The sequence below is a fragment of the Dermochelys coriacea genome, chromosome 11, assembly GCF_009764565.3.
Source record: "Dermochelys coriacea isolate rDerCor1 chromosome 11, rDerCor1.pri.v4, whole genome shotgun sequence".
Classification (NCBI taxonomy): domain Eukaryota; kingdom Metazoa; phylum Chordata; order Testudines; family Dermochelyidae; genus Dermochelys; species Dermochelys coriacea.
Window position 1 is genome coordinate 63,862,612 of NC_050078.2, and position 227,861 is coordinate 64,090,472.

Consider the following 227,861-nt stretch of genomic DNA (forward strand, 5'->3'; position numbering starts at 1 on the left):
CCCCACTGGAGTCAATGGGAATCTTTCTGACTTCATCTCATCTTCATCTTTAGCGTTAAGCCTTTTGTCTCTATTCAAACACCAGTCAAGGCAAAGGGATGTCTGAAGAAGAGACCCCACCAGAGGGGAGAGACTGAACCAGGTGGTTGGTCTGTTGCCACCACGCCTGGATGGGCTACCAGAGACTGAGAGGCCATCAGGGAGGCTGGGAGGAATCCTGCTCCAGCAGCATGTGGACAGTAAGACCAGGTATGTGGGGGAAATCCTAAAGGAAAAGAGGAATATCCCAGCCCATCGCTAAACAGAAGTGCGGGACCCACCAAGGCAGAGAGGAAGCTCTGTCGCACATGGATAAGCAACTGTGCTGCTATGTTAACACCTCTAGTTTGTTCTGAGTGAAAAATATCCTTCTTCATATTCAGATCTCGGCATATCTAGTTTTGAGGGATTCAAGCCAAAGGAATGTCAATTGATACATTTATTTAAAGAAGTTTTTTCTCTCTCTGCCTTTTTACATTTTAACTTTCATAGATGCAAGACATAAACTATGAAATAGCAGGCTTGATTCCCCAGGTACAGTTAGAAGGATTTGCTTACTAGAAGGATGGTACATTTTCTGCAGCCAGCCCGTGTTTACTTGCTAAGTATAGCCATGACAGACAAAGTGACAAAAGTGTTCCAGATAGCCCAGCTGAGCAGCCTGTTCCTGCTCCTGCTTCCTGCTTGTACATCTTGTTAGCAAATGACAATCTGGTGAAGAGTCAGTAATATGGTATTTCTGCTCTTGAAGGCATAAATACTTCACTGCCTGGCTGTATTTTTTTGTTTTACACAATGGGCAACATGCAATAATTTAAAATATTGCTAAAGAATTTTAAAAGCCAATTTATAAAACCCTCTGGATGTGAATGCTCCATTACTTGCCCATGCCTAATAGAATGCTTTATTCATCACACAAGAGTAGGCAGTGAGTTTATTCTGAAATTACAGCCTTCTGTGATTTATTTAAATTGCCTCTTTCTTAGTACCAGAGATGACTTAGTGATGCTATTTCACCTGGATAGTAATTTCAGTACAATTAAAAAAACTCTCTGACCTGTTTTCTGTTGGTAGCAGAGTTGATTTTTCTCCCTGCTGAATATTGGTGAGCTCTGCTATTTTTCTCAACCTACTTAATTCACCCACTCTTCCCCACCAAGATTTCACTGAGTCAAGAAAATTTAGATGACTCCTGTCAAGGTTCCTTCCCCACTCTGAACTCTAGGGTACAGATGTGGGGACCTGCATGAAAACCTCCTAAGCTTACTTTTACCAGCTTAGGTTAAAACTTCCCCAAGGTACAAACTATTTTACCTTTTGCCCTTGGACTTTTGCTGCCACCACCAAACGTCTAACCGGTTTTATTTTATTAGGAAAGAGCCCGTTGGGAAACATCTTTCCCCCCAAAATCCTCCCCAAACCCTATACCCCCTTTCCTGGGAAAGGCTTGATAAAAATCCTCACCAATTTGCATAGGTGAAAACAGACCCAAACCCTTGGATCTTAAGAACAATGAAAAAAGCAATCAGGTTCTTAAAAGAAGAATTTTAATAGAAGAAAAAGTAAAAGAATCACCTCTATAAAATCAGGATGGTAAATACCTTACAGGGTAATCAGATTCAAAATATAGAGAATCCCTCTAGGCAAAACCTTAAGTTACAAAAAGACACAAAAACAGGAATATCCATTCCATTCAGCACATCTTATTTACAAGCCATTTAAACAAAACAGAATCTAACACATATCTACCTAGTTTACTTACTAAATTCTAAGATCCCATTCCTTTTCTGTTCCCGGCAAAAGCATCACAAAGACAGAGAGAACTTTTATTACTCCCCCACCTCCAGCTTTGAAAGTATCTTGTCTCCTCATTGGTCATTTTGGTCAGGTGCCAGCGATGTTATCCTAGCTTCTTAACCCTTTACAGATCAAAGGGTTTTTCCTCTGGCCAGGAGGGATTTTAAAGGTGTTTACCATTCCCTTTATATTTATGACAACTCCTAATTAGCTTTCAGAGTAGCATCCGTGTTAGTCTGTATTCGAAAAAAGGAAAAGGAGTACTTGTGGCACCTTAGAGATTAACAAATTTATTTGAGCATAAGCTTTCATGAGTTACAGCTCACTTCATCGGATGGATTCAGTGGAAAATACAGTGGGGAGATGATTTATATACACAGAGAACATGAAACAATGGGTGTTATCATACATACTGTAAGGAGAGCGATCACTTAAGATGAGCTATTACCAGCGGGGGGGGGGCGGGGAGGAAGAAAACCTTTTGTAGTGATAATCAAGGTGGGCCATTTCCAGCAGTTGACAAGAACATCTGAGAAATAGTGAGGGGTAGTGGTGGGGAAATAACATGGGGAAATAGTTTTACTTTGTGTAATGACTTATCCACTCCCAGTCTCTATTCAAGCCTAAATTAATTGTATCCAGTTTGCAAATTAATTCCAATTCAGCAGTCTCTCATTGGAGTCTGTTTCTGAAGTTTTTTTGTTGAAGAATAGCCACTCTTAGGTCTGTAATCAAGTTACCAGAGAGATTGAAGTGTTCTCCAACGGGTTTTTGAATGTTATAATTCTTGACATCTGATTTGTGCCCATTTATTCTTTTACGTAGAGACTGTCCAGTTTGACCAATGTACATGGCAGAGGGGCATTGCTGGCACATGATGGCATATATCACATTGGTAGATGCACAGATGAACGAGCCTCTGATAGTGTGGCTGATGTGATTAGGCCCTATGATGGTGTCCCCTGAATAGATATGTGGACAAAGTTGGCAACAGGCTTTGTTGCAAGGATAGGTTCCTGGGTTAGTGGTTCTGTTGTGTGGTGTGTGGTTGCTGGTGAGTATTTGCTTCAGGTTGGGGGGCTGTCTGTAAACAAGGACTGGCCTGTCTCCCAAGATCTGTGAGAGTGATGGGTCGTCCTTCAGGATAGGTTGTAGATCCTTGATGATGCGTTGGAGAGGTTTTAGTTGGGGGCTGAAGGTGATGGCTAGTGGCGTTCTGTTATTTTCTTTGTTGGGCCTGTCCTGTAGTAGGTGACTTCTGGGTACTCTTCTGGCTCTGTCAATCTATTTCTTCACTTCAGCAGGTGGGTATTGTAGTTGTAAGAATGCTTGATAGAGATCTTGTAGGTGTTTGTCTCTGTCTGAGGGGTTGGAGCAAATGCGGTTGTATCGTAGAGCTTGGCTGTAGACAATGGATCGTGTGGTGTGATCTGGGTGAAAGCTGGAGGCATGTAGGTAGGAATAGCAGTCAATAGGTTTCTGGTATAGGGTGGTGGTTATGTGACCATTGCTTATTAGCACCGTAGTGTCCAGGAAGTGGATCTCTTGTGTGGAGTGGTCCAGGCTGAGGTTGATGGTGGGATGGAAATTGTTGAAATCATGGTGGAATTCCTCAAGGGCTTCTTTTCCATGGGTCCAGATAATGAAGATGTCATCAATGTAGCGCAAGTAGAGTAGGGGCATTAGGGGACAAGAGCTGAGGAAGCATTGTTCTAAGTCAGCCATAAAAAGGTTGGCATACTGTGGGGCCATGCGGGTACCCATTGCAGTGCCGCTGATTTGAAGGTATACATTGTCCCCAAATGTGAAATAGTTACGGGTGAGGACAAAGTCACAAAGTTCAGCCACCATGTTAGCCATGACATTATCGGGGATACTGTTCCTGACGGCTTGTAGTCCATCTTTGTGTGGAATGTCGGTGTAGAGGGCTTCTACATCCATAGTGGCCAGGATGGTGTTTTTAGGAAGATCACCGATGGATTGTAGTTTCCTCAGGAAGTCAGTGGTGTCTCGAAGATAGCTGGGAGTGTTGGTAATTAGTCCACATAGTCTGAGCCATAACTAGGGAGTATATGACACTCATGAATGGGTTAATTTGTATAAGGCTATCATTTCCACAAGCAGTTAGCAATAATGTCATGCTCTTTATGTGTGGTTAGAGCTTCTGTTTTTCTGGGTTTATTTAATTCAATTTTCTGGAGCTTATTTTTAGCAATTTTTGAGGTTTATGTAGATGTCCAAAATCTGGAGTTGGGGGGGAGTGGGGGAATTTCTCTTTGTATATACAGTAATGAGTAAAGTATACCATATACAATAAATAAGCTAGGAGTAGGCATCATGGTGCTGGTGTATTTTGCAAAGATTTGTTAAAGTTTAAATTATTCATGCTAATACTTCATAGAATGTTCCACAATATATTTTATGAAAGTAATTAAACTTCAGTAATGTGAAAGCTCAGTACTGGCCTGTATGTGCTGTTAAATCTTTGCAGAGAACAGGGAAAGGCTACTGTTTTGGGATACAAATTATGGTTTGTGTGGGTTAGGTAAATGTCAACTAGGGGGGTTCTACTGTAGTTTGACATCCTTTCTGGAATTACTACTTTACAAGCCACTAGCATGGCTAATCTTCTTCCCTAAAAGTATTACTTGTTTTCTCTTAGGACAGCATTAAATTAATTACTTTTAATGGTTATTTTAGATTGGTTGGTGTACTCAGTAGTCAACACTTCAATCCTTCATGACCACAGTCCAGCCCTTCCTGCACTATGACACCATCTGCTGATAACATCTTGAATCTTGCTCCCACTTGATTACTATAGGGCTGTGTTTAGCAATTGTTACTAGATTTTAGATAGAGGTGTCATTAGAGGAGGTTTTGGAACAAATTGATAAACTAAACACTAATAAGTCACCATGACCAGATGGTATTCACCCAAAAGTTCTGAAGGAACTCAAATGTGAAATGCAGAACTACTAACTATAGTCTGTAACCTATCATTTAAATCAGCTTCTGTACCAAATGTCTGGAGGATAGCTAATGTGATGCCAATTTTTAAAAAGGGCTCCAGAGGTGATCCTGGCAATTACAGGCCAGTAAGCCTGACTTCAGTACCAGGCAAACTGGTTGAAACAATAGTAAAGAACAAAATTATCAGACACATAGATGAACATAATTTGTCTGGAATGAGTCAACATGCCTCACCAATCTGCTAGAATTCTTTGAGGGGGTCATCAAGTATGTGGACAAGGGGATCCAGTGGTTGTAGTGTACTTAGATTTTCAGAAAGCCTTTGACAAAGTCCTTCATCAAAGGCTCTTAAGCAAAGTAAGCTGTCATGGAATAAGAGGGAAGGTCCTCTCATGGATCAGTAACTGGTTAAAAGATAGGAAACAAAGGGTAGGAATAAATGGTCAGTTTTCAGAATGGAGAGAGGTAAATAGTGGTGTCCCCCAGGGGTCTGTACTGGGATCGCTCCTATTCAACATATTCATAAATGATCTGGAAAAAGGAGTAAACAATGAGGTGGCAACATTTGCAGATGATACAAAACTTCTCAAGATAGTTAAGTCCCAGGTAGATTGCGAAGAGCTACAAAAGGGTCTCACAAAACTGGGTGACTGGGAGACAAAATGGCAGATGAAATTCAAAGCTGATAATTGCAAAGTAACACACATTGGAAAACATAATCCCAACTATACATATAAAACGATGGGGTCTAAATTAGCTGTTACCATTCAAAGAGATCTTGGAGTCAATGGGGATAGTTCTCTGAAAATATCCACTCAATGTGCAGCGGCAGTCAAAAAAGCAAGCAGAATGTTGGAAATCATTAAGAAAGGAATAGATAATAAGACAGAAAATATCATATTGCCTCTATATAAATTCATGGTATGCCCACATCTTGACTACTGCATGCAGATGTGGTCACTCCATCTCAAAAAAGATATACTGGAATTGGAAAAGATTCAGAAAAGGGCAACAAAAATTATTAGGGGTATGGAATGGCTTCCTTGTGAAGAGAGATTAATAAGACTGGGACTTTTCAGCTTGGAAAAGAGAAGACTAAGAGGGGATATGATTGAGATCTATAAAATCATAACTGGTGTGGAGAAAGTTGATAAGGAAGTGTTATTTACTCCTTCTCCTAACACAAGAACTAGGGGTCACCCAATTAAATTAATAGGCAGAAGGTTTAAAACAAACAAAAGGAAGTATTTTTTTGCACAACACACAGTCAGCCTATGGAACTCTTTGCCAGAGGATGTTGTGAAGGCCAAGACTATAACAGGGTTCAAAAAAGAACTAGATAAATTCATGGGGGATAGGTCCATCAATGGCTATTAGCCAGGATGGGCGGGGATGGTGTCTCTAACCTCTGTTTGCCAGAAGCTGGGAATGGGCAACAGGGGATGGATCATTTGATAATTATCTGTTCTGTTAATTCCCTCTGGGGCACCTGGCATTGGTCACTGTCGGAAGACAGGATACTGGGTTAGATGGCCCTTTGGTCTGACCCAGTATGGCCATTCTTATGCAGTCTAGAATCTTCCAGGTCAAGTCAGGTAATACATTCACAACATTTTCTTCATCAGATGTTGAAAAAGAATTTGATTGTGTTGAATGATTGGATCTTTTCTCTACCATTGAATTTATAGAATAGGACTACAATTTCCTGACTGGGTAAGACTGATGTACCAGGCACCCATAACCAAGATTCTTATCAATAGTTTTGAGTCTGTATTCTTTGATTTCAACCATAGAATGAAGTCATGTCTAGAGCTATCTCTCACTATGGAGACTTTGGCTGATCCTCAATCCAAATAAGACAGGCAATGGTGATAGGTTGGGGGAAACAACTGGAAGAAAAGGTGAGGATTATATCTATCACCCTCACTGAAGATGGCTATCTGCCTTTTGTAACTTGAGTTTGCTTTCTGAGGTCCAGGAATGTCCCTAGCTAGTGCTGGAGAATCAGATATCTGCAGCATCCCGGGCTGCTTCTATTCATTTGCAACTGCATGGGAGGCTGCAAATGCTTCTGTTGTTGCTACCATGATCCATGCCTTTGTTAGCCCAAGATTAGACTATTTCAGTGGGTCAAGATGAGGCTACTGTTTACTGTTTTTAAAACTATTTAGAGACTGAAGTTGGTACAGAATGCAGCTGCCATCTTGTTAACTGGGGTATCTCACCACAAGCTCATTATAGAGGGTTGCCAACTATCTACTCACATGAAACTGAATGCCCCTGCCCCTCCTCTGTAGCTGTGCCTCTTCTCTGAGGCCCTACCCCCTCTCACTCAATTCCCCCTTCCTCTGTCACTCACTCTCCCCACCCTCACTTGCTCATTTTCACCAGGCTGGCTCAGGGGGTTGAGATGCCGGAGGGGATGCGTGCTCAAAATGGGGGTGTGGGCTCTGGGGTGGGGCCAGGGATGAGGGGTTGGGGGAACAGAAGGGTGCTCTGGGCTGGGAACGAGAGGTTCAGAGGGCGGGAGGGGGATCAGAACTGGGGCAGGAGGTTGGGGCATGGGAGGGGGTCAGGGGTGCAGGCTCTGGGCAGCGCTTATCTCAGGCAGCTCCCGGAAGCAGCAGCATGTCTCCCTCCAGCTCCTATGTGGAGGCATGGCCAAGCGGCTCTGCGTGCTGTCCCGCTCACAGACACTGCCCCCGCAGCTCCTATTGGCTGTGGTTCCCAGCCAATGGGAGCTGCTAAGCTGGCACTTGGAGCGGGGACAGTGCGTGGAGCCCCTTGGCTGCCCCTATGCCTAGGAGCTGGAGAGAGGACATGTTGCTGCTTCTGGGAGCTGCGCGGAGCCACAGAAGGCAAAGAGCCTGCCTTAGTCCTGCTGGACCATCGACGGGACTTTTAGTGGCTCAGTCAGCGGTGCTGACCAGAGCCACCAGGGTCGCTTTTTGACTGGATGTTCCCATCAAAAACCGCTTTTTGAAGTGTAGGTTTTGAGCTATACAGTCATAAGTGGCTTAGGACCTGTCTGCTTGAGAAACTGCTTCTCTCTGCATGATACAACTACGGTAGAGATCAGTGGGAGCACTTTTGTGGCACACATCGGGAGCTCAAAAGATCCTTGAGATGCTTGCTTTTCCCCTTGCTCCAAAATAGCTCGAGTCTATTGACCTGTAGGGCATGCTGCAAAACCTATTTTTTCCTATTTACTCTTTAATAAATATGTTTATATATATATATATGTATATATATATATATAAAAACCCCATAACACACTATATATAAACTTCTCATTACATTTGCTACCTAACCTACTTGCAACATTTGATTATATATAATATAAATGGTTAAAATATAAATCAATTATTTGTATTACACAGTTTACAAACAAACAACATTTGTTTATAAAAATCCAATTAGTTTTAATCTTATTCAGCTTTATCCTTATTTTATGTATAGAGAAATTGGTGGTGGTGGGGCAGGGGGGATTAGAATGTGATAAAGAACAGAAGCAAACTTCAGAGGAGGGGAAAACAGAAGAGGAGGGAAGGAAGTGGGCAGAGAAGAGGCAGAGGCAAGGGCAGGCCCATACATTTAATAGAATCATTCAGATACTTCCTGGAAAGCATCCCATATCTTGGGTATTTCTGTTATGGTATATAATTCTTTCCATGGTGGCCAAGCTTATGATGTCTATTCTCCAATCTCTAATTGTTGGTCGCTTTTTGGATTTCCATGTTTATAGCACTAGTTTTTCAGCAATTATTACTGCTCTGCTGAGCCAATTTTTCATATTTATCCAGGTTCCAATTAACATCCATTAGGTTTAAAATTACATGTTTATTTTATAACAATTTTTTCCTATAAAATAAAATTGTAACTCTGTAATCGGGTTCTTCCCAAAACATATGCGTGTAGGAGCATTCTCATGGCAGATGGGTTAAATTAGTGTCTTATCAAATCACAGCAATAACATTTGTCTGACTTAGTGGCACCTGTTTTGAACAATCAGCGGGGGTTCCAATGCAGATTCCATATGATTTTCTGATGGATTAACCTTAACTGGTGGTCCAAGAAGCAGTTCAGAACACTGGCCAAAATTTGTTTCCATTGGTTTGCAGAGAATAATTGGCTCAGTTCCTCCTCCATTTCTTTATTAAGAAATCCATGTTTAATTCAAATTTGCTGGCCTTGGGTGCATATAATGTTGCTGTAGGTCTTGGTAATCTGGGTAATATTTGAAGAAATGAAATATGGATCGGGTCGGGATAACGCATGTATCAGAGCTAAACTCATGAGAGATGGCATGTGTAAAGTGGATATATTGCCATTCCTTCTTAGTTTCTAGACTGAACCTTTCTTTTAATACTTTAAAAAGGAGGAAGATATCATTTTCAGTAAATTGGCTGATGGTCAAAATCACTTTCTTAATCCAATCAGCCAAATGATGGAGTTGCTTGCTGTACAGAGTTTGAGTTACTGCAGATAGAGGCCTTGGTATATAGAAGGGGGTGATTTTTAAATTGAGTAGACATAGTACGCCAAGTATATCTGGCTGCCACACTAATTGGTAATTGCTCTTCAGGCAATTGGTAGTAGTCCGGGTGCAGCACATTGGGAAGGGGTAAAGGAGCAACCCACTTTGCTTCCATCTGGAGCCAATCCAGGGCTCTACAGCACAAGGGAATGAGCCAGTGTGCAGTTTGGCTAAGAATTATTGCCTGATGGTAAAGTTTACAGTTGGTAAATCTGAAACCACCTGCTTTGATAGGAAGCTGTAATCTGTGTGAGGAGACTCTGGGCTTGTTATTGAAAATGCCTATCTTTATCCTCCTGGCTTTTTTGGAGGATGGGATGTATAAGAATTGACAGTTGAATAGGGTGAGGTATTTCCAGTGTTCACATTGCTTGGCAGGTATATTTTCATTATATATGATGGAAATTAGCTTCTAGACTTTTTTTTTTTTAATGTATCTACATTGACATCTACATCTACATTAGAGGACCAGATAATGGGACTAATGTGAGATGAGAATCTGGCGTAACGATTCTGGGAGTGCTTGATGGCAAGAAACTGCTTGGCCAAGTGGACTTTAGGAGAAATATTTTGAGAAAATGAATGTCAAGGAAGACCCAATTTATACAGAAAACTATTATAGATTTCACTGTAGACCTAGATAAGGGAGAAATCCCAAGAGTGGGACATTACCTCTGATGCTTTCAGATCTCCTGTCATCCCACCTAGTGTTTTTTTCTTTTCCCCCCATTGTGTATCATCATATGCTTAGAATGTGATCTCTTTAGAGCAGGGACCTTCTGCCTTGCATGATGGGGCACTTTTGGGGGATTCCATGTGCTAAAGCAAGTAAATAATAACACTACTGCTACTACTCAACAATCTGTGTGGTAATGATTTGTAAAATTGCTTATCTTTTCAAAAGAAAGAGTTATAAGAAAATAACTCCTGGGACAGGGAAAGAGTATTAAGGAAGGTGAGAACAAAGGTGAGAAAATCCATATATTCCTGGAACTGCATACACAGACTCATGCTAGGAGGACGGAACTACCAGAAATAAAGAAGGAAGATCAAAAAGAAAAGCAGAAACATCTTTATTATCACCAAAGGAGCAAATCATGCACCAAAATAAAACATGCCTATTTTGGGATGCTAAAGACTGTTGGGTGAAATATGTGCTGAGAGCTTGAAAGCAAAACTTCTCTCTGATATAAACTTAGCTTGAAGGTTTTCTGACTCCTGGAGTCATAGAACAAGTACAAAGAAACAGGTTAATTTTGTGCTACCCCTTTGAAGTTATATTTATCTTAGCAAATGTTCAGCATATTGGTAGTTTATTCTGGGAATGCTGGGCAGCAGTAGGAGAGGTTAGAGCCACTTAAAAGGTACTGTATGAAACCTACAGTTTATGGTCCAGATCCTCAGCTGCTGTCTTCAGTGAAGCTATGCTAATTTACAACAGTTGAGATCTGGCTCTGTGTCTTCTTAATATATTAAATGTATCCTATAGATTTATTGTACAATATATTATGCTTTTCTTCCTTTTATATATACTGTTTTTTATATCCTTTGTTGCCCCCTCTCCCGCCCCAAACAACCAATCTGTAAAGGGAATGAAATTATGATTTATAGAAGGGTGGAGACAGACATACCTCTTACTTTCAGTGTAGTCAAACACTGCGGGATTTGGATAAATGGCGCCATCTGCTATTGTGTATGACACAGTTTACTGCATCATGAGTGTTATTTAAATGACAATCCATTCGAGGAATTGGTTTACGTGACTTTTTTTTTTAAATGAACTGTTTGCTCTCAATTTGACTCTTCTGAAAAATGTAACACAATCCAGCTATCTGGTTGGAAAGAGGGAAATGGCACTTGTGACATTTTGGGGATCACCCAGACCAGTAAGATTCTGTCACCCTGTGCCTTGTAACGCTGGGTGTCTTAATTCTATAATGCTATGGTTCAGAGCTCTGACACCAGTAGTCAGCCTACAAATATAAAGGTCTCAATCCCAGTTTCCACCAGCCTAGGTACTCCTTTCAGGGTGACCTCAACAACCTCCTCTGATCCCAAGTTTTCCTAAATCCATCTCCCCAAGTTCTTAACTACCAGACGCTTGGACTCTCTCTCTCTCTCTGGTTTGTCACCCTTTAAAAAAGGAAAAGGATTGGTGAAATCTTAGCGGATCTTAAACATAAAAAAGAAGCTTACAAGAAGTGGAAGGTTGGACATATGACCAGGGAAGAGTATAAAAATATTGCTCGGGCATGTAGGAAAGATATCAGGAGGGCCAAATCGCACCTGGAGCTGCAGCTAGCAAGAGATGTCAAGAGTAACAAGAAGGGTTTCTTCAGGTATGTTGGCAACAAGAAGAAAGCCAAGGAAAGTGTGGGCCCCTTACTGAATGAGGGAGGCAAGCTAGTGACAGAGGATGTGGAAAAAGCTAATGTACTCAATGCTTTTTTTGCCTCTGTTTTCACTAACAAGGTCAGCTCCCAGACTGCTGTGCTGGGCATCACAAAATGGGGAAGAGATGGCCAGTCCTCTGTAGAGATAGAGGTGGTTAGGGACTATTTAGAAAAGCTGGACGTGCACAAGTCCATGGGGCCGGACGAATTGCATCCGAGAGTGCTGAGGGAATTGGCGGCTGTGATTGCAGAGCCCTTGGCCATTATCTTTGAAAACTCGTGGCGAACGGGGGAAGTCCCGGATGACTGGAAAAAGGCTAATGTAGTGCCCATCTTTAAAAAAGGGAAGAAGGAGGATCCTGGGAACTACAGGCCAGTCAGCCTCACCTCAGTCCCTGGAAAAATCATGGAGCAGGTCCTCAAAGAATCAATCCTGAAGCACTTAGAGGAGAGGAAAGTGATCAGGAACAGTCAGCATGGATTCACCAAGGGAAGGTCATGCCTGACTAATCTAATCGCCTTTTATGATGAGATTACTGGTTCTGTGGATGAAGGGAAAGCAGTGGATGTATTGTTTCTTGACTTTAGCAAAGCTTTTGACACGGTCTCCCACAGCATTCTTGTCAGCAAGTTAAGGAAGTATGGGCTGGATGAATGCACTATAAGGTGGGTAGAAAGCTGGCTAGATTGTCGGGCTCAACGGGTAGTGATCAATGGCTCCATGTCTAGTTGGCAGCCGGTGTCAAGTGGAGTGCCCCAGGGGTCGGTCCTGGGGCCCGTTTTGTTCAATATCTTCATAAATGATCTGGAGGATGGTGTGGATTGCACTCTCAGCAAATTTGCGGATGATACTAAACTGGGAGGAGTGGTAGATACGCTGGAGGGGAGGGATAGGATACAGAAGGACCTAGACAAATTGGAAGATTGGGCCAAAAGAAATCTAATGAGGTTCAATAAGGATAAGTGCAGGGTCCTGCACTTAGGATGGAAGAATCCAATGCACCGCTACAGACTAGGGACCGAATGGCTCGGCAGCAGTTCTGCGGAAAAGGACCTAGGGGTGACAGTGGACGAGAAGCTGGATATGAGTCAGCAGTGTGCCCTTGTTGCCAAGAAGGCCAATGGCATTTTGGGATGTATAAGTAGGGGCATAGCGAGCAGATCGAGGGACGTGATCGTTCCCCTCTATTCGACACTGGTGAGGCCTCATCTGGAGTACTGTGTCCAGTTTTGGGCCCCACACTACAAGAAGGATGTGGATAAATTGGAAAGAGTACAGCGAAGGGCAACAAAAATGATTAGGGGTCTAGAGCACATGACTTATGAGGAGAGGCTGAGGGAGCTGGGATTGTTTAGTCTGCAGAAGAGAAGAATGAGGGGGGATTTGATAGCTGCTTTCAACTACCTGAAAGGGGGTTTCAAAGAGGATGGCTCTAGACTGTTCTCAATGGTAGCAGATGACAGAACGAGGAGTAATGGTCTCAAGTTGCAATGGGGGAGGTTTAGATTGGATATTAGGAAAAACTTTTTCACTAAGAGGGTGGTGAAACACTGGAATGCGTTACCTAGGGAGGTGGTAGAATCTCCTTCCTTAGAGGTTTTTAAGGTCAGGCTTGACAAAGCCCTGGCTAGGATGATTTAACTGGGACTTGGTCCTGCTTTGAGCAGGGGGTTGGACTAGATGACCTTCTGGGGTCCCTTCCAACCCTGATATTCTATGATTCTATGATTCTATGATTCTATGGAAGTGAAAGCTATCCAGAAAATGAGGACCAGCATCATAGAGTATGTCTACACAACAATTAAACAGCCCTGCAGCCCAAGTCCCTTGAGCCTGAGTCAGCTAGCATGGGCCAGCTGCATGTTTTTAATTGCAGTGTAGACCTACCCTGTGATGCTGGCCCTCAGTTTCTGGATAGTCTTCACTTCAAATCCTCTTCCTTTTTAAACAATGTTTACAAATGCTCCCCCCCCCCAAGCCACTTAAACGATGGTAGTTCATGGTTACACTGAGTGAGCAAACTCCCTCTTTTCTTAGTTTTCCAAGACTGGGCTTTTCTTTTTAGTTGTAGTGTCTTTCTATTAATTTAATGGTCCACCATTGTCTTTCCCTAGGTTGTACAATGTTAGGTGCTTGCAGTTAATTTCGTGTAAAATGGGAGATGACACTCTCTGCCTGATTACTTCACTCCATGTTGTGAGGTGATGCTGCTGTTGCATGCTAGTTACAATTACAATTGTATACATATATAGATACACATGCATACATCTGTAACCATAACCTGTATACATGTCTCCTAATGAGCAAGTTCAAAACATTACAAGCTTTCATAAAAGACCTTACTTGACATATATTTCTACACAATAACATTGCATACAACCCTTTGATTCAATTGCTTATTCTCTGGGGTTCAGATCCTGTTTTCTCCTTGGGGTGGTTGGCCCCTGATTCAGCTTCCAAGATTCAGCTTCCAAGCACTGCGGAGTCTGGCTGGGTCAACTACAAGGAGGAAACAGGTCAGTTTAAAACTACCTACCCAATGTAAGTGTTTGCCCTTTCAACAGCAGTGCGTGGTCCTCTTCTAACTCTCCATTTAATGTTTAGAACAGAAAGTGAGAGTTGAATTGAATGTGACCAGTGGGCCACAACTGCTGCTGGAGGCAGCTAGGGAATAGAACAGGGGAACAGGACTGTGAAGAGTCCAGGAAATCTAAGAAAAAGTTGAATTCATCAAATATATTGGCAGGTCCAATAGGAGTATGCTATATGAAACATACTATATAGTATGATATACCGTAGTTAGGAAGTTAAGTACTAGAACAAATTACCTAGGGAGGTTATTGAATCTCCATCATTGGAGGTTTTAAAGAACAGTCCGAGATGATCTAGACAATACCTAGTCCTGCCTCAGAGCAGAGGATTGGACTAGATGACCTATCAAGGTTCCTTCTGGTCTTCTAGGATTTCTATGACATCAGACCTTCCAAGAACACTGTTATGCCCTGTAGACTACAGACACTAAGACAGCATCTGAATATTTCCTTTATACACTTGGCCTCTTTGGTGTAGAAAGGATTCTGGGGCAGGCTGGGGAGGTGTCAGAGCAGGAGGTGCAAAGAACAGAGCACAAGTTACTCCAGAAATCCAGGTCAGCAGAATACTTGTTGGGGAGCTATTAGCCAGCAGTGCAAGTTAGAGCAGCCTCAGAGCTGTTCTATCTTGCATTAAAGCCAGCTCAGAATCTGGCAGTCTCCAAGGTTGGAAGTTAGAAAAGTGGTGGGAAAACCTCCCATCATTCTCAGTTGCACCAGGTGTTGCTCTGGTGCATCTTGGGGCCTTACCCAATAATTATAAATTATCTTCACTCTACATGGTCAAATACCTTCTACATATTGAATGAACACCCAGCATCAAGGATCTAGCATATGCCCAAAACTGAATAAGCTACAAATACGATATTGTCAATAGTATGTCTTCTCTACAGAAACTTGATCTGATCTAAATACATTAATTCAGTTCCCAAAAACTTACTTAAGGTTGACCAGCAGTGCCATGTCTGCTTCCATAAAGTTAAATGCAGCTATATTTAAACCTCTGAAAAACTGGAAGTACAGTTATCAAGGTTCCTTCCCCACTCTGAACTCTAGGGTACAGATGTGGGGACCTGCATGAAAACCTCCTAAGATTACTTTTACCAGCTTAAGTTAAAACTTCTCCAGGGTACAAACTATTTTACCTTTTGCACTTGGACTTTCGCTGCCACCACCAAACATCTAACCGGTTTTATTTTATTAGGAAAGAGCCCGTTTGGAAACATCTTTCCCCCCAAAATCCTCACCAAAACCTTGCACCCCCCCTTCCTGGGAAAGGTTTGATAAAAATTCTCACCAATTTGCATAGATGACCACAGACCCAAACTCTTGGATCTTAAGAACAATGAAAAAGCATTCAGTTTCTTAAAAGAAGAATTTTAATAGAAGAAAAAGTAAAAAGAATCATCTCTGTAAAATCAGGATGGTAAATACCTTACACGGTAATTAGATTCAAAACATAGAGAATCCCTCTAGGCAAAACCTTAAGTTACAAAAAGACACAAAGACAGGAATATCCATTCCATTCAGCACAGCTTATTTTCTCAGCCATTTAAACAAACAAAATCTAACGCATATCTAGCTAGATTACTTACTAAATTCTAAGACTCCATTCCTGTTCTGTCCCTGGCAAAAGCATCACACAGACAGACTCAGACCCTTTGTTTCTCCCCCCCACAGCTTTAAAAGTATCTTGTCTCCTCATTGGTCATTTTGGTCAGGTGCCAGCGAGGTTATCCTAGCTTCTTAACCCTTTACAGGTGAAAGAGTTTTTTCTCTGGCCAAGAGGGATTTTAAAGGTGTTTATCCTTCCCTTTATATTTATGACAACAGTGAAGGTACACACTAGTCCTTCTCTGCAACATTAACGCTGCTCCCTGGAGCTGGCAAGAGAGTTGAGCACCTGACAGGAAGCACAAGAAATCTTCTTTAGGACACCTCATAGTCACCAGCTTTGCCCTCTTCCTGGCCCCTCCATATTCCCTGTAGGCCTAGAGGGACATAAGGAGGGGACAGGGCTGTCCCTAGCTATTCTGGGGCCCTATGCAGCCCCCCCCGTGGGAGGTGTGTTTGGGGCCCCACGCCTCCACCCAGGGCAGGGGCTGGTCCCAGGCCTCTGTGGAGGGGTGGGGCTGGTTTGGGTGGCAGGGGGGAACCACCCCCCAGCACTCACTGGTGGCGTGGCTGGGGCCAGGTTTCTGTACTTCCTGCCGCTGGTGAGTGCAGGCGTGGCCCTGTTGCAGTTCTCAGGGGCAGGAAGAGGCAGGGTTGGTGCAGAGCAGGGGCGGAGCAGAGCAGGGCCGGGGCTTTGAGGAAGGGTGGGGGCGGGGCTGGGGCAGAACAGGGGCCCTGGGGAAGTGGTAGGGCAGGGGCTGGAGCAGCATGCAGCTGCACAGGGCAACAGGAAATGTGGTGTCCCAAATTTCCTGGTGCCCTACGGAGCTGCATACTTTGCATACGGTTAAGGACGGCCCTAGGAGGGGAAGGAAGGTGATAATTCATGTGCTGTAAGGAACACATGGAGGCAGCAAGGGGGAATGGAGGGAAGCCCTAAACTCCACGCTCCACTTGGGCACTAATGAAAGAGGGAACAGGCTTTGCTCAACCCTCTGCAGCACAGAGGATTTCAGAGGTGTGAAATGATGTGTTCATTTTAATGAGAGGTTCTCAGACGACTCAGAACATCCCTGGAGATGAATACATTCTGACACAATAGCTCTGAGAGGTGTGAACTGACTCATTCATCTCAGTGGGCGTTCTCTTCCTCCCTTTCCCTAAATCCATCCCAGCTCCTGTTGTGGAATACCAATTTTAAGACAATCTTGCTATGCATGTGGGTTTTAGAGCAACTTGAATGCTAAAATCAGCTTCTTATTCAGGAGGCCATATCTGAGGAACTCATTGTCCAAGTTACTCCAAACTGGCAGAAAGAAGTGTACCCCACTACTGTTGTGGCATATACTACTGAAGATATTCTCACTATGTATGCAGATGTTAGAGCGATTTGAAAGTTTTAAAAAAATCATAAGATGGGGGTGGCTGTACATCAGGAACCCCTTCACCAAATGACCCAAAATTTGTATTTCAAACACTATCTCATCCCCTGTCATGACATGCCAGTTTTCAAGACAATCTCTTGTGGATGTGGATTTTAGATCATTTTTTAAGTTAAAAGAAGCTTATAACATAGGGGCGGAGGAGTTGTATATCAGTAAGCCCTTGACCAAATAACTCCAGATATTCACTGCAGACTCTACCCAGCCCCTTTTGTGGCATACCAGTTTTCAAGATATGCATGTTATTGTCTGTGCACTTTGATTAGTCACATCTGCTCCTTATTGGAGGACTGTATCTGTGGAAGGCCTTGAGCAAATTATCCCAATTTTCACCACTACCTCTACCCAGGACCCTAATGTGACAAAGCAATATTATGGTGAGATGGTAGTGCCACCACAGTTAAGCTTGCATCAGGATTTCCATTTTAATAGGGGTGAAAAAGAACTTCTGTCTTTTCAGCTGTTGTATCATTTTTAATTGTTTTTTTGTAGTTCACCTTTTCATTTTTTTTATAGCAGCTTGTGTGGGAGAGGAGGAGAGTCTCATTTGAGGTTTGCTATGACTGTTCTAAAAAGGGTTGTATGACTAAAAGTTTCTAATAATAATAACAATAATACTTAGCTTGTATATAGATCTCATTGCGCTTTACAGAGGATGGGGAAGTAAAATTGATTTGGATTGGTTATGTGAAAAGTCATGACAGAAAGATACTATGTAAAAATAGCTCAACTTGTATAAATTTTAATTTCTTAAATGATTTCTTTTCTTTCTGTCTGGGAAATAAATCCTTCAGGGTTTCATCATTTTAAGCTCCATTCAATGATGGGCAGATCTGAAGGGGTGTCGTGGGGGTGTTGTTATGCTGCAAGATATTAATGACTGCCATCAAGTGGGTCTTTGCTTTATAGACCATATCAGATCTGGTTAAAACTGATGGTTGTGCTAAACACTCTTTTTCAGACTAAATGGAAACAGCAATGAAGTCCCCTTTGCATAGTTGTGGCTGGAAACAATAGAAGTCACAGATGAGAAGCTAAACTGTGTGGTTTGAGAGATTCCATCACTGTACATGCAGGGGCTAGCGGATTGTTTTTGGCAACCTGTATGTGTGTGTGAGATCATGCATTTAGCTGTGACACTCTGAGTAAGTTTCCCAGACCTGAAGAAGAGCTTGTAAACTCAAAAGCTGGTCTCTCTCTCACCAACAGAAGTTGGTCTAATAAAAGGTATTACCTCACCCACCTTGTCTCTGAGTGTGGAGGAGGCAGAAAGCCAAAAGAGCAAGCAGGGAGTGAGAGAGGCAGTTACTGTGTGTGGCCTTGAGAGAGAGCAGTGCGACAGAGCTCTTTCGGGGCATGGAACTTGCATGAGGCTTGGGAACAGTGAACAAAACTTCCTGCTGTTGGTTGTTCCTGTTGTGTTCAGGGAAACAGGACTTTGTGTACATTCTTTGTAAGTAAACAGGATTGCACCAAAAAGTATACCTGACTTGTATTATTAATGTCTCCTCTTAAGAGAAACAAGGCCACAAGTTTTGGCCAACTGGTTGGGCCAAAGGGGCAACAGCAGTCATTTGATTTTTGAGTATCTGATGAATCCTTCAGACCCCTTTTCCAAGGAACTACAATACTTTGTGGGGTGAACTTGGATTGGTGTGAACTCTTGGTTTATGTAGATTGGATGAATTATTGTAAAAAGTTCAAAATTTGTTTTCAATGTTTATTTTTCATGATAAACATAAGCTACTGTTTTGACTGATAACAATATCCTGGAACTACTTTAGTCCATCTTATGACATTTCTTAAAATAGGGCTATTATGGATGCATTTCCTGATGCTCAGAGGATAGAGAGTCATTCATAAATTCCAGACAGGCAATCCAGAAATTTCAGCCCACGCACAAGAAACCATTTCTCAAGAAACTATTCTGTCCCAATAATTATCTTAAAATATAAAGCATAGAGCAAACTTTCTGCTATTTTCCACAGCTTCTAAGGACTACCACAAAACAAAACAAAAAAGAAAACATTTCTTAAAAAATCAAAAACTTATTTGCATGTTTAGAAAAGAACTTGTAAGAATTATAACCATACCAATAATAGTAGTTACATATTTTTTTCACAAAATAGCTCTCAAAGTGCTTTACAAAGGAAGGCAAGTGTCATTAGCCCCTTCATATAGATGGGGAAACTGAGGCAGAGAGGTAAAGTTACTTGTTCAAGGTCACATAGCAGGTCAGTGGCAGAACCAGGAACAGAGCCTAGATCTCCTGATCTCAGACCAGTGCATTATCCACTGAACAACAGTTCAATTTTTGAAGCTATTATATTTTGGAGAAAAACCACTGTCCCAAACTGATTTCACCACTAGAATAACCTATTTTAGTTAGCTGAATTAAAAAAAAAAATTCCCAATTCATCTGTCCTGCCAACCTTTGTTTTTTTCTCCTAATGCAACTAAAATTTTCATTAGTCAGTATCAGGATTAATCTATATCTTCTCTGTCGATCTCAGCTTTGGGAATATGATCTGTCTTTTTAAAAACAAACCAAACAAACAACCTCTAACTATTTCTGCCTGATCAGGTGAAAGTTGTGAAATATAAAGGGATTTATAAAAAAATTCTTAAAGCACGCTTTATTTTTTTTTTTTTTAAAGTAAATATATCATGTTAGGCTCCCCTCCAAAGATATTTCCCCTCCCCGGTGAGTGTCATGTTATGTCCATTAATTTCAGTGTATTGTACAATGATGAACATTTGACTATTGATCAAATTGTATTCCATCTTCAATTATTTAATTTAACTAATCATTGGCCACATATACATACAGGCTGTTTGCTATACTTTGGGTCTGGTCCTGCAGTCCTTTCTCAAACATAACGCCCATTGACATTCTTGAGTATTTTGCCTGGGTAAGGACTGCAGTACTGGGGCCTTTATCTGTATTCCAGGACACTGAACGCTTTTCATTCCAAACAGTTGCTGCATGTGTGGCTTTCTTGTCTTCAGTAAGTATGTAATTTTCAAAAAAAGATTAATATATTTCTGCCATGTTCATCCACTGCCAGCTGAAGATATTTTATGCTCTTCTTGTTCACCCATCCTTCCAGTGTCTGAATATTTTTAAGGGAAATATTAAACATTCTAGTTCTCCCACTGACTTGCTATGTAGTCTTATGCAAATCACTTAACTGTCCTGTGCCTCATTTTCCCCTTCTATAAAATAGAGATGATGATGCTTACTCACCTTTGGAAAGTGCTTTCAGATCCTTGGAGAAAAAAATGCTATTATATTATTATTCTTCATTAAATTATCCAACCTTTTAAAAGTACATTGCACGAAGCACTGCATCCTTGCTCAGACAGTACTTCCATAGAAGTATCTTTCTTTGGCCCTGAACTTTAAAGTTGTTCCGCATGTACCTTTGTAATGGCCCAGAGATCCACTGAAGTCAATTAGCTGGGTACATGGGTGCAGGAAACAACTTGATTTGAGGCCTTTCCTGGTATATTTTTTGTGACTGAGGACTAGAACTGGTCTGAAATGCAATTTACAGAAGTGATATGTTTTGCTACTTCTAGTCAACATCCACAGCTCTGCATCAGGATTTAGGGAGCCCAGGGACAGGGAGCCTGGAAGCCCTAGTCCCAGGGTAAGCCCCATGGTGGTCAGACCCTGAAACTGCAGATCCTGGGAATCCCAGCAGTGGCTCAGTGAAGCTGATAGTCTTGTCTTGTCACCATTGCAGATCACAGACAAGAATGTCAGTTTCACATTTTGTTTTTGGAAACGCCATGATCCAGTGTTTCTGCAAATGAAATGTTCACTTTGCCAAGAATTTTTAGCAAAAGTTGGTTTCATTGCAAGGAGGAAAGAACCGAGGTTACACAAATCTGAAATTCTGAAACTTGAGTGGGCTTGGCTCATAGATTCCCAGGGCAGAAGGGACCATTGTGATCCTCCATCCTGACCACCTACATGGCTTAAGCCATGCAACGTCCTAAAAATTCCTAAGCGAGTAGAAGGAACATTGCTGTTTACACCGCAGGATAAGAAGATGGCCCATTGCATTTCATGCAATAAGCAGAAGTTGGAGTCCACTTTGATTCTTAGTCCAGCGTTCAGCCTTTCGCCAAGCAACCAGTACACGCCTGCCGTGAGCCACTGGCAAGAGGCAGGCGGGCAGCGCTCTGGGGAGCCCAGGCAGAGGTGCCTAGGTTGGGGGAGGGGGGCTGCCCCTCTGCCCCCCCCGTGCAGCAGGGCTCGAGGAGGTTTGAGGGGCAGGGGCTCGGCGCGCTCTGCCGCATCCCTCCGCCGTCGCCGCCGCCGCTGCATTTGCACGGAAGAAGCACGCGCCCCACCCGCCTCGTCAGCCAGCCCGCCCCAGGGCCAACTCTCGCGCGCTCCCTCTTCCCCACCTCTGCGCCTGACACCCTCCCGGTGTCACTCTTCCCGGTGCGTGCGTGCGCGCGCGCGGCCGGCGACCGTTGCAGGCCTGTGTGGAGGGGGGGCGGGGCTCGCGCCGCCACCCGGCCAGGCGAAGGCGTGAGTGGAGGCTGCGGGCGCGCGCGCCAGCGATGGAGGGAGGGGGCGGGAGTCGCGCGCGCGCGCGCGCCCAGACAGCAGCGACAGCCCTTAGCAGCCAAGCGGCCAGGAGGGAGCCAGACGGGCTGGTGCCGCGGTGGAAACTGCAGCTGGGACCTGTGGGGCGGGGGTGCCGCGCCCTCCCTCCCTCGCCAGAGACCCCGCCGCCCCTTCCCGGGGGCAGTATGAGGCCGGCGGCGCGGCTGTGATCCCCGCCGCAGAGGGGCAGCCCCGTCCCCGGCTCCTTCGCAGCGGCCGCCCCAGTCCCCGTGAGAGCGGTGCCCCGGGAGCTATGAGCCATGAAGCCTCCTGGCAGCAGCGCCCGGCGGCAGCCCCTCTCCGGCCGCAGCCTCCCCGAAGCCGCCTCCTGCCTGAGGCTCCGGCCGCCGAGCCGCCTGCACCTGCTGCTGGGGCTGCTGCTCCTCTCCGGCCCCGCCTGGCCCCGGCCCTGGGGGGCTGCTGCAGCCACCGGTGGGTAGAGGGCTGCCCTTGGCGCTGGCGGCGCGCCGCCCCCGGCGCCGGGGACACGGGTGGGGTGTGTGTGTAAGAGAGCTGGCCATCGGTGTGCGTGAGAGACAGGTGTGTGGGTGTGCAAGAGAGATCTGGCCCATCCATCCATTTCACCCACCCCAATAATCGTCCGTGCCAGTCTGTTTCCTGCCTTTAATAGTCATTGTCCTAACTCCACATATGACATTGTCATAGCTCCAAATGTGGGGTGTGTATCCATTTTTGTGCATTTTAAAAAGACCACGCAGTAATGGGTTAAATCCCTCTTTAAATCCTCTTTTCATTGCGGAGGGAAGGATATGTATAAAATGCATTGATGAAGCAGAGACCAAAAAAAAAAAAACGTTTGGGAGGGTATTTTGTGATGTTTGTAGGAAGAACATATCTGCACGTACAATGTGTTTTCGAAGGGTTGGTTTCCTTTGAGCTGCGTTTAAATGAAATGCCGAATGCTGGATACAATTGTTTTCAAGATGCCATTATTATTATTATAACTGCTATTATATTGCTTGCCACATTGATTGATACCAGATACCTTGAAAATGAACAGAAAGGAAATGGGGGGGTGGGGGGGGGGTTGAGCAGGAAAGCCCTGGAATGCTGCCTGCTGGAAGTGCTCTTGGCATTCTCAAAGTTACAGGAATAGGGAAAATTAGCCATTATGTAAAGTGAATCGATTAACATTCAGTGCACATGAACTCGGGACTCAAGTTGTCTTAGGAATGTGGGGTGTGTGCCCCGCAGTTTCACAGATGTATGCATGGTTCACTACAGCATAGTGTGTCTGCGTGCGGCCAGGAGAGAGAAGTGTAAGGGATGGCTGCATGTCCATTAAGAGACTTCCCCTCCGCCCCCAAGATGAAAGGCTTTAAAATACTCATCATCGAGATTGCATGTGAAAATATACATGAATTTTAAATAATACATGAAAAACGTTTAAAGTGTAAAAAGAAATCAAACATACTGCATTAATGAGCAGCCTATTATTTCTGTTTAAGCAAATAATACACTGGAATACAGCAAAACATATCTCTAGCTTCATTTTATGGAAAGAGACACATTCTGCACTTTAGTTTATGGCAGGCTATCTTTTTTCCTTAGCTCTGCATTGGAATGAAACTGCAGGAGGAATAGCAGGAGCACTGGCAGATAAAGAGAATACATTTCTACAGATAAACAGCAGTAGGAGTAAGAATAACAATGAGAGCAATGAAATTCAGAAAGAAATCACGCTGCCTTCAAGACTGGTCTATTATATCAACAGAGACTCTGAAAGCCCTTACCATATCCTGGACACTAGGGCAAGACACCAGCAGAAACACAACAAGGTAGGAACAAGAGACTTGATGTACAGTAGCTTAAAAGTAATAGTATCTGTTGTGGAACTGTATTACCGGTACTTTAGAGTATTTATTTAGCAGGACACCGAGATTTCAGAAGTTATTGCACCACTTTTAGAAGTGAAAGAAAAAAAAACATACTTCCACTTTTTTAAAAAAAGAATAATTGTGGAAATTTAAAGACAGGCCGGAATTGAAATTCTAGATCCAAACCACTTATCCTGGTATAAGGGAAGTTGTGGAATTGGATCATAATTCAGCAATTTTTTGGCCTATAATCCCAATATAGATCACATTGGTTTGACTTAATCTGAATTGTGATACTGTAAGCAGCAAAATACTCTTTAAAATTGTGCTAGATTACTCAAGTGTTCGTGGCCCTTGCCTTGTTTTTAAACATGAGACCATTTAACTCAAAGTGTTGCTAAATGAACTAAATTCTGGTTTCCTGCTAATGCGTGCACAGTAACAATAATTATAAAAGTTGCCAGTTTTCAAAATCTTTAGTCAGGAACTGAACACTTTGCTTGATGTTGTTTCAGTAAATGACTATGAATTTGTTAATATTTTGACATGTATTGTGTAACATTTTATAGCTGGAGGTAATTTTGAGCTAATTATAAATATCATTTGGGCCTCCTCATTTAAAATTATTCTGAGTCTCTAATTATGGTTTAATGAGGAGGGAGGTGCTTACTAGGTAATTCAGCACTGAAAGTCAAGATCCTGGCAGGTGTTGATGGATACTCGTAGGATTTCTAGCAATATTCTAGGGTACTGTAGAAAAGTGAGTCCATTGCTGGAATTCTGTTTAGTTAGCCTCATTTTCCTGCTATGCTACTTGCAGAGATGACATCACAGTATCTCACAGGACTGAAATGTCATTCTCCAAAGTGTGGACTTATGGGGTTGTGGTGTATGGGTGTGTGTGGGGGGAAGTGAGGGAGGGAGGGAGAGGAAGTTTGAAGTATTTCACAGAATGATAAATGATAGGGAATAATATGGCATGTTTCCCAAAAGGAGTGGGAGCACTAGCACATACAAAAATATTTCATCTACACCTTTCTTTGATGCTAGATTCTGAATAATTTCCAGAGGTATCTACATTTATCCATTTGTCCAGCTCCTCTTTAAGAAAATTATTATATAAACAAAATTTAGTCAAGCTCTTTGTATTGTAATTGTTGCCTATCTTTGACTTGATTTTCTGCTTTTCTAGATTTCTATAGAAATCTATTTCCTTTGTGTAGTTGGTCATTAGAAATTCTTTATTCTCTCTCCTTAGTATCTTCTAAATTTACTAAGGATGGTCTTGCTCTTTTCTCTTGTGACTTCTTGCAGAAAGGGAAAAGTTAAGGAGGAAAATCAGGGTGGTGCAATATGGGGAGTAAAGTGTTTGCAGGCCTGCACAAAGGTTTGGGGATGTAGGTCTGGGAATAATGTAGATGATCTGAGATTTGAGGGGAAATTGGGATACCTACACATCCAGCCGCTCTACCAGTCTCTCCTTGTGTTACTTCTCCATTTTTTTTTTATTTTATTTTTTAAAGGAGTTTTGATGCCATTCCCTACCTCCCTGTGCCTTAGTCTCCACCTCAGGTTTATGTGGAACAGTGCTTCTCAAACTGTGGGTCAGGACCCCAAAGTGGGTTGTGACCCGATTTTAATGAGGTGTCCAGGGCTGGCATTAGACTTACTGGGGCTTGGGTCAGAAGCTGAAGTCCAAGCCCCACCGCCCCAGGTCGAAGCCAAAGCCTAAGGGCTTCACCCCTGGGCAGCTGGGCTTAGGCTTTGGCTTCAGCTCTGAGTGGTGGGGCTCAGGTTACAGGCCCCTCACCTGGCGCTAAAGCCCTTGAGCTTTGCCCCTCCGCCTTGGGTGGTGGGGCTTGGGAGGGCTCAAGCTTCAGTCCCCCCCTTCCTGGGGTCATGTAGTAAGTTTTGTTGTCAGAAGGGGGTCGCGATGCAGTGAAGTTTGAGAATCCCTGGTGTAGAAACTGTTGTTGGAGCAGAACTCTGCAGGAGTTAATGCTGATCTTGTTAGCATTAATTTCAATGGGTATGCTCAGGGCTGAGTACTGTGTAGAGTGGCTCTCATTTCCACTCAGCTGTGCCCCCTTAACCTGACTAGCTCCACTATGCAATATCCTTACCAAGGAGTTTCTGTAAGCTTGAAGGTCAAGCAGAACATGTCTTGTTGGCTCTCTTCCTCGAAGGGTTTTTGCCCTTTTGGAGCTGAACTTCCACTGCTTTGATCTTTTTAACATAGCAAAGGGATTGACTGTGCTTTCACTGGATTCTCCCTTGTGAATTGTGTTATGTTTAAATTGCTCATCTGCACTTCCAAAGTACTGACAGTTCCAGCCTAGCTTATATTTTGGACCTTGTCCCATACCTGTCCTCTTCTTTTCATTTACTCCACCAAGAATTCCTCCCTCAACATTTTGTTTGTTTCCTCCTCCTGTGTATATGTATCATGGAGGACAGCACAAAAATGCACTAAAAATGCATAATCTCCCAATCACAGTTTGCCAAGATACTACCCTTACCACATGAAATGAGTGGGTTTTTTTTTATCCTTTCCCAAATATTATAATGACAAATAAGCAAGTTATATGCACCTTTGGATTTCCCACTGCATTCTGTTTTTTATATGTCTGTTTTGTTTTGGAAGGTCTTCTGGTCAGGAGTTGCCTTTTATGAATTATTGTAAAGAGCTGATCACATTGTAAGTGCTAAAAAAAAATTAATAATTTTCAAAATCAGTCAACAAGAGATCTATTTTTAGGATTGATAATTTAGGTGTAAATAACGAGGGGGCAAACATAACAGCCTTTTAAAAATGTGCTAGTTAGTTAAGAAAATAAATATTTGATATTTTATGCATTTTAATCAGATGTCTGACCCCAAATCTTGTTTTGTGAGCATTGTTTTATTGCAACTTTTATATGTAATTGGTACTGAAGTGCCTAGAAATGAAGGGCCTAATCCTGTAAGACCTCTGTGCAGCTGCCATTGAGGTTAATGGGAATGGGAGCTTCCCATATGGTTGGTTGTGGGATTGGGACTGAATGCCTACTAAATGCTGAATCACTATGTAAAGCTTATGGATGTATGAGTGTGTATAATGGGAGAGGTGTATGTAGGAGGAGAAATAGAGCAATGCAGAAAAGTTTTTAAAATAGCATTTTTTTTCTTTTAAAATCTATTCCTGATTTTTACAAGATGATGATTTTGGAAGATTTATATGAATTAAAGAGATACTGTCAAGATAAAAAATAATGACAGGTTTCAGAGTAGCAGCCATGTTAGTCTGTATTCGCAAAAAGAAAAGGAGTACTTGTGGCACCTTAGAGACTAACAAATTTATTAGAGCATAAGCTTTCGTGAGCTACAGCTCACTTCATCGGGTGCATCCGATGAAAGCTTATGCTCTAATAAATTTGTTAGTCTCTAAGGTGCCACAAGTACTCCTTTTCTTTTTATAAAAAATAAAGGGTCATATTCTCTTCCCAATTATATTGGTGTAACCCAGTTGCAATAATTGGGATCACTCTGGTGTAACTAAGAGTAGAATATGGTCCAGTATATTTTTAAAGTCCTTACTGGTAACACTTGTGACAGTACTGATTATTTAAAAACTCTTTCTGCTGTTTTGATGTATTTGTCTAGTCAGTTTTCATTTTCTGGTTCTTTTCTGTAGTGCTTGGGTTGCGAATGCTGCTGGGGAATGTCTAACAAAAAAGAAATCTATAAAACTGAAATTCAAAGTATTTTCATTAAAACATTTCCTATAGAGATTAAATTGTGGGGACTTAAATGTATCTTTGGTGTCTCGATCATTTGTCAACATCCATTTGTATGAAAAGCTGTGTTTCATAAACACATGTCTTATGAACAACAAAATAACTACAGTATACTAAATATTTATGAATAGATGATTACATAAAACACAGTGAGGGATTGAGTGGATCATGAAGATTAGTAATGGGATATAGTACAGAGCTTTTAATCTTTGTCTTCAGTACAAATAAGACCTAGGACATTGGTGACTGTCATTACCTTCTGACACTTGTGCAGTTGTTTTATGTATAATGAGCTGGTGGTTTCTTTTAATTCTTGTATTTTTGTGTGGTGGATGCATGACCACTGTTATCATGTCATCTATGTTATCACTGTAATTTAGTCCCTGACCCAAAGAGTTTACAATCCATCTTAAATTTTTTTATAGTAAATGAACAATCAAGACCTGATTCTGCCTGGGGCTTTCGCTTTCTACTGTAATACAAGTAATTAAACAGACAAAAAAAAAAGAATCAACCTGATACATCAAGTCATGACTGAGGCACAGCCACAGTGCAGTGCGTGGACTCGCACTGTGCATGCTGTACATGTTCTGTGGCTAGAAGACTTTAGTCTCCACTGCTGCAACCCTGGTCATGTACAGAAGTGTTATAGCCATTTAAAAATATTTTTAAAAATTGAAAACTTACCATACTGAATTTTTTTTTTAAAGGTAGCCTTTTGCAGATCTGATTGTCTTCTCAGGTACACAAACAGTTTGTGTACCTTTTAAATCTGTTTGCCATCTATTCTATGTGCATACACAAGCATCTTACACTACTTAGGCTTTGTAACCCCCCAGTGATTTTCCTGTTTATCATCTGTTCATTGAAAGGCCACCATAATTAGGTCAAAATAGTCCAAATTATCAGTAAGGCCTCCCAATCTTTTTTATCTTCTGATCTTCCACATTTTTCTCTGATCCTAGACAGAAACCCATTGTCACTATCTTTTTGGCTAGATGAAAGCTTGAATTTCTAAGTTAAAGACAGTGCAGCGCTGAATGTCAAATGTATTTCTCCTTCAGCAACAAGTAGAATATTTTAAAACATTTTGGTACCTGAATGCTTCTTTGGCTCCATGGCTGAGAAGCTTACCAGGCTAGCAAACTATTTTATTTCTGAAAAATCACCAAATATATAATAGAAGATGTTCTTGGTTGGGATAATAGCACACCTGTACTGCATTATAAAGTATTTAGATTCACCTTCACCTTTTGGTATTATCCCAGAAAGATGCATGCAAGTGTAATGTTTTAGAGACATTAAAATATTCCTATTTTATTTGAAAGAAAATCAAATTTTCCTGGGGAGGGAGTATTTAAAATAGGGATTAAGCGTCAGTACTTTGGCTTCTATTCCCCCCCCCCCATGCCACTAACTGACCTTGGGACGCTATGTACGTCAGTTTCTTTATCTATACATTGAGCATAATTCCTCCTTACCGGGGTATTATGAAGTTTATTAATGTGGAGTGCTTTGAGATCATAGGGTGAAAGGCAGCATATAAATTCTTCTTTTCCCCCACTGTTGTTTATTAATATATTTGTTGCATCATCTTAAGTTAAGGCAACATAGAGAAACCTTCACTCATAATAGTGAGAAGTTACTCATCTGAGTAGTTCAGTTGAAGTCAGTAGGATTACTTCTGTATAAGGAGGCGTTTACCATCTGGGTCTTAAATTTATAAATCATTGGGCAGGGATTGTATGTTTCTATAGCACCTGGGCCCTGACACTAATTAAGTCTTTGGGCACCTTGTCAATACCGATGAACAGTAATTTCCCATGCATCACTATTTAAAACATTACCATTCGTAAGAAGATGCTGGGTACAGAAGATAAACTTTTATGTGAAAAGTAAGCAGGAGCAGATGAAACGCTAAGGAAGCAAGTCTTCATGCAAATAAAATGAGTTCCAGTTGAAATAACTCCTCAGAAATCCTTTAGAAAACTGTGCTCCTCAGAAAAGACTGTGTAGTATCATCTCACCATAAGATACTATGTCTCTGTTTTCTACTTATATAGTCAGGCCTGCTTCTTTTCACGCCTGATATGTCAATTAAATCTTTCCCTAATTTACCTGCCATTGGATTGAAAATGATCTTGTACAATATAAACACTATTCAAAAAACAAAGAAACAAATTAGGTTGCAGTGACTTTCAAGAATATAAGGTATGTGTTTTTTAAAAAAATATTTCCCAAACAAACCAAAATCCTCAAATATTAGAGTTAAGGTTGCCCTTCTCAAACACAGCATCTATCCTGAGTTTTAAAACAGAGTTTTATAACTTGTTTCATACATACTTTACTGCACTAACGAAGGAGCTTTGGATTTTTATTTTTTAATGTAAGCGTCCTAATTAATTTCATGATCTGTCATGTGAAGTTTGTTTGTACATATGTAAGTTTGTAAGCTTTACATGTATGGCACTTGGCCTAGTTTACATTACAAACTTGTGTCATTATAACTATGTAGTTCAGGGGTTGTAGAAAATCCACACCCCTGAGCGACGCAGTTATAGTGATCAAACTCCTGGTGTAGACAGAGCTATGTTGATGGGAGGGCTTTTCCTGTCGACATACCTACCACGTCTTGGGAAGGTGGAGTACTTAATGCTGATGGGAAGAGCTCTCTTGTTGGGATAGGTAGCACCTTCACTAAGCGCTACAGCAGTGCAGCTGTACTATTGCAGCACTGTAAGTGTAGACAAGCCCTTGAAGAATTGGCTGGCACGTGGTAGGGCCTGATTATGAGAAGTACTGAGAACCATCTGCAGAGTACTGAGTGCACTCAGCGCTTTGCATGAGTGGGACCTTAATGATCCTGTGACGTTACCCATATTTCTAGGAAGAAATATGGGGTGTATGATATGCATATGGCATAACTAAGATACCTTATATGAGCCATCTTGCATAAAATGTATCATTGGAAAGGTTATGATTTACTGACTGTGATTATCCAATTTGTATGCATGTATCATTTCTGTGTCTAAAGTTAGGAATATTGACTATGTAACAATTACAATTGTGTGTGTATTTGCGAGACGCCCACCAGACAACCGGCGATCACAGCCTTGGTGGGCCATTAGGAAGAAACAATAAGACTGAAGATATTAATTTCTCTCCTTCCTGAGAGGCTTCCTGGCACGTAGATGTGACACTACCAAGTCAGGTGATAAGATCACATGATACAAAATACCACCTTGAACATTGCTGGTACTTTTCCTCTGTAAGTGGATGGGGATCAAACAAAGGTTTCCCACTTCAGGAAAATCCTTTTTAAGCCTGAGGAGGGGGTTAATCTGTGCCGGGGTCGGCAACCTTTGGCACGCAGCCCATCAGGGTAGTCCGCTGGCTGGCCGCGAAACATTTTGTTTACGTTGACCGTCTGCAGGCACGGCCCCCCGCACCTCCCAGTGGCCATGGTTTGCCATTCTTGGCCAATGGGAGCTGCGGGAAGCAGCGGCCAGCACATCCCTGCAGCCTGTGCTGCTTTCTGCAGCTCCCATTGGCCAGGAATGGCGAACCATAGCCACTGGGAGGTGCGGGGGGCGGTGCCTGGAGATGGTCAACGTAAACAAATTGTCTCCTGGCCCGCCAGCGAATTACCCTGATGGGTTGTGTGCCGAAGATTGCCGACCCCTGATCTAGGCTCTCCTCCATTGCCTACCCAAGAAGGAGGACAGCTGAAAGTACCTGAAGGGCAAAAGGAACTAACCTGAAGGGAAAGGTAGGGGTGAGTCCAGACTGAAACAGGGGTCCAGTCTGTAAGAAGAAATAACTGGAACTCTGAGCTACAGAAATTCTGTATCCTACCTAATTCAGCATTTAGGGTGAGAAATTATATTTTATAACCTGTTTCTTTAGTGAATCAAGTTCAGTTTGCGTGTTTTGTTTTATTTGCTTAGTAATCTGCTTTGTTCTGTTTTCTATCCCTTGTATTCATTTAAAATCTACCTTTTATAGTTAATAAATTTGTTTTGTTTATTATTAAACGCAGTTTGTGCAATTTCTAACTGGGGGGGGCAAGAAGTTGTGCATATCTCTCTTCACATTGAAGGAGAGGGTGAATTTTTATGAGTTTGTGTTGTGCAGATCTTTCTATACAGCGCAAGAGACTATTATTGGGTTTATTCCCCAAAAGGGGTGTGCACGTGAGTGCTGGATGAATCGTCTCACACAGAGCTGACTTCAGTCTGTGTCTGCAGTTGGGTGTGGGCCCCCTACCTCTGAGTGTGTGTGCTGCAAGAGGCTGGAGACCTAATTCAGCGAAACGGAGAGGGAATCCAGGCTGGTAGAGCAGGCGGAGGGGCTCAGTGAAACCCCAGGGCATCAGGTGGCATCCCAAAGGGGGTCTAACCTGTCACAGATCTCCTAGATACTATGTATCTAAACACAATTTGTAACATTATTTTATGTGTATGTTGATGTCATTGGGACGTGAAGCAAGTGTGTAAATACACTGCTGAATTGGTACCTACGTGCAGCTAGTGAATTCTTGTAAGTTCTACTTTATGCTGAAAGTGCCAAGCTTGCAACCATGATGATATCGTTCAGAAAATAAGGCTTTTGTGGCTTCTCTTTGGTGTCGCAAGTGCTGGAGAAATCTTCCAAAGGAAAATGAGAGAAAGTCTGCAAGGGCTGAAGGGAGTGGAAGTGTATGTGGGTGACAGTTTAGTTTATTCTAAGTTAGAGGAAAATCATATTGTAACATTGGAATAAATTCTGAAGGCAGTTGAGGTTACTTACTAGATTAAAATTAAATAGAGGAAAATGTACTAAACAGAAAATTGAGCTACATTCTTGGAGCATGTGCTTGATGAAGGGGGATCGGAAGGCAGATCCAGACAAAGTCAAAGTATAGTTGAAATGCTACCACATAAAATAATTCAGAACCTATGCAGTTTCTTGGTGTGAATAGCTATCGACCAAATTCATATCTAACTTATTCTCAAAAGGCCAAGCTTGTTATGAACTGCTCTATGAATCTGGGTTAAAGCACAGGAACATGCTTTTAGGGATCTAAAGAATATATTTACCATATTCCTATACGTTGTATGCTGTTTCTAAATCTAGAACCATTGTGACAGATGCTGGCAGCTATGGTCAGGATGTGCTGATAGTTCATTTACGTGCAAATAATTAGAAACCTGTAGCATATTGTTCTAGTTGGCTTTTAGACTCTGGGACCAATATACAAAAATAGAATCATAGAATCATAGAATATCAGGGTTGGAAGGGACCCCAGAAGGTCATCTAGTCCAACCCCCTGCTCAAAGCAGGACCAAGTCCCAGTTAAATCATCCCAGCTAGGGCTTTGTCAAGCCTGACCTTAAAAACCTCTAAGGAAGGAGATTCTACCACCTCCCTAGGTAACGCATTCCAGTGTTTCACCACCCTCTTAGTGAAAAAGTTTTTCCTAATATCCAATCTAAACCTCCCCCATTGCAACTTGAGACCATTACTCCTCGTTCTGTCATCTGCTACCATTGAGAACAGTCTATAAGGAGAGAACATTTGATTATAGGCTCACAAAATATTTTCAGGGTCTTGGTGTTTTCAAGCTTTAGACAACTGCAATCCACTGTCTCCCGTAACAAACAATAAAGACGCAGATAGGGAGCCTCTTACATGCTAGAGATTGCTACTGCCTTTACACCTATTATAAAATATGCTCCAGGGAAGTTTGTGGTGGTGTCTAAACCTTATCAAGGAGTCCTGTTGGTTACCCAGATTCTGCAGAAGCTTGCGATTATATAGAATCACATGTTGGTACCATTTTGAGTGGCCTGATAGCTTCCCAAAGAAAATTAGAACTGAATAAAATAGACAGTCGTGCTGATTCATAACTACTCACTGTATCCAGGATTATAAGATGTAGGTCAGAGTTGTTGGTTTGTTTTTTTTTAATGGGGTCCCACATCTAGCCTATGATTTCCATGCAATGATAGAATAATTTGCCAAAGTTGACAACTTATGGCAATTTTGTTATCCTATAGTCCTTGAAAGATGATTCATGGTGAAGAATACAAGAGACATCAGTCTCACAAAATTCCAGGAGCAAGACAAAATATCAGTTGTGGTGTCCCAGCATAGGACAGATCTTAACTATCCTAGACTTAAAGTGGCCAGAAAAACACAATCCAAAGAGCCTCTAATACTCAGTGTTAATTGGTAGTCCTTGGAAAAGAATTAGGACTAAACCTATGTGAAAAAAAGGGACATACTTATCGGATAGCCATTGACTTTTTTTTCTGGGTTTGTAGACCTTCTTCTCATTAGACCCACAAGTCAGTAGCTCACAGAGAAATTAAAAGGCTTTTGTTCTTGAATTCTAGAAGAAATAGTTGCTGATGGGAAAAGTTTGCCATGAATTCCAAGATGGTGGGATAAAGTATGACTTTGGAATATAGTATTCCTTTTAGCACTTAGCAACTACAAGAGAATGGATTAGTAGAAAGGGTAGTTCAGATTGTTTGTTGTAGAATTCTCTTAACAATCTGGTATATTAGATCTTTCCAGCTGACCATGCCTGCTCCATGCACCAGACGATTCCCTGCTTGTAGCAATGCCAAGCTGCAGGATCTTATCAGCATTTGGGGAGAGGAGGCTGTCCAGTCTCAGCTGCGCTCCAGCCATAGGAATTGTGATACCTACGGACAGATTTCACAATGCATGACGGAAAGGGGACATGACCAGGACACACTGCAGTGCAAAGTCAAAGTGAAGGAGCTGTGGAACACCTACCACAAGGCGCGGGAGGCAAACCACTGCTCCGGTGCTGCACCCATGAGCTGCCATCTCTACAAAGAGCTGGACATGATACTCAGCCGTGACCCCACCTCCACTGCGAAGGTCACTATGGATACTTTGGTGGCTCACGTGCCAGTTGAGAGTGGACCGAGCCAGGAAGAGGAAATCTTGCACGAGGATGTGGAGGGGCACCCAGAGGCAGAGGACGACTCGGAAGTCAGAAATGAATGCAGCCAGGAGCTGTTCTCTACCCCGGAGGAGGCTTGCCAGTCACAGCTTTCGGAGCTTGACGAAGCGCAAACAGGAGAGGAGGCCCCTGGTAAGTGGCTTTGATTTTGGGAATCGCTGAAGCGAGTTGTTGGGGGCAGGAGGGTTGCAGAAAGCAGGCTTGTATCTGTATGATTCGCGTACCACCACATGCCTAATTTGAGCAGCAGAACAGGTTGTTGATTGACTCCCTCACTTCATGGGAATCTGCCTCAGAGATCTCCGTGAAACTCTCCTGGAGATACTGGGCAATCCGCTGCCGCAAGTTCTTTGTCAGAGCTGCTTTGTTTCTTGCCCCATTAAGGGTAACTTTCTTGCGCCACTCTGCCGTCACTGGGGGGTGGGGTGGACATTTCTGCACACAGGTTAGCCACATAAGGGCCCGGGCAGAAGCTGCAGGCTTGGAGAAGACCCTCTGTTCTGGGCCAAGGTGCTCGAAGCACCACAGGCCTGGCAGGAGTACTCTGAGAAAAACGAGGCTTACGCACAGCTGTGAGTTATTGGCTTTATTGATGGTTAGTGACCCCCCGCAACGGGACTCCAAGCGTTGCAGTCACGGAGGCGGGGAACCCAGCACACCGGAGCTTTGCCTGGGCCGGAGTCCGACGGAGGGGCAGACAGCATTAATAAGCATTACACAAAAACAGCTCATGAATATAAAGTTAGGTGCTTCTTAAAGGGGGGCTTTCTACTACCTGGCAAAGGGCCATACAAAGCAGCTGTGTCCTTCAAGAACTATATCCTACAATAACAAAGCAGCTGTGTCCTTCAAAAACTATCTATGTTCCATAGTAGCCTCTCGGCTCGAGAAAGCGGAAGTTCCCTGGCTAGGCTGTAACAAAGTCTTCCACGGTCCCTTACACCCTCCCTTGATTCCCTGCTCCCCTCAGCAGCGAGATATCTTCCATAAAGAACACAGCCTGTGGAAAATGTGGGGACAGTAATGATTATAAGGCCCCCCCACTACAGTGCTGGCTGTCCCCCAAGGGCCAGGTGCCCAGTGTACAGTATGGTCCTGGACCACTGATTTTCCCTGCCCCTGCGGTTACTCACCATTTTGGGGGTCTGTTGGCTCATGTGTGCTGCCTGGGGTCAGTCAGTTAGTGACAGGTATGTGAGTAGTGGCTGTGTTCTAAATCACTGAATCAGTAGTCTGTGTTGCAAACATATAAAATCTTGCATTTTGGCTTCACAGGTATGACCTTGGGAGCCCAGCCTCCCTCTTTGTTATCACCGGCTGAATGGCTGTTCAGAATTAGAAAGCAGCCACAAAGAACTAAAGAGAACTTTCTGCGTGATGTCATGATGCATTCCATGGCCGAAAAACAAGAATTGAAGGAGTAGCGGGACAGCGAGAAGAGGGACCAAAAGGAAAACGCGTTGCGCCAGAACAAATCCACAGAACGCCTCTTAAAGGTTATGGAGTGCCAGGTGGACATGCTCCAGGTGCTACTAGCACTGCAAACCAAGCTGCTCTGCGCCCACCCTCCCCTGTGGCCATTGTCGCAAAGCTCTTTCCCTTGCGCCTCCCCAGACACCGCCAACAGACTCTTACCAACCTCCTGGCTTCAGTCTGTACCTGCTGCATTTCACTCCTGACCTGTCACAGTCAAGCCCTGCGGACTCCCAGTACCCACTGCACTCAACACCCGTCCCTCTGCAGTTTAGCCTTGCGGAAGTACAGTACCCACTGCACTGTACTCCAAAGTTGCATATGATACCTGGACATACACAAATCTTTAACTGTCTTGGGACCCCGTCTCCTCCTGGGACCCTCCCTTCCCACATCTCCCATAGTGCTGATATGTTTTTTTTTTTTGTTTGTCTCTCTCATTCGGTTGTTGTTTTTCAATAAAATTGTTTTGGTTTGAAAGCAACCTTTATTCCATTAATTGAAAGCAAACAGAGCTCTGCAAAGCAACAGGCAAATTTCTTAAACCTTCACAATGCATCATCTGCACTAATCACAATCACCTCCTAGCATTACAGACTCTGCACTCCCAAGCATAGCAACAAATATTAGTGGCTTTCAGCTTCAAATTGCTGCCCCACTGCATCCCTGATTCTTATAGCCTCACGCTGCACCCCTCTAATAGCCCTGGTCTCTGGCTGTTCAAATTCAGCCTCCAGGCACTGAGCCTCAGTGGTCCAGCCCTGAGTGAAGCTTTCACCCTTCCCTTCTCAAATATTATGGAGTGTACAGCACGCGGCTATAAGCACAGGAATATTGTCATTGGCCAGGTCCAGCCTTCCATATAGGCAGTGCCAGCAGGCCTTTAAACGGCCAAAAACGTACTCAACAGTCATTCTGCACTTGCTCAGCCTGGTGTTGAACCACTTCTTGCTGCTGTCAAGGTTCCCCGTGTATGATTTCATACACCATGGCATTAAGGGATAGGCGGTGTCTCCCGGGATTGCAATGGGCATTTCGACTTCCCCTACAGTGATCTTCTGGTCCAGGAAGAAAGTCCCTGCTTGCAGCTTCCTTGCTAGGCCAGTGTTCTGAAAGATGCATGCGTCGTGTACCGTTTTGGACCAGCCTGTCTTAATGTCTGTGAAATGCCCCTGGTGATCCACAAGTGCCTGGAGAACCATAGAGAAATACCCCCTTCCAATTAATGTACTTGGTGGCTAGGTGGCCTGGTGCCAGAATTGGAATATGCCATCTGTCGCTCCCCCGCAGTTAGGGAAGCCCATTTGAGCAAAGTCATCTACAATATCGCACACATTGCCCAGAGTTACGGTTTTTCGGAGCAGGATATGATTAATGGCCCTGCACACTTCCATCAACACGAGTCCAATGGTAGACTTTTCCACTTCGAACTGGTTAGCGACCTATTGGTAGCAGTCTAGAGCAGCTAGCTTCGACCGTGCAATTGCCACACGCTTCTCCAATGACAGGGCAGCTCTCATTTTCGCGTCCTTGCGCCAAAGGGCTGGGGCGAGCTCATGACAGAGTCTCATGAATGTGACTTTCCTCACCCAAGAGTTTTACAGCCACTGCTCGTCCTCAGATGTGGATAGACGATGTGATCCCACCACTCAGTATTTGTTCCCTGAGCCCAAAAGCGGCTTTCCACTGTGGTCAGCACCTCCATGAATGCCACAAGAAATCTCGTGTCATAACTACTATGCGTGGTGAGATCAGTGTCAGACTCCTCTTGCCTTTGTAGTTTAAGGAATAACTCTACTGCCACTTGTGAAGTGTTAGTGAGAACGAGCAGCATATTGGTCAAGAATGTGGGATCCATTCCTGCTGACTGAAGAGGCAGAGTGCGCAGTACACAAACCATTGAAAGATGATGCCAAATGCTGACAGAAAAACAGGGATTATTGGGATATGAAGCAGTGCATCATGGGTCATTGGGACAGGACCCAGGATGCCCCGCAACCCCCTCTGAATTCCCTCGACTCTTAGCGGCAGAAGAGGAAGAGGTGCTCGGTGGGATAGCTGCCCGGAGTGCAGTGCTCCGAATACCGCTGCAAGTGCCGCAAGTGTGAACATGCTATTGTGCAGGCAGCTGACAGTATGAACACCCAACAGTGGTTTCCCTTCAGTGCTCTCTGAGTGGCGCTGTAACTCTGCCAGTATAGACATATCCTGAGTGCAGCCTAAAGTTTACCCAAGCTTAAACCAGGAGAGACCGTCTTGATAAAACAGTGCTGAGGAAAACTATGGGACTTTAGTTGTCATGGGATGCATCTTTACCTTCAGTTCCTACATGGTTGAGACTGATCAAGGTATTCAGTACAGAAGAAAACAGTGTTATCTTCGGTTGGGTGCAACCTTTGTAGCAATGGTATTCACTCCTCAGTCTATTTGTTCATTGACGTAGGTGGGGGATTGCACTTAAAAACCCCAGACAGGCACCTTATATATTTATAATATGACTAAAATAAGACACAGTTCAGGAAAAATGACCAGTTGAAAAGGCTCATTTTTTTTTTTGTAGCCTCCGGCTAATAGATATTTGATCTTTTTTTTTCCCCCTAACCCTCTCTCTCCTTTCTGGAAGGGAGAAGAAACATTTTTCCTGAACGTACATCTCAGGGTCCTGCTGAAACAGAGGTGATGTTGTTTTTCTGTTAATCAGTTCCTCTTCCCAGTTTTTATTCTTGGGTCCTCCTCTCCAGTGACTAGCTTAGTGCCTGCTTCTGCTGCTTGCAGCCTTCCTGTGCTACAGCAGAGTAAAACGGGCCTGATTCTTGTCACTGTCACTACTGCCCACACACGGGGTTTTGCATGTTTACAGTGAAAACTGACAAGACTCAACAGCGGAAGAGGCATTGGAGGTGTGTAGAACAAGGAAGAAAGCAACTGTCCTTAATTCACACTTCTATGTTTTTTTCAAACATAAGAGCTAGAAATTTAATATTTTTTAAATGAAGAGCTTAGATTCTGCAAAAGCTGATGACATTTGTATGAGAACTTCCTACATGCCTCACAAGTGGATTATTTTTTAAGCTTTATATGTTTCTCCATTATCACTGCAGCCTTTACTTTCTTACTGAGACTCTGAACGACTTCTGTGATCTACCTTAAAGAACTAAGGGGTCTTTTGCCATAGTATATTGGGTAACCTTTCCTCCTCTGTGAATTGGGGTTCTGAAAATGCTCCAGAATCAAGTTATACTACATGGAAATAGTGACTCTTGCCTAGTTATCTGCATTTTTTTTAAAGTACTGTGGAGCAGTATAAAGAGTAAGCAGGACATGTGCCTGGGTAAGATAAGTGTCTGCTTTTTTTACTCTGTGGAGCTAACATTCATCAAAATGACAATGGGGTCTGCTAATAAGTGATTTTCCAACTTGTAAGTGAAGCAGATAATTTAGGGTTGTTCCTTCATTGACAGCCTGTATGTTGTATGCATGCATGCTTGATCTGGCTGTGACAGCAATATTGTGTACACTGTTTAGTTATGAAATGCATTAATTGTTAAGAATGGGGAAAGATTATATGTCAACTTAATGCTTAAAGGACCCTTGCGAATATTAGCTCCATCTGGAGATACCAATTAGTATATAGTAAATTTAGAATACTAGTCGATGAACATACATACAAAGTCAGAGACAAGGGTGGAGGTGCTGCAACAAATGGCATAGGTTGTCCACAGCACATGGAGTTGATAAAAACTTACACCAGCACGATAAAGGAAACTAAGAAAACTTTACTCCTTCTATAGTGGCCAACAAGTCCTGGTTGACAGAAGTTGGTCCAGTAAAAGATATTATCTTACCCACCTTGTCTCTCATATCCTGGGATCAACATGGCTACAACAACAAGAAAACAGCTATACGTATAAGTTTATACTTAGCTGTTTATGCTTATGTTAGCATATGGTTTTAGTGCTAATTTATAAAATAAACCTGCTCTGTGTTTTTTGTTTTTTCTCCATTTTCTGTGGACATGTGTATCTAGGAAGGATCTCTTCATATGTTACAGTATAAATCTCTTGAGTGTTGTGTGAATCAGCAGAGAAATAAATTGGTGCATTGACCTGATTTCTTGGTAGAGAGATGCTGATTCATTTGCACTCAGTTGAGAAGTGTATTATCCTTGTGCTAGTGTCTTAATCCCACTCATTTGAGATGATTCCCCTGCTAGGGCCTACAAATTCCAGTTCAACGATAGATAATTTAATTAGAAGATTTCAGTAGATTTCACTAGCGCACTAACATTTTTTCGAGGTCTTTTACCACTTACACTGTTTCTCAATTATAAATTATTTTAACTGCCATTTAACAGATATTTTCAGATTATAATCAAGATACTTTTAAAGTAATGGAGGATTTGATTCTGAAATGCCATTTGACTTGTGTAGTGTCAGATTAGAAAACATACTTATTGTAGTTGTTTTGGATAAATAACACTTCTAAGGACAGGGTTTAATTCCCATGTCTTTCATAAATGCACATTTTGGCAAGATGTTCAAATTAGCTTATTTGGTTGAAGTTTAATTTAATGAAGTTTTAAGTTTTATTTTGTAGTATACTAATGCATTGGAATTATAAAGCACAGTGTAGAACTAATTAGCCAAAATTGATTTGAACATTTGCAGAGCACTGCTAAATTGTGTAAAATCTGCAACTTTTGTACTCTTGTTGAGGTGATTTTTTTTGAACCAAAAGCTTCAGTTTTTCCTGTCAAACTGGACACAATGTTTGATATCACTTAGTTTAGTGACTCTTGTAAAGGGCTTTTTAGTACCGATATACCTTTTATATTTTAGTTTCACATCCTGTTGATGAGTAGAAGAAAAAATCCTCTGCAGAGTTGTGAATTAGGAATATGTAACATATTCTACATCTGAAGGCCAAATACTCCCACCTTCATCTCCATGCAAAGCCTGAGTAAATAAACTATGAGCAGAGATCTACTGCGCATCTGGAAGCGGCTTCTCATTTTCTGTAGACAGGTACTTGCTAACTCTGCTTGCTTAAGAGGCACTCTGCTTAATAAGGCCTTGTCAACCCTACATAGTTTTGTTGGCAAAAGGCAGCTTTTGGTGACAAAACAGTGGAAGGTTACACCCACAAAGCTACTTTTGCTGGCACAACTCTCCTGTTTTGCTGACAAAATGAAACCATCGTGACGAGAGGCATAAAGCTTTTTGCGGCGAAGTTAAAGCAACAAAGCTCCAGTGTAGACATTGCTGTTCATTATGTCGCTATAACTGGACTCCCCCAGTATCCCACAATGCCCCCTGTGACTGCTCTGCTCACTGTTTTGAACTCGGCAGTCCTGCATCCCTGTTACACAGGCATGTGCCCCTCCCCTTTCAAACCTCTGGGAAGTTCTGACAGCTGAGCACGTCAATCTGGCAGCAAAGATCACAACATTAACGCGGAATCCTGCTCTCTCAGACACTAGGAACACAGGGGCAGGTGTGTGTAATAGTGTATGTGTGACTGGTGTGCTGTGCAGAGCCACAGGGAGGCAGGGGCTGATGCTGAGGGTGTCCCCCTCCCCTGTCTCAGAACTTATTGCATCCGGTTGCTGTCTGAACTTAGAGACAGCATGCCAACATACTCAGTGTCCCCAACACACACTCCCCCAATGCACACTCTGTCGCTGTCTCTCCCCTGCACACACGCGTGCTCCCTGTCCCCTCTCCTCCCCCTCCACTTCAGTTGAAAATAGGGTTGCCAACTACCTAATCGCACAAACCCAAACACCCTTGCCCCACCCCTTCCCTGTACCAAGGCTACGCTCTTGCCCTGCCCCTTCTCTGAGGCCACACCCCCACTGTCACTTTCACCAGGCTGGGGCAGGGGGTTGGGGTGCAGGAGGGGGTGCTGGCTCTGGGCTGGAGGGTGGGGTCAAGAGGGTTTGGAGTATGAAAGGGGGCTCCAGGCTGAGCCTGGGGTAGGGGGATGGGGTGCAGAAGGGGGTCAGGGTACGGGCTCTGGGAGGGTATTTGGCTGTGGGAGGGGGTTCAGGGCTGCAGGAGGAGGTTGGGGTGCAGGCTCTGGGAGGGAGTTTGGGTGTGGGAGGGGGTGAGGGGTTGGCGCCCAGGAGCCAGAGGGACGTGCCAGTCGTTTCCGGGAACCATGTGGAGCCAGGGCAGGGAGGGAGCCTGTCTTCACCTTGCTGTGCCGCCAACTGGACTTTAAGCGGACTAGTAAAACCTCCCGGATTGGTTTCAGCAGCCACTGGGAGATTGATTCTGATTCTGGGAGGGTTGGAAACCCTAGCCGAAAAGTGGCTGGCGATCGAATAGGATGCCCAAGGAACAATGGGATTGAGAAACCTGCTCCACCTCCCTTCGATCGCCATTTGCAGAGACAATAAAGTCATTGTTGCTTCACATTCGTGCATTCTTTATTAATTCATCACACAAATAGGGGGATAGTTACCAAGGTAGCCCAGGAGGGGTGGTGGAGGAGGGAAGGACAAGGCCACACAGCACTTTAAAAGTTTAAAACTTATTAAATGCCAGCCTTCTGTCACTTGGGCAATCCTCTGGGGTGGAGTGGCTGGGTGGCCGGAGGCCCCCCACCACATTCTTGCGCGTCTGGATGAGGAGGCTATGGAACTTGGGGAGGAGGGCGGTTGGTTACACAGGGGCTGTAGCGGCGGTCTGTGCTCCTGCTGCCTTTCCTACAGCTCAACCATATGCTGGAGCATATTAGTTTGATCCTCCAGCAGCCTCAGCATTGAATCCTGTCCTCTCATCACGCTGCCGCCACCTTTCAGCTTCAGCCCTCTCTTCAGCCCACCACTTACTCTCTTCAGCCCGCCACCTCTCCTCCCGGTCATTTTGTGCTTTCCTGCACTCTGACATTGTCTGCCTCCATGCATTCGTCTGTGCTCTGTCAGTGTGGGAGGACAGCATGAGCTCGGAGAACATTTCATCGCAAGTGTGTTTTTTTCGTCTTCTAATCTTCGCTAGCTTCTGGGAAGGAGAAGATCCTGTGATCCTTGAAACACATGCAGCTGGTGGAGAAAAAAAAAAAGGAAAGTGGTATTTGAAAAGACACATTTTATAGAACAATGGGTACACTCTTTCACTGTAAATCTTGCTGTTAACATTACATACATAGCACATGTGCTTTCGTTACAAGGTCACATTTTGTCTCCCCCCACCGAGTGGCTAACAGCGGGGAACATTTCTGTTCAGCCATAGGTAAACAGCCCAGCTGGAACGGGCACCTCTGAATGTCCCCTTAAGAAAAGCACCCTATGTCAACCAGGTGACCGTGAATGATATCACTCTCCTGAGGATAATACAGAGAGATAAAGAACAGATGTTGTTTGAACGCCAGCAAACATACACTGCAATGCTTTGTTCTACAATGATTCCCGAGTACGTGCTACTGGCCTGGAGTGGTAAAGTGTCCTACCATGGTGGATGGAATAAGGCTGCCCTTCCCAGAAACCTTTTGCAAAGGCTTAGGGAGTATATCCAGGAGAGTCATGAATGCCAGGGCAAATTAATCATTAAACATGCTGTCTTTTAAACCTTGTATAGTATTTTAAAAGGTACACTCACCAGAGTCCCTGCTCCGCCTGGTGGGCCTGGGAGGCAGCCTTGGGTGGGTTCGGGGGTACTGACTCCAGGTCCAGGGTGAGAAACAGTTCCTGGCTGTCGGGAAAACTGGTTTCTCTGCTTGTTTGCTGTGAGCTATCTACAACCTCATCATCATCGTCTTCCTCGTCCCCAAAACCTGCTTCCGTGTTGCCTCCATCTCCATTGAAGGAGTCAAACAACATGGCTAGGGTAGTGGTGGTTGAACCCCCTAAAATGGCATGCAGCTCATCATAGAAGCGGCATGTTTGGGGCTCTGACCTGGAGCAGCCATTGGCCTCTCTGGTTTTCTGATAAGCTTGCCTCAGCTCCTTAAGTTTCACGCGGCACTGCTTCAGTTCCCTGTTATGGCCTCTGTCCTTCATGCCCTGGGAGATTTTTACAAATGTTTTGGCATTTTGAAAACTGGAATGTAGTTCTGATAGCACGGATTCCTCTCCCCATACAGCGATCAGATCCCATACCTCCCGTTCGGTCCATGCTGGAGCTCTTTTGCAATTCTGGAACTCCATCATGGTCACCTCTGCTGATGAGCTCTGCATGGTCACCTGCAGCTTGCCACACTGGCCAAACAGGAAATTGAAATTCAAAAGTTTGCGGCCCTTTTCCTGTCTACCTGGTCAGTGCATCTGAGTTGAGAGTGCTGTCCAGAGTGGTCACAATGGAGCACTCTGGGATAGCTCCCATCGGCCAATACCATCTAATTGCGTCTACAGTACCCCAAATTCGACCCAGCAAAACCGATTTCAGCGCTAATCCCCTTGTCGGGGGTTGAGTAAGGAAATCGATTGTAAGAGCCCTTTAAGTCGAAAAAAAGGGTTTCATCATGTGCACGGGTGCAGGGTTACATCGCTTTAATGCTGCTAAATTCAACCTCAATGCCTAGTGTAGACCAAGGCTTAGTATGGCTGAAATAGCTGTTTAAGAGGAGTTTAAATGGGGAGAGCTCCAGGCCTGAAATGGTTGTGCATTTCCCCAAGGATTTTCTCTGTAGTTTGTCCCTCCAATGCAGAACTCTGTCAGAGCAGTATTCGCGACATTCTGGGTCTGTGGAATTGGGAGAAAGGAGAATTGGCATTGTTCCTGTTGCAGGAGAGATGATCTTTTTACCTAAAAGTCATCTTGTTTAGGTTATTACAGGAATACCTATTGGCCTCAACTGAGATCAGGGCTACATTTTGCTGTATGACACACGCACAAGCAGCCACCCACCCACCCCTCCTCAAAGAGTAAACAATCTAGCAGATAAGACAAAGGGCAGGAAAAAGAAAGTATTATTATCCCCATTTTACAGATAAGGAACTGAGGCACAGGGAGATTAATGGTAATAGTTGAATCTCATAACTATGATTTTTTTATATTAAAGAATATGTATTGCTGTTGATTTAAGGTGTGTGTGGCATCCACCAGTTATTTTTACAGTGAATTTCACTGTTTAGTGATGAGTCTGAAATTATGACTGGTTCAAAAATTTTGAATCACCCAATTTCCAATTATTTGAGTTATGGTATATGATAATGTCTTTATTGTGAAATGACTCTTTTATTTGAATAATTCTTTAATTTTCTTAGCCCTTTACAATATTATACCTGTTTGTAGTTAGGGTACATAAGGATGGAAGACAGGTGGCAATAGAGAAAAGGAGTGGGGTGGAGTGTTTTGTAGGTGAACATCTTCACCAATATTCAGCGAGTCAGGATTACCTACCATAATGAGAACTCTGGTGAAATAAGAGTTTTTTAGAATGTTGGAGCATTCTAAAAACTAATTAACACATAAAAATTAATGATCTATGAAGTGAAAAATATGATTGGAAGATGGCTGTTAAATATTTTTGGGTTAGTGAGAAATAAATTTATTTTACAACAGCTTTCTAGATACTAAAGATATACAGGACATCCTATGACTATTACTGGTAGAGAAGGTACTTTCCGATGAAGCACTCTTTTTGAGGTATCTTTTTAGTACTTGTAAAAATGCACTGTCTTGTTTTATTATTGTGGTAACCCAGGTGAATCACCTAATTGCGGTGACGCTGTGTTACATCACAGTTTTAAATAAGTACCACTTCCTTTCTGAAGATAATAATTACCTTTTAAGGTTGCTGAAATTTTCCTAATTGTTAAGATTTGTGGCCAGTACCGTTGGAATATTATTTAATATTGTAAATACACTGAAGTTAAATAGCTTTTCAAACAAAGAGATTATGAGTTCCATAATCATTACTAAGTATAGTGAATTATGGTTAAGAACAAAATAAAACCTATAGCTACAGTACTTTAGAAAAATCAGGCTTCACAAAAAATAAGAGACAAAAAGACAACTTTTCATAAGGCATCCCAAAAAAGGAAGATATGTTGGGGATTTGTCCAATTCAATGAAGGATCAAGCAGAGAGCTTTTCAGAATGGCTGAAAACCTGTTAATATCATAATTCTACAAATGGCAGGAAGGAGAAAGGACAGAAAACATTTTTTCTTTTAATCCATTGATTTAAAATAATAATAAAGAGGGTTTTTAAATGAGTTATGCTAATAAATGTATAACTGAACTACTAAACAGGTATTGAACATGCTGTTTATAGTATGCCATATATGTATTTACATAAATTCTTTTTTAAAAATAAGTGTGGTTCTCTGAAAAGTGTGCTTCTCTGCAAAAATTCTACTCCATATATGTTCTTATACCACCAACTTTGCCATGTTATCTGAGTGACTTCCAGCACTGATTTAAGCAATGTGACTAACATCTGTCACATGGTGTTTACTCTCTCATCATCTCCCGAAGGAGAGAAGCACGTGTCTTGGAGTGTCTACTTTTGGTAGTGGGTTTTTTTGTTTGTTTGTTTGTTTTTTAAATTTACATGTTTCTATTATATTCTATTACATTTATGTTAGAGATGACAAGATCAAAGAAGTGTACCTTGCATGTGGAACAGAAGGTGGTCAGTTTGTGATAGTCTTTAGTTCCTAGGGGAATTCATTCCATAGTCTGGGATGAGGCCCGAAGAAAGTTCTATTCTGTATCAAAGGAGCTTTATCTTTATTGTAGAAAGTTCCATTGTGCCAGAGGAGGGTTGTTGTTGATTAGCCTTCAACCCATAATTTTAGGTAGTCTTTTAGATATCTTGGAACCAGACCATGGAGTGTTTTAAAGATAAAGACCAAGACCTTGACCTTGATTCAAAATCCTATGGGAAGGCAGTGCAGAGAGCAGAGGACAGGTTTAATGAGCTCACAGTAGCCTGTGTTCCGGAGGAGATGTGCTGCAATTTTCTGTGCTGGTTAGAGTTTCGTAAGCACTGAAAGCTTCAAGCCCAGCTATTTCCATCATATTGTTGCAGTCTGACCAAGAAGTGACAGAGGTGTGAATAACTGAGGCCAGGTCATCGTCCACCAAGGTGGGATTGAGTCTCTTAACTAACTGGAGATGATAGAATGTGATACTTGTGGATGCTGCTATGTGAGAGCTTAGTGTCATCAAGGAATCCAAGAGTCCTCCTAAACTGTGCACTTCATTGACCAATTGTGTGGGCTTACCTTCAAGCAAGGAGGTTTACCATGGTTGCAAGTGATCAAAAATACTTTCCACTGCCCCCCAGCATCAGTTCTTGCTTGGCTTCAGTTTCAAGCAGCTGTTCTTCATGGCATCATGGGGTTCCATTTATTGTATCTCACTAAGATGCCAGGTGGAGTCTGCAAGCCTGACATCTGTCAAAAAGGCTGAGTTCTTTCTGATACATACTTCACCACTGTCATGAAGATTCTGCAAGCCAAATTTTGACTACTGTTTGACCCTTTGCTGTAATCACAGATTTTTATGCAGTCTGCCATCGGAGTGTGTTCAGAGTCCTATCTACTGACTCTAGTGTCAAAAGTAAGTTTTCATTCCTGTTAGCCTGGCGAAGCGAACACAACTGTGGGCGAGAGAGTTGGATTCTTTTGCCTTGTTCAACATCAGAGCTGTTTCCTAAATTCCAATCAGTTTAGAGCTATGCAAATCCACTAAAGGCAACATAAACAAACCAGGAAATACAATTTTGATAGAGCTACTAGAGGGTGGGTACGTAACTGGTTGGAAAGCCGTTCCCAGAAAGTAGTTAAGTGGTTCACAGTCAAGCTGGATGGGCATGTTGAGAGGGGTACTAAAGGGATCAGTTCTGGATCCAGTTCTGTTCAATATATTCATCAGTGGTTTAGATAATGACATAGAGCGTACACTTATAAAGTTTGCAGATGATACCAAGCTGGGAGGGGTTGCAAGTGCTTTGGAGGATAGGGTTAAAATTCAAAATGATCTGGACAAACTGGAGGAGTCATTTGAAGCAAATGGGATGAAATTCAATAAGGACAAATGTGAAGTACTCCACTTAGGAAGGAACAATCAGTTGCACACATACAAAACGGGAAATGACTGCCTCGGGGGTCATAGTGGATCACAAGCTAAATATGAGTCAACAGTGTAACACTATTACCAAAAAAGAAAACATCATTCTGGGGCATATTAGCAGGAGTATTGTAAGAAAGACACGAGAACTAATTCTTCCACTCTATTCCATGCTGATTAGGCCTCAACTGGAGTATTGTTCAATTCTGGGCGCCACATTTCAGGAATGATGTGGACAAATTGGAGAAATTCCAGAGAAGAGCAACAAAAATGATTAAATGTCTAGAAAACATGACCTTTGAGGGAAGATTGAAAAAACTGGGTTTGTTTAGTCTTGACAAGAGAAGACTGAGTGGGGACATAAGTTTTCAACGACATAAAAGGTTGTTACAAGGAGGAGGGGAAAAATTGTTCTCCTTAACCTCAGAGGATAGGACAAGAAGCAATGAGCTTAAATTACAGCAAGTGAACACTAGAAGCATATTTTAGAGCTGAATTATTTGCTTGGTTACACTAACTTCCAATGGTTTTAATGAGAGTTAAAATCAATGGGAGTTAAACTGAAGTCAATAGAGCTACTCACAGTGCATAAAGTTAAACATATTCATAAGTCTTTGAAGCATCGAGGGCCTTAATTACTAAAGTTGGCAGAAATGAAACTGGATACAGAAACTCCATAGAAATGAAATCTGTTGAGCAAATTTTAGTCACTTTTCTTTTTAGAATCACACTATAAGGTATTTCTCCAATATAGTCAGGAAAATATTCTCCAATTGAAAGTTTCCAGTCAAATTCTCAGCATGGAAGAACTATTTCCCGTATCAACTAAAAAATCCAGTTTGTCCATTTTAAAAAATAAATGTATTTTAAGATTATATAGCTCAAAAACAGTTTCAGTTTATAAACTAAAGCTAATTTTTAAAAAAGCCTAATTATCTCTCTTAGATACATGCATATACACCTTTTTTTCCATCTAAGCGTAATGATTTTAGCACATACATAGCAGTAGTACAAATGTACAAAAAGCCAGGTATACTTTACAGATGAATGGGTATACTTCTGAATCATTAGATCTCTTAATTTTAAAAAATCCACTTTGATCAAGAGATGGACTTTTTACAATAGCAAACTCAGGAGATTTGCCAAAATAAGAAATGCAACATCTGCCTCTTATGTGTTTGGCAAGGCCTGTTACTAAAAATCTGAATTTCTAAAAGCAGCAAACTTATAGTGTTGAAATCCATATCTAACTGATACACAGTAGGAGATCTAAAGAAACTGTTAATATTGACCAGTTAAATAATGTGTATACTTATGCAAAAAATCTATTCTTTTAAAAATGCCTAGTAGTATCAGATGAATAAACTTGGTTACTTAATATATTGGCCTGTAAAGGAAATAATACAAATTTTAAACTTTTATTAGCTTTTTAAAAATTAAAATGACAAAAATTCCATGAAATTCATGCAACTGAATTACAGTTAAATAATCCTAAAATACTATGATGGAGAGCACAGTAAAATAAGTAAAAGAATGGATAGTACTGAGGTGTGGCATGAACCAGCAAAAGGCAGGTTATCAGAGTTTACACTCACAAAATGTCCTTAACTCATACTGTTTTTTTTTTTTCAAGACACTGAAAAAACTCATACTGCTTTTTTTCAGTGAGTGAACTGAATTTCAGTGAAACCTTAATATTGTTTTTATATAATAATTATGGCTAAAAAATCTGTGATTTTTATGAAACCTCTGTGACTTCTTGAAAATTCCAGTAATTCAGCCCGGGGTGGTGGGGGCTCAGGCTTTGGATTCAGCCCAAGGTGGCAGGGGCTTGGGTGTTGAATTCAGCCCCGGGCGCTAGGGGCTCAGGCTTAGACTTCAATAAATCCGAGATTTATAATAATTTATTTACTTATTTTAGTCTGTGAATTTAGGTTACGTAGAGGGAGGAGAGAGAAGCTTGGAGATTCTGCTGCATACAAGAGACTACAACACTATTCCCCGAACCATTCCTGGTGCAGTAAATCTCTATCACGATGATTAACGGTATTCTTCCTACCAGAGCAATGGGGGAGGACTCTTCTCTTCATATAATTTTATTTTGGCGGCAGCAAAAATGGAAAAGAGAATCTGACCCTTCCTTCTTGAGCTAGCTCCACTGCATTTGATTGGTAGCACTTTGCTGCAGGAACGCTTAGTGTAATATTGCAGCTTTGCAGCTAGACAGTAGCCTTTGCCGTCATAACAAGCACTTGTGCTGAGGAAGCAAACAGTTTCCTTTTATATCTGTTAAACTATATATAACTAGATGGAAACAACAAGAATATAAGTTTCACATACGAACACATGAAGTCACATATGTCCCATTGGTGTATCAAGTGTGTGCATGTACACAGACTGCACAAGTAATACATGTAATTTTTCTTATGCATAGAAAAGGAAAAGGAATGCATAGAAAAGGAGACATCTAAAGGGTGTGCATATAAACAAAGTGTTATACACATTCCAGGAATATCATTTCTTATTTTGATGTGTGCTGTCTATGACTTGTTTGTATAAGAGGAAATGAATTTCAGATCACACTTTAGCACTATAAAACACTGGAATGTCCCACAATATAGGGATTAATGCAGTTCTTTAAAAGAGAACAATATCAATAGTGTGTAACATTCTTCAGAAATATTCCCTCTCCCATGAATGAGACACATTACATAAAATCATAATGGCTGAAACACAAAGTAATAAAACACTTTATGCTAACTTGTTATAAATAATATAAATCAATTGCCAGGGTGAAATACTATTTTAGTCTTCACTAATTAGGGTGACCTACTCACTGACTCATTGCTGCTACACGTGAGGGATGAGATTAGACTAATACATAAAAGTAATATGTTTATTTCATCCCAGGGTTGTTCATTATAGTGGCTCCATAGTTAAGATCGATCTAGGATTTTCCTTTTGACAGGACGGTAAAATCTCTCTTGATCTGAAGCTGTGAATTGCTGTATATAAATCTTGGTCAGGCTTTAACTATTTACCGTAACACGAGCAATAAAGAATAATTGTGTGTTTGTGTACGCATCTGCATGTATATAATTATAGAGGCACCAATCACAAATCCATGGTTATGGTTGAGTTTTATTTTGGTTCTCTGGATTGTATGAAAAATACAGTACATCTTTCTCAACTCACAGCATTTATTCTTTGAGTGCAGAATGGCTTTTTTAAAAATGTACAAGTAAATTTATTAATTTGTTTGAGTTAAAATTCGTTATAAACTAGGACTTAAGAAATGTATTGTTAGTCTATTCTTTATCCTGAATGATCTTTAAGGTGGAATAACACAAGCTCATCAAACTTTCCACATAGTCAAAATTAATTTAAATCTTGTGCATAGCATAATTAGAATACATATATCCTTCAAATGCAGCCTAAGTTATTAGTAATTGTATCTAAATGTTATGATTATATTGTTTAGGGACAAGCTCAGGTAACTCTTAGTGGCACCATTGTGACTTCATAGATAGCTCAACCGGTTGCTGTCCTTTTCCTACAGTTAGTTTGTATGCAGCGTTTCATTTGATTATAATGATAAGGGAGATAGGACATGTGTCAAAAGTTCTGTCACTGGTCTTTAAAGTTCCCATGGCCGCATGCTATCTTAGGCTTGGTCTACACTATGGAGATAGGTCAATGTAAGGCAGCTTATGTCGACCTGTGTCATTGTCTACACTACAGCTTTGCTCCCACTGATATAAGTGCCTCACTACACTGACGACATAACTCCATGAGAGGCGTAGGGCTTATGTCGGTGTAGTCAGGGTGACTTAGCGTCCATGTAGACACTGTGTTACAGTAACTCCTCACTTAACATCCACCCACTTAACGTTGTTTCGAAGTTACGTCGCTGCTCCATTAGGAAACATGCTCATTTAAAGTTGTGCAATGCTCCCTTATAACGTGTTTGGCTGCCTGCTCTGTCCACTGCTTGTAAGATTCTGTGGAAGAGCAGCAACTTGTGCAATGCTCCATTGTAAAGTTCCTCTTCTCCTCCTCCTTCCCAGTGCTTCCCCCGCTGCCAAACAGCTGTTTGGCAGTGTTTAGGACTTTCTGGGAGGGAGTGGGAGGAGTGGGGAAGCGCCACATCTCCGCTCTTCCCCCTCCCTCCCAGAAAGTCCTAAGTGCCGCCAAACAGCTGTTTGGCGGGAGAGAAGCGCTGGGAGGGACGGGGAGGTACGGGGATGCGGCATGCCTCGGAAAGGAGGTGGAGTGGGGGTGAGAAGAGACGGGCCTGGAGTGGAGCAGGGACGGGAAGAGGCGGGCCTGGAGCGTCCTCTGGCAAAGTCGCATCTGTTCTTCTGGGGGGGAAGCTGCTGCGCAAAGTGCTTCCTAGTGTCCTTGCCTGCAGTGGACTGTACCTGTGTGGGGTAAGGCAGGGGCACCTCCCAACCACAGTACAGTACTGTACTTTATATAATGCCTTTTGTCTGCCCCCCAAAAATTTCCTTGGAACTTAACCCGCCGCATTTACATTAAATCTTATGGGAAAATTGGATTCGTTTAACACCGTTTCACTTAAAGTTACATTTTTTCAGGAAATACAACTACAACGTGAAGTGAGGCGTTACTGTACTTACATTGGCTGTTGGCTAACATTCTTGTCAATTTCACGGCTCCAGCAGTTTCCTGCTGTGAACTTTGCACCTTGGCTGTGAACCTTGGCTCACAGCTCAGGCTGTCACCCTGGGGTTGGTGGGGGGCTCCAGCTAGAGCCCAGCTGCCCCCTGGGCTCCCAGCCAACCGCTCCTAGTGGGCTGCTGCCTGGGCTTCCTTCTGTCCACTGGGAGCCCTGCTTTCTCCCAGCTCCCCACTCCCAGCTGGGCTGCTACCGGGGCTCAGTGCTCCAAGGCTGGTTGCCAGGCACTGAGAGCCAGGGCTCTAGATGGAGATCCCAGAGCTGTCAGAGTGGCTGAGTCAATGTCACTGCTGGTTGTCTCTGTACTGTGGGTCTCTGCTTGGGACTGTCACCCCACGGCAGATCGGGGGCTTCAGCTGTGAGCTCTGCATGGCTGTCAGTGCCCCACAATGCCCTATTTCAGTTGGTGCAAGCGCTTCTGGTGGGGAAATGCTCCACTGGTAGAAGAAGGGTAGCGTGGACACCAACTGCCAATTGAATTACTGCAGTGGTTGTAGGTTGACTCAATTAAGTTGACCTAATTTTGTAGTGTAGACAGAGCCTAAAATATCAGTGCTTGAAAAGCTCCTCAAAGCATTGCTGTCTCAGCTCAACTGCACACAAAGGCAGAACTGTTGGGGGAAGTGGGACAGAAACAGGGCAGGGTCCTTAAAGTGCAAAGACATTCGGATTAAGGGTATCGGTTCTTTTATTGTTTTTAATGTTTTCTCTGTAATACTTTTACTTTAAAAAAAATGTGCTGGCTTAGAAGAGGTTGTGTGGTGACTTAAAACTTCGGACAATATGCTGGTCATAGCCTTCAGAGAGAAAGGAAAGTGCAGGCACTAGCCTGTCTGGCTTGCTGGGCATATCACACTGTAAATCCAGGCAGTTATGCAGCCTTAAAGCTCTGGTCAGGAATGAGTGAGATGTGGGTCTCTGCCTGAGAAAAGTGACAAGTGGGAGATGGAAACCTTTAAGTGGGTGCTCTCGAGAAACCATGGAAGGTGAATACAGGTGCAGTTACCTGAAATTGTGACAAGCTAAGCTCCACGCAGGGGCTCAGGGCTACGTCAGGGAGAGGCGCCCCTCCCCGTCGGCCCCAGAGCAGACCTGTAGTGGTGGAGAGAGGTGCCCCGCCCTGTTGGCCCCAGAGCGGACCTGCCTCAGCCGAGGGAGAGGAGCCGCTCTCTCGACTCAGCCCCAGAGCAGACCTGCCTCAGCTGCGGGAGAGGAGCCGCTCCCTCGGCCTGGCCCCAGAGTGTATCTGCTTTGGCTGGGGGGGAGGAGCCGCTCCCTCGGCCCAGCCCCAGCGTGGACCTGCCTCAGCCAGGGGAGGAGCCCCCCCCTTGGTCCAGCCCCAGTGTGGACCTGCCTCGGCCAGGTGAGGAGTCCCTCCCTGGGCCCAGCTCAGCCCCGCCAGAGCTGTCGCTGCCGGAAAGAGGCGCCTCTTCCCCCAGCCCCAAGCTGCTGCGGTGAGAAAGGGCTGGATGAAGTCCTCTCTCCCCACTGCAGCCCCTGGGCAAATCCCTTGCACCCCAAATCCCTCATCCCTGGCCCCACCCTAGAACTCACCTCCCCTGCACCCAACCCTCTGCCCCAGCTCTGAGCTCCCTCCCACAGCTCCAAAGCCCTCATCCCTGGCCCCACCCCAAAGCCCTCACTCCCTGTACCCCAACCCTTTGCCCCAGCCCTGAGCCCCTCTCACACACCGAACCCCTCATCCCCAGACCCACCTCAGAGCCCGCACCCCCAGCCAGAGCTCTCATCCCCTCCCATCTCAACCTTCTGCCCCAGCCCTGAGCTCCCTCCCACGCTCCGAACCCCTTGGCCCTGGCCCCGCCTGCACCACATGAATTTTGGTATGTGCACCAATATGAAGGTGACGTGTCACACATCACCTCCATGTTGGTGCACATAACAAAATTAATTCCGCACATGGATGTAAAAAATTAGAGGAAACACTGGTGACAAGTATCTGTGATAATCTTTTATTAAACAAAATTTTGAATAGTCTGTTGTGACCCCGGTTTTCCAGCTAATGTATGAATATGCTGCAGATATTGTTAGTCCCACTTAGAACAATATTGAGAATTGACTTGATAATTCAGATTAGAGAATTGAGGCCATTCTGTTTTTGGCAGCTGGGTCTAATTTAAAGTTAAAGCTGAAATTTAAAGCTCCAGATGTGGGACAAGCTATTGAATGAATATGTCGAGAATTGTTGATCTAGTAACCACTAGCATGGGTACATCCACAAATGCAAAGCCTTGGCTCTTAAAGGGAATTATTTTGAAGGAGTCCTGCATACTGTACAATATGAGCTTTGCCATGATTTTGTATTTACATGCTTGCATCACAATGGCCTTAATTATAATTATTCATACTTTTTTAGAATTAGAGAGTTCTATGAGGTGATTACAATTAGAATACAGTGTATATACTGTAGTAGGTACTTGTTATGCCTTCACTATACAGATCCAAACAGTGGCATACAAAAATGTGCAGACATTTCTAATGGAATCCTAAATAAGTTATTTCGTACTGTACAATTTATTATAATAAAAAATACAAACCTTGATGACTGATTTGACTTGTTTTAAACATATAGGAAAAGTAAAGATTCTTCTTTTTTTCATGTCTGCAGGCTGTGCATCTGGCCCAGGCAAGTTTCCAGATTGAGGCCTTTGGCTCCAAATTCATCCTTGACCTCACATTGAATAAGTAAGTGTATGATTGTGGGTTTCTTTGTTTCCTGCTCTTTGTGGCTGTTCTTTTGGAAATAAATAGAGCGATTTCTGAAGGAGAGAGCAGTAGGGTAGGGCAGGTGGAATTCTGTGAGCTTTGGGAAACTCCCACACCACCGAAGTGAGCTTTGGGAAACTCCCACACCACCGAAATGCATTAATATACTAAAACATTTATGAAAATTGGAAAGCTTGCCTAAGCTAGGTATTATAAATATAGCTTTCTTTAAGAAAGGATATGTTCCTATTTATCAGCACTAGAGTATATTTGCATGTAAAGAGGAAAAATAGAAATATAAATTTAGTTTGGGTTCTCAGGAACATAGGCACTGACTTCCTGTGTTCCTGGGGGGTGCTCGACTTCCGCTCTGCCCCAGAACCCACCCCCACTCCACCCCTTCCATGAAGTCCCCACCCCACCTCTTCCTGCCACAGCTCTGCCCCAGGCCCTTTGCCACTCCATCCCTTCCCCCAATCCCCCACCCTTGCCATGCCCCTTCCAGCCCTCATTCTGCTCCAGGCCTTGCCCCCACTCCACCCGTTCCCCTAAGCCCCCACTGTTGCCCTTCCTTTTCTTACCCCCTCTGCCCCTCCCCCGCCTCTTCTTGTCCCCGCCTTGCCTCTTCCTGCTCCCTTCCCCCGCCTCTTCCTGCTCTCGCTCCTCGCCCTCCCCCACAGCACCTACTGCATGCTGCTGAACAGCTGATCTGCGGCAGATGGGAGGCGCTGGGAGGGAGGAGGAGGAGGAGGAGCTGAGCAGTGTATCTGCTGGTGGGCAGGAGGTGCTGGGGGTGGGGAAGACGGAGGTGCTGATCCACGGGGCTGCCGGTGGATGCTGAGCACCCACTATTTTTTTTCCGTGGGTGCTCCAGGGCTGTAACACCCATAGAATTGGCACCTATGCTCAGGAACCAAAACATATTTGCTGAAGTCCCCAAAACCTCTTGGATATGAATTATGAAAAGTATCTCAGTATATATACATTACAGTTATTATCCTTTTCATTCTTAAGTGCTTTATATACAGTACAAGATTCAGTCCACCACGCAAAAGCAGTCATCTGTTGGACAGAAGGTGGCAATCAGGAAGAAAACCGGCAAGCCATGTGCTGCATAACAGTAGTGGAAGAAATTTCCTGTATCTTTGGTTGCCACTTTGATCTTCCTGTTCTAGATGTTGTCAGGCTATATTTTCTTTAAGAATTACCCTTAAAATTGCAGTTCCTGATTATTACACAGGTGCCTGATTCATATCTCTGTACTTTACTCTATTCATCTACAACACTAGCTAAAGCTTAGGTTTGGCTTAGATTGTGAACAGGGTCATTTCCTTCTGATCTGTCTGGAATCCTGGATAGACCAGATATAAATAGCAGTAACTGATAAACAGTTGTAGTTTTCAATTAAGGAATGTATATTTTGAGCCTTAACCAGGTTAGTAGTGATCCATATATCTTCATAAAGGGCCAATTTGAGACAAATGTACTTAAAGTAAGGGATGATACAGGACTTAAAATATAAGTAGCGCTAACTAATATTAAATTATGTGGTTTACCAGGATTTTTGTAAGTTACTGAATTCAGTTATTTAAAGACTATTCTTCATTAAGATGAAGGTGCTTTTCATCTTGGTACATAAATGGCCGAAAAATTATGACACATATGGAAAGAACCTGATTTATTTCCTGCACCGATACACTGTGTGCAGGAGAGAAATGATCAGGAGGAAGTTGTAATTGGCTCTGAGATTCTCAAGCTACTTTGTCCCTATCTGTGCAATAGGGCTGCTCTAAGGTCCCTAAGGGTATGTCTATACTGCACCTGGAAGTGTGCCGACCAGCCTAGTTAGACAGATGCATGCTAGCTCTGCTGGAGCTTGTGCGATTAACAAATAACAGTGTGGATATTGTGGCCTGGGCTAGCTGCCTGAGTACAAGGCTGCTGACCCCCAGGGTCCCCAGTTGGTGGCTAGACCATGCTGTTACCTATGCTGCAATGTTCTACACTGATATTTTTAGTGTGCTAGAAGGAGCAGAGCTAGTGTATGTCTTTTTAGCCTGGCTGGGAGGCATATTCCCATCTACAGTGTAGATGTACTGTAAGGGATCAGACACTAGCGGAGTATTGCTATGGGGAAGAAAGTGAAGCAAAGCTCCCCACTACTTTCTCTACTCAGTCCTGTTCCTTTCCTTAATATTTATACTGAGGATGGGGGGAAAGTTGGCTTTACTCCAACAGTGAATTCCCCTTTTCTGAGGGAATTCTCAGTTGGCCAGCTGTGGCTGGATTTTATCTGTTTTGCAAGATTCAGGTGTTCCAAAGGGGATGGAATTGGAATGAAATTCTAGCCCAAATGCTGGTATTTCTCTGCATTCCCCTATAAGTCAGGGCAATTCTCACAATAATGTTCATACTTTCTCAAGGTGTTTTGATGCATACATTAGCTAATATTTACTAATTTTTGTATCATTAATAACAAAAATGTCAAATTGTTTCCATATAAACATTTGAAAAATATGTAGACTTTCCAAAGGACCTAAATATTTCTGGTACACATTAATTGAATAGTTACTAAATAGAATTATGAATGTATAATAAATATAGTAAATGATCTGTCTAATTAAAGTTTAATGAAGTATCAATTATTGACAGTAGTTTTAAAGCACTACCAATTTTAGTGAAATTTTCATTTGTCTCACTATAGAGAATATGCAATCAAATGGTATGAATGACTATTACTGTTTCTGTCTCTTCATTGTACTTTGCTATGTCATTGGGCTCCAAATTTGTATCAGAAAAGTTTTGTATTGTATCAAAAGGTTGTAGAGATATCTTTTGAGCTTGGATTCTGAATAGGAATTTTAAATCTGCTTACTGCACTTTAAATATGATTTAAAAATTCCACCCAGGTGCCATGTATAGCAGGACAATGACCTGTTGCCAACAGTGGTTTTCTTCAGCTTGCCTTCCACATGCTGAACGCATTAGCTACTATTTTAGTTAAGGGAAGATTGTTTTAAATACTGTTATAGAAAGAGAGATACACAGTGTTCTACCTCATCTCTATTTAAGGGAGGACATGTGGTTCAATGTATAGGGTGCTAGAGTAATTGTTGAAAGATCTGGTTGTATCCTAGCTTTGCCATTGACTGATTGTGTATTTGCATTATTTCTTCATCCAGAAGTAGGTCCCAAGATGTTCTTGTATCCAGAAGGGACAGCAAATTAGACCCATTTTAGCTCCAACCTCCATATGTCCAGGTCTCTCTGTGCCTTAGTTTTCCTATCTGTAAAACATGCTCACCACCACTGTGAAGGTGTTCTTTTTTTTTAATATCTAGGTAAAATGTACTGTATAAATGCATATTATTTTTATTTATTTATTTAGGCTTTCTGTGATCGTGTTGTAAACAGTCTTGTCTCATCTGTATTAGCAACCAAGCCTTTTAACTCCTGCTGAATTGGGGGCCATGGCAGTAGCAGGTCACTTTCCTAGCATACAAGGGATCATATTATTTGAGTTATATGTGAAAATGACAATATAGGAGCCCATTTATAGTTGAGGTTTTGTTTCATTGGTAGGTAAGACTAGAGGTGTAAAGCAGCTTTCATTAGAGATGCAGTTTTTGTCTCATTCTATTCACTGCTTGCACTACCTCTAACATACCTCCCCAAATGTGTCAATATGTTGACATAAACATGCCACTGTATATACTTCTAAAACAGTAAGACTCCCATAGTGCCAGTGTTTGCCATTGTGTGTACTGATACAGAAGGTGATATCTGAAGAAAAAGAATAGTGATATAAAAAAACCCTATTAAATCTGTGATGTACAAAATTCTGTAAGCACTGCATAAAAAATGCATACGCAGCTTGTGCTGTCCTTGAGCATTTCAGCACATTTTAAAACAAAAATGAATCAGCAGAAATTAGTATTTTTCAGTATTAAAGAAGTATTGCTCTCTTCCTGATGTCCAGTTGAGGTCTTACTTTGGTCACTTTGTCAGCAATATTGCAAGTTTCTTGAGGGGCAAAGATGCAAGTATATCAAATATTGTGTTTACAGAGCAACAAGCTGTGGCTTTTTAAAATTAGCTAGGTCACTATATTACCATATCTATTTCTTATTGCTACTCACCTCTTCTGCATGAGCTGTTTTGTTTTTAAAGGTGAACTGGAAGGCTTTTTATCTGCCCACAGCTGAATTTAGAGTTAAGTATTTTTCCTGCAACTAAAGCATTACATGGAATTACATTTGTTAACATACTTTTCAACCTTTACACCCTCACCTTTAAAATGTGAAACAATGGCTGAAAAGCATATGAGGACGTCAGGAGGTGCGGTCAGGGGCAGGCAGGAATAAGGACAAGAAGAGAGGAAAGAGAGCCTAGAGACATCTAGAGCCTTATGGGAGTTGATTAAGTACTGCAGTGTTTCAGCCACAGGAAGAGATCCCAGTGCATTATGGAAGACTGAGAGTCTGGGCAGGGGAGTAAGGAAGATAGTTGGAGAAAGGACAATGAACTACAACTCACATGAAGCACTGCAGTTGCTCAGGTAGCTTGATAGTTTGACTTTTTGTCCTGATTTGGGATAAAAGCTAATGTCAAAATATGAGTATTTCTTGCAGCCAGAAATGCCTATTAGCTCCATATACCAACTTGCCTTTGTATCCAGAATACAAGTAAATGCTCTGGGACTAGATCATCAGCTGGTGTAAATCAATGATATCAGTAGCAAGCTCCCTTTCTTTTGACTGTGCACTAGAAACTAGTAATATATTGGCTTCCTGACTGCACTGGAGCAATATTGATTTATATCAGCTAAGGCTTTGTACCCTAATTTGGTATAATAAAAAGTAACTAGCAACCGAGATAAAATAAACTAGTTAACCACAAAATTTAGACTAACTAGCAACCAAAACCTAATAAACTAGTAACTGGAGTATCATGGGTATATAAATAACGCTATCTGTATTGCCACATTAGCAATTATATCTCAGCATCTAACTCTCTATATACACGCTGCTGCATGCTACACAAGTTTGTTTTAAGTTGACGGGGGCAGGCAGAGGAGGAGGTAAAATGCTTTTTTGTTATGATTTACAGTGAATTCATTTTTGTATTAAGTGAGAACGGAGAAAGCAAATTCTCAGTTGGGAGGAAAGAATCTTTGTTAAAATAAGTGCCTATCAGCACTGGGTAATATAGTAGAATTTAATCTCAATTTAGTCATAATTTAATAAACAATTTAGAGCACTTGTAAAAATAACACCGAATATTGTTTGAATAAATCTTAATGAGGGTGAAGCATAATATGAGGAAAACATTGGCCAAGAAGTTGCTGCTTCTCTAAAGTGCGTAGAACTCTGTCACCAACCAAATGAGAATAGCGGTAAGAAGTGTTAATATTAATGCAAGGCCAAGTAAACCATATGGACAATTCTCTCTTCAAGCTGACAGCCTGGATATTGATGGATGAGAGTGTGGCAGACCTAAGAGCTAAGAGTTGTTGACACAATCACAGCAAGTAATAGATACTATTTTATTATCAAGAAAAAAATTGATTCCAGGATATGGGAAAATTCTTACAGTAAGGCAGAGAGAAATATCTTAATCCCATCAAGGAAAGGAATTCCAGAAATATTAGATTTCCTTCAGATGAGTATATTCTTGGGGCTAAACCGTAAAGGTCCAATTAATAGCAATAAGCCTTGCGATAGAATCTGTCAGATCTTGTCTTTCTTCACTGGGGATATCCTTAGAACTGAGCCGGAGCACCAGAAGTATCATTAGCAGTGTACTAGGGTCTGTCAGATGACTTTGTCTCATATTCCTATCAGAAGGTTCCTGAAGGCTGTAAAGATATTCCGTGTACAGAAACTCATTCTAGTTTATAAGCCTTCACTGTACCACTGTTTGAACCTATGGACTTGCCTACTTTTCTTTATATTAAAAATATCCTTTTTAATAGTAGTAAGGTCGTCCAAAAGCTTATCAAAATAGGGAGCTCAGTCATTGGATCTATAGATTGAAATGTGCTTTATAAGTGATGTAAATTCCACAAGAACATGCCGTAGTCTGAACATCCTTGGAATTCATTCTTAAAGTAAATTCAGCTTTCCGTGAGTCCAAGAAGAGAGAGATCTTGTCATTTTTTCATCCTACTCTAGTGCACGAGGAGACTGATGATGGATGACGGAAGGACTGTTAAATCAGTTTGAAGGAAACAAAGCACGTCAGACAATTAGTAATCTTTTCCATTCAAGATGTAGAGGCAATTAAAGTTTCAGACTTGACCAAAGCATAATTGTTTCTGTGAATTGCACAAGAACAGTGGCAAGCCCCTTTCTAAAAGAATTAAAAATCAGTTCACTGTGATAGGGCAACTCCTGTTAATGAGATCTGTAAATCCATCTATATGCTTTCCACAGTCTTTACACCTTTACAAGGCACATAAGTTGGACCTGACTTCATTTTCATATGCAGCATTTAAGAGAAGAGTACATAATTGTTGAAGGTTGACAAGAAAATAAAGAAAAAGAGATAGTGTTCCTTATTATTATATTGCTTGTTTATTTATACATGTCCATGTTACAAGGATTGATAAAAGATTTAGGCTAAAATTGTGAAAAAATGGTGATAACTTTTTTTCACAAAATTTCACCTGAAAATGGTGATTTTTATTTTGCTTAATCTATGTCCCTCAAAATTTGCTTGTTTGTGAAATTCGACAAAATGACTAATTTAAAATGTAAAACATGAAAATTTCACTTTTTCTTTAAAATGGATCCATAATTTGCCCTTTGGCAATGGCTGTTTCTTGGAATAGGGCCATTTTTGAATCATACGTTTGCAAAATGTGAGCTTTTTGCAGAATGGGTTCAATTTATGCTCATAATGAAATATAAAAACTTATTTCAAGAAGTCTTCCTTTTCTTGGAGAATATTTTGCCCATGTATACTTTAGATGTGATGGGAACGTTTGCTGCTTCTTCAAGGAGTGTCCCTTTGGGTGTTCCACTTTTGGTGTGTTGGCGCCCAGCGCTTATAATCGGAGATTTGTAGTAGCAGTGCCTGGGTTGGCCACGCACGTGCGGCAGCTGCCTCACGCCACGCTGGGCGGCTACTTAGCATGCGCAGCCAACCATCCCTCAGTTCCTTCTCTACCGCCTTTGGCTTGAGTCAGAGCGACAGCAGCACCCCCATCTATTTCGTAAATTGCTTATATTCCTACTTTTATTTATCCCCTTTGTTTCTGTCCCTATTTACCCACTAAACCCCTCCCCACTTTATTTTGTTAGCTTCCCCCGCTACCGGTGGGTATCTGCAATGGTGACTGAACTACGACCATTTTCTATAGACCTGAACCTCCACAGGCATTCCTGGTTCCCCCAGCTTTAAACGTTGCCTGACCTGCAGGCTATCAGTTCCTGTATCGGATGGTCACAGTCAGTGCATCCGCTGTCTCAGGGAAACCCGTGTATCACAGAAGTGTCCACACTGCAAGAAATTATCCGCCAGGACACTGAAAGCCAGGGACCTCCAACTAAAATGATTAATGATGGAGAAATCCCTCAGGCCAGCCTCCGACCCAGAGTCCAGGACTCCCCCTGGCCAACAGTCTCCAGCAACAGAGTCAGACAAGGGGTCCACCCAAACTGTGTCTAATGACCCTGCACCTAAGAAGGTGACCAAACATTGGTCACAGTTATTGCCACAGAGAGATCCCCATAAAAAGAAGTGGTCTCCTGGCAAAAAAAGTGCCCTGGTACCGATGGCACCGAGAACCTCGGACCGAGAGGCACTGGGAACGTCCGTACCAAGGTGTTCTGAGGAGCCAAGACACGGACGCAGCCAGGCTCTCACTCAGGTGCATGAGCTAAAGCTAAGCTCCCTACCTCGGCACTGAGAGTGCCGAAGAATGCCTCAGCACTGGCTAGTGTAGTGGCGCCACCTGCTGCATATACACAGTCTAACAAGACCTCAGAACCGTCAGAGCATATTATGCTGTCATCCATGGCGCCGAGCTTCCCGGTACTGCAACCCTTCACCAAACAGGAGGACCAATCTCCTCCACACTGGGAACCCCTCTGTTCGGCACCGACGGCACCCCAGTCAGGGAAGGACTGAGCCGAATAGGCACTCCTATTGGATCTGCACCCCCGCTATCCAGTGATGACGACGAAGAGGATGACTCGAGCCTTTACACCCCTTGTTGTCCCTCTCCGAAACCGGGACCCTTTCACCAACAACTACCTATGCATGGAAAAGCTGGGAAGCAAAACCATGGATGCCACTGCCTGATGTTGTGCCACCCAATCGGCCATACTGGGACCCATGGGCAATCTGCAGAGCCCAGAATATTAAACCCCCCCAACCTACCAGCGTCATGGGTTACCCGGTCCTCTTCACCCCTGAACCCACAACCATCAGAGGAGTAGGGGGAAGAGGGAGAGAAGCAGGAAGAGGCTCCTGAAGGCGATACACTGCCACCCACCCATTTTCATCCTCGTCCCCGGACAAAATAATTATGCCACTGCCTCCCACCACAGGAGATGACTTCAAGTCCTTCCAGAACTTATTCAAAAGAGTTGCAGAATCCCTGGACATCTCTTTAGCAGAGTTGTCAGAGACTCAACACGAACTTACTGACATCTTGCAGGCATCCCTATCAGCAAAGATAGCTCTGCCCATCAATGCTGCTATAATGGATCCTGCAAAGATAATATGGCAGAAACCTGTTACTGTCCCACTCTCCTGTAAATGCTCAGACAGAAAATATTATGAGTTCTTATTTACTCACCCGGCTTCAAATTCACTGGTCATAGAGGCAGTAAACCAAAGGGGAAAACAGCATCAGTCAAAAACCACCCTTTATGACAACTGGAAAAGTCTTGACCACTTTGGACGCAAAGCCTATTCCAATTCCTATTCCTATTCGTGTTCCCCGCGATTCCTCTGTTGAGCAGGGTGCTACACAAAATCAGATAGGACAAGCCAAGCTCATACTTATTGCACCCACATGGTCCAGGCAAACGTGGTTCCCATACCTGAGACAGATGGCAGTGAAACTTCCTCAAATCCTTTCGCTACTTCCTTACCTCCTGACACAGGATGCTGGCCACGTCAATCACCCCAACCTAGCGGGAGGACATGTTCATCGAACGTCTCAGGGACAGCTGACACAGAACTTGGAGCCTGGAGGATTTCACTGTCTGAGAAGTTAGACATGGATATGGAGAGCAGGAAAGCATCCCAGGAGCAGGAGCATGTGATGCAGAATGAGATGCTTCACATTATGAGGGACCAATCAGACATGTTGAGGCATCTGGTTGAGCTGCAGGAACAGAAGAAGGAGGCTAGAGTCCTTCTGCAGCCCCTGCTGAACTGCCAGTAAGCATCACCCAACTCACAACCTCTTTCCCCAAAATGTTCCATGAGGGCATGGGGGAAAAGTCAATTATCCCTTGCACTCAACTTAGGGAGAGGGTACAAAGTGCAGAAGGCACGCATTCACAGACCTTTGGTGGAAATATGGCCTTTGGCGTGTCATTAAAGAGTGATACTTTAACAGAGTAGAAAATGATTTAAGTAATATTTTTAGCTAATATCTTCTACTTTTGTACTAAGAGTAATTGGCATGAGTGGGATAAAAAAATAATCCCATTTGTGATGAAGAACCATCATAATTCACCTGTACCTGCCTCAACTGGATAAATTTCATATCCCACAATAATCTGTTATGTAGCATCTCTCTCTCTCTCTCTCTCTTTCTCTTTAGTTCTTCTCCTTGTTAAAGCATTCAAAGTTACATGTTCTCATATTAGTGTCATTTTTTAAAATTATATAAATAAAAAGTAGTTTGACTTTTCTTCTTACTTGAATAAAGTAGTAAATGCTATTCTGTATTTGTGTGCAATCTGATCTGTAGTGTAAGCTTATTTAGTTTTCCTATGTATGTTGTCAGGAACAGATTACAGCAGAGTTTTCTCATAGTATTTTTTTCATCCAGCATTGAAGGACTTCTCCGTTGTTACTCTGCAGTTCAAGAATAGTGCTCTTCATTAATTTATGCTATATTGTGCTAGCAGAACCATATGAGCAGATTTAATTTTCTATTTTAAGCTAGTGGGAGGGATGTAAGAAGCTAAACCAGAAGTTATAAAAACATTTAAGTAAAAATGTCTGTCCATTTTGAACATTTTATTGATGAGGTGAGTTAGTGTTGTCATTTTTCTGCTGCACCACTAGCCTCTGCCTGACCTAGACGTGGCATTGGCTGGCAGTCTGGCACCAGGATCTAAAAATGAACTGTTCCATGTGATATGAGCTCAGATCAAACTGGAACCAGTGCCAAAAAGATCTTTCCAAGCCGGAATTGTTCTGGGAAAACACATGTACAACAGTACAGAATCTTTTGTGTATTCTAACTACCTAAAAGTGTTTTAAAAACCACAACACTTGTACTCTCTTTAAAAGAACTGGTTAGGTTAGAATGTGGTTTTAAACAAACCTTGGTCATGAGGAGATTCCTACCCCCTCACCTATGTGTGGTAAACAAGGCACTGAGATGATGAGGACCAGATTGTCCTCTTAGGTCTGAACATTTGGTGCTGTGAGGAGGTTATTGTCTTGGTCCTAAAGGGCATTACTTCCCAGATTGTTCCAAAGCTGTGCTGGGGGTGTTTTCAACCAGCACGAATATGCAAAGGTAGCACTCTAGTATAATTTCAGTTAGTGATTAAATAGCCTTTCTTTCTGTAGCATTTGCAATATTCCTACAAAACTTGTGACTTCAAAAGAACATATTCCAGTAGAACAGTTTTTGACTTGCTTCCACCTGTTGTTCAACATATTTGCTAAGCAGCGATATGAGAAGTATAAAATAGATTGATGACAGTGATTTGGGGCATTGGTCGTATCATAACAGACAACTGACAGAAATTGCTTTAGTAAATGTCTTTCTTATCCTGGCAACACATTATTAGAATGCTTAAGAAGAGATTCTCTTCACAAACTTAGAGGTGTTGGTATGATCTCAGTAGATTTTAAGTTTGCTTTCAGATAAGAATGAACAATGGGTTATCCAGAGCACTGAGGTATACATCAGCAATACTTCTATCATATTGGAAACATTTTCAACCACTTTTTTGATGCGTTGTTTATTTGCCAAATTCTTGACCAGAGGATACCCGGGTTATCCCCTCAGAAAAGACTACTGTTTTCTTTGGGAGAGTCAAGCCTTCATTTTTTCCGAAGCGCCTGTCTTTTTCTTTTTCTTTTTCCCCCTCTTCTCTTCTTCCCTTCCCTCACCTGGCCCCCACCCACCTTCCACTGCTCTTAATAGCCCTTTCTGTAAGCTTAGACAGAGTCTAGCCCTGGTCTACACTAGACATTGAGGTCGAATTTAGCCGCGTTAAATCAATGTAAACCTGCACCCATCCACATGATGAAGCCCTTTTTTTCGACTTAAAGGGCTCTTAAAATCGATTTCCTTACTCCACCCCCGACAAGGGGATTAGCGCTGAAATCGGTTTTGCTGGGTCGAATTTGGGGTACTGTGGACACAATTAGATGGTATTGGCCTCCGGGAGCTATCCCAGAGTGCTCCATTGTGACTGCTCTGGACACCACTCTCAACTCAGATGCACTGACCAGGTAGACAGGAAAGGGCCCGCAAACTTTTGAATTTCAAATTCCTGTTTGGCCAGTGTGGCAAGCTGCAGGTGACCATGCAAAGCTCATCAGCAGAGGTGACCATGCAGAGCTCATCAGCAGAAGTGACCATGATGGAGTCCCAGAATCGCAAAAGAGCTCCAGCATGGATCGAACGAGAGGTACGGGATCTGATCGCTGTATGGGGAGAGGAATCCGTGCTATCAGAACTACGTTCCAGTTTTCGAAATGCCAGAACATTTGTGAAAATCTCCCAGGGCATGAAGGACAGAGGCCATAACAGGGAACTGAAGCAGTGCCGCGTGAAACTTAAGGAGCTGAGGCAAGCCTACCAGAAAACCAGAGAGGCCAATGGCCGCTCCGGGTCAGAGCCCCAAACGTGCCGCTTCTATGATGAGCTGCATGCCATTTTAGGGGGTTCAGCCACGACTACCCCAGCCGTGTTGTTTGACTCCTTCAATGGAGGTGGAGGCAACACGGAAGCAGGTTTTGGGGACAAGGAAAACGATGATGATGAGGTTGTAGATAGCTCACAGCAAACAAGCAGAGAAACCGGTTTTCCCAACAGCCAGGAACTGTTTCTCACCCTGGACCTGGAATCAGTACCCCCCGAACCCACCCAGGGCTGCTTCCCAGACCCACCAGGCGGGGTAGGGACATCTGATGAGTGTACCTTTTTAAAATACTATACAAGGTTTAAAAGACAGCATGTTTAATGATTAATTTGCCCTGGCATTCATGGCTCTCCTGGATATACTCCCAAAGCCTTTGCAAAAGGTTTCTGGGGAGGGCAGCCTTATTCCATCCACCAGGGTAGGACACTTTACCACTCCAGGCCAGTAGCACATACGTGGGAATCATTGTAGAACAAAGCATTGCACTGTATGTTTGCTGGCGTTCAAACAACATCCATTCTTTATCCTCAGGAGAGTGATATTATTCATGGTCACCTGGTTGACATAGGGTGCTTTTCTTAAGGGGACATTCAGAGGTGCCCGTTCCAGCTGGGCTGTTTACCTATGGCTGAACAGAAATGTTCCTCGCTGTTAGCCACTCGGTGGGGGGAGGCAAAATGCGACCTTGTAACGAAAGCACATGTGCTATGTATGTAATGTTAACAGCAAGGTTTACAGTGAAAGAGTGTACCCATTGTTCTATAAAATGTGTCTTTTCAAATACCACTGTCCCTTTTTTTTCTCCACCAGTTGCATGTGTTTCAAGGATCACAAGATCTTCTCCTTCCCAGAGGCTAGCGAAGATTAGAAGACGAAAAAAACGCACTCGCGATGAAATGTTCTCTGAGCTCATGCTGTCCTCCCACACTAACAGAGCACAGACGAATGCATGGAGGCAGACAATGTCAGAGTGCAGGAAAGCACAAAATGACCGGGAGGAGAGGTGGCTGGCTGAAGAGAGGGCTGAAGCTGAAAGGTGGCAGCAGCATGATGAGAGGAGGCAGGATTCAATGCTGAGGCTGCTGGAGGATCAAACTAATATGCTCCAGCATATGGCTGAGCTGCAGGAAAGGCAGCAGGAGCACAGACCGCCGCTACAGCCCCTGTGTAACCAACCGCCCTCCTCCCCAAGTTCCATAGCCTCCTCACCCAGACGCCCAAGAACGTGCTGCGGGGGCCTCCGGCCACCCAGCCACTCCACCCCAGAGGATTGCCCAAGTGACAGAAGGCTGGCATTTAATAAGTTTTAAACTTTTAAAGTGCTGTGTGGCCTTGTCCTTCCCTCCTCCACCACCCCTCCTGGGCTACCTTGGTAATTATCCCCCTATTTGTGTGACGAATTAATAAAGAATGCATGAATGTGAAGCAACAATGACTTTATTGCCTCTGCAAGTGGTGGTCGAAGGGAGGTGGGAAGGTGGTTAGTTTACAGGGAAGTAGAGTGAACCAAGGGGCGGGGGGTTTCGTCAAGGAGAAACAAACAGAACTTTCACACCGTAGCCTGGCCAGTCATAAAACTGGTTTTCAAAGCTTCTCTGATGCGCACCACATCCTCCTGTGCTCCTCTAACCACCTTGGTGTCTGGCTGTGTGTAACCAGCAGCCAGGCGATATGCCTCAACCTTCCACCCTGCCATAAATGTCTCGCCCTTACTCTCACAGATATTGTGGAGTGCACAGCAAGCAGTAATAAGAGTGGGAATATTGGTTTCGCTGAGGTCTAACCGAGTCAATAAACTGCACCAGCGCGCTTTTAAACGTCCAAATGCACATTCTACCACCATTCTGCATTTGCTCAGCCTGTAGTTGAACAGCTCCTGACTACTCTCCAGGCTGCCTATGTATGGCGGCATAAGTCATGGCATTAAGGGGTAGACTGGGTCCCCAAGGATAACTATGGACATTTCAACATCCCCAACGGTTATTTTCTGGTCTGGGAAGAAAGTTCCTTCCTGAAGCTTTTGAAACGGACCAGAGTTCCTGAAGATGCGAACGTCATGTACCTTTCCCGGCCATCCCACGTTGATGTTGGTGAAACGTCCCTTGTGATCCACCAGTGCTTGCAGCACTATTGAAAAGTACCCCTTGCGGTTTATGTACTCACCGGCTTGGTGCTCCGGTGCCAAGATAGGGATATGGGTTCCGTCTATGTCCCGTCTATGTTAGGGAATCCCATTGCAGCAAAGCCATCCACTATGACCTGTACATTTCCCAGAGTCACTACCCTTGATATCAGCAGATTTTTGATTGCATTGGCTACTTGCATCACAGCAGCCCTCACAGTAGATTTGCCCACTCCAAATTGATTCCCGACTGACCGGTAGCTATCTGGTGTTGCAAGCTTCCACAGGGCTATTGCCACTCGCTTCTCAACTGTGAGGGCTGCTCTCATCTTGGTATTCTTGCACCTTAGGGCAGGGGAAAGCAAGTCACAAAGTTCCATGAAAGTTTCGCAGCCACTGGGAATCATCCCAGACCTGCAACACTATGTGGTCCCACCAGTCTGTGCTTGTTTCCCGAGCCCAGAATCGGCATTCCACCGCATGAGCCTGCCCCATTAGCACCGTGATGCCCACATTGCCAGGGCATGTGCTTTGAGAGAAGTCTGTGTCCATGTCCTCATCACTCTCGTAACCGCGCTGACGTCGCCTACTCGCCCGGTTTTGCTTTGCCAGGTTCTGGTGCTGCATATACTGCTGGATAATGTGTGTGGTGTTTAATGTGCTCCTAATTGCCAAGCTGATCTGAGCAGGCTCCATGCTTGCCGTGGTATGGTGTCTGCACAGAAAAAAGGTGCGGAACGATTGACTGCTGTTGCCCTGATGGAGGGAGGGGTGACTGACGACATGGCTTATAGGGTTGGCTTACAGGGAATTAAAATCAACAAAGGGGGTGGCTTTGCGAGAAACTGAATTGGCTGCCTCAAGGATAGAACTCAAAACCTCAAAACTGGGTTTAGCAGGCCATTGATTTCACAGAGGGAGGGAGGGAGGAGAAAATGAATACAAAACAAATCTGGTCTATTTCTTGTTTTGAACCACTTCATCTATCTTTATACATCTTGCTGGCAGCAGACTGTGCACTACGACCGCTAGCCATCGTCACCTCCTGGGTGCTCGGCAGAAGACAGTGCAGTATGACTACTGGCCATCGTCTTCTGCTAGCTGCAGATTAAAAGACAGTGCTCTGCCAGTATGACTCAATCGCCATGAGACGAAACAAGGGAAATGACCTGGCTGAGTCACTCCCATGTTTGCCCAGGCGCCCAGTTAAAAGAGCACCCAGGACTACGTCGACGACGGCTACCAGTTATACTGCACTGTCTGCTGCCAAAAGGCAATAAACTGCTGCTGTGTAGCAATGCAGTACCACGTCCGCCAGCACCCAGGAGACATACGGTGATGGTTAGCTGAGCGGGCTCCATGCTTGCCGTGGTATGGCATCTGCACAGGTAACTCAAGAAAAAAGGCGCAAAATGATTGTCTGCCCTTGCTTTTACGGAGGGAGGGAGGGAGGGAGGGAGGGAGGGAACGGGGGCCTGACGATATGAACCCAGAACCACCCGCGACAATGTTTTAGCCCCATCAGGCACTGAGATTTCTACCCAGAATTCAAATGGGTGGTGGAGACTGCGGGAACTGTGGGATAGCTACCCACAGTGCAAAACTCCGGAAGTCGATGGTTGCCTCGGTACTGTGGACACAGTTCGCTGACTACATGCACTTAGAGCATTTGTGTGGGGACACACATACTCGACTGTATAAAAATGCTTTCTACAAAACCGACTTCTATAAATTCGACCTAATTTCGTAGTGTAGGCATACCCTAAGAGCAGTCTTTCAGGGCCCTACCAGCTGCCTGCACTATCATTCCTGCCGTGCTGAGATTGATTGCTTGATCATCACATTCATATATCTTTTCTCTGCACAGTGAATGGAAAAAATGGTGCAGAGTGTGCCTTTCATGTTTTTCACTGAAATTTTGCTTTTTGTAGCAAATTCTGAAACTGGTGATGAATATGAAAACAATATACCATATAATATACCATTAGCTCTGGGGTCTGAACCAATGTTTAATGCATCAGCTTAATTGGCACCTTCCTTGAGTAATGCTGTGGAAAAAGGGTAACTGTTGACCTGGCACATGCTTAAAACATGAACGATTCAGTTTTCCCTCTAATGTTAATGAGTTCCTTTATTGAGCATATAAGTAAGTTATTTCAGATGCTGTGTCTGTATATGCGACTGCTAAGCAGCAAGAACTTTTCATATTTTGAAAGACTAGAAGACCTTTCTGCAAGGTGAGAGCTTTCTCAGATTTCACTTTGGCAGAGTTTCTTTGCCTTAGTCAGTTTTATGGGGAGTTTGAACTGAACAAAATGTACTGTAAAGAGGATAACTAGTAAACAAGTGCCCTCATATTATATGGTACAAAGTAAAGAAGTCTGAGTTAGATACATCATTATTATTAACATTACTGCTAATATTTGAAATAAAATATTAGAAATGTGGTGTGGCTTTAAGGTGTGACTGAAATTCAGATCCATTCAGAAATACGGTGCTCTGAAGTTGATTATCTTTTTTTTTTTAAATTGATTTGCAAGTTTTTGCCCATAATTCATTTTTGTGGCTGGCATTGTACTTGGTCTCTGCTGGAAGGTTGAGTTTCAGAGGTTTGAGTTTGGTGAAGATGGAAAAAATACCCTAATGTTTTAGAAACTATAATCATGCTTCTTGGAGCAAGGCTACAGCAAAAACAGCCTGAAATTTGGATGGACGAAATTCTCATTGGTTTGAAGCAAATTTATTTTGATTTAACAAAGTTATAATTATTAGAAAATTGGATACTGAACATCTGCAGTACAAACCTTCTATATGTCTATAAGTGCACAACACATTTTTACAGATACAGGACTTGATCCTGCAAAGACTTTATGCTTTGTGAGTTGTTCCAATGACGTAGTTGTGCTCAAGTCTTTGCAGGATTGAGGCTATAGTCAGGTATACATCTGTAGGTACAAAGACTTATAAGCTTTGCTGGTTTTGCACAAGGGTGAAATGGAGTGGAAGTTTTTCTAAAAAAATATGCTCTAGTTCAATCACAGCTATTGGACATGAAGCAGGAATTAATTCGGGAGGTCCTGTGTTATACAGGAGATAAGACAAGTGATCACAATGGTTTCTTCTGGCCTTAAAATCTATCAAACTATGAAATACATTCCTGTGCTGAAGGCTGGCACAAGTCCTCTGCTATATACCATTAAGTTCTGCATAAATTTGCATCGTCTTTGTGCTAGACCTCCTCACAGGATGAATTTAACTCAAGGTGAATAGTAGTAGAGAAAAGAACTTTCAAATTCTGCTGACAAAGCCAGCAAACAGTAATCTGATTACCTCCAGATTTTATATTTTATTCCTTTTTCTACCTTCCACCCCCCCAAAAAAACATAGGAAATTTGAATGGAAAAATAAATAGAAACCTGCTGGCAATTCTGCAAGATTAAGCATTCAAAAGTCAGGAAGTGTTAAAATTTGTCTTTTTTTCAAATGTATATGTAATGTATTAACCCTTTGTTGTTAATGTATGCTGTAAAATATATAGGCTGCGCAAACTGGGATTCGTTAATATTATTGTAGCAAGATTTATTTTATAACTTTTTGACTTTTGAGTTTTTAATATAACTAATGCTGGGGCTTGTTGTTTTTTACACATTCAATAAGTACATGTTTAGAGTGTGGTGTGTGCACTTGTGTATGTATCACACTTCAGGGAGTCTCAGCATTAGATAACAGAATTCCATATCTCGTGTAGTTCATGAGTCCTGTTTTACAAGCACTCTGCAAAACTTTCATTTACTTCAGTGGAAGTTCAACATGCAAAGGGCTAAATGCTCCCTATATTTATCCAGACTAATTAGACTGCATAATTATTTTCCTTTGTCTTTGGTAGGGTTTATAACTGTGATATGGCAGTGTAAAGAAGCTTGCTTCTCAATTATTGAGTCCAGCCAATAATGAAAAAAAAATAAAGAAAGGAAAACAACAGTCTTATTCGCAAAAAGAAAAGGAGTACTTGTGGCACCTTAAAGACTAACACATTTATTTGAGCATAAGCTTTCGTGAGCATCCAATGAAGTGAGCTGTAGCTCACGAAAGCTTATGCTGAAATAAATTTGTTAGTCTCTAAGGTGCCACAAGTACTCCTTTCCTTTTTGCGAATACAGACTAACATGGCTGCTACTCTGAAACCTGTCACAATTTTTCAGCTTAAGCATAATAATACTGGAGTCAGCCTCATAAGCAGGCTTTGGTGTTGCTAGGGCATCTGAGAAAAATGTGAATATGTTTCCAATACTGCAAGGGTCCTAAGACATTCTCGTAAGTAAAATGATTCTAAATATTCCATCTGGGGTTACTAATGGAGGGAATTTGATGGTACTGATTGCCTCCAGAGTTGTTAAGATGGCTTCTTATCATATTGGCAAAGAAGTGAGCATTATTTTTCAGGAATAGGAAATCAGATGAGTGCTACTACCAAAGTAAATTATGGGAACGGTCTCAGAATCTGGTGTGGTCATTTCTCCAACTGACAGGATCAGGTCAATTTTTTTCTCTCACAAACATAAATACTCTATTAACCTTAATGAAATAAAGATAATAGAGAAAGATAATTAAAAGAGTAGACACAACATCCATTTCTATTGTTCATTTGACTCTTCTTCTACTAGTGAAGAGACGTAACTGTTTAAATCTGGAAGAATGAGTCTAATCTGCAAAACCAGGGAAGATATAGAGTGTGTGACCTAGTGGTTAGAGCACTGGACTGGGAATCAGGGTTCTATTCCTGATTTTGCCACTGAACTTCTGGGTGACCTTGGGCAAGTCACTTCACCTCTCTCTGTCTCAGTTTCCCCATCTATAAAATGGGGAAAGTTATATTTACCTCTTTTGTAAAAAGGTCTACTTTTTACGGATCTACTGCTGAAAACTGCTATATAAGAGCTTAGTATTATTCAACATGTCTAATAAATAGGGCTGTCAAGCAATTAAAAAAGTTAATCGTGAATAATCGCATGATTAAAAAAATAACCATTTATTTAAATATTTTTGGATGTTTTCTACATTTTCAAATATATTGGTTTCAATTACAACATAGAATACAAAGTGTACAGTGCTCAGTTTATATTTATTTTTTATTACAAATATTTGCACTGTAAAAAACAAAAAAAATAATATTTTTCAGTCCCCCATTTCAAGGACTGTAATGCAAGCTCTTTATCATGAAAGTTGAATTTACAAATGTAGAATTTTGTAAAAGAAACCTGCATTCAAAAATAAAACAATGTAAAACTTTAGAGCCTACAAATTCAGAGTCTTACTTCTTGTTCAGCCAATCACTCAGACAAACAAGTTTGTTTACATTTGCAGGAGATAATGCTGCCCGCTTCTTGTTTACAGTGTCATCTGAAATTGAGAACAGGAGCTCACATGGCACTGTTGTAGCGTCACAAGATATTTACATGCCAGATATGCTAAAGATTCATATGTCCCTTTATGCTTCAATGACCATTCCAGAGGACATGTGTCCATGCTGATGACAAGTTCTGCTCGACAGTGATCCAAAGCAGTGCAGACTAACACATGTTCATTTTCATCATCTGAGTCAGATGCCACCAGCAGAAGGTTGATTTTCTTTTTTGGTGGTTCAGGTTCTGTAGTTTCTCCATCGGAGTTTTGCTATTTTAAGACATCTGAAAACATGCTGCACACCTCATCCCTCTCAGATTTTGGAAGGCACTTCAGATTCTTAAACCTTGGGTCGAGTGTCATAGCTATCTTTAGAAATCTCACATTGATATCTTCTTTGCATTTGTCAAAGTGTTCTTAAAACAAACAACATGGGTCATCATCCGAGACTAGTATAGCATGAAATATATGGCAGAATGCGGGTAAAACAGAGCAGGAGACATACAATTCTTCCTCAAAGAGTTCAGTCACAAATTTAATTAATGAATTATTTTTTAACGAGCATCATCAGTATGGAAGCATGTCCTCTGGAATGGTGGCCGAAGCATAAAAGGGCATACAAATGTTTAGCATATCTGGCACGTAAATACCTTGCAAAGCCAGCTACAAAATTGCCATGCAAACGCCTGTTCTCACTTTCAGAGGACCTGGAACAAGACTTTATATCACGGGAAGTAGGGTCCAGACTTACAAAGACCAAAAACACAGCCCCAGGAAAAGAATGCATTTGCTACAACTTCCTGAAAAAATGAGACCCCGGTTGCATAGTACTAACTGCCGTTTTCAACTAATACAAACAGTTCCGCCGTACTCCCAGCTCCTGGAAGAAGTCAATGATGGTGCTCGTCTACAAGAAAGGCGAGCAAGATGACCTCAACAACTGGAGACCCATGTACAAACTGTATGCCAGCTGCCTTGCGGCTAGGATCACAGACTGGTCATCAGCTCCACCCAGAAAGTCATGTGAAGGCTGCTACAAACACAACTTTGTCCTTCAGACTGCCATCCACGTGGCCTGGAGGGCACGGAGGCAATGTGCCATAGCATGGCTCAAACTGGCTAATGCTTTTGGATCGATGCCCCACCAGCACATTTTTGCCATGCTGCGAGAGTTCAGGATATCTGAAAACTTTCTCCAACTGGTCAGGGAATTGTATGAAGGCTGCACCACCACCACCATCCGCTCCATGGAAGGCGTGACGCCCGAAATTCCTATCCATAGCAGCGTGAAGCAAGGCTGCCCCCTGAGCCTCATCGTTTTCAATTTAGCCATGGAGCTGCTCATTCGAGCGATCTCCAGCGATCTAGGCGGTTTCAATCTATGCGACAATGGAGTGAATATCCTGGCCTATGCAGATGATCTGGTCCTGATTGCAGACAACCCTGAAAGTCTCCAACAAATGCTTGACATCACCAGCCAGGCTGCCAACTGGATGGGACTCCACTTCAATCCCAGGAAGTATGCATCGCTGCATATTGATGGCAGTAGAAGGGACTTGGTCCAGGAGACGCCGTTTCAGATCCAGGGTGAACACATGATCTTTCTTGAGAACAGGCAAGTGTACTAACATCTCCACGTCCAGCAGACACCTGAGGATATCATCGCAGAGATCCTACTAGGTGTGGCCAGGATCGACTCCTCCCTACTGGCCCCATGGCAGAAGATCAATGGCTTGAACGCCTTCCTGATCCCCCCCATATCTCATTTGTCCTGAGGGGATCTGCCATGGCGAAGGTACCTCTTACCAAGGCAGACAGCACCATCCGGCAGCTGGTGAAGAAGTGGATGTTCCTTCCCCAGAGGGACAGCAATGAACTGGTGTACATCTCGCACAGGCAGGGTGGCACCAATGTCTCTCGAATGATCTGTGCGACGTTGCCGTGATCACTCACGCCTTCTGATGTGCCCACTGAGGAACATCGCAGAGAGTGCTCTGCAGGATGCCATCAAGAAGCAAATCGCCAGGACCCCCTCCAACCAAGATGTCGCCACCTACCGGAGCGGCTCGCTGGAAGGTGAATTTGGAAGAGAGGAGAGACTTTGTTTTGTTCTGGACTCGTGCCTGCAACGCTACATGATGACTGGAGAAGCGTATCAGCTGCCACTGGATGTAGTGCAAGGAATGCCAGGAGCTGGAAGTCCTGGTGCCAAAAGTGAAGAATACAGATCACACTATCATCACTCTGAGAACTAGAACCATGCTGGAGAGGACCCTGAAGGATGCCATCTGCTGCCAACATGTGGGAAAACCTAAGACGGAAGCTGGAACAGGACAAGGCATTCAAGGTGACATGCAAGTGGGACACCAACAACCACTTCCTCCCCAGGGGCAGCTTCACCCAATTTGCCGACTGGAGGTTCATCCACAGGGCCCAGCCCATCTGCGTCTCACTGAACGGAGCCGTCCACCATGGGAATCAGGGGAAGCAATGCAGGAAGTGTGACTACGTCAACAAGATACTACTCGGCGTCCTCTGTAGCTGCAAGCCACATTCGAGAGCTTGGCAGCTGCAACACAGTGCCATCCAAGATTGACTGGCCAGAGCCATCCTGCCACCCATCAGGAAGGTTGTCATAAACTCCGCCATGCCTGGAACCGACAGCCAACTGCGACCAGACATCGTCATCACCAACGAGGACCAGAAGAAGATTGTCATGGTGGAGGTCACAGTTCCTATCGAGAACAGGACCCCGGCCTTCCACGATGCCCGAGCTCAAAAGGTGGAGAAATACGCCCCTCTGGCTGAAACCTTGAGAGCTAAGGGTTACCAGGTTCAGACACATGCACTGATTGTCGGAGTCTTGGGCGCATGGGACCCCAGTAATGAGCAAGTGCTGAGAGAATGCGGAATCGGTCAACGTTACGCTCGGCTGATGCGGCAACTCATGGTGTCGGACGCCATCAGATGATTGAGGGATATCTACATAGAGTAAATCACAGGACATCGGCAATACCAGAAGGGATGAGCTGGAGTGCCAATGAGAAGTTAGGGAAGTAACTGAAATACTTTCCTCAGGGATTGTATTTTCTAAATGGACAACCTATCCTAAATTCTCAATTACAGAGGGACAATCTTCATTCATTGATATATTTTGCTTTTCACAACCAAATCTCTGTACAACTTTTCATGAGTGATGTATCCGAATATTTGGATTCTAATATCTAAACTGTATTGTTAAATCTATTCACCTAAATTTGAGTTATTGCTGATTATGTGTTCTATGTATCATATGAATTTTCACAATAAGCTTTGTTTTGTGTATAATCTAAGCACTATACTCAGATGTACAGACTCTTTTCTCAACCTGTGTATTATATAATTTTTTTAACATTAGCTTTAATAGAATTTTTATATCTGGCATGTAAATACCTTGCAATGCCAGCTACAAAAGTGCCATGTGAACGCCTGTTCTCACTTTCAGGTGACATTGTAAATAATAAGCAGGGAGCTTAAATGTAAACAAACTTGTTTGTCTTCAGGATTGGCTGAACAAGAAGTAGGACTGAGTGGACTTGTAGGCTCTAAAGTTTTATATTTCTTTGGTTTTGAGTGCAGTGATGTAACAAAAAAAATCTACATTTGTAAGTTGCACTTTCATGATAGAGATTGTACTTCAGTACTTGTACGAGGTGAATTGAAAAATACTATTTATTTTTTATCATTTTAGAGTGCAAATATTAGTAATAAAAAGAATAATATAAAGCGAGCACTATACACTGTGTATTCTGTGTTGTAATTGAAATCAATATATTTGAAAACATAGAAAAAAATCAACAAATATTTCACTTGGTATTCTATTGCTTAACAGTGCGATTAAGACTGTGATTAATCACAGTCAATTTTTTTGAGTTAATCGTGTGAGATAACTGTGATTAATTGACAGCCCTGCTAATATATAATAATAATTGGGTTGAGAACATGTTGGGAATTCAGTCAAACCTGAAAGAGGAAAAGAAACAAAAAGTAAAGGTTTTTTTTCTCTTTGTAAGTATAAACATCTTGTTTAATCTTTAGTAAATAGTACTCAATGGGAACATATCAAGAAACGGGAGGTAATGCCTTCAGACATTGATGAAATTTAATAAAATGCAAATGGATAAATCAAAATTCTCCACTATTCCAAAAGTGCATACATATGGTATTGCTAGGCGTGGCAGATTTTATTTTTATTTTTTTTCCAATTTTGACAATTAATATTGGTTTAAAAAAAACTTAACTATTTCAGTTTTTACAGTTGCGAGAAATTAAGGGGAAAGGGTTGGGGTTAGGGTAGAGCTGACATTGGGGCTGTAGGGGGCTCCATGCATGGCCAAGGGGCCAAGACACCCAGGCGCAAGATCCAGGGGAGGCTGTGCTCCTGGTCAGGGGAGGAGGACAACCCCTGGATGTGGGGCAGGCCACCTTGCTGCTGACCAGGTCCTGCCCAAGATTATCGCTTCACTCCTGGCTGGTGAGTGAGAGAGTGAGCAGAGCTGTAGCGGGCTCCCTGTGCTGCCAGAGGGCTGGTGACACTGGAACCCTGCAGGCACAAGGTGTGAAGGAAGGCTATGGTCCTGGTGGGTCAGAGCAGAGACCCCTGGCCAAGACTGCAAGGAGCAGCATGAGCCCTTCAGCTTATGGAGAGGCTACACCACTGCTAAACGGCTCTCTCTTTGGGCAGGAGCCGTTCAGCAGCGGGGTGGCCCCTCCATGGCCAGAGGCTCATCATTGTCCTCCCAGCCCTGGCAGGGGATCACTGCTCTGCCCTGCCAGGACCACAGCCTTCCCCACATCTTGTGCCTGCAGGGATCCAGTGTCACTGGCCTGGTGATCATGCAGGGAGCCCTCTACAGCTCCACTGTCACAGTCCCGCTCAGGTAGTCCCATGACAGGGGGGCTGCAGAGGGCTCTCTGTGCTGCCACAGGGCCAGTGGCACCTGAATCCTGCAAGTGCTAGATGCTGGAGGGAGGCTCCCTCACACTAGCTGTTACTGATGTATATATTTTTTCGTTGATTTCAGTGTGTCAGCTGAAATCCGTGCTTACTGACATCTGTCAATTTAAATCGAATCCTGCCAAGCCTAATTGTAGACCTGGCTAAAGATAAGGTGATTTCCATGCACAGAATTTTTCCCCCTCTGCTAAAGATCCAGCAGATAGAAGAGCAGAGGAATAATTAAGATGCAATTTTGAGGAAGCTATAGTATCTCTTAAAACGTCAGTTTTGTCACTTACTTTTCCACAGCATTTCTGTCATAGTGCAATGACATTGAGGCACTTCTTGTTGCAAAAAATGAAAGCTCAAGATTCATTATTATAAAATACTTCTGGCAGATTAATTTTTTCAGATGCTTTTGATTAGCTTCTTTGATTAAAATATTCTTCAGATATTCTTCAGGGTCCATGGCCTCTCAGTCCTGCCACAAGGAGAGAAATCCGTGGTGGAAGCTATGGCAAGCTGACATCTACATTGAAGAGATGCTGAGGAATCATTCAAGCATTCTGAAGAGCCATTCAAGCTGCCACTTTAAATGTTATTGCTGACATAACTGAGAAATATGCTCCTTACTCCTCAAAAGATGGAATTCAAGTATAAATAAAGGAAGAATTTCTTCATGTCCCTACTCCCCAAACTGTGTTTCAGAGGAGAAACTGGTTCTTAAACAGAGATCACTCAGGAGGTAGAAAAGAATCTGGCAATGTATCCTCAGTCATGAGAGTCAAACACGATTCCCTGACTACCTCTCAATACCTCCTCTCAAATGGGGGAAGATTATCACAATTTATTCAAGAAAGGCTAGACTATTATCCACAACAATACTATAAAGGATTTTATCAGATTGTGAGATTCTCCGTAGAGTTGATGTACATATCCCCTTCCATTTTCGTTCAGGCACTAAGGAAGAAGTTATTTCTCATCTTTATTCTGGTAACCTATAATTGCAGGGTGGAGGTGAGGGAGAGCTTTTTTTTTTAAAATTAGAAAGAATCAGAGCATTACTAGATCTTAAGTGATTTTAAATGGATGTACCATTTTTGCAGGTTTCTATAGGGAAACGTCATTCATATGAACAGTAATAATACTAGGGGACTTCACAGATCTAGTAAAAGTTATCTGGAGGTTTCAGTTAATCCCTGTCCCCAGTAATTTCTTACATTTGCTTTTTTTAACCCACAGTTTTAATACAAAACACCACCATTTAGCCTATAAACAACTTGCAGACAATATATGAAAATAATACTCATATTTGTTATTGTTTGAGATCACAAGGAACTTGTCTGCAGTACTATTCCTGGATGACATTCTTGTCAGAGCAGTTTCAAAGGAAGCAACCAAAATTGAGATTACTATAAATACACAGTGGAAGCATAGTTCAATAATAAACTTAAAGAAGAACAATCTAATTTCAGCAAAGTGTATACCTGGGTATAGTTGGGATTGATAATAGAGACTAGGCTACAGAGAGTCTTTCTGCTTGAGAACTTTTTTTTTAAGATATAGGATTAATCAGATCAGGATTGAGTAACTCAGGGCTGTTCTAAATTACATCCAGTTTAAATAGCTCCCAAAGGACCATTCCACAGCTGTAAGTACCAGAGTACATCATCACTTTGGCCATGTCCCATGACCTGGCAGGCCCCACCACATCACTTTTGCTAGAGCTGGGAGGGGTGGGTTAGGACTGGCTACACATCTACACACCCAGGAATTTAGCCATGCTTCAGAGAACCCCCATGTATCCATTTAAGTCAGTTATAAGGGTTGTTGGTGCTGCCAGAGTGGCACAAAATGTTTATATTTGGATCAGGATCTGGTTCTGGCTCCCTCCTCCTAAAGCTCTAGTATCAAAATTTTATAGCAAGTTTTCATTGCTTACTTATTTCACTTTTTAGTATGATATATTGGTTAAGCTACTGTTGTCAAGTCAACAAAACATATTTTGTGATAGGTTATCCTTGGTTCTAACTAGGGATATAAATACCGTTAAAAAAGTTAACAGTTTAAATGATTTAAAATGTTGTTTAAATGGCTGACTGTTTAAGTGGCTGGGGCCCATCTGGCTGGCGCTGCTGGGGCTGGGCCTGCTCCGGCTGGGGACCACGGCTGAGCCTGCTCCGGCTGATGCGGGGGTTAACAGTTAAGGCGATTAACCGATAAGACTATGCTTACCAGTTAACCTTTTACATCCCTAGTTCTAACTGTTTTTTGTTTGCTTATTTGGTAATTCAGAACATTTAAGCAATTCGCAACTGGTTGCCCTGTCATTAGTGTTGTGTCTGAAACATGTACAAAATACACAAGCAATCAGTTGATTTATTAATACCTAAGATAAACATAATTTAAAGAATATGAAACACAAATAAGTCACAGATATTGCCTGTCTTGTTACTGGCTCCATCTTTAGTTTCTTGAAATTAATTTTGCTTATTGTTTATAAGGCAAAGTCTTGTGATTTAATAAAATATGGTAGAAAGAAGATGTAGTGAGGCAAGATAGCACAAGTCAGAACAAGACTCAAAAATCAAACCGGACAAGACCAAGAAGTATGGAAAAGTTCAGGGCTATTAAACTCTTCCTCACTCTCATTACTTCATTCATCCAATCTGAATTTGGATTGCAGTTTGGTGTGGGTACAAGACATCACATTAATGTTCTCTCTTTCTGTTCTGGAATCAGTCTACATACGTCTCCTGAATTGTTGCCAAATGTGGTTGTGACCAGTGTGATTCTTACAATTAAGATGGCAAAAAATTCTAACTCCCTGATTTCACATATTCATAATTTTGCAAATCATTCACCTTTTCACTGAAATTTTTCCTGCTTGATTTTGAAGCATAATTTATTTTTGAAACTTTGAGCAAAATCCTTTTAATCATATTGGAATTATGAAAGGATTTAAAAAAAATCATGACAATTTTCATTCTGATAGGATAAATAAAAATGATTAACTTTGAAATGTCTTACATTTAATAGGTAAATTCATGGTGTGTACTTTGCTTTGTTCTTTTTAAATTAGTTGTCAAACATTCCATCTGTGCCAGTACCTCTTTTAACAATGTAGATTTGATGGGAGAGGCTGCAAAGTTATGGCTCAGCACCTTGGGGCATTCTTCATCCTGATCAATGTATTGGTATAATCAACTCATGTTAAAGTGTGGTGCTTTAACACATTGATTTGGTGGTGCTTAACACCTTGAGTGAGGCATTGCCAGATGCCCAGGTTGATCTGCCATAGAAGATACACCACAATTCCAGACTCTCAGTCAGTTTTGCCCTTGGCTTCAGGCAACAACTGCAAGAGGTTTCCAGTTTCCTGTTGGGCCCACATGTTCTGGAGGAGGAATGCAGAGGGGGACAAGAACAGAACTTGTCTAAGAAATGGTGGGGAGACTAGATTGGGATAAGGAGCCTGGGAGAGGAAGGTTAGGAGCTGGCTGTACGAGGGGACTGGCTTGGCAAGAAGACTGGGACCCCAGAGTGGAAACAGAGCTGATGGGGAGGATAAGACTGAGATCTGATGAAGAGCTGTGAGGGAATGGAGCAAGGAGACTGGGACCAGGAGCCTGAGGAGGGAGTCTTGGACTAGGAACAGTGTGGGGCGGATGAGAGACTGAGATGGGATGAGAAGGCTGGTGGGAGGACTGGGGCTCACTGGTCAGGGAGACTCGGATGAGGAGCTTATGGAGAAAAAGTAGGACTGGGAGCTAGGATAGTGGGAAGACTGGGACTCAGATGGACAATAAGACTGACTTGGATGAAGAGTCCAGAGAAATGGAGATTGGGACTGTCTACACGAATAGGCTGGAATTAGGAGTTGGTAGGGGGCTGGGAGAAGACAGGACTGAGGCAGGGACAGGCTGGAAGGAATGAGAGTAAAAGGGATCAGGCTTGAGGGGAACGTGCAAAAGGGGCTGTAACCATTTAAATTATACTCCCCATAGAAATAGTAATGAACCGAAGAGTCTTCAGTCTCAACATTTGTGTTATCAGCAAATATCTGTGGAATCCCCAGCAAAGCATGCATCTCTTCCCCTCTGGTGGCTGTTCCACACAGAGGATGAGAAACTGCTACTGTTGTCAGTTACTCCATTAGTTCATGTGACAGAAGTCTGTGGGGTGGCTTTGAAGGTTACAGCCATGATGATGGCCTATCTGGGTGTCAGTGCCACATGATATCATTTGTTTTTTCAGTTTGCTATTCTAAAACCCAAGGAAATTGAGCGCATACACACACCCACACCCCCCCCCACACCTCTCCATTAAAAGAATAGTTTTAAAGTGGCAGAAAATGCCAGAACTGTGGTTGCCTGTGGAGCGTTAACATGGCTCCCTTCAGACTGCATGAGTGACCTCAATTCTGACATTTTCTAGCTTTTGAGTACTTGACTTTGCAACCTTAACCTCCTTTTTATGTAGTCTTTTTTCTGTGTAATTACTAATTACATTGTGCAATCTTAATATATGCATATGGATTCAATATGACTTCGTAAGTGTGTGGCCTGATCCTTTGTTTCCTTATGCAAATTTTTTACTTTGTATCATTCTGTTTTACCATTTGAGTTATGTAGTGAGAAAAAGGATTCAGAGAAATTATTAAACCCACTTTGTTAGTGGTGCTCAGGTCAGTTTGATTTGAAGCAGCAGCAGCATAGCAGGTAAAGTTAGGGTGCCACCGGGAATCAGTGGTATTTGTAAGCTCAACGGTTAGACCAAACGGACTCTCGCCACTAAGTCCAATTACATCTACAAATGTGAGATATAAAATTAATGCGGAAGCAGTGCTCCAAAATGATATGGAAAAGTTTTCTTTTGAAGATTAAAGACTTTTGGTGGGATTTTCAAAAATGGCTAATGGAGTCAGATATTCAGTTTCCATTGAAAGTCAGTGAGAATTGGATGCCTAATACCCTCAGACATTTTTGAAAATCCCATCCTATATGGTCACTGCTATACGCCGTGCAGACGAAGTTAATGTATCCTGTAGAGCTAATAGAAAAGGAGGACTTGTGACACCTTAGAGACTAACAAATTTATTTTTTAAAGAAATTTCTGTGTGTTAAGGACCTCTGGGGCAGAGCCTCAAACTGGGTCTGGACCTCTGGATCCTGGGTAAGCAGTAGTCAGCAGGCTAAGTAGAGGGTTGGAGCATGGCTGCTCCTGTGAACCCTGCGGACTTGGCCTGTGGATCATGACACAGAGGAGACAATCAGAAAGATTCGCACTTGAATCAACGAAAGTTTCAGGAGCACTTCGCATTAGACTGGCTTTCCAAATGGCAAGTCTCATACTCTCGTGCACAGGATTACTTCCTGAAATCAGTTTGCATATGAGGAAACTGATGAGGTTTATGCTCCAGGTCTAGAATTACTCTCCGGATGTAATGAATGGGAGGGTTTGGGTTTCCAACAGTTTGATATTCCATTAAATGGTAGTTCTAGAAATCCAGTCTGACTGTAAAGACAGAATTCACTATTCCAAATAAAAAATCACCAAAATGGATGTGATCAGGAACACCTTATAGCTGAGGAAACCTGGTCCAGCTCAGATAGGAAACAAATACATTTCTTAGCATTGAGGACAGCTCTTCTGGCCTTTCAGAGTACAGTAGAAACTCAGAGTTATGACCACCTCCGGAATGGTGGTTGTTCATAACTCTGAACAAAATGTTATGGTTGTTCTTTCAAATGACTTAAATTACTGAACATTGACTTAATACAGCTTTGAAACTTTACTATGGGGAAGAAAAATGCTGCTTTCTCTTTTTTTGAGTAGTTTATGTTTAACTGTATACTGTATTTGATTGATTTTTTGTTAGTTTGTTTTTGTCTCTGCTGCTGCCTAATTGCGTACTTCCAGTTTCAAATGAAGTATGTGGTTGACTGATTAGTTTGCAACTCTAGGTTCAACTGTAGGATATGAAGCATTTACATTATATACATGGCATAAAAGGAGGATGAGTCTTTCAGGATCAGGAATCATATCTTGATCTTTCTTGGATGGGACCTGAATCTTGTGATTCAAGCATATACTGCTCTTCCTGTTGAGCCCTAGAATTCAGTAGATCCATGCTTTTCTTTGTAACAAAATCTGCTTCATAGTCATCAGCACCTCTGCTAGTAGAATATGTGAAGAACAGTACTCTGTGTATTACATGATGAAAAGATAATACTCCCTGGCTTAATATTCAAGGTCCTTTCCTCCTTGCAAAGAGTATGTCTTCCCTGCATGTTGCCCAGATCCAAAACATCTGCAATGGACACATTCTTTGGTAGAGAAAATCTGCCGAGTTGCAGTTTGGGCCTCATTTATTACGTTTCTGAGACACTACAAACTGAATTTACAAGCCTTTGCATATGTATCCTGTGCGAAGAGAGTGCTCTGGCCAGTAGGCCCAGATGATGGACCAGATTCTGCATTCCAGTGAGCTGTGCTTAGGGGAGACAGGTGGAGTAAAAGGCACCTTTTGGTCGTCCTCTATATTTGGATCAGGTACCTGCCTCACTCTGAAGTAATTTAGAGCAGTAATTAAACTTCCTATCTAAATTCTGTTCTCATTTGGCAATAGTGACAGATCCCATAGATCAACATTCAAGGCAGAATGTGGGATGAGACTGGTCAGTGCCATAACAGCAAGCATTTGAAAGAAAGCAAAAACTTATTACAGATGCCCTATGTTAAAATACTACCGGCTTGGAGAACAAATGGCACTATGATGTGATGCATCCAAGAAGGGACTGAGGGTAGCTCTATTGCAGAAGCTTCCAATTGCATACACCAGTAGAGTTTTGGTAGAAACTGCAGAAGGGTACATCCAATCAGAAAAAGAATGATTGGCTGCGGTGTTGGGGTAGAGTGATTCTACCAATATGGTTACCCTGTAAAATAGTACAATCAGACCACAAACCACTAGAGACAGTTATGTTTAAGCCTCTCTGTAGTGATTCCAAAAGGTTGCAGTGCATATTGATGTACCTCCAGCACTACTAAGTAGAGCTCAGATACTGTCTAGGCTGTTTGCCAGTGTTGGTTGGCACAGTGAGGCAGAAACATGTGCCAGGCATTGGGGAGATGCTAGCACTGGGAGACAGTGCAAGATGATCAGGATGCTGTCCATCAATATGATGCACTGTCTCATATAATTTGTATAACTGAGCATGTGAGAAGTGCTATAAACATATGTTTAATTGCTTTACTTTATAAGGGCCAAAGTGCCCAAAGTTTTATTGGATTGAGCTCTAACTCATTGTGGTTGGGGCATTGAAACTGTCCCAGATATGTAGACTGAGACAAAGGCTGGTGGGGATAGGAGAATACCCATTTATGGTTCCCTTCTTATCTGCTGGGCAGTGGCAGCAGGGCAGTCTGGGAACACCAGGACCAATGCTGCTCCCACTCCCCCAAACACTACATGAAGCAGAAGCCCCTCTTTCCATGAGTGGAGCCAGCCCTCTGGCACCCAAGGCTTTAGCTGTTGGAGTAGCCAGCATGTTTCCACTATACCCACGATCAGTGATGAGCTGCCAAAATCTTAACAACTGGTTCTCTCCTCCTCACCTAGGAGGGGATTCTTGCCCACCCCTGCCCCCCGGGACTCCTGCCTCATCCAACTCCCCGTGTTCCTTGACCCCCTCCCCAGGACCCCTGCCCTATCCATCCCCCTCCCCTGTCCCCTGACTGCCCCCAGAACCGGGTCTCGTGGGCCACAGTAGTGGGTGCCCACCTCGCTCCTAAGAGCCAGAGGGACCTGCCGGGGGGCGAGGTGGGGAGTCCTGGCGTTCCTTACCTAGGGCAGCTCCCAGGAAGCATCCGGCAGGTCCCTCTGGCTCCTAGAGGCGGGGGAGCGTAGCTAGGGGGGAGCAGAGGGAGCGGCCACTCCCCCCACTGATTACATCAAAAGTGGCACATTAGGCACCAACTCCCTGGGTGCTCCAGGGCTGGAGCACCCACGGGAAAAATTTGGTGGGTGCAGAGCACCCATTGGAAGCTCCCCGCCCCGCGCCCAGCCCCAGCTCACCTCACCTCTGCTCCGCCTCCGCCCCTGAACGCACTGCCCCGCTCTGCTTCTCTGTCCCCTTCCTGGCTTCCTGCGAATCGGCTGTTCGGCGGGAAGCCGGGGAGGGCTGAGAAGCAGGTGGCGGCTTCCCGCTCAGGCCGAGGGTGGCGGAGGTGAGCTGGGGCGGGGAGTGGTTCCCCTGCTCCCCCCCCGGTTACCTGCTGCGGTGCAGGCGGCCCCCCTCGTACCCTCCGTTCCCCAACTCACCTCCACCTCCCTGGGCCTGAGTGCAAAGCCGCCGCCTGCTTCTCAGCCCGCCCCGGCTTCCTGCGCGAACAGCTGATTCGCGGGAAGCCTGTGGGGGCAGAGAAGCAGAGCAAGGCGGCGCGTTCAGGGGAGGAGGCGGAGCGGAGGGGAGTTGGGGCTGGGGGTGGGGCCGGGAGCTGCTGGTGGGTGCTCTGTACCCACCAAATTTTTCCCTTGGGTGCTCCAGGGCTGGAGTACCCAGGGAGTCAGCGTCTAAGGCGCCACTTTTGGCCGGTTAAATTTAGAAGCCCTTTTAGTACCGGTTGCCCCTCGCAGAAGAACCGGTTCTAAGAGGGCTTCTAAATTTAACAACCGGTTCTAGCAAACCGGTGTGAACCAGCTCCAGCTCACCACTGCCCATGATCCCCTCTAGTATTAGGGCTGTGTTTTATTTTTTTTCCTCATCTCTTTGACAGAACGGGGACTTTTGCGGAGGGAGAAGGAGTTTTCAGGCAAGGAAGTGTGGGAAGGATAAAGGGTGAGATTGAGTTGAGAGAAGATGAGATGTGAAAGAAATAGGGGATAATCCTGCCAGGATATTAGAGGTTTTGAAAAGAAATGTTAAAAGAGTTACTAAAATAGTTTGAGTTTGTAGATGAAGGTTGAGTAAAGAATTAATATAATAGATAGGAAGAGGGGTGATTAAGGTTAATAGATAATCTGTAACATGTTTTTTTCTCTCTATAGACTTCAAGGTCTTGGGACAGGCACTGTGTCTTTGTGTTGTTTTGATATGAATAATAAATATAATACTTATTTGAAAACAATAATGAAACTAACCATACATTGATCAGTTAGATCCAGTGGAAACAAAACTCATAGAGTCAGTTTATATTAATTTTAAGTATTGTATACATTAAAAACAAATGAAATCATACTAATGTAAGACTAACATAATGGAAATTCAGCCAGTGAGTCAAATTCCCCTAAGTCTAAAGTCTTTCTTGCCTCAAAATGCAACAGCTGGAGACAGCTGTCTTGATTCTTTTAATTTCCTAGGTTAGAAAAAAATGATTCAAGGATTTCAGCTAAATTCATAAAATTACAGTGATTACATCTACCTTTTTGTTTCTGTTTTTAAGAAATACCACACAAAATCTTTCGGTTTTTTTTTACAGTGATTTGTTATCCTCCGATTATGTGGAGATTCACTATGAAGACGGAAAACCACAATTTTCTAAGGTACATGTTTATTAAATAACAGAGACTTATTCCCCTCTCCCCTATACAATGATAATGCAGTAAAACACAAACTTTCTTCGTTTTTTACAATATTTATCAAATACCAGAAGGCATTTACCACGTATCTCAAGGAATTGTGATCTTGTCTAGCTGATGAAGATTCTTCAGCAGATGACTGGAGCAAAATTGTAAAAAGTGTGGGCAGTTAGCCGCAAATGAAAGTGCCAAAGATGAAAGCTACACTTTCTAAAGTATAATTTTTTCAGTTGCTCCTACACCAGAGGTCACCATCACTAAATTCTTTATTAAACATTTACCAGTCCTTCGCATAAAGTGCAAGACTAAGTTGTAATGGGAAGTCAGTAAACAAACTTACAATGGCTTTTCTTTGCAAAAGTTTTTATAAAACCATGAATCAGAAAAATACATACTGAGTGAAATTCACCCCTCTTCAGAATGTCAGCAGAAAGCCTATGCACCACTTAAGTTCTCAGATTAGAGCTAAAGTAGAATTTAAGCCGTGCATAGGCTTTGGACAGAGATAAATTTCACCCCTGAGAGAGAGGATTGCATGACCTAGTCCTTTGAGGAGACAGGGGAACAAAAATAGATATGTTTTTGTTTGATTTAGATAGCACAAGGGAAGATAACTATATTACTGGGATGTAGAATAGCAGAGAGAAAGGAAGGATATAAAATGTTAAGGCAAGAATGTCTTTGTTTAAATTAACTGAACTCTTAGACTTTTAAAATAGCTATAAATGTCACTATTCAAGAAACTTGCCTCTGTTCAGAGGGCCAGAAAGACAGCACAATATGTAAATCTTACTTTTACGCCCTCTAAACAAGGGTGAATTTCACTCTTTATGTGGTTGCTATTTGTCCGGTTGCTATATGTCCCTTTGCTTAATCTGACCTCCTCATTGAGGATCTTAATTACAGTTCAAATATAGTAGCTTTTATTCTAATGTATCAATTTATACTCTGTTCCTTGGAAAAAATAATTTCATGCAGAATATCAAGGGAATTGCTTAGTTTTGTTAAGACATTACTCAGGAGAGCAGGCAAAAATGCTAAAGGAAGCAAGAAGAAAACAATTCCTTCTGGCTTTTACACAGACTCAAGCAACTGTCAGCTACAGCACTAGTAATGAGCACTGCGGTTGCTGAATCATGAGTCTAACTGGAGGATTATATTAGAACTTTAGACTCAGCAAATGGGCCACCTTTGCATGCTGCAGTAATTAGATCCAAACTTTCTGAAGGATATTTTCTGAGTTGATTGACTTAGAAACACTAATAGGGCTCTTGAGGTCACATGATCCACAAGAGGCATAATTAACAAAAGTAAAGAAAATATACTTATAGGGATTTTTTAATTTGCTCAGTCTTTTTTAAATATATTTGACAAATGACAAGCTGTTTATTGGTGAATATAGAGAAGTGAAATCTTGATGAAACCATCTCTTTCTAGAACTACAGTATATAGCTTTATTATAGAGGTTAAATTAACCAGGACCAAATTGTGATCTCCTCACTCCCATGAGTAATCTTATTAAATTTCTTGGAACTACTTGTGTGAGTAAAATAATCACAATTTAGCTCTTAGGAAGAACTGTTTTAAATAAGCCCAGTTCCATGAACTCCAGAATACAGGCCAGTGCATAATGCATACATGGGTAACTTGTCATGTGACAATGATTATTTACTTAATTTTGTTAGAGTACATTAACTTAATTGTGCACAGTAAAGGTTGTGCTATACCTGTTCCAGATTGTGAACAGAACATTTCATAAAATAAACAAGATACAAAATGAAATTGCTGTTGATGTTTACAGTTCACTAAAAAGCATTACATGCCTGATGATTCCTTAGGGTACATAATAGGTTAGAACAATTGGAAGAAGCAGTGTGACTACACTGTATTTACACTTTTCTCAATAAAACTATTGTAAGCACTTTTTTTTCACCTTGATTTTAGCTAGGATTGTTGTTGACAGATATTAAAGGCCAGGTCGTTAACTGATGTAAATCAGCATGAATCCATTGCCTTTAGTGGAACTACTTTGACATGTACTAGCTGAGGATCTGGCATTGTAAGCTTCTAAATTCTTCAGCACTTTCTCTTACATGTTCACTCTCTTTAAAAGTTTAAATTGAGACTCATGTTTTCAGTGTAAGTATATAAGGCCTAAATGGTTTTTAGGTTTGCTCTTGCTGTCAGCTTTCTAATAATAAAAATCAAGTGCCCTGTACTTTTTTACTGAATTGAATTATTCACATGAAATTAAATTCTGTCACCCTTATTCACAATGAACAGTCTCTTAAGCCTCTAGCAGTCCCATCAAAAAATGGCTCGCGTGGCTCACATTAATTTAGGGATTAGTAATTTTGCTATTCAGTAGTAAGGATAGAATTAGATTTTAAGCCTATCAAACTATAGATAAGGGATATAGATTTTGTTCTAGTAATTTGTTGGTATTTTTGCAGTTCCCTAAAGTATAGAATCGATAGGGTATTCTAAAGGTTTTAATTTTTCTTTTCAAAGACTTGACTACTTACAGTCAAAATTAAATATTTATTAATACTACAGTGCTGCTCTACTTTCACTGCATACAGAAATTAAATAGAAAGGATTTGGGAAAAGGAAAAAGATCATTTATATATTGTCATCGAGATTGTGTTTTTTAACACCAAAGAATATTTTGACAACATTTCTGTCATTTATTTCCATCTCTGTTGCTGGCTCCCATATTTCCCTCTTGCTTATTATGTCATTCTGCTTCTCAGATGGGTTTCTTGTTGTCTCCTGAGTTTATTTGATATTCTCAAACAATCAAAGGTCTTAATTTCTCTCTAAGATTACTCAATTTTGTCTTGCCTTTATTCAGGCCCTGTAAATTTGGGAAGAAACTTCTTACATCCTCCACATCACTGGGCATCCAAATAAGGGCCAAGCACAATCTGTCCACACATTTTATATGGTATGCCATGGAAGAGGCCTGGGTCCAGTCTTTGAAGAGTGACAGTAGATATGCCTCATTTCCAGAGCACCATTCTGTACATGAAATGAGGCAGTGCTCCTATGGAAATAGTAGTATGCATTAGTGTAGTTAAAACTGTGTACTAATGGGAGCTGGTCAGGAAGTGCTAAAAAATTTTCAGAAATTTTCTGATGGGGAAAAAAGTTCTGTTTATGTGAGAGGAAGTAGATGGTGACAAAGTAGGTGATGGAGACTGTGCACATGTTCATCAATGAAATTGAAGAAATAGTTCTGTTTGGCCATGATTATGGCAGAGCTGAAGGAGAACAGAACAAATTTGTCATGGATGAAGCTCATATAGTCATTTCTTGTCTTGCTTCTCCTTATGTGTGAAGGTTAACTATTTACTCTGTAAGTTCTCTGAGGCATGGACTTTGCATTCATATCTGTCTATGAAGTGCCCAACATACCTGTGGCTCTTTACTAATACATTTTATTTAAGGTCTAGGTTTTGTCTCAGTATTGTCTACTGATACATACAAATATCATCTTCTTAGTCAAATGATCTGCTCCTTGTTTGTTTTACTGTCACATATTTTTATGTGGCAAAATCAAGTTTTTACTAGTGTTTACCTCAGTTTGCATAGTAGAGACAATACAGTTCTGAGTTTTTGAGCTGTAGTCTCTTCTTTAGTCATGCATCAAAAACCATATTGTTTAATTAAAGTTCCCATTATATAAAGTTTCATTGTTGAAGACTTTTTAGCAAGACAACCTTAAATTTGACTTTCAGATTCCAGACAAAGCTTATGTGTTTAAAAAAAATAATTAAAAGTACTTGTAATTTCAACAGTTTTGATTTGGCCATCACTGAGAAATCATAAATATGGATCCCCATAATACTACATCTAAAGAATAATTTTTGAGAGGGAAATTACTCTTTAAGGAAACAAAATAATTAATGGCATTGTGACTTTAAGTAAGGAAAGGCCAGTTTTTGCTATGGCTGGAAGCCATATATAAATAAGTAATAAGAAAAGAAGTACTTGTGGCACGTTAGAGACTAACAAATTTATTTGAGCATACGCTTTCGTGTACTTTTTTCTAGGCACAGAATACTTTCCCCCTTATTAGTGATGAGGAGACTCAGTAACAGACTTTTCCCTTGAAATTTCTTCACCTGGTATGTAGGATCCATTTTTCAGTTAGAATTAAATTATAATTTAATGTATTTATTTTTTTCTTTAACATCTTTAGGGTGGAGAGCACTGTTATTATCATGGAAACATCAGAGGTGTCCAGAACTCCAAAGCTGCCCTTTCAACATGTAATGGACTTAAGTGAGTGCAAATCTTCATTCCTCCTAAGAGACTATATTAACTGCTTGCTACTCTTGGATTCCTGTCCTTGGGTCTCATCTTTTGGCATGAGACAGACTGAAATTCTCCAAGCTTTCAAATTTTGGGCATCCTGAGGTACAGGCAGACCAGTCTTGTTTCAAGAATAGTGACTACTACCTAAATGACTCCTCTAGAGTATTCTCTGTCAACTCCTTGATGACCGTGCTCAGCTAAGGAGTTTCTGATTGGCACTGCAGGTTTTTAAACTGCTTATATCCTCTGCCCTGTCTGTGGATTTTATCTTTTGGTTGATGGCTTCTCTGTATCTTTTGATTTTTTTTTCTATTTCCTTTAGTTCTTCAGTGTTCTGCAGTTTTTTCCTCAAGACAGGTTCAGGACTGTAATAGTAGAAATGTTCTATGTCAGGAGTGAGTGGCATTGGCAAGACGAAGTGGGGAAGCTTGTACAGTACAGAGCCTACTTTCTATATACCTGGCTTTAACCACTGCTATTAATTCATTTTTTAAGCACTAGGGATACTAGAAATTTTTGGTGCTGTCTAGCGAAACCCTTGCAGATTGTAAATACCTAGAAATAAATTCATCAAGGTGGCTGATTAAAACAAATAAGAGGTCAGAAATATGAACAAAAATCAGACTTCAGCTCTTCACATTACTACAGTAGTTCTCAAACTGTGGGTTGGGACTCCAAAGTGGGTCACAACCCTGTTTTAATAGGGTCACCAGGGCTGGCGTTGAACTTGCTGGGCCCGGGGTTAAAGCCAAAGTCAGAGCCCTACCACCCAGGGCTGAAGCTGAAGTTGGTGGGGCTTGGGCTTTGGCCTCCCTGCCCGGGGCAGTGTGGCTCGGGCTTTGGTCCCCCTTCCTGGGGTCATGCAGTAATTTTTGTTGTCATAAAGGGGTCGTGGTGCAATGAAGTTTGAGAAACCCTGCATTGCTATGATTCCAGGATACAGTCATACCAGGAATATAGTTTTGAAAAATCAGTCTTTTGATTGTTATTTTTTATGTAAGTCAATAATGTAAGATAGTATATGGTCAGCAGCTCTTTGTTGATTATGTGTATATAACTCAGCTGTGTTTGTTGTCTTCTGCATATTAATTGGTGTTTTAGGAATGACCAAGGTCAAATCTTGACTCTTTCCATTGTTGTGTCAAGTATTCCATTACATCCTGTCTAGCACAATATTGATTTTGCAGATGTGCATTACTACTATATTTTGCCAGTTACAACTGGAAATTTGTATGCTGGCTTGTTCACTAGTTTTAAATAGTACAATTGGATTTATTTGACCAAAGACCATTTGTTGGATTAAAATTATTCCCTAGTACTTGTATTGGTCCTAAATCTCTTCATTTTTCATTTCTAATTTTCCAGTGGCATGTTTGAAGATAGCATGTATGTGTACTTCATAGAACCAATGGATCTGACCCACAGTGCAGTAAGTTTATACTGATTTGTAATATTTTTGGTTTTGTTTGTTACAGGGATGCCTAAATGTCAGTATGTTTCTGACAAGTAACTTTCAAATCTGAATTATTAAAGATTTATTTTTAATTCCATGTTTTAACTTGAATTTTCTAATCTTAAATTCACTTTAGATTTGGGAATAGGCCATTCATGTTGGTGGCTTCTAAGGGCTTATTCCCATGATGAATGATTTGTGGACTATAAAAGTGTTTACCAATTTCCTCTACTTTCTGAGCTAGTGAATTTGATCCTTTCATTGACTTGGTGAAAACCTATGTTTTGGAGCTGAGGTCAGGCACTCTATATAGCTGGATAGTTGTCACAGAGGATTGTAGTGCCTGTATGCAATGGCTCTGATACAAATAGATGAATAAATTGGGTCAGGGTTTAGGAATATATTTACCCAAATATCTTATTCACACTCTGAGTCTGGTCTACTTAACTTGTGGCTCTCTTTAAGTATAGTATGTTTGTACTGTTGCTCCTGAAGGCATTGATGTAAATAGAGCTGACTATACTTCAAAGGCTAGTTTACAAATTTCAGCACAAAAGACCAGGAATATTTCTCCTGTGGGATACTTCTGCACTTGCATTTGATTTCCAAGAGACATTTTTGGGTTTTGGGTATCCAAGAGACATCAAGATGAGGATTTTCAGACTCTGTATCTTGCCTGGCACCTCATCAGTGCATGATAAATTACACAAAGTGCTGTAATTTTTACTGGTTTCTTTTGAAACCTCTCTTGGTAACAGTAAACATAACAACAGAGTCCCGCAAAGGAACTCTAGTCAGTGCAAGTTAGGCACCTGATCGCCTGCTTTGGGCATAATACCTGAGATAGATATCCACACCAGTTATTTGATTGCGAGTGTTGCTCTCATTGTTTGGTTGGTTAAGTCCTTTAGGATACCTTAGGAATGGAAGGCGGCATATGAAAGTAAGCCGTATTTACTGTACATGTGCAGTTTGAATTTTTGAATATTTTACTTACATGTTTTACACAAATCTCTCAGGAGTTGCACAAAAACAGCATTCTGTCTTTTCAAAAGCATTGTTTGTCTTGACAAGGTCAAGTGATGGAATGACAAGGGAAAGGAGACCGAGATCCATGCAGCATGTATTAAATTGTGAGATTTATCAGATTTATCATTTTAAAAGGAGAAAACTTCAAAATACTTATTCTTTTTTGTCCTATATATAGATTTACGGCACTGTGCATTAATTATGTTGAAAGAGACATAAATCTTACTGTTTTTTCTGTTGAGTTTCAATACAGTTAAGTAGCTAGTCTTTGTGATTTATAATAGGGATATCTTTATTTTTGACCTGGTGCAGGAAGACTGTATCTAGGTATATGTATGTATGCAGAGGGTAGAATTTGGATTCTTGAGATAATACTGCATACTCTATTAATGTCTTCTCTCTGAGGATCTCAAAGAGATTTATAATCAATGAATTAATCCTTATGACACCATTTGTAATGTAGGTGATAAATATTGTCTGTGTTTTAGATTAGGAAACTGAGGCAGAGCAGCCAAGTGATTCACCACACAGCCAGTCAATAGCTGAGGCAGGATTAGACGTGGAGGCAAGAAGCCTGACCCACCAATCCTAATGAGAGACTTGTCTCACCTCTTCTTGCCCTGGAGAAAGATACAGCATTGTTAATCAGGAGCTTGTAACCTGCTCTGTCGAGAGAGTTCTCCAAATAAGGCCTTCTACAATTGAAGAGTACATCATACTGAATTGTTCAGGCTTTCATGTTTGGATTAATATTCTAAGAATCTAATGCTTAGAAGTTATCCTGGTAAAGTATATATAACACCAATGTAAAGATGTTACATTTATGTCAGTGGATATTGCTATTTCCTTTCAGGGAAAAGAACAAATAAGATGTCATTCTACTGTAATAAGTGCATCTTTCTTTTCATTTGGCATTGCTAATAAGTTGAAAAAGTTTTTATACATTCTTTTTTTTTTTTTTAGAAAAGCACAGGCAGGCCACACATCATCCAGAGGACTTTGGGAACACAAACCTTGAGGCAAATGAAGAATGCTGGTATGTATTGGTTACATTATGTTTTCAGTAACAAAAATAATTTCAGTTGTAATGTAAATAGTTTGAGGTTCAGGATAATTGAGCCTATGTTAAACTGCTGAACTATTAGAAAAATAAGAAAAAATACCATTATCAAGTTGACTTCTGTATACCAAGTTTATTATCATCACATTGGGGTGATATTTCAGAATTTCAGAAATGTTAAAATTGAACAGAAATGTTTTTACCTATCAAGACCTGTGTTTAGGTTCTTCTGGCAGAGAATAGCTGTTGCTTTCATCACTAGTACTTTAATTAGCTGCTATTTTTTGGATGCTAGTGATTGTCATCAACACATGAAAGAGAAAAAGCAAAACTGTATGATCAGGTCTTAGCCTCTTTATGTCCCATTTTAGTGCATGTTTAATTGTAATTTTAAATCTATTCATGTACTTTGTTGTTGATATGGGATCCTTAAAAATTATGAATTTTAAAGAATGTTTTTGCAATTCACCTTTAAAGGGGAATATTTGTGAATTAGGTGTTCTTAGTCCATTTCCCACTGGATAAGTGTCCACATCATAATGATTTCTATAATGTTTTATCGAATGTTCTTAGAATTTCACTAAACTTTTTAACCTTTGAAATTTTCCATCTTTTGATTTAGATATAGAGAGATATTAATTAATCTCACTGTAAACAGTTTCCATGGTTACAAGGGTTTAAACTGCATGTGCTCCTGTATAAATGCTAAATTATTTAAGTTTTGTTAATTTAATTTTCTTCAGAGACAGAATCTAGTTCTAAGTGGTCCTTCCTGTCTGAGTTACAGTGGCTCAGGAAAAGGAGAAGAAGGAGGGCTGTGAGTGTAAGTGTGACACTAAGCTAAGACCTTTGCAGTGCTGCATAAATTTCCAAATTCTTTAATGATAAGTGAGCATTGGTTCTTAGCAAAAAAAATCCTTTGGATGTTTGAAACAAAGTTTAAAATATCTGTCTTTCATATTTTTATAATACAGTACTGTTTTCCACCAAATTACGCCATTATATTTGAACCTGAATGTACAAAATAAAATAGATATAGTTTATAGAGTGACAGCAATACCATGTACAGTTTGAACAGAAATTTGATAGTGAAAGTGTGATCAAAATTTCAATGATCATTAAGGCCTGATACTATTGTGGACAGAGTACAACCCTGATTACTATATAGATGCCCTCTCCTATGGTCACATGGCTCATTAAGTAATATGGCCAAAGCCAAAAGTAATAAATGTGTGATCCAAAATTGGGTTGGTTAGAAAAAAAGTTATGGCCAGTTCTCACAGTCTGCAGACACAATACACATTATAACTAGTTTAGATACATCAGTTTGGACTTCATTTTGTCTACATACATGTGCTTGTGGCTTGTTTTAGCTTTCATTAATATTAATTTGTACCCATTTGTCTGTATGAGATCAGCTTTCTCCTCGGATCATACAGCACAATGTGTGGGGTTTCAAACCCTACCTATTTTTAAAAAATCACTTTTTTCCTAGGTCTAGTAATTATCTCAATGGAGCAAGGGGGACGTTTTCTGGGTCTTTCTAAACGCTAAGTTCTATGGAAACAATAGCCTTTTCTGTAAACATTGGCCAAAGAGGTTTGGATCTGAATTTATTCTAAATGAAATGGTACGTATCCTCAGCTGATGTAAATCCATGTAATTCCATTGAAGTTAATGGAGCTATGCCAATTTACACTAGTTGAAGAGCTTTCTCAATTCTGGCAAACTTATTCTCTTCGAGTAACATTTATGTGAGTAGTCCCATTGAAGCCAGTGAGGGATAGAAACTTGGCTCTCCCACTGCTACTAGATACCTAGGCCAGCTGCAGAGTTATTTTTAAAAATTACCATCACACTGTCATTTCTCACAATGTATATTTAAATCCAACAGGCATCTCGTGGTATATTTGAAGAGATGAAATATCTGGAGCTCATGATTGTCAATGACCATAAAATGGTAAGGATATAGATCCAGTGGCAATATTCCTTGTGATCTGATTCAGAGGCTGGTCCATACCTGTCTGTCTAAGTTTCTATGTCTGAGTACCTCACTCTTTGGCATAGATTTTTGGGTATGGAGAGAGGATCTATACTCCTCCTTGGTAGCAAGATAAGGTAGCTATGTGCAATGGAGAAAATAAATTACATCCTTTTAAGGGGTGTAGAAATGTTCTTCTCCCGCAGAGCAAGACAGGAGTAGGGTGACATGCTTCTGAGGAGTGTCTCTGAGGTGCTGTACCCCGGGGGATACCCCTTGCTAGTGCTAAGCTGAAAGACACTGTGTGGCCCCTAGTAGTTAATAATAATACCTAGCATTTTAGACAGCACTTTGAATACTTAAAGTACTTTACAAACATTACCAAATTAATATATATTATGTATATTAGTGTTTGAATATGTATTATTAGTATTGTATATATATATGTGTGTGTATGTAGATAAGATCTATGTTAACATATATTTAACTATGTTAATTGGCAGTACTGTTAGAATTTAAAAATTAAATTCCATCTTTTAAGGATTAAAGAAACAGGCTGAGACCGGTAGGACACAATTTAGAGTAAAAAGCTTTGATATTTGATATATGCATGTGAAGCTATCTATCTTTGTTTTCTTCTTCTTGGTAAATCCACGCTTATAAATAGGCAGGGTAGTGAAATAAACAATAAATCTTGCCATTGGATTAAGCAAGATGTGTTACATTTACAAAGAATTCTGCTCTGAGTTCTTCTTTTCCTTTAGGAGATATTAAAGAAACTAGATCAGCTGACATTTGCTATTTAAATGTTACTGCGTTCATTAATTGTGCCAAGTAAGATAGGGTTATCAAAATGTCAGCACCCTGCCTGTTCAGCAGATTAAATCAGAAAGGCGGTGCCTGGGGAGTAGTATAGAAGTACTAGGTCTCTCAACAGATGTTGTGGGGTGTGCCTGGGGAAATTCCCCAATTCTCAGGTTACCCATGGGCTGAATACGCAGTGCTCCCTGACTACTACATGGGGCCACAAAACCTGCCCATCTATTCCCTATGCTGGCACATTATGTAGTGGAATTCCTGTAGCCTCAAGACTATGGAGTTTTCCCCTTAACTTTGGCCCTGCTGCATGTTGTTCAGTAGGGGGGCTAGATTTGCGCCTCAACGTTCTGTAAAATTTAGATGTTTAGAAGGGAACAGGTCTGCAGACTTTTTTTTACAAGAATGTATTGAAAATTTCTGTTGACCTCATTTACAAACTCAAATTATTTATCCCGTTTTTTTTTTAGTGTTACGTGTCTACTGTATATGTGCCTGTAGGTACATATCTTTTCAAGCACTTAAGTTTCAGAAGAAATGAGCAGCAAGTACCTGTTTAAGTGTTATTTTTTAAAAGAATTCGATAATAACTCAGTAATTTTTTCAATAATACAAGACTGGGATATTGAAGTGCCACCTGTTGGCAGCAAGAGCCTAACCAAAATATCTGAGTGCCAAAAAAATGTGGTTAGGTCTATAACATGGACTAAGAGTATGAGTAGTCCGCCAATCTCTCTCTCTCTCTTTCTCCCTTGTCTCTCTCTTTTTGTCCAGTCTCCCGATTTAACACAAATAGTAGAATTACGAATTGTCTCCTACCAGATGTTTCTTAATTCTTTAGATGCATTACAAACTCTTGTTTTTTGATTAGAAAAATATATTTAAGACAGTGAAGACGTGCAATCTAAAGGGAAAATTTCACTGTCTGATACACACTGATATACACACAAAAAATTCTTTATAGATTGTAGAAGTAGCTCTAAAAGAAGCATTTGTGAATGTACAATATTTACCCTTTAAATTTTAAGGGTTAGAATATGCAACCCTTACATTGGTGAACACTTAATCCATGTGAGTAATTTCCTTGATGCCAATTAATAGACTCTTTACTATATTCTTAGGTTTTTAAGGCCAGAAGAAACTGTTGCATTCATCTTGTCTGACAACCTGAATAATAAGAATGTAAGAATGGCTATACTGGGTTAGACCACATGTCCATCTAGCACATTATCCTGTTTCCGACAGTGGCCAGTGCTAGATGCTTCAGAGGGAATGAACAAAACAGGGCAGTTATCAAGTGATCCATCCCTTGTCATCCAGTCCAGCTTCTGGCATTCAGAGTTTTAGGGACACCCTGAGCACAGGAGAGTAACCATGACCATCTTGGCTAATAGGCATTGATGGACCTATCCTGCATGAGATTATCTAATTCTTTTTTGAATCCATTTATACATTTGGCCTTTGTTACATTCCTTGGCAACAAGTTCCACAGGTTTATTGTGTGTTTGTTTTAAACCTGCTGCCTATTAATTTCATTGGGTGACCCCTGGCCTCGGTGCGCAGCACATCACTGGCACCAGCCTTAGTCCTGCACTGCTCCTTGTCGCCGGTGCCAAAGAAGCGGCAGAAGGTGTGGATCCTTCTGTACTGAAGGACAGAGGGGCCAAGGGCAAAGGACTTCTATCAGGCCATGCGCCCACATTGGGGTTTCCGGGGTGCCGCTGAGGTCGGACCTCCCAGCACGGCTCAGGACCTGCCCCCCACTCCAGGCAGCAACAGGGGCTCCCAGCCTATCATGTGGCCTTCAGTGCTCAAACCAGTCCCAACAGCTAAAGAGCAAAGCCAACCGGTGCTGCATGTGCCACGCCAGGTGACCAAAGCGGCTCCACCCCCGGCACTGAAGGTGCAGCATAGCCTGGCAGAACTCTCCCGGTCGCCAAACTACAGACACAGGCCCCTATCGCCATGACCTCGGACCCCAACACCGTGCCCCAGCTCTCCGAGATCTCCACCTACTAGACGTGGGACTCCAGATTTGAGGCGCTGTTCCCCGTACCAACGGAACTGGCAATCCTCTGGCTACAGGTCGCCACGGTGCCAGTCACCCTCTCTCAGGCAGTCTCCCAGGTGTCAGTTGCTGTCCTGGAGGGGTGGTTCAGGATCTCGGCATCGGTCTCGTTTGCCCCAGTACCGTTCCTTGGGCAGGCGGCACAACTCACCGTCATCCCGCCGCTCGCTCACCAGGGTCAGCAAACAGACCCAGGCCTCAACAGCCCCACCATGGTCGCCAGAGACTTCGGACTTCAGTCCGTCGCTGAGAAGGGGCAGCTCCACACCAATGAGGGAGACCGAGGCAGCACTAGCCACGATACCGATGCAGCAGGGACAGTGGGCCCCCCAGTGGTCAGACTGGAACCCATGGGGGTGCCGACGATGCCGGTCCAATACTCCCGTCCCCCTGGCCGCATCGGGCAAGCCCGCCGTAGCACTGCCAGCACCACAGTCAGGATGTGGTACCAAGGCGGAGGCCAAGGCAGCGCACTGCATCTTCCCCCGTGAAAGAAGGGGATGACACCCTCCCTCGGGGGGTAAAATCTTCGTCATCATCCCCGGACGAGGCAGTCCGCTAGGACACCGCACCCTAGCAGTCCCCCAGATGAATTTAAGGCACACCAGGTCCTCCTTAAACGGGTAGCAGAGAACCTTGGCCTGAAAATTGAGGAGGTCGCTGAGGAGGCTGATAACCTCTTCTACGTCATCTTGGCCAACACCCCAGCACAGGTTTCATTGCCCATCCACCCTGGGGTCCTCAAGATTGCCTCAATGATTTAGCTATCTCCCTCCCGTATTCTGCTGACTTCCAAGAAGGTGGAAAAGAAACATTATGTCCCTCCAGAGGGCTTGGAGTATCCGTACACTCATCCCCCAGCGGCATCACTGGTTGTGTCCGCAGTGAACAAGAGGGACAGGTTAGTGGGACACCGAAAAATAAAGACACTAAGAGGCAGGACTTGTTTGGCTGAAAGGCTTCTTCAATGGCCAGCTTGCAGTTCCAAGTGTCTAATCACCAGGCCCTGCTGGGACGTTATACCTTCAACCTGTGGGATTCCTTCAGTAAGTTCACGGAGTCCCTTCCGCAGGACCGTGCCCAAGAGTTCACTGCGTTAGTGAGCAAAGGCACAGCGGTGGCCAGGGGAGTCATCCAGATGGCCTGGGATGCGACGGACTTGGAGGCAAGAGTGGTCGAGTCAGCAGTGGCCATGAAACACAGCTCGTGGTTGCAGGCCTCTGGGCTGTCCCCACAGATGCAGACCACAATCCAGGACCTCCCCATTGAGGATACAGGGCTCTTTTCTGAGCTGACTCGAGGCTCCATTGGCTTAAGGACTCCTGAGCCACCCTCCACTTCTTGGGCCTGCATACCCCTCAGCAGTCCAAGAAGCCATTCCATCCTCCTCCACCACCTCCTCTGCCACAGTCTAGGTCCTGGGGGGCTTCCAGGTCAGGCTCCTACAGGAGGAAGGAGAAGGACAGGGGGCCTAAGAGACAGTATCCATCGTCTTCCCATCCAGGGCTCAGCCCGACCCTCCCAAAAATTAGGGAGGCCAGAAGCAGCCGTTTTGAGGGTAGGCCCAGCCAATGTACTGGATCCATCCCCCTCCTTCTTCAAATGCCTCTGCCCTTTCCAGTCAGCTTGGTCCCACATCACATAGGACCGCTAGGTACTCAGTACCATTTCTTTGGGTTATACCCTGCAATTTATAGCCGACCATCCCTCGCATTACCCTGCCCCATTCCTCTTCAGGGATCCTTCTCATGAGCAAGTCCTCGTTCAGGAGGTTGAAAACCTCCTGAGTCTTGTGGTAGTGGAAGAGGTTTCTCAGAACATGGAAAGCAGAGGATTCTACTCCTGCTACTTCCTAATTCTGAAGGCAAAAGGGGGCCTCAGACCTATCCTGGACCTGCGTCACCTGAACACGTCTCTCAAGAAGTTGAAGTAGTTCTTCGAGGAATGTCCCAGTGAGTGCTCCACTTTAGGTGTCTTGGTGCCCTGCGCTTGTAATCAGAGATTTGTAGTAGCAGTGCCCTGGTTGGCCACGCATGTGTGGCAGCTGTCTCACGCTGCTCAGGGTGGTTACTTAGCATGCGCAGCCAACCATCCCTCAGTTCCTTCTCTACCACCTTTGGCTTGAGTCAGAGCAACAGCAGCACCCCCATCTATTTCGTAAATTGCTTATATTTCTACTTTTATTTATCCCCTTTGTCGGTTTTCTTCCGTTTCCGTCCTTATTTACCCACTTAAAAAAACCCAACCAAACATTTATTTATTTCATTTATTTGTTTCATTAGCTTCCCCCCGCCACAGGTAGGTCTCCACAATGATGACTGAACTACGACCGTTTTCTATAGACCTGAACCTCCACAGGCATGCTTGGTTCTCCCGGCTTTAAACGTTGCCTGACCTGCAGGCTATCAGTTCCTGTATCGGATGGTCACACTCAGTGCATCCGCTGTCTCAGGGAAACCCATGTACCACAGAAGTGTCCACACTGCAAGAAATGATCTGCCAGGACACTGAAAGCCAGGGACCTCCAACTAAAATGATTAATGATGGAGAAATCCCTCAGGCCAGCCTCCAACCCAGAGTCCAGGACTCTTCCTGGCCAACAGTCTCCAGCAACAGGGTCAGACAAAGGGTCCACCCAAACTGTGTCTAAGGACCCTGCACCTAAGAAGATGACCAAACATCGGTCACAGTCATTACCATGGAGAGATCCCCTTAAAAAGAAGTGGTCTCCTGGCAAAAAAAGTGCCCCGGTACCGATGGCACCAAGAACCTTGGACTGAGAGGCACTGGGAATGTCCTGTACCGAGACGTTCTGAGGAGCCAAGACACGGACGCAGCCAGGCTCTCACTCAGGTGCATGAGCTAAAGCTAAGCTCCCTACCTCGGCACTGAGAGTGCCGAAGAACGCCTCAGCACCGGCTAGTGAAACGTCACCACCTGCTGCATATACACAGCCTAACAAGACCTCAGAACCGTCAAAGCATACTATACTGTCATCCATGGCACCGAGCTTCCCAGTACTGCAACCTTTCACCAGACAGGAGGACCTGGCAATCTCCTCCACACTGGGAACCCCTCTGTTCGGCACTGACGGCACCCCAGTCTGGCAAGGACCGAGCCGAATAGGCACTTCTATTGGATCTGCACCCCCACTATCCAGTGATGAGGACGAAGAGGATGACTCGAGCCTTTACACCCCTCATCATCCCGCTCCAAAACAAGGACCCTCTCACCAACAACTACCTATGCATGGAAAAGCTGGGAAGCAAAACCATGGATGCCACTGCCTGTTGTTGTGCCACCCAATCGACCATACTGGGACCCATGGGCAATCTGCAGAGCCCAGAATCTTAAACCCCCCCAACCTACCAGCGTCATGGGCCACCCGGTCCCCTTCACCCATGAACCCACCACCATTAGAGGCACCGGAGGAAGAGGGAGAGGAGCAGGAAGAGGCTCCTGAAGGCAATACACTGCCACCCACCCATATTTCATCCTTGTCCCCGGACAAAATATGCCACTGTCTCCCACCACAGGAGATGACTTCAAGTCCTTCCAGGACATATTCAAAAGTGTTGCAGAGTTGCTAGAGACCCAGCACAAACTTACTGACATCTTGCAGGCATCCCCATCAGCAAAGATAGCTCTGCCCATCAATGCTGCTATAATGGATCCTGCAAAGATAATATGGCAGACACCTGTTACTGTCCCACTCTCCTGTAAACACTCTGACAGAAAATATTATATACCAGTGAAAGGGCGTTCTTATTTACTCACCTGACTCCAAATTCACTGGTCGTAGAGGCAGTAAACCAAAAAAGAAAACAGCACCAGTCAAAAGCCACGCCTTACGACAACAACTGGAAAAGGCTTGAGCTATTTGGACTTGAAGCCTATTCCTTGGCCTCACTGCAATTTTGCATAGCAAACTACTCCGCTCCGTTAGTGAAATACACTTACAACTTGTTTAATAAAATGACATCCTTTGTTGAACAAATGCCAGAGGAAGCGAAGGAACAATACAAAGCCAATGTTTCAGAGGGCTCCTTAATTGCCAAAACAGCCCTGCAGGCCTCCCTCGATTCCACTGACAGGGCAGCTCGTTCTATCGCCACATCCATGGTCATGCTTCGAGCATCCTGGCTCCTCCTCTCTGGATTCCCTAGGGAAGTACAAGCCACAGTTGAGGACCTCCCCTTTGAGGGCCAAAAACTATTTGTTAAGGGCATTGATGCATCTCTTCATACCTTAAAGGACTTGCAAACAACCTTGAAGACAGGGTGGTGCTCGATCATAACCTCTCTGCATCGATGCACTACACCTATGGCAGTGGTGCATATCCCACAAAATAGACATTTCTGCAGCTTACCTGCCAGGACTTCAGAATCCCACGACAGACCAGCTGAACATTCACTTCTCACAAACCCATGCGTGGAAGATGGACTACCTGATCCTCGTGACCATATTCAACCAGTGGGGATTCCCTACTATAGATTTATTCGCAACGGCTCGCAATTCAAAATGCCCACAGTTTTGCTCTTTAGTGGGGCTTGGTCACCACTCCCTGGGTGATGCCCTCCTTACAAAATGGGAGGCACCACTAATGTACGATTTCCCCTGATTCCTCTATTGAGCAGGGTGCTACACAAAATCGGACAAGGCCAGGCTCATGCTTATTGCACCCACGTGGTCCAGGTAAATGTGGTTCCCATACCTGAGACATTTGGCGGTGAAAGCCCCTCGAACCCTTCCGCTACTTCCTCACCTCCTGACACAGGACGTCGGCCACGTCAGTCACCCCAATCTAGCGGTTCTCTGCCTCAAGGCCTGGTTACTCCATGGCTAAAGGGCCTGGATCAGGATTACTTTGAGGAAGTTAAAGACATTCTCTTGAATAGTTGCAAACCGAGCACACGCAAAACATGCGCTCATAAGTGTTTACGTTTCTGCTCCTGGGATGAGGCTCACCATATGTCTCCTCATTTTGCCCCTCTATCCAGAGTCCTGGACTACATACTAGACCTTAAAAAGGCAGGCCTCTCAAATAGCTCCATAAAGGTACACATAGCATCGATCACCTCACTACATGATAAGGTAGATGGAACCACAGTCTTCGCTCATCCAACAACAAAACTATTTTTAAAGGGCTTGACCAACATCTACCCTCCCCTAAAACACCCTTTTCCTATATGGGACCTTAATCTTGTGCTACACACCTTCATGAGGAAACCATTCTAACCCCTTGCGACTTGCTTATTTGCTACATCTATTGAAGAAGGTCTCCTTCCTTATCGCGATCACTTCAGCAAGAAGAGTAAGGGAGCTAGGGGCCCTAATGGCACACTGGCCACATACCACATTCCGTAAAGACAAAGTGATCCTAAGAGCCCACCCTAAATTTATACCTAAAGTAGCCCCCTCATTTCATTTAAAGCAACCCATTTACTTACCTATGTTTTTTCCGAAACTGCACGCTGATGCCAGGGAGGCATCCCTTCACACTCTCCACATCTGTAGAGTTCTGGCCTTCTACTTAGAAAAAACAAAGACATTTAGAAAATCGTCACATCTCTTTCTATCAGTCACAGAGCGATCGAAGGGTGAGGCCATCTCTAAACAAAGACTATCTACGTGTATTTCTGGCTATATTCACCTGTGCTATCATCAGAGCAACATCCCAGCTCCAGTTGGGGTTCGTATGCACTCCGCCAGAGCGTTATCCACGTCAGTACATTTCTCAATAATGTACCCATAGTAGACATTTGCAGGGCGGCTACCTGGGCCTTGGCCCACGTGTTTACCAACACTATGCCCTGGAACAACATTCCTCTGCCGACACTCAATTCGGACTCTCGGTGCTATCCACATCAATGAAGATACTCTGAAGCTCCGTCTTCCATCAAGGGGTACTACTCCATAGTCACCTAAAATGGAGCACCCAGAGGGACACTCCTCGAAGAAGAAGAGAAAATTACTCACCTCGTGCAGTAACTGAGGTTCTTTGAGATGGTTGTCCACTACTCTCCCTCCTCCCCTCTACTTCAGAGTTTCACACTGATTCTCTGGGGGTAGAGAAGGAACTGAGAGATGGTTGACTGCGCAAGCTAAGTAGCTGCCTACCGCGGCCAACCGGGGCACTGCTACTACAAATCTCCGATTACAAGCGCAAGGTGCCAAGACACCTAAAGTGGAGCACCCACAGGGACAACCATCTTGAAGAGCCTTTGTTACTGCACAAGGTGAGTAACCTTCTCTTTCACATGATCTCCCTGGCCTCCATTATTCCCTTTCTGGATCTGGGTGACTGGTATGCCGCCCTCGATTTAAAGGACGCATACTTCCATATTTCCATTTTCCTGGAGCACCAGCACTTCCTCTGCTTCATGTTTGGCCAGTACTATTTCCAGTTCACGGCAATGCCCTTTGGTTTCTCTGAGTGTGTTCACAAAGTGTATAGCACCAGTAGCTGCAACGTTTGGGAGTCCAAATCTACCCATACCTCGATGACTGGTTGATAAGGGGCCAGTTCTCAGATCAGATGCGGAGGCATTTCGGTCTGGTCTGTTGCACCTTTTGAGACCTGGGACTAATAATAAACGAGAAAAAGTTAACCCTGACTCCAGTGCAATGCATAGAATTTATCGGGGTTGTACTTGACTCCCCTCAGGCCAGAGTCATTCCTCCCTGAGAATCGATTCCAAGCCCTGGTGGATCTCATCTCGTCTCTGTGTGCCCAAATGCTCAACACCGCCCGCACGTGTCTGAGATTGTTAGGTCACATGGCGGCATGCATGTATGTGGTCCGGCATGCGCGATTCCACTTCAGACCCCTACAGGCGTGGCTGGTGTCAGTCTATGTCCCCAATTGGCACAGCATGGACGGGGTTCTCAGGATTCCAGACAGAGTACTGTCGTCTCTCGCCTGGTGGCAAGATCCCTCATCGGTCCTGGAAGGAGTCCCCTTTGCGGCCCCAGTCTCATTGGTGACTCTCTTGTATCTGACACTTCAGACCTGGGATGGGGAGCCCACCTGGGTAATCCCAGTACGCAAGGTTGTTGGTCCAGTCACGATCAGTCCCTGCACATCAATGTCCAGGAACTCAAGGAGGTTCACCTAGCCTGCCAGGCCTTTCTGCCTTACATACAAGGCATGGTGGTTCAGATCCTGACAGACAACATGGCCACGGTCTTCTATATCAACAGGCAACATGGAGCCAGGTCATCTGCCCTCTGCCAAGAAGTCCTCCAGCTCCGGGACTTCTCTCTGAAGCAAGATGTCAATTTCATAGCTGCTCACCTCCTAGGGCCAAGAACGTTTGGGCAGACTGCCTCAGCAGGACATTCTCATCTCACAACGAGTGTTCCCTTCACCCGGAGGTGGTCAGTTCTATCTTCCACAAATGGGGTGGACCTATTTACGTCCAGGCAGAACAGAAAATGCCAAGTTTTCTGCTTGTTTCAGGGCATGGACAGAGGATCTCTGATATATGCCTTCCCTCGGGTGCTATTGCTGCCCAGGGTCCTCATGAAGACAGGGCGAAGATCATCCTCATGGCGCTGGAATGGCCGTGCTAACACTGGTTCAGCAGTGTTGCCTCTTGGTGGCGACCCCGTTTCAGCTGCCGCTTGGGATGTACTTGTTGTCCCAGAACCATGGCATTCTTCTACGCCTGAACCTGGCGGTGCTGCATCTGACAGCTTGGCTGCTGTGGGGCTAAATGTACAGGTACACCAATGTTCAGCTGAGGTTCAGTGAGTCTTGCTGGGAAGTAGGAAGCCCTCCATCAGAGCAACCTACATGGTCAAGTGGAAGCGGTTCACCTGCTGGATTGTAGATAAAAGTGTCCGCCCCGAGTGAACTTTGTTGCAGCTCATTCTAGACTACCTCTTGCATCGCAAGATCCAGGACTTGTCCCTTTCATCAATCAAGGTCCATTTTGCAGCCATCTCAGTGTTCCACCCACGGTTTGAGGGCAGGTCAGTTTTCACTTAGGATAACACAGCCAGATTCCTTAAGGGCCTTGAGATCCTCTACCCATAAGTTAGGGATCCCATGCCTCCATGGGACTTGAATCTGGTGCTGTTGCGGCTCATGGGTCCCCCCTTTGAGCCTCTGACTTCTTGCTCCCTCCTTCTCCTTTCCTGGAAGTTTACGTTCCTGGTAGCAGTGACGTCAGCCTGCTGGGTATCTGAGATTTGTGCACTCACGTCAGAACCAGTGTTCCCTCTAATTTTTCCCACATGTGCGGAATGAATTTTGTTATGTGCACCAATATGGAGGTGAGGACTTGCTAATATTAAGAATGTTTAAGGTTAGTAGTTGCTTTTTAGCATCCTCCTGAATCACTCTTGAAATGGAAGGTATTCATCATCATAGGATCAAAATACATTATCTGTATTTTGAAAAAAGCCAAACAAACAGAAATATGTATCGAACACTTCTGCCTTTTCTGCATTATTATTGACAGTTCTGCAGCATCCATCTAGTTGCATTGTTAGGGTTCCTTTTGTTCTAGATATGCATAAACTACAACTTATTGTCCTTAACTCTGCTGGCCATAGATTTCTCCTTGTGTCCTTTTGCTTCTCTTGACAATTTTCTACAGTTCTAGCTTCTAATTTATATTAATTATTTTTTCCATTTCTATGTATTTTTTTATTTTTGACTGCTGCTTTCACTTCATTGCTAAGCAAGGTTTTTTTGTTTGTTTGTGTTTTAAATACCAGTATAGCCTTCTTTCTCAATTGTGGAATTGTGGGGTTTTTTTGAGCATCTAGTAAAATATTCTTAAACGTTTCCTAATTATTGTTCAGATTTTTCTTTTTAAATTATTTCTTCCTGCTGATTTGGCTTATAATTGTTTTCAACTTAGAGACTTGGCCCTTTTAAAGCACCAAGTATCTATATGACTGGTTTGGACTGTATTCTGTTTGCACATAACAGATGTAATCAAGCCTTGAGCACTTGGACCTACGCAGCTACTAATTTTTTAGATCTGTGATTAATTCCTCTTTATCTGTCAAGATAACATCTAATATATAATTCCATTTTGTTAGAAGTGACACTTTTTTGAATTAGGAAATTGTCATCTATAATATTTTAAAATTCCAAGCACGTTTTACTATTGGCAGCATGAGAAGTCCAGAACATGTCACTCAGATTGAAGACTCCATTTTATTCCTTACACATTATAGTTAGATTCTTAAGGGAGCACTGCAGACTTTTATATACAGTATTAGATTATAGATAGATTATAGATAGATTCTTAAGGGAGCCAGTAAACAGTTCTCTAGTGTGATTTGGTGAACTGTAGCAGACACCAGCTAGTACCCCATCTTGTGCTTTATTTGTTAGAACATTGATCCATAAGCATTCAAAATCATCTGCTTCTGAGTCATCGGTGACTTGGAAACGGGTAGTGCCATTTTTGACAAGAAGTCAAGTTAGGTTACTTGTAAGTGTTCACCAATGCGAGTAAGGGTTGTACTATCCAGAGCTTATAAGCATATACGTAAGAGTTTTGCTTACCAGTAGAGGGCAGATTTCTCCTGCAGTAAGATTTTACTTTGAAAAAATCCTCTTCTTACGCAGTGTTTCAGACATTGAAATGTATCAAGTATTGATAATTGTTTAATGTTTTAACTCACTTTTCATATTTTCTTAAAACTTTCACTCATTATAACAATGAAGACCCAAGTAAATGCATTATTTCCAATCCTTATTTTTAGACTATATTCATCTTAGTTTCTATTTCTGGAACTTCTCTGGTATTTTATAATGTACTGTCAATATAGCTCTCTGTATTCAAATATATTAATGAAGAATGAAACACAAGAATACTGTTTTCACTTTCCACTTCCAGAAAATTCTTTCAGCTTGTTAAGGATAAAATATATGCTAATACCAAAGGGTTCCCTAAGGAAAAACCTCAAAATCTACTTTATTGGTGTTGGTGTATACCATTTAAGCCCTGTGTTGGTGCTGCATGAGGTGATTTGCTAAAAGAGCAATTGCACAGGTAGGGTCCCCTGCCAACCCTATGTGGTGTGGGAAGTGGGGATCCCAGCACTGGCTGTGCATCGGCCACTGAGGACGGTAGTGTTCAAATAGGCCACAAGAGTGGTCCATGGGATCAGTGATTACACAAATCAAATGGCTTATCACCTTGTGCAAGTGGAGTGGATGGGCTGTAGCTGCTATTTGAATCAAAACTGATAGGGTGAAATCCACCATCTCTGTGCATTTCATCTGTAATTAACTGAATGACTTGTGTGAGGCAAAAATAGCATCAGTCTGAATGAAAAGAAAAATTGGTATACAGTTTACCAATATAATGTGGTGTAACAGCTTTCAGAGATTATTTGTATAATATTTAGTTTGAAAAGTAAAGTAACTGGCTGTTTAGATAAACCTGTTAAATAGTTGTAATTTTTAAATTTCCTTCTGTAAGGGGCTCCTGGCATGTCTGTTAGAGTCCAAGGAGTCTTTGTTTTATTCCCCCTGATTCAGGATGGTATTTAAGCATGAGCCTGGCTTTAAGCATGTGAGTACTAACTCAGTTGCTTAGAGTTTGGCACATGAACCCTCTTGTCTTACAGTCTCACATCAAGTCTACTATGCTTGAGAATGAGGCGTAGATAAGACTTTTTGGGGAACCTCATAATATGACTCTTTAGTAGCAAGACTTGTTGCTATTAAGCAATATTAGCTGAAATTGGTGAGAACTTTTTCATGGAAAAGTTTTAGCTGGTTTGTTTTGTGCAGATTTTGAGTTCATTGTACATGACATTTTGAAGATACAAATTTCCCTTTTGGCAGATCATATTGTGAAATACAATTGTAACTTCACAATTTTGTTGAGCCTCAACCATCTTTGGCAAGTTTGACTTGTTGGCAGAAGGCATTGATAGACCAACATACAGAAAGTCACACTCACATTTATTATAATACACAAAAAACTTCAGAAACATTTGTCTGCTACACATACAACACGTATCCACAAAAAGAAAAAATTAAAAGTTGAGCCCTCTAACAATACATATTCTGTATTTCTCCACCCTCAAACACTCACTCACCATTATCTTAACACAGATAAAGCATTGCAAGCTTAACTCTGCTCCGTTTTCACCCTTCTGCGCATACCCGCATAGTAGTTGTGGATGATTGGTGCTGTAGTAGGTTGTATAGTGAAAGGATAAGTTGGTAAAGAGTTGTATGTAGAATGATAATTAGAGGGTGGCATCTTCTTGATGTCTGAGTTCAGATTGTGGTGCACTGTCAGTGGTGAATAGTATTTAAATGGTCAGGTTTAAACATGACAATTAGGGTACAGTTCTGAGCTCTCATTTATAAGTTTGAACTCTAGAGAAAAACTCATGTTAGCCCCAATTATGTCTTTTTAAAAATTTGACTATTTAAACTCTTAAAAAGTTTTAAGAGGCTATTTTATGGTTGAACAGTTTTTACTAAAATGTTTTGTATGTGTGCATGTTAAATGTTATTGAGCCTGGCACAGGCTTTCGTTTAATTCCACAGAAGCATAGAGTTTAGGAGGCATGCTGTGATCCAGAAAGACCATTTTTTGTGTGATTTCTCCCTTAGCATGTGTTAAGATCATTCGTTTTCCACGTTTCCTGAAACAAATCTAATTTCTTTTAATTTTTTTCTTTTAGTTCAAAAAACATCGTTCTTCCCATGCGTACACAAACAACTTTGCAAAATCTGTGGTAAACCTTGTAGATGCTGTAAGTATCATTATGGTTCCTGAAAACTATATCACTGAGTTGATTATTTAAGTCATTATATAGAAAGCTGGCTTTACAGACATTAGGATGAAAATAAATGCAATCAGCACTTGTTAAATGGTTGAAAAATAATTTTAAAGTTTCACTGCAGAGGACTGACTTGGGCTGCTGTGAAGAAAGATTTCTATCTGTAAGAAGCTACAGATTTATTCTTGGTATTTTCTCAAAGCTTGCGGCTGCCACAAATTTGCACTCTGGGGGAACTCAGAACTGTGAAGGAGCTTTCCACAAGTCACTGTTGAATAGTTAGATTTAATTAAGCTTTGAGATAGATAGATAGATAGATTATCTATCTATCTATCTATCTCTGTCTAATACTGTATATAAAATCTGCAGTGCTCCTAACTGCCACAAGTAGGCAATGCTGTGAGCACAGCTTATGGAAAATACAAATATCTGATGGGGGTATAACAGAAGCGTGTGAATAAGCATTTTCATTTCAGTGACATAAAAAGCCTCTTGTGAAGGAACATCTTTATAAGTGAGAGGGATGGAGAGCATTTAACAGAATTCACATGTGTAGTACATATACATGTGATAAGAAATGAACTAGTTTTGTATGAAACGTATTCTATAAACTGAAAACAAAATTGGAGATAAAATATATGCTCTCTCTCTCTCCCAGTTATACATATAACTACCGCACACAGTTTTGGGGTTATGTGGCATACTGAAGGAAGAATAGATCTCTGTGTGTTGATTTGACACCTTCTTAAAGGAAAACATTCTCACATGTCTGAATAGTATCATTGTTTTCCCCTTAAAAGCTCATATTTAGATATATTTGGCCACGTTTTGTCTTTGTATTTGCCTGTAATGGAAACCAGTAGGAACCATGAAAGTACTCTGAAACTAATCCAGTTTCAGCTATCAGTTCTGAATCAACATGACTTTTTGTATCTTGTGAGTAAATTCAGGAAAAGGAAGCACATCCAGACTTAATAAGCTGTCTGCTCCAACAGACAGGGGAAGGGCTGAGAATCATCAGCCCCATCTTGCAGTAGCCAGTGTGGAAGTGCACCAGGAGCTACTGCAGGACATTAGCAGGCATAGTAGCCATCACTAAGGCTACAATTTAGTCATGAGTATTTTAGTAAAGTCATGGACCGGTTGCGGGCAATAAACAAAAATTCATGGCCGTGTCCTGTCCATGACTTATACTATAAATACCCCTGACTAAATCTTGGGAGGGGGAACACTGCTGGAGGGGCTGAGGAGCCACTGCTTGGGGGAGAAAGGGCCAGTGGCACCAGGTGCTGGGGGCTTCCGAGCAGCAGCTGCTCTGGCTGCCCCCAGGACCACTGCTGGGGAGGGGCAGGGGGCCACTGCTTGGGGGAGGGCAGTGGCACCAGCTGTCAGGGGCAGCCACGGGACTGCTGCCAAGGGCCGCCGAGCAGTGGCTGCTCCAGCTGCCCCTGCGACTGCTGCTCAGGTGGTCCAATGGCCTGGGGCCACCCGAGCAGTGGCCAATGCGGCTGGTCCTGGGGCTGCTCCAGCAACGGACGGTGTTTCTGTCCCTGGAGCCACCTGAGCATCTGGCCGCTGCATAAGTCATGGATGTCGTGGGAAGTCATGGAATCCATGGCTTCTGTGACCTCTGTGACAGACACAGAGCCCTAGTCATTACAAACCTAAAAAGCAACTTGTAGATCTGTACAACTTGTTGACCCACCAGACGCTCCCGCAGAGTAGGTGACTGCAGAGCTGAATTCTGCAATACAAAGGGGTCTGTGGAACTATTACTACATTAATGCTCTTTATCCTAGCACTGCCCACAATAGTACCATACTGATGCTGCTGTGTTATGGAGCTTCCATTGACCCCAGGATTTCTCCCAAATATTCTTTTGAATTTGATTAAGCTAATACTCGATACAGGGGACCTCAACACACAACTAGTAGAAGATGCTGTTTAGGAGCCATGTTCTGACATTAAATATTTGCATCTTTTTTTAATTCTGAGAGAGAAAATAAATATGTACTTCACATCACTGTGTCAGTAGGCTTGAGATGCTTGTGATGGGTTGTCACCTTTGGGGTGTGAGAGCCCGCTGTGCCTCTCTAAGACACACATCTGGGCTGGCCCTGCTCACAATGCTTTGGGGACACATCCAGCCTCACCCAGTCCCTGTTATTACCCAACACAACAGCGGGTGGCGCCACTCACACAAACCTGAGTGCAACCAGCAGACACTAGCCAATTTCCCAGCTCCCGAGGCACGCATGCTCCACCCCCACTCCCCGGAGTATAAATACAACATTGTACCGTCTTACACTGCACAGAGATTTGTACAAAGTAAGCTCATAAAGTTCGCCCCTCCCTCATTGTGGAGAGGAAACGCAACCATTCCATTTCCCTTGAGCTAAGATTCCCAAGCGTTTAACTCCAACCATACTGGTTTAGATAAAGCATAAAACAAATGTATTAACTACAAAAGATCGATTTTAAGTGATTATGAGTGATAAGTAAAAGATCAAAGCAGACTACCTAGTAAATAAACAAAAACGCAAACTAAGCTTAATGTACTAGAAGGATAGGATTGAATTAACAATCTTTCACCCTGTCTGATGATACAAGCAGTCTTGCAGATTCTTAAGGCACAAGGTGCTCTTGCTTTGCAGCTTGGGATCCCCACCTCCGTTCCAAGTCCTTTTTCTTTTGGAGCTTCGCATAGGTGTTCAGTTGTGGGAGAGTGAAGAACAACCAATGATTTCACTCCCTGCCTTATATAGCTTTTTCAAATGGCAGGAACCTTTTGTTTCAAACTTGTTTCCCAGACCAGTTTGTGGAAAAATACAGGAGTCCTCAGTCATGTGGTCTGGTTACATCCCATGCAGAGTCATAGCAGCCATTTCTTACAGGCTGTCTGGAGCATTCTTAAGAAGGCTAAGCTATTCCATAGCCCATTGTCTTTGTTGATGACCCATTAGCACTGTCTGGCTTCTTCATTGTTGTACCTGGAAGGCTGGCTGTGGGTGTTTTCCAGAGTAAGCCCATTAGAAATACAGATCCATAGTCAATATTTATAACTTCAGATATAAAAATGATACATGAATGCAAATAGGATAATCATATTCAGCAAATCAGAACTTTTCCAATGAGACCTTATGTGACCGATCTTGTACAAAGTGCATCATAATTATGTCATAATCATACAACTGTGAAGAATATGGGGTGCAGTGTTACAATGCTAATGCAGAAAATGTGCAGCAAAACTACCGCAATTTCAGCTCCATTGTAAATTTGTTATGTGTGCCAGAACTGTGAGAAGGTGAATTTGTTACACATCAGCACTAGATAATGTAGCAGAGCTAGTGCATTCTAGTATCATTAACTATGCAGTACGGTTAGTTGAAGAGTCTCATTGCTGTGCTTCTAACACATCTAAACTTACTTAGGGTGCATCTGAACAACAGCTGAGAGGTGTAATTCCTGGTTCAGGTAGACTTACATGCATTAGCTCCACTTGAGCTAGCCCACTAAAATTAGCAGTGTAACTGCAGCTACATGGGTGGCATCTTGGGCTAATTGCCTGAATACAATCCAACTTGACACCCTGGGTACATACTTGGGCAGTTAGCCCAAGTCTGCACCTGTGCCGCCATGTCCACACTGCTATTTGTCCCCAAATAATTAAATGACAGATGATTATGCAGTCCTTATAGGTGTCAATGTTCATGAATTTAATGTAATTCCTAGAGCATACATGTGCTGTCTGAATTACAGGCAAAAACTCGGCTTTTTATTTGTTTAAAAAATGCTAACAAATTATATTACCCTCCAAAGGGGATAACAAAGACATAACTTGATTTATTTGAGTATAAAAAGGTTTCCATCACAAAGGTCTGAGAGAGAAATGTCTTTGCTATATATATAATGATTAGTCTCCCGGGGGCTGTAATAGTTTGGGGCTTGGTGTAGGGGCAGTTGGGTGGTGTTTAGTGGTGTAAAATATACAGGAGGTCAGACTAGATAATCTGATGGTCCCTCTGGCCTTAAAATCTGACTGATAGAGGTCATTGTCACTTCCTTATTCAGGTCTAAATATACCAGTCTTCTTTTCTGGGTGTTCAAATAATTATTTAAAATTGTGGAATTTCCTTTCTCTCTCTTTTTTGATCTTCAATAAATGAATTATAATCCTGTTACACCCATTCTTTTAATTATTTAACTTATTCAAAGCCACTTCAGCTGTTGAGCAGGCCAGATGTAAAATGCTGGTTAGGCTTCTATTCTTTGTATCACAACTTTTTCTTTATGCTAACATAGACATTTGTTAGAACTAGCAGCATGTATTCATGTACATTTGCTAGACCTGCAATAGAGGTCTTCCTACAGGATGGGGAGCAGGCAGATACCAGATGCAGTGTTGGTATATAATAATGTAAATGCTCTTTATTGATTACAAACCAAACCTTACTCACTCCACATTCACACCCCCAACATACTATATCAGAATCCAGAGGTCAGAATGGTTTCGATGGCCAGTTGAGATTCCTTCCGATCATAAGATCATAATATGCGTGGAGCTGGCGAAAACCACATCTACATCTACATGGGACTTTGGATCAATAAATGACTCCGATTTGCAGAAATCATAGGCAGCCATTTATAGTCCATTCCGTTGCATCATTGGTTCTTTGCCTTTGTTTACTAGGCCTTCTACCCACACAATTCCAAAGAGACAATCCTGGGCAGGCTGCCATGATCCAAGGCATGCCATTTCCTCCAATTCTTATACAATTTTATATCAGTTCAGCTGGTGGTGTTTCCTTTTCTGCTGATTTTCTTTTTTTTCTCAGAACATAACAAGATTGTATTTGCACAAATAGTTCTAATAGTCCTTGACCTTAAGTTCTTGCTTCGGTTGCCAACTTGCAATGCACATATTCATGTCAAGCACGCGTCATTCATACCAGGCCTCAGTAACATATTACATGGATATATGAATCACAATGTAGATTGATAAATATATATATATATATATATATATATTCAGCTATAATTTATTTACAGTAAAGAAATGTGATGAATCATATTTGTGTCATATATGTTAGGATTGTTTTGTGCACTTCATATTTCCTCTTGTATTTTTCCCACCAGTTAATTCAGTTCTTTGAGGTTGGTAAATAAAACTATGAATACAATTGTTAGTAAGACTCTGAGTCAGACTCAGTGGTATTGTGTGGTGCAATTCAGTCCAGTATAGCGTGGAGGAAATACCACCTAATCTTTGTTTTTATTTGTTTAATATATTGTACATAAAATGTCATGAAGTATATTGCATAGTTTTTAAATGAATACAAATATAATGCATAAAAATATTGAAGTGCCTTGGAATGTTTTTCAGTAATAATGTGAAACAGCTTATAGTTGCAGAGAGAGTCCTATCTGAGCAATCATTTGAAAATATGGACTATTTCTACATTATTATATTACACTTCCCCAAACAAGAGGTACAGAAAGATTAAATATACAGTAGTGACTAAATAGGAAAACAAAGGGCAGAGGCAAATACAGTTCAACCCAAGAAAATCTCAGAGTTCCTTCCAAGTTAACATTGTAGCTAGCTCTGTGCCTATGTGAGAGTTACTTATGAAGGATGTGGAGCCAACAGAGCTATCCCTTTTTTGGCCTGACACCAGCTGACCCTCAGAATAGCCATATGTGCTAGCTTATATAGGATGGTACAAAAATTCTTTTTTCAGCATGCAGGCATACATGGGCATCCTTGTGTAACCACTTGCTCTGTGACTCCTCCGCTAAACCCTAATACTGGTCTTAAGTGATACGGAAGAAGGAACTTTTGCTGGCCCTATGCACCATAGATGAATGTCATCCTCTGATGTCAAGGACTAAGCACCTAGTGGCATTGTTAGACTCCCCAAACGCAAGGATAATTAGGACCAGCGTTTCTCCATCCTCTTCCACACTGGGCAGTAGAATTAAGATGACATAGGGAAAGCTCATTCTGCATTACGCTAAAGGTTGCTGCAGCCCTTGCACTGGCATGACTCCCCCCAGCTTTCATAGGAATTCTATTCAGCTAGAATGCCTCTGGGAACTCCTGCTGATGAAGAACCCTTCCAAAACACCCCTGCCACCTCAATATGGACTCTGATTGAGCAAGCAGGGTATGACTAGCTTAATCTGTCTGTAAAATATATTGTACTATAATAAATTTTCAGTAGGATGAGTTTTAAAAAAGACACAGACTCTATATTTTCTTAAATTGTTTTTCCTTGGTATTTTTACTGTGCTTGATAGAACTCATTTGGTCTCTCATTGCTTTCTGTTTTTATTAATTCTCTTGGTTTTCTCCATTTTTGCTTGTAGTTAATCTCAGAATAATGATTTTTTCAGTCCAGGAAGTCAATGAATGTATCTTCAGAAGTATTTTGACCAATTCTGCAGTAAACGATGCTATTGTGTGTCCTTATTCTGGCTACCAGTGGCCATGCACACTATCCCACCCTTACAAATTAGCAGTGATCAGTGCAGGAATAATTTGCACAGTGGGTTTTAGCAAGAGTTTATGCCAACTGCTGGATGCATAAACATTCAGGTTCTGTCCACTTTTCCTTTCATGAAGGGCCTGTAACGTGATGTCTCCATTTATTTTAAAGGGAACCTGAAATGGAGCAGAAAGTTTCCTCCTTGCATTTCCCCTATGGATCCAGGGGGCATGGCTGTGTTTCTTGATGAAGTGTTACTGGTTACTGGCACTTTGAGAGTATCAGGTCCTTACATGCCCCCTCTCCACCTACTCAGGATATCCGTCTGCTTCAGAAAATAGAGTAACTCCCAGCCATCAAACATCAGCTAAGGTTTTATTCATCTGGCCTTATTGGATTTCCATATTCTCATGATATTGCTTTTGGCAATCAATAAATCACCCTCTCACAAACGATGGATCATACATACTCTTACTTGGCTCCTTTAGAAAGAACACATTATCACAAGACTTTTCTTGATATGCAATTCCTTCTTTAAAATATTTTCTGGAAAAAATTAAACTTGTCTGGTTGATCTCTCCTGTCCCTGTGCTCACTGCCTGTTTTCCAACCTGTGTGTTGCCTGCTGACTCCTTTTAGGCATAAACGGGCTGATGTTTTAACAAAAGGGTTAATGTAATTGTTGATTTATTCAGTGGATGCACCCATCATAGCTCAGTAGTCAGAAAAGTTATACATTATATTGGACATTCTAGGTGTAATTTGATGAAAAAATTAAAAAGTGTATTTGTAAAAATATATGGTGACTCCTGGAGATGCTCTTTGGTAACTGTTTGTATGCCATATGAATTAAAAATCAATCACTTGAAACATTGCTGATTCTATCTGGGTAGTGAGTCCTCTTCATGTGTCACCTTGGCCCTGCTTTCTAATTGCAGACAAACAAATATGAATGAGGAATATAAGCTCCTTTTGCAAACTTGCAAGTCTTGAGTATGTTATAGAAAATATAGTACTTTAAACTCTGAATTATAAAGAACATTTATTCTATCACTGAAATAAACCTTTATGAACAAAGATTACTTATATCTTAAAGTTATGTTAATAAATGTTTAGGGCCTGATTCTCATTTACACTTATACCATTTACCCTGCTTTGACAGGACAAGGTGGCCCTTAAAGTTGGTGTAAACAGTATTTATACCGCTCTCGCAATGTAAAGAGGAATTAAAGTGGGAGTGAAGTGGTCTTAGTGTAAATGAGAATCAAACTATATATGTGAATTAAAAAGTTTTTGATAGAACTGTTTTGGAGAAAACAGTGCTACTTTCCTTCAAGTTGATTGAGGATTGGTGTGACCTCTTCCTTGGTCATTGAGATCAATCAGTGTATCTTTAGGAAATTTCTATGGGGAAAAGTAGATATTCCTGTGTAGTGATCAGTTACTAAAATGATCAGACATAAGAAACAGTAAAGGGGAAAAATAGGAGGTCAAAATTGGAATTTGGAAAATGCATTTTGTCTTCTAGAATAGTAAATTTAATAAAATAAGATTAGCAGATTATAGATTTTTAGGCATATCAGCTAACTGTTTCCCCATGTTTCCCTCTTTCTTTATCCTCCTTGTCCTTCCGCTGACTCTGACTGGCTAACTGTGCATGTCTGACCCAGTGTTCTACTCCTGTGCCTGTCCTGTCTCTGTCCCCAGATATACAAGGAACAGCTGAACACCAGGGTGGTTTTGGTTGCTGTGGAAACCTGGACAGACAGGGATCGGATTAACATTCGCCCTGACCCTCTGCAGATGCTTCATGACTTCTCCAAATATCGACAGTACTATATCAAACAGCATACTGATGCTGTACACCTACTCTCGTATGTACTATTAGATGATGGTTTAATCCATTAGTTTTTACACATGTAGAATGTCTGCTTGTCTATCAGCCTACCTCTCTCTTTTCTTCTCTGCCTGCATGTCAATCAACCTTTGCCTATATTTGCCGGTTTCTGTTATTTTAATCTAGTAATAGTCCTGTCTACAGTGTGCAGCAGGGTATATTACAGGCATATCAATGTGTATTATGAAATTTTGAAGCCTATAGAACTATTATTCACTTGCAATTGAGCCCAAACATTTACCATAGTGTGCTCTAGCCATATCTTTGATGAAATCTGATTAGATCTTTGATTAGAGTAGATTTGATTGATTTGGTAGTTTGCTATCTTAAAAAAAACTACTTGTATATGCAGCTTATTTATCAGGAAACATAGCCCACTAGTCTCCTGAATGTTTTTCTATTGATGACCATGTGATAGTTTTTATATTGTGTGTTAGATTATCTTACATAGAGGTTTCCATGGTGGGGCCAGCAGACCTCAAAGACATTCTTGAGGGTCCAAGATGGTGCTGCTATACTCCTATGGCTGAACTCAGTGCAGCTACAGGATTGAGTAAACATGGCTATTAGCGTGCCTGTTATACCAATAAAATAAAAACCAGCAGGATCTTATTAAAGGGGAAAAGGCAAAATGTCACATTTATTGTGAATACAGAAAGAATCATAGTAACCAGTTAGTTATAGCTATAACATTCCATTCTATTTCATATTTATTAACACATTCATTCATACACACACACACACGCACACAGGTTCTGGAAGATTGTTATCATAGTTACCAGCCTTAGAGTTGCTCATGCCAAGCCACTGGCTAGGTGGCCTGGACGTGAGGAGGGAGCAGGGCCTTGTCAGATGTTCATCTGATGCTCCTGGAAGTTGGTTTGCAGAATCAGACCACAAAGTTCTCACTTTCTAGAGTCAATGTTTACAGGAATTTCTTCCTATGGCAGTCTATGGGAATTGCTTCATAATGCTGTTGCTGAATCAGTCAGCAGAGGGCACATTCCTGATGGCTCTGTGCTTCCAGACATTATCTTGTTCTTTGGTTCTCCCATCCTTGAGGCTGTTGGGTGGATTCCAGTCTGCCCTCCGGGGGTCCTCTGGTTATTTCCACTTGATGCCTTCTTCAGCCGATGGACACTGGATTCTTAGGCAGGCACCTCCCTGATCATTCAGTTATTATCCACACCAAGCATCCATCCACATACATCCTCTAGCTCTATTTTAATCACAATTGTTAACAAAGCGAGATGAATACAACAAAAGGGCTGGGAGACTGGGTGCTGTTTCTGTTGTTACAGAGTATTGCTTTGAGTCTCTCTCTGTGTGAGTAGTTGCTGTTACAAAGAATTGCTTTGAGAACAGACTCTGTCTTAGAATGTCCTAACACAATTAGCAGCTTGCAAGTTTCACACATAGAGGGAGAGAAACAGTACCAAAAACCAAGAGACCTCTTAATTAGTAATACCCTGGAATTTAAACTATGGGAATCAAACTCATTTGTGATTTTAATACAGAACTTCTTTAATATCCAACATGCCCTTGAGGAGGTTTGACCCATCAACCAGCTCTGCAATGTACCATTCTCTTTCCAGTGAGTAGCAGGAGAGGGCAGAACTGAGGGTGCCCTCTACAGGAATGTTCCAGTGGCCATATTTTACTCATCCCTATGGCTGCACTGAAGTCAGTCATGGAAACTCATGGAGTTGCACATGCTTAAACCAGAAATGAATTTGGCCAGAGAAGCTATGCATTTTGGGGCAAATCCTAATTGCATGTCTGTGGGCACAGAGAGGCCTCTGGCTAGAAAACTACAATGTTTTTGCTGCACATAGCTGGGGGGAAAGAGTAGGATTCGGCAGGGGGACACTCATAGGGTTGCACATCCATTATGCAGTTCAGAGCCCAGTTCTGCTGGGATCTGTCCATATGCACGTTCTCAATTTTATTCTCATCAGCTGAAGGCAAATGCTAGGGGTGCAGAAGCTATTCCAGCCAGTAGCTTCCAGTGGCTTTTTCTGCCACTCTACAATCTGGGCAGGGATGGTGTGAATTCCTCTTCCTTACTCACTGATCTCCCTAGCATCCAGCCAAGATATGGTTGGTGGTGTGTAGATTTACCCCTGTGTTTTTAGTTTTACATTGACTGTAGGAACCATTGCATTTGTTGCAAGTATGGGCATAGATATAACCAAAGGCTTTTAAGGATTTTCTCTAGGCCCAACTCTTGTATACTTCATTTTTGTGCCAAGGAGGAATAGTTTCCATCGTCTACTAGGGCCCAGTCCTGCAACAATTGTACATCCTACCTTCATTGACTTAAATGGGAGTTAGGGTTGCCAACTTGGTAATATTTAAAAAATGGACAGTCCAGCAGGAGTACTTTAACCTCCACTGACCTGCCTCTTCCCACGAGGCTCTGCCCCTGCCATTTCCTGCCCCTCAAGGCCCTGCTCCCATCCTCTCCTCTTCCTCCTCCCCCCATCACTTGCTGCATTTCCCTTCCCCCCACCCAGGTCAGGAGGGACTAACCTGCGGGGCTGCGAGCTGCAGCCGCCTGACGCAGGTAGGAGACGGCCCTGGCTGAGTAAGGGCTGGCGTGGGTGATGACCTGATGCCTACCCTACCTGTGGTAACTAGATTTTATGTGTCTGGTCAGTAGATCTGACTAGACACTCGTGTCCCCTTTTCGACCAGACTTTTCAGTCGAAAACTGGGCATCTGGCCACCCTTAATGGGAGTGTTGTGAGTGCAAGGACTACAGGATTCTGGCTTTTTTATTCATGTGAAAAAAATCTTGCTGGTAGTGGAATATGGTGATATACCATGATTTCCATTTTTTTGTGTGTTGATTTACTGTAATCACTGCAACAAGGTGGACACTAACTTGTTTTTCATCTATGATGTAATTATTCATAACAATCTCCTATTTATGAAGCATTTTTGTGTGCAGCTTTTATAGTTAGAGGCTGTGCAGCTCCATTTCACGAGTTTTATCTTAAAGATAGAATTATTTTTGTAATATTTATCATCGTAGTTCAATGTCCCACCTTTGCTTCAGTGATTTTTCTCCTCCTTATAGAATGATTTGAGAGTTGCCAATTTTGGTGGGACTATTCCTGGAGGTTTCATCACATGACATAATCTTTAATTAAAGATTAATCTTTAATTCCTGGAGACTCCAGAACAATCCTGGACAGTTGACAACCCTACTTACAATATTTACAGCGATATGAAAAACAATTTAATAGAACATTAAGCCAGAGCTATTAGAGTTTCACAGTTTCCATTACTGTGCTTCCTTGTATTTATGAATTCATGATTTCGTAAGATTTGTAATTGTACAAAATGTTATTTACCTGGACTTATAAAAGAAATTGCATCCTTTCTAAATATTATACTGTCACTAGCTGAATTGATATAGTGTCTCTCTTAATTCTGTGTGGTCATGAAATAAAGACACATGAAATTGTAAAGTATGTACACAAAAGAGGATTGGGTTAGGGGTCCTGTGCTGAGACACTCATCTGAATGAACTGACACTTGTGCAATTGAACTTTCAAATTAATCTGTGTTTATATAATATCCCTTAAAAGACAATTAAATATGAAATATAATAGAAAAACTGATGGTAGCAGTGTAATTGGAACTGAAGGATGAGGTTCCATAGGAGATGAAATAATGGCTGCAGACTGGTGCACAGAAGATACCGTGTTTTTCAGATTCATTTTTCCTTTGGAAGTCTATCCAAGAACCAACAAGGCTTGGCCTTAGCTTGTGACTTCTGATAAGATCCCAACTTATGGCAGTGTGACAACAGGCTGCTTGATTTTTTTTTACCGTTGAAGTCATTGAGCAAGGTAACAGGAAAATGAATCATGCCCAGGTTTCCAATATAGTATTGTAGAACATTAGCATTATGATTCAAGTCAAGGCATCAAATACTGTACTGTATATAATATCATTCAAAATAAAACTTATTTACAAAAAAATCCATTACAAGTGGTTATTATTATTAGACAGTCAGCAAACCTGGAAAATCAAGTATATTCGAAGGGTCATCTGTCCAAGTACTAATCAGATCCAAAGCTGTTTAATGTTAAAAAATTTGACATTCCTGTTTGGATTAGCAAGATCTAGTTTTTCTTTTAAGAATATCTGATATATTTGCACCTTCTAATTTTTGTTTACAGGTTGAGGGTGGGGCTAAATCTACAGAATAAGTGCCTCCTTGTTGCAAGTTTCATGTAGTTCACTCTTTTGATGTGTTCCATTTTTAAAGTGAATCACTTACCATTGAGAATTTGTCTCTAAATGAATAGATATTACAATGAAAACTAATGCGCACAACATATATTTTTATATAGGAATTAGATCTTTCAGATGACTGAATGGGTGTCCTATTGAACTTTACTGCATGAAATTTCCTATTCAACATCCTATGTATATTTTATTTACCGTATATGCTCGTTCATAAGCTGAATATTTTTGGTAAAAAAGTGACGCATCAAAGAGCGGGGGTCAGCTTATAAACGGGTCTACACCAAAATTTGATTATTTTAAACTCTGTGAAATCATTGAATTGAATATCTAATACATTGTCATTTTGTTTACCTGGAGTGTCTGCAGTCATGGAGCCCCTCAGTTCCCTGTGGCCGCGGTTTGCCGTTCCCAGCCAATGGGAGCTACGGGAAGTGGCGCGCCACTTCCCGCAGCTCCCATTGGCTGGGAACGGTGAACCGTGGCCACAGGGAGCTGAGTGTCTTCGTGCCTGTGAACGCTCCAGGTAAACAAAACGTCCCGATCCGCCAGTGGCTTCCCCTGACGGGCCGGGAGTCAAAGTTTGCCAACCCCTGAAATATAGGGTCGGCTTATGAAAGACTCATACAGTTTTTACTATTTTTACCTATCCATCTTGGGGGGTCAGCTTATAAATGAACGGGCTAATGAACAAGTATATACGGTAATTTTTTTAATTTATTTTATTTATTTATGTTCTTAAGGAATGTGACATTCCACTACAAGAGAAGTAGCTTGAGTTATTTTGGAGGGGTTTGTTCCGTGACCAGAGGAGTTGGAGTGAATGAGGTAACCCTTTCTATTAAAATGTTTTAAATGTACAGTTTCCTCTTTATGAATTCACCATTCCTTATATTTGGCACTTTGTTTTAGCCTCTGACTATACCACCAAAACTGCAACAATGCTGTTGAAAATCCATTGTAATTACATGGATCTAGCTATACTGCCCAAAACCTTTGCTCTTTACATATTGGGCTAAATTTTTCTCTTAGTTAGCCAGTGGATTCCACCAGCATAACTGGGAGGAGAATTTGGCTCAATATGTGTATCACGCTAATTAGTTTACTTTGAAAAATTTGTATATTCGTTGTGAAAGGTACTGAGTGTACCAGATTGACTGCTTGGTAAAGGCAGGTACCAGCTCCTGTTTCTTTGGTGTGTGCATGCAGTCACACATGGGTTTGATAAAATTACTGTATATGGTACTGAATTAGTAGTAAACCAGAATGAAGTGTTGCAGTATAATTTGTAGTAACTAACAGTGTACTATCTTTACTGTTATCCTCCCCTCTAAAAACAGTATGCCCTCCCATTGGCTATGGCACAGGAATTATCACAAAGTTTGGCTCAGAACCTGGGAATACAGTGGGAGCCAGCAACCAGAAAACCGAGTATGTACTGTCATTGTGCACTGACTTTCTTCTGTTCTCTTTTGCTGAACATACAAGCTTTTTGTAAAGGGTGTGGTTACATACAAATGTACATCGACATAATTGTAAATAACATACAGCCATTGATTTTGTTATACGCTGGAGAATTACAATAAGAACCAAAACTTGATTTTAGCCAAATCAAGGCCAAATAAACCACAACCTGGTTGTGCACTCATTTTACAGTCATCAGTCTCTGACTTCAGTGATACTTTTGTCTGAGTGAAAGGATCAGATTCATAATTGATGTGTACAGTGGTGTAACTTAGAACCTGTTATGCTAACTTAGACGTCCGCCCCTCTTGCCCTCAGACTCCCTTACCTATAACTTAAGTAGAATAGATGTAATTAAGTCTCATGGAATCTATATGCAAAGGAGTCTAACTTAAACTCCAAGAAGCGCAAGAAAATATAAATTAATGTTGGACGATGGTAGTTTAACTCACATCTTTTTTTTATATCTTCTGCTCCACGGCAGGTGAATTAGCCCAGCTTAAACACTATAGCACATGAGTAGAGTGGGTGTAAGTACTTCTAGGGGAGCCTTATCCAAAGTCCATTGACTTTCATTTGGAGTTTTTTCCATTGACTTCAGCGGGCTTTGGATTTGGCTCTGAGTATCTAACTTTCATCACCTTAAGTATCACTTCTGAATTTGACCCAATGAGTCCAGGATGAGGCCCCAATTTTGAATATCTCAGACATGCTTGTCCAAGTTTTTCTCATCCAAGAGAAAATATTTGTCAAAGCAGTATTCCTTTCACTATTATGTGGTCACGATTAATTAGCAGTTACCATACCATGTATCTGAGATACAGCATTATTTCCTTTTACTTAACACAGTTATTTCCTATTCTATCTCCAGTACTGTTGTGTGATAACTATTGATATATGTTGTATACTGGAGATGTCATCAAATCCTTCAAAAAGCAGTAGAATCTAGTCAGGAACACCTTTCCTCTCATTGTTGGGCTGGGTTAGTATTCTTTTTTTTTTTAAAGGAAAAATCAAGAAATTGTATCCTTGTTTTAGGTATGTCTTGCAGAGAGTAACAAGTAAATTGAGTCTCAACATCATTTTTGAAAGTGGTGGTAGAAGTACAAGCATTAGTATCATTACCCAGCAGGTAGAAGTAATAGCCTAACAATGGAAAAGTGATCAAGGTATAAATAACATGGCTAGAAAAGAAGCAAATTCTACCAAATGACATGTGGTTATTCTGTGTTCAGAAATACTGAATGTTTGCAGAGGTATCCAGAATAGAGTGTTTCTTTTTAACAGATTCTTGTCCACACTATATAATTCTTGTTTTACAGATTGTAAGACATTTTTACTTTGATTAACATTACTCCTGTATTTTTAATTAACAAATAAGTCATTGTTGACTTAGATGATGTAGCTAGTATAAAACCCTTTCATTCAACCACTTTCTGCTCTATATGCAAAGAACATAAGTTGATTGATAGATTGGGATGTTGTTATTAATAATTCAAAGCAGATGGAACAAATATCTAACTGTCATATGCACAAGAACATTCCAGTTTTAAGGCTACATTCTGTTATGATAAACAGCAATCTGACTGCAATATATACTAATTAAAACCTTCTTTATATATAGTTTTATTTTTGCTGACAGTATATTTATAACAAATTTCCTTCTTTCTTTTGTATGTTTGGTTTTGTCTGAGAAGAATGTGACTGCATAGAATCCTGGGGTGGCTGCATCATGGAGGAAACAGGGTATGCTGTAAAATCAGTAACTGAGGGCTTTGGAGATGAGATCGGAGTGCACAATTTGACATAAGTATTTATTTGTTGAGCATCATAAATCTGTTTCAGCACTAGATGAAAAGCTAGTACATTAGCAGTGGGGACAAACATTTGTGCTGAACAACTCAAACATACAAAAATTAAGGAACATAACATTGACTCGTAACATGGGATGTTTTGATTCTAGTTTATATTTTTAGAGTGGAGTTCATGGGTGAGCTCATAGGGCTTTCTGCCTCCCCTTGCTCAGTGTCTCTATAAGAGAAGAGATACCAAATCTCTAGCTATGAGAGAACAGGCAGCACTAATGCCTGCTGTGTAGAATGACAAAATGGAAGGGAACAAAGACTGAATGTTGCAAAACCAGATTTCGTAGCTGAGCTACTTCAACCTAAACTTTCTGAAGAGAATACATCTGAGAATTTGTACTGATTGTTTTGGTATGTCCAGTTTTTTATTCTTAGTTTTCCAGAAAGTAGTTAAAATTATCTTCATTTATCTCTTCCATACCAAAAGGATGCCAACATTTTTGTAAACTTTTAAAACTATATATAGGAACCACTGCACCCACTACTGAAGTGCAGTCACTTTTGGAATGGAACAAAATAGGTATTTAACAGAACACAATAATTCTACACAATAGTTTAGGATAAGTAGTAAGAAAATAACTTTTCCAATTGAAACTGCAGTGGAAATTTAGGTAAGCAGAATGTGTAATCCAAACTGGAGTTTTGTCAGGATGCTAATATCTGTACTATAATAGGGTGGTCCGTCCCTTTAAGGGCCAGAGGCCAATCATCCGTGTTCACTAATCAGATGCAGCTAAAAATGGAACAGGAGTTCCCTATAAAGAGCTTCAGGAAACTGGGGGTTGATTGAAAAAGGGGCTAACTACAGAAAGAAGCTACAGTCTCCTACAGTCGTTGCTAGGGAAGGGAGACTCTAGATGTAAATGTGAAGTCTGGGAGTTGTATCTGGGTAGAAAGCCCCAGCTGGAAGGTTAGTTTATTGTTTGGATAATAAATGAAACCAGGATGTAAGGGCAAAAGACTGATTTGGCCATGGCTGATAATTCCCCAGACTGGTGAAGAAAGTTATGAGTTTACACCTACATCTGTGAAAAATGGCATACAGTGGTAAATGACTACAATGGAATATAATGCCTGAAGTTTATGGGTTGGCTTGGGACATTTTATTGGAACTTTTTCAACCCAAGTCATGATGGTTTTTCTAAAAAAGAATAATCACTTTGTGTCTTACCATACTATTTTAAATAGAGTGAACCTAAACTGTGCAGTCTGCTTTGGCCTCTCTTTTAGCTAGAGGCTTATGTTATCCATGCAGCAAACAGCAGAAGTCCAGCACTTGAAGTAACAGACATCTTAGATAAATTCAATTTGACACTCTTCTTTAATTTTTAGTTTGTCACTTCAAATTCACTTAACAACATACGATTTCAAACTCAAAACATTATTTTTGCACACGTTTGTTTTGGGGGTGTTCTAAAATATTGTTATTGACTCTTGAAATTGTACTGTTATTTTTTTCATTTTGAGTCAGCACTGGCACCAGATCCCACCTTCTTTTTTTTTTTTTTATAGTGGCAATAGCACCAGATACCTATGGTTTTGCTCTCAAGATGGAGGGTGGTTTTTTTTCCAATTCCTAGCTAAATGATTGATGAGTGTTAGTAAAATCTGAGGGAAGCATATCTGGCTATGAGCAGGGTTTCCTCGTTGGTGGAACAGGCCTGCCTAATTCTTTTTTTCTAAAATGGAGCTCAGGAGCTGCCAGGTTTTGTTAAATTCTCCTTTTCTAATCAACTGCTTATGAAACTGGGGCCTAAGGTCTCATCTTTGATCCTGGTAGACTCTTCTGTCACAGCCTAAGCATGCCTTGTAGATGCTAGATCCTACAGCTACTATACTACAGAGTGAGCATAATTTCTTCAGCTTTGACTACTCAGTCATTGGTCACTTTGATGTGAGCTGTCTGGCTCATCTATCCTTCCTCCCAAATTTGAAGTTGTCTAGCACCTAGTTAATGAAGCATAAAAATATCCAATAGGATTCCACCTGGATCTTTGAGTTGGGTGTTGGACAAAAGGAACACCAACTTTTTGCAGTGGAGATACTTTTTTGTGTTAAAAATTAATCCAGGGTCACTGATCTTCAACAGAGAAGGCTATGTTAAACAATCAGCAAGAAATGAGAGAGATCTGGGATGCAATCCATCCAGGAGCTGAAGTGAAAAATCAGTCAGCCTCCAAATATATGGTACCACCACATTGGATCCTTTTAGTGAGAAGGAACATGGTAACTATTCAGTTGACATAGAGAATGTTACACTATTAAGAAGATTATAGAGACTTTGTTGCATCCTTGCTATGGATTCATATAGTAAAGAGAGAAATGTAATTTTAAAAAAAATACAAAACAGTGGTAAAATGCTTGATTTTTTTGGTTTTGTTTTTCAAAACATGCAGGATTCCCACTGAGCTGCTGTCATTGCTCTGACTGTTGTATATCTCTCTTGTAGCAAAAAAAATTTAGAGCAGCTCAAAGGAGGGTTATAATTTTCATCTCTAGTAATTGGGTTCAGTGAGGTATTTACTCAATTGATTCTTTGTCATTTTAGGGTTTACCACTCCAGAAAATTTTCAAGATGCAGCATTGCAGAATACAAAGAATTTTTACTCAGAGGGGGAGGTGCCTGTCTTTTCAACAGGCCAACAAAGGTAATTTCACTTAGAGGATGAAGCCACTGCCAGGACATTCGTTGACTATCAGACACTGCAGTGAAGATTAAATGGTTTCATTGACCTTTCTTTTCCCTCAAAAGCTTTATTCAAATTCCATTGGGCTATTACAGATTTTTCTGGTTTTTAGTTGTAGCTTTATGGATCTTCTTCTTCATTAGCAGTCAATTCAGTTAGTAAGGATTATTCTTCTTTGAGTGCTTGCTCATGTCGATTCCATTCTAGATGCATGAGAGCCCACGAGCACTGTCGTCGGAGATTTTTGCCTTAGCGGTATTCGTAAGGTCAGCTGTAGCACCCCCTGAGTGCTGAGTTCATGCGTTGGTATATGAGTGCTGCCGAACCTATGCACCATCTCAGTTCCTTCTTACTGCCCGTGAGGGTTGGTCAGAGTGCTTGTCTTACATTGCAAGACCGTGAGTGGTTCTTACAGTCCGTTGTTTGGTCTCCTTTGTTGTTAGTTGATAGGTACTTAGCTAGACCTTATGTTAAGTGTTGGAGTAGTAGTTAGAAGCCCCGGCTGGGACTTGCCTCAGAGTGGGGCATGCCCATTCCCCAGCTTTAAGCCATTGTCATTATGCAGCCGACCGATGCCCGTTAGTGGACCTCCCCCTCGAAGGCCGGTTTAAAGTGTTTGGGGCAGTCCCACAGAAACGATAAGTACATGATCTGCAAAATGTTGGCCCTCAAACTCAGAAGGAGCAGGATATCTGTTTGAGGGCCCTCCTCACGGAGGCTGCTCTTCGTCTTCCCTTGGAGCCCTCTTGATCTGATTCCATGCTTGGCGTCGGCGCGCAGCACACTACTGGCAACGGAATCCACCTGGCATTGTTCCCCCACCCCAGCGCCTAAGAAGCGGTTGAAGTTGATGGGCTTGCCAGGCACCGCAGAAGAAGGGGGCTTCGGGCAAAGGACCTGTGTCAGGCCACGTGCCTGCCCCAGAGCTGCTTGGCAGTACCGCTGTGGTTGGACCCTTAGTCCAGCCAGCGACCCGACTCCTGGGAGCAGCAGAGGGTCCCGGCCCCTAGTAGGGTCATCTGTGCCCAAAGCAGGCCTGGCATCCAAAGAGCAAGTAGCCCGACTGGCACCGCAGGCACCAAGCCAGGTGAGGGACCTGGCCAAGGCCCCGGCATCTACAGGCAAGCCAGTTATGGGACCATCTCCTAAATCAGTGGAGCGTCCCCAATCCCTGGATCACAGGCGTTGTTCCCCATCAATGCAGCCTCGGTCCCTGGTTAGAAAACGCAAATCCCTGACACCAAGGTCTCCACCTGCAAGGCACAGGACATGTAAGTCACAACACCGATCCCCATACCCATGGTACCGTCGGGCCTCCCGACAGAGTTCGCCACAGCACAGATCACCATCGCCCAGGCGTTGTTCCCCCCGATGCCAGAATGTTCCCCCATACCTATAAAATGCGAATTGCCACTGATGTGGCTGCTGCAGTGGCGGCATGGAGGCAGGGGCAATGGCCTGCTCAGGTGGCAGTACTGGACCCCATGGGGTATACCTGTTATGCTGGTTGCGTACTCCCACCGTTCTTCCCAGGCCACATCGGACAAGCTGCCACCTGCACCTGAGGCCGAATCCGAATCCGACTCAAGGGCGTCACAGCAGGCTCCAATGCCCAAGGAGCCATCCCCAAATGAGCAAGGGGAAGCCACGTGTCCCCCTGCTGTGCAGTCACCTTCGTCATTTCCGAACAAAGCGGTAGCGGGTCACTCCGACAACTTTAAGGAGCACCAGGCCCTGCTCAGAAGGGTGGCTGCCAACCTGAACTTGGAGGTCGGGGAGCTATGGAGGAGTCCAACTACCTGTTTAATGTCATACCCTCCTCCACCCCAGCCTGGGTCATGTTGCCCATCCACCCCGGGGTCCTTAATATTGCCAAGTCTGTGTGGCAGACCCTCTCTTCCATTCCACCTACTCAAGAAGGCGGAAGAGAAGTACTATGTCCTCACAAAGGGATTAAAGTACCTGTACACCCACCCTCCATCGGGATCCCTGGTCGTGTCCACCGTCAACAAAAGGGCCAGGCAGGGCCAGGCAATGGCACACCAAAAAATAAAGACACCAAGAGGCTGGACTTGTTTGGCAGGAAAATTTATTTGACAGCCAGCCTGCAACTTCAGGTGTCTAACCATCAGGCCCTGCTAGGCATGTACAACTTCAACCTGTGGGACTCCATCAGCAAGTTCAAGGAGGGCCTCCCACCGGACCAAGCCCAGGAAGTCGCTGCCTTGGTGTAAGAGTGCAAAGTGGTGGCAAGAGGTGCCCTCCAGATGGCCTGGGACGCTAAGGACTTGGTGGCCAGGGTAGTCGCTTCTGCATTGGTCATGAGGTGCAGCTCCTGGTTACAGTCCTCTGGACTGTCCCAGGAGATGCAGACTACCCTTCAGGACCTCCCATTTTAGGGAGCAGGGCTCTTTTCTGAGCTCTTTTCAATGCATGGCTCTACAGCCTTAAAGACTCTCATGTCACCCTTCATTCCTTGGGCCTACACACCACTCTGCAGGCTAGAAAGCCGTTCAGTCCCCCTCTGCCTCCATCAGGGTACTGGTGTGTCCCTCGGTCCAGCTCCTACAAGAAGAAGGACAGAGACAAAGAATTTAAATGGCGTCACCCTTCGTCTTCCCATTCCTCTGTCCAGCCCGGTTCTTCCAGAGACCAAGGAAACCAGAAATGGGTGTTTTAAGGATTCACCTGAGGACAGCACCCCAGTCACTTCCCAGGATCCACCACCCAGCTCTTTCCTCAACTGCCTGTGCCCCTTCTGGTTGGCCTGGTTGCAGCTGACCTCAGACCATTGGGTGCTCGACATAATATCTTTGGGCTACACCCTGCCGTTCATGGCCATCCCCCCCTTCCCCATCCCTCTTCAGGATAAAGTATTTGGCCCGAGAGGATCACTGTGGTTGGATCACTGTGGTTGATCCTGGATTACCTTCTGCATCTCAAGCTCCAAGGCCTGTCCCTTTTATCTATCAAGGTCCATTTGGCCACTATTTCGGCCTTCTGTCTGCTGCTTGAGGGTAGGTCGGTTTTTGCCCAAGACATGACTGTCAGGTTCCTCAAGTGCCTCGAGTGCCTCTACCTGCATGTCAGCGTCCCTGTTCTGACATGGGACCTGAATCTTGTGCTGTCACAGCTCACGGGACCCCCCCTTCAAGTCTCTGGATTCCTGCTCTTTCCTTCCCCTGTTCTGGAAGGTCGCGTTCCTACTTGCGATAACATCCACCTACTGGGTCTTTGAGATAAAGGCACTTACCTTGGAACCGCCCTGTATGGTCTTCTATAAAGACAAGGAACAGCTGCAGCCATACCCAGGTTTCCTGCCCCAGGTGATCTCGCAGGTTCATATGGGCCAGGACATTTACTTACCTGTCTTTTTTCCCAAGCCACATAAGTCAGAGGAGGAATGTAGATTGCATTCCCTAGATGTCAGGAGGAAGCTAGCCTTCTATATTGAAAGGGCCAAGCCATTCCGCAAGTTGATGCAATTGTTTGTCATGGTGGCCGACAGGATGAAAGGTTGTCCAATGTCTGCTCAAAGAATTTCTTCTTGGATCACTGCCTGCATATGCTGCTGTTACGATCAGGCAAAGGTGCCACCTCCAGCAATTGTAACCTCCCATTCAGCCAGGGTACAAGATTCCTTGGCAGCTTTCCTAGCACACATGCCTACCCAGGACATCTGTAGGTTGGTTACCTGGTCATCTATCCACATGTTCACGTCCCATTACACACTTATCCAGCAGGCCTGCAACGATGCTGGCTTTGGTAGAGCAGTATTGCAAGTTGCTAGGCTGTGAACTCCAAGCTCAACTACGAGGATACTGCTTGTCAGTCACTTAGAATGGAATTGACATGAGCAAGCTCTCAAAGAAGAAAAAACAGTTTCCTACCTTTTCGTAACTGTTCTTTGAGATGTGTTGCTCATGTCCATTCCATTACCCACCCTCCTATCCCTCTGTCGGAGTTGCCGAAGGAAGGAACTGAGAGGGTGTAGGGTCAGCAGTGCCTAATATACCAATGCATGAGCGTGGCACTCAGGAGGGCACTACAGCTGACCCTACAGATATTGCTAAGGCAAAAATCTCTTACGACTGTGCACGCAGGCATGCACACACCTAGAATGGAACGGACATGAGCAACACATCTCCAAGAACAACAGTTACAAAAAGGTAGATAACCATTTTTTAGGGAAAGTTAAAACTTGTCTTCTGTGAATTCTTCATGCTCAGATAATAATTTAGGCCCTAATGTAATCCTCATAAGTAGATAGTTGTGTCCATTTGGAGCCTCATTCAACATTAGTGCCCTATCCTTTTAAGCCAAAAATTGTGTAAAACAAACCTAGGTGTAGACACACGAGTAGTTAGTGCTCCATGTCCAGTCAATCCTCTGTGCCTTTTGCTGTTGGGAAGGGTGCCCATTATTGCATTATGAACTGGACAGAAATCAATAACTTGAGTCACATAGGCCATTAACAACTTTTGGTCACTACCAACCTAGATTGGGTTTGAATTAGCAACATAGAGTTATAAAGCTGTGTCGATTTCTTCGAATGCTGGTCCTGTTTATTCCGCACGTGGGTACATGCGTGCACTCCCTGTGCCTGAGACTGGAGATCTGTAGCAAGTAGTGTCCATTTGCAGTTGCTCTCCTCGTGCTTCAAACCGAGGGCATAAAGGGCAGTGTGGACTGCTCCCTGCGTCAGACCTGTGGGTGCTCGGGGTGCTGAGCTTCAGTACCGTGAGGGTGCTAAGGCTCGGGGCACTTAGCTTCAGCTCCGCTGGGAGTGCCAGGGCGCCGAGCTTCTGACCTGCGGCTCCGCTCCCAGTTTCAGCCCCGCAAGGATGCCGGGGCTTGGGGCTTCAGCCGCAGGGCCTCACAGCCCCCTGAAACCGGCTGGCAGATCCCAGTTGAGAACTGCTGCCATCAAGGACTTGCCCTTTGAGTTTAATCTCTTCACTGAGGAGCCTGACATGTCATTACACTCGCTTAAGGACTCTAGGATGATTCTCTGCTCCCTGGGTATTTACACCCCAACCCCGAAGAGAAACCACCACAAAAAGGCTGAGACCACCGCCCTTACAAACCACCACGTAGAGGGTTCAAAGACATGACAGGCACCTTTCATAAACAATAAAGAATCAGCAAAGAATTAAACCAATTAGAAAAACACCAAAACTATTTGTTGCAATAGCAGAGCGACCAGGAGGACAAGTGTTATCAGTCCAGAGATTCTGTAAGTGGATCTCTGAAACATCATTCTATTGTTGGCATGTATTCCTCTCCTGGACAGGTTGAGGGCCCATTCTACAAGAGAGCATGAACAACCACAATGGTATCTCTTTGAGAAGTACTAATACTGAATGTTTGTAAGGCGTCTGCTTGGAGCCCTGTCCACACCTTTAATGAAACATATGCCCTAGTCTGGACCACTTCAGCAGGTGCAGCTTTGGAGACAGCAGCATTATAGACATCTATACCAACTGCATTCTTGCACATTCCACCTGTCTGAATACTGCTTACCAATCTCCCTCATGTGGAATACATGTAGGGATCAGCACTCAAAGAAATGGAGGTTACTTACCTGAAACTGGAGGTTCTTGGAGATGTGTGGTTCCTCTCTATATTCCACTACCTGCCCTCCTTCCTTCTGTGTTGGAGCCCATCTGATTCTCACAGGTAAGAGAAGGCATCGCTTCATGCTGCCCTTTATGCCCTCAGTTTGGAGCATGAGGAGAGCAACTTCACCTACGTAGACCAATAGACACTACTTGCTACAAATCTCCAGTCTCGGGTGTATGGAGCACACGTGTACCAATGTGTGTAATACAAATAGGGACCACACATTTCAAAGTTCCAGTTATAGGTAAGTAACCTCCATTTCTTTTGTCAGTCTTCTTATCTATCCAGTCTCCTTTTGCCCTTTACAACTTAACAAAGTAACAGTTTTTTTCTGACAGACAACAGTAGTTTCCCACCCTGTTAAACCCAAAGTAGGGTAAAAACAATCCATATTTCCTTTGTAAAACTAATTGAGACTGTAGTCTGGCATTTTACCAAATTGTCAGCCTTGGAGATTTTAATCCCAAATGAGACTAAATGCTATCTATCTCTTTGTGTATACTTTACTATATCTTCTCCCTGACCTCCATTAATTGAAAAGATTTGATTTTATTGTTGCATAGACATTGGCTTTTCCCAAGTTACAGAAAACCAAACCAAACCCAAAACCTTTATATTTTACATCTTTAGCAGCCTTTGCATATAGATGACTGTAAAATTGAATGAATGTGGAGACAAAAAAAGCACAATGTCATGGTGATTGTGATCACAGTAAGATTATGGTTGATTAATGGATGAACATGAGTAAATCTTCAGTTGACTGAAGATGGAGACCAAAATCCTTCTTACTCCAGTGAAAATGTTCCCTGGAGAATGGCTGAAGCACATTTGTGGAGGTGATTGTATAATGGAAAACTGATTTTCAGGTTCAGAACAAGAGCAGAAGATCCTGCAGCCAGTACAGCAATGCTGATGACTTGTAGGGGGAAAAGTGATCTTTTAATTTTCAAAAAAGAAAAGGAGTACTTGTGGCACCTTAGAGACTAACAAATTTATTTAAGCATAAGCTTTTGTGAGCTACAGCTCACTTCATCGGATGCATTCGGTGGAAAATACATTTTTAGTCTCTAAGGTGCCACAAGTACTCCTTTTCTTTTTTGAAATTACAGACTAACACGGCTGCTACTCTGAAACCTTTTAATTTTCATATCTTTACAGAGAAGAATAGTTATTCTATATCATGCTTACATTTTATTAGTGTAGGACTGAGTGTAAGGCAGTTCAGTGTTCATTCAGCCTCTAATGCCCGAAACTATAGCCCCTTTCAATTAGGTAAATAGTTTCTGTAAAAGAAAAAAATGTGTTTGAATCTTTCATCAGAGCAATATTTTAAAATTGTCCATCTGTTTTTCCCAAAAAAAGTATCCGAAGAAGAGTTCAGTGAAATGTTATGTTATGTTTGTTACATTTAGCAAAATAAAAGGCAAACAGGTACCTGGATGTACCTTGGACATTCAGTAGCATTCTAGTGATTGATATATCCCTGTTAACGTCAAATCTCTTGTTATTGTCATGGTGTTTATAATATAACTATTACAAAATGTCAAAAGTAGGAAATGCTTTTGAAAAATAATTACTTTGTAAAATGGCAGAGCTGTAAAAATCATCATAGCTTCTGCTAAAAAAATTACTATGTTTTGAGAGCTAGCGGAGCAATTTGTGTCTTGTACAGGTTTAATGAAGTGACTTTACTGCACTCAAAGGATGGAGATATATTCTAGAGGTCAACAAAAAATCATTGAGAAATGAAAAATTGGACAAGAGGAATTTTAAAGTGACCCTGAATGACTAAGTTGATTTATATGACTCCTGAATCACTGACATTTGTAAAACTCAGCAGTAAGGAAACCTGCAGATGTGTTGTTGTCTTGCATCTGCCAGTGGGTGTTGCAATAGATGTAACAGCGAGGGGGGGGGGGTTAAGAGATGGAAATGGGGAAAAATTAGGAACTGACAAATGCAGCAATTAAATATAATAGTTTACCAATAAGTTACACAAAATGAAAATCAAAACTGTTAATGACCACTGTGGTGGCTCAGTGGGTAGTGGAATGAACTGCTGCTCAGGAGATTGGAATCTAAGACCATCCTCAGGATAATAGTGTCCTCAGTTAGGGGAAGCTGAGTGGTGTTTTAATTTGGTGTGATGGGTACATTATTAAAACCCAGGCTCAGATATCTGCTGTTGCTTACCACTGAAACAGAAAACAAAATATAACTTCCATAATTACCGAAGAGCTGATTTCTCTATTGTTTTTTAATCATGGGACTTTTTCTGTTTGCAGAATGAAGAGTAAATAGCCAGTGTAGATTACTATTTCTTTGGATCCTGGGAATAGCTATTTAGCAATATTTATTCATATTGATTTGTCTCATCATATGTTAACTGGTGAATAACACACACAGAACATCCTTTGCTTTTGGGATGTTTCTTGATTGCTATTTTCCTATTCATGAGTAAAATCAATAAACTGTAATAGACCCCATCTTCCACTAGGGTTGCCAACTTTCTAATTGCACAAAACCAAACACCCTTGCCCTGCCACCCTTGCCTGCCCCTCCCGCAAGGTCCTGCCTCCTGCCATGTCCCGTCTCTGAAGCTCCGCCCCCCGCTCACTTCATCCTCCCATCCTCTGGTGCTCTCTCATTTTCACTGGGCTGGGGCAGGGGGTTGGGGTGTGGGAGGGGGTGAGGGTGTCAGCTGGAGGTGTGTGAGAGGGCTCCTGGCTGAGGCAGGTGGTTGGGGTGTGGGAGGGAGTATGGGCTCTGGACTGGGGGTGTGGGCTCCGGAGTGGGGCCAGAAATGAGGGGTTCAGGGTGAGGGAGGGGGATCCAGGCTGGGGCAGGGGGTTGGAGTGCAGGGTGGGGGGTGAGGGCTGAGGGTGTGGCCTCTGGGGTGGGGCTGTTAATGAGGGGTTTGGGATGCAGGAGAGGGCTCCAGGCTGGGACTGAGGGGTTCGAATTGTGGAAGGGGGTTCAGAGCTGGGGCAAGGGGTTGAGGTGCAGGAGGGGGTTTGGGGTGCGGGCTCTGGAGGGAGTTTGGGTGCAGCAGGCGGCTCAGGGCTGGGGCAGGGGATTGAGGTGTGGGAGGGGTTTTGGGATGCAGACTCCAGGCAGTGCTCCCCACTGGTGGCTCCCCACAATCGGCAACATGGTCCTCAGCTCTTAGGCAGAGGTGCAGCCAGGCTGCTCTGCTTGCTGCCTCAGTCTGCAGGCACCACCCCCACAGCTCCCATTGGCCAAGACCCCCAGCCAATGGGAGCTGCGGAGCTAGCGCTTGGGGCAGCGTGCAGAGCCCCCATGGCCGCCCCTACACCTAGGATCCAGAGGGACATGTCGTCGCTTCCTGGGAGCCATGCAGAGCCAGGTAGGGAGCCTGCCAGCCCCGCACCAATTGGACTTTTAACTGCCTGACTGGAGCTGCCAGGGTCCCTTTTTGACCGGGCATTCTGGTTGAAAACTGGACATCTGGCAACCCTAACTTCCACGCTTATCTTCGCTGGCAAATATACTGTCTAGGTGTGTCATAACCCTGATCAAACTTCCCCTTCTGGACACTCACCAGGCTGCTGTGTTGGGTCACATCACTGGACATCTGTGCTTTTAAGATTTCCTGAGACTGAGAAGAGTCCAGACACTACCTATGGTTCTGAATTTGTAGGCGCACTCTTAGGATGCAGATCTTCCATCTAGCACCACCTTCTGGCTAAGCTGAGACCCTGCAGTCCAACTGCCTACACCCTGAGACTAGTGTTGGTTACCCCAGACTCCCCATTTGCAGATGCTCTTTCCAAGACCACCAGCCTTGTGGGCACTCTGGTTACACTTTACCTCTTCAGGAACATATGATAATTGAAGCAGACAGACACAGACTTTGTAAAGAGGATTTCTAAAACAATTTGTCTTTACTTAAACAGCACAAGAGAGACAGAATGTAGGCAAAATAAGAAACACCTGCATGTGAAACTTTGCCTCAGTTTCCTTACCACTCTAAGGTATCCAGGATCCCCTATCTAAACACGGATTCTCCTTCAAAACAAAGTCTCGTCTGCCTCTGTAGCCAGCTTCCTTCAGCCTGGGCTGGTCCCACAGTCAAAAAGGTCCCCTTTCCTATGAAATCATGACCTTTTATTCTTCTTTCCTACCCCTAGCATTTTTAGTTTCTGTGAGGCCCTATGTTTCTGTGTTATTAAATGCTAGTACTAGAACCTGGTTTCTTTGTTTACCATTCTGGAGAAATTCCACTGCTCCAAACCATAGCACTCTGTAGTGAAAACTGGTTTTCTCCAATTTATCCAGTTATATCTGGGCAAGCTCTACTGAAGGGCTGATAACAATTGTCCTAGTTATGAGACAGACATGCAGGTACTATTCCTTTCTCTTTAACACAAGGGGGATGAGGCAAGGACACAGTACAGATCATCATAAGGCTTAAACACACAGTGACTTCATAATATCATAAGTAGGGCTACGATTTGGTCATGGAGGTTGTGGAAGTAACGGAATCCATGACTTCCGCAGACCTGCGAAGGGTGCCCAGATAGCAAGTATGAAAAATAGGGACTGAGTGTGGGGGGTAATAGGCACCTGTATAAGTAAAAGTCCCAAATATCGGGACTTTCCCTATAAAATTGGGACATCTTGAACACATGACTTATGAGGAGAGGCTGAGGGAACTGGGATTGTTTAGTCTGCGGAAGAGAAGAATGAGGGGGGATTTGATAGCTGCTTTCAACTACCTAAAAGGGGGTTCCAAAGAGGATGGATCTAGACTGTTCTCAGTGGTAGCAGATGACAGAACGAGGAGTAATGGTCTCAAGTTGCAGTGGGGGAGGTTTAGGTTGGATATTAGGAAACACTTTTTCACTAAGAGGGTGGTGAAACACTGTAATACATTACCTAGGGAGGTGGTGAACTCTCCTTCCTTAGAAGTTTTTAAGATCAAGCTTGACAAAGCCCTGGCTGGGATGATTTAGTTGAGGTTTGTCTTGCTTTGAGCAGGGGGTTGGACTAGATGACCTCCTGAGGTCCCTTCCAACCCTGATATTCTACAATTCTATGATCTGGTCACCCTATCATCTGGTCAGACCTCCGTGACTTCAGGCCACAGCGGCTGGGAGCTGCAGGGTACCCACACCTCCCAGAGTGGCAGAGGCTTTGGAGCTCCCTAGTTTCCATGGGCATGGGAGTCCCCCTCAGCTCCCCACGGGTGGTGGGGGATACCCAGGAACTCCCCAGACTCCGCTGCTGGCAAGGGACCCCTGAAGCTTCCCAGCCACCACCGGTGGGGGACCCCCGGCAGCTCCCCAGCCACCACCACCAGCAGTGGGGGAACCCCCAGAGCTCCCCAGCTGCCAGGGGTGAGGGGACCCCCTGGAGCTCCCCAGTCCTCATGGGCGGCGGAAGATCCCCGGAAGCTCCCCAACCGGGGGGGAGGGGAATCCCCCAGTGCCCATGCAGTGGGGAATCTCCTGCAGCTCCCCAGCCACCACAGGCTGGGGTCCCTTCTAGCTCCCAGCCACAGCAGGGCAGGACTCTTTCCCTCCCCATTTTGTCATGGTTATTTTTAGTTAAAGTCAGGGACAAGTCACGGCTTCCGTGAATTTTTGTTTATTGCCCATGACCTGTCCCTGATTTTTACTAAACATAACCATGACAAAATCGTAGCCTTAAGCATAAGTTGTACATAGACAGATTCCCAAAATTGACACAAGGTGCTTGAATAGATCCCCCAAAATTATATTATATGTATTTCCCATAAGGAATAACTCAAATAATGGGAATATATGGGATTGGAAGGAGGTAATAATACTGCTCCACTATAGCACTGTGCTGTCTGCATATTTTCCTTTTACTGATTTTATTTCTTTGGGCCAGATTGTTCATAGCTGCTCCCCAACTAGCACAGGAAAGGATACAAGTAGCCCACACACATTGCGCTCCTGAACAATTGGCTGGCTAGCTGCACAAGGGGCTGCATTGCTAATTGGACTCCCTGAAGAGTAGCTCTGGGTGTCCTTTCTCTGGAGTGGTGTCTTAGAAGCACTGTGATGAGGGTTTGTTCCTTAAAGGCATAGTTGAGTCAGTTGCTAGCTTCCATCATTTTTCACAATGGTTTTATTCTTTGTGTGTCTCTCAGTTGTTTGAAACTCCCGAATGTGGAAATGGATATGTAGAAGCAGGAGAAGAATGTGATTGTGGTTTCCGAATGGTAAGTTAAAAATGTTCTTATGCACTGTTCTTGCAGCCCCTTCTCACATTAATGTATTGAGCAAAAGTTTTATATGGATGTTAAAAATGGAAAAAGAAAGAATTTTGTATTCAATTTACACTGCCTGTCGTATGGGACAACTTTGATCAGAAAATTGTATTAGTCAACTTTCTGTAAAAGAGGGAGAATATTTTCCCTAATGAGAAAATATTTGTTTCTGGTACACTGGGTTATGCTCAATCTTACAAATACAGAAAAAACCTGTTGCCTTTCCTATTTTCCCACCCCACCCCACCCTTGCCTCAGGAAAGTGCCTCTTAAAGATAGTATGGAACTGGCTGAACCCTCTGAGCAGTGGGGACCATGATGATGGGGCCTGGGTAAAACAGCATTACACCATGTATAAGTGCACAAGGAGAGAGGAGCAAGAAGCTGGAGCAGGGCAGAGTGGCATTCAGCTCCAGTCAGAAGAGAGAACTCCTCCTCCTTGCCTCTTATCTCACCTCGTTCTGGGTGCGGATATGGAGGGATTTTGGCTGTGGCACTGAGACAGAGAAATTATGAAAGAGAGGGGAGTTATATAAAGATCCAGCTGACATAGAATAAAGAGGTTGGTAATTATACTTCAAGGTCTCTGTTCATTCCCACTTGTAGTGAACTCTCTCTCGATGCTTCAGGAACAGAACATGTTTCCAAAGCTTTGTCATCTGGGGCTGCACACATGCACCCTCTATTTGTATTGAATGTTCAGTGCCTAAGACTATATTAGATAGTGCAACCTCAGTTCCTTCTCTTCCACTCCAAAGTGCATTCAGGGAGCCTTTAGCTTTGTCCAAGTCTGCACCTGCAGACCTTTATTTAGGCTCCTTTAGTTATTTTGTAAATAATATATATATATATATATATATATATATAGTTAGTTAGTTAGTTAGTTAGTTAGTTAGTTAGTTAGTTAGTTCTCTTAGGGGTTTTCCCTAGTGCGTGCAAGCTGCCTCAATAGCTTACATTGGCATGGAGTCCATGGTGGAACCTCATCCTCAGACAGGATTGAGAAGATATGCACTGTCTCTCTTAATAGTCCCAAATCCAGTATTTGGTTGCTGCTATAGAAATCTTTACACTGGTCTCCCTGCTAGTTTGATGTTTAAATAGTGTAAAAGATTCTTTCATCTGGTTTATTTTCTAGTCAATACAGGAGTGAATCCTTTCCCTGATCATGATATACAGGATGGTGTGTTTGGATGGTTGAGAAGGACAAATGCCTAGAGTAGAAGATTCATAGATTACTTAATGTATTTTCTTTAGGAATGCTATGAAAACTGCTGTAAAAAGTGCTCTCTCTCTAATGGAGCTCACTGTAGTGATGGACCCTGCTGTAACACATCCTGTCTTGTGAGTATTATAGCATTTCTTTCTACTTTCTCTCTCAGTCTTCCCTAGAACTAATGTCTAATCTGATACAGGTCAAACACTGGGTGACAGTGGGGGGAAATAGGCCACATATACTGAGTCAAAATGTTTTTAAGGAACATAACATGATTACTCACCTGCAGACAATGTGGTAGTAGATGGGGATTATGTGTATGTTGGTATTGTTAATGCACACAATGTTATACCATACATCTGGATTTGATTAATTCCACCACCACGACATCTATGACCAATCTTGGGAGTTAAAGATTTTAATCCAAATTTTCAAAATATGGTGCTGGTTTGGGTCACAAAACTTTCATTGACTTTGATATGGTTCATATATCTGAAACCTTGATCAATACTTTGAAAATGTTATTGAGATTAATGTTAAAACCAGATTACATTTATTTATCTATTTACTTAATATGGTTGAAAGTAAATGTGTTATGGGTAGAGTGACTTTTAAGCTGCTTGGTGTTTTGGGTGCAATGATCTAATAGTATGTAAAGTTGTAATGTGCACTTTTCTTCTTCAGCATGAAATGGCAAGTAATTGAATTTATACTTTTGGTAGCATTACTTGTCATCTAGCTGAAATCTCTGGAAGCCACACAGTATGATAAATACTAATAGTTGTTACAATAGGTAGTGAAGGCTTTCTTCTCTGATATAGTTTGCCAATAGCAGGTATTGAAGGGCATACTAAGCAGCCTCTCACTTGATTTTTCATTTTTAAATATTGTGATTTGTGGTCCAAAATTCTGGATTGCAAGTTCTTTAGAAAAAATAATTTAGATGCTGGTCTCATTGTGATAATATTGGGCTGCACTCTGATATCCTGTTGTTTCATGCACAGGATTTCAAATGAAGTCAGTGGGAGTCTTGTGCATAGCTTATGGCAGGATATGGTGAATTATTAGTATATCTGGGAAATGATATTAGAGACAGAGCAAAGATGAGAATTCCTAAAGGATGTAGCTTAAACTTTTCCATGAGAACTAGGTCTCTGAACATCACAGGAATATAACCTGCCTTTTGACTTGGGGCAGTTGATGTAATTTCTCAGAGAACTATCTAAATGTAATTAAAAGAAACAGGATGAGCTTGGGTTGAGATATAGTATCTTTGTTGGTAAACATTAACGATATTTTTTTTTACTGTCTCATGCTGCTGGACTTTATTTTAGCCCCATTAAATTAAACGTTCACCTAATCTGTATAATGTAGAAGTAGATGTGCTGTTGATAAACCAATGGATGGGTGGGTTGGTTGTTTTGTTTAAAGTTTCAATATTTTCTTGGCAGAAATAAATCTATATGCTTTTTCCCTTACACATAGTGTCTTAATGGTATGAAAAATATTTCTAGCAGAGATGTATCACTAAAGAATACTTTTCAGATTACTGATGTGCACCACTTTCAGTTGAACCAGAAGCTAGCAGTGAGTTTTTCGCTGTTTCTAGATAATTCAGCATTTCCTGAATGTGTGTGTGTGCGCGCACGCACGCATGCATGCACGCATGCATGCACGCATATGTATGTACACAAGTATTACAAAATGTAGGTTCCTGAGTTAGTCATACACTATTTCTGTACTAAAAGCTTCCTCTGGATATGTTTTGTTCTCTCTGTTATTCTGGGGCAAGACTCAAAGGATGCTGATACTGAGACTCATTTGAAAATTGAGAAGTATGGCTTTGAAACATGAGGAATATTTCTAAACAAGAATCCAGAATATGCCATTATATAATCTCAGTTCTAATGAATGGTCGCTGTTTTCTAGTTTTTCCCACGAGGCTATGACTGTCGATATGCAGTGAATGAGTGTGATATTACAGAGTACTGTACTGGCGACTCTGGTCAGGTATGTATACCTAAGCTCTCTGTATACTCTATTCAATTCCATAATCCTTTTATCCCAATTAAATATATTGAGTAACAAGCTGATACTACATTTGCTTAAAATTACCGGTTCCCTCATTAGTTGTAAATATTAAAAATGTATTTTGATTGAAGTGTCTTTATAGAAGGTTTTTGTTCTAGTGATTAGCAAATGGCTGCTCTCAATTATTTAATAAATATAAACTCTGTTACGAAAGGAGAAAGGAAAACTCATAAAACAATGTGAAGAGTGAATGACACAAACCCCAGCAAAATATCTAAAACTGATAAACAGGTTATTGGCAATAAGCTCTTATTACAGATGCAGTATAGGTATGCACATGTTAGCAGAAAACAAAGCAATCCTTTAAGGAAAGAAAAAGGAAAGAAAACAAATATAGTATAAAATAAGGAAAGGAAAATAAAACCTGTTTATGTGCTGTGCTGAATGATTTGTTTCAGAACATTACTTATCAAAAGAAATAACGGCAGAGAGACTAAGTCTGCCTTTACTCAAACCACGTTGGGATTCCCTGGAGTTTAGTGAGGGCACAACTTAGCAAAAGTATCAAAGAAAAGGTATGCATGTAAAGCTATATTTCATTCTACCCACAATGGAGCCTTGACATTTCATGTATTGACTCATCTCCTTAATTTCCATTAGGTACATGCAATAAGAGTAGAATTTAATATGGTACTTCAAGGTTTATCAGGCAATTAAAGCCATTAGCTGTTCATACCAATATAGTCAGTATGCTGTTTGTGATTTTGGTGTGGGCTACTTAAACTGTACATGATTCAAAGGGAATCCTAGAGGCTTTGGCTATAGGCATCTTGGCTGAAAACTAAAGAAAAGATGAAACTTTTATTCTTTACTGATTAAATGTATTTATCTTAAGAGCAAGCATTACAGTTTCTGTTTAACAAAGAGCCAGAATTTCTCTGTAGTGGAGAATGAAAGCTGTCCTATCCTAGAGCACTTCTAGAGATGTAGATAGAACAGTGTGCTCAATTTCTTCTCCCTCGCTCCCCACACACGCTTGCAGTGAGCAACAAGAAAATAACAGAATAATGCCCCAGCCATCTGGCATTTACACTGGCTCCCAAAACACTTCAAGTAAGATTATATCTGGTCCTGCAGAATGCACAAGTGGAAAGGCATTGTAGGCTAATCAGATCCTTGCAGTTCCCTGAATATAAAGACTGCACAAGATTAATGCTGTCAACGGTGGTATCTCCAGAGTTTGTGGGGAGGGAGTTGAGCAATGCCCACATCCCCATCTATCCCTCAGAGCTAATGAGTGCAGAGTGGAGCTGAAATTCCAGCCACCTCTTATCAAGTGGAAGAGATTAGTTTCAAAGAAAGGGTAGGGGAAAGAGTTTTGATCAGAGACTCTTTGGTTCATGAGAAAACTCCCTCCCCCATGTTTGTTTCTCTCCCCCTCTATATAGACTCTGTGTCCTCCCCATCTCCACCATGTTGTCTCTTTCTCCCATTCCATCCTTCATTGTTTCCTTGCTGGTGCTTCCCTTGTTTAACAAAAATAGCAGTATGAAAGTAACTAATATCCTCTCTGACAACTAGTCTTTTTAGTTGCACTTATACTCTGCTTCTTCTACCAGTCGTATTAGAGTAAGCAACAACAGAAAACCAGCTTGAGAGTAGATGGTTGGTGTTTACATACTAAGGTAATGGGTGTTACAGAAAAACCTTAAAACCACCTTCCTATACTCACTTAAGAGGACATAGCAGGAATATCATGATTTTCTTTGGCACTCCAACTGTGTGCACCAAACAAAGAAGGATCCAAATCCAATTTAAAATAATTTTAGATCCAGTTAAAAGAAAAGGAGTACTTGTGGCACCTTAGAGACTAACAAATTTATTAGAGCATAAGCTTTCGTGAGCTGTGCTCACGAAAGCTTATGCTCTAATAAATTTGTTAGTCTCTAAGGTGCCACAAGTACTCCTTTTCTTTTTGCGAATACAGACTAACACGGCTGCTACTCTGAAACCTTAGATCCAGTTGTACCACACACATACACTTTTAATAGTATCTTACTCTGCAAGTAGGTCCATTGTTTCCAGTGGACCTACTTGCACAGTAATTCGTCATTATCCTCTTTGACCTATCAGCTGCCATTAATGCCATCCACCACACTTTTCTTGAAATCTGGTCATCTGTTGGCTTTCATGACTGTCCTCACATGGTTCTCCCACTGACTGTTAGATCACTCCTTTAGTTTGTAGTTCAGTGGGTCTGCCTCCCTCTCTCTCCCTCTTTCTGTGGGGGGATCCTCTGGTTTGCATCCTTGGCCCCCTCCTCTTCTCCCTATCCACCCTATCTCTGTGCAAACTTATCTGTAAACATGGCTTTGACTACCATCTTTATGATGATGATGATGACTCAGAGTCTGCCTCTCTACTCTAGACCTCTTGCCCTACAATTAGATTAAAATCTTGGCCTGGCTTTCTCTTTGTGGGTATCCAGTCATCAGCTGAAACTACTGGCCAAAACAGAGCTTTTAACTTTTCTCTGAAGCCCTTTCCTTTCTCTATCATTGTGGACTTTCACCTTGTCTCTTGGTTTCATTTTTCATTTGGGCCTCTTTCTCATTTGGCCCTGTTGCCTGCGGCCTCAAGTTAATTCAACATGCTATTCCTAAAATCACCTTCCTGGCTTGTCACTTGGACCCCTTTACCACCCTTTTTAAGTCCCTCTATTGGCTCTCCCTCTTCCATCACATCTAATGTAAATTTCTTATCCTAGCTTTCCACTGTTTAGCCATGCCCTATCTATCCATCCTACTATCTCTTGCCTTCTTTTTCCCAGTGATTCCAGCCTTGATTGCCCTGTCTGCTTTTCCCACAAGCACCTTTGCACTTTCTTCCATGCCACCACCTTGCCTGGGAAAAGCTCCCAGTCAAAATCCTTAATCACCACATTATCCTTCTTCAAGCCCCTTCTCAAAGCTCACCTCTGCCGAAATGTATAAAGCAAACTGCCATCTGGCAATTGTGATTATTGCTAATATATTGCAAAGATTTGTGCACACATTGCTGGTCTGCACATGAAAATTAATCCAAAATAAGATAGGAAGTGAATTTAAAGTGGATTAACACTTCCAAAGCTTTAGAAGTGGATTAAGCTAATTTGGAATAAGGCATTCTTATTTCAGAATAAGAGTGCCCACACATCAAGTTAGTCAGGAATAGTTACCTCAGAATAATTTCCAATGTAGATAAGCCCTAAATCTGTATTAACACACACACATCCAGTTATTTTTTGTTACCCCATTCTCCTCCCAGTCTGCCTGTTTGTCTCATCCATCTGTTATGCCTGTCTCTCAGACTAAGCTCTGCAGGGTAGAGACTGTTGATTTGTATATTTTTGTATAATGACTTATTCAGTGGGGCCCTGGCATGGTTGAGGCAAGTAGGCACTGCCACAGTATATATGTTAAACAATAATACTAATAAAGTAAGATACTATTTAATATGAGTCAGTGTGGTAGAATTGTGATCTAAGTTTATGGCAGCTGGTGTAAATGAAAAAAATAATCAAACAACATGAGAAAAAGGAGAGCCCTGAAAAATTAATCTAACAGCATAACAGATTGATGGCCAAAAATCTAACAGATTGATGGCCAAAAATAAAGCTCAAGCAAGAAGAACACTGTCACAGTCCGACTAAGAAAGTATGTGCATTTAGGAGCAGAAATGGTTAAAAATCCTGCACCTTTTAGAAAAGTTAAGTAAAAAAGGCAAATATGAACGATTAAACCAATATGAGAAATAGAAGGAAAATGACATTTTAAAAAATGGACTCCCAAAATTTTTCACCACAGACACTGAATAAATAGATAAATCGTTAAGAGGTTAGTCAAAATGTAGCATCTGAGAAAAGTTAAATATGGATAAAATCGAAGCTTTGTTTCTTAAGAAAGTTATGAGCCATTCAGTTTGTGATGTTTGGAAGACTGCTGAGTGCACCTGCAAATATATAAATGGGTAATGTCATCCTCTTTATGCCCTAAATGTCACCTATTTTAAAATTGTTCTCCTTCAAGTGATTGTCCTTATGCCCGTCCCAGCGATGGTATGTATACACCTCATGTGAGGAAGATCAGAACGCATGTCAGTGGAATGTGCATATAGACAATCACTCAACAGAGAAAGGAAAGTTAATTACTGTATACAGTAACTGGAGTTCTTTGAGATGTTTATCCATATGCATGTTCCACAACCTGCCCTTCCAGCTTCTCTACATCAGAATCCTCTTATATAGGATTCTGCAGTCAGAAGGAACCAAATGGCAGTGGGCATGCCTTGCCCTTATATGCTCTTGCAGAAAAGCATAAGGACTTCAGAGTGCACGCACGCCCTATGGGTACTGCTGGCCCCAAAGACTTGGATCTCTACTTCATGAGGTGCATGCATAGCATCAGTGAAATGTGCATATGGACAACACATTTTGAACAAATCCAAAAAGAAAAGGAGTACTTGTGGCACCTTAGAGACTAACAAATTTATTAGAGCATAAGCTTTCGTGAGCTACAGCTCACTTCATCGGATTTTTGGGAAAAAACAGAGTAGAGATTATATACACACACACAGAGAACATGAAACAATGGGTTTATACACACTGTAAGGAGAGTGATCACTTAAGATAAGCCATCACCAACAGCAGGGGGGGGAAGGAGGAAAACCTTTCATGGTGACAAGCAGGTAGGCTAATTCCAGCAGTTAACAAGAATATCAGAGGAACAGTGGGGGGTGGGGTGGGAGGGAGAAATACCATGGGGAAATAGTTTTACTTTGTGTAATGACTCATCCATTCCCAGTCTCTATTCAAGCCTAAGTTAATTGTATCCAGTTTGCAAATTAATTCCAATTCAGCAGTCTCTCGTTGGAGTCTGTTTTTGAAGCTTTTTGTTGAAGTATAGCCACTCTTAGGTCTGTGATCGAGTGACCAGAGAGATTGAAGTGTTCTCCAACTGGTTTTTGAATGTTATAATTCTTGACGTCTGATTTGTGTCCATCATTCTTTTACGTAGAGACTGTCCAGTTTGGCCAATGTACATGGCAGAGGGGCATTGCTGGCACATGATGGCATATATCACATTGGTAGATGCGCAGGTGAAGAGCCTCTGATAGTGTGGCTGATGTGATTAGGCCCTATGATGGTATCCCCTGAATAGATATGTGGACAGAGTTGGCAACGGGCTTTGTTGCAAGGATAGGTTCCTGGGTTAGTGGTTCTGTTGTGTGGTGTGTGGTTGCTGGTGAGTACTTGCTTACAGACAGCCCCCAATCTGAAGCAAATACTCACCAGCAACCACACACCACACAACAGAACCACTAACCCAGGAACCTATCCTTGCAACAAAGCCCGTTGCCAACTCTGTCCACATATCTATTCAGGGGATACCATCATAGGGCCTAATCACATCAGCCACACTATCAGAGGCTCGTTCACCTGCGCATCTACCAATGTGATATATGCCATCATGTGCCAGCAATGCCCCTCTGCCATGTACATTGGCCAAACTGGACAGTCTCTACGTAAAAGAATGGATGGACACAAATCAGACGTCAAGAATTATAACATTAAAAAACCAGTTGGAGAACACTTCAATCTCTCTGGTCACTCGATCACAGACCTAAGAGTGGCTATACTTCAACAAAAAAGCTTCAAAAACAGACTCCAACGAGAGACTGCTGAATTGGAATTAATTTGCAAACTGGATACAATTAACTTAGGCTTGAATAGAGACTGGGAATGGATGAGTCATTACACAAAGTAAAACTATTTCCCCATGGTATTTCTCCCTCCCACCCCCCCCCACTGTTCCTCTGATATTCTTGTTAACTGCTGGAATTAGCCTACCTGCTTGTCACCATGAAAGGTTTTCCTCCTTCCCCCCCCTGCTGTTGGTGATGGCTTATCTTAAGTGATCACTCTCCTTACAGTGTGTATGATAAACCCATTGTTTCATGTTCTCTGTGTGTGTATATAAATCTCTACTCTGTTTTTTCCACCAAATGCATCCGATGAAGTGAGCTGTAGCTCACGAAAGCTTATGCTCTAATAAATTTGTTAGTCTCTAAGGTGCCACAAGTACTCCTTTTCTTTTTGAGAATACAGACTAACACGGCTGCTACTCTGAAACCTGAACAAATCCAGTTACTGTACAAATGTTCTCTACACCAGAAAAATCTTGTGCTATTTTTAACAAATCCACCATTCTGTTATCAAAAACATTAAAGAGGAAAAGCTATTTGCCCCTAGTTTTTAATTGATTATACAAAATTACTGTAACATGTACTTTTTGTAGACACTAGTTGCTATGTAACAACTATATCTAATAAATACTTGCATACAAAAAATGAACTGCATGACAATTTAGTGCAGTGGTCCCCAGCCTTTCTGTGGGAATAGCATCTTCCTATTCCCAGAAGACTGTGGCAGACGCCAGACACCCTGCCACTGAAATGCCACCGAGAAGCGGCAATGCTTCTCGGCGGCATTTCGGCGGGTGGTTCTTGGGCGGCCATGCTCGGCGGCAGCATTTCAGCGGTGTGGTGTCCTGTGGGCACACACAACTGCCCCAGCGGGCACCGTTGTACCTGTGTTGAGGACCCCTGATTTAGTGCATAGCCATTTCTGTTGATGTCTCCAACAATGTCATAAAATCAGTAAACTGACAGAAAAACCAAAATAGGCAGTTAGATTTGGGGTAGTTGTCTTGTGATAATGCACAATCACTGCCAATTGGCAGATCCCAGGAGCTGGTCCCAGTAAGGGTTCAGGGCGCTGTGAAAGTAGTATGCTTACTATTTATTTATTTTTAAAGTCATTCTATCTCTGTCCCTTTGTTTCTTGTTCTACAGTTCCACCATTCACGGGACATCCCTGTGAAGCAGGTTTTCTAGTATGTATTAATGATAGGCAAGTTTTCACTGTTTTGATATCAGAACACACAGCTCTAAGAACTGGAAGTGGCTGGTTATCACATAATTCATATATATATGTGACTATTTATGAACTTTCCACAGAAATATATGTAGCTATCTAAAGCTGCATTAGTATTCGGTTGATGTAAAAGTTAATGAACCATCAATTAATCTTAAATTATTTCTAAATCACTTCTTATCTACATGGTGCAGCATTTCCATTTTTTCTTGTGTTCATCACTATTGCTGAGCATAACCATGGGAAATTATTCTTAGTGTGATCTATATATTGGTGGCATCATTCTGCAGCCAGGATTTTGTACAGCTAAATTCACATACTTTTACCACAGCCGAATTCATCCTGTGCAGGGTTCTGTACAGGTTATAAGAGGTGGGCTTGTGCCCACTCAAATCTGGGGCCACTAAAAGCCAGTTGGATCCCTATAGCTGGTTAGAACAACCCTAAGGGCTGCTCAAGGACTTTATGGCAGCTCAGGAATAGCTGAGGTATGGGACTGCCCTAGTCACACCACTCTCACTTGTCAGATGACCGGGAATGCCCCTCCGTCCCTCCTGCCCCCACATCAGTGGTTCTTGCAGGGGAGAGGAAGGTATAAGTCTGGTGTAGTTAGTTCTGTAACTGTCTAGAGGGGCTCCTGTATCAGGAACAGTCCATCAGGGGCCCTGCAATTGCTTTGCAGCCCCTTTGCACCAACATGATTTCTTTAAATGTGTTTTGTAAAGCGTGTGTAGATATAGATATAATATTTTGATATATTACACTATACAATTTAATCTGTTTATACACATACCTTAATAAACGACCAGATAAAACAGAACGGTTACAGGTAATGTTAACAAGGATAATGTTTTGGCAAGGAGTGGTAAAGTGACCTGCTACATGTCTGTCTACCTACCCAGATAGCACTTTTACTCTGTAAAGTCATTTTCCTTAAGTTCTTGAATATATTTGGAATTTCTACTATTTATTGTGGAACAGACCACCAATGGAATTACTTTCATTCGAAGTTTATTCTGAGATTCCTAAGTGTCTGTCTGGTTCTTTCTTTGTTTCATTCTGTTCCCTCTTGGTTTGAGTTTCACTGTCAAATAGCATTGTGATATTTCTTAAATGGCTGTGTGATGTGACTTATGCAACTTTTGTCTTCCTTCCTCCCTGTTTCCATGTATTTGTTCTCTCATTTCTATAGGTAGAGTGTGAACTCTTTGGTGCATTTACTGTATCATTTTAATTTGTTTGTAAAGCCTACAACATTTTGGATACTATATAAACATAAGCCTCCATTCTTTTTTTCCTTTGAATTTTATATGCCACAATCATATATCCTATTAGTCTATTTTCTAATAAATATAAACCTAATTTTTCTGACTTCTTACATAGTAATTATAACCCTTGGGGCCCTTTGTCATCCTTAGTGCTATCTTCTGTTGCACAGTTCCTCTGCATGTATTTTATGCCAACTATTTGTTTTTAAATAATTTATTGTTAAATATTTGTTTATTGTCCTACAACTCCAAATGTTATAATTTGATCAAGAATTTTTATCTTTTGATGTTCAGTGCCCATCAAATCTTCATAAACAAGATGGATATGCTTGTGATTCTAATCAGGTATGTAACATTTTTAAACCTTTGCAAATCAGTGAATAATGAATCCAGTGTAAATTTTCATTTCTTAACTCACTTTTCTTCCTTATTTTTTCATACACTCAGTCATCTCAGTTTATTCATCCTAAGGGTTTGTCAAACTTTAAGGCAAAACAAACAGAGCACCTATTAAATTTGAGCCTATCATCCATCCCTCTCTCCCTGCAGTTCTTCAATGTTTTGTTCAGCCTTCTGGGGGCCAGTGTGTAGACATAGGGACTGATCTAGTCTCTCACTTTCTTGGCTAAAGTTGAGGCATATTACTTGTAGCAGTGTAAAAAAAACTTGCACTGATGTTGCCTGTGCTGTCCATGCTCTATTTTTAACATTGAGAATTTCAGTTTTATGTGCAGTCAGTTTGGTCCTTTTCAGATCACTTTAAAAAAATTCAGCTTTCTCCTCTGATTTTTATTTCTGCCCAGCAGGCAGTTTGCAGAAAATAGAAATACAAGATTGGTGAGGATCAGTGGGCACCCAAATGTACAGGTTTATATTTTAATATAACTCTGCAATGATTTACTCGTGTTAGTTCCACTGAAGTTAATAGAAATGAAGGGCCAGTTCTTTCATTAGTTTGCATCTTATGCAGGCCTTTACACCTAGCAAAGTGGATGTATAACGCTGCCGCTAGTGTGGGTGAGTGGAAAACCTGATTTGGCAGCATTTTCATAGTTTAAATGACAACATAAAGTGCAGTAGAGAATCAGGCCCTCAGCATATAAAGGTACTTTCCATTCCCTCCCACCCCACACAAACATTGAGGAGAGTATATCCCAATGTATTAACTATAATAATCAAAATGAAAGAGAACTTGTAAAGACAGCTAAAGGACAACATTTGGTTTTAAAAATAAAGTAATATGTTCAGTTTCCCTTCACTAATTTGATGTGTTTTTGTTTAGGGACGTTGCTATAATGGAGAATGCAAGACAAGAGACAATCAGTGCAAATACATTTGGGGAATTAGTAGGTTGACGTTGCCTACCTTAAATATATTTTATTTATATGTATTCTTTAGTTTGTACTATTAGTATTTCCACCTAATCTACTTTCCTCCTTCAGTTAAAAGTTTCCACTGTAGGGCAGAGAAAAAATGTCTGTTAAGATAATATGGGTGACTTGTGATGTCATTTGGTATTTGGGTGCTGTGATATGTTGGGAATCAGGTGGTTATAACTTGCTGTGCTTGTAGATATAGGTAAGGTGAGCAGCATATACTGCAGCTAACCCAGGCTGAAACTCACCAGAAAATATAAAACTAAATTCTACAGGCACATTAGGTTAATATTTTTGAATAAATATATTTTTTGTCTTCAGAATATTTCTTAATATACCTTAATATAAATGTGTGTTTTTAAAAATTAAATCACACAGATAACTATCGATTCCATCATTTTCAGGGGAGACATGCACTGGATAATGATTTTGAACATAAGACAGGAGAACTGAACTACCAGTTTTCAGAGTAGCAGCCGTGTTAGTCTGTATTTGCAAAAAGAAAAGGAGGACTTGTGGCACCTTAGAGACTAAGAGATTTATTTGAGCATAAGCTTTCATGAGCTACAGCAATGCATCCGATGAAGTGAGCTGTAGCTCACGAAAGCTTATGCTCAAATAAATTTGTTAGTCTCTAAGGTGCCACAAGTCCTCCTTTTCTTATTGTGAACTACCAGTGTGTCCCAGTCTGTTGCACTCATGCCATTGTGATGTTTGTGTGTGCCAAATTCATCCCAGCTTAAGTGATTGTGGTTTGTGTGTGGTCTGTGAGAGAGAAAAGAATGTTCCTACCCATTGTGGTGTTAGGAGATTTCCACCTTTCCTGTCTGTCACAAGCAGCACAAGATAGTGCATTTAATATAGAGCAAGATGGGGACAGTAGTTTTAGTGGACTCCTGATACCTTTCCCTCATCTCAGGGACAGTACAGCACATTTTTTTCTCTAATTCTAAGGTTATATTTTAATTTAAATTATTTAGATTGTCTTTTCTATACAAGTGCCCATGCTGTAACTAATACTTTGTGTTTAGTTGTTACTTTTTGTTTCATTCTAAATAATGGAGACACTTTTTTTTTTAATGAAAGAAAGCCTAAAGGGCTTGTTAATGAGAAATTTTATATAAACTACATGAGTCTGGAAGGATGTTTATTGGTCCACCCCCAAGCACAGAAAAGTCACATCATAGACCAAATTCTGAGAACATCTTTTCAGTCTCTGCCTTTGTTCTCTCTCTACTTTCCTCTCTTTCAACTATTTGCCATTATTGTTTGCTCTGCCTCCACACAGCCAGCTTGCTGCTCCTGCCTTTTTTGGTAAGTGAGATCTGAAAAGGTTTATTCTTAGCGCAAGCATACTAACGTGTGGAAACCCAAAAAGACTAAAGAGAAGAAAGGTGGAAAATGTTGTAGATTGAATGTGGCTCTTCTATCTAATCCTACTTTATTAGGAAAGTTAGGACTTTTCTGCTTAAGCTGAAAAATTGTGACAGGTTTCAGAGTAGCAGCCATGTTAGTCTGTATTCGCAAAAAGGAAAGGAGTACTTGTGGCACCTTAGAGACTAACAAATTTATTTCAGCATAAGCTTTCGTGAGCTACAGCTCACTTCATCAGATGCATTCAGTGGAAAATACAGTGGGGAGATTTATATACATAGAGAACATGAAACAAAAGGTGTTACCATACACACTGTAACGAGAGTGATCACTTAAGGTGAGCTATTACCAGCAGGAGAGCAGGGGGGGAAAAAAACCTTTTGTAGTGATAATCAAGGTGGGCCATTTTCAGCAGTTGACAAGAACGTCTGAGGAACAGTGTGGGGTGGGGGACGCGGGGGAAGATAAACATGGGGAAATAGTTTTACTTTGTGTAATGACCCATCCACTCCCAGTCTTTATTCAAACCTAAGTTAATTGTATCCAGTTTGCAAATTAATTCCATTTCAGCAGTCTCTCGTTGGAGTCTGTTTTTTAAGTTTTTTTGTTGAAGAATTGCAACTTTTAGGTCTATAATCGAGTGACCAAAGAGATTGAAGTGTTCTCCGACTGGTTTTTGAATGATATAATTCTTGACATCTGATTTGTGTCCATTTATTCTTTTACATAGAGACTGTACACAAAGTAAAACTATTTCCCCATGTTTATTTCTCCCCTCCCCCACCCCCCACTGTTCCTGATGTTCTTGTCAACTGCTGGAAATGGCCCACCTTGATTATCACTACAAAAGGTTTCCCCCCCCCCCGCTCTCCTGGTGGTAATAGCCCACCTTAAGTGATCACTCTCATTACAGTGTGTATGATAACACCCATTGTTCATGTTCTCTGTGTATATAAATCTCCCCACTGTATTTTCCATTGAATGCATCCGATGAAGTGAGCTGTAGCTCATGAAAGTTTATGCTCAAATAAATTTGTTAGTTTCTAAGGTGCCACTAGTACTACTATTCTTTTTGAAAAATGATGAGTTAGTATTAGATTTATGCTGTTTTTGTATTTGTTTAACTCTGTTACTCCTGATTTACACTGGTGTAAGTGAGAGGAGAATTAGGCCCCTTAATTCTTTCCCTAATACATCGAGAGGCAAATATCTGGTGCTCCAGAGAGATAATCTGATTCTACTCTCACACTAGTATAAATCAGGAATAACAGCAAGGAAAACAGTTACATCGCACCACTGTAAAACTGATGTAAGTGTGAGCAGAATGAGACCCCCCCCAAGAATATTCAAGTGAAGAACATATACACTTAGGTAGATATTGTTTAAACAAATCACCGAGAGAGTGTCTCGAGACTGATATTCAGCTCAGATATTGGAATCTGAGTATAAGGTAGGAAATATTTTCCCTTTTCAGCTGCCTGGAAGAATTCTGTCTTTTCTTCCCTCTCTTTCCCCCGCTCATTGTGTAAACATAATCTACTCCATAAATTAAAACACAGAATGAAATTTCAAAGTCTTGTGTTTATATTTTCTTGTGGCAGTTGTTTACATATTTTACATTAATTTTATGAAGAGAATATTTGCTGCTGTCAATGTAAAGTACATTCTCTTTTCCCTTTTTCATCAAAGAGGCTACAGGGTCTGACAAATTCTGTTATGAGAAGCTTAATACAGAAGGCACAAAAAAAGGAAACTGTGGAAAGGATGGAGACCAATGGATTCAGTGCAGTAAACAGTAAGTTTAGCTTTGTAGAAACTGTCTAAACACTCTGGGTGAAATTGGCCTAATATTTTTCAGATTTTTTTAATGAACTTTTTCAGCAGTTTGTTTTGCATGGTTTTGAATCCTCCATTTTTTCTTACAAATTTTCAGAACTCCAAAATATTTCACAGATTGGTTTGCAGAATTCCCAGGTGGCTCAAAAATTCACATTTTTGGAATTTCTCACATCTAGATTTTCATGCAGATGTACTGGCAATTTGGGCTCATGGAGAGAAGCTAAAGGATATAGCAGCACAGTGCCATACATTTGTAATGTACATGCACACAAGGTCAGGCAGGGATGTAAATGGCCAAAGATACGCATGCTGGTTCCGCCTCCAGACGTGGCCCAGGAATCTCTGCTAGATCCTATGATCTCAGAATAAATCCACCCTGTGGGAAGAGGGAGGGGAAGCTGCAGTGACAGCTTGGTAGAAGTCTGCTCTCACTGAGTGAGACCATGATCTTCCATCATGTTGGACCTCCTCGCATACAGTATGACCAAATATTTGGAAGACACTAATAGGCCATGGACAACAGTGAGCTCTGACTGATCTGTGGAAGACAAAGGCTTATCCTACCAATGTGCATCCAGAGATGACACCAGCTACGGGACATATGTCATAAGTAGCCATAGTGCCCACAGGATAGAGGAAGTTGATGTAGTACTAAACTCTTCCTCTGGCTCAACTACTGGTCCTGGCAGTGTAAGCTCCTCCTCTTTACTTCTCCCTATTGTCTTGGGCATGTGTTGAACTTCCAAGAAGGGAGTTAGTTGAGAAAGCATGTAACTAGAGGTAAAAGACTTATTTGATTTAGACCTTTTTTTCCAGTTCAGGAATCATTCAGGAGTACTTAGATGTTTATTAATTTATTTACTATTTGTAATTGAACTGATTAAGTGAACAAATTTTGACCTATGCATGGTTTGTGAACTTGTTCACTACAGCTATTTGCTGTGTCACATGATATATCTGCTCCTTGATTGGATGACTGAAACTTTAAAAGTAGGAGAATAATGAATGATGAATACTCTTGTTAATGTGTGAATGAATAGTCATGTGAAGAACAACCATTTCCCGCAACATTCATATTTAAAAAAAACAAAAACATTCGCATGAATGTTTGAAAATAGCTAATAAAAAGGAGCACAAACATGGTCAGACTGAACAGCCATTTGGAATGCATACAGATATTCAAATTGTTTTTCCATATTCATCCAGCTATATGTGCGACTTCAATGCAAAATTTGGACAGTCCATGCCAGGGAAGCCAGCTTGAGGCTAGTAGGCTATTGTTATTTATTTGTTATAAAGTGGCAGCAGATAAGCCAGTCTCTTTCCCAAGAATACAGTAGTGCACCCTGAACATTACTGATTCTTCTAATCATTATGACTGTACTGTGATGACATGAAAATAAATAAATACAAATAAGCAAACTGCATCAACACAGAGTAACCAAACTACCTGAAAAAGCACAATGTAATGTAGTTTGGCATAGCAAAACTAATATTAAAAAGGGCATATAGGTGGACAAACTATACATAAAGTATTTTTGTGGAAATAGATTATTTGTTCAAACAAAATGGGGAAATGCTGCTATTCATAATTAACCAATTGGTAGAATTTTGTTTCTACTTTTGCAGTTAACACCATCTTCTGGTTATGACTAGCTTCTGCCATCCTTATTCAAATCAAGTAGTACCTTACTTAGAGTAGTACCACCAAATTAGTCACTGAGTAAGTTACTACTTTATGTGACCAGCTGGTCTTAAGTTATTTGTTGGCAGAAGCTGGTCTTAAGTTATTTATTGTAGTAATATTGTTGGTTTCCTGCCTTCATTGCTTTTGACACAACATTTTGTATCTTATAAATATTGTTATTAGTGTGACTCTATTTGGTAACTTTGTCTTTGTTCCTTTCTTTGTTTTTCTTTTGCAGTGATGTGTTCTGTGGCTTTTTGCTCTGCACTAATCTTAGTCGAGTTCCACGAATTGGTCATCTTCAGGGAGAAATTACCCCAACCTCTTTTTACCATCAGGGGCGTGTAGTGGACTGCAGGTAAAAGACTATACAGCGTACACAAATGGTTTTTCTATCTGTAACCAAACTGGATGGATTAAAAGCTGGCTAACTGATAAGTCTGAAAATGTAATTATTAACTGGGTATCATCAAAGAGGCATGTTTCTAGTGGGTCCCACAGGGTTTGGTTCTTGGCCATATGCTATTTAACCATTTTTATTAATGATTTGGAAGAAAAAAATAAAACCATCACTGATAAAGTTTGCAGATGACACAAAAATTGGGATGGGGTAAATAAAGAAGACGACAGGTTACTGATACAGAGTGATCTGGATCACTTGGCAAACTGGGCACAAGCAATATAAGTTTTTAAATTTGGCTATATGTACACGTTGAGGGACAAAGAACGTAGACCATACTTACACAGTGGAGGATTCTGAGGATCAATGATTCTGAAAAAGATTTGGGGGTTGTGGTGGATAATCAGCTGAACACAACCTCCTAGTGTGATGCTGTGGCCAAAAGAGCTAATGCAATCCTTGGATGCATAAATAGGGGAATCTCAAGTAGAAGTGGAGAGATTATTTTATTTCTGTGTTGGATGCTGATGGAATACTGTGTCCTGGTCTAGTGTCTACAATTCAAGAAGGATGTTGATAAATTGGAGAAGTCAAAGAGGAGACACAAAAATGATTAAAGGTTTGGAAAACATGTCTTTATAGTGATAGATTGAGGTCCTTGAGTCTATTTCCCTTAACAAAGAGAAGGTTAAAGGATGACCTGATCAGTCTTCAGGTACTTACAGGGAGAACAAATATTTAATAATAGGCTCTTCAATCTAGTAGAGAAAGGTAGAACATGATTCAATGTCTGGAAACTGAAGCTAGACAAATGCAGACTGGAAATAAGGTGTAAATTTTTGACAGTGGGGGTAATTAACCACTGGACCAGTTTACCAAGGATCATGGTGGGTTCTCTATCATGGACAATTTTAAAACCAAGATTGGATGTTTTTCTAAAAGGTATGCTCTAGGAATTACTTTGGGGAAGTTTTATGGCTGAGGGCTGGTCTACATTGAAAAGTTACATCAGCATAGCTACGTCTTTCAGGGGTGTAAAGAATCCACAGCCTTGAGAGATGTAGTTAAGCTGACCCTAACCCCCAGTGCAGAGAGTGCTAGGTCAGCAGAAGAATTATACAGTGACAGGAGAGCTCTATTACATACAGCAACAAGAGAATCTCTCCTACTGCTGTAGTCTCTACAATGAAGTGCTACCACAGCGCTGCAGCTGTGCTGCTGTAGTGTCTTAAGTGTAGACATAACCTGTGCTATCCAGGAAGTCAGACTAGATAATCACAATGGTCCCTTCTGACCTTGGAATTTAGGAAGCTATGAAAAAGATAAAAAATTTAAACAGCTAAATTTAAATTTGTTAAAGGTAAAAATCACTGTTTTAAATGGTATTTCTCCTTTTATTGAAAATCACTGATATTCTCCATTTAAGAGTTGAAATGCATGTGGAGACTCTTAGACTGGTATCAAACATTACTGTTGAACATCACATTGCTCTTCCATGAAGTTTAAGAATTATAATCCAGAAGAGCAAAAGATCCATATATAAGACTTCATGGTTTTGAGCAGTACTATCTCAGCAAGAGGAATTATTTGTTTTATATGAATGATTGTGGTAGGAGGAAATCTTTAGTTATCATTTAATTGGTCAGAGGACAGGCACGTTTTTATTGTTTTGCATGCAGATTATTGGATGGGTGCTTTTAAAAAATTTAAATAAAATTTGATGATTAAGAATACTAAAAGTAACAAAAAAGAAAAGGAGTACTTGTGGCACCTTAGAGACTAACAAATTTATTTGAGCATAAGTTTTCGTGAGCTACAGTACTTGTGGCACCTTAGAGATTAACAAATTTATTTGAGCATAAGCTTTCGTGAGCTACAGCATACTTCATCGGAGCTGTAGCTCACGAAAGCTTATGCTCAAATAAATTTGTTAGTCTCTAAGGTGCCACAAGTACTCCTTTTCCTTTTTGCGAATACAGACTAACACGGCTGCTACTCTGAAACCTATAAAAGTAACAAAGAATACTCTCTTGTGTATATATACACAACTATTCTCCTCCATATTTACTCCCTGTTCCCATTTGAGATTAGAGTTTAAGCATGAAACATTTCTCATAAAATACCCATAAATATATATACATGAACTAGTAACATTTTCTAGAAATATCATTCTGTGGTATGAAAAAAAGACCTGTTCTGTCAGTTATGGATATGTAATCTAAGATCAAATTAAGATTGCATGTCAATACCTAGAATTCTTCTCTATGTTACCAGCTACTTCATGTCAGTGCTACTGTGAGAGTTGTGTGATTAATGGAAAAAATGTGGTGTGAATTTGTGCATACCATATTCTTTCCTCTAGTGTGCTGTGGAGTGAAGAAGTTATAGGGCTTTTAACATCCCGACTTTTATTATGTTTTAATATCTTTAAAAGGCTCTAGCCATAATATTAATATAGTATTTTAAAACTTCTTCTCCTAGCGGTGCTCATGTGCTTTTAGATGACGATACAGATTTGGGATATGTGGAAGATGGAGCTCCATGTGGCCCTCACATGATGTGTCTAGACAGGAAGTGCCTACCAATTCAGTCCTTGAACATAAGCAGCTGCCCTATTGGTTCTAATGGAAAAGTCTGTTCAAATCATGGGGTAAGTCCATATCCGCGGGATAGCAGATAAGCTCTGTCCATACGTCCAATATAAACAGGGCCTAATATACAGTGTTGTGTAATGTACCTAAAATCTTCAGGAAATCAGAAGGTCTTACTGAATACACAAATGTTGGATTTTATGACATACTTTAATTCTATGACAGCGTGAGAGGCATAGAGACCAGTTGAGAAAACAAGGTTTTTAAATTATGTGACACAATTCACTGTAGTTTTCATGTTAATATTTAGAGTGGGATTTTCAAAAGCACTTATAGCTGGCTTGTGCTCCCATTGAGGTCAATAGTAAACTCCAATACTATAAAAACCTCTCTAATGTTTCACCACACATTTCAAACCTCTGAATAACTTCAGTTTGCCACAGAATCCAGTATTAATTCTGCAGAAATTCAGGGTTCTTGCCCTAAAACTTAGAACCAGTATGGCATAGCTAGTGTTCTGGGCTGCTTGAAGAGACTGTGAAAGCCCTACTGTACCATCTGGATGCTAGGTCTTTAGGATGGTGGTAGCAGAAATAAGTGGGACAAGGGCATGGGACCTGAGTATGATTGGAACAGATCGGAAAGCACCAGCAAGAGGGAATAGGAAGACATTCAGTGGTGCTCCAGAAAGGCTACCAGAGAAAAGTAGACCACACTGAGCAAGTTCATCTTTCAGGATGGATCATGTTTCACTTTGAATGTATGGGAAAACAAATGAGCAGTATTCAGGGTTGTGTCATGATCTGAAACCTGGTTAACTCCTTTTGGTAAGGTGTCTATACCTCCTTGAAATTGGATTAAGATCCATTGGTGCAAATAACTTTGCCTGTCTATGTCAGGGTTGTACCTGTGCAGCAACACTGATAGTTGCCACTGCAGGCTGTAGCCAAGGAAAACCTCCCATGTAGACAAGAGCTGAAAATGGCACCTTCTTACTTGTGCTTCTTGTGTTCATCCACTCATACTGGTCCTCACCTCCTTTAGCAACACTAATTTCTTTATTCTCCACAGATTCTTTTTACATGCAGTACACTTCCTCTTAACATAAACCTATATCCCTCTGTTCCCGTTTATTAACCTTAATTTGATAGAATTTAATAGGATACCTCTTAATCACCTCAGACTCTCCCAGATAAATAATCCCAATATTGTGTCATATGTGAGCCTTCCAGTTCCATTTATTGTCTCTATTGCATTGTGCTGGTCAGGAAGCTCCAAAGGTAGTAACCAGCGCTCGATACATTAACAACTTCATTTTCCTAGGGCTGTTAATATGTACTCTTAATACAAAAGATCAGGCTATTTAATCCTTTTAGCGTTCCTTGCTGCTACTTTGTACTCTGGACTGAAAATATGAATGTTGACCCTCTGCATATGTAGATTGTCTTATTCTGCCTAATTAAAGAAGTCATTATTGTTTAAACCAGGGGTTCCCGAACTTCTTTCTTGGAGGTCCATCTGTGCTGCTACATTAGGCACTGCAGCCCATTAACACTTCTTGAGGGAAATTATAAATTTTAATTACATACACTAGAACTGTAAATACAGTGTACATGTTTTCTTTTCATTTTAATGTAAACAGTTGTAAATATAGAAAACCCTAGCAATGTGCACTCAAAGAAATGCTTCACGATCTTTGACACCAAACACTTTTAGGAAACAGGTTTCAGAGTAGCAGCCGTGTTAGTCTGTATTCGCAAAAAGAAAAGGAGTACTTGTGGCACCTTAGATACTAACACATTTATTAGAGCATAAGCTTTCGTGAGCTACAGCTCACTTCATCGGATGCATTTGAGCTGTAGCTCACGAAAGCTTATGCTCTAATAAATTTGTTAGTCTCTAAGGTGCCACAAGTACTCCTTTACTTTTAGGAAAATGACACTTAAAAAAATGCTGAGCGAAATGTGATGTTAAAACAAGGAAAACACACTGTATAAATGTACAGCGTATAAACCTGAATAAGCAACACAATGTTAACAAAATTGTTAACACGTGTTATTTAAAACAAAATAGTTGTCCAACTTTAAACACTGTGTTTTCAATTTTTTTAGTATATCATCTAAATTTCTGTGCTGTGTAAGTGAAGACCTAACCCTACTCTCAATTAGAAAAGAATCAAATATTGTAATTAAAAATACAAAAATAACAGTTTGTAATATAACACACTGAGGCAATGGGTCCTCCTCCAATCCAGTGAAGGAGAATCCAAACTTCAAGAACGTGTCACTATATCTTCTTACAACTTTCTTTATTTTTTTTTGGCTGGCTCATTTTGTGTAGATGTAGATGGTCTGGGACTCTCAATATCTTCTCCGCCAGTGCACCCTCTCGTTTTCAAAATAAAATCGATTCATGTCAGATTAAAATACTGCTTGCCATTTTTTACAGTTGTAAATGGCAGACTGTACATTGCTAGGTTACCTTGCAGCGAAACACACCATTGTATGTGCGAGAATTAAACTTGACATACAGTACTGCAGCTTATTTTTTAAAAATAATTTTTTTCTATACTCTGTCCAGCATATACAGCTCAAAACATTACATTTATATAGCTTTTATTTAGATTACACAAGTCACTTGGAGTTAAAGATTTCCTAAGACTGAGCTTGACTGGAGAATGCAGTCATGCCAGTAGACCACCCAGGACTGTGTCAAGGTGGGCTGAGGCCACATTTTGGGAACCCCTTGTTTAAACTATGCTTAGTTTTGACATTATTTCCACCCTAGCACATCAGTTTACACTTAGGGATGTTACACTTCATAGTCCACCTCTGAGTCTATTTGACTGAGTTATCAAGTGTCTTAACTATTGATCAAACACTTCATTTTTCTGGCTAGTTGTACTCCCCACCATACACACCGTTTTTGTTTGTTTGTTCGTTTTTTAAAGGAGAGCAGGGCCAACAAGAGATAGGAGACTGCCCTAATTTCTACAATATGTGCCATAGAGGACTAGACTCTATATTAGGAAGTGGTTTTCTTATTACGGGGAAGATTCATATGGGAAGAGAATCCCTAAAGGGAGGCAGACTGAAAGGAGGGTGAATTGGGTTCAGAGCAAAGGAGAAAGAAAGAAAGGCGCAGAGACCGAGAGCAATATAGGAGTTAAGAAGGGGATCCAGACATTCTCTTGACGACTTTGAATTTTTTTCCACACTCCTATTGTGCCTTTGCTAATTCGAATTTTCAGTTCACCAAACCTTTCTTACAAGTAAGATTAAAGTTATCTTTATCCTTCTTGATAAGCTGCTTTAGTGAATATTAGAGGATGCAGAATGAGATAAAGGTATAAACAAAAATTACATGGCTTATTTACTTTTGATGGTCAGCATTGTACTGTCTGTCAACTTGGTTAAGCATTATCTATAGACTATATAGTCTATAGTTTTTATAGATTATGTACCAGTTGATTAGGTACCTCTATTGATGACTAACTACCCTTCTAATCTTGTTGATCAAAATTTCATTCTTTCTATCTTTATCTGCTTTTCCACCACACCTTCCTTCAATCACTTTCCTCAGCAATTTAACTCCATCTCTAATTTCTTTTACCATCATCCATTATTACTTAGCATTTTAAATTTAATGGGTTTGGTAGGAGTTCATATTTATTGCAAGTGTAATGTAATTTTTGGTGGGTGTAAGCCCAAATTTTCACAGAGGTATCCTTCTAAGTGCACAGTCTTAAAGTGAATCCCTGGCCTATTCTGCTGGAGGATAGACCGATATCACCAGCTTGGAAGAATGAGGAAGAAACTGTCAGTTGAAACTCAGAATTCCCCCTCTCTCTTACATTGGAACAAGTTGCCTAAGGAAGTATGAGGCCCAAAGTTTGAAAATGGTTCTGATTACAATGATCAGTTTAAAAATGGATACATATAACAAGTACCTTAATTTGTGTCCCCCTTTCCCAGCTTCATGAAAAGAGCAAATTAATAAGGGCTAGACTGTGGCTTCAACAAATGCGTCATCCACCCAGACCCAAGATCTCTGTTGCCCATGAATAAAAACAAGGGTTCTTAGAGCCCCCTATACCCCTGCACTGGTGAGAGTCCACGGAACAGTTGAGCTCTAATGGAGTCTTCTACTCTTGCCATGCTATCTTCTGAGTTTATCTACCTGGGAAATTAAAATAAAACTAAGAACTTGACATACCTGTGTCTTGGGGTTTACAACTCACCACTGTGGCACCTCCTTCTGGCCGTATCTCGGGATTACCTCTTGACCAGTATGATGCCTCCTCCTTAGGTTGCTCACCCGGTGTCCCCATCTTTCCTCTTGACTTGATTGCTCCCTCTTTGTAACTCTGGGTGCTCCCTTTTCATGGCTTGTCCTTCTGGCCAAGTCACTATAGTTTTTCTCTTCCAGGGTATCAAAGGATCTCTGTATGAACTGTCTCAGGCAGTCCTCCAATTCACTGCCCAGACTGTGCTCCCTAGTGGCTGGGAGGGGAACCCAGGCCTGCCCAGTACTCCAGGTTCCAAGGATCTCTCAGTCAGCAGTCAAGCTCTGAACCATCCCAAACCTGGCAGCCATTTCCCCAAATCTTTTCCTACTTCTCCTCTTTCAGGCTTCCTACTTCTACATCTCTATGAGTATCCCCTTTTCTCAGGGCCTGGATCCCCAGTGCTTCTATTCTCCTGGGTTTTTCCCCTTTTCCTTTTTAAGCACAGAGAGCAACTGGAGGCTTGCACATGGCAGCCCCTACTGCCCTCACTGCTTAGCCTTATTCCAGCCCCACTTGCTGCTTTTCCTCAGCTCTGCCCCATCCTTAATTAGTGCTTGCTCATCAAACCTAACTCTCCCTATGTGTGACCTATCAGTTACTTAACTCCTTCTGAACCACATTATTGTTTTCTGGGCTAGTTTGGGGTGAACACTCCATCCTAACCTGTTATGTACTTGATAAGGTTATTGATTTCTTGAACTTTCTAAACAATCATTCTTGTTATAGGTTTCAGAGTAGCAGCCGTGTTAGTCTGTATTCTCAAAAAGAAAAGGAGTACTTGTGGCACCTTAGAGACTAACAAATTTATTTGAGCATAAGCTTTCGTGAGCTACAGCTCACTTCATCGGATGCGTTCCATGATAAAGTGAGCTGTAGCTCACGAAAGCTTATGCTCAAATATTCTGTTATAGTATGTTGTGGTAAATTTTATCTGTATATCTTATAACTTTTTTCTAACATATGCTGAATAACCTCAATCAAAAGTATTTCAAAAACAGTTATTTTCATTTTCTTTTCTAGGTGTGTAGTAATGAAGCCACTTGCATTTGTAATTTCTCCTGGGCAGGGACAGACTGCAGTATTGATGACCCTATCAGGAATACTCCCAACAAGAAGGATGAAGGACCTAAGGGTTTGTGTGATTTCAGTTGCAATATTTAGTACATGTTTAGATTATTCTTCTCTATTAGCACCAGTAGAATTAACATGTGGGAAAGGAGGGTATAACCCTATCATTCAGAATCAAACCCTTGAGCATATTAAAACTATGCCTCTTAGAGAAGGTATATGCATGTTATTTTTAAGACTGTTTGTGAATATATTTTGACTTTTATAAATCCAGATCCCATTCCTAGAAAGATATGAACCCAGACATTTTGGTTCATCCCAATTTCCCCCCTTTATTCGCCATCCTCATAATTAAAACCTACATTTACTAGACTTCAACATTTATGGCCATATAGTGAGTTTATTATCAGGTTTCAGAGTAGTAGCCGTGTTAGTCTGTATTCGCAAAAAGAAAAAGAGTACTTGTGGCACCTTAGAGACTAACAAATTTATTTCAGCATAAGCTTTTGTGAGCTACAGCTCACTTCATCGGATGCATTCAGTGGAAAATACAATGGGGAGATTTATATACACAGAGAACATGAAACAATGGGTCTTACCATACACACTGTAAGGAGATCACTTACAATGTGTATGGTAACACCCATTGTTTCATGTTCTCTGTGTATATAAATCTCTCCACTGTATTTTCTACTGAATGCATCCGATGAAGTTAGCTGTAGCTCACGAAAGCTTATGCTGAAATAAATTTGTTAGTCTCTAAGGTGCCACAAGAACTCCTTTTCTTTTTGAGTTTATTAGGTATCCTTTAGTAGAGATTTTCCAGTTGATGATGTTCCTTGACTGTTCCAAGCTGTTCCTGAGAGCTAGGACATAATGAAGGGGAAGATGAAGCTTCCCTTATACAAAAGTTTCTTTTACAGTTATCTTGACTGTAAAGGGGGCTTCAACTCATTGTGGATCTGGAAGAGTGCTTAGAAAGCTTAACCTCCTAAGAATCAGAATTCAGTGGGAAAGAAAATAAAATATATTAGGAACTGTTATTTTCTCATACTATTATTACTGTCTTCTACTTTTGCATGTTTAATAGATGCCTCATTGACTGTATAAGAAGTAGAAAAACCTAGAGGAACTATTAGGGAAATACTCTTCAGAAATACTTTTCACATGGAAAGGTATGCACTTGAAATTGTGGCTCCCCACCTCCTCCAAAACCCAAATCACTACATTGGCAAGAAATACAGCAAAATTGTACAGTCCACGCAACATCCTAACTGTCTGTAGAAAACCAAAGTGGAATAGGTATTTTTTTTCTTAGAGAACCTTTAGAGGTGCATCTTTCCCCACCACCAAACACCATAGGGCTATCTAGTTTCTACCTCACCTAGCATAGCTCCCTGCCCTCTCCGTTCCCCTAGAGTCTTCCTGACTCTGTGAAGAGCCATCTGCAAGGACTTAGTAAGGGGAGTCTTCCTTTCTGTGCAGAAGGGTGAGATGGAGCTCCTGTTGTAGCATTTAAGAGTACTGTAATACTTGTCTTGCAGATACATTAGATAAGAAATAATAAAAAGAAGCCCTTGTTTAATTTATAAACAAGTCTAATAAAGACAAATAGAGAAGTTCATCTGGTCACCTAGATCAAATCCCTATACTACAAACTTTATTTTTTACTTTCAAAATGGAAAAGCCATTCTAGAAATTAATATGCCAACTCTGAGACATTCTGGGAAAATATCTTTGTGCATAGATACCACCAATGATATTGATGAATAAGATTGTATCAGCAGATACGGACAAATGGATTACTATAATACAATACAATGGCTATATTGAAAAAATAAACTTGATATAGTTCGTTTTCTTTTTAGTTTATTTTGATACAAGAATGGGTCATAAGGAGAATTGACACTTTTTTAAAAATTTGTGGCAATATTAGTTTATTGGAAGTTGAATCCCCAAGAGACTCATGACAGAGAATTGGACATTGACTACTTTCTACAGTTTATTTTGGTGTGTTAATAGAGAAATCTAATTGGGAAAAGGTATCAGGAAGTGTAAAGAAATAGTTTTCTGCAATGATATAAAACTCTAAAGTTCTTGAGCACTTCCTATTAAGATTTTCTTTTTATTACTAAAATTACATAACTCATATGTCAGCATACAAACAACAGACATGAACTAAAATGCTTTCTATATTTCTTTAGCACAAAATGTGAGTTCCATAACATTGCAGAAGCAGGAAACTCAATTTTCTCAAGATTCAGATAACACAGATTCAATTGTGAGAACATCACAGCTAGATTAATTCCAGTGTCACAAAATGTCATCTAGTATGACCACAGGGTTTAAAAAACATGCTAGGATTATTGCACTCTGACTCACAAAATCAATGCAGGGAAAAATACATGAAATAAGAGCCTTTACAAATCTGATGCTAGACACCTCAGTGGAATTCATCTCAAACTTTCCATTTTACTTTTTCGTTGCAAATACTACACTTCAATATATCGGTATTCTAAGAGGTTAACTTCTCTTAGAATGGGATGTAGTGATCTCTCTTGCCCATTTCTCTTGTCCTTCAAATGTAACTTACTTCCAGAAGGCACAGAAGTCTGGAAAAACAGCTCCAAAGTATTATATTAATTTTTCTACAATGTAAGAAGTCATGGGTTCATTTAATTTAGAATTTATCCAAGGAGTTAGAAGTATTGGTTCTTCCAAATTCTGACATCTGACACTTCAGATATCTGGAGGCTGGGTGAGAGAGAGAGATTTCTAACCTTAATTCTGATGCTTGTTCAAGAATTTAAAAAAAAAAAAAAGTTAAGTCCAAAAATCTTCTGCAGCTTCAATATCTTAAAAAAAAATGTTAACTGCACCTTTCCACCTATTCCCTGGCTTACGCCATTCATGGACAAAGAGATTGACCGCTTTCTTAGTGCTTGTCTACATGAACAATTGGACGGTGGCAAGCTGGGAGTCTGAATCTGCCCCACGCTGCCCTGCCATGGTCTAACAGCCCATGTGCACACACCCTGCTGAGACACGAGCAGTTTGTTAATGCACTTTGAGCAGGCTAGAGCAGCATAGTCACACTCCAGCTTACCATGGTCTAATTCTTCAGGTAGACAAGCTCTTAGGAGTATATTCTTATAATGATGAAGGTAGTTATATGCATAATGTCCTTTCCATTAAAATGAGAATATTTCTTTGGAATAGATACCCTCCTAGTTAAGGGGAAAACAAAATGTAGATTAATTAGAATTCTCATACTGGTTGATATTGACAAGGACTGAGCTGAAGGAAGAGTTGCAGTAAAAGTCAGTTATTCTCTTTGAAGAATTTAACAAAATTGGAGAATGTTAATTTTTTCTGACTTCAGTTTTCTACCGTGTTCTCTAGTGCTGAAACATACCCTTAAGTAGCATAAGAGCAGATAATTATTTGGGGGAAGGTTGCCAACACTTTCTTCTGAGATGTGAAAATTCATATAATTAACAGTTTTTCACACCATAAATCCCTACATTTTTCTTATTATGATTGGTATTATGTATAGCTAACATATTGCTTGCTTTTTCTTTATTCAGTTATGATAATTGATGATTGATTGCTGCTCCTGTTGCACTTCTGTTTTTCTTTTCAGACCTTTACATCATCTATCAGTTGCTTTTTCCTCTTTACTATATTTAAGGATTTAAAAAAAAAGTGGTCATTTATTATTTTAGAATTAATTCACATTGATGAAATGAGCTCATCTAAAGTCAGAAACCTACTGTATCCTGCAGTGGCAGACTAAGAATATAGTATTGCAGGACAGTAGCAATTTTTGGAAGTGAAGGAAACTTGGAGCTACTTACAGTATTGGATCCTGTTCTTTAAGTCAGTGGGACTCCTTGCACACACAGGCGTCTTCCTGTGCAGATTCATTTGCAGGATTGGATTTTGGCTTAATTTAATTGTATTATACTTGAACCATAAGTTTAAGTATATGAAACAGACTGAAGTTTAAGACTGTCTAAAACACACCTTCTTTGAGGTGAGACGTATTACTTGCAAAATTTCTGATCATTAAAGCTAGAATAATAGGTAATCATTAGATTCACAGAGACTTAAGCCTGTGTGAGTTCAGTGAGTCAGCTACAGTCTACTACTATTGAATTTAATCTTTTTGAGTATGGGAAGTATACAGGCAATTCTTCTTGTCTCAGAGGAGAGTTCTTCTCTGTGTCTGAAAAATAAATTCCTGTGTAGTAAGAGAGCATCAGCAAGAAGAAAATACTGAAATCCCAAATCATTGCCTAAAAAGCACTTTTTATTATAAATGATTCCTCTCATAACTGCTGTTACATGTGTCTAAAATATATAATTTTTAATCCAGCCCCCTCACCAAAAAAAAAAAAATCAGTCCATCTTAGGAAAGCTTTACTGTTTAAGTAATACAGATACTCTCACCCATTAATAATATATCTGTTTGGAAAAAAAATCCCTCAACAAAAAATTTCAAAACAAAACATTTTTTTATTTGGATTTGACTTACAATTTCATTTTTAATTTACTTTAAAAATTGTTTTTTGTTTTTCCCCCTTTCTCTTTCTTTTTTCCCCATTGACTGCAATAGAATGAATGACAGCTTTGTTTGTCCCCCCACACACACTTCTTGATTTCCTCCTACTTTGTTTTCCTTTTCCGCTCTATACATTTATAAACTTCTCCAACTTCTAAAAAGTAAGAGTGGCAAAAGGAAAAATGGAACACTGTAACTTTGAAAAAATTTTGAAGTTAGAGTTAATTTTATTTTCCTTTTGCTATTCTGTAACTTTTCAGAACATCTCCAATTTTGGAAAAGTTAGAGTGCATAAAAGGAAAAAAGCAGTGTTGGTAGGGGAACCAACAAAAACTTTTGATGAAGTACTAGCCTGAGACCTGGGTTCAGTTCTCTTCTCTGCCACAGATTTCCTGTATGGTGTTGGTCAGATTACTTAATCTCTCTGTGCCTTCGTTTCCTTTCTGTAAAATGGAGATAACTCTTCCCTATCTCACAGATAAATACATTAAAGATTGTAAGGCGATCACATAGTGTGGTAATGGGAGAGTCATAGATAGTTTAGGGGACTTAGAGAAAGAGAGACAAAACCCCATTATATTGGAATGACTGAGGCCTCCTGCAGTAAAACCCGCAGTAGAGAGACAGAAGGCCCAGGAAACTCCTCAAAATTCACCTCACAAATTTTATCTTGAATGCTTCCATCAAGGAGTGGGGTTTGTGGGTGGTCTGCATAAGAGGCAGGAGATATGGCCTCCAATCACCTCAGATCCTGGGGAGCCATAGGGAAAGGAAAATGAAACGTTATTCTGTGCCAGCCTATGTGGTGATGGCTAGTTCTTTGCCATGTAAATATCCCTCTCTGAGGAGAATGCAGGTACAGAATGGGAGCTAATGTTTGGAGCAGCATTAACCTATGCCCAAATATCTGCCAGGCTCAGAGAAGAGCATACAAGGGAGTGGGGTGCACTATTCCCGCCATCCTCACTCCTAGGACTCCAATACTATGTATTTGGAGTGCAGGGCTTACACAAAATTGGGAAATCCTCAGGGAGACAAGCCAGCACCGCGCCAAGAAGCTCTAGGTATGACAATATCATATACTTTTGAGTTCTGTCATCCCCACTGTGAAAAATGCCAGCACCAAATAAATAAACCCCCTTCCACTGCCCCTAATTTCTCATTTACATTTTATGGTTACCCAAAGGAATCAAGGTTAAAAAATTTATACCAGGTGCATTATATCTCAGTTGTGTAAGTTTGCTTTGGACTGAAATTTGGCAAGTTATATTTTGGCCTTGGAGCCAATGTTGTTAATTTTTTTTCCAGAATAGCTACATATTAACTTTTAAAAACAGCAGAAGTTTGCTTGTTTTAGAAGAATTTTCTCCGCTTGAATAATTTAAAAAATAGTTTGTTCTTTAAAGAACTGATTTTGGTAAACAATCCAGAATCAAGAGGACTGCTTATAGAGTAAGGTCTTGCTCAGTACGAGTATGGATGGAAGAATCAGGCTTACATGTTTTTCAGCAGGAAAAAAAAAATCTGCCATGATATCCGAATTCCTTTGAAGTAGTTAGGTTTTTACTTTACATTCCAATATGCATTCTGGAAGAAAAATGTGTAATTCAGTGTTGTTTTGATCAGTTGAGTAAAGCTATACCCATTCAAGAATTCTTTTGAATACCCTCAGATGTGTTATTTCTCTCTTCAGCCTTTTTCTCGGGGTGAGGGATGTGAGTGTGATGGGAGAGAGAGCATGAAATTCAAACCTAACTGTGCTAAGAAGTAAACCTTTAGAGCAGGGATGGGCAAAATATGGCCTGTGGGTCGGATCCGGCCCATCTAACATTTCTGTCCGGCCTGCCATGACTCACATTTCTGTCCGGCCTCCTCTGCCCCCTCTCAATCTCTGAGTCCAGGCCGCTAAAAGTCCCGTGGCACAGCAGGGTGCTCAGGCAAGCTGCCTGCCTGCCGTGGCCCCACGCCGCTCCCAGAAGCAGACGGCTGCTGCTGGCACATTTCTGTGTGCCCTTGGCGGGGGTAGGAGGAGCAACTCTGCACGCTTCCCCTGCCCCCAGCACCATTCTCACAGTTCCCATTGGCCAGAAACCAAGGAGCATGCAGAGATGTGTGTTAGACGTGTGGGAGCAGCGTGGGGCTATGGCAGCCTGCCTAAGCCCTGCTGTACTACCGGCTGGGAGCTGCCTATGGTAAGCGCCTCCTGGCCAGAGCCTGCACCTCACACCCCCTCCCATACTCCAACCCCCTGCCATAGGTCAGAACCCCCTCCTAGACCTCTCACCCCCTCCTGCACCCCAATCCCTTGCCACAGCCTGCAGCCCCCCCGCACCCAAACTCCCTCCGAGAGCCCTCACCCTCTCCCTCTCCTGCACCCCAACACTCTGCACCAGCCCGGAGCTCCCTGCTGCACCCAAACTCCCTCCCAGACTCCGCACCTCCTCCATTAATATAGTAGAAATGTGAGGCCTGCGACAACTTACCAAAATTCATGGATTGGCCCCCTGAGAAAATTATTGCCCACCCCTGATTTAGAGGGTCTCTATAAGCATGATTCTCCACTGCCTTGCCCTCTGTGTAATCATTTACACTTATTTGAAATGGGTATAAAACACTACCATACAGATTTGGTGATATTTTACACCTCATTTGCAGTCACTTTGCACAGGTTTAAATGACTACACAGAGGACAAGGCAGTGGAAAATCAGGCCTATTGTATCTACAGCAGTGCTTTTCAACCTTTTTTTCATTTGTGGACCCCTAAAAAATTTCAAATGGAGGTGCGGACACCTTTGGAAATCTTAAGGCGTAACTCTGCAGACCCTGGGGTCTGCAGACCACAGGCTGAAAACCACTGAAAAAGAGTTAATTGCAGTTATTCAGTGTTTAAAAATTTTTGGGATTATTTTAGTCTTTTGTAAGCAACTCTATACAATGTAATAAGTTAACAATGGTCATCTTTAACTGTTTAGTTTAATGACCTGGATACAGTATGTTTCTGGTGATAGATGAAAGTTTTCTTATTGGTGATTAAATTGTATCTGTTTACATTTTAAATAAATTGTAGGTTTATATTACATAAGCTGAAGCTATTCTATTTTAAATAAAAATGTGATGTAATCACAGGTTATGAAACCTTACTTAGTTTCAAAATTTTCAGTAAAACTTATTAATGTTTGTAAACAGTCAAGTAAAGCCAAATATAGCCTCAACTATTTCCGTATATTAAAAATTATAGTATTTGTGTAGAGAGATTTATTGGGAGGTTTGAACTGTTACACAATCAATGGATTACAAAGTAAAATATCCCTGTGAGGTGCTATTTTATTTTTCATTTCAGACATATACAGTATGTGATCATTTCCTTTAAAATCTTCCCTTTTCCCTCCGCACAGTGAGCATGGCCACTAACAGGCTAATAGGTGCAGTGGCAGGGACCATTCTGGCTCTGGGGGTGATTTTTGGAGGCACAGGGTGGGGAATAGAGTAAGCATTTTTCTTAGTTTAAGAGTTTTATGTTTGGTGCCTAGTGTGTGAGGTACGCACCTGAGCCCTCTGTGTACTATCCCATTAGCTTTGTGTCATGTGGTGATTGTATTCGTCATGTGATTTGAACGTGTCCGTGTCATGTGATTTGGTCATGTAGTGTTGAACCCTCTCCTGTCTGGGACAATGTGGGGCATAAAACAATAAGTTTGTGAATTTTTACATCATCACAATTAATACAACTAAATGTCTAAATGTTTCATTGCTCCAAATTATAAAAAGAATGAAAAAATAGTAATTTGAAGATTGTGATTATCTATTTTTGCAAAATGTAATCTAACAGAACAAAATGGATCATATGATATAATTCACTTTTTTTTAATTTCAATTAATGGGGCATTCATTCTAACAGTGGGTCATAAAATTCAGTTAAGAAAAAGAAAAAAACTCAGTTGAAATTATAGTGTATATATGGACAGCTTTCCAACAAAGTTTCTGAATGTTCTGTTGGTAGGATTTTCAGTTACCTCAGGGCAGTACATTATATAAAGTTTGAGCAACAAATATTGTATTGTCTTTTATAATTTTGGGAAGTTGGAATCTGAGGTATCAGCACACTAGTTACCTCTAAATTTTAACAATGGGGTATTTACACAATGTATTTGGTTATGATAATCTTGGAGTAAATTCCTTTAATTCTGCATTCATGGAATACACTGCAAACTGTGGAATAAACTGCCATTATTTTGGTCTTTTGACCTTTTTCATCTGCATATTGCCCATTAATTTAACTCCACACAGACTTCATCTAAGATTTTAATCCCATCAAAGTGTTTCCCCTACAGGAATAGTGTGTGTTATATAATTACAGACTGTATCAGAATGCATACATACAATAAGGGTGAATTAAGTTTGCCCGGCAACCTGAATTCTGGCATTTCTTAATTTCTGAGTGCTTGACTCTACAACCTTAACATTCTTTTAACATAGTTTTTTGTTTAACATAATTTTATAAAACAAACTGTATTATGTGGAATCATATTGATCACCAATTAGTGTCCTCAGCAAGGTATGGTTTATTAGATCCACAATGCTGACCTCTGTCACTTGAGCTAACAGCAGTAGAAGGTTGTTATCCCCGATCTGGACCACCCACTAGAGTGGGATGAGACACACGTTTTGCCAATGGGTCTCACTGCTATTTACTGACAGTAAAAGACTGCAGAGATGCAGGAATCCGGGGTTCAATTCCAGATTCTGAAGGAGCATGAGATTTTATAATTACAAACCATTTTGCCCTTGCATCCCGTCATCCGGGGAACTGCAGACAGGTCAGCCTCACCTCAGTCCCTGGAAAAATCATGGAGCAGGTTCTCTCAGACATCTTTGCTCCTATCAACCCCTGCTTCCCAGCTCCTGCCCCACTTCCACTCCGCTTCTTATCAACACCTCTGTTCCTACTTCCCATCTCTCTGCTCAAGCCCCAGCTCCTGCCCACCTCTGTTCCAATCCACAGCCACTCACCCTGGCTTCTGCTCCTTCTTCTCTGCTCCTGTCCCCCCACCTCACCCTCTGCCCCTATCAGCTCTCTTTCCAGTCTCTCTCCTTCTATCCATCCCTCCTTTCTTGGCTCCCCACAACCCCATTCCTTCCCACTATCTGGTTCAGGCAGCACCCTCTGCTTTTGCATCAGACATCTTAGCTTCCTTCTTCTCCTTGTGTAGGCAAGAGGAATAGGGGCATTGAAAGCTACAAGAGAGATGGTTTTCCTGCTCCGAGTTCCTTTGCCTAGTGCCACAGTGGCCCCTGGCTGCTCACAGCAACAATTGCAGGGAAAGTCCTGCTGAGCCCCTGAAGTCCAAGGCTTGAACATGCAAAATTTAGCTGCCAAACTTTCACAATTCTCTTCAGAGCATGTGCAAACTGATATTTTTCAGAGGTACATCTCTGACACCTGTGCAATTCCACTGCCAAATATGAAGCCGCCCTCCAAGTATGGTGGTGCTAGAGCTTTTCAATTAAATGACTGTAAGAATATTTTTAACTTGAACACAACATATTATTTCCCCGTAATCTCATTCTCAGAAAGAACAGAACTGTTTTATCTGAAACTTTCAAAAAAATTCAGCATGAGAGAGGTGTCTGACATTGAAAATTTTAGTATGAACGTTTATGTTTGGCAAAATTATAAGCAACTGAAAACAGGATCTTATAATTAAAAGTTTCAGGCAACCTTAACTAAAGGCAACACTACCAACTCTGACTATAATAGAATCATGGAAGATATGGGTTGGAAGAGACCTGAGGAGGTCATCTAGTTCAACCCCCTGCTCAAAGCAGGACCAACCCCCAACTAAATCATCCCAGCCAGGGCTTTGTCAAGCCGGGCCTTAAAAAACTCTAAGGATGGAGATTCCACCACCTCCCTAGGTAACCCATTCCAGTGCTTCACTACCCTGCTAGTGAAATAGTTTTTCCTAATATCCAACCTAGATCTCCCCCACTGCAACTTGAGACCATTGCTCCTTGTTCTGTCATCTACCACCACTGAGAACAGCCTAGCGCCATCCTCTTTGGAACCCCCCTTCAGGTAGTTGAAGGCTGCTGTCAAATCCCCCTCACTCTTCTCTTCTGCAGACTAAACAAGACCAGTTCCCTCAGCCTCTCCTCATAAGTCATGTGCCCCACGCCCCTAATCATTTTCGCTGTCCTCCGCTTGACTCTCTCCAATTTGTCCACATCCTTTCTGTAGTGGGGGACCAAAAACTGGATGCAATACTTCAGATGTGGCCTCCCCAGTGCCAAATAGAGGGGAATAATCACTTCCCACGATCTGCTGGCAAGGATCCTACTAATGCAGCCCAATATGCAGTTAGCTGTTAGTTGCCCTTGGCAACAAGGGCACACTGTTGTCTCATATTCAGCTTCTCATCCACTGTAATCCCCAGGTCATTTTCTGCAGAACTGCTGCTTAGCCAGTAGGTCCCCAGCCTGTAGCAGTGCATGGGATTCTTCCATCCTAAGTGCAGGACTCTGCACTTGTCCTTGTTGAACCTCATCAGATTTCTTTTAGCCCAATCCTCCAATTTGTCCAGGTCACTCTGGACCCCATCCCTACCTGCCAGCATATCTACCTCTCCCCCCAGCTTAGTGTCATCTGTGAACTTGCTGAAGGTGCAATGCATCCCATCATCCAAATAATTAATGAAGATGTTGAACAACCGGCCCCAGAACAGACCCTGGGATACTCCGCTTGATAGTGGCTGCCAACTAGACATCGAGCCTTTGATCACTACCTGATGATCTAGCCAGCTTTCTATCGACTTCATAGTCCATTCATCCAATCCATACTTCTTTAACTTGCTGGCAAGAATACTGTGGGAGACCGTATCAAAAGCTTTGCTTAAGTCAAGATATATACATCCACGGCCTTCCTCATATCAATTTATCTATGATCTATCTAGAGCCAGTTATCTAATCATAGAAGGCAATCAGGTTGGTCAGGCATGACTTGTCCTTGGTGAATCCATTTTGACTGTTCCTGGTCACCTTCCTCTCCTCCAAGTGCTTGAAAATGGATTCCTTGAGAACCTGCTCCATGATTTTTCCTGGGACTGAGGTGAGGCTGACCCGTCTGTAATTCCCTGGATCCTCCTCCTTCCCTTTCTTAAAGATGAGCACTAATATATATATATGCCTTTTTCCAATTGTCTGGGACCTCCCCTGCTCACCATGAGTTTTCAAAGATAATGGCCAATGGCTCTGCAATCACATCAGCCAACTCCCTCAGCACCCTCGGATGCATTAGATCCGGGCCCATGGACTTGTGCTTGTCCAGCTTTTCTAAATAGTCCTTAACCTGTTCTTTCACCACTGAGGGTTGCCCAGTGCAGCAGTCTGGGAGTTGACCTTGTCTGTGAAGACCCAGGCAAAAAAAGCATCGAGTTCAACTTTTTCCACATCCTCTATCACTAGGTTGCCTCCCCCATTCAGTAAGGGTCCCACACTTTCCCTGATCACCTTCTTGTTGCTAGATTGGACCAATCTAGAACTGTAATTATTAATATTCTCAGTAATAGATATACAGAACATTAATTTTAGTTGCTCTCTTCAATAGGATCATCCTGTTGATGGGGATATAGAGCTTGATTCAAAGCCCTTTGAAGTAAGTGGGATTCTTTCCACTCATAAAAAGTACCTGTAGACAGCATGGTGGCAAATACATGGAGTTGGCAGATCAACAGTAATAATAGATCTGAAAGAATTCATCCACCCCAATTTTTATTTCTCTCCACCAGGTAGAATAGAAAATGCCTCCAAAATACTATAGTTAATAAAATCTCTTACTTTAAATTTGCATTTTATTCCATGTTAATCCAGTCACTATAGAAATTATATGGCTGAAATCTATTGGCTGTTGTTTCCTCCATAAATGGTACTTTTTATCATTTATTAAAGTAATGAACCAACGTCTAGTTTAGCTTTAGATTAGCAGCTAAATCATGGCATATTGATAAAAATATAAATTTTCTATGTATTTATTTGTTTGATAAAATGTAATGTGTATTTTTTAAAAAAAAGACAAGATAAACATTAAAATATAAAAATGCCCAATTTTTGTGGTATTTAAAATTATCTTACAAAATATGTTCAATCTATTGTAACATATTCTTTAAAAATTGTTTTCCAATATATGTCTCTGATCTTTTTATAAATTTCCAAACCAGTACTAGTTACCTGGAGAATTCTCTGGTAAACAAATTAATCTTTACCTTTTGTTGTTGTTGTTCTGTGTTTGTACAGCGCCTAGCATACTAGTGTCCTGGTCTGTGACTGGGGCTCCAAGGCACTATGGAATAATAATTATTAATATTATTATAATTCTTTACACAGAAGGAATCACACGCTATGTCTCTCCATTGAAGATTCAAGTGAAATCCTGAAGTCAATGGCAAAATTCCTATTGAGTTCCATGGGGCAGGATTTCACCCTGAGTGTAATCCATAGGCATTTTCAGTTTCTATGTCTGATGGATCTAGCAAAAAGAGGAATTAATCTGTATGAATAGGAATTGTCACTCCTAATCTATTGACTAGCAATATTTACTTCGATTCCACAGGAAAAAGTGTAGTTTTAGCCAGAATCTTTTTAACAAAGGCCTCAACTATCTACTGCTATGTTATTTTACCATTTTTAAGGCTGTTGGCACAAGTGCTTGGTTTTCAAATTATTTTCTGTGCTAAAAGAAAAGATGCCCTTCCCTAGTTATGACACTTACAATTGGGTCAGTCCCCAAACAGGAGATTTGTATCAGGACTTTCTGGTATTCACCACAGTTATAGTAATTTTAAAGGGTTTTCCATATTTTCTAAATCTAATTTTCATTTAATTGTCCAATCTTATTTAAATGCATCAGCTTGGTGATGAATTTATTCAGAGTAACAGTAATGCCATTGCTTTCTTTCTTTAAGTCCAAGCCTACTGTTGAATCGTTAACATGTACTAAATTTTTCTAAGCATATGTGAAACATTTTATCAAACATATAATAAACACATGGAAAATTATTTTTTCTGTACAAGTAGACATATTTCAAATATCCTGAAATGGCCATTTCTGGACTTCTGTTTCCAAATTACAAATATGTCACTATCAGATAAATGTACTACTGCAGTGTTTCTGTGGAAAAATAACTTCCTGAGGCCAGGCTGAAAAATAATTTCTGTGGATTTCCCAAAGCTTCTGAAATGTTGCGTAAATCAGTTACTTGCTGCATTTGCAAAACCTCTAAAAACATTAAACTTGCATTAAATCCAAATCCATCTACCAAAAAAAAAAAGAACAAAAGATAGAAGTTGCGCTTTGGGTCAGGCAAAGATAATAGATGAAAAATCATAAAGTTGCTAGTACTTGAGGAAAAATCTCTTAATTGGAAATAGAATGCCCATGTACCAGCATTTGTTTATCCTCCAACATGCTCAGTGTTATTGATTTGTAGCCAAGTCTGACTATGAAAGGTAAGTTCAGTAAAATGCATTTTCCATTAGTAGAAAATGTACATTTGATTATTGTTGTTACGTTTGTGCACTGCTCATATCTGTTAAGTTAGATTCTTATTAATATCCCTGAATACTTGGTGTTGTCTAGACAGGAAGTATTTTTAAAAAGGGATATATTAATTAATTTTAGACTGCTTTCATATAATTTTTGGGGCCATAGTCTGCCCCCCTCATCTGTGGTGAGTACCCATAAGTAGTTCCATTTGAAGTAAATGAGACTATGATAAGACTAAGGCACTACTCGACATAAGTAGTTGCAGAATCTGAGCCATTGTTTTTAAAGATGACAAGAAAATAATTTTATAAGCTTGGTATGTTAATTCAGAAAGATAAATCATGAATGATCTGCAGTATGGTATGTATCCTGTTTAATCCCAAAATCATGCATTGACATGAGCTAGTAAAACATATGATGTATACAGAATGATTCATTCTTTGCACTGTTTGTTGCAAATAAAAGCTGGTGAGCTTGCTTTTTATTCAGTCTGACCTGATACCTTAAATAAAACCCAAGGAAACAACTGACTTATGTAATGTATTGTTCAAAAATGGGTCACTGTGATGAATTTTAACATGTAGGATACTCTCTCACTGTTGTGTCTGGGACTGGGCAGTATTATAAGGTAACTAGCCCCTGAGCTCCTTCAGCTATTCCTGCTACCCCTCTCTGTTTTTCTTCTCCCATGTTTTCTTGATGCCCCTCTTTTCCTCCTTGTATCTCCCCAACAGTATTCCAAACACCTTGTGATACCAAAAACAGAGCTGTGCTACTTAGAATAGCAAAATGGCTATTGCAGTGGGGGAGCTCTCACTTTGGTTTATTTTTTTTCATTAGTACTATTTTTGAAAGGCTAATAATGGGCATTTAAATATTTATGTTCAATTATAAGGTGTGTGATATGCAAAAGAATTGTTGTATTAGATTTTACTTTGCCTTGGACTTAGAGATAGTAGATTTACATCAGAGAGGGCCTGATAGCGGAGAATATTGTGGTCTGGAATTAATTTGAGCAAGCATCATAGATCTATTTTGTATTTTCTTTTCCTTGTCCTCTCCCCCATGCAAATAAAGCACTTGTGTAAGAAATTCATAATTGATCCTCAAGTGCTTTCTTGCCTTTTTAGAGAAAATTACACCAAATGGATTTTATGCCATCTTTTTTTCCTTCTCTTTTTCCCTGCCCACTTTATTGTTCAGTGGCTGCTTGAGGATGATGAAGAGATGCATTGATGTTTGGAATGCTTCAGTGGGAATGCAGCTTTTATTTCAATTACAGATCTTTATTATTTTTTATTTGAATCATACCCTTTTACTCCACCACCCTTTCTGCCAAACTCTCTGTAGTTAGTAAACTTAAGGTTGACATAACCATAGGGACTATGAGGTGCTGTGTGCCTCCTAAGAAGTGCTATCAGTCAAATGAAATAAGTGGCATTTGCAGGTACTCAGCACCTTATAAGATCAGAGCTATATGAAAAGCAGAATTGATGGGCTTTTTGGGTTTTCATTTGCCATCGGAGTGAAATAAGTAGGCATTAAGTACAACATTCATGTTTTATTACCCCTTGAATGCTATTTTTTAAAAAATTTAAGACTTTGTTTAATTTTACAAATATCTGAATTTTCTGAACTGGTAGTTCATGTACTATGTGTTTATTGGATAGTAAGCCAGAGAATGAAGTGAATGACCGTGTTGTTAATTTCTGAAATAGGTAAAAATCTAGTATTAGAAAGTAGGCATAGCACAGTGAGAGACATTACAATAGCTTTGTTTATTCATGCTATTAATGAAAAGCAAGTGGAGCCCCTTTGAAAATGTTTAGAGACATCATGTAGGTTATTGTTTTCCTAAATTGCTTGATTACGATTCCCTTGCATGAATGAAGTGGTTGGTTCTTATGTCTTTCTTCCCGTATCCTTTATCGCAGGTCTAGTGCCACCAATCTTATAATAGGTTCCATCGCTGGTGCCATCCTTGTAGCAGCTATTGTTCCTTGGGGGGACAGGATGGGGCTTTAAGTAAGCAATGCCGCATGTCTCTCTCTCAGTGGCTATGGCATTTCTATTTTCTGCTTACATCACTAAGTTTTGAGTTCCTGCTACAAGGACTCAAAGTGAAAAATACTGCTTCAAATAGTTACACTTGCACTGAAACGAGGTGAATGTAAAAAACCACAGATGTCACCAGGGTGCAAAGTTGGAGAACAGTAATATATGTGGATTAACCTTCATAAGATTATGGAAAACAACTCCAAAAGTGAAAAAAAGAAATACTTTTCTTCTCATGAAGAAGCCATCTCCCTATATCAATATTATTTTGGCATGAGAATGAAACATAGTGGTAGGAAATCTAAAGGTACATTTTGAAAAATATATGAACACTGAAGTTGTGCACAGCAATGCTTGAAAACTGATACAAGGCTGCTCTGTGTCTAACCGAGATATGAAGTATACTATACAATTTGTTCTGAGTTTTTTGACAAAATGTCTTTCTGTCAAAAATTCTGATTCATTGAAACAGAAACCTTTCATGGGTAATGGCAGTTTTGAGAAATTTTCAATTTTGAAAACATTTTGAGGAGGATGTTGACACTTTCAAATGAAAAGGTCTATTTAGAATTTAAGGTAATTTATAGTCTAAAAAAGATAAAAACAAAACATTTCAAAATTATTGGAACAAAAGTTTTAATTAACTTAAACTGATTTTTTTCTTCAATTATCAATTCATGAAAATTTTCAAGATTTTGACTTTTCGTTCATAATTTACAAAATCTCAGAATTCTTTCTGAGACAGGAAAACTGATTCCTGCCCAGCTCTAGTATATTACCATTGATTGACATGAAACATATATTGAGCAAAATTCATTCCAGGTGTAACTTTCATTAACCAAAATGGAGTTATATTTTGATGAATTTGGACTATTATATGCTTTCTTGTAATTTCAATTACACACACCTTGTCCATATCAACTAGCACGCTCTGTCTAAATTTGGAACTAGTGTACATCGGCAAAGCTCCACTGACTTTTGTGGAGATAGGTTGATTTACACCAACTGATGATCTGGCCCCAGATGTTTAGCACCACCAAGTGTGGGAGTAACACTCCCCAATGTTGCAGTCAGAGAGACAAACTAAGATTGTGGCTGCTTTTTGTGCATCCATGAATGGCAGCAACAGTTGATCCTTAATTGTGGGCTTGACTGAAGATTACCTAAATGCACGAATTAAAAATACACCTGTTTAAGATCTTAAATCTTTGATAATGGGTAGTCATAAAAACTTACACATGTATTTAGAAACAGAATATTTAGAAATCATTCCTTTTTACATACTAGCCTACACCAGATTTAAAGATTTAAGTATCTCCTGCAAAAGCCCATTACATCAAATATCTAAAGCTTGGTAAGGAATACAGCTGTATACTATTTTCAGAGTTCTCTTCTAGGAGAAATACAACCCTGTCCTCAAATCTTGGAAGGTTAAAAAATTTCTTTAAAACCTATTAATTTGTCATGTTAATGCTACACATTATATTCCCATTGGGGCAAGTCTTGTCTCCATCTCTATGGGGGCAAAGGGCTCTTTTTAAGCATTGTGGTTGTCAGGATTGTAGAGTCCAGTTCCATGGGAGCAGTTTATGTGCTGTTGGACAGGGTAAGGCCAGGTAATAGCCAGGCTGGAGTCCAAAAAGGCTACTCCTACTCCAGTTTACTTTTTGGTAGAGGCAGGAGTGGAAGCAACCTGGATGAAGAATACATCCCCACTTTTGCCATTTACACAAATGCTCAGCCAGGTTATTTTGGCTGGGAACATGATGCAAAGCAATAATCCCTGAAGTTCTTAATAGTTTTTGTATTTATTGATTTTATATTTTTTAAAAACCACTTCAGATCAGCTATAATAAGAACCAAAAATATAGGTTAAATATCATTGCTTTGCATGCTCAAATAGTACAAGAGAGGTAATAGCCAATCTGTGTAAAAAAAGATTATTTTCCTAATCTCTTATTCACAGTTTCCTCAGGAGTGGTATATGACACCCACTAGAATTACAGTGGTATGATAGCTGCTCAAAACTAAATGAAATTAAAAAGAAAGAAAAGGGTAGTTAAAAATGCTTGATTTTGTCCATGCTTTAGACATGAGCAAAAAAGAATTCCACTTACCTCTTTATAATTAGTATATTAGAGTTTAAAAACAAAATTCTGCCCTCATTGTTTCTTGTGCTGCCTATTAATGTCAATAGCTTTGGATAAGTGTGAGGGAAGAATTTGACCCCAAATTAATGTCTTCTTTGTAAGATAGTCTTAATGATGACCTGTGTTTGTTCATCATATTTTTTCACAAAACCATTTCTGACATTGAGAGTTCCACACATTTAAAGATGGAAGAATGTGACTCTTTGTTACTTATTTCAGAGTAGCAGCCGTGTTAGTCTGTATTCGCAAAAAGAAAAGCAGTACTTGTGGCACCTTAGAGACTAACAAATTTATTAGAGCATAAGCTTTCGTGAGCTACAGCTCACTTCATCGGATGCATTTGGTGGAAAAAACAGAGGAGAGATTTATATACACACACAGAGAACATGAAACAATGGGTTTATATTACACACTGTAAGGAGAGTGATCACTTAAGATAAGCCTGCTGGTGATGGCTTATCTTAAGTGATCACTCTCCTTACAGTGTGTATGATAAACCCATTGTTTCATGTTCTCTGTGTGTGTATATAAATCTCTCCTCTGTTTTTTCCACCAAATGCATCCGATGAAGTGAGCTGTAGCTCACGAAAGCTTATGTTCTAATAAATTTGTTAGTCTCTAAGGTGCCACAAGTACTGCTTTTCTTTTTGTTACTTATGACATTCAATGCATGGGTTAAAAGCAAAACAATAGTTGAGGTATGTATTTTGGAGTATACAGCCACTGGTCTGATTTACAGCCCTTTGCATGAAGACTCGCCATTGAAATAATTGGGTCTTCTGCAAGCAGAGAGACTGCAAGATTGCTTATAATGTATAACGGCCTAGTCTGTGAAACATTAATTACGGTTCACAACCTTTTGTTGCATATTGTGTTATTTTGATGTACTTTGCATCTTATATAGCACAGGTTATATTAGATGCAAAATTATAAAAGAAAAGAAGTCATAAAAAGTATACATGTAAGAAGCTGTCTACATTAACATAGCATATACATAATAGAGAAATATGTAAATATTGTAATATGTATTAGAACTTATTTTAATTATAGTATTGTTAATTCTGTTCAGGAACTTGAGCCAAATTCTGCAATCCTTCTTTGAGCAAATGTTCAATTAAGGACTGCAGAATTTGTACCCTTATAAGCCTACACATACAAGTAATGTTAAGTCTGTCCTTCCCTCCACTTGTGGACTATTTTCCTGGGAATTAACACAGTGGGAGTTACATGATTGAATAACCTATGCATGAATGACAGTATACACCTCTAGGTCTGTATTTGGCCGTTAGACACATGCCACTCCCAGTGAAGTAAATGGGAACCATGTACATATATCCACGTGCAGATGTTGGTGCTCAGCCCTAAAAATATGTATTTTGGGATGCATCTACAGTAAAAAATTGTTTAAAATGTTGTTGTGTTGCAGGGCATATCCTTTTAAATGTAGACCTACAAACTCCTTTAAAGATTAATCTTGTGGGTTAGTGGCTTCTGGATACGAGTATGGTAAACCGGGACTCAGGAAAGCATCCTTGTCCAGGACAGCACTTGAGCATATGCTTAACATACTTGCTTAAAGCAGTTAAGTGCTGTCCTGGATGGGGTGAAGAAGTTTCACACTTAAGTGTATTCCTGAATCAGGACTTTAAATGGTCCAATTCTGGCTTAAATAATACAATATTAATTGCTTTTCTTGGTATTGTCAACATATATATATATATTGCCCAGCACAAAACTAACCTGCTCCCTATCACTTAAATCACTGATACAAATATTCCACTTTGCATCCTGCATGTCTTCCTGTCATACAAAAATATAAAACTATTTGGTATCCCTGTATGAGTACGCTCTCGTATTGAAAATATCAGGAGTTCAATATTTTAAAAAGAGCAAGATATAAATATTTATTCTGTAGCAGAACCTCAAATACAATGGCCTGGCCTAGCTCACAGCTTGAAGTGCATGTTTTTTGGGGGGAATTGAAAAGGCTTTTTCACTTGTATGTGGAAGAAGGCTAGCACGATGTAGGGCCTCTCACACTTTGCTTCCAGATTTTTTTTGTAGGATGTTCAAGACTAATAGCGTGGGTTTTAATTTTCCTTTTAAGCAAGTGATGTTTCAGTCTTTAGTAATGTGAGAAAAAGTAGCCAATACTTTACAAACTAGGAGATGTGATTTTTGTTCCACAGGTTATCAGGTGTTCACATGCACCACAACATACTGTGGTGTCAAGTCCAAATCAAACGTAAGCTGCAATTAAGCCAATTTTGTTCATGAACTTAGTGGGTCAGTTTGGTATAAATCAGCAAAACAAACTAGGATTTATTTTTAGACATTTTCTGGAAAGATATGGATAAAAATAGGAATGAAAAGTTGTTGTGATCAAGTCTCAGTAAAATGTTTGGTGCACATAGATTTTAAGGAACATATTTAGTGAATTTGAGTTAAATGTTGCTAGTGAACACCCTGTTAGGAACTATATTTTGTTTCACAGAAGACCTTGTTTATATTTTGATGAAGTAGTAATTGTTTTTTGTACTGCAGTAGTGTTTAGGGGCCCCTCTCATGGGTCAGAGCTGCACTGTTCTAGGCACTATGCAAACACATAACATGCATTGATGGTGAAGTTCACATAATGGCAGCAGATCCATGGACCGCCCTTCAAACATGACAATGTTTCATTAAGGACTAAAGTGGAAACGGAATGAGGGGTTAGTTAATGTGGGCAGTCTTGTGTGGGCCCTCTGAATTTCACATTTAGGCTCAGTTTCCAGTTCTTTTTAATATAGAAATACTTGACAGTGGTGAATGTGTACATGTGTAGTTTTGCTAGAGTAACGCATTTAGTTGCTTTTTTTAAATGCTGGTTTGATAGTTTGTTACATTTTGAAAGGGGATACTAGTAAATAACAACATTAAGTAGTAGTACTGGTAAGGGCTAAATTAAAAAAATATGTGGGAAGTTTCTTTTGAGATGGCATAATAGTCCTCCGAATGTGGAATAAACTAGTAGGGGAGGTGCTGCGGTTGGTAGAAATGTGTAGGCACAGTACTATTCCCAGAAATAGCTGCTAAGATCCAGAGCTTTCCTGCCAAGTGGAGGATTACTCAGTGGGCCAAATATTTACCCAATCCCTACACTTCTGCATAAAGGCATCTTTAGGAATTTAAATTGAGCCAAATCCTGTATCCTGTAGATACTGGAAAGTCAAAAATTATCAGCAGTGCTATATTTCCATTGTGGTGTAGGGCATTACAGTAGAGAGCCTGTGCAATGAAATTCTGAAACCTTGTGTATGCTTCATATAGGAACTACGTACAAGCTCTCTGATTTGTCAGGAACATCTATTTTTCCTTCCACTCTGCATTTCCTTGCAAAGTGTGTGCAGTGGGTCCATGAGCAGCATGAATCCACCTGCTCAAAATCAAATAACAGGCTATGTCTACTACTGTTCCTCATGCCAACAGATGGCAGCAGACTAGCTAAGCTGGTTCCCTAGACTCTATCACTGTTTTGACGCTGATGATCCCATCCCCCAGCTTTGTTGTTTTAATTTGCAATTTCACATAGCAACAGCCTGGTTACTGTGGGTTTGCTCACTTTTTCAAGATCTGGTGTGGGGAAACACTATTGATTTGAAGGACTGTGCAGTCATTGGAGTAACCCTTAATTTTGTTGGCAATACTTTGTGTTTCTGTGAACATGGAGGAAGGCACCTACTTACAAGAACATAATATACTGCAATAGCAACACTAGTAGTTAGTTGCTACTAAAATAGGCAGTGTGTTTGTACATTAGTTGCTGTGGTCTTCTCAAAACACTTATAAGCAAAGAGGAGAAAAAATAGGTTACATCAAAACTGTAATTAAAGACTGGGGTAGCAGTGGATTTATTTTGTATATTTATTTTTGCAAAGAATGAACTATGCTGTCAAAAGGGTTAAAAGCAACTACCCTAAATGGAATGTAGGTGATTATTGCTTTGCACTGTGGCTTGTTATCATTATGCTATGAGTATTTTATTTTTAACAGAAGTAATAGTTGTGTTTTTCTTGGATTCAGACCTAATGGAGACTGAACTTTTATTACTGTAAATTATTGAAACTGGGATTAAATGTAAAAAAAAGTTAATGCTGTGTTAGAGTTCCATGGCTAAAACAGCGCCAAAAACAATAGGCAATGCAGAAGTTAAGGTGGTGGCCTCAGCATTCTCTGTAGCGTGACCCTTCTCCCGAGGGCTCATCTCCTCTTCCTCACATTGGTGTTTACTGCACTAGTGAAGGCACCCACACTGTTCTTCCTCCTCCTCTGGCCAATGAGCATGTATGGGTCTGGAGCCTTGAAGAAGAGCCAATGTTTATACGGGCTGGAGGAGGAAATAGGGAGCCCTAAACAGCAGCCTCTTGTGGAGTGGAAGGGAAGTGGTCTTAGTGCTTCTGCTTTTTGCTGCTGAGGAAGAATGAGCAGAAGGGGCCAAGAGGGAGTCCAAAAGAGCAGCCGTTGCTAGCATCAGGGAGCATACCCGTCTTCCTGAAACAGCAGTGAAGCCAGGTGAAGTTCTAGGGGTATGTCTATACAGCATTTGGATCAAGCCTCCCAGCCTCAGTCGACAGACTAAGGCTAGCAGGGCTTGTGTTAGTCCTTTAAAAATAGCTGCATAGCCAGCATTTTAAAGTTAGCACTCAGATTGGAGCTTGGGCTCTGAAGCCTAGGAGAGGGGTCAAACCTGGCTGGGAGGCTCACTCCAAAATGCTGTGTAGAGATTCCCCTATTGGCCAGAGAGGGTTGGCTGCTGTTCAGTATTTCAGAACAACTATTCCCAGAGGTAGCTGAGGCAGCCAGCAGGGAAAGACCACACTCCTGTCAATCCTAGCCAGGCCTGTCTCCTACCTCCTCAAGATAGGGCCCAGGATATCTACCCGCCTGTGGTAGGCCAAATTCTGCGCTCAGATGCACAAATTTGTGTTTTCAGTGGAATCCATATTAATTCATTTGGGGGAAGAATGTGACTGAGTTTGTGTTTAGTTCTAGGGAACTAAACATTTAACAAGGTATTGCTAAAACTAATCATCTTCCAACATTTCCATTTTAAACCTCAGTTTTAAGTATTTTACAACTGAGCTATAAAAATGATTTGCACTTTGATATACATCTTTTCTGCTAATAATTTGTTTTATAATCAGAAGCTGCGTTTTGCATTTTTGAAGTTACAAAAATATAGCATAGTAGTCTTAGATGTAATTGGATGTTAATGGCGCCTTTAGTCCATTATATGAACTGGGCTTTTTGGATATACCTATATGTGTGTGTGTGTGTGTATATGTGTGTGTTTTTAAATATTAAGGGCTAATGCATGCTTTGAAGCCACAGCCTGCAATAGGGGCCAGAGCAAAGCCGCACTGCCACATTGGAAGCTCCTGAGGCTTCCTGGGACAAAGCACAGCCTCTGCAATACCCTTTAACACAGTAGTTCCCAAACTTTAACAACCTGTGAACTTCTTTCACTAAAATGTCAAGTCTCGCAAACCCCCTCCTAAAAATGAATATTTCAAGGGATTTTCTCCTTTACCTGAGTATAAATTATAAAAGCAGTGATCTTGGAAATATAAAAATTGTTTTTATGACATGCTTATTACACAATATTTATTATTAATTATTATTTATCATTACAGTATTTTTATTACATTATGAAAACAGCAATACTCTTCCAATATCTCACTTTCATAGCTTGCATCACTTTGAATAAGCCTTTTATAAGACAAGGCTCCTATGTTTCATGAAGGAGTATCAGATGTGAAACAGCATGAAGGTATTTTAGAAGCCAACTCAAATTGTTCCTCCTACACAAGCATTCAGGTCTTGAGCAGTCCAGGCAATCAACGCTCATTACAACAAAGCTTAAACTTGTTCTTCATAATAATTTTAAAAACAATACTAGTTGCCTATTTAATTTTAAAAACAGCAAAAAATATCCACCTCCCTTTCCATTTCTTATAAGGAGTCTTGAAGTTTAAATCTCCTCAGTGTGATAGATATGCTTGCTTTGATCTGCTTAGCTCTTGGAAGTCCAGGGGCTCCGGGGTCCCTAGGGACAGCTCTGTCCGCCATTAGGGAATTTTTTTCCTGAGAACCCCCTGTAACATTTTGCGGAATCCCCAGGAGTTCACAAACCCCACTGCACAGTATGTGGCATGTGCCGCTCTACCCTGACTGCACATAAGGCCCATTCTGCTGAATAGTATGTGGGAGGAGCATAACTCTTTGGGGAGTCTAGCGTTCCTGTGTGCGCTCACCCGATAGTCCTCGTGTGCTCTGACTGCAAGGATTGCATTTGTGCCCAGCCCTGCACTTGGTGTAGGGGTGGGGGAAACAATTATACAGCCAGGTGGGGATCTTGATATAGCAGGGTAGAGGGTTCAGCTGACTCTTCTGACCAGTGTTCATCAGGAAGATTTATACAACGTGATTTTTTTAGCAGTGCTTGGAGCTTAGCTATAATGGAGGATTAGCAGAATAGTATAGGAAATTCATTATGATAAATTGCTACACTCTATTTGGCCTATGAATAAATGGGAATCCTTCAGTAGTAATATTTTTAGTTCCCTCACTTCTAGTTATGATTTTGGGGGATGGGGGGAACCAAGATTTGTTCATAGTGGTTAGAGCATGTGACTCTGTCAGGAGGCCTGAATTCTTCTCTCAGTTCTGCCACTAGCTTATTGTATAAGCTTGGGTGAGATAATGTTATCCACCTTAGTTAAGCACTCTGAGATACTCAGATAAGTATTACATAAAAGCAAGGTGTTATTTCTTACCAAATAATTAATATGCAAAACTGATTTACTGAACATCAAGAATAGTGTATTTCAAAAACAGTTTTGTGTACTTATTTTGAATGTCACATTTAGATCCCTACACCCTTAGTTTTCAGGCATGACAACTTTGTCAGTCTTTGATATTATGGAGAAAACAGTTGTTACTAATGATTGACCAGAGGAAACATAACATTTTGATGTAACATATTAAGGAAATACTGAAAAAGAAGAAAGGCATTAGTGGACTTAATTTTTTACCTTTGGAAGAATGTATTTTCATTTAATGAACTGTAGGGCATGATCGAAATGAGATTTATGGCTTTGAAATAGACCCTAGTAGACATTTGGTATGATGTGGGCTGTGTTACAGTTCCACAACAGTTTGGCAGTTGTTCCAAAGTGCGTCCATTGCTGCTCAGAGACAGTACTAGCAGGATTGTGCTGCTCAGGAGTACTACTTTAGCAAGGGGTCAGTTGGAAAGACCTGGGAGGTTATATTGAGAGGCTAGCAAAACATGTTCCCACTGTAACTTCATACTAAATGTCACAGAGCCCACTCATCAATTTAATAGAAAAACTGCAGGCAACACAATTGACTTTAGTATAGGCTTTTAGTGGTTTGTCCCCTTAAAAATAACAGGAATGCAAACATTTTCCAGAATACTCCTTTAAATTTGGAGCTTAATGGATGGTTAAATCATCTGAATTTTTCACATGTATTAGTGATCTGATTTTTTAGATGTGTTTTAAAGGTAAATAACTGTTAGTGGGGTTTGAATTTCAGTATGCCGTTTAACAAATATAGACAGTCATTTAAAGCACTCCTTTTCATACATCATAGAAAAATAGAGAAACTGGCAGAGAGAGTAAGTCCAGATAAGTTTTGATTCAGATTTAAATAGTCAAATATTATTCAGACTTCCTACTATACAATTCTACATCTGACTAGAAAAACGGTATCCATTAATATCAGATCTACTCAGAGGGTATGAATGCTACAGAGATTTCTGAGTTGATATATCTAAATAGTGCAGTCAGTTTGAGTCACAATGAGGATTAGTACAACACCTTTCTATAAAAAGGGGAAAAATGAAATTTTAAAAGCCTGTAACTCTTACGCTGCATGCTTTAATAACAAATAGTCAAGCAAGCACTGGCACAAGATCAAAGGCTGCCAGGTTCTCTGAAAGACCTGTCCTGGATAATTTTTCTTTTTGCACTGATTCCTAAGTCACCTGTACAACCTAGGAAAGGCTTGCTTTCAGCTTAAACATTACAGCAATGGTGGTATTGGGAGAGCACAGTCAAAAAGGAAATTTTGGGCTTTGTGTATATAATTTTTAATTCCTGTTCTATGTCTTTTGCATGACAATTTGGTGGCGGTAGTGGTGCACATGCCCAATGTTAAGACTAAATGCATGAGCCCTTTGCTTGATGCCCCACATAAAGCCAGATTATGGGGAGGTTGCACCCAACTTGTGCTGTTGCCTTGTAATGTCTTGCTGTTTATTAATATAGGATATCAATATCGTAGGAGACTGGACATTAGTATAAAAACTAAATTGTAATGGCATAATTAAAAGTCTCTGTCCATTCTCCTTCGACTGCAGTGTCTCAGTATCTGCTATATTTTGTACCTTATTGGAAATTCAAAGCGCGTTGTCCATAGTATGGTAAAGGCTCACAGACACACTAAGATAGCTTGGTCCACTATAAAATTATCTGTGGATTCAGGGTAGCCACTAAAAGATGGATACCTGAGGGAGCATGGCCACCTCATTTGTGGAAGATCTATGTTTTGGCGATTAATGAGCACATGTTATAAACAGCCAGATACTCTTAAAATGCAAAAAGGCAATTTTGCATTTGAAATGTGACTGTTTTGAATGGTTCCAAATGATGTACAAATGCTGTCCTGACTTAATTTATAGACATGTCAGACAGTCTGAAAAACTTCCCATCTAAATAGGATTGACTGCCACTTGCAGTACTGCAAATAAATAAATAAATAAATAAAAAGTGAATTATATACACTATATAGATTTAATATATGCAATTTTAAACTTCATAGAGACAGCAGGAATTGATACTGTAATACAGTGTGTCCAAACCCTCTCAAGGTCAAATATTACAGTTACTTCACTGTAAGGTTAGTTTGTGAGACTACCTCAAAGTGAGCTTATTACTTTACTATGGTGTTAGCACTGCTTCTCTCCCATTATGCCTAACTAATGTTTTATGTTTTTCTCATTTCCTCATTTCATATCCTTTCGACGCACACTGGAAGAAATGTCAAAAAGAGAAGGTACGATCCAAATCAACAAGGTCCTATCTGAAGGAACTTTCCTGGAAAAGCTTCTTCTTGCACTACTAGATTCTGGGTGTGGAGTCTTTACTGTCACTGTGCAGGAACTCAATCAATAAAGAAGAACATTAGAAATGGTAATGACTAAAGTTGGGTTGCTGGGGATGGAGTGAAGGAACACTGTCTTTTTTGGAGATAAGTTCAAATACTCCCTTCCTTTCATCTTTCTCTTAAAAAAAAAACCGTGAAGGACAACTATTTATTTTTTGGGGTTTTTTTTTCCAAAGAAAGAAAGAAGGGGGAAACCAACCAAGTGCAATAAGAGAACTGTTTCAAAATAGTAAAATAGAAGATTTTTTCCCCTAGCCTGCTGGCACTAACTTGAGTTCGCATGACTTTTTTTTTTCATATTAAATGACAAATTCCAGTGGCATGAGCAGCTAATTTTGGAAAGGGTAAACTGCATGGCATATATACAACAAACAAACAAGCTAGCAAGCCAGCCCGCACAAGTTCTGCACCCAAATATATACAGAGAAGAAAACAACAAAACACAGAATGCAGAGGTGGTGATATTAGGCTCTTCTTATGAAATCTTCTTCCACCAGTGCAGTGCATTCTTTCTCTCCCTGTTCTGTGGATTCATTGTCTCTGTTCTTTTATCTCCTGGACTAAAATTCCTTTGGGCATGGGAGCTATTGTTTTTGAGCAGTGATAATATATAATTCTTCTATAGAAAGAAAAAATGTATATATGGAAATAAGAGATTGACATATAATTTTCACATATCTTTATTGAAGGATTTCCTTAGAAAGGTTCTATTCTCTGTGTAAATCTATTTTTGGTGGTTTAATTTTGCTCCCCTTTTACTCTTTCTAGCATGTTGTTTAGCGGGTTTTCTGGGCTTGCTCAAAAAAGGCAGCTGTAGCATGCAGATCCAGGGAGTTCTGGCACCAAACAGGTGTGATCTAAAGTTTGTATGCTTGAAACCAAAAACCAAACCATATTAAAATGTGTAAATGCATATGTATTTAATAAGTCTCTTTTGAATTACTTTTTTGGCTGTCATGCAGATTTTCTGTATCTAATATAAGAAAATTGACACCATCTCAAATTAATCACAAAAGTGCCAAGTTCATATCTTTTTAATTTTAACAACTATTTTCCTTCATCTAGCTTTTCCAAGTGAAAGGAAAACAAGCTTAAGTAAGCCTTAAAATATTCACAAAATGCTGAAAGCTTGAAACAAGCTAAGGCTTTCCCTTTTAGTCCATTTTCCCACCCATTCTCCTCTCTCCCTTCCTCACAGGCTTGTAAAGATGATCCAAACATCCGAGTCACTCTGAGTTTCCCTCTTTAGTACCTATCACCTTTCAAAGTACAATCTGGAGAGATACTACTTCTGCTATGGATGGTTACTGTCACTCTTAGGGTTTGTTCAGATTTCACTTCCGAGGGTTGGCACATTAATGATATTACTTGTATGTTCACACATGGGGCACAGTCCAGTCCACTGACAAAGTGGAAGGGCTCCCATTAACTTTAACAGGCATTGGACTTGGGCCTTGGTGAACTGGGCAAAGAAAAGTTTTAGAGCCTGATCATAATTCTACTTACTCTGGTTTTACACTAGTAACTTGACAGGATTCAACGGAATTACCTCTTATTTATATTAGTATAAATGAGAGGGAGTTAGTCCTATAACTCTAACTCCATTTGGGTCTTATATTTCATTTTCCTGACTTTCATTTTCCTTGTTCAAATGTTGAGTCAGTTTCTGGATTTAACTTTAAAAGCAACTGATGGAAATACTAGGAAAAAATTAGCGTTGCAATTACTATAATTTTTTTTTTGCTTTACTTTGTTCAATAAAATATTTTTGCCTCCAAACATATTTCAAACTCTTTCAGATTGGATATTGTAAGAGAAGTCTTTCCCATGAAAACTATATTGTTTTGCAGACAATATAGTTATTTGTCAAATGATGTTTTAGATAACATGATTTTGTTAAAGCTACCACTGTTGTTGCATTATGAGTAAGAGGTACTACACTTAGGTAGTATGTGTTGATATAGATCTACTCCATATTGTGATAACAGGGTTATTTACAGCATTATTTCAACATTATCTGACTTCAGGGCAAGAGTTTTGGTTGTATTAATGTTCAATGACAATGAGTACTTGTAATTTTGAGGGGAACTCAAAGTACTTGCTTTGTAGTATTGCCCACTGGTACTTTGTTGCTTATTTCCACTTTGCTACTGCATATGGAAGATATAATACTCTCTGGCAGGTACTAAACTGCACATTTTGGTTCTACTGCAGAATCAATGTGGTAACTACAGTAGAAATGCCACTGTGGTTACAAAATCAATTAGGTGTCTAATGTAACTACCTGTATAATAAAACTTTGATGATAAGCATTTCACAAATAACATTGTAAATGTGCGATGTGATGTTTTTAATCAGACCACAGTGGTCCCCAAATATTATGTACATATGGTAAGTGTTGGTGTAACTTTTTGTTACACTAGCAATTTCATAGGAAATATGATTTCTTGACTGAATTTATGCTCCACTGTTTAGCTGTGTGCGTGTATGTGTAAAACACACAAGCATTATGCTCTGTATGTACAGGATGTAAATGACATCACATAACTCACAAAAGTGGATTCTAACAAATCTTTTCTGTGGTACTAGGGTTATGTAGTCTTAACCATTTAGCTAGATATTGTTGATTTTCTAAGCCATTCATTTGCCACATTTAGTATTGTACACATGCTACTTACATTAATTTATCATAACAAGTGTCACAATTTAATATTAATAGAGTAAACGTTAAGCAATGACAAGTCCCCATTTCACCCACTATATTTTTGCTCCACTATATGATTCATCTTGACAAGAAAATTATGATAACTATACAGATCTTACTGGTATGCTGCATGATCCCACTGAACTGACCTAATCCTTTTATAAGAGAGCTCTATGAGGTAAATTAAATATACTGTAGGTGCATGTTAAAAAATAAATTACATAGAACTAGAGTTTTATAAAGTTTTCTTTACTATGCAAAGATGGATATTGCACAAACAAAATTTAAAGACAAATGTCTGAGGAACTTTACAAAGTAATACTTGAATTTATTTTTGTTTGAAAGCCTGTCAACCATGTTTTATATTCATTGTTGCTTCCACTATTAATCTTCCTTTTTTAAAATGATTTGTAAATATTTTTTAAGTGCACAATATGATGATATGAGCCAGTTTTTGTTTGGAGTTAATGCTCATTCATATCTTGTTGGCTGCTGATGAATGGAAATTTAATAGACATTGTTCTGCAACTCTTAGTAAAATGAGTATTAAAAACATCATGAACATGGAATGTTGTAGCTTTGTTTTGATCATTTTTCTTCTTTATTATGCATGCTTATTTTATTAAATTCCCGTGTTCAGAATGTCACCAAGCTTGCAGGAACAATCCGAAGCCTCAGTAAGAATGTCTGATTATAGATTCTGACCAAGAGTCATCCAACCTTAAATGCTGAAAGATTTTTTCTAATTATTAGTTTCAGGTGAGATCTTTGCTTTTAAAATGTACATACTTCCCCATCAGAAGAAAAAACTGGGTGAGAGGGATCAGTAGAGATGCCAGTTCTAATCTCCTGCCCGTTGGTCTCTGGTTTATAATCAAAAAGAGCGAAAACCCCATGAGTCTTACATTTGTTCCCCCGTGGAACTCACATTTGAATCAATGGGAGTTACAATGCTTCCACATTCTGAATTAGTTTGAAAATAAGATATTACCCTGACTTATTTTGCTACCAAGTCTTTAATACAGAGCAGATCTAAATGAAGCATTGACGTATTTGTAAAGAGGGATACAATTTTGGTCTATTGTGTATGAAAATTTACAATATTTTTGCTTTCAAGGAATGAAATCTTATGTAAGTACCATAAAAGCCAATATAATAAATTAGTGAATATGAACGAATTTCTGCCCTTGTTTAAACAAATGTAACTCCAGTGTAATCAGTGGAATTTCATGCTTACAACAGCACGACAGTTGGCCCTCTTATTGATATAATAATATAACAGCATAGGAAATATTAGCTGTATGACAATAGTGTAAGAAGCTGAATATCCTTACTAATTTCTTCAGTCCTTCATGAGAAAAGAGCATGGTTTTGTCTTAATGCTTCACAAATTGTATAAATCAAATTTCTCATGCGAACAGTATATGAGTAAAATTTCCAAAGCTGCGGAAAGTGACAAAGAAGCCTATGTCCCATTGAAAATCAGTAGTTTTCCACATGTATGTAGAAGTCAGTGGAACATAAGAGTTTCTCCTGGGGGAATTCTGCACCACTGCACATGTGCAGAATTCTTGTGCTGTGCAGAATTTTGTTTTTTCCCCATAGAAAATACATTCTGCTGGAAAAAGAAAAGGAGTACTTGTGGCACCTTAGAGACTAACAAATTTATTTGAGCATAAGCTTTCGTGAGCTACAGCTCACTTCATCGGATGCATTTGGTGGAAAATACAGTGGGGAGATTTATATACACACACAGTTCTCTCAGAGTTCTCTCAGAGAACTGTGTGTGTATATAAATCTCCCCACTGTATTTTCCACCAAATGCATCCGATGAAGTGAGCTGTAGCTCACGAAAGCTTATGCTCAAATAAATTTGTTAGTCTCTAAGGTGCCACAAGTACTCCTTTTCTTTTTCCGAATACAGACTAACATGGCTGCTACTCTGAATGCTGCTGGAAAGATGCTGCAGTTACGCCTTTTGCTCACAAGGGGCCGCTATGGTGCCAGAACAGAGATCAGCCACTCCTGGGACAGCCCCAGCTGCGGATAGGGAACAAAAGAGGCTGCCTTCCTCACAGCATCCTGCCCGTGAGGCCAGGTCAGGAAGCACAGGATATGGAGGGGACAGACTGGGGTGGGAGATGAATGGAAGTGGGGTGTAGTGACACATGGGGTAAGGGGTGCAGACATATCTGGGGATGGGGCTGAGGGGGCTGAGTAGGAGTACAGGTACACATGGGAATAGGAGAGGGATGAAGGGCCACGTGGCGGGAAGTGGGGTGGCTGAGTGAGGGTGCAAGGACACATGGGGTTGTGGAGTGCAGTGACAAATGTGCCTGACTGAATGAGAGAGGCTAGGGATCAGCCAGGATCTGCATGGTGGAGACTTCTTAACAATCCCTCCCAGCCCAAAGAACTCCAAAAACCTTGTTCTATACTTTTCTCACCCACACCCAACAACTCCCAGGTTCACACCCAGGCTCCTTCCCAGCAATTGCTTCTGTCTCCCTCCGCTCCTATTACCCCTGACTCTCCCAAGCCTTTACACTGCTTTTGAGGGGTGCAGGAAATATATTTCTGTATTGTAGTTTAAATTAATCAGAGTTCTATATTAATATGCCTAGTAAGGAGTCTTTGTCAAAAACATTTTGTGAATCTTTTGTTGCTTGTATTGTTACAGATAGGGCCATCCCTAAGGTGGTGCAGGGCCCGGGGCGGAAGTTATGGATTAATCTCTTCCACGACTGACCGCACTGGCCAATCGTACCGGCCCATGGGGCCCCCCAAAGTGCAGGGCCTGGAGCAGTCACCCCGATTCACCCTAGGGATGGATGGTTCTGGTTACAGACATAGTTGCTGACAGGTATTTTGAAATAAATTACCAAAATAATTGAAACTGGTGTGATTACACTGTGTTATGTTGACAAAAAAAAAGGAGAATTTTGTAGAATGTTTAATTTTTTGGCACAGAATTCCCCCAGGAGTAAGGAGTCTAAAACTCATTGATTTTCAATGGGACTCAATCTTCTGTCACTTTACGCACTTTTGAAAATGTTATCCCAAATCTGTAAATCAGACTGACTGGGAATTTTTGGACTGGACCAGCCTATCATTTCTTTTTGTATCCCAGTCAGATGGCCATAAGTCTGGGCAGATGTGAAAGGAAGATCATTGGAGCTACACTGATAGACATCAACTGAGGATCTAGCCCACAGTTTTTAAAGCCCTCTAAGTCAAAATTATCACTAAGTACAAAGGTACTTTAAAATATAATAATGGACCAAATTCAGAATCCATTGAGGTCCAAGGGTAAAGTTTTCAAAAATGTCCCTGTTACATAAAAGCTCTTGAAGATTTTATCCAATTTTTTTCCATAAACTTGGGCTTTGGATTGGGACTAGTATGACTTAATTAGGAAAGACTGATTCCTTAATAACACTTGTAGTGCTGCCATATCTGAGTTATGATTAAACTTCACTGTAAAAAACACTTGCCAACTTATGAGGGTTTTTAAACTTCCTTTTATTGATTTTTAGATTTATCATTTCCATTTCTTTGCAAAGGCTTGTAGCATTATGTAGTAATTATATATATATATATATATATATATATATAAACATTCAAACCTAACATATCTGTAAAACTATATATCTCAGTATCAGCTTAAACATAGCTGATGCTTAGAAATGAAAATGAAATAATGAAAATATCTATCACTTTTATTTATTATTTTATCATGAACCAGATGTTAGAATGGACAACTTGACAAATCAGTACTCTTAAGAACTGACGAATACTGATTGAATTTATGGAAGATATATATTTACCTTTATATCTTTGGTTATTCTGTACTCTAAGATCTGCAACTGGAATTTTGAAGACAAGAAAACTCTGATTGCAGAAAACATGAACAGCAAGGTGCCAAGGCGAAGGGTAGCTCAGGTCAGAATTTATGGGAAGATATAATGGATCTCTTAAAACCTACAATATCTAATTTCTGATTAATCATTCTATATTTCACCAAGGGGAGCAGAATATAGCTCTGTGTTCTTAGCTTTGTAATGCATTGACTACATCCTTTTTTCTCTTGTTTTCTTCTCCCAATACTGTATGTTAACTGTTCTTAAATCTGCCTCCATGCTAACACTGAAATCTAACAAACTTACTAGTTGTGCTGTTATTTAAAGTCTCCACTTATATTGCCATTTGAACTCCTACTTTTTCAGTATAGAAAGGTCAGCCCCACAAACTCACTAGTTCAGAGTTAGCAGTAATTGGTAGTCTCTACTAAAACTACTCAATAACCTAAATGTATTAAGTTAGACCTATGGTATGTGGACTTAATGGCAGTATTTAGATTCAAACCTACCTTATGAGATACAAGAAACAATGGCATGTTAGTGCTGTATTTCAAACTTGCACCATTATAACCACAGATACAGTCATGCGATCTACCTGAGACACTTGCTGTAAAAGTTAACTGCTATTTTAAAAGTCATGTACAAATAAGAAATAACTCACTTGGATAAGCAGCTAGTAATTAATGAATTTGGAGCAATAGGACTTGAATGAATGATGTGGGTGACGTGATCAAGTGCATTCCTCTTACATTACATCAGAGCTAGAGCTAAATCAGAGCAGATCTAGATCAAAGCTAGCTAAGGTATGTCTATGGGAGTCACACCTTCTGATTGCATAGTAGACATACCGTAGAACCACATACTCAAGCAGATGGATCCTTACCTAAAACCCATAGAAGTCAGTGGGCTTTAGATCAGGCCCAAGATGTACATCCATTTTGATATTAGTTCTATTAGCAACTGTATATCACTGTGGTAACCTAATAATACCACACTATAATAATATGCAAGGGCCCCCTGATTTACTGCCAAAATGTTTCTCTGGTGGTGATTCTCTAAAAAGTGACAAATACTAATTTTGTGTCTGAAATACCTGGATACTGTAGGCTGTTTTAAACCAAATATTTTGCTCTGGGACTTGGATTCCATATTTTGATTTGTATAACATGCTGCTTTATTTGAAGATAGTAGGTCTGGTTGGCACCAGAATTTGGCTGGGAATGTGGGTAGGTTTTGTAACAAATAGCCTTCTTAATCTGTTCTTAAAATTTTTATCTTCTCACCCTTCTTTGTCCAATATTGCTTTTCCTTTCTGCTTTGATCCCATTGTCTACATGCCTGATTCAGTAATGCTCATTGGCATTGTCCCTGTGATCAACTGATTAGGGTGGGGAGCTCTTTATCTGATGCACATAACCCCTATAAGTCATTGCTGTAGAACTGACAGATTTCACCTTGATCCTTGGACCAGGAATCAGTCTGCTTATGGTCTATAGCACTGTAGTACACTTTGTATAAATAGTAATTTTGAAGGGAAGCAGGGCTGAGGGAATTACTGTTTCTGGATGCTGCTGACTGACTTTCACCTGAGGTGCCAAGTATAGAGAGATAGCCATAGTGGACCAAGAGCAGTGCACCCTGATCCCTCAAACAAGAGCAACCCTGCTCAGGTCAAAGAACTCTCTCACACTTTCCACCCATTGGGTCTACTTGCCAGCCCTCAGAACCTAAAAGGGGATGGGAGGAACCTGGATCAGGATCCTGTTGTTCTCCGAGGTCAGGGATTTACTGAAGATTATGGTGCGGACACAATCAAGAACATCAAAACTTGCAGCAGTCAGTCAACATGCAGCCAAGCTATAGGCAGGAACTTCATTATTGTATGGACTGCATGTGTTTGTTGTAAAATTATAGCATATACTGGAAAATGGGGACTAGTATCATTAGAAAGATTATTTCCTTTAGATTTGCAGTAGGACATATTAGCTCATATGTATGACTTTGACTGCTTGAGTTGGCCCAGAATCAGTCCTAGAGTTAAGAAGTCTGGTAATGCATCATTGGAAAAGTAATTATCCAGAGATTTGGTCTATGGTCTTGATGTCAAAAAGCTGTATTTCATTTATACTCTGTTGTTGTAGCTGTGTTGGTCCGAAGCTATTAGAGAGATCATGTGGGTGAGGTAATCTCACCAACTTCAGCTGGTACGAGAGACAAACTTTTGATCTTGCACAGAGCTCTTTGTGTAAGCTTAAGAGTTTGTGTCTCTCATCAACAGAAGTTGGTCCAATAAAAGATTTCACTCACCTTGTCTCCCAAATTTCTAATATCTAACTTAACTTATTTACACTGAATAAATCCATTCCTTAGAAAAGACTCTTCGGTAATCATAGAACCATAGGACTGGAAGGGACCTCGAGAGGTCTAGTCCAGTCCCCTGCACTAACAGCAGGACTAAGTATTATCCATTCTACACCATTCCTGACAGGTGTTTGTCTAACTTGCTCTTAAAAATTTCCAATTACAGAGATTCCACAATGGCCCTTGGCAATTTATTCCAGTGCTTAACCACCCTGACAGGAAGTTTTTCCTAATGTCCAAACTTAAACCTCCCTTGCTGCAATGTAAGCCCAATGCTTCTTGTCCTATCCTCAGAGGTTAAGAACAACAATTTTTCTCCTTCTTCCTTGTAACAACCGTTTATGTACTTGAAAACTGTTATCATGTGTCCTCTCAGTCTTCTCTTTTCCAGACTAAACAAAACCAATTTTTTCAATCTTCCCTCATAGGTCATGTTTTCTAGACCTTTAATCATATCTAGACAGAGATTGTTTTATAGCACCCTAACTTCACATTCATAATTAACATATGAGGATTCCTCCATCCCACCCTAAAATGAAACAGTGGAGATGAGAAATTGATTTTTCTATCATTATCAGTTAATATATTTAGTGGTTAGAGCTGGGGACTGGGAATCTGAACCTCCAAATTCTATTCTCAGCTTTTTCACCGATTTACAATGTGACTGAGTCAATCATATAGACTTTGTGCTTCATTTTACCCATCAATAAGTGGGGATCATAGTACTTCCCTATCCTAGAGGATGTCAGAATCAATGTTCTCTCTCTGATTTTCTCTACCAGTCCAGACGTTTGGGTTATAGTTCATCCCAACCAGTAGGTAGAGATGGTACACAAGGTCTTTTGATGACAACATACTCCTAATAGCCATCTTTCAGATTCTGCCTCCAGAATTGTTTCTGCCTCCAGCAGCCTGCATAGTAAGGGAGGATGTCCGAAGCTTTAAAACCTGCCTACAGTCATTCAGCTTCCTGTGCAGAGCCAGTTTAGCTGGAGACAGCTCTGATCAGCCATGGCTGATCAAAGGACGAGAGTCGGGAAATCCAGCTCTCTCAGCTGGTGACTCCCTGAGGCCTCATGCCATTCAGTGTTTTGAGAACATAAATCCCCTACTTGTTCCCCAGCTCCTGCCATGAGCAGCAGGAGAACAACAAAGGATCTTCTCTGACAGCAGCAGCTGGGCTTCACAGCAACTCCCCAGTCCTTGCAGAAGAGTCCAGGCAAGGAACAGAAGAAACCTCTCCAGCAGCCACAGCTGTTAAGAAAGGAGGGAATATTAGTCTAAGCAGAAGGATAACTTCTTGGCAGTGAGATCAATCCACCTATGGAATAGCGTCCCAAGGGAAGAGAAGCCCCAGTATTTGGTTGAGTTAGACTGGACAAAACCCTGGCAAATGTATAATAAGGAATAATATAAACTGGGAGGTGAATGGACTAGATGATTATGGTCTTATCTACAGGGTGAGTCATGGTGCTGCAAGTCTGAGGTTGGATCTACAGTGTACAAGTTTTCCACGCTGTAACCTCTGGGTAGATGCTGCAACAGTGCAGCATAAGTCCTAGAACACAGCTTGGCATGCTGCTGTTCGAAAGCATAGCATGCTAAGCCACATCCCAGGACTTTAACTGCACTGTAGCAGTACCCCATCGCATGGCTGGTGCTGTAGATTCACACCCTGGCTTGCTGCACACTAACTTGCCATGTAGACATGGCCTCAGATTCTGTGTGAACCCAAAGAGCATTTTCCTTTTAACAAGGCATATTCAAAATAGCTGTCCTTGCACAAACATACCAGCTGAAGTCCTTTCTCCACGATCAGATCTCCCAGCAAGTTCAAGGCAAATTCCAATTTGCTTTTCATGTCAGATGTTAAAGGCATTAGCAACTCTGCTTCTATTTGCTAAATATTTAAAGGAGCCTCATCTATCCCCACTATCAATTGCAGTCACAACATTGTAGTTGCAATTATTATTATTATTTTGCACAAGTGATAGGACTAATATTTCACTACCTGTTTTGTAGGTGGAATTGCATAATTAGAGATCTAGGGCCAGCATCACTGATAGGCTGAACTGTGCTTAGTGCAAGTCTGGGTTGAGGGGAAGCAGAGTTGATGGCACAAGAAGGAGCTTTTTCTGTCTTACTCAGGCGGTCTATGGTTCATGGTGGGCATTATAGAAAGTGGAGATCAGATAGCTCCCCAACCATGCCCCAAACTCTTGGCCCAGAAAGGGGGTGATATAGTAGCCACAAAACAAGAAACCCCATGGAGCTGGTTAAACTGGCTTTAAATCTGCCTGAAGAGTTTCCAGTCTAAATTGATAAGACTGACAAAGGGTGGGAGTAGAAACAGAAGCAAAGCAACTTATCCAAAGTCAACAGCAGTTCTATGGCATTGCTGGGCATAGAACCCACATCTTCTAACTCCCCGTGCGGCACCCTACTCCCTTGGCTACACTGCTTCTCTGGGATAAATGACACAGAAGGGAATTATTTGTCTTCATTCTCTAGAATGAAGCAGCTCTGATGCTTGAGTTCAGGGCCTCCTTATTAACCACAGGAAGATTTAAAAACCCTAATTTCCTGAAGCTTTTCAATGACTGCTTGAAGCTACTATAATAGTTCATGGTTCTTGGAACAGCACTCTCATTCTGCTGAAGTCTTAGTCAAGCGTGTATTATTATCTGTACATTATATTGCCATTAACAATATCTGTAAGAGTAAACTTCAAAACGGAGCAAGTCTAGGTAATAGCACCACAGGACTAGGACTCTGACAGTCTAAAGGGAAAAGGGACAAATCAGTTAATTATTTCAAAATAAATAACAGATTTACCCCTCCACTACAGCTTTGCATCTATTTTATATTCTATAGATATTATTCCACCCTCCCTTTGATTCAAATATGTGAAGAGGAGAAAAGGAATGAGCTATTTACATACCTATTTTTGTCATTATTCAAGAGGAGGTTTAGGGGCAAACTAATATTGCATATTCTGACCAAATACCTATTTACTCCTAGTGAATAAAGTACACATGCTTGCTCTTTTAAGTAGAGAAGAGTACCTCTATTATAAAAGTAACCCCAAGCCTCTTTGCAAGCACTGGTAGGCACTGCCTGACAGTGAATCTCTGCTATTGCAATCCCAATAGACAGGCCCTCCTTCCATTAGCCAGTTGTAATGAATAGTATGTTAGAAGCACATTGATGAACCAATATGAGGACCAGAGCCTGAGCTAGTTTTAATAGACATACCTCCATCAAGGCATCAATGTTGATTTACAGCAGCTGAAGTTCTGGTGCCATGCATGCATTATTCAACAGGTTTGAAGGATGGTATTCAGTTGAGACAATTTTCAAGCACATTTTAAAATTAGTGCTACAAGTGTCCCTAATACTAATTATTGCTTATTTTGAATAGTTTGGTGTGCTGCATTGTTTTTAATTACATGGCAGTACAGTTCACAGCCATCATTTGGTAATGGCATAACTATAGAAATCCAAGCATTTCTTGAATTACGTTAATTACCAGAACATTTCTTGCACTGTTAACTGCACCTGTGATGAATTTCTATGTCAGATTGTGCTCACTTGCAAAGTTTCAGAGAGCTGAACTTGTCTCCCTATACGGATACTATATAAGGCTCCAGGGGGAGTGGGAGTGGGAAGTACTGGTACTCCCTCCAAGCTCTGCCCATAAGCCAAGCGCCACCTGCTTGAGAGGCCAGTCAACATAGATCATGCAGATGTTTGAAGGCCTTTTGCAGTTTGAAGTGCAGATTATGGCACAGCTGGAGGGCTGCTCAGCTGCCCTCCCCCCCATCTGTACATAGAGGATTATGGAGATTCTCTTGTATTAGGGATGGGACTCCTCACAATGTTGCCTGGATTATTGAGTCTGATGTGCAGGATCATGACTGTTTAAGTCACTGCTGCCAGAGTAATTCATTCTCCCCTGCCTCTGGTGGCATAGCGGGGCGGGGGGGGGGGGCTCTTACACCCCAGCCACTTGTTGTTTGAGTAGTTCTGTATCCTCCTTTATGAAGTTGCCCCTACAGGGCAAGATTAGGAGGGTATCAATTTTCCCTTCTTTAACACCTGTGGCAAATGATTCATTCTCCCTCTCTAGAGCGAACACCTATTACAGAATTGTAGATAGTCTTCCTGCTGTCCTTTTGCTTTAGCTTTACTTCACTATTTTTCATTAATCAACACAAGAAGCAGCCTATTCCAGGCTCTAGGCCCTTACAAACAAAATCCAAATGTTAATGGTTGAAGTGGGGAGGGGGTTATGGGACTGGTCAATTTTATGGTTGACTATTTGAGAATTATCACATAGTGCCCTAGAGGAAATCCTCTAAGTGAAAATAAATAATAGGAAAATGACAGTAGATCCCACAAAACCCAGCCCTTCTAGAGAGACCATAATAAATATCCCCACCTCCAGTTCTCCCAGCCCACCCACACCTCAGCCCTTCCTGAATACTCAACAAAACAAACTTCTCTCTCCATCTTTCTTCCTAAATTGGTTACTCCTAGCCTGTTTTAGGGCTGGTTTAGAACAACACTTCTACACTCAATATACTGTAGACCTGGCCACCACAGTGCAGGAACACTATAAAATTGGAGAGGGAGCCACTAGGCTGGTAAGAAGGCTTTAAATTGGTAAAGATGATGTATTTTTAGGGAAGAAGGTAGTGCTAGAGTTTTGACGATACTGATCCGAGATAAACGAACCCTAACTTCCAACTGTGCAAGGGGCCTAGCAATCACTGACAACACTTGAGAAAACCAAGGGTGAATTCTACTTTTCTTCAAGCACAGGGAAAAAATCTCTCTCCCCCACTCAGAAGGTTTGGTTGTGAAATGGTAGGAGAAAAGGGCATAAGTGAAAATATCTGCTATTCAGTAATGGGTTTTGCCACCTTAGTTTTAGGTTGATGCCCATCAAAGTGCTTCCCTCAGAACTGTCCTTTCAACCAAGTGGCACATGCAGGGTGACTCTCAGCCTTCCTAGAATGCCTCAATGAAGTGGGCTCTATTATTGCCTGCAAATAATGGACAAATACAAGAAGGAAAAGAAAAAACTAATGATTTTACGATCTGGCATGAAGTGCTAAAGCAGCACCTCCGCAGTAGCTCCCCAACCCATCTGCAAATTAATGCTCTTCTGAAAGCACAAATGCCACACAAATATTCTTGGACTTCATTAAAATTAATCACAAAGGCTCTTCTTGTAATCGCCATAAAAATTTCTTCATTTCAGCTATGGAGCAACCTGTCCTCAGGCCACATGCAATTAATTGTCAGCACCTTCATTACAAAGATACTTTTAAAATTTTCCTGGAGATATTCTGTAAATTACTTTTGAGATACCTAGATAATGAGCATCAGGTATTTGTAACAGATGAGAGACTGAGGGGACATAGTAGGTTATGAAACTTATATCCTGAATTTAACAAGTTATCAAAATAATTTATATTCCAAAGTTTGAGTTTAATTCTCTAACTACTAACCTAACATAAATTTTTTTAGTATTTAATTGTAACATTCAGAGCAAACATTTCCTCAAACTTGTGCTAAATCCAAATGCTATAGGAGTAGAAGAGGAGTTAAGGTTGCTTGGTAATTCCTCGCACCCTTCCAGAATATGAAAGGTGGCAGCAAAAAACTGAAACCTGACAGCCAGCAAGGGAAAATAGGGGCTGATTCTCATTTACCCTAATTTACATTTTACTCTGTTCTGGAGCATAGAGGGAGCTTTAAAATGGGTGTCAATTACACTCTAAGGCCCTTTTCAGCTGTCAGTGTGATGTAGAGTGGCAATGAGAATCAGGACATTTGTATCCAAATTATTGCACAAATAAAAAGTAGAAAACAGAAATCTGATTTAGGAATACTGTGCTCATGGCAAGTGGATGTTAAACAGAGAACGGTAGATGCCAGATACCAAGTGATCAATGAAGTAGTACCATCAGCTTTACATAGCAGAGGTCACAAAACAGAGAAGGGTCCTGCATTCCTTGTACACCAAGAACTCCCACTAAATGCATTGGCATGCAGGAAATTTTTTTAAAAAAAGTCACTGAACGTTCATCCCTGAGTTTTTAAAAGCTAATGAGTCAAAACCACAACATTTCTTAGATCCAGTCTAAAAGCCTGGAAAATTCCAATATTCCACATGTAGTTGGAAAAAAAATTTGTCAACAAAATACAACAGCATCTGAAGTGAACAGATGTGTTGTACTAAACTCTCAGATATCATAGGACTTATGGGTAAAATTTCCAAAAGCATCTAAGTCACTTTGGAGCCTAGCTCTATTGGCTTTCAATAGAACTTAGGCATTTTAGAAAATGGGACTTAAAAGCTTTAAAAATGTTATGTCCCATTTTCAAGTGCCTATGTCCTATTGAATGTCATTGGGACTAAGACTCTTAAGTGACTTAGGTGCTTTAGGTCAGTGGCTCTCAGCCTTTCCAGACTACTGTACCCCTTTCAGGAGTTTGATTTGTCTTGCATACTCCCAAATTTCACCTCATTTAATAACTACTTGCTTACAAAATCAGACATAAAAATACAAGTGTCACAACACACTCTTAGTGAAAAATTGCTTATTTTCTTATTTTACCATATAATTATAAAATAAATCAATTGGAATATAAATATTGTACTTACATTTCAATCATAGAATCATATCAGGGTTGGAAGGGACCTCAGGAGGTCATCTAGTCCAACCCCTTGCTCAAAGCAGGACCCAACTAAATCATCCCAGCCAGGGCTTTGTCAAGCCTGACCTTAAAAACTTCTAAGGAAGGAGAGTCCACCACCTCCCAAGGTAATGCAATGTTTCACCACCCTCTTAATAAAAAGTTTTTCCTGATATCCAATCTAAACCTCCCCCACTGCAACTTGAGACCATTACTCCTCATTCTGTCATCTGCTACCACTGAGAACAGTCTAGATCCATCCTCTTTGGAACCCCCTTTCAGGTAGTTGAAAGCAGCTATCAACTCCCCCCTCGTTCTTCTCTTCCACAGACTAAACAATCCCAGTTCCCTCAGCCTCTCCTCATAAGTCATGTGTTCCAGTCCCCTAATCATTTTTGTTGCCCTCCGCTGGACATTTTCCAATTTTTCCACATCCTTCTTGTAGTGTGGGGCCCAAAACTGGACACAGTACTCCAGATGAGGGCCTCACGAATGTCGAATAGAGGGGAACAATCATGCCCCTCGATCTGCTGATAATGCCCTACTTATACAGCCCAAAATGGCATTGGCCTTGGCAACAATGGCACACTGTTGACTCATATCCAGCTTCTCGTCCACTGTAACCCCTAGATCCTTTTCTGCAGAACTGCTGCCTAGCCATTCAGTCCCTAGTCTGTAGCGGTGCATGGGATTCTTCTGTCCTAAGTGCAGGACTCTTCACTTTTCCTTGTTGAACCTCATCAGGTTTCTTTTGGCCCAATCCTCTAATTTGTCTAGGGCCCTCTGTATACTATCCCTACCCTCCAGCGTATCTACCTCTCCTCCCAGTTTAGTGTCTCTGCAAACTTGCTGAGAGTGCAATCCACGCCATCCTCCAGATAATTAATGAAGATATTGAACAAAACCGGCCTGAGGACCGACCCTTGAGGCACTCCACTTGATACCGGCTGCCAACTAGACATGGAGCCATTGATCACTACCCGTTGAGCCCGATGATCTAGCCAGCTTTCTATCCACCTTATAGTCCATTCATCCAGCCCATACTTCTTTAACTTGCTGGCAAGAATACTGTGGGAGACTGTGTCAAAAACTTTGCTAAAGTCAAAGAACAACATGTCCATTGCTTTCCCCTCATCCACAGAGCCAATTATCTCATCATAGAAGGCAATTAGATTAGTCACGCATGACTTGCCCTTGGTGAATCCATGCTGACTGTTCCTGATCACTTTCCTCTCCTCTAAGTGCTTCAGAATTGATTCCTTGAGGACCTGCTCCGTGATTTTTCCAGGGACTGAGGTGAGGCTGACTGGCATGTAGTTCCCAGGATCCTCCTTCTTCCCTTTTTTAAAGATGGACACAACATTAGCCTTTTTCCAGTCATCTGGGACCTCCCCTGGTCGCCATGAGTTTTCAAAGATAATGGCCAATGGCTCTGCAGTCACATCCGCCAACTCCTTTAGCACTCTCAGATGCAGCACATCTGGCCCCATGGAGTGGTGCTCGTCCCGCTTTTCTAAATAGACCCAAACCACTTCTTTCTGCACAGAGGGCTGGTGGTCTCCTCCCCATGCTGTGCTGCCCAGTGCAGTAGTCTGGAAGCTAACCTTGTTCGTGAAGACAGAGGCAAAAAAAGCATTGAATACATTAGCTTTTTCCACATCCTCTGTCACTAGGTTGCCTCCCTCATTCAGTAAGGGGCCCACACTTTCCTTGACTTTCTTCTTGTTGCTAACATACCTGAAGAAACCCTTCTTGTTACTCTTAACATCTCTTGCTAGCTGCAACTCCAGATGTGATTCGGCCTTCCTGATTTCACTCCTACATGCCCGAGCAATATTTTTATATTCTTCCCTGGTCATTTGTCCAATCTTCCACTTCTTGTAAGCTTCTTTATTGTGTTTAAGATCAGCAAGGATTTCACTGTTAAGACAAGCTGGTCGCCTGCCATATTTACTATTCTTTCTACACATCAGGATGGTTTGTCCCTGTAACCTCAATAAGGATTCTTTAAAATACAGCCAGCTCTCCTGGACTCCTGTCCCCCTCATGTTATTCTCCCAGGGGATCCTGCCCATCAGTTCCCTGAGGGAGTCAGTCTGCTTTTCTGAAGTCCAGGGTCCATATTCTGCTGCTCTCCTTACTTCCTTGTGTCAGGATCCTGAACTCTACCATCTCATGGTCACTGCCTCCCAGGTTCCCATCCACTTTTGCTTCCCCTACTAATTCTTCCCAGTTTGTGAGCAGCAGGTCAAGAAGAGGTATTGGGAGGTATTGCCAATTCGGAGAAGGATCGGGATATTATACAGGAGGATCTGGATGACCTTGTAAACTGGAGTAATAGTAATAGGATGAAATTTAATAGTGAGAAGTGTAAGGTTATGCATTTAGGGATTAATAACAAGAATTTTAGTTATAAGTTGGGGACGCATCAATTAGAAGTAACGGAAGAGGAGAAGGACCTTGGAGTATTGGTTGATCATAGGATGACTATGAGCTGCCAATGTGATATGGCTGTGAAAAAAGCTAATGCGGTTTTGGGATGCATCAGGAGAGGCATTTCCAGTAGGGATAAGGAGGTTTTAGTACCATTATACAAGGCACTGGTGAGACCTCACCTGGAATACTGTGTGTAGTTCTGGTCTCCCAAGTTTAAAAAGGATGAATTCAAACTGGAGCAGGTACAGAGAAGGGCTACTAGGATGATCCGGGGAATGGAAAACTTGTCTTATGAAAGGAGACTCAAGGAGCTTGGCTTGTTTAGCCTAACTAAAAGAAGGTTGAGGGGAGATATGATTGCTCTCTATAAATATATCAGAGGGATAAATACAGGAGAGGGAGAGGAATTATTTAAGCTCAGCACCAATGTGGACACAAGAACAAATGGGTATAAACTGGCCACCAGGAAGTTTAGACTTGAAATCAGACGAAGGTTTTTAACCATCATAGGAGTGAAGTTTTGGAATAGCCTTCCCAGGGAAGCAGTGGGGGCAAAAGATTTATCTGGTTTTAAGATTCTACTTGATAAGTTTATGGAGGAGATGATATGATGGGATAATGGGATTTTGGTAAGTAATTGATCTTTAAATATTCAGGGTAAATAGGCCAAATCCCCTGAGATGGGATATTAGATGAATGGGATCTGAGTTACCCAGGAAAGAATTTTCTGTAGTATCTGGCTGGTGAATCTTGCCCATATGCTCAGGGTTTAGCTGATTGCCATATTTGGGGTCGGGAAGGAATTTTTCTCCAGGGCAGATTGGAGAGGCCCTGGAGGTTTTTCGCCTTCCTCTGTAGCATGGGGCATGGTTGACTTGAGGGAGGCTTCTCTGCTCCTTGAAGTCTTTAAACCATGATTTAAGGACTTCAATAGCTCAGACATGGGTGAGGTTTTTCATAGGAGTGGGTGGGTGAGATTCTGTGGCCTGCGCTGTGCAGGAGGTTGGACTAGATGATCAGAATGGTCCCTTCTGACCTTAGTATCTATGAATCTAAGAGCTCTTCCCCTAGTTGGTTCCTCCAGTGTTTGCACCAGGAAATTGTCTCCTACACTTTCCAAAAACTTCCTGGATTGTCTGTGCACTGCTGTATTGCTCTCCCAGCAGGTATCGGGGAGATTGAAGTCTCCCATGAGAACCAGGGCCTGTGATCTAGTAAATTCTGTTCGTTGACGGAAGAAAGCCTCATCCACCTCATCTCCCCTGGTCCGGTGGTCTATAGCAGACTCCCACCACGACATCACCCTTGTTGCTCACACTTCTAAACTTAATCCAGAGACTCTCAGGTTTTTCTGCAGTTTCATATCAGAGCTCTGAGCTCATACTGCTCTCTTACATACAATGCAACTCCTCCACCTTTTCTGCCCTGCCTGTCCTTCCTGAACAGTTTATATCCATCCATGACAGTACTCCAGTCATGTGAGTTATCCCACCAAGTCTCTGTTATTCCAATCACATCATAATTCCTTGACTGTGCCAGGACTTCCAGTTCTACCTGCTTGTTTCCCAGGCTTCTTGCATTTGTGTATAGGCACTTGAGATAACTTGTTGTTTGTCCTGCTTTCTTAGTATGAGGCAGGAGCCCTTCCCTCTCGCGTTCTCCTGCTCATGCTTCCTCCCGGTATCCCACGTCCCCACTTATCTCAGGGCTTTGGTCTCTTTCCCCTGGTGAACCTAGTTTAAAGCCCTCCTCACTAAGTTAGCCAGCCTGCTTGCGAAGATGCTCTTCCCTTTCTTCGTTAGGTATGTAGAGTATGTAGAGCAGTATAAACAAGTCATTGTCTGTATGACATTTTAGTTTGTACTGACTTTGCTAGTGCTCTTTATGTAGCCTGTTTAAAACTAGGCAAATCTCTAGATGAGTTGATGTATGCTCTGGAAGACCCCTGCATACCCCCAGGGTACTCATGCCCCTGAGAACCACTGCTTTAAGTAATGGGGTAGAAGAGCCTTAAAAATGGTATCCTACAATATTACCACCAATAAAGGGAAAGCTGGATGGCTCTGAAGATTCATAGTGGGATATCAGAGCCTGGTTAGTGCTTAAAATCCACCCAAGGCAGGTGGTGAGTGAAGAAAAGTCACAAACAATGGATGGGCTGAAAAAATAAGTTCTCCAGGGTAGAGACAGTCACTCTACTGTACAGTGCCCAGCACAACAGGGCCCATCAGTGCTACAATAGAGGAAACAACAACAGGCTGTTTGGTGGTGTGTGTGTTCTGAGCCAGTTGCTTCAGCCTATTTCCTACTGGACTATCCATCATCTCAACCCATCATTCCATCCGGCAGCCTCAGCAAGGAGGCCAAGAGCTCAATAGGAATGAAGAATGGACCATCCTCTTCAGTGAGTCCAATCAGAACAAGATGAAGGCACAATGGCAAGTGGCTTGATCAGAGGTGCAGCCAGGAGTGAAATTTCTATGGCTGCTGCACAAGTGGCACCTATGCAGAGAATAAATAGAAGAGCCTGAGGCCTCTGACCCCAGTGACTGTCAGTCTTGTCCTGTTTGTGAACTGTACATTCATTTAAAACTCTACTCTCGTACGATGCAGGGGACATCTATAAGGGATTGCATAATAACTCCCACTCCAGGTCAAGGCAGAGTGATAAAGTATCACTGTTAACAGCAACATTTTCCACCTGAAAAGTAAATGTAACAGTAAAAAGTAGCGTCTCTGGAGGAATTTTCTGAGTCGCAAGAAAGAGGCAGCAACAAAGTCAGGGGTCAAAAGAGGCAGCTCAGAGCAGACTGTCCAGAGGTGGAGGAGGTACCAGCTCGTGCTGCTATACCCCTAGATGAACTAGCCACTGCCACCAACAGGAGCTGCTCAAAGGCAGGGATCAGCAAGCGAATGCCATAGTGCAGGGCCACATAAGGCTACTTCACAGCATGTGGATTCCAGCAGAGGGGGCTGAGGATAAGAAGAACAGGGACACAACCATTTCCCCTTCACCATTAATGACAGAAACTGATGTGCACTGTTTGAGCACTGGAAGCTGCTTTGAAATTTTCTCTGACTCTAGAAACATGATAAGGGTAGGCCCCCATATTGCAGCTGGTCCTGTTGGGTTCTGGGAGGTGGCACACTGCAGCTGGGAGTGTTCAGGCAGACTTCTGCAGCTGGGCTATTAGTTTATTATTTCCTACAATTATTCAGCTTTCATTTTCTTGAATGCCTTAAAATGCCTTCTTAAAATGCCTAACTAGCTAATATTTACCAATTTCAATACAGCATTAAATATGCATCCCACCCATCATATTAACATGAGGAAGCAGCTTGAAAATTAGATATTATTTATATTATAGTAGTACATAAAAGACCCCAATCAGAGGTCAGGGTCCCATTATGCTAGGTGCTGTACACACAATGAAATATGCGACAGTTCTCACCCCAAACTGCTTCAAAAGTGTGTGTTTATATACATTAGGCATGCTTGTGAATTTTTTTTTGCAGATACATGCAGTACACACCCCCTACTGGAAAGGTAAGGGTTAAGGAGCTACTTTGGGCTCAAGCAGTCCCACCATACCTGCAAAGTATGTATGGGCTGCAGGAGGAGCCCAAGAGGAGACCAGACCAGCTCAATAGGAAGCAGCCAGTTGAAGTGAATAGACTCACAGTATTAGTACTTCTGAGGAAACACTGCTGTCAGGGATCTTGGCTATTAAGACTCCCAGACCTTCTGAGGACTTCCAGACCTGCTGAGGAAAAAAGGACTCTGGATACTCCTCAGGTCTGGGATTTATTTTTGATTTCTATTGTTTGATGTCTTCATTTTCCTCTTTGGGAAAAGAGGACTGGTAGGAAGCCATCCAGAGATGGCAATAGACCAGGGGTGGCCAACCAGAGCCTGAGAACGAGCCAGAATTTACCAATGTACATTGCCAAAGAGCCACAGTAATATGTCAGCAGCCCCCCATCAGTTCCCCCACACACACCTCCCGCCCACCGGCAGCCCCACCAATCAGCACCTCTCCATCCCTCCCTGCAGCTTCCGATCAGCTGTTTTGTGGCGTGCAGGAGGTTCTGGGGGGGAGGAGAGGAGCGATGGCATGGCCCCTGCAATAGACAGATCTTTGCTGCTTACCATAGGGCCTTTGATTAGCACCTAGTGGAGAAGGTGGGAGTGGGTTCCCCTACCAACTGTTAGAGGTGCTGAGGGCTGCTAGCATAAGAAAACCTGAATGGAGAAAAAGGCCCTGAAACCAAGGGAATAGGCACCTCGAGAGAGACTCAGGGCAGGCCTGGAGACACCCTTCACTGGTCCTACAACTGTCCACTGCAGGACTCTGCATATCCTGAGAGGAGAAAGGCACTGCTTGACTCTGAGCCTTGAACTGAAGGGATTACAGTCAGTGGTGGATGAATGACTAGGGGCAGACTCACCATGACACTGCAAAGATGGAAGGTGCGTGTTGGTGCTGAGTGGCCTACCACAGTCAGGGCCAGCTCTAAGCACCAGCTAAGCAAGCTGGTGCCTGGGGCGGCACTGCTGAAGGGGCGGCACTCCGGCTGTTCTTGGGGTGGCACTCTGGCAGCAGCCCCGGCGGCAATTCGGCGGCAACTCTTCTGATTCGGGTCTCGCCATCGGCAGTAATTCGGTGGCAACTCCCTCCGATGTTCCTGTTCTCTCCAGCGGCAGCGTATTCAGCAGGTTTTTTGTTTGTTTTTTGCTGCTTGGGGCAGCAAAAAATGTAGAGCCGGCCCTGACCACAGTACCTCTATATGCTTATCAAAAGTTATATTCGCTATACTGGCTAGTAGGATTGAGCAAATCAATTATGTCTGACTTGACTGATTTGTCTTCTTATCTGTTTGCAGAACCCCCTCCCCCAATTTGTTTACTCTTTTTGCTTTTGAAATTTGTTTTGTGTTTAGTTGGTTTATCAAATAGGTGCTATTTGTGTTTGAGTAGGAACCCTATCCAAAGCCCTCTGACATCAATGAAACCAGCCCTTCCCCTACCACCATCACTTAGTTTTGGATCAGGCATGAAGGCTCTGTTCAACAAAGCTCGTCAACATATTTATTAGCACCTGCTTGAGGGGCAGGATCAAAGGCACAAAAGGGAGTTAGATCTAACCCAACTCCCTTTCCTGCCTTTGAAACTCTCCCCCTATTTGCTAAATGTGTGTGGTGTAAATCCATTGTTCAAGTTATAGGGTAAAATCCTTGTCCTAGTGAGTCCCATTGACTTCAACAGGACCAGGGTTTCACCCATAAGAGCTATGCTTATTTATGTCCCAATTTAGCAAAACACTTTGAACATATGCTTAACTTTAAGTATCCATTTAAAGAGCTTTGCTGTCTTGTGGCCTCAATCAAGTCTTATGCAAATATTAGTGGAAAGTGGAGGCTTAATACTGGGTTTCCATGAGCACTTTTACTAACAAAAATCCCACTGAAAGAGTGTTTGCAGAGAGCGAACACAAGAAGGGAATAACTACTGATAATACAGAGCAGTGCAAAGTTATTGGCGGAACACTGTTTGCACTACTTTGCCAGCTTCGCTAAACAGTTTAACAAGCTTTTTATTTAAAATGTAATAAGCATTGAATCTCAGCTGGTAGCTCAAGGATTACAAGCTCTTTCTGTGCAAAATTCTACACTTGTGACTCTTTGAGCTGGATAGAATTTAGCACCCGTCTGAATGAAATCAAGATATGGCAAACATTCAAAGTGTCTATGTGTACTGAGGATTATCGAGGGGATGAATCATGCTGTACAATGGAAGAAAATTTTCATATCCTAAGTGGGGAACACATCCACTACACAGAGCTCTCTACAAAGACTCATCTTAACCCCAAAGAACACAAAAAGGGAATGGGTTGGCCAATTATACTTATTTATTCTAGTTAAAAGCCCCTCCCCCAGGAACAATAACCTTTACAGAGCAGCAGTATTTTAGGGTATGTCTACACTGGAAGAGTTACCGCGCCGCTCAGAGAGAGCGGAAGGGAAACTGCTATTGTGTGTTCACACTCTCACCTGCCTGCACAATAGCGTGTTCACACTTGCGGCACTTGCAGCGGTATTCGGAGTGGTGCACTCTGGGCAGCTATCCCACCAAGCACCTCTTCCTCTTCTGCTGCTACGAGTTGTGGGAAGGCGGAGGGGTCGTAGGGCATCCTGGGTCCTGTCCCAATGCCCCATGATGCATTGGTTCGCATCCCAGCAATCCCTGTACTTCCGTCCACATTTGGTACCATCTTTCAACGGTTTGTGTACTGCACGCTCTGCCTCTTCGGGCTGCAGGAATGGATCCTGAACTCATAGATTTTTGAGTATATTCATAGAATATCAGGATTGGAAGGGACTTCAGGAGGTCATCTAGTCCAACCCCCTGCTCAAAGCAGGTCCAATCCCCAATTTTTGCACCAGATCCCTAAATGGCCCCCTCAATAATTGAACTCACAACCCTGGGTTTAGCAGGCCAATGCTCAAACCACTGAGCTATCCTGCCCCTCTGTTGACCATATTCTGCTCACTCTCGTCACGTCACTCGTCACGTCACGAGTGGTAGTGGAGTTATTCCTTAAACTACAAAGGCAAAAGGAGTTTGATATTGATCTCACCACGTGTAGTAGCTATGACACAAAATTGCTTGTGGCATTCAGGGAGGTGCTGACCACAGTGGAACGCTGCTTTTGGGCTTGGAAACAAGCATTGAGTGGTAGGATCACATACTCATGCACTTCTGGGATGATGAGCAGTGGCTGCAGAACTCTGGGATGAGGAAAGCCACATTCATGGGACTGTGTGATGAACTCGCCCCAGCCCTGTGGTGCAAGGACACAAGAATGAGAGCTGCCCTGCCACTGGAGAAGCGCATGGCGATTTCACTGTGGAAGCTGGCTACTCCAGACTGCTACCGATCGGTTGCTAACCAGTTTGGAGCGGGGAAGTCGGGAAAGACACAAAGCAGCTCTGCGGCAGCGGATTGCCCAGTATCTCCATGAGAGTTATATGGCGATCTCTGAGGCAGATTCCCATGAAGTGAGGGAGTCAATCCACACCCTGATCTGCTGCTCAGACTAGGCATGTGGTGGTATGCAAATCATGCAGACACAAGCCTGCTTTCTGCAAGCTTCCTGCCCCCAACAACTCACTTCAGCAATTCCCAAAATCAAAACCACTTACTGGGGCCTCCTCGCCTGTTTGCACTTTGCCAAGCTCTGACAGCTGTAACCAGCTAGACTCCTCTGGGGTAGAAAAGAGCTCCTGGCTGCATGCGTCTCTGACCTCCGAGTCGTCCTCGGCCTCCTGGTCCCCCTCCACATCCTTGTCCAAGATTTCTTCCTGACATGGGCACAGCACCGGAGCAGCGGTTAGCCTCCCGTGCCATGTGGTAGGCATTCCGCAGCTCCTTCACTTTGACCTTGCACTGCAGTGTGTCCCAGTCACGGCCCCTTTCTGTCATGCATAGTGAAATCTGTCCATAGGTATCACAATTCCCATGGCTGGAGCACAGCTGGGACTGGACAGCCTCCTCTCCCCAAATGCTGATGAGATCCAGCAGCTCAGCATTGCTCCAAGCGGGGGATCACCTGGAAAGATGTGCTGAGACCACAGCACATGTCACTGAGCAAACAGGAAGGGGACTTCCAAAATTCCCAAGGAATTTAAGGGGTTGGGCTCATGGTTGGTCACCTGAGGGCAGGGCAGTAGAGTTCAAACCGATGACCAGAGAGGTGAGACCAGGCATTGTGGGACTGTACTGTAGCAGCACTGTAATTGACCAGGGTGTCTACATTGACACCACAGTGCTGTAGCCCCAGCACAGAAAGCTGTACACTTCTCGTCGGGGTGTGTTTTTTTAACAGCAATGCAACTGCACAGTTTTACACCACAAAAAGCTGCTTTACTGTAGAAAAACTTGCTAGTGTAGACAAGACCTTAGTTGTAACACTTATTCTCTCTCTCTCTCTCTCTCTCTCTGAGCATTGACTAACTTATTTCCATCAGATCACCATCCTTAAATCTGGAAGATTATTTTCTATCAGTATGAAACTACCATTATATTTGATCCAACACTCCACTGAAAGAGAGAAAACAAACTTGCTTATTGAACAAATCTGTGAAGACTTCATATTAAATTGAATCTCTCCTAGTCTATCAATTTACCAGAGATTTTTTACTTTCACTTCTAACCTTCAGAACTCCTCTGGCTTAGATAGAATGGGGCACAGTCCCTGCTGCAGCTCTGGAGAGACATAGCAAAAGTGCTGCAGTGTAGGGGTTGGGAGTGAGAAGCAAAGGTCATTTTAGTGCCATCTGGATTCTGGCTCTGAAAAGGGTCCTGGTATAAGTTAGAGCAGCCCCTGGGACTGGCATCCTTTTCACAGCTGCCCATGGGCTGCACCACAGCCCAGAATCCCAGCAATGCCATTGCTGCATGCTATGGGTATGCCTCCTTCCTTCCTTAATCCACCCCCTCTCACTGCCAGTCCTACCCCCAACACACTCCCTATGCCAGGGCTTGAGAGGGGAGACCGAATAGGGCTGCTTTGTGTTGTCTTATGGTGCTCCTGTACTGGACAAATGCTTCCCCACCCCAGCCTATTGCAGTTCCTTTACAGCCTCTGTATGCCACTCCTGGAATCAGCCCCAGTCTAATCTAAGAACCAAGATTTAGAGAACTGCCTTTAATCAAAAATATGCCCAGTGATTATCTCTGATCATGCCCAAAATTCAAGGAGGCAGGGAGGGAGATGAGGTAGAGAAGAGGAAGAAAACTTGATTGAGGGAGGGGGGAAATAAAAATTTCCTGGGCAAAATGGGTTTTATCCTGCCACGCTGAGTGCATCTTGCAAGGTGCAGAGTCTCCTCAGCTCCTATTAAAACCTATAGCAGTGGAGATTGCTGAGCACCACACAGGGCTCAAACCCTGTGTCAAACACATACAATGAATATTTTGAATTCAGTAAGAATCCCATATATCTGGATGTACAACATACCCATCCATGTGCCAAAGAAATCCTGCAGTATGTGTGTGTCGATCAGACAGGATATAATAATCTGAGATCTATTTAGATACTGTTACTTATAAAAGGGATGAATGAAATGTAGCCACTTTGTTCCTTCACAATATAAAAGAATGACCATGTAGCATCTTTTGGACACATCTCAGACAGAATAGAATTAAAAAAAAAACCTACTTGGTATGCTGGGAGATGTGACAAGCAGAATGTGTAATTGACTCCTGGGGGAATTCTGCATCACTGTGCAGAATTTGTGTCCCCTTGCAGATTCTTTCTCAGTCAGAATGCATCTGATGAAGTGAGCTGTAGCTCACGAAAGCTTATGCTCAAATAAATTTGTTAGTTTCTAAGGTGCCACAAGTACTCCTTTTCTTTTTGCGAATACAGACTAACACGGTTGCTACTCTGAAACCTGTATTTTCTATAGAGAGGCACTGCAGTTACATATTTCACCCACTAGGGGTTGCTGTGGTGCCAGATCAGATTGACGCCAGCTCAGGGGCTATAGCAGTGAGCTACAGCAGAAGGAAGGAAGAGGAGGCTGCATTCCTCACAGCGCCCTGCCCTGAGGGCCAGGTCAGGAGGCACATATGGGGGGTGGGGGATAACAGACAGAGAGGGTCACATGGGGCTGCTGAGGGGATCACAAACTGGGTTTCAGAAGGGCTAGTGGGGGGATAGACTGGGATTGTGGCTGATTGGTAGTGGGGCTGCAGGGTCACCTGGGGATGAAGGAGAGGGGAGCTGTAGGGGGAATGGGACATATGTGTCTGACTGAATGGAAGAGACTAAGGGTCAGCCAGGGTCTGCATGGGGGAAGCTTCCCAATAATCCCCCCACCCCTAAAACACCTGTTCCATACTTCTCCCACCCACACCCAGCAACCCTCCATGTTCATTCCCAGGCTCTTTTCCTCTTCCTCAACTCCTCTGCTACCCCTGACTCCCGGAAGCCTTTGCACTGCTTCTGAGGGGTGCAGGAAATATGGTTTTGTATTGTAGTTAAATCAGTGATTCTCACCCAGGGGTACACGTACCACTGGGGGTATGCAGAGGTCTTCCATGGGGTATATCAACTCATCTAGATACTTGCCTAGTTTTACAATAGGCTACATAAAAAGCATTTGTGAAGTCAATACAAACTAAAATTTCATATAACTGCTCTATATACTATACATTGAAATGTAAGTACTATATATGTATATATATATATATATATATATATATATATATATATATATATCCAATTGATTTATAGTTATATAGTAAAAATAAGTAACCAATTTTTGAGTAATACAGAAGTGTCACAGCACACTATTTTTATGTCTGATTTTGTAAGCAAGTAGTTTAAGTGAGATGGAACTTGGGAGTACGCAAGACAAATCAGACTCCTGAAAGGAGTGTATAGTAGTCTGGAAAGGTTGAGAGCCACTGGTTTAAATTAATTACTCAAAGTTTGTATTAATATGTCTAATAAGGAACCTTTGTCAAAAAAAAATTTCTGAATCTTTTTTTGTTGTTGTCTGTATTGTTACAGACATAGTTGCTGACAGGTATTTTGAAATAAATTACCAAAATAATTGAATTTGGCATGATTATATTGTGTTAATTTGACAAAATATGTTGAATTTTGCAGAACTTTAAAATATTGTGCTCAGAATTTTTAATTTTTTGGTTCAGAATTCCCCCAAAAGTACTAACTCAAAGAAGATGAGCATTTAGAGTCAGTTCTTCAGCTGACATGAGCTGGTGTGATGGCTATTGTGACTTCAACTGAGTGGTGTTGAGTTATATGTGGTGAGGATCTGTGTGAAACAAGTTGATAACGAAAAGAGATGATTGCACTCTCCAGAAGCTGAGGGATGTGTAGTGGGCCAGGACAAAGTCTCTGGAAAGAATTGGATGGTTTCTCAATTGGTGTAAACTGGTGCATTTCCCTTGACTTCAGTGAAACTATGCAATTTGCACAAGCTGAGAAATTAACAGGAAGGAAAAACTTGCTGACTTAATGTGGTCGTATTTATGGGTTCGAACCACTTTTTTTAGCAGTTTCTCAGATGTTTTGCCCAAATGGTTTATTCTAGTGCAAACATAATGCACCAACCATGCTGGACAAGGCAGGATATAGTACTCACTTTTATCTGACAAATGGGCTTCTTGACTTCTTTGTTGTGGAGGCCAACTCAGCATAGCTCCATGGATGTAGGCCAATTTACACCATCGGAGGGATCGGGTGCCTAGCGATCTGGGTAAGTACAGTACCGCCTAGTCCTCTGAGGCTTCACCGCAACCTCATGTTCTCGGCTGCGGGGCAAGCGTTCTCCTGGTGAAGTCAAACATCGCTCCAATTCTGCCAGATGGTTTTTCCATTTTACCTTG

General features: G+C 41.5%; 1 protein-coding gene and 2 long non-coding RNA genes across 11 annotated transcripts; all 3 read left to right on the forward strand.

Annotated features, from left to right (window-relative positions):
- The first annotated feature begins 7,481 nt into the window (after positions 1–7,481).
- LOC122458188 lies at positions 7,482–15,346 on the forward strand. The gene is made up of 3 exons (XR_006278094.1): positions 7,482–11,498; positions 13,306–13,309; positions 13,485–15,346. It is a non-coding gene; the product is annotated as an uncharacterized LOC122458188 (long non-coding RNA).
- A 6,624-nt stretch (positions 15,347–21,970) lies between these two features.
- Positions 21,971–201,643, forward strand: ADAM23 (ADAM metallopeptidase domain 23). 9 transcript variants are annotated; one of them, XR_005295655.2, is made up of 26 exons: positions 21,972–22,440; positions 23,581–23,807; positions 55,422–55,498; positions 89,580–89,643; positions 93,884–93,966; positions 95,365–95,428; positions 97,445–97,517; positions 98,285–98,364; positions 99,436–99,501; positions 114,080–114,151; positions 122,374–122,540; positions 127,567–127,651; positions 128,164–128,254; positions 129,985–130,033; positions 132,701–132,800; positions 144,601–144,672; positions 145,978–146,064; positions 147,866–147,946; positions 156,503–156,553; positions 157,491–157,554; positions 160,648–160,753; positions 162,723–162,842; positions 165,366–165,534; positions 170,784–170,895; positions 186,869–186,959; positions 198,242–198,459. XR_005295655.2 is itself a non-coding variant. In XM_038422245.2 (26 exons), the coding sequence occupies exons 1-26, from the start codon at positions 22,269–22,271 to the stop codon at positions 198,288–198,290; spliced, it is 2,472 nt and encodes an 823-aa protein (XP_038278173.1). In that variant the 5' UTR covers positions 21,972–22,268; the 3' UTR covers positions 198,291–198,459. The 9 variants fall into 9 exon arrangements, 7 of the variants coding, with proteins under 7 accessions (XP_043361578.1, XP_038278173.1, XP_043361575.1 ...); XM_038422245.2 differs by lacking the exon at positions 186,869–186,959 and adding an exon at positions 178,792–178,882; XR_005295656.2 differs by lacking the exon at positions 186,869–186,959 and adding an exon at positions 171,922–172,006 and having other exon boundaries at positions 21,973–22,440; positions 198,242–198,367.
- Positions 201,644–203,693: 2,050 nt separating this feature from the next.
- Positions 203,694–206,216, forward strand: LOC122458189. The gene is made up of 2 exons (XR_006278095.1): positions 203,694–203,937; positions 204,820–206,216. It is a non-coding gene; the product is annotated as an uncharacterized LOC122458189 (long non-coding RNA).
- Positions 206,217–227,861: the final 21,645 nt, after the last annotated feature.

What these genes read in the sequence shown, in the direction of transcription:
- ADAM23 (XM_038422245.2), top strand. Translation starts at nt 22,269, where the DNA reads ATGAAGCCTCCTGGCAGCAGCGCCCGGCGGCAGCCCCTCTCCGGCCGC. An exon ending in CTTGACCTCACATTGAATAA is followed by an intron (nt 55,499 to 89,579) that starts GTAAGTGTATGA and finishes TTTTTTTTACAG; the next exon opens with TGATTTGTTATCCTCCGATT. An exon ending in GAGGCAAATGAAGAATGCTG is followed by an intron (nt 97,518 to 98,284) that starts GTATGTATTGGT and finishes AATTTTCTTCAG; the next exon opens with AGACAGAATCTAGTTCTAAG.